This window comes from Mugil cephalus, chromosome 9 (assembly GCF_022458985.1).
Source record: "Mugil cephalus isolate CIBA_MC_2020 chromosome 9, CIBA_Mcephalus_1.1, whole genome shotgun sequence".
Taxonomy (NCBI): Eukaryota; Metazoa; Chordata; class Actinopteri; order Mugiliformes; family Mugilidae; genus Mugil; species Mugil cephalus.
Window position 1 is genome coordinate 16,758,610 of NC_061778.1, and position 211,513 is coordinate 16,970,122.

General features: G+C 43.1%; 12 protein-coding genes across 17 annotated transcripts; 9 read left to right on the top strand and 3 right to left on the bottom strand.

The window, feature by feature from the left end:
- Window positions 1–6,102: 6,102 nt before the first annotated feature.
- brip1 (BRCA1 interacting helicase 1) lies at window positions 6,103–41,670 on the bottom strand. The gene is made up of 20 exons (XM_047594392.1): window positions 41,448–41,670; window positions 41,129–41,243; window positions 40,300–40,411; window positions 39,757–39,996; window positions 37,803–37,948; window positions 37,302–37,439; window positions 31,016–31,288; window positions 28,950–29,171; window positions 28,618–28,817; window positions 28,402–28,534; window positions 27,787–27,941; window positions 27,512–27,689; window positions 27,210–27,350; window positions 26,595–26,756; window positions 18,389–18,548; window positions 18,038–18,159; window positions 9,597–9,709; window positions 9,419–9,501; window positions 9,000–9,305; window positions 6,103–7,412 (listed from the first exon to the last, which is right to left on the bottom strand). Exons 2-20 carry the CDS (start codon window positions 41,219–41,221, stop codon window positions 6,688–6,690), a joined length of 3,702 nt encoding a protein of 1,233 aa, XP_047450348.1. The 5' UTR covers window positions 41,222–41,243; window positions 41,448–41,670; the 3' UTR covers window positions 6,103–6,687.
- A 703-nt stretch (window positions 41,671–42,373) lies between these two features.
- On the bottom strand, window positions 42,374–51,509 carry ppm1da (protein phosphatase, Mg2+/Mn2+ dependent, 1Da). The gene is made up of 6 exons (XM_047595082.1): window positions 50,884–51,509; window positions 48,910–49,138; window positions 46,729–46,853; window positions 46,251–46,432; window positions 45,056–45,280; window positions 42,374–44,689 (listed from the first exon to the last, which is right to left on the bottom strand). Exons 1-6 carry the CDS (start codon window positions 51,437–51,439, stop codon window positions 44,282–44,284), a joined length of 1,725 nt encoding a protein of 574 aa, XP_047451038.1. The 5' UTR covers window positions 51,440–51,509; the 3' UTR covers window positions 42,374–44,281.
- Window positions 51,510–52,646: 1,137 nt separating this feature from the next.
- Window positions 52,647–64,890, top strand: appbp2 (amyloid beta precursor protein (cytoplasmic tail) binding protein 2). The gene is made up of 13 exons (XM_047593801.1): window positions 52,647–53,052; window positions 57,431–57,519; window positions 58,875–59,026; window positions 59,585–59,708; window positions 60,670–60,838; window positions 60,923–61,012; window positions 61,187–61,254; window positions 61,340–61,445; window positions 61,541–61,665; window positions 62,135–62,220; window positions 63,173–63,363; window positions 63,906–64,071; window positions 64,293–64,890. The coding sequence occupies exons 1-13, from the start codon at window positions 52,915–52,917 to the stop codon at window positions 64,553–64,555; spliced, it is 1,767 nt and encodes a 588-aa protein (XP_047449757.1). The 5' UTR covers window positions 52,647–52,914; the 3' UTR covers window positions 64,556–64,890.
- A 3,105-nt stretch (window positions 64,891–67,995) lies between these two features.
- Window positions 67,996–79,360, bottom strand: si:ch1073-145m9.1 (phosphatidylinositol phosphate synthase). 3 transcript variants are annotated; one of them, XM_047593805.1, is made up of 7 exons: window positions 78,888–79,360; window positions 77,762–77,857; window positions 76,813–76,925; window positions 76,381–76,504; window positions 76,134–76,306; window positions 75,937–76,027; window positions 67,996–68,454 (listed from the first exon to the last, which is right to left on the bottom strand). In XM_047593805.1, exons 1-6 carry the CDS (start codon window positions 78,919–78,921, stop codon window positions 75,962–75,964), a joined length of 606 nt encoding a protein of 201 aa, XP_047449761.1. In that variant the 5' UTR covers window positions 78,922–79,360; the 3' UTR covers window positions 67,996–68,454; window positions 75,937–75,961. The 3 variants fall into 3 exon arrangements, with proteins under 3 accessions (XP_047449761.1, XP_047449760.1, XP_047449762.1); XM_047593804.1 differs by lacking the exon at window positions 67,996–68,454 and having other exon boundaries at window positions 72,568–76,027; window positions 78,888–79,359; XM_047593806.1 differs by lacking the exons at window positions 67,996–68,454; window positions 77,762–77,857 and having other exon boundaries at window positions 72,568–76,027.
- Window positions 68,448–71,015, top strand: LOC125013290 (golgin subfamily A member 6-like protein 6). The gene has a single exon (XM_047593802.1). It carries the CDS (start codon window positions 69,186–69,188, stop codon window positions 70,722–70,724), a length of 1,539 nt encoding a protein of 512 aa, XP_047449758.1. The 5' UTR covers window positions 68,448–69,185; the 3' UTR covers window positions 70,725–71,015.
- Window positions 79,361–81,630: 2,270 nt separating the features above from the next.
- usp32 (ubiquitin specific peptidase 32) lies at window positions 81,631–132,674 on the top strand. Of its 3 annotated transcripts, none has more exons than XM_047593905.1 (34): window positions 81,631–81,840; window positions 96,328–96,455; window positions 101,431–101,536; window positions 102,979–103,097; window positions 105,121–105,280; window positions 112,225–112,356; window positions 112,537–112,644; window positions 112,811–112,926; window positions 113,414–113,476; window positions 113,652–113,735; window positions 113,843–113,904; window positions 114,016–114,118; window positions 114,491–114,677; window positions 115,656–115,834; window positions 116,916–117,056; window positions 117,308–117,473; window positions 119,614–119,768; window positions 120,624–120,705; window positions 120,875–120,949; window positions 121,420–121,558; window positions 121,654–121,759; window positions 122,053–122,226; window positions 123,247–123,421; window positions 123,531–123,682; window positions 124,759–124,870; window positions 124,956–125,155; window positions 125,259–125,443; window positions 125,568–125,654; window positions 125,797–125,917; window positions 126,565–126,756; window positions 126,868–127,093; window positions 127,265–127,701; window positions 127,786–127,878; window positions 128,644–132,674. In XM_047593905.1, the coding sequence occupies exons 1-34, from the start codon at window positions 81,783–81,785 to the stop codon at window positions 128,815–128,817; spliced, it is 4,797 nt and encodes a 1,598-aa protein (XP_047449861.1). In that variant the 5' UTR covers window positions 81,631–81,782; the 3' UTR covers window positions 128,818–132,674. The 3 variants fall into 3 exon arrangements, with proteins under 3 accessions (XP_047449861.1, XP_047449862.1, XP_047449863.1); XM_047593906.1 differs by having other exon boundaries at window positions 117,308–117,425; XM_047593907.1 differs by lacking the exons at window positions 81,631–81,840; window positions 96,328–96,455; window positions 101,431–101,536; window positions 102,979–103,097; window positions 105,121–105,280 and adding an exon at window positions 107,685–107,954.
- Window positions 132,675–134,206: 1,532 nt separating this feature from the next.
- si:ch211-167j9.5 (tyrosine kinase receptor Cad96Ca) lies at window positions 134,207–140,224 on the top strand. 2 transcript variants are annotated; one of them, XM_047593911.1, is made up of 12 exons: window positions 134,207–134,341; window positions 134,500–134,591; window positions 134,682–134,769; window positions 135,157–135,376; window positions 135,642–135,780; window positions 136,460–136,558; window positions 136,830–136,990; window positions 137,076–137,213; window positions 137,765–137,876; window positions 138,535–138,634; window positions 139,291–139,390; window positions 139,680–140,224. In XM_047593911.1, the coding sequence occupies exons 2-12, from the start codon at window positions 134,564–134,566 to the stop codon at window positions 139,791–139,793; spliced, it is 1,299 nt and encodes a 432-aa protein (XP_047449867.1). In that variant the 5' UTR covers window positions 134,207–134,341; window positions 134,500–134,563; the 3' UTR covers window positions 139,794–140,224. The 2 variants fall into 2 exon arrangements, with proteins under 2 accessions (XP_047449867.1, XP_047449866.1); XM_047593910.1 differs by having other exon boundaries at window positions 134,500–134,769.
- Window positions 140,225–141,129: 905 nt separating this feature from the next.
- tmem97 (transmembrane protein 97) lies at window positions 141,130–143,242 on the top strand. The gene is made up of 3 exons (XM_047593912.1): window positions 141,130–141,381; window positions 141,476–141,620; window positions 142,767–143,242. Exons 1-3 carry the CDS (start codon window positions 141,268–141,270, stop codon window positions 143,042–143,044), a joined length of 537 nt encoding a protein of 178 aa, XP_047449868.1. The 5' UTR covers window positions 141,130–141,267; the 3' UTR covers window positions 143,045–143,242.
- Window positions 143,243–145,405: 2,163 nt separating this feature from the next.
- On the top strand, window positions 145,406–179,904 carry ulk2 (unc-51 like autophagy activating kinase 2). The gene is made up of 26 exons (XM_047593909.1): window positions 145,406–146,704; window positions 150,559–150,651; window positions 150,858–150,899; window positions 160,362–160,394; window positions 162,282–162,318; window positions 164,266–164,439; window positions 164,701–164,774; window positions 164,895–164,996; window positions 165,079–165,137; window positions 165,383–165,465; window positions 165,597–165,647; window positions 165,758–165,846; window positions 166,289–166,457; window positions 167,764–167,821; window positions 171,501–171,650; window positions 172,867–173,012; window positions 173,111–173,191; window positions 173,763–174,204; window positions 174,415–174,524; window positions 174,654–174,791; window positions 174,889–175,130; window positions 175,232–175,410; window positions 175,557–175,675; window positions 175,858–176,015; window positions 176,132–176,267; window positions 176,803–179,904. The coding sequence occupies exons 1-26, from the start codon at window positions 146,615–146,617 to the stop codon at window positions 176,865–176,867; spliced, it is 3,120 nt and encodes a 1,039-aa protein (XP_047449865.1). The 5' UTR covers window positions 145,406–146,614; the 3' UTR covers window positions 176,868–179,904.
- A 2,053-nt stretch (window positions 179,905–181,957) lies between these two features.
- LOC125014106 (aldehyde dehydrogenase family 3 member A2-like) lies at window positions 181,958–190,094 on the top strand. The gene is made up of 11 exons (XM_047595152.1): window positions 181,958–182,079; window positions 183,229–183,390; window positions 184,099–184,330; window positions 185,071–185,156; window positions 185,246–185,454; window positions 185,554–185,671; window positions 185,996–186,137; window positions 187,246–187,412; window positions 187,552–187,651; window positions 187,748–187,986; window positions 189,632–190,094. The coding sequence occupies exons 2-11, from the start codon at window positions 183,229–183,231 to the stop codon at window positions 189,644–189,646; spliced, it is 1,470 nt and encodes a 489-aa protein (XP_047451108.1). The 5' UTR covers window positions 181,958–182,079; the 3' UTR covers window positions 189,647–190,094.
- Window positions 190,095–190,264: 170 nt separating this feature from the next.
- On the top strand, window positions 190,265–195,995 carry LOC125013531 (aldehyde dehydrogenase, dimeric NADP-preferring-like). Its single transcript, XM_047594302.1, has 10 exons — window positions 190,265–190,546; window positions 191,746–191,914; window positions 192,027–192,258; window positions 193,264–193,349; window positions 193,581–193,789; window positions 194,466–194,583; window positions 194,687–194,828; window positions 194,924–195,090; window positions 195,180–195,279; window positions 195,407–195,995. Exons 2-10 carry the CDS (start codon window positions 191,759–191,761, stop codon window positions 195,718–195,720), a joined length of 1,524 nt encoding a protein of 507 aa, XP_047450258.1. The 5' UTR covers window positions 190,265–190,546; window positions 191,746–191,758; the 3' UTR covers window positions 195,721–195,995.
- A 5,222-nt stretch (window positions 195,996–201,217) lies between these two features.
- LOC125013637 (zona pellucida sperm-binding protein 3-like) lies at window positions 201,218–202,034 on the top strand. The gene is made up of 2 exons (XM_047594484.1): window positions 201,218–201,722; window positions 201,811–202,034. The coding sequence occupies exons 1-2, from the start codon at window positions 201,246–201,248 to the stop codon at window positions 201,931–201,933; spliced, it is 600 nt and encodes a 199-aa protein (XP_047450440.1). The 5' UTR covers window positions 201,218–201,245; the 3' UTR covers window positions 201,934–202,034.
- The last annotated feature ends 9,479 nt before the right edge of the window (window positions 202,035–211,513 follow it).

Consider the following 211,513-nt stretch of genomic DNA (forward strand, 5'->3'; position numbering starts at 1 on the left):
AATAATTAATTAAATATATTATTTTTTCTAAAAAAAAAAAAAGAAAAGAAAAAAGAAACATAAAATAACAACTGAGGCTTTAATTTGGGATTTTAGTTTTCAGTATTCAGATCGATATTTTATTTTACAAAATTAAACACGAGCCTTTAAAAGACAAAAGTAGCACAGAGGCGTCTCCTGCCTTCAAATAAAACTTTTGACAAAGGTGCCTATGGAATTAAATTATCAAACCGGCTTTCAACCAACGCATTTCTGGAAGCTGGGTTACTTTGTACTTTGTGTCTCTGACCTGTTACCACTGTAAGTCGGATTACGATCGCTGGGCGTGGATATTGATTGAAAAAGTCCTCCTGGCACAGCATGTGTCCACTGTGTAGAAGTCGGGGGTACAGGTGGCCGAATAACAAACGCAAACACAAGAGTCACTTTGTTAAACACATCCTGATTTAACTGGAACTGCAACAAATCTGTTCAGAACCTCCCTTTTTTCAAATTGTTGTGGGTAATAACTACTAAAAAAAAGCTACAGCAATGTAATAAAAATAGAACAATCCTGTTTTTAAAGACTGGAATATACAGTGGAGCAAGGCAGTGACAATCAAACCTGAGTTACATACTGCCTGGGGTACTTATAGCAACACTGTGGCTACATTACAAGCTACACTCAAAATACACATGGACTTTTCTCCTATTTCCTACTCTACCTCTTATACTATATACAAAGTATTGTTTGCAAGACCCAGTGTACCATCACAAATGTTTATGTACACACAACTGTCCCAAAACTTAAAGGATGATTCTAATAAATACAACATATCTGTGTGTTTCAATCCTATGGCTATGACTGATATGTATGAGTCAATAATTCGACAGTCTAAAACAAAAGCAACTGGACTTCCTTTAGTGTTTCACAGCAAACTAAATAGTAAAAACTACAACCATGAATACCTTTTCTGCAGTCATTGACAGATTTTTCCTACTGATATGATTTTCTATGGATGTGTCCATTTATCTTGGATCATTTGTCTCTGTTTTAGCCTGATGTCGGATATTCCACGACTTGAATAACAGAGAAATCTCACAAACATTATAATACAACAGCGAGGCTCATTGCTGCCTGCATTTGACACATTCTAACAGACCTAATAAATACTCAACTATTTAATTAATTTAAAGACGTATAATTCACTCACACATCCTTCATCCAATTGCAATCTAGTGGCCTTTTTTTTCTGAGATAGTATAAAATGAGCATCAATAATTTGGAGATGAATTCTATTGAGATCAGATACATGGATGCCTTATTGCTGTCCCTCTATATTGAGCACATGTGCACGCTCATATTTATTTACCTGATCTCGAGCCACGTCTCCGGGGAACTGGATCTCTGCGGCTATTAAAGCTACAGACGGAGCAGGGCTTTGAGAGGAGCAGCCTTTGCACTGCAGAAATGTGGTAACAGAGCGCTCCTCGGGGCTCCAGATGGCATTGTATGCTGCGTGAATGAGACACAGCGGGGAAAGTGTGTAACTGTATAGATTTCAAATGAGACGGGATCAAAGGGTAACACGCATGAACAGACAGACTTCCTACATTTATTAAGGAGATGTCAAATGCTCTGCTCTGTTTGTTTACCGCTTTAATGCTGCACCTGCGTAACCAAAGCTGTGTTGTCAACCCACCAGTGGAGCTACTGTCACAGTAGGGTTGCAGAGCAGTTCTGAGGGCCTTCAGCGGTGACGGGTTCTGGACCAGCAGCAGTGAGTTGCCTGAAATTGGCGGTTGACGCGGCGCACAGCGGCAGAGACGAGCCTGTGCGGCGGGACTGAGTCGGTCTCTTCTGAGAAACGCTAGATGTTTGGATTTACACTCAGCGCGGCGTAACGCCCCTGAAACATGAAATCGAGCTTATGAAGATAAAAGCACTGTGAAAATGAAATGCATTCACTTGAAGGAATGGTTTCACTCATAATTTACAGACTAAAGATTGCTCAGAAATCACCATGTGCCGCAGGAAGTAGCTCCTTCTCACACGTAGAACAGTAAAGTCCCAGAGAGCACGGCCTTTGGTCTTGGACGTTCTATGAGTAGAATAAAAAGATTTTTGGGGATGTGCCACATAGCTTCCTGTGCTATTGGCAGGCATTAAGTGAATGGATACAAATATACAAATGCAGTAAAAAACAAAAAGAGAACATACATACACATATACATAAACACTTGCCTTCGTTCTTGGGGCTGCCTTTGCAGATCTCCTATTTCTCTGCTTATAAGATCTCTGCACTTTTAAAGCTTGGTTGAAATCAAAAAACAAATGTTAATTTCAAGCACATATATAGAGTAGATGGTAACATCACAGCAGATCCTGATGTGTAGAAACGTTTCAGCAAATAACACAATTTGTTTAATGAACCCATAGAGAAAGTTGTGACCCATTAAGTTCATAATTCCTCCTTTCTGTCCTCCAATAGAAAAACAATTGGACTACATAATACCCTCCTGGAAGGGTCTTCAACATTTCATTTTTTACTAAAATATGTTGACTTTATGTTAATGATGTGTGTGTAAAGAAATTAAAATTTGTGTTAAATAAAAAAAAATATATATACATATATAAAAACTGTCTGATCAACCAAAGATTTTGCGACCCCTCCTGCAGTACCTCAACAGACCCTCTAGGGGTCACCCTGCTGAAGACCTAGGCCCTACTGAAATAATTCTGTGACTCATACTGTCCAAAGAAACCATGAATGTATTCATTATCGACATAGTACCTTGAATATACACAGATCAGGCATAACAATGCGACCAACATGCTAATATTGTGTAGGTTTCCCTGGTGACTCGAACATGGGCCTTCTGAGGGTCTCCTGTGGTGTCTGGTAACACTATGCTGTTAGTGGGGGGGTCTTTGGGTGCTATACTTTGAGGGGAGGGCTCTCTGTGGATCAGGTTTGTTACAGTGCATTCCACAGATACTTGATCAGTTGTGGATGTTACACTCTTTAGTGTCTCACTTAAGCTTTTATTTGAATGACTTTCAATGTGATACATTCATTCTCACCTAATGAATAGAGTTCATACAGATTTAAGGTTTCTCTTTTATTTCACATGAACTGGTCGTGTCTGAGGATTGATTGTAAATTGTACCACAATCAAAAAGGAAAGAAGAAAAAAAAACAGGATTAAAGACATCAGCCAGTATTTGTAGTGATAGTTCTGTGCTTCTAAGTACTTGTGTCATTTGAGGCAACCTTTCGTGATAAAGCAGTGATGAGAGAGTAAGAACATTGCTCATAGTGTGCTTTCCAAACAAGACAGGTGGTGTCAAGACATGCAAAGGCTGATGAGTTTACCTTTTGATTTGACGTGCCGACTTCCAGAACCGTCCATAGCTGGCGTGTTGGTCGCTCCAGCTTCTCTCAGATGTCTCATGTCCTCATGTTTAGGGGTTATAATGGCAAACACGGTGCTTGTGGAACTAACGGGCGTGGTGGACACTTTGTTAACAGGTCTGTGTTCCCTCATGCCAACAAAGGACCTTTTAGACTCCACCACATTGGAGTTGACACTGGGTTTACCTGGGATTTCTCCAGTCTGTGGGCATGATTTATAGCTCTCTTCTTGAACCCCTGGTAGCTGTTGTTCCAGATTATCATTTTTTGAGCTGTGTCCTCTGAGGGACCTGGCTGTATGGACTCTTTTCATCAAATCCTGGCTCACTACCGGCAACTCATGATCTGTCCTGGCCCTGCCTGTCCTCTGGCTGCTCCTGGTCTCAATCTGATGAATAATGACTCTTCCTACACGCTTGCCTCCACCTGCCAATTACAAATGAAGTTACATGTTTAGTGAATATAGTACGCACACTGTTGTTGTTTTTTTTTAAAAAAAAGCTTTTCCAAACCATTGTTGTGTGATTTGAGTGCTGGCTGTACATACTTTAAATCTGCATTAGGTAGCATTAAGGGTCCAAGGGGAGATATTAATTTCAGGACTAGGGGTTCAAATCAAAACCAGAACGGTGCTTTGAAACATGGACAAATCCAACTTTTTGTAAATACATGACCGCTGGATAACTCGGTCAGTTAACGTGTCCGCAATGCAACCAAATGCAGATTATTGTCTCACTTTTCGTCCAGGTGCCCTTTTCTCATTTCACAGCAGGTTGATTGAGCACACTTGGTTTCACCTGGCTCATCAAGGTGAGATGGGACCAAGTGATAGCCATTTGTCATGGGCCACTTTGCGGTTTGGGAAAAGTTTGGGTAAATTTCTTGGTTATTAGTTGGGGATCATGGAGTCTTTTACCATGGACTGTCCTGTCCAGTGCCTGGCCACCTCAACAGGCCCCTGCAGCGCTGCTTCACTGCAACCCAAATGAATTTTCTGCCAGGAAATGTGCCTGCAAGTTGCTAGAGACCTGTGAGTGAACGTTAAGTTGAAGCAAGGGGGAGTGTATTGGTGACGGGGCAAAAACTAATGTTGAAACCTGATGTACTGATGCTTTAATGGTACTTCTGGTCTGTCTGATCGTGCTTTGGACACCATTTACTGTATGGTGCGTGCTGCCCCTTCATGCCAGGTTTTACACTAAGAAAGTCCAGTCGATCTGCTGCAACTGCCATAAAAAGCCGATGGTTGACAGGTAACATTTGCGGTATTTTGTTTTTTCAGTCAAGATCAATCTGAATAGAAGAGAATCTGCACTTTATCCTAAACTATGCTGGGCTGGGCTCAGTGCCAGAACATAATTTGGGGAATTGGTGACAAATTTGTGTTGTGTTACAGTTACATGTGGACGGGAGATTTTTCCTCTTGTATTTCCAGCAATTTGTGATTTTCTCTGAAGTGTATTTATTTATTTATTAATAAAAATGTGTCTTAGTGCAGTTTTAATGATTGGGAAAAGGCTGACCTGGGTTAATAGGGAAAAAAAAAACTGTCCTCCACAGCCTTTGCTGAGTCTATCAGTAATGTGGGCTAACTATTAAGTGCTTTTAACACACATTCGCTGGCCACTCCACGCTCCGAGTTTTGATTATATTAACGAGTGGTCTTGCACAATTGCATATACAAGGTCTTCTGGAGGCAGCTGAAGAGCAAAAAAAAAAAAAAAAGGCTTTAATGAAACACTTGTCTACTCCGCCCGTCTGCGCAAATCACACGTCAGTGAAGTTTGTCCTGTAATGAGACAAACCATACCAGTGTAATCACGTTTAATGTCATTATTCTGTCTCCATTCAACTTATCCCGTTTGATGACTCTGCATTTAGCATTGGCTTGATTAAATGACATCAGCTCCTCAGGCTCAATCAAATGTAGCCTTTAAACAGATGATTACCCAAAGAGGCTGAGCTGCGCGTGGCCAGGTCACAAATAACCGTTGTTCCTCTGTGGAGAAATGGTATTAAATAAGATTTAAATGTGTGTCAATAATATAAAAGTGAAACAAAATCTAAGGACAATGAATATAGTAAACTAAAGTACTATATTAGTAACAGTATATAAGCAACAAATTCACTTTTTAGTATAGAAATTAATAATTTTTGATTTTTTACAAAAGTAATGTCTTAAATTTCTTTGTCCCTTTGGTTTATGTAAAGAGTTGTTCATCAATATATCAGTATATGACAAGACATATTTTCAGACCAGTCCATGGAAATATTTTCTCTTTTCATTGTGCATGAAGATGAACAAGAATAAAACTTGACGAAAATGTCTGTATGTTTGACACTGAACGTTGTGGAAGGCTTTGTCTTCCTTTCTTTTGTGTATTCTTTTTTATTAGTGTTGTGTTTTTATTGTGATGGGTCTGAAATAAAGATAATTCACTAATCTCTAAACAGCAGTTAGATTAACCAGCACCAGCTGCAATAATAAAATACCTCATAGATATTAACATCATCAGCATCAGTAATTATTTCACTTTTAACCTGTAAATCGATTCCATTTCGTGAGTAAAATTCTACATTCACAACATTTTCATATAATAAAGCACTTTGAAATTTCTTTCACGACCAACATTTGGAAACACGTCATATGAGCCGATATCACTGCTGAAAAAAAGGATAAGATTAAAGATTAAAAAAAATAAATCACTGACATGTTAACATTTAATTTTATTGTGAATTACCAGAATGTATGTAAATGGATGAAATCGAGCATGTCTAAAGCATCCACGTCTCTCACCCATTATCAACAAACACATCATTAAAACTGAGGGAAATGATTGCGTATTTCTGCCGAACCAAAATGAACCCGTGCCTCCTGTATTTTAATGATTTGTTTAAACAGACATTTAATCAGCGTGGCAATTCTAATACTCTTGGCTAGTTTTTTTTTTAACTGAGAGCAGGCCTTAATAAGATGAGCTGTCACCCTACATAAGAAGCTGAGCTTAGATGGCTGGAACCTCATCATCAACTGCGTGAACGGTATTAGTGTGTTGGCCAAATGCCATGGGCAGTGTAAACACAGTATTAAAGTAATTCCAAAAGATGAACAGGGAAACACTAATATTTACACCGATGGAAACATAACTCAATGGTATTATTTATTTTATTGCACTAAAATCAGTTTCAATGAGAGCGCGCTGCTGACATTCGGTGGCAGAATTTATGCCGAAATAACGCGTGTTGGACGTGTCATCTGTGCTGTAAGACGCTACTTCTTGTGTCCAGATTGTCAGTTACCTGTTGCAGTGGGAGCTTTCTGCCTGGATCTGGACAGCCTGTGAAGCTTACTGCCTGCCTGTCTGGTCTCTCCCTCCTCTCCCTCCTCACCTTGCTCCTGTCCTGCGATTACTTCTTCCTGTCCCTGTGACAGCTCTGCGCTCTCCTTCCTGTCTGAAATAGCACTCTGGCCGTTAAGAGCAGAGGCGTGCCCTTGGGCCCGCTCGGAGCCAAAAAGTCCTTCCGACAGCGAGCCCTGGCTCTCTGCCGATAAGACCTTCCCAGGAGGTAATTCCGCCTGTGGGCCGCCTCCGTCTGCTTCACCCTCAAAAAGTTCAGGAGTGTAGAAAATGCTCTGGTCCTCATCATCTTCCTCGGAGCTGCCTGCTGAGGGTGTTTCTTCTTCAGGGCCGGGAGGGCCCGGTACTGCAGGGGGCTCTGGAGCCGGACAGCGGGGTTCGACTTTGGCTTCACTGGAGACGTTTCCAGGCCCTTGCTTCAGACAAAACGTCTCGGTCTTCAGAAGCCGAGAGGAGTTCTGGTGGTTCTCTTTGTCCTCCCACTGGCTGTGGGTTTCTGAGCTCTGGCTGGAGCCGCTGGGAGGTTTTCTGTTAAAAAGTGGCTTCTTTAAGGAGGCGCTGACGGGGCTGGGGGTGAAAATGGAGTACAGGGGCTGAGCTGCTTTCTTTTGATGGGAGGGTGGTCTGTCTGGGGTGCTAGGCAGCACCTTCGATTTATCTGCATCAAGAAAGCAAAATATTTTTATGTGTTTTTAATATTAAATATCACTTTTTATTCTTAAATTAACATAACTGACAGAGGAAACATATTAAGGCTGACAAATAAGCGTCTAAATCTCAGTATGGAATGAGAGAGGTATGCAGGATACCATAACTGCCAAGGCTGGTTTATAAGGAAAGATATAGTAAATGTGCGTATACGCTCAATATAACCCAAACAAAAGGTCAAGAGGATTTAATTAAAAGCAACAGTCCAACATCTGCTCATCAGCTCGCTCCAGCGCCACTCAGGCACGCAAAAGACCTTATAGTAATGAGGCAAGCCACTCAACTGATCCCACCCCCAATTCAACTACCATGGGCGGGGACACGGGTGGAAGGGGGGGTCTGTTCTTCTACCACTCCATCCACCACAATGAATTCAACTGGGCCAACAGTTCAACCTTGTTATGACCTAAAAGACAATAGGGTGCGCGGCAAAGCGACGTGTCAATGCGTTGCCGCGACACGTTTCCTCGTGCTGACGCTCATGCGCTCATGTCAAAAGCAATATTCGGCTTTCGATCTGTGTCTTTTCAGAGCGCGGCCGCCTTAAATGTCATAATCCATGAAAAAAGAACTGAGACTCAGTGCCAGACAGTGGCAGCAGTGTAATTCTATTGGCTAAAATCTTTTCTGGATTCATTTATCAGAGGTTTGGCCACAGAGGACATCTAATGGAAACCCAGCACAAATAAATCCATTCCTCCATTCATCCTTAAATAAGGAAATGACAACATTCTTGATTTTTCTGTCTTTCAAAGAGCACTCAATGCTCCAACCAACAGTAAATGCATACTACAAAGAACATAACATTACAACAGTATGTTACTGTTAGTATGTTTTTAGGCGATGGCTCAATAATCATCTAAAACACATTGGTGATGAACCTACGCTGTGTTTTAACACAGTACCACATAATCCACTCTGTTGCTGGAAACATGCTCACTACACTGCAATATATGGAAAATATTTATATATATATGTAAAATATATGTTGAAAATGTGAAAAAGTGACACAATACTATAAAAGTGAACCCAAGCTTTTAAATATACATTCCCTACATCATGTAAGTGTTACAGTTAAAAACTAAAATCACTACACAATCTCATCTTCTTAACAGCGAACAATTACACAAATGGTTGAAATGTGTGTGTTTTTTGGTTTGTTTTTTATGGGCCAGCTACAGACTGTCTTATATTTCTTGTGTTCGTATTAGTACCAATGCCATGGGGCCAGGGTTTTGTTCTTTTTGGAGGATTGGTTAAAAAAAGAAAGAAGCCAGTAGCCTCCCTTTCTGCAATCAAGACCTTATTTCCTAAAACGATGACCCACAAGCTACATTAAAGGTGGAAACCTAATGGCAAAACCTCCTTAACCTCTAAGTAAGGAATTACATTACATGTTAGATACGCCTTCATAGACAAGGCAGGGATTACCAAAATTATAAAAGAGCTATGTTTGTGAGGCCTTGGACAGGACTTGATTGACATAATAACCTCACATCTTATTGAATTCTTATTTCAATACTCCACTTTATCTCACCTGCTTCATTCTGTTCAGCTCTCAGCTGCGTACGGGAAAAGAACTGTGTGGTCGAGGGGCTTTCGGGTCGTTTGGCACATGAGTTGAGAATCAGAGGTTGTGAAGCCTTGGGCAGACTCTGTTCATCTATAATTAGTGGCATGCGACTCCCGGGAGATGCAACTGGTAACTTGGGGGTCCGACTGTCTGCGGGAGCCGCCGCCGCCGCCACCTCCCTCTGCACCTTCGAGAACGCTACCAGAGACTGCATGGCGTTACCGAAGGTGTCGTGATGCTGGACGAGCTGCCGGACCCATTTGGACAAACCTGAAATAGGAGCAGAGGCGATTGCTGCCAGAAATCTTACAGTGGATAACTATTGCCATCTACTGTTCAGACTGAGAAGCTGTGCAGGCTGCTGCTGACACGGCGCCGGGTACCTGTGATGTACTTGTTGGGGTTACTCCTGTAGCGGTCGTCCACTAGAATTAGAGCACCCCAGTCATTCTTGTGGCGGATGCACCTGTTAAAATAAGTATTATGGATTAAAAAAACAACCAAAAAAATAAATAAAAATCAACACAAAAGTAAATCTTAGAAGACAATGTGCCTCTTTACCTCCCCAGGGCCTGGTTGAGAGCTCTGTAGGCCTGAATCTCATACCAGCGGTTACCTGGGAGAAGACCTCTGGACTTACAGTGCTGATCATTGTACTTCATTTTCTGTTCCACCTGAAACGGCAAAAAACAGAAGCGATTATTCAATAATTAGGCTAAATCTAGCTAAATGCAACAAAATGCACAGAGGACCGCATTAAGAGTCATTCTGAGTTTTTATTTAGCTGTTGTGGTTAATGTTAACATGCCAATCATATTGAATCATGTATATATATGCACACGGATACAAGGAGTCTGAATTTAAACCATTCAAGTTTTTTGGGCATGTTCTGTAACTTCTACTTAAATAATTTGAGCAATTTCTTATTTACTCAGATGCTCAAGAATTTAATAAAATGTCCACAAATATAAAAAAATGTAAGTTGCCTGTTCACATATAGATATCATAGATTTCATTCCATTTTACTGAAATGAAATAAACCTTTATAGTGTCTGAACTGTGGATTTTCTGTGATGTCTTTTTTAAATCTCAACTTATTCTACAGTTTAAAAAAAAAAATAAAAAATTACAAGTTGCATTGTACTGCTGGCGTGTTGAAAACTTTGGTGAAATCTTTGTTGCATGACCCCATAGCAGTTACTTGGAGACGTTACCAGCCACAAAAGGGCAAGCTGACATGCTACACTAAAACCCTACTCTGGAAAACAATAGCGTTCTTTGTGTGACAGCACCTGGGAACAGAGGTTTCATGCATGCATAATGGCAGAGAACAACCTTGATTAATATAGAATATGAAGGAGCACACCATGTGGAGATCTAGAGCAAACAAAACCAAATATCCCCCAAAAACATTCCTCGAGGCCTGAAGTGATGAGGTATTAGCTGCCTCCGCAGACAGATGTGTTCTGAAAGGGGAGCGGACGTGCTAAGGAGAGGCAGTGACAGAACGGAGCGGAGGTACGATGGGGTAGACGAGGTGGTCCGGGCGACATGAAGCATCCCTGCGCAAAAATGCCAAGAAAGCATCAATCCATTTGCATCTGTCGCTGCAGATTTTAGCGCTAACCTTTCAGAATTGACAAGTGAAAAGTTCAGCTGGCTTCTGACGGGATGCCATGCAGGGCAGACTGTTGAACGGGGCCCTAACTGCTTTTGACAGGTACCATGTGTTCGCCCAGAGCCACCAAACACGGGGGCCGTGGCAGGTACAGCCTGTTCCCTCGCGCGGCATCACGCAATGCCACTGCGGTCCGCCGTGGCTCATGTATATAAACAAACAAGGAGAGTCACGGGAAATCCTAAATGTCACCCTGAAGTAGGACTATGACTAACCACACCACACCTTAGAAGCCCGAAAAACCGCCTCAACACAAACTTTTATAGATTACATAGCATGTAGGCCTGAAACCCGCGAGGAGAATTAACAATTTTTACGGTTCCTTTCTGAGGAAAAACGTGCGTCGAGCCGTCGGTCGGGAGAGACTCATTGAGCTGTATCACGGCGAGTCTTGGATATGCTGCTGGCTTCGTGGTGAGAGGTTTGCCAATATATGAGACACCAGAGCAGTTACAGAATCTACTTCTAAACCCGCAGAAAGGCCAGTAGCCTCGAGCCGGCGGTGTCATCTAAATCCAATCACAGCCCGTTTCTACATCCGAGCCATCACATCCCCGCTCCGTACCACGTCTCCGTCCGATCCGACATGACAGGTTGCATATGTGAAAAAGCCAATTCTGGCTGCTAGCGAATCTTGCAAATGTGCAAGAAACCACAAGCTAGAAGGGATTAGTTAAAATGTCAAGAGATCACTCGCTTGCTTTGGCCTTGTCCTCCGCAGCAACCTGTTCATCCCTAAAAACATATATTTGACCACTAGGCATGATTCGCAGCTGAGCGCATCGGTTTGAGCTACATTTTACGCAGGGTGTGTGTGTGCAAGTCAGTGTCTGCGCGTGCCCCTGGCAGTCCGGGACATCTTGTGCCTGTCACTGAGATTGCTGAGCGCCTCATCTGCCACATGTGGCTAAGCTGACAGCTGAGTGGCTCGTCTTCAGCACAGTGTTTGTGTGAGGGTGTGTGTGGGCGCACAGTGACGAGCACATGGCACTGGTTTCCAGTATGCCAGGGCTACACGCAGTCCTGCTTAATTATTATTGTGTTGCACTAAAAACTGTTGATATCAAACACCAATGAATAGTAGTGCCCATCACTGCAATGCAAAAGTTCTATCTGATAATTGATATTGAACTCTATCAAACAAGAGAATTTGAGTCTGGGCTCCGGGATATAGAAATAAAAAGTTTGGATCTCAAACTTGGTTTTGTCCCACGACTGTTTGACCTTTGTGCCGAGAACAGTTTTCAAGCGAATTGTGACTCATCTGTGTTGTGCCACAGTTTCATCTTCAACCCGTTTAGGCGTCAACCGTCGGTGTTTACTTTAGTGTACGTCAACCACATCCGACTGTTTCTGATCACAAATGTTTTTGAACTTTATCTTTTCTTTTTTGTTGTAGTTTTGTTGGTGCTTAAATTTTAGAATCGAGTCAGGCTCAAGCCACAAATGTGATGACAACAGATTCAACTTCTGTCGGAACCTCGTCTGCACTCCGCTTTGCTTTTTTTACAGGTCTGCTTTACAATTAGATGGCCGCGCACTGCAATCTATTCCGATAACAGCAGTAAAATAGTAGCCGAACATAATTTTAATGTTACTCCTTTCAATGAAAATGGATGATTTCTGCCAGATTGCTGCGTGTGAGACACACAGCACGCGATTGACATATTTATTTAGGCACTGGGCCAAATAAATAACGTTGGTGCAGGTCATGAAGAGGAGGTGTATCCTTGGTTAGTGCAGGAATAAAAGCAGTGGAGGGGAAGTATTTAAATCTGTTACATAATTAAAAGTATAATATACTTAAAAGTCCCGAATTCAGAACATTAATAGGAAAATTAACTTAACGTAAAATTGCTAGAAGCAAGGAATCAAGAAAAATATCTGTTCATTATACCATTACTCTACACATTATATTAGTCGATTATTATGACATTATTAATGCATGACTCCAGTAGCAGACCTTACTGTTGCGGTGGCATGTTTTTCCATCAAAAACGACTTAAATGATTGGACAAAGAGTTGCAATTTAATGGCATTACACTTGATGATTTGCTTAGGATTCCAAACCTAGCGTTCATGTCCTCCTAACTAAGCCATCGTAGGTTTTCATATGGTTTCTGAAATAGTATCAAATATAAATGTTAAAGTACAAAGCCATATGATGACTTGTCATTATGTTGAGCCTTGAACGGACATCAACCGAAGAAATACGACGAAGACGTTTTCCTAGAGCTGGCCTGTTGTGCTGACAAGGACGGTGCACATGATGATTGTGTATTATACCACATTCTTTCAGCAGCTGAGGATAAAACCACATGTACAGAGCCTTGAGTGTGCCTGGAGCATCCATCATCCCCTCTTCTTGAAGATTTCCATGAACTCTTCAACATTCCTCTAAAATCCCCTTTACATGTTTTCTGGCCTTAGAATTAAAATGCTTGTGTCTTTAATAAAGGGCGGCCAAAGAGGCCGGCTGAGCCCTTCATTAAACTGAGAGAGATGCCTTATCAGTCGTAAGTGTCTTTTTATTGCTTGTTAAACCAACTTATTGTTCGACTTACTCACGCAGGACGTGACTGCTCACCGTAAAAACATGCCATTGGAAAAACTCAACATAAATGTAATACCACCTTTGACAGGGCTTTCTCTGCGGAGGACTTTTCAAGTTCAACCTTTGATCTTTGTCACAATAACACAACAGGCCAGTAAAATGTCATGCTATGTGCTTAGGTCGTAGCGTCTGCGAAGTTATGCCTGTCTGGGAATGCAGGCCGTGCAGGCATCCACGGTGCTGGAGTAGTTTAAATGGAGGGAAGCTGAGCTTACACCTCTTATCCTAGCAATGGGGTGCTGTCGTGTGAATGTGGCACAGAGCGAATGAGTTAATATGTCTGGGTCCGTGCGTGCGTCCTAAGAGAAAATGCACATGTTAGCACCAGCGCATGGAAGTGACGATGTAACAACATGTCACGCATGTGTATAAGTGCCTGTGTGCATTAAGGGAACCAGGGTAACCATTACATTAAGGTGTAAATATCATGAGGCGTCAATGTAACAAAGGTAAAAGTTAGTTATGGCAAAATAAACCTGAATACATCAAGAAGCGAAGCAGCTACTATTTAAAATAAGAGCGTCCTGTGGTGTACTATAAACCTTTAGAATGTCTGTCCTGCAGAAGCCAGAGGAAATGGTTATATTTTTACGAAATAAAAAATTTACGCTGTCTAGTTTGTGAGGCAGCATCAGTTAGGCCAGATGAGTCGGGAACTGTCAGAAGGTAACACTGGTAGATCAATCAGCTTTTGCTTGCAACAAAGACAACCTTTGTCTTCACAAATAGGGCAAAGACAAACATTTGCAAAGTTCTCCAATAACAGAATAACAACAGAAACATGTGAAGAAAAGTCCCAAGCAAAAGAGGATAAGCAGAAAAGCCGTCATAAAGTTTACCGCGACCAAGTAAGAAATCTGAAAAACACAGCAGTAGTTCTAGAGCCAGAAAATAGCACTTAAAGATATTTTTCCCCCATTTTTAACATCATATTTGCTGTTTAATAGGATGTGATACCAACATGTCCTTTAGCCACATTTCCCTCAGGTTGTGCCCGAGTCTTGTGGGCCTACAACATTTTCAATTCTTAAAACCACCGGCTCATCCATTAGATACAAAAGATAAATTAACAGCAACAAGCTGTTTCGGTTTAGATATGAGCTGGGCGGACCTGCACTGTGTTATAAATAAAGATTTATTTGAGGCCATTTCAGCAACATTTTACAGCCGTACCAGGCCTCTACACTTAACAAGAACAACATTAGTATAGATCACTGCGTTTCTAAATAGGACTATTGCGTCATTACTCAGAAGATATGGTAGCTAAAAAGGGGAAACTGAATGTGCATTTCTTCTTTCAATGGAAGTAACTGCTATGTGTAGCAGTATTGACTATCTGGCGGTGGGTGCATTAATACATGTGCCTTTGTGTGTCTGTCCCTTAAAAAGCCTATTATCTTCCTGAGTGTTGCAGCAGTATCTTTGTTAGTTCTGCGTGCTACGAGAGGATGGCTGCATGGCTTCACAGTCATTAGTGTCAGTGTCCTCATCCTCTCGGCAGTGTAATGGGGTTAGCTCACAGAGCTTTACAGCCCCCCAGGGCTTCTCTCGGGGGCTCACTGCTCCTACCACTGTAAGAGGAGGTAAGAGGAGGACAAAAGGACGACCGGAGAAGGGTAGAAGGTGGCCGAAACAAAGCTGCAAGAGTCAAAGGGACACAGAAAAGCGGGAAATGAAGAGATGTTGAAATGTAGCCTGTGAGAAGACAGTAAAATAAACCACATGATAATGAAATGCATCTGTCCAAAACTAATCTCAACTCTGACAGACATAACAGGTCTAACCTGAACCCCTGTGCAATCCAATCTTCTAATGACATACTGAGTAGTTCTTCTGAAGCAGTGGGAGGAAACACAACACAACAGAGGTGGGGTAGCGTGTTAGGTAGACAAATTGTGAAAAGACCACACACCCATCCCTTGTTTTGCATTTAACAAGACAAAAGGAAGCTCAGCCACATCCTGGTTGCGCAGCACAACTTTAAAGTGTCAGCAGCCACCAACCACGAGCCTTGCCCGCCTGATCCTACAGCAGGCACAATTATGACAAGAGATGGCACGATCTACGTGGAGCTCTGCACACGTTGCGCATAAACAAAGGCTGTTGATGTGGAGCACGAGATAAGTCGTTAGAAATGCACAGCCTCTTCACGCTCAGTCTCCTCCTTGGCCTTAACTAGATTTGGCTTTCTCAATCCTCCCCCTGGTGTCGCATCCCATCCACTCATCTGCTGTTTTATTCCAGGCAAGACGCATTATTTAACAAGCTTCGAGCGGCACGGTTGCTCGTCACTGTCGTTGCACCGTTTATTGACATTTATTGTACTTGTTTTCATTACCGAGTCAACCAAATAACGTACAGCTTTAAATGTGTGGTACCCTACAAAATAGCAGCAGCCCTCAGCCTTGGTCTTCAAGAATAAAATATGAAGTTTCTTGAAGTTTCTTCTGTAATAATCAAGTTGGTATCAGTACCCTAAAACATTCCCTTACCTGCCCTAAGCCCATCCGATCCTGTCAACTATGTGGCTTATCTTAAATGTGTGCAACTGTTATGCAGACTGTGGATGGGTTTTGGTGGTTGGGATGAAAGATTAATAATTGTCCCCAGTGTTCATCCATAATAGACTGGGAGTTTAAATACTGTATTTCACTTGCGAAGGTGTTCGGTGTTTCAGTGTCTCACGGTGGAGGCTCAAAGTATTTCAAAACAAACTCTTTAGAGCTCGATTGTAACCTTCTTAACGGCATAATATATACCAGGTACCTGCAACCCACGCTAACAAATAGAAGAAAATTTCAAACAAACAAAAACTAAACCTGAGGAAAAAAAAAAAAAAAAAGAAGAAGCGAAACCTTGAGAGCTGACAAAGGTGAAACTGACAGCTTTGGCTAAGGTGAAAGGGTCTCGGACGCTTCAATCAGCCACACGTCTTGCTACACTGACAGAACAGGTTAGTGAAAGCTTCATCGTGCTCTGACAGGAGGATGAGGAGGAGTAAAGGGGAGGAGAAGTGGGAGGCAGAAAAGGTCAACTTTATCTGCGAAGGACGGGGCAGACACAGCAACACCGCTTTGGGATTTTTTTTCACGGATCACCAAAAAGGGATGCTCTTATTTGATAAGGGTTCGTATGAGCGTGCACGTGTATGTCCGTAAGATAGATATATTTTTTGTCTTCGTGATATTTAAAGTGTTATTGAGATATTGGAACCCAGAAAAATTAGATATAGAAGAAGACAGATCAATATCAGGGTGACAACAATGAGTTCATTAGGATTTATTTACCTGCATTTGCAATAGCAGTTGAATATAAGACACACTATGACAGAAATAAATAGAGGGGGTTATAACAGGATCATTTTGATATGTTTGGAACTGCATGAATAAAAACAGAAAATATTTCTAGCACCCGTTTCTGACCAATACCATAGACGTATGGTTTTCATTGTACCCGGAAAAACTCTCTTTTTTGTCCAAGATATATTTTTGGATGTCACACATTTTCCACGACCACATCCCATGGTTGTGGAAAACTTGTTAGTCTGTTTGAGAAGGGTCAATTCATTGGTATGCATCAAGCAGAGAAAACATCAGGAGACTGAAGCAGAAACCACTACAACTGGGTTAAGAACTGTCCAAGAAGTGTCTTGAAGGATGATATGTGGTCAGAAAGACCACCGAGAAAAACCACGGTAGAACTTAAGGCTATGTTTAATCTATGTTTAATAGTGAAAGTAAGAGCATTTCCACACATACAATGTGAAAGGAACTCAAAGGATTGGGACTGAACAGCTGCGTAAGAAAACCACCAATCAGTGAGGCTAACCGGGAAAAAAGGCTTCAGTTTGCTAGGGAGCATAAAGATTGGACTATGAAGCAATAGAAGAATGTCATGTGGTCTGGTGAGTCCATTTACCCTGTTCCAGAGTGATGGGGCATCAGGGTAAGAAGAGAGGCAGATGAAATGATGGCCCCATCATGCCTAGAGTCTACTGTACAAGCCTGTATAGTTAGCGCTATGATCTGGGGTTTCTGCAGTTGCTGGGGTCTAGGTCCAGCAACATTATGCTCAAAGAAGGAGGTCAGGTGACTACCTGAATATACTGAATGACCAGGTTATTCCACAAATGGATTTTTTTTCTTCTCTGATGGCATATTCCAAGATGATAATGTCAACATTCATGGGGCTCAAATTGTGAAAGAGCATGAGACATAATTTTCACACATGGATTGACCACCGCAGACTCCAGAACTTAACTCCATTGAGAATCTTTGGGATGTGCTGGAGGAGGCTTTGTACTGTGGTCAAACCCTCCTGTCATCAATATAAGATCTTGGTGAAAAATGAATGCAACACTGGATGGAAATAAATCTTGCAGAAGCTTACTGAAACAATGCCAAAGCAAATGCACCCTGTAATTAAAGCCAAAGGCGGCCCAATTAAATATTAGAGTGGTTGACTTTTGTTTGGTGGCAACCCTTTTTTTGACCAGGCAGTGTACGATTGTATGCAACTTCAACTATAATTTGGGCTTCTACAAGGCAACAAGCTGATTTGGTTTCTTCAGGTTGTTCACTCAAATCATACAATTTCCTTGCAGCCCTGAAACAATTGTTTCCTGGCCTAAGTGGCAACATCTTAACCACTCGTTCTGCAGGCATAACTGAGTGTTGGTGTAAAACATCTGCATGTTGTGATTCTACTTACCTGGAGGTCCTTGATGTTCGGGAAAGGAATTCCAATGGCGACGACCGCTCTGGCATTATCATCTGTAAAATCTAGGCCCTCGCTCACCTTACCCCTACACACAGCAATCAGCAGTGCACCATCTACAACAAATAAATCACATACAGCACATATCACTCTCAGTGTGAGTAGAACATTAAAAACGGAATACTAATGAAAATGGATGAATTAGACATTTTGCAGACCTTATATGCAAGTTTAAATGTCTACATAATGAGTGAGTTTGTGTTTCCCCTGCCCTTGCATAAGGAGGGGGGGCACTAGTAGGTGGTCAAAGGCCAGTCTCATGTAATCTTTGTGTACCAGTCTCACCTCGTTCCTCACAGTATTTGATGGCATCGTAGTACGTCTGAAGCAACTCATCAAAGTCCCCCTTGCCGCCACCTCGAGGCTCGGTGATCACAGTTTTCTGTTGCTCTAGCTTCTCCCAGAGACCAGTGTTGATCCAACGGTCTCTCAACTTGTCCAGCATCTGATTAAATCAAACAGTCATCATGCTGGGAATACAGACGTTTGCATAGTATTTTGAAAAGACCAACATGACATTATGTATCAGTTGGGATTGCTGTTGAGATATTTCACTGAAAACCACAATGATTTACAGGATAGCTAGTACATATTTATTACTTTGGCGATCCCTAAACTTTCCATATAGCAACAACATTAAATCAAAATGCTGGGATACTGAAACCGACACTCATACGGACTAATACGGACTAATACAGCCTGATACAGGCGGTGTGTTGAGGTAGTATGACGTTTTGGGAGTTGTTGAAGCAAGTGATAACAGACATAGTGAAGAGAAAACTGTGCAACAATCAGGGCCAATGGTAGTTGCCAAGGAGAAAGAAGCAGGTCTACATCCACAGCCACTGTAACACATTATGACACTTAAGTCTGAAACAACCTTGCAACAAAGAAGCATTTAGCTACTGATGTCCACTTCCGTGTCCTCGGACAGCTTGGATGTCTTTTCTTGCGCTTGGCCTAAAGTTGATGTGCTTAAACCTCTCCTGCAATAAAATCACTGTTGCGGTACTATTGTTAGTGCAAAAAGTCAGCAGCCCTCAGGAGAGGCACATTGATCTAAAAGCCCTCATCCTAGAATGGCTCCACTCGTGTCTATGTTGTGCAGATCATATCCTTGAATAAGCATGGCTTCACAATCAAAAAGAAGCTTCACTGGCTTGGAAACGTGTCAGAAGGGTCAAACAGAAGTTCTTCTACTAGTCAGCACAAAACTTCTCAACGGGCTAATAATATCGAGCTGTAAATCCTCAGCTAGAATCAGATGAGGCTTCCAGATGGGAGGACGGTGGGGAATATCTTCCCCTCAACTGTAAACCCATTCTGTTTACCTGCATAAACAGCCTCGTCAAGTGTTCCTCAGAACACCACAAAGCCAGTGATAAATTTACTCAGCGGGTTATGCGTGGTACTGAGGAAAGCAGCAGCAGCAGACATGGGAAATGAAACAGCAGGAGAGCGTTGATAGTTTCTTGCATGCCAGCGTCGTTGCCTCATAGTGGTGAAATGAAGCATGGCAAAGATTTCATCAGGTTGGTGCATCTCTAAAGCAAGTGAGGTCAGTCCGTTTGCATCAATAAAACATGACACAATTGCTAAATACGCACAACTACAACGACAAGGACCCCCTCCTTACGTGCATCTTCAGCCCAGCAAACTGTTTGCAATAGCTTTCCAGTGCAATCTTGAGCAGGAGATGAATAATTCATGTTATGTACTTTAGGCAGATCTACCACTAAACAAAACAGCCATTATCTGCTAGGCTGCACTTCACAAGGAACTGATTCCATGTGGAGATGCATATTCAGGAATAAAGTTCCCGCTGACAAAATTGAAGTGACAGGGCCAGAAAACAATGAATTGGATTGTTATAAACCCACAATAGAAAAAGTTTAGTATTTCTTTTTTTATCATTTAACAGCACAAAATATGAAAGGATGTTTGAGATGTTTGAGAGTCTAAGGCAGGCGGGGTGTAAAACTCATTGTTGAGGGGGCCACATAAAGACCAATTTAAACTTAGGGGCTCAGATCAGTAACATAAAAGCATAATGACCTATAAATAACAAAAAACAAAAAAATTCCATTTGTTTTAGCTCAAAGAAGTTCACTATGATAGCGTTTAGATTTATTGAACTGTAGCGGGTTTTCACGACGTGTCATCAGCACATCTTATGTCCGTAAGTTGCCATGCCGGAGGCACTAGATCGTGGAAAATGGTGAATTATTCTTGTGTTTTTGGCTGTACCAATCGGGCAGACCCTGAAAAACAGTTGGAATTTTATAGGCCAACAAGAGTTAGTACAAATCAGGGACAATAGTGCCAAAAGGTATCAGAGGATCGGAGGTGCTTGTGGTTAGCGAAGCTAAACCAAGATCTATGAAGCAAAAGCCCATTTCTTCTCAGGTAATTGAAATGTTGATAGCAGCAGCTTGTTTGATTTGGCGAGTGCCTCCAACATGGCGATTTCCAGATTTATGACACGCTGAGAAAACCCTCTATGCTTTTACAAAACATTTTATGAAGAACCTGAAATGTCTTAAAATAAGTGCAATTTCGTCCAATTTCGTCCACTCCTCATACTCCCTCTCCCCATTCTTCTTCTCTTTCTCATTTTCATCCTCCCTCTGGTTCTCCTCTTCTTTCCACGCATCCATCTTCTCCTCTTCTTCTCCCTTATTCTTCTTACTTCTCCTTTTTGCTTCTCATTTTTCTTTTGCAGTTTGGGAGGGCTCCAATACCTGCACATAACTTCTCACTTTCCAACTCCTAGAGTTCATATGGCTGAATGCAGAAGAAGCTCACATCATGGTAGACAGAGCTGGAAAGGGATGCATTTCATATTGGAGGACTACTGTTTGTAACCTGTCCCAAGCAACAGTTTCAATGAGAGCACACAAACTCCAACAAAGATCTCAAAGGTGGGAAAAATGATCCACAGTATGGAAGAAGTTCCTTCAGCTATGGAAACACTGGGCATAGTTTTTGACCGTCAAGTCAAAATTGGATATAAATAGTTGGAGAATAGTTTAAAATCTATACAAAAGAAAATAAAAATAATGACAAAATGACAGCGGAAGTTTTAAGTGAATGTAAAGGGGCAAAAAAAAAAAAAATCCCAATCTACAGATCTACAATAAATATCATTTTGATTTCAATATGGTAGTCCATACTACAGCAATATAAATTTCAGTTGCTGAACATAGTGAAGTATTAATATCTTCGGTAACATGAAGCAGGGTTACTAATTTGTATTAGATTACCGCTGTTTTTACACTTTGCTCATAACAGTGAGCAGAGGTGACGCAGACCACGCACATCACATCCTGCTAAGTCAAACTGCACGGTTGCAGGTGTGAAACCGCACATTTCGCCGTGCAGTCAAACCGATCCTCAGCACCTTCAGCAGAGGCTTTCAACCATGACAGTGTTAGCCACTTGACACAGAAATTACAGACACAAAAATTACAGACATGAGCACGTTCATGAATAATTTAGGGTCAACATCTGACAGACCTGGTGTGTAGCTGGCAGAATGGGCCCAGCTATAAAATATCAATCTACGGGATAGACTGTACACAACCTTTATGTGATTTTATCAGAAGCGAGAGAAAGAAGAAAATAAATAAAAACCACTATACTATGCCAGACAAAGGTAAAATAAATGTAAAAAGTAACAAACATGTAGCCATCCCACTTTTATAAATTTTTTGAGGAGCTTCACAAGATTTCAGAGTCAGAATATCATTTATAAGTGGATGCATTTGTTGTCCACTGCTTTTAAACTAAACATGCAGCAAAACAAAACAGCTATGATGCCCATGCATCATGAATGGGAAGGAGCAGTATTTAGCACATAAGAGGGCACAACGAAGAGTGAATAATTTATCGGCCTTTTTAGGCATGGTAGGTACAATGCTCAGCCTCTGCTAGTGACACGGTAAAATGGGCCGGATCTTCCTGCCAATTGGGACAAGGTGGTGAAACAACTAGACAGAGGCAGTGAACTGTAGTCCTTCTCGCACTTTTACACTTCCCCTCTCTTTCCCCCTCACTATCTCCCCATCTTTCACCTCCTCTGCATCCGGCCTCGGTCTATCTGCTTTCTCCGTGTCCCTGGTGTCAGTGAGCTGTGTGGCGACACATCGCGGCTCCTCTAGTGCCTGCTGAATTATGGAAGGGGTTTGGAGGCGACGGCATTAATGAAACATGCAGCCAGGAGCCACATTTCGCGGCGGTGAGGGGAGACGTGTTGTTGCGGCGTAAATTATTCAGCCCCGAAATATCACAGCGACCATCACGCCACGGCTGGTGGCGAGAAGCCACCTGCCACCTCTGGCCTGACACTCGTCCCTCGCCTGCTCTACATCTCCTGGCCACACTGGTAGGTGACGAAGGAACGCTGCGGAAACACTGCCGACAGCCCAGAGAAAGAGACCCCCGGTGTGACTTCATTTTCTACTTCACAAACAAACAAATATTCTAAATATGAGCGCTTTAATGCCTCACACCAGTCAAAATCTGTATATTCCTTGTGTCGTTTGTTGCTTTTTGTAAAGGCCTGAAATCCATCTTAAAAGACAAGAATGGTGATCATCATCATCGTACAAATTTGTAACTAATTCCACAAAGAGACCAACAATTAAATATGCTCTGACTATGGCACTCAGCCCCAATTCCATTTCAGTTCTTAAGAAAAAAAAAATCTCTATAACCCCACAAAACTGGTCCAATAAGTAACCATGGTAACTCAGAAAGGCCTAAGCAGTTCATCGGTTGTTAACTAGTGCTGATTTGGCGGGGTAGAAAATATTTACAGCAGCAGGAGTTGGAATAAATGGTTAATGGTCTTGTATTTATAGCACGCTTCGGTTCTCTGGGTTCAGTGTCTTGCTCGAGCACAGCCTGCCTCTACCTACTGAGCCACAGCCGCCCAATAAACTACACAACACATGTTCATGTTAGTGGAGGAACATTTGGCACGGAACAAAGCAGATTAAGTAACTTATGACATTCCCCTTGTTTAACCTGTAAACAGTCGGCTACACGGTTTTTCCAAAGATATTCGAGGGGGTCGAACTTCAAAGAGTCACTCGCGTGCTACTGACTAAATTCACATCTAACAGGTCTGAGTCGCCCTCTCATGCTTTGAGAAGCTGAAATCAACATTTTCACTGCAGCCCTACATATTTATACTGCACCGTTTCCACGTGATGTTTTGTAATACATCAAACGCGTCGACAGGAACGAATCCGGTTGAAGGACGCGACAAATACAGTAGACGACTCAGGCGCCATTAACTTCAGAAAAAGCTCCAGCTTGGTCGAAGCTGTAACCCTGAAGTTTCCACTGTAAAAGCTCACATAAAACATCGGCTCTAAAGCGAGTCAGGAGTGACACTCTACACTGGACAAACTGACCCATGATAATATGCCCCCTAACACAGACGAGAACCAGCCTCACTTTAAGATAACAGTGCTCGCGGAGCTGTGTGACTGGTGCTCCTGATACCCCTGAGCAGCCGAAGACGGTGCGTGCGTGCGTTCGCCCTGCAGTCTGGTTTGACTTTGATATGACATGAGCTGGGCAGAGCACAGGCGCCAGCGCTGGGTGCGTCTTCACACAGACAGTGCGGCGACATCACCTAATGGCCCTTATCTCAATCTCCTTTAAAAGCATCTTGTATTCCCCACCATCTTTTCACCTCTGCAAAATCCTGCACTTTTTTCTTTTTCTTTTTCTTTTTTAATAACCGTCAGTCCCGCTCTCCTGCGGCGCATCGGTCCCTTCCTTCGGCGGCACGGACCAGACAGCGCAGTCTTCTGTGGTTTTAATAGGCATTAACTTGGGGCCTGTTGAGGCTAAAGTGCTACAAAACCACAAACGCTGGCCCGGCCTCTCTGGGAAACGGTGTGTGAGACAATAATTAAGAGTATTTGTATGTGCATCTTTGTGCATCCTTCTACAAGTCATAATAAAAGAGTAAAACTGAATTTAAACTATGCCAGTGCATCCGGTGTACTATTGACTTTGTGTGTCTGTGTGTGAATGTGCCGGCGGAGCCTTGAGGGACGTCTCTTAGACCCCGCAGGCCTATTCGCCTCACTGCGCTCTCTGTCCATCACAGAAGCAGCTGTGTATATCGCGCCGATAGCCATCACCTAGACCCGATGAACAGGGATGTCTAGAGATGACCTATCCTTTTCTGTGACTACACACTCGCAGAAACGCACACATCAGAGCGCAGACGGGACTCAGCGGCACCAACGAGGCCTCCACGGGCTCCAATTAATACCCCAGCCCTTCATATCCCCTCATCTCCTCATCTTTAAGAGCTGACTGCAGATTAAATATTTATGATTCAGCACAGAGAGAGAGAGACACAGAAGACTCCTACGTGGCTATCAATAATAAAAAAAAACACACACACACACACACACACACATCCCACAGCTTACAGTTGCTCCTTGGCTAACGCCGCAGACTGACAAAAAGGAAGGTAAAACGAGAAAACAACAAGGCCCGGAGTCTTTGCTTTCCCTCGCAGTTTGCATGGCTGTGTCATCAGCTGTTTGGGAATGCAACTGGATAGCAAGCAAACAAGTACCGCAGAGAAATCAAACCAGCGATCTCTGCGTGAACCACACTGAAATATAAGTCCAACATCAACTGCGCAAATATGCCAAAGGCAAAACCAAAATTTGCCAAGGGCAAAACACGCTTCTAAACATCCTCTGTTTGACCTGGTCTTGACTCATCACAACAAAAACATTACCTCACTGATGCCTGTCTTACGTGACATGATGCATTTTCATTTGAAACGAGATGTAAGAGCAGAACGTTCCAGCTACAGAGGAGGCGCCAACGTTTAAAATGTAACGTGAGGTATATTTATAATAAGTATTAAGGGGATGCATTTCTAATCTAGATGGTGAGCAGGATGAAAAGCTGAGTATGGTTTTTGCTTCTTTATACAAAACAGTCACCTCAGTCAACCTGTGTTTGGACGCCTTGTTAATTTGAATGAAAATCATAAACATCAGTCAGAAATTACATTATTATAATTAACACTTATTATAGAGTGAACACATTCAATACATATACACATTATTATATATATAATTAATTGCATAATTGAAATTTTTTAAATGGCCTCAAAATCGCACTTATTGTATTTCGTACATTAAGTATGTTAATTGAGCCTATGTAACATGTGCAATGTGGATAAGAGGCCATAATGACATATGAAATCTACTTGGCCCTCAGTAAACTAATGTGACAAATGAGCTACAGTGGACATTAATTATTCATGACCAAAAACGCATAACAAACAAGGGAGGACAAAGTGTCTATGAGTGTGCTCTCACAAGCGCCCTCATTAACTGAAAGAGGATACAGTTCTGTGAGGATGACGCCATTTAACAAGTACCTGACAAGTACCTCTATTGATTAGTGGTGATCCACGGTAACATGTGATACTGCTGCTGCTGCTTAGCAGCGGGAACTAGTGGAACGCAGTCTAGACTTCACAGTTACTTATTTTGTGTGGCACAAGTAAACACAATGTAAATGCTTCAAGTGACAAAGGAACTAGATGAAACTCATTTTGTGGTCTTTAGCTCCTCCTAGTGGTAAAATACAGAAATGAATGTTCCAAGCTCAAACAATGCACCATCACTTCAGTACAATGTACGACTGGTTTTGAGGCTAAAATCAGAATCATGTTGAGGATATGGCAGCAAATGATGCAAATATTAGCCACCTGTAAGTAAAAGTGTTGATAAATATAAAAACATTTTTACTGTTACAGGATTTTTCTCTTTTGTGTTTTTGTATGAGAGTAATACTAGGAACACCTGCTGTATGTTTTTGTGAACTTACAATTGTTTCTAACAAAATTCCCAAAGAAACTTGAGAAAGAATTATGCAAATAATGTCTATATAAGTAATCAAATAGTTCATTATAATGTTCGTTTATAAGGGAGCAATCTGCCTGATATTGCAAAACCAACAACATATCCGGATATGACTGTCAAAAATTGCATTTCACGCAGTATTTTCCTGTCCAAATCAATGTAGCTGCATTCTGAATATGCCAAAAAAAACAAAACAAAAGCACATTTGAGCAGACAGACTGAAAAGGCCTTTTTTTCTTCAGTTGGTTCAACCTGAGCCCAGTGTAGTGTGAACGTTTAAATCATGAAGCAAATAAAGAAAACGTCTGTCAATGAAAACTGTACTCTCATTGAAGCACTGACTGTTAATGGTGAACCAAAGAGATGCAGTCACAGAACTTCCTTGTTAGTCAAATCAAACAACAAGAGACAGTCATGACTCAAATGATGGAGACAGAAAACGAATGTGCGTGGGACAAACATGTGGATTGATTATCATCATAAAGAATGTTTCCTTACCGAGTAGTTTTTTTTTAAAATGCTGAGTACATGTAACTGAATGAAACTATAATAAGAGGAGTCCTTCATATATTCACCTTGTAGGAGGGCAAAAAGCAGAGCACACCCTTGGCCATGACCTGGCAGACATGGAGCAGCAGTGCGCCCACTTCGTCCTGGAAGGCATACGTTTCAGTGTGCTGAAAGGTGGCACAGAGTTTCCTGCCTTGGGGTCCTGCTCCAATTGTGCCCACCCAAACCTAAGAATAATATTGTAGTGTGTTAATGCATTAGGAGTCTCTGCCAGTACAGTGTGAGTTAAACCCATTAATCAGGGTTCCAATAAGAATCAATGTAACATTAAAGTCTTAAGCTACAAGTGAGCAAACAAAGAGACTAGAGTTTCACTAATAAGTTTCCTTTCAACGCAAAAATCCTGCAACATTTACACAGAGGATCTCCACTAATCTAGTATTTAAGGATCCCTAAAACAGACTTTTGAAGAGAGATAGTTGCATTTTAGCTTGGAAATTGATTACTCTGAGGCTCAAATGCTTTTCTAGATGGACACTCTTTTCCTTTTATAACCACATCTAAAACAAAAACACATATTAGTGTGGTGGAAGTAGCTTTAACACTCCTTTGAGTGCAAACATTCGGCACGGCTACTCAACTCTCAGAGCCTTAGTGTCAGCTGTCAACCTTCTCCTTACCTGGGATTTATTAATCACATGGTTGGCCTCCAGCTGGATGGAGAATTTCACCCCGAGTTCAGAAGAAAAGGAGCCCATGGGCGACAGGGTCCCTGACGTCAGAACGATGCTGCGCACTGACCCACTCAAGTCAGAGAAAGCCTGGGAGAGCACAGCAACAGAAGTGATTTATGAATAATCTATGACTGTATTTATTCATTGCAGTTAAATGCTTCATTTCTTTTGACTTTACTGAATTTAAAGCCCTCAGTAACAGATCAGGGTGGCCTACATGGCAGAGTCTGCCATGCCTAACCTCTCACCACGGCTGGGTTAAGGCACCAGAAGCTCAGTGTCAGGACTTCTGCCTTGACTCTGACGCTTTGGCGCTGACGCTGACGTGGCCGCACGAAATACCCGTTGGCATCAGGGACATCAGGGGGGACCTGATTGGTCCAAGCGTAGCTCTTCTGCAGAGCTACTCTGTAATCTTCAGCAAACCTACACACACACACACACACACACAAAGAACAACTGTTCAGCTAAGGCGCTGGCATGATGTGGGAAACTTCTTTGTTTTGTTTTTTTCCCCCCTGACCTGCATTTATCCCTGTAGAGAAAGTCCAGCACCATGAAGAGGTTTTTGAGAAGAGTGGAGGAAGGTGCGCTAATGGTTGGGACCTGCACCATGTCTTCTTTACCATTAGCAAAACCAACCCGCTCCTCCTTCTCCAGCACAGCGCCCAGGTTTTGCTGTCACGCAGAAACCAAAGAACAGATGATTATTAAATAAGAACGCACAGCACATAATTAAACATAATAAATAACACTCTGATAAAAACACCTTATGATGAAATAAATGAGATTTTAAATCAAAAGTGTTCACACTTCTCATTAATCCTACTGCTACATTTCCTCTCTACATTTCCAAGTGATTACGGTCTCTTTTAAACCTTACCTGTCTTCTGTCTCATGCTAGCAGTCAGAGTCAAAGTGTGACGATAAACATGATGGAAGCTCTTCAAGACACTAAGCTAGGACGAGACTTTACAACCCACTGTCCGTCTTTGCAATCTTTGCACAACTAACTCCACGAAACCAACCCAAATTTTACAGCCTGACTTTTAATGGAACTCAAGCAAGGAACTGGAAACTGAACCAGTAAATAAAGTCGTGGTTGATTAAGTACACAACAATAAGATATTTGGTGTACCTTCAGTATGTTGAATGTGTCAGCAGTTATGCCCAAAGTGTGAAAGATGTTCAGTATATCCTTCCCATTCCAGACTTTACTGGCACTCTCATACCCTCGTTCAGACATTAGACTTTGGCTCTCCTGGATCCAACTACAATCAGGGCAAAAATGTTTTCAGAGTTTAATAGTTATGAGATCTTTGGATGTAGAAAACGTAGCGACTGAATCACTGACTTGATCAGGCTGTAGCAGAAGTTCCTGAGTAGCTCGTGTTTGGAACGTCTGATGTTGTTGTTGACCATGCTGTCCAGCTCGTCCCTGCACAGCAGCAGACGGTTGTGCTCTAGCGAGAAGCTGGCGCTCTCCCTCGCGCAGTCCTCGATGTTGTGAGCCTCGTCCAGCACCAGGATCTGCCCTGCCAGGTCAATCTCCATCTGGTGGAAATGGAGATTGAAAGCAGGGCAAGAGGAGCGGTTAATGTCTAAAGACTCCATACAGCATGATCCTTTTTGAAGATAACTTATAGTTAAACAACTCCTCCACGTCCTGTAATAAACTCGACTCACGCTCTCTCGTATCATTGGATCCAGCAGGTAGTTATACGGGCAGAAGATGACAGAGGCGCCCTCCATGAGTTCACGGGCCGCAAAGTACGAGCATGAGCGCAGCTTTTTCCCTAGTGTGACCAGTTCCTCAATGTCCCAGGCTTCATTGAGGCCATGGACACGTTGCAGTGTTCCCTGGTCCCGCATCCTCTGGACACCGTGGTAGAAACGGCATGACCGGCCCTGCAAAATACACAGAGGACTGGTTGAGTTAGACCAAGATGTAACAACGCAAATATATGGTTAGTTCATAAGAGACTGAGAACCTCAAATCTCATTGAGGGATGATATGCACGTTTTTAAAAAAAGGAAAGTTACATACAGTCAAGAGTTTTGTTTTCATGACTCAATTTTACAACTGTACTGTACGAGTGCAACACTACTACTAAGAATAATAATAATGGATAAAGCTGCCTGGATGAATCAGGCTGTTGACGATAAAGCTCCTCATACAGTGCTAGAGTCAACAGTCCAAAACACAGGAACACTAAGTTATATTAAGTTAAGTCCTTTTTAATGGTGTGAACCAGTCAAAATGAGTCAACATCATTGTCAATGTAAGTGATTATTCTTTTTTTCTTACAATAAACTAATTGATTATGGACTGAATTTTGCAGATCATCTTTCAGTGAAATGAGGTTTGACGCATGTGGATGAATTTGAGGTCGGTTGCAGCAGTGTATTAGTATTATTATCTAGTACTATTGCGAAAATAATATAATAAGAATAAAATCACATAAAATATAAAATAATATAATGAGAAAAAAGCTCAGCAATTTTACAGTTCAATTTTAGGAAAACATGACCAGCTCAATTAATGATCATATTATGTCCACAAAATCTTACATCCTACTTTTTATTCTGCATAAATGAACCCTGCAGTTTAAAAATGTATGAGATTAGGCTCACCTATATTTCTGAAACAACTGGAAGTTTGATTTCTATTCTTTAGTTTCCACTTTGACCAGAGGTGATGTACAGTATTTCAGGAGCTGCCTGTGATCAGGTGTTGCCGCCTTTGTAGCAGTTTACACGTCCTGACACTCATACGACGTGTAAAGACGCCGGATTTCGCATGCCAAGCCTCAATTACTGTCAGCAGAGGTGACGCTTTAGATGTCCCCACCCAGTTCTTTATGATTTTCACAGCTTGAGGTGACAATGTCGCACAAACACACTGTACACGGGTAGACTCTAACCTTCAGTCACGATAATAACGTTGAGATGACATGGTTTACTTCTGATGTGTTAAGCTTGGACACTTTGCCGAGAGGTGAGAGGATTAACTGCTTTCAGAGTTCACTGCCTCCGAGAACGTCTGGACGGCTTTCGGCAGCGTTAAAACGAAGGGCGGGTGTTGTGATTGAAGACGCCATTAGCTGAACGACTTCTGTGAATGACAACGGTTTGTCTGTACAGCACGGTAACCTGGCACTGACTAGACTAGACCTTGGGGCGATGAAGGCAGAGTGTCAGCGACACCCACTCTAGTGCGGGGTTACGACTGGGCCAGTTATTTCATGTGACAAAGAGAAACAATTGCTGTGGAAGGCAAACACCTCCAATGACAGTGTAATTGTCCTCATTACAGCAGGCGCCTCAGCTTTAGGACAGTATAGGGGGTTACAAGTGTCTCATGTCTCTAGAAAGGATTATTGAACTGTTCTTGACATTTAAGTGTGTCAAAAGAGTCTGCCGGACCAACTGTGGATATTGTAGCAGTATAATTGCCGCTCTGAGGCTACATTGTTGGCATAGTTACTGTAGCTCTGGCCTTAGCATTTAGCTGTGTTACAGGGCACTAAAGGACCCCATAGCAATTTATTTCTCTCAATGGTATGAAGTGAGAATGTGTTAAGGAATGGAAACCATAAAAAAATACAATTTGACCATTTTTATGTTGATTTGTTAGCCAGTGTGAGATAAATGGAGAATGTTACAATGTGTGGGTTTTCTGGTTCAAGCTCAGAACAGTTCATTGCGTCAAGAGTGTGTACACATGAAGAGGCATGAGTGTTTATCCTCACATCTTTGGCGTCCAGCAGTTCCTTACAACGTTCGTTGCGACTGGAGTGAGGCGCCACTTCGGGGTTGACACAAGTGTGATCTCGACTGGATAAGATGGTCATCGGCACGCCGGAGTAGACGGTGCGCTTCAGCTCGTGGGTGATCTGGGTGATCTGTTTATGTGTGCGAGTGCCAAAGAAGATCTTGGGAACGTTCCTGTTGCCGTCTTTCTCTTTGTCCTTCGAATCACCTTTGGCCAAAGCGCACGGGCACTGAGCGCACAGTTCAGGGGCCTGGAAGGAGAGGAAAGGAGTTAAATGCTGGAAGGCTGAAAGGCAGGACTTGTCGAGTCCTAGATTTTGTCATTTCGATGAATAATACGAGAAAGTGTCTGGTATTTCTGAGCAGACAAATCTATGAATTGTGAACACAAACTGGACGTTGTCTGGGTGGGGATAGACCTTGTGTGTAGAGTAACAGCCATGGACTGAAAACCCATGAGATTTCCATATTTCAAGGCTGGAATAGTTTTATGCTATTATGAAAGTGAATTATGGCTAAAACAACTACCAACTCAACACCATTAAGCATTGTCTGAAGAGGCTTTGTGACAGACTGCTTTGTATACTCTTTAGAAGAACACATGGAGAAACATAAAGAATTTGTATCCCTACATAAGGTGTCCTGTCACTCTGCACCAGGTGACCTTCTCCGGGTTTGAAAGATGAGAGGCCACCATTGTGGCGGCTGAGGAAATCCAGCTACTCCATAATTGGCTGTTCAGTGACGTGGTGGATTCTTTTTTCCCCTGCGCTTTACAGGTGAAGTGTAGTCGGCAACGCTTATGAAACTGATCCTGCTTCTGTGTTGAGCTCTTTTAAGTGGTGTACTCTTTGACCATTCAGAGGTTCACATACATACATGATCCAATCACTGGCTTCTCAAAACCGCGATCGCGTACACACCAATATGAAATGGAGACTGTACTTTAACGGCTGATTCATATCTATTAGGATTTTTGAAAGTCAACTTTTTAATCACTGTTAATATTTATAATGCAATTATTTTTACATCAAAAATGCATCTGATTTTATGTTTTTTGTAGCAAAAAAATACTATTACTACTATCTATTGATAATAATGCTGAAAATCTTCGGTCAGGTTTGTTTAATACCATACTGGATTTACACTTTAATGGGTTGAACTACTACGATCAGGATTAGTAAGCTATTTGGTTTTACTTTTGTTGGATATTTTATAGGTTTGATGTGTCACATTTTTTAGAAATGTTTGTATGATACAGCAATATACACCGATGAGGCATAATTTTATGACCACGTTTTTAATATTGTGTAGGTCTCCCTTGTGCCTAAACGGGTGTGACTCATCAGAGAATGGACATGGGCCTTCTGAGGTTGTCCTACAGTGTCTGGTAACAGCATCTTGTTCTGTTAGCGGGGGTCTTTGGGTCCTTTGGGTTGAAGAGAGGGGCCTCTGTGGATCAGGCTTGTTCCAGATACTTGGCCAGTTTGGGATCTAGTGAATTTGGAGGTCAGGTCAACTTTTTTTTTTTTTTTTTGTCGTACCTAAACCGTTTTTGTGTGTGTCAGGCTACATCCTGCTGGAGATGGCTACTGCCATCAAGGAGTGTCATTGCTATGGGGTGCCTGGTCTGGTCTTGATGGGGGCTACATGTCTAAGTAACATCCACACGAATGCCAGGTCCACGTGTTTCCCAGCAGAAGATTGTATTATCACAAGATGGTCACTGTTACTCACTTCTTCTGTCATGATGTGGCTGACGAGTGTAAAATGACATGTCCTACATGGCCTACTTCAACTGCAGTGTGAGAAAGACTGTTGCCTCGTTTCACGTCTCAAGAAAACCTTCTAAACCGTGTCTCCACTCCAGGCAGGCTGTTGGAATAAATGAAGTAGAAAGTAGAGAAGACTACCTATTCATCGTTGTCTTCTGCAATTGGTTGGTGTTCCTTTGGTGTGCAAAACGAGGCAGTTTTAGGTCTGAGGACGTCTACATTGACATTCTGACACTTTGAATTGTTAGAGGAAACATAATCCGACCAAAATGTAGCATGTGCACAATATTATCTTTTGTAAAATATTTGAACAGTGACTCTTTTTTTTTAGATCACTATTACTTTTGTTAATATGAATAAATATAACTGTATAACTAACGAGCGTCAACCAACTAGACAAGCCTAAACACGTTTATTCCTAAATCCTCCACAAATTACCTGAATGATTCCACGCAGGAATGAATGGTATGCGATGTCACACATTGGAACTTATCATGGGGATCTGAGGGTAGCACTTCTGATGACAGATGAGCGGCTCCTGTTACCCAGCGGCTCAGATTTTCCAAGCATGTTTGTCCATCAAATATTACAATGTGTGATGGAGTGTAGGCTAGAGAGAGCCCTTAGAGAGCTGTCTCTCAGAGTTAAGAGGGATAACGAGCCCTGAGCCCATGTGAAAAATAAACAGAGGTGCTGCAGGGCCCCAACACCAGTTCGGGTTACCTTTCTCCTCTGGAACAGTTACGCTCCACGGCCTGGGCCCTGGGCCCGATCACCTTACCTGCTGCTGCCACATTAAATAGAGCCATCCAAATATCCTGCCCCAAGATGGCCAATAATTACTTATTCATTGGCAGGTGGGGGGAGGATGGGGAGGGCCGGGGCAGTGTAGAAGGCCTTGCTGATGAATAGAGGCCCTTGTCAAAAGCTGCAGCAGGAAACAGCTGACACAAGAGTATCCTTTTACGCGGCTGCCTCCCGAGATGCCGGGACAACAAGGTTTCAAGCCTGGCCCCACAGCCCAGAGCAGACACCCCCTAGAAAGGAATGCAGATAACTGGCAAAAGGGGCAAGCAGGACGCCGGCTCGGCTCGCAACAAGAACGTTCTGGTCCTCGCGGCGCAGAACAACAAAGGGTGTTGCTCCTTGGGCGATGCTTGCGATGAGAATGTCATCGCTTTCTGTCGGACAACACGTAGCATAAAGACGCTACTTTCGCAGCACACTGATAGTGTTACCGATACGCTGTATGGGACAGGTTTACTCTGGGTTTACCGAGTTTCTTCAGGTGTACTTAGTTTACATAGAGCAGGTATACCTAAGATTCCAAGGTATACCTACACTGCCAGGTGTAAGTGTATGCACCAGCTAAACCTTTCTTGAATTGACAGAACAGAGGTCAGCGGTGCTACTGAACACCTCAGAATATTCACAGGTAGGCTTCTGTTGCGATACTCCCTGCCAACACCTGAGAGATGGAAATCTCACACTCCAGGGGGCCAGTCAGAGGGCAGCGAGGGGCCGCGGGCAGTGGATCACTTAGGTATCGCTGGCGCCTCTCACTGGACGCCAATTTGCTCCTCATTCCACAGCTTTCGAGGGCTTGGAATTCACTCCAATAAGGGTGGCCTTCAATAGCCAATACCTCGGAAGACATGATACCCAACACCCCCGAAAATGACCACACAGTGCAGGTAGGGGCCCTGGCAAATATCTGCCCTCCAAAGCACCTGTTTATCCCTCGGGCACAGTAACCAGCGGGTGAACCCCATTCAATATTTATCCCCGTGGCTTTCACAGATCAGCGGCCCAGGCGAGGCAAACCCTCTTAATTAAAACTGGAGCTTGCTTCAAAGGGCCCCATTCAGGCCGTCAGTCAGCACTCGCGGGACAAAAGAGGCCGGGTCATGTAGCTGCAGGGAAACCAGAGACGAACGCGCTTTTTCGACTTCACTTTCCCTCCTCTTTTTCCACCTCCCACCATCGCAAGCTCTCAAACCAAGTCACACACCTGTGGCAGGTTAAGATGCAGTTGTGAGTGTTTAAACACTCCTGTGAGCCGCGCAATAGCCTGTGCGCAGGTAATTTCAAAACTCTCTACAAAATTAACCTAATACAACAGCTCTAGGTCTAAAACAAGCGGTCAATTAACTTATATTTAACATTTTCCAACATACGTTTTGACAAAAATAGCAAGATGATAATGAACGTTCCAAAATAAGTCCTACTTTCATTAAAGTTTCTATATTATTTTAATGTTTTATGATTGTTTTGAACAATGTAGTTTGTGGTGGTATTTCTAAAGTTTACATGTTAGGACATAAACTGGGCTCCTATTCTTAACACAGTAATGTGGTTCAACTACCTGTTGATTATACATAAACAGTTATGCGAAATCAACAAAGCTGATGCAGATGATGCAGTATTGTGTCAATGCTGAAGAAGAATTATTCATTCAATTGTCAGGGGATGGGATGTTTAATGTTCTGTTTATTCAAGTATGCTGGGGTGTCCTGTACTTACAGAACAAAAAGCTGGCAGCCTAAAACTGGTTTCCTCCTCTTCCTTTCCCAATATTGCCAACTGGTGCTTTTAAGCCGAAAATATGCATCTATCCTTTTTTAACAGATATTTCTTTGTAGAGTACTAGCTGTTATATGCCAGGCAAGAGAAGTCGATGATGAAAAGCTCATGAATAATTTGCAGGCTGACCTCAAAGCAGTGAAAGTGATCACATGATCAAGACAAACGTCTCTGAAGTTATACGGGCTGTACAGTATGCGTAGTATACTTTACGTGACACACCTCAATGGCAAAACATGAATTGAATGTAATGTTCAAAGTGTACACAAGGTAGAGACTTTAACTGCACTCTTTGTTAATTAGGCGGAGTATACCGCCACCCTGTGGTGATGATGAATAGTGTTTCTGAACCTGTCGCACTATTCTCCATGAGGATTAACCAGTCTATGGCAACGCTGTAGACCTTTGAAGCAACTATTAACAGTAAGGGTGGTTGTGTTATGATTATGTTATGAAGTGGAACCAACATCAATCATCAATTCAAAAACTCTCCTCAAGCAAAAAACACTGGGACATGGGACACTGGCAGACACACAAACACATGTTGACTTTTTCTTCTTTGCTGTAGTGTAATTTTGCTCCTGTATTTATTGTTTTGTTTCTCTGTTCCGTTTTGTCAATGCGCTGTGTTACAGCTCATTTAGAAATCATTTTGGGAAATGGCAACATCGCCGGCACGTTGCACATTCTTCACAGCCAACATTTTGACATGTCGTTACAGGGAAAGGTAGAGGTGAAATTAATTACATTACTGATGGCTTCATTACATTATAGTGTTCATGTTACAGGGCACTGATGTTGCGCATGATGGCTCGCAACAAGAACCAGTTAAGGTCGAGTGTGTAGGCTTTACAAATATAAAAAACTGTTTGTGTGTACGTGTTTTTATTAGTGGATAATCATCTAGAACTACGAATCATTGTTGTGTTTTCAAATGAACCCTTTATGTTGACACAGGCACAAGGTCCTGTTCCATGAAGCCTCCAATGTTGCTTGTTGGCCATCGTAGATTAAACCTATGTTTGTGACTATAGCGTCTATAGTTATTAGGCTGAGAATTAATCAAGACAATATGCTGAAACACTGCCACTGAAGAGGAGCATGTTTTAGAGGAACCAGTAAATGATAATTAATTGTGGTCCTGGAGGAACCCTTTTGAGGGGGTAGGCATTACATTCCTCTGCACCTCCACCATCCCTGCAGTGTGTGTCTTAGGCCAAGTTCAGAACTTACGTTAACATCCGACAAGGGCTATCTGATCACAAAGGGCAAGCTTGAAGTGCGTGTGTTTAAACCTAGGTATAAAATCCAGGTTTGATCGTTGAGGGAATTAAGCCCATGCGCCACCATAAAATACCTGCACTGACAGTGGAGGGGCAGAGGGAGGTAAAAACCTACATACTTGCAAAGAGAAGCATGAGGGAAGGGTATTTATTTGTTTGAAGTCTAGCTGAGCTGATCGTGAACGCGCCGCGACACTCTTCAAATGGAACTCATGAGCTTGTGGTTATGACATGGGTAGTGGATTATACCACTTATAAGGCAATGGATAACCTGGGGGTGGGCTATATCCCTATGCTTTCATGGCCAATATATTCAGTCTTTTTATTGAGAAAATGAGACATTCAGTGTAAATTATTCTGGCTTTCATAATGAGGTTTCTCTCAAAATTTAAATGGTAGTGAGTTTAAGGTACATCTCCTTATATTGGGTGTATAGCGATTGTACAGTTGATCCATTAAAACAACAGCAGTGAAGAACTGATAAGGTCTGTAAGAACAGGAATCAATAAGAAGCTGGATTACACTGGACACAGCACAGACGATCCACAGTCACTGACTGGGATTTAAAGCTCAAATAAATGGACAACATTGCCCCCGTGTGTCAGTAATCGCGTCCTACTCACGCAGCATGATGAGGACGAACCGGCAGCCTCGCTCTTTGTCTCTGCAGTACAACTCTGACCAGCTGTTGGCTCAATTTCAAGCTCCGGCTCATCATCGATGAACACGACTCCCTGCTCCAGGCGCTGCCTTTTTCGGCTCTGACGAACAAACACAAAAGATTTACTGCTACTGACAATGAGGACGGGATTGAATCGATGCTCAAAATAAAGTCACGTCGACAGAAAACATTTTGGTTTGAAGACATTTCGATGCTACACGATACAGATATCTGGTCGCTGACTGCCTGCGAGGAGTTCTTGTTTGTTCTGGTTATTTCAGAAGTAAAAGATTAAAGTAAAAGAAAGTAGATAACACTGTCTCTTAAATAGCATCTCAGTTCCCACATCCATGTGTTGCATACGATTATCCTGTCATAACACATTGTATCTCAAAACGACTGTTCTGTTGTGCAACACATTTTGATGCTACTTTGCCTTTGCACAACATGAATTTATGGCTACCTTGTTCTCTGCGGCGCGAATGCGCTTCTTGTCTGGCTGGAAGTCGTCATCTTTCTGGCGCTCAGAGCCCAGATCAGCCTGGAACTTCTCAGACAGACGGGAGGCGAGAGAATGTCTTTTAGGTTGGGACTCTTCTGGTAGCGGCGCTGAAACACATCAGGCAGAACACACTCACATGCTTGGTTTATATACAGTAAAAGAAATAAACACTGGGGAATGCCTGAGCCCTGGGTGGCCCTGAGCCGAGTATTATCCCGGTTGTGTTAATTAATCAAACGTAGTCACTGGTTCAGTGGGAATGATTCATGCATGCCCCAGACTGGAAGTAGTAAATACCACCATTGTTGTGAGGTAAATGAAGCTGCAAAACAATCAGGCTGTTTTTATGGAATTGGAGGATGTTTAGTCTCTAGTTAGCTATTAACGGTATACGTAAAGGAAGACAAAAACATTTATTATCATTCATTTCTTTGCTTGGTAGAAATAAAGAAAGAAAAGAAATAATAGCACATTAAACATTACAGCTGCAGCAAGGTGCTGCATTTATTAACAGTCTCATATATTTATATATTTATTAGGGCTGTCAATGTGTTAATGGTGCAAAATCCTTTTAATGTGCACATATTCTATTAATATGATCTCAGCCAAACTTGTTTGGAAATCAGGAAATAACTTTACCCTGAAGAGGGCAGTAAAAGTACCGCAGGGTCAAAAATCCCTGTATAAAAGCAAAAACAAATGAGTGAGTTCAGCTTCACAGTGCTGCCAGATGGGTCTCTAAATTTAACTGAATGATCTCGCCAGGAAAAATGTACCAGCATTAAGTGTCGACGTGAACCGAGTTATGAACTGAGCAGGGAGCTTTATGAGCAGCTGAGACGTTGAGGTAATACAACCTCTGTCATTGAGCTGAATCTTAACAGAAACTTGGTTTTCGCAGCAAACACACAAGTTGTTCTACAACACAATGAATAAAGAAGATCAAAATGAATGTTTTGGAAAGGCCAAGTCAAAGTCCTGACCTTAATCCAAACAAACTTGAAAAATATTCCATTTAGATACAATAAACACAGGTATGCATGTTGTGTTAATACAAGCTAAGTATGGAAATTTTAAGATTGTGATTAAATATTTGAATGTATACACAGCCCTGATATGTTCTCTATACACAGACACAACTCTAAGACTGAGGTCAGGGTTAGAGAAAACTTCACATTTCAGGTCAGAAGTATATTACATTTACTCATTTTGAATGACTGGGATATTGTGCAGGTCATCCATATCGTTTTTAGATACGTACAAGTGCTACAACATCAATCCTTTCCAGAAGTTTGTTGAAGGAATGAAAAAGGTCATTGTGTTCAAACAAATCTACCACCAGCTGAAGTTTCTATAATATTGGTATTTTGTTTTATTTTGTTTTTAATTGGCTACATAATCAGTTTAGCAGAAATATTCTATTTTTCCAGAATAAGGGCAAAACCAGGAATATGTTGCGCGTGTAAGTGTTGTTTTCAGTTAAAATATTTGTTTGGAACATTTGTGAAATGGTTTGTTGATCACAAAGTGGCTTTAAAGACCAGCAAATATTAACATTCAGAGTTGGAACATCATTAATTTTCATGATCAATTTGTCCGTCCGCTTGATTTGTAAAGGCAGAAAACGGCATACGTTTGCATACATTTAAGAAGATGGTCTTTACTTTTAATATTTACACTAAACAGATACATTTTCTACTGGTATTCTAGTCAACCAATATGTGCTGTCTTAGATTTTGTCCCTAGAAACAGTTTAAATAAGGGTAGAAACAACTCAGCAGTAGATCTCGCAAGAATTCAGTTGCCTCACAAGTTAAATTAAGCACAGCCACTACAATAATAAAATAAGACGTGTACGGACGAAAAGGATGACATGTACAGTATATTTCAAATACAATAACAAAGTATTGCTTACTATGTTGTGATGCTGGAGGCAAAGGCTGAGCTGTCTCTTTGGTGGGTGTCTTGGTGAGGTCCACAACAGCATCAGCATCAGCACTGACTGGGGCTGTAGCTGTAGCTGTAGCTGCGGCCCGGCTGGCTCTGATGTGGCACTTACACTGACAGGAAGCAGAGGCATCGGACTTCTTACAGTCTCCAAAGTTTTTATCCGACTGGCTCTTGTTCTCCACAGCGCCTCCTTCTCGCAGTTTAGCTGCACAGAGAAACAGACGCAACTGTAAGTGACAACGTCCCCGGATCAGTTCATGAGGAAGGTAATAATGGCAAACAGTAAATCATGTGATTATATCTACAAACATTTGACATCTTTAAGACAAGGAATCCCTTATCATAAATTATTATTATTAAGAATTGTTTGTTCATCGAGCTTTACATGTTGTAGTTTCCAAGGCTGAAATCTGAAAATAAGAAATGATGGAGTGAGACAGACTTCTGCAGTAATCAGGGGGCTGATTTGCCCCTTGTTTTCTATTACATGGTGCGAGGGCAGGCTTACCAAACTGAGCTCGCTGCCAGGCCATAGAGGAGCAGAGCAGGGCCAAGCTCTTTCCACTTCCCGTGGGACTCTCCAGCAAACAGTGCTGCCCAGAGTTCAACCCTCGGATGATCTGCAGACGAGGTACAGACACATATAAACTGTCAGCTAACTGCATTTACAGTTCAACTGAAGACACAACATGATTAATAACACAACTACAAAATGTCCAACTAATATTTACTATTGCCCACAACACACTACAAAGTTCAGTTTAAACACTGATGTTAATTCCAAAATGCACTCAAAATTTCCTACAGGTGTCAGAACAGGAACAAGCAGTCCTGAAAAAGTCTGGCTCCAAAACCCAAACAAACTGGGACACATTTGTTATTCAAAGCTTTATAACGTTTGGTGTTGTTGTTTGTCATTCATAAATTCTGCTGGTGCGAGTTTGTTTGTGTTTTAATATCATTGTCAAATGACTCCTGAAAGCCTTTTGCTTTTTAGTGGATGGTTAGTTCAAATAATCTAAGGAGATTCCTTCAAAGTGAAGATTTATTGACGTTTACACATTTATCCGCAGCATTTTCATCACTTCTCTGAGTCCCCTGAAAATATTTTTTTTTGTCATTTGCTCCACTGGCAGCATGTTGCTTTATTCGGCTGTGAAGTGTCTAATTCCTGGTCTCCAGTCCTGCACCGCATAAACACGTACAGGTGCATAGATGATGGATAATTGTTTATTATGAGCAGTCTGATGATTCCTATCATTTATCATGGGCCCACACGTGTGATGCCAGTTCGCTTAATTGGTTAGTTGAAGAGGCACATGTTTTAAGTTACTTACGGAGTTCATCATAGCCAGCTGGGATGGGTAAGCCTTGCAGGGGAAGTAGATCTTCACCCCTCCGATGGTGTACTCTACACGTGATGTAGCCATGCTCCTCCGTCACGGCTCCAAACTAAAACATTAACAACACATTATACTAGTAAAAGGTCACTAGAACATGACTAACTAGCTTATTTACTACAGCGACTCATTGACTCAGAAGTTCAATGTACTGTCACACGGAAATAAGAGTTTGTTAACAATTAACCAACTGTTTAATGAACGTTACAGTTGATTTTATTTTCTCTACAGTCTGTGGTCTGAAGTTGTCACCTACCTCAGGTTAGAAACAGCTACTTGTTAGCTTCTACCCACTAACCATGAAGAGCTATTGCTAACTTTTCTGTCGCTACTTTGACTGGCGGATTACTGGTATGCATACCCCATGGTAAAATAGTGACGCCAGGCATTAAAAATGTTCTAACATGCAAATAAAAAGAAATTAGCTAAAACGAGCTGTGTGCGTCCACTCCAACCTCCTCATCATTTGTTCCCGCGATTTTAACCCAAAGTTTCCAGCTTTGTTATACGTTATGACTTCCTCCAATTGCTTTCAGAATAAACTACTCACGCTGAAAGACCTGGGAATATATACCGGACGTCGGCTCTACTTAGTTTCAAAACGATCATTCGGTACAATTTCAATTAGAATGTAACGTCGCCGGTACTTACACTGCGACACATATAAGAATGAAAACGAATTTGGGTTAACTACAATTTTTATGTTTTTATTTTGAAATCGAAGTGTGACCTGTTGGTTTGCATCTCAACGATTGACAAGAACCCAACGGAAGTGACGTTGGTAATCGCCAGTAAACATAAGGTCCTTAAAGAAACCTTTTATTTTGATGGAATGTGGTCCATTGCAAAATGCTAATTACTTATAAACATCCTTTCATCTAACTGACGGTTTTACCATTTCATTTTTTATCAATTTTGCAAAAAATCTTTTCGCAAAATGATTAAAATAATACAGATAAAAGCAGAGTTGGCAGCTGTAAATATAAATTTGAACACATAAAAATGCCATGGGTAAGAATGAAGTTCATGAATGATGTACTGAAATGAAAAAAACTTTTAACTATAACATATGAGCCATTGTGGACTATTGTGTTTTACAAATTTACTGGTTTAAAGCAAAAACAATCAAGGGGAAAAGAATTACCAATAAGCTACTATCAACTTGTAAACATTAGTTATTACTTCATGTCAGAGCATTTTATTTAAATAAGTTCATTTCCAGACAAGCATTTTTCACATTTATACTGTACACATGCACGTTTGCTGTTCGCACAGCAGATGTGACTATTCAACAGAGTAAAGGAGTAGACAAAGATTTATGAGAATTCTCAAAAATAGCATATATAAAAATCCAAACCCATGGATCACAAGCCAGTAACAGAGTGTATTTGTAGAGATAACATGTCAAACAGGAACATTACCATTTCGTTAATGTACAATATGTTTGGACCAATTCATAGTGCTACAAATTCCTGTAGAAATTGCACTTAACTCAGGGAAAATACATCATCGTGTAACAAGGGGATTACGAAGACCGAGACATCTGTCTTTTCCGTGTGATGGTCATACTTTTCCAGGTAAAATGCATCGTCTGAATCATACACCTTCGTAACAAAACCGGAGGCAACGCGGCCATTGTTCTGCAAACTCCACTCAGCTTAAAGATTCGGTTCTAGCAGATTTCATTATTTGTCACTTGACACCTTACATGTGCAGTGAGTTCATATCAAACTCCAATCACGTCATTCATCCCGAGACGCGTTGTTTTTTTTTTAAATAAAACATCTTCCTTCTCAAAGACATTTAAGGTGCAAAAATATTCTCCTAGAAAGTCCATGCAAAGTGGATTTCCTCACAAATGAGCCTTGAGCATACAGCAAAACAACAGCAGCTGCAGCATGGAGGGACGATGGCTTGTAGAAGGAACCTCTCAATTGGATTCAACAGAACAGAAGCAGCAGTTATTGTCTTGTTCCAAATGGGATAAAAAAAAAAAATTAAAAAAAATAGGTGGCAGGAACATATTTGTGATGGAAACATGACAACTTGGAAACCTCCAGTTCAGCCCAAATGGAAGCATGGCAGCGTAAAATAACCAAAAACATTGATTGTAAACTTCAGATTTGTTTTGGTCAGTCCCCCAGAACCAAAGGAAGTCTGTGCTATCAGGCCACCTGGATGTTCAGCAAACTCAGAAGGTGATTCGTCATCATTTTAGAAACAGTATCAACATCTGCAAAAGCAGAGGGCTGTTGAAAGGCATTCTTGGGAAAAAATTAAAAAAAAAAAATCACTGATGTATGAACAGAAATAATGCTTCATTAAAAAGAACAAGAAGTACAATTATCCCTTAAGAACTTAAAAACATCTTCCATTATTAGAAACCTTGTGTGTGTGGGGGTTGATGTGTTAAGTCTAATGTTTACTTGCTAAAGGAAAACATGTTACCGACACACATTACATATATTTATATGTACACAATGTAGTAGCTTACTGGTTTGTGACTGTAGCAGCACCTTCAGTTTATATTCAAGACACATCTCCAATGATTAAATAAACTGTTAAACTGAATAACGATACATAAATATGATTAAAACACAGGGCGTGTGCACGTAATGTGTTTCAGAGTGAGGAGTCGGAGATGAAAGCTGTGTTGGCGCTAATCTAAAAGAGGAATTTTTTTTTTCATCGTTGTACCTCAAAGGATGAATAAAAAAATAGATATCTGTTTTAAATCAACAGTTTGACTTACTTTCTCAATACCATCTATAAAATGTATAATATTTACACCAGCGACATCAGTCACACTTGCTTGTTACAACTGTTAGCAAAAACAGAGGCGATGTAAGACACAGTTAATGAGCAATTCAGGGAGGACACGAAATGAAAATCCATCCGAAAAGACCTGCTCTCGAGTGACGGCTGCACCGGTGCCGAGCGTCAGCACGAGTCTTTCCGCAACCTTTGCGGCAAGGTCGCTTCGAGTCGTGACAATGTGCCGACGCGCTGCAGACACGAGGAACAGAAACACCACTGGAGACGACAGTAGGAGGCAGCAGGTAGGTGCGTGTGTGAGAGTGTGCGTGTGTTTCAGCACACGCACACCGTGGTTTTATTATGCTGCTGCAGAATCGGGGAGACGTTGTTAGAGTCCTTTTGAGTCTTCTCCGCGTTATGCTGGACCAGCGGCGGCCTGTCGGCAGTCCTGCGCCGGGCTCTCTTTGCCGACTGGCCCTGACCGGGCGGCGGCGGCGACGACGACGACGACGACCCGTCTATAGTTCTTTTGCTGTTGTGCGCCCTGCCGCCAACTGTCCTGTCGGCGGGACCGGACGGGCTGGGCTGCTCGGCGCTGCCGTTTGAACAGAGCGAGGTCAGGTCGAACGGGTCGCACAGGCTCATGTGGTACAGGCTGCTGCTTCCCGATAGCCCGTCGCGTCGCTCCAAGGCGGGGAGGAGGTCGCACATGGCCGAGGGGGAGTCTTCCTCCGGCGGACGCTGCGGTTAAAGAGAACAGAAGAAACACAATGAAGGGCAGCTCTTAAACCGCATGTGTGCATTACATCCTCTTAAGTCTCCTGTGACAGCTTGGGACTAATACAGTGAGGTTTTATGGCTGCTGATTATTAGCCAGTACTTTGAGCCTCGCTCATCTGCTCAAGACAAGAACTCAACAAAGAGCAGAAGCTAGTGGTTATTAAGGCAACACTACTTCCTAGTGCACATGCAAGATTAAAGCAGTTTTCTTCCTTGTATATACACATATAAACCACAAGATTCTGAATTCTCACAACAATAAAAATGCCTGTAATCTTCTGTGTCTCAAGATAGAATGATCCTTTAATTCACCCCACAGTGGGATACCTGAAGGAGAGGAGTGTTGGCACGGGATAGGGAGGTGGGTGGACACTGGGACACCTTGGCGAGGTCCAGCAGCACCTCCTCGTGGTGCAAGGTGTCCTGCGGGGTCCCGGGCTCCTGCAGGGCGATCACAATGGCGCTGGTGTTGTCGGCACGCAACATTCTCTGACGCCACCTCAGGAGGGCATGGCTGACCAGCTGCCTGGCACTCGATACCCCACACGGTGCCTGCAGCACAGAAGGCACTTATTACACTGACAGGTGCTGACACGAGGATACGAGGGTTTGGACATTACACTGTGCACATCGCTTATTACTCAAGTATCACTCAGGGGCCTTTTGATCACGTTCGTTTAGCGAGACTTTAGTCAACTACAGGCAACAACCTACACATGAAGGGGAATAAGACACCCATCTTTGTCGGTCTGAAGCACAGGTGTCCAGCATAGAAAACTAAAGCGGCCGACCAAAGAGTCTAATCTGGCCCCTCAGCATTAATTTGCAGTGTGAAAATTATATTGAAGACAGCAATTTTTCAATGAAAATAATGCTAAAACTATGAACATTAATTCAGTAAAATGATATTGAATGACAATTTTTCATGAATATGCTAATCATGGAGCGATATTCGCCAATACATTTATTTTTATAATAGCAAACTGGAGACGCTGTGGACCGTGCAGCCCATACATTGCCCCTCCCAATGGAAACCAACAGCAGCAACTCCCTTGAAAGAAGGTAGAAGTCCACTGAACCCTTTTATTATTTAAATGTGTACTAAGTTCCACAAAGATGATAATGCAACACTACTTATATTCAAATATGTTATGCCAAAATACATTCAAAGAAATTACATGAATGAGAATTAAGTACACTAAACCCTTTTATTTTTTAAATGTGTTTTTGACAGTTTCCATTACTTGTGTTCTACCTTGTGTTTTACCTGTTACTTTGGATGCATAAGAGCATTAAATATTCTTTGAGGTCAATAAATGTTCGTGTTTTTCGTTAAATTGAGACTTGTAACATTTGTTACCATTGTGTCATTTTTATCATGTAAATGGAGGAAGAAAAAGCAGCACCAGAATATCGGCCATCAGCCAGTGCCAATGTAAAAAAATCAGTATCGGCATCGGACCTAAAACACGTATCCGATCTCTAGTCTAAAGTGAGAAAGCGCTAAAGAATTATCACTGACCATTTCCTCGTCATTGTTCTGACACATGGAGATGGCCTCTTGAGGCGGCACCATATTCCACAGACCGTCACTGGCCAGGATGATGTAGCGATGCTTTCTGGGGTCGAGGATCAGCACACTCGTGTCCGGCTCTGGAGACACCACAAACTCCCCGCTGTAGAAGTCGTAGCTCCACAGGTCGCCTGGTGCAGAGAAGAAAAACTTTAGTAGAGGAACGCTCCGATTAAAGAAGGCATTGTTTACTGAGCTGTTCCCATTGCAGCTACTCTTCTCTAAATTTCGCATGAAGCATATCTATGAATTAGTTGACTATACAGTTATGTATCATTCAAGTAAAAAACATTCTTGTCCTTTTCTAGGTCCTGGGTGCCTTTTACATGTCAGATTCCTTCAGTAATCATACACTAGTCATCTGCATGCACAGCCTTCACGAACAGGTTATTCACTGTGATTACTGTGATTATCTGATTTTACCAACCTAGAGCCCGAGCAACCGCCAAGAACGGTATCTGGTCGATCACGGTGCTCCGACGGACTGGACCATTGTGGCTGAGCCTCGGCCTCTTCCAGACCACCCGGTTCACTCCAGACTTCTTGATCACGCTGTTAAGAGATAGAAGAGGGGAGAAGAGGGTAAGGGCACATTCACTGGGCTGTAGCACCGAGGATTACGCGCAGCCGCCAGCTCATTTCAGTACACGGGGCTAAAACTATTGCAACAAATAAAAACAGTCAAGCTTTACAAATCAATTGTGCTTTAAAAGTGAATCCCGGGTGGTGCAGCTCTCGACGTTTTTACGCTGTGCGGAAAAAATGCTGCAACATATGATGTTTTTTTTTTTTTAAATCAATACATGGAAAACCACAACTTTAAAAAGCTGTATAAATAACCACTATATTTTCCTTTGCCAATTCTACTGAGTAAAGCTGCGTGACTTATGGAATTAATTTAATTAATTCGAGTTTTGGTTTTTGAACGTACCCAAAACCAAGATTATTTCTGCCTCTCTTTTCACCCAACATGGAACATACCGCTGTGTTATGTAACAGCAAAAACTGTAAGTCTTGGTTTCCAGTGTCATCCAGTATGATAAGACAGGGCAGTGATGGAAGCAGCAGAACCACGAAGCCTTTATAAGGCAGTGTCACTGTGGGTGACACTGCTCTAATGTTGTTATTCTTATTCGGCAGAAAGTTCTCTTAAAGTGGTGCACGGCTACATAAAAACATATTCTGCTGGAAAAGACCATTTCATGAACAAAAACTATCAAAATTCAGTCAGTTAGTTGTAATTCGAAAAATCACGTTTGAACAATGTTTTGTCTTGAGTTTAGGCAGTGTAGACAGAAGAAAAATGTAACAATGACAAAAACAGATCTTAGTTTTTGGCCCAGTCCTACTAGTAAAAGAAAATAAAATAAAAGTTCTATGACATGCAATTGACCTGGATTGCACCCACAGCTCCTCCTTGTATCTATGGAGTTTAACCTGTCGTCTAAGCAAAGACGGTCAATAGGCGTTAATCATCTTATCACTTGACATGCCACAGACCACATAAACGACATCATTCCTCGGGGCAGATAACATTTTGATTTGCTGTTGTGCAAAAGAGATGTTTCTCGGCAACAATCAGTGTGTAGAGTGTGGGTCCTGACTGGGGTTTGCATTGTTCCTAGAAGTATCACGGGGTTAATCCTAAATTTCCAGCATCTAGTGCTCACATCTTTAAGTTGGGGCCACAGCACGTCATCAGCATTTTAATTCAATCACACGTGGTAACTGGAACGTAACAGGATTTCAGAGTTATGTCTATTCATCCATCAGACCAGCACAGCCAGGAACTGTGGCTTGAAGCACATCAAGAAATGACACTATAGACTTGAATATCAAAATAATGCCACAGCAAATGTGTCCTGTAATCAAAGCTAAAGTCTGTGTGACCACTGTTTTTGGCCAGGCAGTGTAAAAAGAGAAAGCTTGGTGGTGAAAAGAGAGGGAGAAATAATCTGGATTAAGCAATTTAGAAATTTTTGACATCTCCAAAGACAAAAACTGAATTTTCCGTGAATAAGGCTGCCTTATTGTTTAGACTCCACACAGAACCTAACGTCGTAGCCCGACGTGCACCTCCCAGGAAATGTAACTACGCGCTGCGGAGCCGCAGACCACAAGAGCTGTGATTGGTTCCGCTTGGTTTTTGCATGTTCCTGCTTTATTATTTCCAGCTGCTTCCCCATCTCCACCATTATCAAATAGACTGTTTTGAAACACAAATATCTGTATGACTCATGTTCAGGGAAATTTTGGTGAAAGTTCCCGTCGACATTGTTGAAAGTGAAGCAGGAAGTAGAAACAAAAATTAACATAAGTGGAAAAAATTACGCCGACTAGCGTTTGTTACAAGGCGAAGCGGACTGACGAGCACACAAGTAGAAATTACTCGCAACGTTGCAGGCTACATGCTTAAGTTCAGCATCTAGCCCCGCAGTACTTTAAAAGAGTGTTTAGTTTGATCTTCTCTATTTTGGGACATATTATCAATATATGTCTATGTACTATACACAGCAATCTTTCAGCAAAGCTTTATTAATTTAAAGTGGTTGTTTAACGTGTTGACATTTAACTTCTGGCGACAGAATGATATGGGTTGATTTTTTACCTTCCTCCGAGCCCTTCGATGCGTTCCCTCTCTCTGGGCAGCTCAGGTTTGTGGTCTTGCGTGACTTCCACAGCTCTGATGAACGGGACCGAGGGGTCATCCTGCACCCCTAGAACCACTGCAGAGTCCCCAACGTGGGCCACGTACATGCGGTTTCCTCTGAGGACAACTACGCTGGCTGTGGTGCCAGATGTACTGGGAAGGCCCGTGAGGGTTTTTGGCCATTCAGCTGAGGAGGTGGAAGAGGGGACATTAATGAGGTTTAATAAGTTAATGAACATTTACTGCTAACAGCCTGCTTATTGATGACTGAACCACACGTGCAACAGAAAAGCAAAATTATTAGCAGAAAATAAGTTAAAGATTAATGTGAAAACTGCATTGGAGTTTCCTTAAAACAACCATCTCATTTGTCAAAATGATCTTGTGTTCATATACTTCTTATCTCAACTTCTCATCGGAGGAAGCCTCTACTGAGAATGATGAGGACATTGTGGCCCAGAAGTCAGCTCATATCTGTCCCCGAGCAGTCTTTGTACTGCACGCAAAATCTGACATGCGCCGAACAGAAACTCGTTGAGATCATCTGTGACCAGCTGGGAAACAGCTGACATGCCCTGACAAGTCTCGTCACCGGCCAGCGGGGATGTGCGATACCACGGTTCGATACCAAGTCATACCAAAGCTAATATCACCCGACATCGATACTTTCAGACGTCTACTTGAAAATATTTCGTCTACTACGTAAATGATGACTTTTAAAATGAACACTTGTGAATGTAATTCTGAAAAATGTATTTTCTACCTCTTGGTAAGAATTAAACAAGCTGCCAAATGTCAGGCTTTTCCTTCATACAGCAATTAAAGGCAATCTGTGCAATCAACAAGTCAGCTGATAAACTGGGCAAAAGTGAAAGTAAGAACAGTCGCTCTGACTTAGATATTATTCTTTTTGGACCAGACAGAGTGGTCTGAAGTTGGAGCATAAGAGAACTTGAACTTTGACAAAACACATTCACATTCTGCTTTCTCTATCATTTCCCATTTATATGTTTATGTTAAGAAATAACAGCAAGTTGTCAACTTGACGTGACCTACATGCATATATCTGTGAAGTATTTTCACTATATACCTGGACGTTGCCTGTCTCTCTAAAGACCTTTTATCACAGAGGTCTGAGAGTGCATTTCCCTGCCCTCCCTCTCTCTCATGCTATTTATCTTTTTAGAACTAATTACAGATTTGTCATAAATGTGTTGATTGTGCAAGCGGACTTGGTATCGATATTTTGATGTGAAGATCGATTATAAATAACACTGAAGTATCGATGTTTTGGATCGATACGCACATCCCCACCAGACAGATGAGCAGACTGCCGGTGTCTGAGAGACACAGTACCCGCTAACTCAAACTAACTTATACACTATTTAGTTTTTATTGGTTAATAAGCATGTATGTGTATATATATATTTGTTTATAAATATATATATATCTATATATACATCGATACAAAGAACACAAATAACACAAAATAAAAGATTCAGATCTGTATATTCGGTCCACTGGGACAGGCTTTTGTCTGTAGTGAAGTGGCTATGGCTAACATTGTTAGCCCCGTTGCTAACCGAAAGGCTCGGTTCGTTCGGCATTTAAGCAGCAACGCAAACAAATGCTTCACACTGTATTTTGTCTTGGGTGTGCCTTTTTGAAAAGTTGGGCCGCTACGTACATCGCTGGGGAACATCGCTTTACCGAGTCCATAGAAGCTTCGAGTAAATACATTACATTACGTACGAGCTAGTAGTGTTCGCTGCGCTACGGTAACAGGTAAAAACTCAAAGGGAGTAGGTCACATTTGGTCTTATATGAAGGTTTGTCGTTAATTTTATTCAAACTGAGGGACAGGAACACATGTGGCAAAACACTGACAGCTGATAAACACGTAGCCGCTTGATATGGTGGTGGTGAACTTACGTAGCTTCTTCCACATAGCGTGGTGACAGGCTACAAATCCTTTCCGTATAGCCGAGCAGACCTCCCGGTCACAGTCTGACCAGAAGCCCCTCTGCTTCTTCATGAACTCCCACAGATATTCTCGTGCGAACTGCGCAGCCTCGCGACCCCCGTGACCGTCAAACACCGCGAAGAACGCCACGGAACGGCGGGAACGAGTCGCGGTGTTCGGGTTCCGACCTCCCGGTAAAGGGGATCCCTCCGATATAATCAGGCCTTCCGTTCGTTCGGGTTCGCGTGATGTACCCGAGACGTCTGGGGACTCCACGGTTTCCCCGGTCCAGTCCGGATGCGTATCCCGGTCCACAGAACTGACCGTACAGTCTCCCCCACTGCCCTCCTCCGGCTCGCCCGACGTCGGCTCCTCTTCTCCCGGCTCGGGCTCTACTATGACCTCGGTCACATCTTCCATGTATTTTCTACCTCCTTGGTCGGTAAACACGCTCGCTCGAATCAATAATGTTTCTTCCATTGCTCCAGAAATAAGACACACACAACGTTCCTGTATTGTTCGCATACAAAAACAACAGGACAATTTGAAACAACGTCCTGCCTTTGTTTATGTTCGAGCGTAGTAGGCATGCTCCGACGCGTTGACGTCAGAGTTGCCCTTCTTCTACTGCGTGGACATGGCGAAGTAAGCGCAGATGTTGCCCTCTAGAGGTTGGAAAAAGTACTGTAATCGCTGTGTAAAGCGCTAATGTGCGGTGCGGCGTGTAATTCCAGTATTTCACACATTGGCGAATACGTCAGTGTGTATTATGTATATCATAATTATAAATTTAAAAAAAATGAAGGTAAATATGGACTGCAGGGTAGGATGAGATGAGGTTGATATATAATTGTAATTTATACAGTGTCAATAACAATACAAAACAAAACTCGTCCTAAAACCTCCATAGTATGCCTTAAGGCAAGGGAAGCAAAGAAAAACCCCTTTTAACAGTAAGAAACCTTGAGCAGAACGGTTGGGTAGAGACAGAAACTTCCAGGAAAACATTGCTGACTAAGTGTCACTGACTACATATCATGATACATGGATAATATTCCAGCAGAACGAGTTGAACAAGTTACTGACATCACTGTAAAATGTTATGGAAAGTTATCAAATCGTTCTAGTATAGCATGGGTTATCAAGCAAATGAAACAGTCCATGCAGTTTGAGGGCTTCTGTCATTAAATCAAATGACTACTGGGTAAATATTTTTTAGAGACTCAACCTTTCACTCAAATTCCTAAGCTGGTATTATCCTTTGAAATGAAAGTCTTCTTATGAAAGAGAATAATCTTCATCAGGGGTTTCAGGGTTTTGATATAAATAAAATTTTCAGTTGATTACAAAATATTTTTGACATTACTATTTTACTATATTTCTCAGATCTCGTCTGATCTTGAATCTGTGAACCGACACATTCTGTCACATCAAATAAAACTGTGAGAATACCAACGTGTTTTTTTCCAAATAAACAACAACAACAACACCCCCCATTCAGAAAGCAGTAAGTTGTGTGTGTTAATTATGTTCCTATGTAAATGGATTTTTTTTAAAGCAAAATCTCTTCGTGTGGCTAAAATCTGTATGGATCATAATCCCACAAAAAAACGGGAAAACTATTATGTACCGCAAAAAAAACAACTTACAAAATCTTTGTTTTTCTTTTTTTATACATGGACTGTTTATAAAAGATGGGTTTTATAGAGGGACTGCACAATTACGTCATCACGTCACCGCCTACGTCGGGACGGGGCCACGGAACTGCTGTAGGGTCGACGTATAATCGGAGATGAAGGAGAAAGATGGAAATTAAACAGCGGCTTTAGAAAAGCGGCGTCCGCGTATTTTTTTAATAACAGGTGCTGTAGCCTCGGTACAAAGCGAATATTGTATGAGGACTTGCAGAGGAAGCGTTTTAGTCGCTGTGAGGTAGCGAATGTAGGAAGAGTTTGTTTTTTTTTTTTTTTTTTTTTTTTTTTTTGGAGAGGGAAAACAACATGGCTGCGGTGGAGCTCGAATGGATCCCAGAAACCCTGTACAACACGGCTATCTCGGCGGTGGTGGACAACTACAGCCGATCAAGAAGGGACATCCGCTCGCTCCCAGAAAACATACAGTTCGATGTCTATTATAAGGTAAGGCTTGCCAGCCAAAGGCTCGGTGACAGTCACCATCCTGGCTGAGTTTCCACAATCAGCTGCTAACATTGCTGCTAACGTAAGCTAAATATCGACAACGTTACGCCAGCTTTTGAAGACAAAGATGCTTTTTAGGTGACTGAATTAGCTCGAGATGGGCTAATTCTGGCTGGCGTTTGCTTAGCATTCAAGCTGGTTTAGTTTGCACTTGAGCACAATGAAGGTTTGTTGGGGTAGCTGCCGTAAACGACATCGACCCTGTGGCTAATCACATCAGGTACCGTGTGAAATGAATTGGTTCGGTGTTGTCATGTAAACCAAGTGTTTTTTTGGTGGGGTCAGAGATTTCGACAAGAGCTGCGGTGGCCTACTTCATTACATGTAGCTTCATCGTGTTTTATAAAGGCAGACATGCTGAAATAAACCGCAGTCAAACCACATATCTGTACTAAAACACAAACAGGCCCGTGTACCACGTCAGAAATATCACTGTGGAATACAGTCTGCACATGTTCTCCAACCACGAGATGACTACATTTGCCTATAAAAGGCTATGTACACAAGCCCAGTGTGCAATTTAAATGCAGCCTCTGTGAAGTACACTAGCTACTGTGATGGACATCCATCTTCAAATCTGACACCAAAGCCTCTGTTGTTGTTTCCCTCCTTAAGGTGTTAATAATAATAATGTTTATTCGTGTAAAGACTGCGTTGGAGTTTCCTTAAAAGAACCATCTCATTTGTCAAAAATACTAAAACAAGGGTTCAGCAGAGTCTTAAAAAGTCAAAAATTTGATAATCCCAATTTCAGGCCTTAAATTTAAATCTTAGTGAAGTCTTAAAAACGTTCGTCCATTTATTTCCGCTTCATCTGCAGTATGACCCCTCTGGCCCTGGCCCATTATATTTCTGTTCCTCATTAGTGGACCCACCCCATGGATATGCTGGTTTCATAGTTGAATGACTATGAATTTTGTTATTTTGAAAGTATTTCCGTGCCTCTGACTTTCCTTATTTTCCAAACTTCGTGTAGGTCTTACATTTAACCCATAATGGTCTTAAAATTGTCTTATTTTCACGTGTTCACATCTGCTAGCTGCTGGTTAGATATAGTTAAGTATAATGTACGAGAACAATGACAGAAGGCTATGTCCACCAACCCACGGCATGCTAGGCTAATCTTAATAACATCATCACTATCCACTGTCTGTGTGAGACGAGTAAAATTCCCCTTCGGTGAGGTCCCTGTCACCAAGAAATTATGTTTCTTAGTAGGTAAGTTTGCTTTGGAAATGTCAACAATGGAACGAGGATGAGACAGGGTTCACACAGGCTTCTACAAACCCCGGCAAACAGACAAAAAGGCCCAAAAGAACTAATGTTGATTACCTCCAGGCATAGGCTGAACTGAGGGCTATGAAGTATGAAATACATTTTACATGCAAATACAATTGCGCCATTGTTGATAGTCCATCTCATATTACTGTGTATGTGAGGTTTTGAGAACTTGCAACAATCTAGGTGGCACCAAGTCTTCAGTGTGAACCAACGAGAATAAAAACAGAGAATAAAGTCCTTGTCAGACAGGAGGATGGAGAGGTCCTTCTGTCTGTATTCATAAATATGCAGAGGAACCCAGTATTGCCAAATGTACAAAATGTATTTCACATTTGTGCATACAAGCCAAGTCAAAGCAAAGTTTGCAATATCCTGAAAACAAACACAAAGCACTGTGCTAAAATTGACCAAATTCCTAGGAAAGGAAACACAAAGGGAATAAAGTCTGTGTCCTCAGTAGTACGATTAAGAAAGCGCCTTACGCAAGTATGTACAAAGGGTATAGATTTTATTAATGCGCACGACACTGCACTAAATGTCAACGTTTGTCAAAGAAAATGTACCAGTCACTGTGAAACCTTTGATTTTCTTGTAATTAGTTCTGATTTATAACACAAGCATGAGATAAAGCGCTTTACTGTAATGTTTTGTAAAATATGCAGTATGTTTTGAAGGCTAAAAAAAGCCAGTCTGTGCGGTATGTTGGAGCCCCGGAAACACACTGTTGTACTGTTCCAGTACTACTACTGCAGAGAAACTTTTGAAAATAAGTCAATATCTTGGAAGTAGTCGTGTTGTTCTGGTAGAAAGAGACAGAGTGATACAGAATCTCTTTTAACCCACATTTAGTCCTTGGCATTACTGCCACAAGTTGTTCTCGGGGTGTCACTGTTTACAGCAACTGCAACTATGAGATATGACAAAGTTGTTATCTAACTCAAAATGAGCTAAAGGTTACAAAACATCGTGTAGACATTTGGTGGCATGTCTCACATTTCCATGGAAACTGAAAGTTGACTACTAACTACTTTTCCGCAGCAAAAATAGTACTACCATCTGGTTCAATTGTGTAAAGTTAAATGCTGGTGACACAATGTGTCCCAAAAGTAGTAGATGTCTTTCTGTAACCTCTCCAAGTCGGCAGAGGGGTCATCATCAAATGAGGACATAAAACAGGACAACAGGACATAAAACTTCTCACTCAAATTCACAACGATCCCAAATGACAACTCATATGCTGTATTTCAGAGACACAATTAATTTCATTTGATTGGAGAGCTTAGCTGACTTTCTTCCAGTCGGTTCAACTCAGAAAACTTTATTTATCCCACGCTGGCAATTCAGTTTACAGCTCTCAGCACAATAAAACCATCACTGTCCACATTGCAGCCAGGAAGCAGATTGTGTCTCATCCTGTCATCAGGGCCAATTACATACAGGGAACCACATCACATCCTGCCTATGCAAACTTTTAAGTTTTAATATCATGGGGAAGTTAAGATTGTAACACACAAGCTAAATGCTAACATTGGTATGCTAACATTTTTACTTGAGCCCTTGAAGCTGTAATTCCCCTAAGTAGATCCTCTCATTATACTTCCTTTCAGATATTGCAAACGTGGCCCAAGAGCACTATAACACTGGCACATTGGTATTTCCCTTATGCCAGTTGACTGTGACTGTGAGCTTTACGAGTGAAGCGTATGTAAATAAAATTTACAAGCCTGTGTTCCACATTGCACAACCCAAATAAAACGTCTCTATTAACATACACAATCTTAAGTGAGATTTAATGCTACAAATGCAGTTGAAGAGATGTAGCTTTAACTGGTAGAGCCCGTCACCATGGAGAACCACTGTATATAACAACTTCCAGCTCAGTGCATTTTGATGACTGGTCAGACATCAGCATTTCGTTTGTTTGCTTCTGAACCGCAGACAGTATTGTCTGAACTCTAAAGCAGTGGTGTCAAACATACGGCCTGCAGGCCAAAACCTGCCCGCCAGAGGGTCGAATCTTCAGAAAGTCCACGTTATTCACATTAACGTTTTGTAAATTGATAGTTCGGCAAAGGTAAACAATTTCATAATGAACTAAAACAAAGGGACCAATTTGAAGTTATGGTTATTTATAGGTTATTGGGCTTTTATGTTACTGGTTCAGCCTGTTTGAAATCAGATTGGATGTCCGCGGCCCCTCAGCTAAAATGAGTTTGACACCCCTCCTCTGAAGGATCACTTGAAGTTTAAAAAAAAAAAAAAAACTCTTTTTGCGTGGATTTGCAATCAGTGTGAGGGAATCTGGGAATAGAACTACGAAAAGACATGAATTAAAAAAACACCACACCTGTGTAACAAGAATGCAAATATTGCATTCTGAGAAGAGTGTTTGCTCGTTGACGAAATGTTTGACCTCCTGTAGCTAAAACATAGTTGACCAAACAGGTTTATGAGACAACAATAACTCACTCAGTGGTCGTCTGCCATCCTCGTTGTGCTGGCTTTTGTTTACTTCTCCGATTTACCTTTGGGATTTTAATGTCTCTAGCAAATCTATGTCCACAGTATAGTTAGGCAGGTGCACACAGATTCCCTTGGGGCGGGCGTCAGGTACAGCGTCCAACAAAACGACCCACAGCATAATGATTACATTTCAGCTGGTATGGGATAACAATCACTCGCGTGGCTAGTCAAGTTTCTGGCTGGTTCCTGCTCGGTCTTTTCTCTGGCAGGTTAAATGCAGCTGCAGCCTCTGCCTCTCTCTACTGGAATATTGTGGCTGTCTGTCTGAATCAATACATTGTTAACAAAAATATTCCCGGTTTTCAAGAATGCAAAATTACTTCATTTGGAATAAAAGCAATGATCATTATATAACTGTACTTTGAACATCTTTAGGTTAACAACTAAAATCTGTGTTTAATAAGTTATTAACTGTAGACTCCACATTGTGTTTCTGGTGGAATTTGAAGAGGTTTGAGGTTGTTTTCAGTGGATCTGCGCTCCATCTAACCCTAACCCTCTCTGTGTGCCTCAGCTTTACCAGCAGGGCCGCCTCTGTCAGCTCGGAGGAGAGTTCTGTGAGCTGGAGGTGTTTGCTAAAGTGCTTCGGGCCTCCGATAAAAGGTGAGTACCTAACGTGGCTAAGCTGTTCCTGAAACCTTTCACCATCCACATGAGTTATCTTAGAAAATTATCCCAACAACGTTGTTGTCAGTGCTGTCAATGCTAAATGTGTTGAAAACAACATATTTATGACTTACTTTTGTCGTAATCAATTCATAAACGCTTGCATTACTGTTGGATCTTTAGCTTTATGTTTAACTGTAGAACTATCTACTATAACTACTGGGTTGCTTTGTGCTCCTCTTTGTCGTTGTGCTGGGAGTTACAACATCCTGTGATCCCCATCAGTTCAAGTTCAGAAAATAGAGGGTAGGAAACAACGTCACTGGCGCCTGGGGCTATGAGTGGCAAAAACATGGTGAAATGTATCAGTAAATACAGCGAGACTAGGAAAAATGTGGATCATCAGATCAAATTAAGAGCAACTGGACTTGACAATGATTCATACAACTAGTATGGAATTGGAAAAGTGGACTAGCCTCAGTTTCAGTTACTTTTAGGTCATTTCAGTGATGACAAATGTAGCCAAATAAAGGATGCTAACACTAAAAGCTTAACTGAGAATTAACGGTAGCCATACAGTACTGTAGCGTCCGATTAGACGTTGAAAGGATGACAACGCAAATATTCCGTTTATTATTTTATTGTTATTTACTGCTGGTGAAATAGTTTCTATCAGCCATAACTACGCCAAAACAACACCATCAACTTGTCTAACAGCCCTCCAGAAGGTAACTTAATAAGTAACTTAAGCTATCACTTCATCAAAAAACACAGCATAAATTAATATCACCTGATACTAAATGTGAACTACAACACCAGGTTTCGGTTTCCTGGATTCCACTTGTTTTTTGTGATGCAATGATCTGTTTGCTTCTCTTTTCTTTGGCAGATATTTCAGAGACATCTGTAAAAACATATCTCTGATGCTTTTCAAATCTGTTGCTACAGTCAATCGTACAACAGCTCTTCACATTTTTAAATGAATTTTACAGTTTAGACATTATTAAAGCCTATGATTCAACTGTTGAATATACTTTTTGCCACTTAGTGGCCGTAACCACAGAGACTTCCCTTTCTGTGACGTCACGTGTATACCCTCTATACGTTGATAAAGCTTTTACTACAATCACCCTTTAGGTTAAGGTGCATCATGGATATTCCCTGTAGGGCGTTATCTGTGTGCTGCATGTTGTTACATTAACTCTGCTGTGATGGGTTTAATGTGAAAGCCAGTCAGTACAGGTCAAATAGCCATAGTCAACAGCATTGTTACTCACTGAGTGGTCAGATTGTGGTTGTTGATACTACTAACCTGATCTCCTCTCTTCTTCTCCTCCTCTTCTTCACTGCAGGCATCTCCTGCACCACTGTTTCCAGGCCTTAATGGACCATGGTGTTAAAGTGGCCTCTGTGTTGGCGAACTCCTTCAGCCGCCGCTGCTCATACATCGCAGAGTCCGACGCCCACGTCAAGGAGAAGGCCATCCAGTTCGGCTTTGTGCTGGGTAGGTGGTGGGACAGGAGAGGGGACGTTTCAAACCAAGGCTCTGAGATGGTCTCCAAGTTGAGGCCATGTATTGCCCCCACTGGTGTTAGAATCAGCTGATGGCAGATCAGATAGGAATCCTAATTATTTGTACTACATAGATCCTCCTACAGACATTTCTTTTTTTTATTGCCAAATCTAAGGAGTAATCAATTATTCCACTTGTTAATTTTCCACCAAATGATAACATTAGTTTTTTAGATGTATTCAAACATTTTGTCATGGTTTAAAGTTAAATGTATAAATGAAGAAACCACTTTTAACTTTAACGTTTACCTTAATGATACTATTAATCACAATGGTTCAGATTTATTCAGTGTTGGCCTAAGATGACGCTTATGATTAGTAAACAGTATTGAGTATGGTTTGTGCTGATTGTGTTTAGAAATGCATCAGTATTATTTCTCTATATAAGATTCCTTACACCCATTTACAGTATCTGTGGTTTAGTTTTAAAGGTTTATGCTTCATAGAAAAGCAGCAACCAGTAAGATTCATCTAATAATTTTGGTTGTAGGTGGCTTCTTGTCTGATGCGGGCTGGTATGGTGATGCAGAGAAAGTGTTTCTGTCGTGCCTGCAGCTGTGCACGCTCCACAGTGAGGTCCTCCACTGCTACAGGGCTGTGGAATGCTGTGTCAGGTCAGTCTCACGAAGATGTGTTCAACACAAACACCCTGTTTACAATCCTCTCTGAATTATAGTGTCAATATTTAAGCTGTGGAATTTAAAAGCATTTATTTGCTGCAAATGATGCTACAGTCAGTCATGTACTATTAATTATATATTGTATATACTTCCATCTGACTGTGTGTGTTACACCTGATGTCATCTCTGTACATTGATTATTATGGATGTGATGAATGCAGAATGCTAAATTGACTGAAACAGATTTAAAGTGTGACTCAAAGATGCAGAGAATATTGGAAAAAGCCGTACTTATCCACACTACATCCCTGATTTGGATAGATGAAGACAAAGTAGAAAGTGCTTTTTACTGATTTGCTGCTCGTCTACTAAACATTTAATTCATTAAAACAGCATTGGACTGTTTTGCAGTTGACTCATATTATTCAGTGATTTGTCTGTGGTCTCTTTTGTCAGATTCAAACACAAATTTTCAACAGCTGCATTTCAAGTAACTGAGAGAACTGTTAGAGATTCAACCTTGTTTTCATTTTGGAGGCTGTGGTTTGCAGTCCCATTAAATTGTATTGTGTTGTACCGGTAAATGTTTCTGTTATTTGCACCACCCTACTTTAGTAATTGGGCGAGACTAAACAACAGAAACACTGTTGTGTTTAATTCAACACAGTTGGAAGGCTGTTTCAACCTTATAACAGTCATGAAGGGCGTTTGCTGCAGAACCGTTGTATTAGAATCCATTTATTTTCACTAGTGAACCTAGTGAACTGAAGTAAGTGTAAATGTGGGGCTGCAGACAAAAGCTGTAATAAAATGAGTGTCTTCAAAGTAGAGGACCAGATGTAGTTTAACTAATGCTACAGGTGATAATGTCTGACACATCAGTGCAGTTTGTTAGCTACTAGTGGACTGATTGAGGCATCTTAATTGTTAACGTTATATCCTATGGTCTTCTCAGGCTGCTTCATGTCCGCAACGGCAACTGCAAGTACCACCTTGGGGAGGAGACCTTCAAGCTTGCTCAGTCTTACATGGACAAACTAGCCAAACATGGCCATCAGGCCAACAAGGCGGCGCTGTACGGCGAACTTTGTGCCTTGCTCTTCGCCAAAAGCCACTACGATGAGGTCTGTACTCTACTCCACAGATGCCGATGTGTTTTCATTGTTTCTCTTACAGTAACTCCTATGTTGTTGCATGTTGTCTTGCAGGCATACAGGTGGTGTATAGAGGCTATGAAGGAAATTACTCCAGGGCTGCCTGTCAAAGTTATAGTTGATGTCCTCCGACAAGCCTCCAAGGTAACGTTCAGATCCACTGACTATTTAAAAAAATAAATAAATAAATAAAAAATCGCCTCGTCACTGAGGGTGTACAAACTGTCACTACCAATCGACAATGAGCTGGAAAATCCTTTCAGCTTTGAGATATATTCAGACACGACTGTGTAAAGTTTGCCTCGTCTCTCGCTGCAGGCCTGCGTGGTGAAGAGGGAGTTCAGAAAAGCAGAGCAGCTGATCAAACATGCAGTGTTTCTAGCGAGGTAACCTGCTGTGTCTCAAAGACGCCACGTTATTTGTTCTCCTATTCGTTTCATGCATCCTGAAGCTGTTTGTTGTGTCTTGCAGAGAACATTTTGGACACAAGCATCCCAAGTATTCTGACACGCTGCTAGATTACGGATTTTACTTACTAAACGTAGACAACATATGCCAATCAGTTGCTATTTACCAGGTATGTCGTGTGATCAACTGTGTCCTTGTCGTCATTTCATCATTTTTTTTCTCCCATGTCGTCTAATGAAACTTTTTTCGATGTACAAATCCCAGACAGCCCTGGACATCCGACAGTCTGTGTTCGGAGGGAAGAACATCCACGTTGCCACAGCCCATGAAGACCTGGCCTACTCCTCATACGTGCACCAGTACAGCTCTGGGAAATTCGACAATGCTCTGTGAGAACAATGCATCTTACAAACTCGAGACTGTTCGTAGATCAGCTAAAGTTAATTACATCCTACACGAGGTTTCTCAGAGATGAAGCACAAGACCATGACTCATAGACTGAGAGTCTGTGCTGTCACCCTCTGACCTGATATTTATCAAACGGAGACGCATGCTTTGAGGCGTGTGTCATTCCTTATATCAAATATTTAATTTCACAGTGCTAGACGTGTAGATGCTTCTTGTAATTTTGTTTAATCTTGTGACTGTCGCCCCTGTTTACAGAGGCTCCTATTCAGAATTGGGTAACGCTGTGTCCTCTGTTCCTCTCATTCACTTTTGCTCTGACTGAGCTTCAAAAACAAGCGTCTTCGAGAGAAATGCCTGAAATTCTCAGAAATGTTTATCATGAATTGAACGGAGTTGCGCGACACATTTGGCTCATCTGTTGTGTGTTTTTTTTTTTTTTTTCCCGCTCAGATTCCATGCAGAACGTGCCATAGACATCATAACTCACATTCTGCCTGAGGACCATCTCTTACTGGCCTCCTCTAAGAGAGTCAAAGGTGAGGAACATTGCTTGGAAATGTTGGGCTGCTGCCCACCATGTGAAGAGGGACGTCGGGAACACACACATACACCAGTCGGCCGGAGACATGCTTGTGTTTTTCTGTTGTCCTCGTCTCATACACCGATCAGCCACAACATTAAAACCACCGATAGGAGAATTATATAACATTGATCACATTGTGACAATTCAGTGTTCTCCTGAGAAACTTTTGGACCTGGCATTCATGTGGATGTTACTTAGCAGCCTGACGCAGACATAGGAGCAACTCCCCTCAACCAATAGAACCTTAAAACCCCACTAACAACATCTGTACCAACAGATCTGAAAAACAGTCAGAGATATATTTTTGTAGATCTTTCTGAAAGCCATAGAACAGAGAAGTAAATGAATTGCTGCATTAGAAGAAACAACTAGAATCCAGGCACAGAAACCTGGTGTTGTGGTCCACATTTTGTATCAGGTAATATTAATTTATGCTCCGTCCTTTTGATACACAAAAGACAAATGTCTTTAATTTGATCTGATAATCCACATTTTCCCCAGTCTCGCCTTATTTACTGCTACATTTCACCATGTTTTTTGCCACTCAGGGGACGGGGGGGGCGGCTGTGACGTCAATGCTTACCCTCTATTCATTGCTGTCTTTTTCAGTTGTTTAGATTCAGATATCTCGGACAAGGTGCTTCAATCCAAAAACAAATCATAGTACTGTTGAAAAGGAGTAAAGTAGTGAAGAGGTCGGGCTGGAAACCTGCATCCATGAGTTAACGTTTATGTTTTACTGTTGACCAACATTTCTTTTTTAGCAGTTACTATTCAGGGAGACATTCATGCATTCCTACAGCGTCTTCAGTGAGTTGTATTTAAATGTTTGTTTGCTGCTTATCTGTTTGTAGCTGCACAGAATGATGCCTGTTTCTCTTTATTGTGTCCTGCGTTTCCATCAGCCCTGATCCTGGAGGAAATCGCCATCGACTGTCACAATAAAGAGACAGAAGAGCGTCTCCTGCAGGAGGCTCACGACCTGCACCTCTCCTCACTGCAGCTGGCCAAAAAGGCCTTTGGCGAGTTCAACGTCCAGACAGCCAAACACTACGGCAATCTGGGGCGACTCTACCAGTCCATGAGGAAGTTTAAGGTGGGGGGAGATGTCTTTTCTCCGCATATGTGTGCACATGCTGGACGTGTTTAGTCATTCTCTTGACAAAATCTTACACAATCGCATAAAACATAGAAAATGAAGTTTGCATATTCCAAGCCTGGCATAGCTAGACTCAGAATATAGACTTTGGATTTCATTTTGAGGTGTGATTTAACCAAAACAGAAAAAGACATACAACCGCATGCAATTAGATAGTCCTACAACCAATCAGAGCTGTGTTGTTGTACACAAATTTATTATCCATAGGATGTACGCATGAACCTTACCATTTAAATGAGCATATTTATCCTAAACAGACTTCTATTTCTAACTACATTTCTCCATGTGTGATGCAACAAGTTTACTTCAACCTAGTTTCGACATTTACAGGCATTGACCAAAGCCACATTCCTTCAGATGAACAGCGGTCACATGTTTTGTATATTGGAAAAGTCCATGAAAGAATATGGAAGGATTTACCCAGTGTTAAACGGTTTCTTCTTTCTTTTCTGTGTCTATTTGTTTGTGCCTGTAACCAGGAGGCAGAGGAGATGCACATCAAAGCCATACAGATCAAGGAACAGCTACTGGGCCACGAGGACTATGAGGTGGCTCTTTCTGTGGGTCACCTGGCCTCCCTCTACAACTACGACATGAATCAGTATGAAGACGCAGAGAGGCTCTACCTGCGCTCCATCGCCATCGGTCAGTATATCCAGTGTTATTATTTTGGTGCTTCACTGAAATGACCCAAAGCCTCTGTCACGGAACTGGTTCTTGGTCTGCTCAGATAAAAGAGTTTTAATTATACTCATACTCAAGCCATTCACATGTAAAATCAAATGTTTGCTCCTCTTAACATCAATAAATGGTGAAAAATGAAAAATAAATGTGAACTGACTTTTTATATCATTCTCTCCCCACAGGTAAAAAGTTGTTCGGAGAGGGTTACAGCGGACTGGAGTACGACTACCGAGGCCTGATCAAACTCTACAACTCGGTGGGGAACTACGAGAAGGTGTTTGAATACCACAATGTACTGTCCAACTGGAACCGGCTGAGGGACCGGCAGTTTGCCGTGGCAGACGCACTGGAGGACGTCAACACAACGCCGCAGCAGACCCAGGAGGTGGTACAAGCCTTCCTATTGGCTCAGAGCCTAGGCCCCACCCGCCCCTGTCTCGGCTGATTTTATGAGGGAAAAGAGAGCAAGGAGGAAAAAACAAAAAAAAAACAGACATGTGGGTTTAAGCCGACTGAAGAGACGATGTGAGCCCAAATGTAACACACAGTCAATTCAAACATCACTGGCAGGTCACTTGGCTTTTTAGTCACTGCAGCTGCCAGTACACACTCACATATAAAACACACACTAGTCATGGAATTTATAAAAAAAAAAAAAAAGAAAAGAAGAAGAAGTAGAGGACACACCATTATCAAACCTCATCGAAACACTCTCACACCACCAGGATGCAGCCCAGAGCAAACTGCTGCATCTCTCCAAGAGGAAGAGGACGGGTTTAAGGGTTTAAAAAAGAAAAACCTCAGACGTCCTGAAAGGACCACAGATGACCTCTTCTCTTGTTTCACTCGCCTTTTCTTGTCTGTTTGGAAGCGAAAGACTTTTTTTTTTTTTTTTTGTATTTTAACCAGTGTAGCTCTGAGGGCCGCGGGCCTCCTCTCCTCCGGGGGGCCCCGTTCACCTGTGACATACGCGCTTCAACCCACAGTCGGCAACATCGTCACTCTGCAGATCACGGATGAAAATAGTTGGCTATTTTTGACACTTGTACAGTAAAATAATACAGCAGATTGTACGCTTGAGTTTCATTTGAAGGCTTCTTGTTTTTTTTGTTTGTTTGTTTTTTTTTCCATTGCAAAGAACTGAGAGCGGACCCCAAGAAGACGTCATTAAACTCCTATTATGAACTGTTGGTGGAGAGAGAGATTACAGGGGAATGTGTTGAACCAGTAGGTATGTTGTTACACATGAAACAAGCGTCGCAGGTCTTGTTTTCCATTTTATTTTGTCTCCTTTTTTCCCCCCACCGGCTTAGTACTGACATAGCATAATTAAAATGCCAATAATTTATATGCAAATGTATGTTTATGTAGCCCTTTGTTGATGCGTTCGCACTGCGCGAGACGTGAAATCTGAAGAAACGGCTCAACGCTCTAATAACGTGGACAGGAGTGTAAAGAGGAAGATGCTACATGTGCACAGGTCACACATCGAGGCTTCATGGATGAGAGTGTGTGTTTGTGTGTGTGTGTCAGTGTACACGGATTAAACTCTGGGTGCCCAAGTGCTCCACCGATGTCTACCAGCCTTACACCAGCTTGCAGTTATCTGTCAGTAGACGGACCCATATTTTGAAGTGCTAAATAAACTATTATACCCTTAAGGGCACTGTAATGGGGACCAATATTGTATGTATGCGTTAGAGTGTGTGTGTGTGTGTGTGTGTTTAGCCTGTCAGCTGGTGCATGTAGCCCTCCCTCTCCACTCCCTCCTGTCAGAAATCCCATTAAAGCAAAAGTTCCACAGATGTTGTTTTGCTGGACCATTAGCCTGCGTTCCCTCGGCGTCCATTTCTGTCCAAAATCCCATCTTGTCGTTTCTCAAAAGAGCTCAGCTGTCATGCCCGGCGTCCACAAAACCGGAGAATCCACAACAACCTGTTTTGTTTTTTGTTTGTTTGTTTGTGTCAAAAATGTTCAGCTTTGTAACAGCTTCTCCCCTTCTTTACAAATATATTTGCATTTATGAATGCAATTAAAAAAGAATGATAAGCCAGCCAATACTTAAAAATGTCAAAAGTTATTCATTTGACCAATGAATGAATCGCAGTCAAGATTTGAGCTCAGTTCAGTTCGTCGGTGCCCTCTGGTGGACGGACAGTTTCTAAAATGTGATTTTTGTACTGGGATTTGTGTACACGCAGATACACATGCATCTACAGCAAACTATACAACATTAACCCCTGATAATCCACTGGAGAACTTTTGCACAGCTTCCCATAATGCACACTGCGCAGTTGGATTTGTCTTATTTCCTTATCTATGTTACGAGCTCCCAATTGAGATTGTCGACCCTCGCGTTGGGAACCACTGACTGCCCCAACAGCGTCAGTCGTTGCAGATATTTTTTAACGAAATCATTCCACTTATACACGTAAAAAAAAAAATAAGTAAATTTGTTTTTTCAGCTCTGCAAATGAAATTCCATTCCTTTACATTGTAATCAGATGGATATTGAAGACACTGTCTGTATCACTAGGCGAAGGAGGAATGAGCTGGTGCCTGTAAACGTTTTTGATGAGCCGACCCCTTAAAGTGGACAAGCATGTCGTCTGTAGCCCCATGGAGGAATAACTGAGAAGGTTTTCCACAGGTTCAGTCCAGGTTAAAAAAAAAAAGAAAACAAAACAACAAATGTAGGCATTAATATTTGCAACATTATAAACTGACAGTGCGATGCCTTGAATAAATACCCCGCTGTTTTTTGTTTATTTCTAATGAATGAAGAAAACAAGCTTTTGCCTTGCTGTTCAGTGCTGTCGGACGGCTCCCCCCTCTAGCAGCGAAGATGGGAGAGGCTCGAGCTGAGGAGCCCCCATCCCCACCCCCAACCCCCCACCGTATTCAAAACAAAGATAGAAGAGTACCCTATAGAAAAAACGCATATCTCGTCTTAAAAAGAGAACGACATCACGATGGAAACGCCACACAGAGATGCTCCTGCACTGACTGCTTTCAGTCGAAGGTCACACGCTGACCTGTGATAATAGTCACACTCTGGACTATTAGGGCTATCACTCTGGAGATTGTTCCGTTCTCTGTCTTTAAAAGAGGCTCTTAATGTGAAGCTGCTCCTAGATGAGCTAGATGAGGTTTCTGTTTTTTCGTTTTTGGCCGGCTGATTTGACGGGAATGTAGACGAGACGAGGACGGGGGCCGTCACTGCAATCTACTGATAAACTGAAAGGGAATGGTACTTGCAGTGTGGTGGGGGAGGTGGGAGGTGGGAGGTGGGGGTGGGCGTGCTTCTTGGGGAAGACTGGGCAACGTTAAAAGATGCTCAAAAAGCTGTGAACTCTCCAACGGCCCAACCCCACTTCTCTCGGAACGAGACGACGGACGCCAAATGCGACGAGGGGAAATTTTCACTGTTGTCCTGTTACTGCTTCACTGTTAGCCGCAAAAACATTAAAATGTATATCACTGACCAACGTGCGCCCTTTACTTTTTGTGTTGTGCATGGTTCGGTTAAATATGAATTCACATCCAAGTGACATTAAAAATACACACAAGAACACTTTTATATGGATGATACGAAGTATTAAACCCTTTTCAGGTCGAATCCCACTCAGTTTCCTTCTTGAAAAGTGGATCTTTGTTGTTTGGTGTGTATTATTGCACATGGAATAAGGCAGAAAAGCTAAATAATAAGGTCCTACATAGCGCTAAACAGTATGTTTGAATATTTCTTCGTCTCTATATAATTTTCCCTCCACTACATTCAGAAGAAAACCCTCGGACAGTTACCGAAGATACTGGGATTTCACATTAAAAGAACATATAAGACCGTATTAAAAGTAATTAACTGAGTGAATCAACTGAGAAATATAAATGGCACTTATGTGGTTTATTGTTAAGTTTAATTACATGATACAGTGTTTTAACAGTCTGACATTGACACTTTCTTTTAGTCAAGTGCTTCAACCAAAACAGGAGTAAATGCTGTGTATTAGATGAGAGGTTGTGTAGTAACAGAGTATGTAGTAAAGTACAGTTACAATAATTTAATAGTTTTCAAAAACCATGTCTGATTTGAAACTGTGCAGTTGTGACAACAGGTATAGCACGTAAATGCAGATAGTATCAATGTTTCCAAGTGAAACTGGAAGATGTGAACTTGCAGCAGGGTCACAGTTAGGGCACTGTGGTCTTTGCCAAGCGTTTTCTAATGTTCATTTGAAATGTGAGGTAGAAATAAAGATCAGTATATGAAGTTGAGGGGGACAAACACAGCTGGTGTCTCATATTTAGCCCAGGCAGCAAAGATGAGGCCAATCCTGACATATCCTGAATCAGACACACAAACCATTAGAACACAAGGGAGAGATCAGTCTGAAATTCACTGACAGCCCTTGAATCCAGTATAAAGAAGTTTGTCTGATTTATCCGGTGTAATAATAACTTTGACCCAATGACTCAGATGAAAAATGGCTGTCAAAATGAACAGTTTCTAATCAATGTAATGACACTAAGGTGTCGTTTTGTGTGTTATTTCATTTAAAAATAAAAGATTCATAACACTTCAAAAATGAATAAAAGGAAAATCTAATACACATTTTTTTTTAATTACTAAAAAACTAATAACAATATAGATTTAACTTGTAGGTTACAGCATTATGTCACTTTAAAACCGAATAGTTCAGTTTTAGAAAGTTCAAGTAAATGTTGCCTTAACAACCATGTCGGCCATGTTTAAGAGCACTGCCTATGGAACCCCTGTTGCTAGGCAACATCTTCAAGAGCAAACAAGTGAATGTAGCCTGAGATCAAAGGCAAAATAAGTGTGGTCACATGATCACTTTAGGGTGACATCAAAGGCAAATTGATGACATCACATGATCTCATACTGCAGTTATACTAGACCGTCCGCACATTAACTTCACATTGTTCACAGTATCGACTAACGATTAGTGAGACATAGCTACTTGCTAGAGACATTGACACAGTCTACATCAGACATTTACAGACTTCAAAAAACACATACGGCTAATTCTACATTATCTTTGTTACCCGCATCAATGGCCCAAAGATACACCCCAATCCGCAGACAGGAGTCCTCAACGACCCCTGTAAATAACACCCCCCCCAGATCGTCCGCCTTCAGTGGGGACGAAACGGACGTCGACTTGTGCGACCAAGTGCGCGATCTGCGGCACCAGCTAAATTCGTCGCGCAAGCAGAACGGCCGGCTTGTCAGCGAAAAGAACAAGCTCCACCACAACTACAGCGCCGTCAAGCTCGAGAATGAGAGTCTGAAGGAGCTGCTGGAGAAGCAGAGAAACGCCACAGCCAACGAGCCGATGGTCGAGACACCTCCACAGACTCACAACGCCATGCTGGACAAGCTCCAGCTGGAGGTCACCGACCTGAAGAAGGAGCTCAGCCAGAGAGACTCACAAATCCTTCAGCTCCAGATGGAGAAGGAGAGTTTGTCTCAGAGGAGAGAGCTGCTGGCTGAGAAAGAAAAGCTAGAGGAAGAGAAGAAGGATCTGGAGGAGCAGAAGAAAAAAGTGAGGAAGGAAAGGAGAGACCTCTTTTACAAGGAAGCGGACAGGCACATTCAAGAACTTGGATATAACAAAGAAATAGAGGAGAAAAATAAAGAGCTGGAGGCGACTAAGAAAGAGATGTTGAAAAATAGGCGCGAGATGTGGGAGAAGACCACCGACATGGAGCAAAGGATGAAAGAACTGGAGAACAAGAACAAATATCTGGAGGAGAGTAGGAGAGACATCTGGAGGAATATGAAAGCTCTGAAAACCCAGAGTGAAGACGTGGAGCGAGAAAACGTTCAACTGAAGGAAAACGTTCAACATCTGGAAGAGACCGTGAAACAAATGGAAAACAGAAGTGAAACGAAGAATGAAGAGTCGGAGCGGGAGAAGAACGACCTGGAGACGAACAATGAAACAGTGGTGGAGAGTGAAGAGCTGAACAGTAAGTTGAAAGACTTAACTGAAGGTAAGAAAGAGCTGGAGGAGAAGAATAAAGAACTGGAGGCGCAGAAGAGAGAGATGGAAGAGAAAATTAAGGAACTGCAGGAGAGTAGGAACAACATGCAGGAGACAGGCAAGACGCTGACAGAGAGAAACAGCGACTTGGAACAGGAGAAAAAGGACCTGGTGGAGAAAAACAAGCACCTGGAGGAGAATATGAAAGAAATGCTCGAGAAAATTGAACAACTGAAGGAGAAGAATGGACATTTAGAGCGAGAGAAGAAAGAAATGGAGGAGAGGAATGAAGACATGGAGGAGAAAATGAAAGACCTGAGGAAGAGGAACAACGAAATACTGGAGAGGAATAAAGAGCTGGAGGAGAATAAGAAAGAGATGATGGAGAAAAACAACGAACTGACGGAGAAGAGAGAAGCAGAAGAAGTAAAGGAAGACCCAGCGAAAGAAGACACTGAGCCCAAAAAGTCCAAAAAGAAAGAAAAGAAAGGTTTCTGGAGCTGGCTGCGAAGAAAGAGCAGAGCCAGAAATGTGAGAGTGGACGAGGAGGCTCCTAGTTGTTCAGCTGCTCCCTCAACCTCCGCCCTTCCTCCGCCCTCCATGTAACCTCCTCCTTTCATCCTTCCTCCATCTCAACCATCCTCACTTCTCTATCCTATGCACATGAGCTCAGCTACCGGACCTCCATCTCTTTCTTCCACCCTCCCACCATGACTGTCTCCCCTCCCTCTAACACACCCTCACTCCTCTTCTCTTCACCCTCCTTCCATTCCTCTCCTCCCCTATAGAAGTCCCCATTCCCATGTTTCCTCCTCTTACACCCCCCCTCAATTCCCATCCCTGTTTCATCCTCTTATACCCTCCTTCTTCACCCCCCCCCATTCCCATCTCCGTTTCCCCCTCTTATATGCCCCCCCTTCAATTCCCATCCCTGTTTCATCCTTATACCCTCCTTCTTCACCCCCCCATTCCCATCTCTGTTTTCCCCCTCTTATATCCCCCCCCCTTCAATTCCCATCCCTGTTTCATCCTTATACCCTCCTTCTTCACCCCCCCCCCATTCCCATCTCCGTTTTCCCCCTCTTATATACCCCCCCCCCCCCCTCAATTCCCATCCCCGTTTCCTCCTCTTATAGGCCCCCCTCCAATTCCCATCTCCGTGTCTCCTCTTACTGTCTTTGAGGGTTCTTGGTCATCCAGGTCATGGTTATCCAAAAGGCGGTGAATGAAGTCAACTGGACTTTTACGATTTCTTGAGGACGTTTTGACCCTCATCTGAGTAGCTTCTTCTGTTCTGATAGACTAGTGGGAAATTGAGGTTTAAATAGGAAAACTCTGTGGGTAACACCCACCACAAACTTGGTTGACCAGAAACTGGGGTCACTATTTCCATAATGGCTGGGTAATTACCTGTTGTTGAGAGAGGGGGGGTGGGTGGGTGGGTGGGGGTGGGAGAGGGGCTGTTCCTAGGCTACTTACCCTATGAATGGAGCGCTAACGAGGCTATTTTCAGTGGCAGCCTGGAGTCTCAAGGTGGAGTGTTGTTGAATGGTAAATTAAATCTCAGTCCACCTCCTCTGCTTAGGAAAAACCTTCTCTAAGCAGAGGAGGTGGACTGAGATTTAATTTACCATCTATTTACAATTCAGTTTTGACTTCTATCCTGAAGAAGTTTCAACAACATTCCACCTTGAGACTGGAGGCTCCCACTGACAATAGCCTCGTTAGAGCTCCATTCATAGAGTGAGTAGCCTAGGAACACAGCCCCCCCACACCCCCGCCCCCTCTCTCAATAACAGGTAAGCACCCAGCCATTATGGAAATAGTGACACCAGTTTCTGGGCAACCAGGTTTCTGGTGGGTGTTACCCACAGAGTTTTTCCTATTTAAACCTCAATTTCCCACTAGTCTATCAGGACTGAAGAAGCTACTCGGATGCATGTCGAAAACGTCTTCAAGAAATTCTACAAGCCCCCCCCCCTTCAATTCCCATCTTTGTTTCCCCCTCTTATATGTCCCCTTCCGATTCCCATCTCTGTTCCCTCCTCTTATACGCCCCCCCCCCCTTCAATTCCCATCCCTGTTTCATCCTCTTATTCCCTCCTTCTTCACCCACCCCATTCCCATCTCTGTTTCCTCCTCTTATACCCTCCTTCTTCCACCCCCCCCCCCCCCCCCCCCCCCCCCCCCCCCCCCCCCCCTCTCCCACCTACCTTGTGGGTTTACCCCGGGTTACTCCGGTTTCCTCCCACACTCTAAAATACCATAAAAATAAAAAAATAAAAAAATGTGTGTTTCTGTTTTTCATTTATTTACAGTTTTGTCGTGTTATACATAGAATTCTTTTCAATGTGTGAAAGCAGGGCCCCCACGGTAGTTATTTAAAGCTTTGCTATATTAACAGCAAAATACAACTGCAACACATTATAGCAGTTCTCACAAGAACAAGTTCATGTTAATATATTTTAATCGTCAAATTAGTCAGAATAAAATAATAAATAATAATATTACTTTGCCCTTTTTAACACAACCAAATACAGTTCAGAAGTAGTATTTCCTATCCACTGAACCATAATATGTCATATCTCTGCATGGATTGTCTTTCTTGCTTTTCACTCAACACAAAACTATATTATATAAACTATAATGTAGTTAAATGATATGTTTTGCTCAGTGTACAGTGATGAATTAAAGCTACAGTAATTAACCCATCTTCTTAAGGCCCATGTGAGCTGGCTTCTGCTCAAGGAATCCTCCTCTTAAATGGATGAATGTTTTTCCTTGCCACCATCGCCATAGCGCTTACTCTGGAGGGGTTCAGCCTCTGGATTGTTGTAACTACGGTTCTATTAATCCTAGATGACCGCCAGAGGCAGTGCTTTAAGCACAGGATATTCCCCTACACGCAGGCGCAGTTTGAGTATGTATACCAACAAATTCACCTGTGACCCCTGGTTGACCAGAAGGAGGCTATATTTTCTGGTGGCGCACGAGGATTCTGTGTAACAGAGAGCTCTTGCAGTCATCCGGGTTTCACAGGACTGTAGTTACATTTGTAACTTTCGTTCTAGTACATCCCTACAGACCACTGCCTCTGGTGTGCCGCGGCGTCTCAAATGTCCTCCAAAGGGACCTACATTCTTGGTAGAGTGGCACCTTCCCTGTTAGGACCACCATACCAGGGCAGAGAGTCATCCAATCTACAGCTCCTTTGTTATGACTAGCTGAATTCCAATGAGGCTGACAGCTTGTCTCTCTAACAAGGTTGTCTCCATTGTAGGACAGGGTCTACTGTATAAAAGTGAACACAACCTCACTACTGTCAGTCGATTCTGTACTTGCTGTAGTGCATGTATTGGCTCCTTGCTTCAAGTAAATCTTTGAATTGAGAATTTCCGTAACATTATGCACAGAGCACTACAGTGGGTCTTCATTCCGACTCACATACCAGGGGGAAAACAGTTTCCAGCAATTCTTGTACACAGATGAGCGGGGTGTGCCCTGGAGTTCATTATGGTATGCCTGACAGGCCAAACACACAGTGCTAGGCGTTGGGGTTTGGGCTACCAGATCCAATCCCCCAGAGAGGATATCCCACCTGTTGGGAAGGTGTCACGTTGTAACAGAGTCCAGCCGAGGAAACCAGCTCCTTCCCGGCCAGAAGGGAAGGGGCCCACGAGCAGAATCCTGTGACCGTCTTGAAGGATTCTTTGATGCACCGGCCAAATCAGAGGAAGCGGGGAAAAAAGGCCTGCTGGCTAAGGGTGAGCCAGTGCATCCTGGCCTGGAGTGCTGGTCGTCTAAGTCAGGAAGGCCACAGGGGACAGTGGGTTGACACATCTGAGGCGAAGAGGTCCACCTCTGCACTGCCAAGTGGCCCCAGATAATGTCCCCAACATCCGGGGGTGGTGCGACTCTCCTGACAGAGGTACCTGCCAGAAGAGGAAGTCTGCCAGATGCTCTACCATACTGCTCTCCATCCTGAGGGGTAGGCATCCGTGGTGACAACCTCCCTGCGAAATGGATCAGAGCACAGTGGGACGCCACTGAGTGTAGTCCCTGTGCCTCCATGAGGCCATGCTGAAGAGACACAGGTGTGCCACATGGCATCCAAGTGGAAGCGTTTCAGCCACCTCTGCAGAGGGCACAGCGACAGTAAGGCCAGAGGCACGATGGCTGAAACAAGCGTCAGTTCGTCCATGAGATGCATATATGAGACGTAGGGCAACCGTTGACCCCTCCTTAACAAGGCAAGAAGGTGAAAGATGTCGTCCACACGGTGGGAGGACGGACAAGCTGTCATGGGCACACTGTTCAAAGCCAACGCAATCAAGGTCATGGTCTGAGATGGTTCTAGGCAACTCTTGTCCAAATTCACCATTAGGTCCAAGTGCGGCCACATGAGACAGAAGATGCATTGTGTCTCAGTGCCCCACAGGCGGGCAGAGTCCCGAAAGTCCCCGGCTGGTCTCTGTGCAGGACCCAGGATACCACGACAACAAGTGGAGTGGGTTTGCGGCGGCAAGCCGGTGCGGGAGGCAGTTGTAGTGCCCCCTATTTCCCCTTGTTCCACTGGGAGGCTGCAAAGGGTTCTCCTAGCCGCCTCAGTCTGGATCAACTGTGAAAGCCAGACCAGGCGGTGAGCTTGGACAAGGATGGACATCAGCCTTAAAATGTCCATGGACATAAGGCCAAATGCCTCCAGAGAGGCATCACAGAAGGCGACGGCGTCAGCAGTCCTGCTGCCGTCCTGCAGTGAGGCCAAGAGGGCCAGCATGAAGTGTGACAGGGACACAATGAGGGAAGCCATGGCAAGCTCAATGGTCGCCATGCACTCCAGGCCAACCATTGCAGAATCATGCATAACTGACAAGGTTCTACAACCTGCAAAGAAACGGGAGCAAGCTTTAGTGTCTCTCCAACAGGCCTGCAACTCCCTCAAGTAGTCCGCCAACTGGGGAACCACAAAGGCAGTGGGGGCCGGTCTGCCCCTGAAAAAGGCACTTGCAGGTGTCTGTTGCAGCAATTCCACGCAGGCGGCCTATACCAACAGACGTTGATGCAATAAAATCAGATGCCGGTGGCCACTGAAAAAGAGTCCACGTTGGGTACTGGGAACAGGCCAGCAAATCAACCGACTAACTTGAATGCCGGAAAAAGGGTGCACGGACGCAGTCGTCACCGACATGCCTTTAACAAACGAAAGTAAGTCAGCAGCCAAAGAACTAAAGAGGTACTTACGAAGTCCGGTGAGGAGAGCGAAACTCACGTCTCGAGGGAGAAAGTCAATACAGTAATCAATGTCACATTTCTTGTGTCCAACTGCCACAGCTCCAACCGACGATGGCCATAGAACTACTAGCGGCCAAGTTTTCCAAAGCAATGCTCAATGTTTTCCAAAGCAAACTGCGCGCGAGAAGAAAAAAAGGAAATTAGCCCTGGACGACACCACCTCCTTGTGGTCATCCAGGGTCATGGGTGACTTTGTTGGTATACATACTCGAACTGGGCATGTGCGAAGGGAAATATCCAGTGCTTAAAACATCGGTCAGAAGGGATGAAATAGAACTGAAGTGAAAGAACATTCCTCTTCCAGATACTGGTGTCTGCACAGCATTGGTAAAGCATTTTATGCTGTATGTGCACAATAAAGCATTTCCTTTGCTAGAGAATCTGATATCACAACACACTGACGATAGTTCAATCATTTTCGTGTCCTGCAGACTTCTTACAAACACGTCTGGTTTGGCCTTTAGAACCGTTCCCTTTAAATGTCAAGAACAAAACTGCATCTACACAGCTGCACAAAAAACCAAACCTGATTGAAAATGAGATTCTGTCTTTCAGTTCTTTTTCTCCTCAGGCTCATCGCTGGTGAGGTATTCAAAGTGTGTCCATATGCACCACATCTGCAGAGAAAAGCATGGCACACATAGTTGAAGCAGCAGGTTTTGTTTTTATCTTTATGATTAGAGTTGGTTAGTAGATGCTTGGGTGGTGATGCTCTTAACGCACCTCAGCTGAAAGGGCCAGCAGACGTCCAGCTGAAAGCAGCAGCAGCCCCACAGCCTGGATCCAGAGAGGTAGGTTGAGGCAGCTTGACAGTAAACCCCACCGATGCGCGTACAGCCACACGGGGAGGCAGTGCAGCCCACTCACCACCCACATGCCCAGGGGTGTCCGAAACCCTGACAGCACAGAGATTTATATGGAGCTGCGCAGCACAGGAGCACTGACTTAAATACAGAGGCAGACTTGTTACCATTTGCCATGATCGCCTGTATTAATCGAGGGCTGCTGGTGAAGCTGTTCTTCCAATGTTCACCTCTGGTGTTGTGGTTACACACAAACACACACCACTCCAGTGCAGACACCAGCCAACCCCACTGCAACACAGTGGACGAAAGACAAGAAAATATTAACACATCTGTATACCCCAAGTACCCATGGAGATCACATTTGAGAGATCTGATCTTTGACCACAGTTGGACGAGGTTTGGGTTGCATTTGTTTGCATTTCTTTGGAAGAGTGAACGTAATGCGGGGTCGCAGTAAAGACCAGCTATATCCAACAGAGATGCTACTGCATCAGAACACTTTTCCTCTTTTATTCAAATAAAAAAACATTACAATTATAGTGGCAATGGAAAAAGCACCATAAGTTATGTCTATTCCTAACATAGTGCATACAGACCTGAAACAGCATGCTCCACAGCATCCCTCTGCCCAGATTGTCCACCACTACGTCCAGCCATGCCCCAAACCTGGAGGTCTGGCCCAGCCTCCTCGCCAGCCAACCATCCACACCTGCACAGAGAACATAGGGGCTCAGGAAAAACTATCGTCAATATACTTTGAATTTAAAAGCAAGTCATAAATTTGTTGAAGTCCCACTTTTTGAAGGCAAGATAGGATGCAGCTCGGCCTATTAAAGTAAGCGATACCAAGCACTTTGACTTAGCAGATAAAGTGCTCTACTTTGTTTTAATAAAATAAAAAATAAAACTATAAAAAAAATTGAGCTCCTTTTTTGCTGCAGACATTTTGCATTGACATGAGGTAAAACATAGGTATTATGGATGACCTGACAATAGGTCTGTACAAGGTACCTGTCATCCCTGTCTGTTTTCAATCTGCACATACTTCATGAAGTAGTGTAGGTGGGACAACAATAGACTAAGACAGACAGCCAATGGACCAGGGACATCTCATACATCGGTCAGCCACAACATTAAAACCACTGACAGGAGAAGTGAATAACATTGACTATCTTGTGACAATACAATGCTCTGCTGAGAAACTGTTGGACCTGGTATCCCTATGGATGTTAGTTAGACATGCACCAAACAACCAAACAATAAAGGGTCAGACAAATCCAACATTTATTTTTTGTTTTTACTTCTATCTATTGTCAAGTGTCAAAAACCATGTCTGATTTGTCACAACAGGTACAGCACACAGCACCTAAGTAAAATGCAGACAGTATTAATGTTTCCAAAAAATGTGAACTTCTGGCAGGGTCACACTTAGGGCACTGTGGGCTTTCTAATATTGATTTGAAAGGTGAGGTACAAATAAAGATCATTATTACAAATATGAAGTCGTCCTAACGGTTCAGACACTGTAAACAGACAGCACTTTACCATCGAGAGCTATGGAGACCGAGTACAGAGGAACAAACACAGCTGGTGTCTCATATTCAGCCCAGGCAGCAAAGATAAGGCCAATCCTTATGTATCCTGAAACAGACACACAAACCATTAGAACACAAGGGAGAGGCAAGTCTTGAATTCACTGGCAGCCTCCTCACTCTTGTTCTAAAGTCACCTTTTAATCACTGTGACATCTATCATCAAGTTTTAGGTACATTCACAGACATTCACTCTAGATCCAGGAATCACTCAATAAATTGCAGAACGAATTACACAAAACCATGATATATTTAATATCTTCATGTTTACATTAACATGTTGGTGAAAATTTTGATTTAAAAAAAAAAAGTTTTGTTTTTCATAATAATGAAGTACTTGAATCCGATATAAAGAGGTTTGTCTTATTTGTCTGGTGTTGTACTTTCACCCGATGACTCAGACTAAATCAAAAATGGCTGTCAGTTTCTAATCAAGGTAATGACACTAAGGTGTCGTTTAGTGCCTTTATTTTGTTTTAAAAAAAAAGGTAAAACATTTGTAACACTTCAAAATTTTATAAAAGAATAATCTACTTCATATTAATTTTACCTCATTTACTAAAACATGTGATAATAATATAGATTTAGCTTGTAGGTTACAGCTTTTTGTCACTTTAAAACCGACTTCTTCAGCTGTGGAAAGTTCAAGTTAATCTTGCATTTATTTAAAAACAAACAACAACAACAACAAAAATCCACAGAAGAATGAACCCCCAAACAGAGTTGTAAGAACTAAGTAAAAGGACAGATATCATACCTGAGAAGATCTGATTTTATTAGCCTAATCCATGTCCATTGGGGTTGTTTTTGATTCATAGTTCTCACTAACATGTTTAAGCAGTGTAGTAGTTAGGTAATGCATATGTCATAGTTTTGTGTAATTCATTCCGCATTTCATTGAGTCGATAAGTCGATAAGTGACACGTCGTTGCATCCGGAGTGCGTTTAGGGAGTGGATGTACAACCCAAAACTAACTTAACCGGCACACTGCATGCTAGCTAGCATATTTATCTACAAGTAATCGCTTAACTTAGTTACTTCTGAAGCAGTTGCCATGATACAAATAAGTGTTTCTCACCAACAATATTCGGCCAGTACAGCAGGACTCTCATCTCCGGTTAGGTGAGGAAAGGGGTATACGGCGTCGGTACCAGATATGCTCACCCCTGGTATGGTACCGACAACTACCGACAACGGCACAGCCTCATCCCGGACACTACAGAGAGACGATGCTACCTGCCTAACTCGACTTCTCCAACTATCAAAACAAACAAAGGGCGTGCGTGGTAATATATCCTGCTGCGTTACTCGTGCCTGTGTCACCACTGAGGGTCTCCGTGCTGGAGAGTCGGCTACTGTAGCTTTAAATGTCGTGGACCATGAGGACTTCTCACGTCGTTCACCAGCTAGTATGACGGTATGACCAGCTAGCAGCGGGCCGGCGATACGTACGTAAGGACGTACGTATGCTCGTGACGTCACGTCAAACTAACTAATAAATAGATATATATGAAATGAACTGCATTGAATTTAGGGAAATATACAAACCACACGGCGTACATTTTTTTTTTTTTTTTAACATTTTGGGACTCGTTTTTTTTCACCGCTGTAACACTAAGTTTGATAAAATAGAAAAATCACCTTACCAGTTGACTTTATGAATATTGCATGATGACCCTTTACTACATGTCACTTTTGCACTTCCAGTATATCTTACATAATCAAGTACTTATATGCATATATTATAGCTATATGATATATATTGTATCCTCTTGTGTGTGTGTGTATATATAAGTACATACATTAATACATGTTTACATATTATATATTGCAATTATGTATGGCCACCTTGCACATGACAAATTTGTATATATTTGTGTATATTATTATTATTATTATCATTATTATTGTTATTATTATACTATGTTTATTACATACTGATGCTGCTGCCATTATTAGTACATACTTTTATTACCACCATATATTATATTATATTATATTATATTATATTATATTATATTATATTATATTATATTATATTATATTATATACTACTACTATATACTGTTTATTTACAATAACACTACCATCATATCATCAGGACTACTGCCATCATCCTGTCACTGCACCTTATCCACCTATGTATCTTGTGTTTTCTAAGTGTCCTTGTCCTTCTGTGTTTTTACCTTTGCCTTTATTTTTATACCTCAGTATTTTTATTCTATTGTATTTTATTGTACCTGACTGCTGTGACAACCTAATTTCCCTTCGAGGATGAATAAAGTAATCTATCTATCTATCTATCTATCTATCTATCTATCTATCTATCTATCTATCTATCTATCTATCTATCTATCTATCTATCTATCTATCTATCTATCTATCTATCTATCTATCTATCTATCTATCTATCTATGCCAATTTGTTCATTAAACCAATTCTAATTCAATTATAATCGTTGCCTACTTGAACATTTTTGTAAATGCCTTGTCATAAAGACAAAAAGGCGACACAACAAATCACTATTAGAGCAACTAGTTTTGGACCAAAAATGTAATCAAAAATGATCTTTCGTCTTTTGTTATACTTTTGATGACTTGGCCTTTTGCTATTCCTTATTTGGCAAAAGTGTGCATTGTGTTTTTACTTATTTTGATACTGCAAACACAAATCCCATATTATTCTATTTTTGTAATGTGCAAACCTAACTTTCACGTTGTTACCATTAAGGAACAAAGGCTTCCCCATCAAAAACATCATAATATACATATATATCCTTTCATCAATAAATGATCATAAACATTTTAACTCTTTATATACCAGTGTTTGTGATGGTATTAAGGGACAAAAGTGTATTCTTCCTTCAATGGACACTACAAAGAAAATTTAAAAAAGAATCCATCAAAATCAATGTTGCTGCTAAGCACTGACAAAGCCAAGACTGTAATAATACAGAAAGAAAAAAAATCATTTTGCATTAACAATACTGAAAATATTTAAATTTTGTGTATTTTTTAAGAAACATGTAGCATTATCGCAGGCACTAGCATGATTATATAATTATTATTTAATTATATGATTAAGACTAAAGTTCATTAAAAATGTATGTAAAAAAAGGGAAACAATATTTACATATACTATAACAACGTACCTATTTTTGAAACAGGGCATGAGGGATATTTATGTGAGTATACATTAGTTAACCTTATACTAGTACACTTTATCTAACACTGAGACACTTTGCCTAAAATGTCTTTAAATTAATTTTTGTATATCTCATGGAAATTGTACATTTTTTTGTAATTCTTTACTACCTCCTTATTCTTATTTTATTTTACGATTATTTTTATTTAATTCTTATTCTTATGTCTACGTCTGGTCCATATGTGTTCTGTCTTATCTTGGGAATCTTGGACAAAACAATTTCGATGCCGGGATCAATAAAGTGTTCCTGAACCTTGAATCTTAAATGCAAATATAAAAAGAGAAAACAAAACGACATTGGAGGTTGCCGGCATGAATGTAGACTAGTGTTGTTCATCAGAGTAGCCACAAGGTGGAGCTACTCGCACTCCTTTCAACTACAGCTTCATTACACACACTACACGAAGCGTGATATTACTGCGCATACTGTTTAAAATACTAGTTGTATTGTTTTTTGGGGGCTTTTTACATCTTGTTAGATTAAAACAAGACTTTTATTGAGCCGTCAAATTCGAATCAAAACATGTGTGTCGTGTTTTCGTTTGTGTTTACAAGTGTCGGAAGGCGCTGATCAACTGACCTGTGGAGTCAGATCATGTGACAGAATGGAGGCGTCCCTGAAAACATTCACCCGTTCACCACATACACACACACACCGTCAGCACGGGAGCCCATTTCACAATAAACCGATAAGGACAGACAACAAACGCTTCTCATCAAGTCGGCGTGTGACGTTTTTTTCCTCATATTGCAATGAAATGAGGGGAGCATGGGGGCCAAAGAGTCGAGGATAGGATTCCTGTCGTATGACGAGGCCGTCAAGAGAGGTAAGCCGAGAAGGAAGCTGCTAAATCCACCTCAGCTGCGCTAGCTTAGCTAACTGTCTGCTCCGAGGCTAGCCAGGTACAAAAGAGGACGCCCCTGACCACCCGTCAGAATCTGGCGCTTTTAAGTGGAATTGCTTATTGTACAACGTAGACGCTTGTTAAATAATCACACACGGCCTGTGCGGACCTGCTAAGGTCCATTATTCTATTCGGCCATGACATATCCAAAAAAGCTACCTGAATATTGCCACAAATGTTAAGTTGATCAATAGCCGTGTCTGTATTTTCCGCAGTCGTCAAACCTCGGTGTATGCAACGCTGGGCGGGAGTAGGAAGCGTTTACCAACAATGAAAGCATAGATAAACTGCGGTTAAATGGCCGCTATCCAAATTATGTCCACCCCGAATTGTGCTATCAAACCTGCCGATAACAAAACAGCACTGAGTGGCATTTTATGAAGCGTGCGTCTCTGCTTATACGCAAGGTCGGGTTAAATTGACAGGATGCTGCACTGTGCTTGGTGTGACGTTCTCTCCGTAGCTACGAAAGCCTTGTTATGTGGAGCTAGTGTTGGCTAAAGAGGAGGGGTGTGCTGGCTGGACAGTATTTGCAAAAACAGCTGTGCGGAGACAGCCTTGAATGTGTGTTAACTTTCTTTTTTTCCCCCCTTCCGGCTGACACCACGGTGCGCCACTTAGCTGTTTATCACTACAAGCTAGCCACTGGTTGTTGTTTGTGGTGCTGTTAGCCAGACAGTTAGCTGGCTTACAGCTAAGTTCCCAGAGGGGAATGCCTCCAGACTGTTTGTTATAGCCCTCGTCTGTCGGATTTCAAGCCTGGCCATGTGGTGTGGACTAACTAATCGTCAGTGTTTGTGCTAGCTGGCTGTCAGGTCTGTACATTAGCTAGCTGTGCAGCTGCAAAGAAAAGTGCAAAAAATGACATTGAAGATAGCAATGTTTCCAATAAACCCAGCTGCTGCTGAGAGGGTTCACACGGTTTTAGTGAGAGATGTGGTCATAACATGACACTGAGACCTAGAATTATACAGAAACTGTACTTGTTTTTCTAAAGAAATGTCCCGTTGTTCATTAAAGATTTTGTAATAGTGCAGCTCATTAAATGTAAACACTCTCATAATGTAATTCTTTGCACTAAAACAAAGGGAATTATTTGGAGTTGTCTGTATTTGTAAGTTGATACACTGTTACTGTTACTGGTCCAGCCCAAGGGCTGAATGTGGCCCTTGAACTAAAATGAGTTTGAGACCCTCGGATTAGGTTTGATGCAACAAGCTGGATGCGACACGCTTGTATCTAATGCAACGTGAATGAATGTGTTTCTTATTCAATATTTGATCGTAGGTCCACTTAAGTAAATACATTATGCTGTCAGTCAGGTGCGAAGCAAAGCACATACCTGTACTGTAAATGATGCAGTCTTGATGTCACTGCACTTATCCAAGATGTGGGTGATTTTTTTTTTTTTTTTTTTATATGAGGAAGCACATAGGAGATCTTTTCCTTGATTGCTTTCTTCTTGCACTTTACTCTCTTGCTCGCTGACAGCTGGACTTTGTCAGTCTGGTTTCAGGCAAGTTAGAGGCTGTTACACATTCATCCGTGACTGTGTCATGCCTTTGCCAGTCACCTGGAGGAAAGTTCAACTGACCCTCACATTTCACTGCCTGATTTATCTAAGTGTATCTAAGTGCTTATGATATTTATCAAAGTGTATTAGACGTTTGCAGTCGGGATTCTTCGTTATCAATTTCACCCCCAGCGTTGACCTCGCGTCACTTCTGTCTTTCCAACGTCCAACCCACTTTGTGTGGTGATTTGAACATTCCTCGAGCCGATCGCCATTCCCACTCCGACGATCACATGTGACCTACAGACGCACTCACACGGGTGGTGGAATTATCCAGCCGTCCGGCCTTATCTGACCAGTCACATGGCAGCATTCCTAATTCCCACAGCAGGCTTGACTGCGGCAATTATGGGTTCAGTTTTCATGGAAGCTCGCACCGCCAGGGTACCAGCAGGTTAATGTGCTCAGGGAGCATCTTGTTGAAAAGGTTTCAGCTTTGAAGTGTTCCTCCAGGATCATTCCTCAGATTCATCCAGACTTATTTTATTAATCAAGCCTAGTGTTACAGACAGGGTTGATAGAGAGATATTTGTCCCCTCTGTAGTCTTAAAAGGGGTTACAGAAACCTCCAGAGATGAAATATTTGTCTACTCTGCCTGTTACATGGTCACATTCTTGAAACAGAGCAAACTTGGATCAGAGCTGTATATGTTCATGCATTATAGATATGAATAATCAAATATATAACAATGTTAATAGGGAAAGCTAAAGGTGGGATTTTGAATACTTCTTTTTATGTGTCAGACCTGCAGTCTTGAAATATAATAATTTCAAATTCTCAGCAGCTCATAAAGCTTATTTTGTGCCTTAAGGAGCAGATCAGGTAGAGGAGACATTCTTCCGTCTGGCCATGGCAACTTGTCCACTTTGCATTGTAGCTTTGGAACAGAAACGGTAGCAACAATCTGCTAACCCACAACACAGCTAATTTTTGCTACATTACTTGCATGTGTTTCTCATCTCTTTTTAATCATGTTGCTGTGTGCATCCATGAATGTGATGTGGCAAACCTCTGAAGTTGCCCTCTGCTGTATTTCGTCCACTTCCTGTGTCTTTCCACTCTAAAATAACGGCACAAAATGCCCCGAAAATATCATAAATATGCTCCGCTATACATAGCCGGACCCTGTGGACTTCCTGGTTGCACACAGGCCCTGGCTAAAAAGCGTATTGTATAAGGAAATGAGGCCCCGGTGTTTATATATTCATTTTCTACTTCATAGTTTTTCCTGGAACACCACCTCCGTAAGATGTTTGAACCTTTGTGTGAACGGCGCGGTTTGATAATACAACAATAATGGTCGATACTGTGAGATACAGCCTCGCGGTCGCGTCACGTCAGGAGGTCAGCGGGCCCGGCCAGCTCGCTCCACAGCCCGCTGTTTTGCATTCTTACCTTGCCCTCTCTCGCATGTGGATGTAGATTTGTGTACTGCCGCCACAAAGACATCCAGTACGGTGTTTGCTGTGGAAACACGGGCAGCCGGTTGTTTAGATTCATTTGCATGGTGGACTACTGCGTCACGGTCAGTCTATTTTTAGGTTGACTGTAGATAGCGTAGGTATTCCAGGATATTTTTTTTTAACACTGTAAATGACATCAAATCAGCCTGTACGCTGATATGTTCAAAACTTTAAATAAACCATGTGGTTAGTCATGATAGCTGCGTATCAGGACTGGATTTTATCTCCAGTTGGAAAAGGCTGTTCAACCGTCTCCTTGATCTGTGAATTGCTCAATCATTTTTGCTCTAGATTTCCTGCAACTGGAATACTGTAAATCAACACCGCAATCAACAGTGTAAGGCGTTGAGTAAAGGTTACAGACAAGGGCGTGTGTTTCTTGCTGTACAACAATGCAGTACTAATCTGCAATAACTATGGTGTAGTAGGCCAAATACCACAGACATCAAGAGCACCTTCGCATCCAGTTCAGATGATAAACATCACAGCCTTCAATCACAGCTTTATTTGAGGTTTTTAAACAAAACTTAAGTTAAGATTTTTTTGTTCTAGATTTGGGGTTTACTTTGTTGAATACAAAAAATACAGTATAATAACGCATTCAAATTGAGATAATGTTGCTAATCAATTTAATCATAGCAGATAAACAGGTTGAATCAGGGTATTTTGAGTCATCTTATAAAGTTAGCAACTGATATATTTCCATTGTATTCAGTGTTTTTGCCATTTCCTTATCCCTGATCTTTTGATTTAAACGCCTAATATCTCCATTTACCACTCTCGACATTGGTTTAATATATGTTATCCCCTTTTCAAAAGGGTGCGATGTATGTGGTGTAAACCTCAGAGATGTTGGTGGAACCACACTGTAAAACACTTGTCTGGATAGACTTGCTGTCAGAGCACTTCCCAGTGTAGCCCATGCTAAACAGAGGGTAGTAAAGTATCATCAGCTTCTCGTTTTTATATTTTCCTCGCAACCTAGCAGCAACCTTACGCTGAGTGTTCGACGCCGTGCCCGCGGGTGAAAAGTGCTTTTCAAGAACAGCACCGGCTGTATGTTTCAGCCTTGGGGGCATTTTTGTTGACAGTGCGCTGCGACTGAAAGGTCACAAGGCTCATGTGAGCTCAGCGTTAACACGTTTCTCCGACGCGCTCCCCGCCCGGGTGTTTCCAGCCTCGCTGATAGCAGCAGGCCCGACCGGGCTCGGCTCATTTCATAGGACAGCAAACACAGAATCGCAGCGGGAGGTTCTGTCGCCTGCTACTATGCTGCCGCGATGAATTAGTAGTCTAGGTGGTCGGACGCTGGAAAACCTGCTGTGAAAATGCGTGCGCGCGGGGAGTGAGAAGCTGAGGATGCAGTGATGTGTATCTGGCCGTTACAGTCCCAGGCTACGTCTAAAGACTGTGTGCGAATGCGTGCACGCAAGGCTGGAAAAAGTCACTCGTAGAAACACACCCATTGTTCGCTATGAATCAAATGGTAGCCATTGCAGTTAATGCAACCCAGTGTCCAAGAATACACCCATTGCATCACTGCGTTACAATACACAAAGTGTTCTCCATAATGTGAATGTGCTTTGTTTTCCCTTCCCCATTTCTCCATCTAATTGCAACAGTTTTACTATTATCTGACGGTGCTATTTTAAGTTTGCTCAGGATTATAGTCCAACGCTTCTTCCCACTATCTCGCAATCTGAACATGTAATTTGTCCAACTGTTTCCCACGCCGTGGTACCTGCGGGTGGTGTGTTCATATTGCTTCCTAATTTTTATGACCAGCTGCCCGAAACCAATTACGCCCATGTGAGGAACATGAACCAAATGGTGTTTGGTTATTTTTGCTTTCTTATTTATGGATGCACTTCTAAATGAAATAAGACTTGGCAGCTAACGTTTTTCGTGGCCTTCAGAATTTTCAACATTTCTGTGGGAAAATGACTCGAAACATCAATCCCAATCAAACAAATGAAACAAAAAATATTATACTTGTGTGTTTCTTTATTCGGGAAAATTAGTCATCCCTTCATTCAGACATGGGTTTGAGCCTTTTTTTTTTTTTTTTTTTTTTTTTTTTTTTTTTTTTTTTTGCTGCACCTGGGCCAGGAAGGCTAGCCATCAGTGATGGCCCCATGAATTCTGAATTATACCAGCAGCAAATTCAAAAAGAAAATGTCAGTAGATCTGTCTGTGAGCTGAATCTTAAGATAAATATTCAGAAAGTCAGAGTCCTGAGCTTAATCTAATAGAAATGTTGGAAGGACCTGAAGCAAGCAGTTCATGTGAGGAAACCCACCAACAACTCAGAAATTAGGTGATTCTGTCCTGAGGAATGAGCTAAACTTTCTTCCCAGCTGCTGTAGATGACTGATCAGCAGTTACCGGAAACTTTTATTGCTGTTATTGCTGCAAAAGTGGGTCACACCAGATACAAATACTGGGCTGAGTAACTCAGCAACTTAGAGATATGTATAAATGAGGAATGTGTTTGATTAGGTTGTCTTTGTCTACTTTTATGAAACTAGTATGAAGCTTTTATGAAAATCCACTGAGGTTTGAGTCATTTGAACACAAGTAGAAAATTCTGAAGGTGCAAATCTTTAAAGCAACTGTTTTAGCTCCCGTGTATTTACTGAAAACATAATGATACACTGTTTGGTGTCGGCCAGTGGTTGAACATTAATTCTCAAACAGAAATATAAGACACGCTGAAATGTATTGAGTTCATAAATCAAGGGTACAAGTGATTGCAAGTAGAGATTACTGCTTCTAAAGGGTTTGTACGTACACGCTGCCCATCTCATGATCACAGGCAACGACCGTGTGCCAGAGTGAAATTAGAGGCAACAAGCCAAGCAACACATAAAAATGATGTGGAGAAGCAGCTGTTAGATGAGGGAAGAATCCCTGCCTTATCCAGCCGGGTTGTATCTCTGCCTGGAAGGAGTTTGGCTCTGGCTCTGTGGCTTGCTGCATCAGAAAGAGATGAAATGCACCGGCTTGGCAGGTGACCAGGCCCCACAGGCGCACAGAAGGAGTCGGAAGAAATCTCAGACAGGTGCCAGGCGTTACGTGAATCCCGATATTTAATAGGGAGCGCGCACTAACCATAAACCACATGTTTTATCGCAATCTTCGCAATTATTTTAAGTGAGCGAGCGCAGGGTTCACCGGAATCAAGGTGCAGCGTGTTGCGTGGCTAACGAGCCCTTCCACCCTGACACCGGACGTCCCGGTTATTTACGATGCATGCGGATGCTCAGCCGCACGAGCGGAAAGCCGGCACAACTTCTTGATTCGTGTGCGACTTTCATGTGGATAAACTAGTCTGCCTGGCTCCGACTAGTGTCCTCATCACATTAACTGGCATTTACCACCATGCAGTGCTTCATGCACGTTACACAAGGAATGTGCATGAACAGTCCCACAACACCAGTCAAAAGAACTTCAGTCAGACAAAGGAACTCGTCTGAGGCAGAGCCGGCTGTATGAGATATCATGAGTGGATAGAAATGGGATGAGTAGATGGGCACCATCGTAGCACCAGCAAACAGACAGACAGCTGTTAATGTTGTAGTGAAATCACAGTTTCGTTTTTCGAAATTTTTGACGCAGACCCATGAAGGATTTGACAGATTTAAGAGTAGTGATGTAGAAGGGCGCCTTCAGAATGTAATGTTAATGCCATTCAGAGAGCTGTAGCAGTGATTGACAAATAACCTATAGTGACATGTAGCGCTGTGGTTACCACCGATGTCCCCCAGCGAGAAGGTCCGGAATCAAGTCTGTGTCCTCCCGCCTCCAAAGACGTGCTTGTCAGGTTGATTGGTGATTCTAAATTGACATAAGGTGCGAGTGCGAATGGTTGTTTGTCTCCGTGATAGCCCTGTGATACGCTGGCGACCTGCCCAGGTTGTACCCCGCCTCTCGCCCGACGACAGCTGGAACAGGCCGCCTCTTTGTGTTGTGACAGTTTCACTTAAAAGCATTTTGGGCTTGGAAGTATGCGAGAGGGTTACCGAGGCAACCGGATCCGGGAACATCCGCCAGAAATCGTCAGCTACAAATTGGATCGCTTTGGGACAGTTGATGTTATCATTGAGCCGGAGCTAACAGGGTTACGCCGTAAAAGCTGCCGACACGGCGTGATTGCTATCAATCTTTTACCGCTCGCGCCACGAGTTTTAATCGTCCCTGTTCTCCAGCGAGAACCTGCTCAAACAGATGACAGTGTAGTCATCCTCCCACTACATTCTAATAAAGTTTATCCAAATGAGGTGGTGACGTTATTTTGTCAAGGTCTGATGGTTTTAATTTTTCAGAGTGCTGATAGTAGGCTGTTGGTGACTGTGATTGTAGCGGTTGTGGCCAATTAGACAAAGAATGACATGTCAAACCATATACAGAAATGCAAACCAGAGCATGCACCATTATACTCCTACAGTAGTGACAGGAAGTGATGGGGGGGAGAGAGATGCATCAAAAGTGGCTTGATGGAAACTGGGAAGGTTGTAGTTCAGTGCCTCCTCCAGAAATGTGTTTTCCCCTTGTAATAAACTGTTCTTGCAGTTTATTACGAGGGGTTTATTGCTCTTGCTCTTACTGTATTTGTGCCAAGACATAATTATGAAGCGCTGAGGAGAACTAGTTAAGAAGTTTATATTACTTTATAACAAGCTTCTGTCAGGTGTTGCAGTGATGCATCATTTGGGTATAAATATGTAAGAAAAAAGTGAAAAATGCCCGTTGTGTCCAAACTACTTTCGCACAGGAGCTGAAAATCCTCACAAAGCTGAAGTTGGAACTGAGTTGGTATTTTTGCTTAGAAAATGAATTAAACGGTCGATCATTAGATCAGCTACTTAATTCACTTAACTGTTTCAGCTCTAATACTCTTTGTGGTTAGAACGTAAAACGAAACAACGTATTTTGGCGCTAGTACCAAATAATCTAAACATCCATTCGTCATTATCGTCATACAGACACAGAACTTACTCCAGGAGCACTGTAACTGTGGCTTAACAAAGATTTTTATGTGTAAAGATAGGAAGGAGTGGGAGGAAGCCAGGGCGCTGATTGGTTTTATGCTACTTGTCTCGCGGATCCAGTCAGTTCCTACCTTAGATGACACACAAGGGAGCTTTATTCTCTGTTGATGTAGCTTTGTTGTCTGTGCTGATCCACTTGTATGATTGGCTGCCTTCACAGTTGCTAAAGCCCGTGATTCAGCACTTAGTGCTAATCAGTTCTACGCTCCGGCTCGGTGGCTTACACTGCCTGCTCGCAGGTTTGTGAGAAGCTACTTGCCTGCTGCTACTTTTTGAGGAAAGGCCTCCTTCATAGCCACTCACTGACATGTGTTCTCACCTGGAAGCTGTTCAGTCCTGTGTTCTGGATATTATTAAACCTAATATTATTGGGTTTGTGGGGTGGAGCGCAGCACCTGCAAACATCACTAGCTGCATTTCCATTCGTTCTTCGCAAAATAAAAGCAATATTTCTGATATTACGATAAAATACAATTTGTACGTGTTTCCATTGAAAGGCTGAAACTCTCGTAAAGATATCCCATAAGTCTCTTAAATTCTTGTCACGCGAGGTTTCACTTTGAGGAAGATGGACTTTAAATGAACTGGTCACATGACGGGTAAATGTGAAAAAGATTTTCTGTTGCACTTTTGCGATACACTTTTATATCGATGTGGGCGGAATGTATTTAGGTTTTGTGCATTTCCAGGAGGTTAATGGAAACGCAGCAGCTGACTGGTCCTTCACGCTAACGTTTCCTGCCAGGGTGCTTTACCTTGCATTTTTATAACTCAAAAACTCGCTAGCAGCAAGACCTTATTATTAAAAATAACTTTTCCCCACCTCAGTTTGTTAATATACTTAATATACTTTTCTAATAGTCTTTGCTCACTACATGGTATAATCATTTTGTCCATTAATATTCTAGCCTGAGAGCCGGCCCACAGTTCCCACTCCCATAACATTATTGTCGGGGATGTCGTAGGGTCCGGTAGGTCCATGGTTCCGATTAAATAGTTGGGGCAGGGCATGTGGTGATGTGGTGATACACAGCATCTTAACACCGTTTTTGATTTTGAATAAGGGAAAAATATTGACAGTCGAATAAGTTATACTGAGCCCATCATTGGGACATTTGTTGAGAAGCGTCCATTACATAATTTGTTGCTCTGGACCTGTTGGAACTTGCCTCACGGTGAAATCCAGGTGGTGTGTTACCAGACTTCACCAGGTTGGTAATATTTAGCTTTGTGTTGTAAGTCAAACAGTCTCAGAGCCAACGGTGGTTTAATTGGACAGAATCTGTACTGAGGACGGATCCTGTTTCACTATAAAAGCATTTTTAATCCTAATTTGCCTTGTAGATGGGCCCTAGAGTTTCTCAGTTATCCAGGTCATAGATAAAACAAAGGCGAGTGGATTCACCACTCCTCAAGTTTTCCAAGGTGTCCCTTAACGCCTACCTCAGCAATAAACTGGTTTATCTTGATCTTTTCACCGGAAACAATTGCACATATACAGAAATAATGGACTATATAAGATAAGGAAAGGCTGCACACTTTGCTGCATGTCGTCCTATATTTCTCGTCTGTCGACTGATGACTGTACTATTGTATAAAGGCACAAAAGGCCATAACTTAGGTAGTTGAATGTTGTTTTAGTTCATATCAACACCACTCGAGGTGCCTTCTCGACAAAATCTCCAGAAGTTCAGATGGGTGGATGTTTGGTCAGCACATTATAATATGTGTTTCGTCCTTCAGTTCAACTCAGTGTATTAGAAGAACCACTTTATTTTATTTTATTTATTTTTTTTGGTAAAAATAAAAATCTCCTTTGACCCAAACAGTTGACCAGACACTTCCTACTGCAAATAAGGTCTGGTTTTATTCTTCCTATTTTTTCTTTTTTTCCATCCATTGAGGTTTATTATTTGTAAAAACCTCTTTAGAGACTTTCAAAGACCTTTTCACAAAAACTCTATTATTGTTGTTGGCGGTTGTGAAACACCACTGCGCATAAGCAGTGCACCACAGAAAGACCCAGATGGTTTCACCAGGTCTTGAGCCTCGGGAAGATTACGGAAAATCAAAAGCATGAGCTTTTCAAATTCTCCCTGTTTCCCCCTGGTGAGGAAAAAAAAAATGCACAACAGAGCCTGACCTTTGCAGTCAATCCATTGGTCATAAAAGCTGTGGAAGGCTAATGGCGGCTGGTTGACACGCTCGGTCTTGTTTACAGAAACACAAGAGTAAAAACAGCACGTGGTTTAGTGAAGAGATTTCCTGGAGTCCTGGAGTCCGCCCCATTAAAATGCTGTTCCTGTAAGTTTTATACACAGATCAGGCATAACATTATGACCACCTTCCTGATACTGTGTAGGTTTCCCTGGCGCCATAACCATAACCGTTCTGGCCTCAGTGGGGATCATCGGGTCCTATGTGTTGAGGTGGCATCCACATGAACGCCAGCTGCAAAGGTTTCCCAGCAGAATATTGCGCTGTTACAAGACGACAAGATGTTGTGACTGCTTCTTTAGTGCAGTTGCAGTACGTGCGCAAACAGCAGCAGCCAAAAGTTAACTTAGTCAGGAAGTCTCAAGCCTCAAAAACTCTGTGTAGTGGCAGTGGTGGGAGTTTGTGAATAACACATTCAGGGCCTAACTATCTGAGCTTTCTGATCCTCTATCTATAAACCTGTAAGTAACCTGGATAAAGGTGTAGTTACACCCTGTCTGACGACTCATTCCCTTTAAATCCTTGAAGACCTACCAATTTGCCATCTATCCTGTCGGTGTCGTTAAAACGCTAGCCCCGCGGTATCGCTGTCGAAAGCTGTTTACCGGCTTATTGCATCAGTAATATTTGCAGTAAAGCGAAATAGATTCATGCAGCCAAGGCTGACTGAGGACATTTGTTTTTCACTCAGAGTGAATCTGTGTCTCTGAGTGGTTTCATGGTAACCACTATGTACGTTTTTTGCAATCTGAACTGAGCTGGAGATAGCGTGTGTAACCATATGTTTTTTTACACTCAGTATTTCCACTAGTATTTCTGTCTATTAATTTCTTCTTGATTATATTCTAAATGTTACCTCCTGACAGCGGTGATTCCTTATGCAATTTACTCAGTATCTTATTTTTTTTTTTATCAATTGTTTTTAATGGTAAACATTGAGTTACATTTAGAGGCTTTTTGCTGAGGAGCTTGGATGATGACTTTTCTTTTTTTTTTTGTTTGCGCTAGAAATGCTTATTTTGCGGATTAGCACAACTGGGACTTCATGAGCCTGAGAGGAAAAGTAAACTTTTTAATCCTTTCTTTGTTGCTGGATGTGTTTCTTCTATGGATTTTCCTTTAAAGTCTCGAGTCAGCTGTAATGATGATTGCTTGCAGGCAGCTGTTGCGCACCGTGTCTCGGGATCTTTCTGCCCTAGCGGTTTTGGTGTTTGCTGTTGTTATCCAGCACTTTGTAATAGAGAAGTAGATTACTGTAATGTGCTGCCACCCAACATGGAGCATGTGTGTGGGTGGCGTGCTCGTCTCTACCAGCTGGGTAGCCTTCCAGGTTAAACCTGGAGCCGAGTGGAATCTTTATGCCCCCTGCAGGCCGGTGTCAAAATAGGTTTGTCACCGGGCGTTACAGGCCGATTCAAAGATGCTTCAAAATAAAACATTAGTGCATCTTTCCAAGCTGATGGTACAATAAGTACTTCATCTCTCTTGGGATGCTCACGGTTGATTAAAAAAAAAAAAAAAAAAAAAATCAGTAGATCACTGTTGACATTTTTAGATCAATATATCCATTCTGCCAGGGATCAGCTGCAGCAAGAGACAATCGCGCGGCATGAGCGGTGGTCCATGCGACAGGGACGGCATATTAATGTGTCGCTTTCCTTGATTTTGTGCCGCGAAAGATTGTGAAACACTAACGGAAAGTGTTGACTGTACGCATTAACAAGCACTTAACAGCCGGTCGGAGTGGGGCAGATTGGAAAAGCTGTCGGTATATCCGTAACATGACCTGATTGTTGATGGAGAGGTGCGGTTGCTTGGGTGAAATTAGAGAAACAACAGGCAGGCATCGCGTTACTGCAGTATTGCGGAAACCTTCTAAGCAGCACTGATGCAAGTGAAATCGTGCAGCCATCACCCTGGTCAAGACGTATAGGACGTGACACGCAAGGCGGAGAAAAAATCCATCTCGTAAGCCTGTGGTGCAATCACCAACGCCGAATGAAGTAGCCAGTAGTCTATTGATTCGATTTCTCAAGAGTCCAAATAGCTTATATTGGTGTGAAATAAATGAAGAATAGAACGGCTTTGTCTCATCTCTGACCAGCAAATCTAGTTTTAATCAGTAAACAGCCGCTGGTTCTTTTTTTAATCCGCGTGGACCTGTTGATTTGTGAAGTTGTAATAATATCTTCAGCGCCAGCGTTTCCACGTTTGTGCGTCCAGTTCTGCCGACGGCGCAGGCCGGAGAGCGCTGATGTATCTGGAAAGCTCCATCGGTGTTTGATCTGGACATCGTGACAATAGAGCTGTGTGTGTTTCACTGCAGCAGAGCAAGCAACGCAATTGTGGCCTTCTAGTATCACACGCACAGAGCGGCGTAGCTGTGGCGGTCCGAGTTCAGCAGAGGACAATGGGATGTATGCGAAGCTCCGCGTGGCTGATGCGGAAGATAGCCGGCACATGTTATCACAAGAGGAGACCCTCTGTGTGTGTCACTGTGTGTGTGTGTGTGTGTGTGCACGTTCACTGAAGTGATCGGGTGTGTGTGTGTTTAATTGTGCTTTGAGGGAAGGAGCGGCAGCAATGAGATGTCGGACGTGGCCTCGTGATTTCAGCTTGAGTGCACTACTTCTTTAATCGTTTTCAGCGAAAGGAGCACTTCAAACCTTTTTGTCTGTGCATATGAAAAGGTACACAAGGTAGAAGGATTAGCACAATGCCCGACGACTCTTTCACCTCCACACGGCTGAACGGCTGTGACTTTTCCCGACAGTTAAGGTGTGCCCGGCGCTGCCCAACCTATCCCGCTTGACTGAAGTTGGAGAAGATGCGTGACCTCGTTGCTGTCTGGTCAGGCTAGAGTGAGACATGTCCGGCCGAGCTTTGCATGAAAACTCACGCAAGCGGACGTATCCGACGGCACGACTCGTCTGATTTCCATTTATCTGCGAGAGAGAGAGAATAAAGAGAATAGCAGAAAATAGTATTAGAAGTATGTATAAGTTTTTAGCTCTATTTTGGTCTCCCCCACATCCTCCAAACAATGTCTGGCCCTGCAGCTGCTCTACAGTTATTTATATGTATGCTATATATTTTCTCCAATCAGAGCTGCAGAGAAGTGCTTGCCCCTTCACAATTACAAGTACCCGTAATCTATTATTATTTCTACTTTAGTAAGAAAGTGATTACATCTGAAAATGCAAAACGGTAACATTTCTCTAGAGCTGACCTTTAACCCTGACATTTTCCAAGCAGCCATCTGGAGGCTCGTACTGTTGCGGTCTCTCAAAGCTGCCACAGACGACGGAAACCTTTATTTCAGCGACACAAGCAAAGTCATGTTTGAATCGGCTGCTTGTTTACAAGCTGACTAGCAGCGTTCGGTCACACAAAAGGTGAATGAGGTAGCTATTATAGCCTGACACTTGTCATTACCACCGTCTTGCCGCTCTGGTGCTTCTGCTGTTTTCAGCGTTCGATGACTCGCACACGTAGCGGAGCACTTTCCGCCGCGTCTACCTGTAATGCTATTTCCAGAAATCGTTTAATTCTTTATGCGTTTGCCTCCGACTGAACAATGGCGGCTGATTATATCAGCTGAGTGTGAGAGCCGTGGGTGAGTTTCTGAGGACTTGCTGATCGTTTAGCCGCAGCGTGGTCATTAAAGCTGTAAACCAGATCTCCCTCAGTCATTAGTCAGCTGCCTGCTGTCAACGCACCGGTGCTGACATCCATGAAATCGTTCGGCGCGAGGCTGCTGTGAACTTGAACTCGTTCGTTAAAACTGCCAACTTCCATTCACATTAACAGGATTAACAGAACAGCATATTGTATCTGAGGCAGTTCTGTCAGACTATTAAAATGTTGATTCCCTTTCCCCTGATCAAATTGAGTGACCGGATAGTTTTGGTTCAAATTGCCGTGTGCTGCCATCGTCCTTGTACGGTGGATCGCTCAAAGCTTCCAAAACATTTAGGATGATCCCCAGAGCAAATGACCAACACTTTTTATTTTTTACACTAAAGGCAGGATGAACTCAGCGGTGCTCGAACGGTTCCCTTTTCTCCTCTGATTTACTGTAATCACCTCTCTCTGTCTTTCTAGTCACTGATGTGGAACTGAAGCGGCTCAAAGATGCTTTCAAGAGAACCAGCGGCCTCTCCTATTACATGACCCAGCAGTGCTTCTTCAGGGAAGTGCTGGGAGATGGGGTTCCCCCTAAAGTTGCAGAGGTAAGCCACACTGATGTCACACACAAGGCGTCGATGACAGTTGAACACTTGTTCAACAGCCGCTGCCTGTTTACAGGCAGCGGCTGAATTTTCGTGGCAATGAACCCACGTTGTCGAGATGCGGATGTTTGATTGTTAATGTGGGGCGAGGTTAAAGAAGATTTGTGTGGGAGACGGTTCCCTTTAATGATGGATAGATAGGCTTTGAATGAACCTCGCTGCTGAGATGTTATTAGAGATATTTTAAAAGATGTGTCATTGATAGTGGAGCCTGTATTTTTCTGCTAGTGCTCAAAGTGCTTTACACTCTCAATGACACATCTGCCCACCCACATTCACACACTCAATACTGAAGCAAACTAGAGGATGAATCTGAATCTGAAGCTAGAGGACGAGGTCATGATATCAAATAAAATACCAGACAGTAGCTAACTAATATGCACATGTGTCAATAACAGTAGGTGAGTTAGTCTGAGATCAGCATCATATAAAGGGTTCAGTCAGTTTTATTCACTGTGTGTCTGAAGGATGGCATAAATGTTTGACATTATGTGAGGAAAGAAGTGGTTTCTAAAAGGTCACCCTTTAAAAAAATACAGAAGTCCAGTAGGTTTGGCTCTTTTTTATGAGGTTGTATTGCTCATCTTGTAAATATATATAGGCCTCAATATAGACAGATATAATGATAGGCGGATATAATGGTCCACCTAAGGATTCTTTAGTTCTTCATTTTGTGTCTGTTTACCAGTTTGTAGTGAAAATCTTAGGCAACATCAAGTGACCCCAACAGTAGTAAAGATGTTTGTGGACTGGTGCAATGAACATCTTGGCACATAAACATACATAAAAGTAATGATAGAAATTTTGTTCCACCAAAGCTGTGCTTCCATACATGTCCATGACATTAGACAGGTCACTTACTATACTGGAATATACATCAATGCTGCCATTTCATGCCAGCCAATGCTTGAATACCACATTTTCCTTCAGGATTTCTGTCTTTGAATCAGGATTTCCACCTTTTGCAGGGAAGTAAATGCGAATAGCAGCAGCCAATACAACCCATCATTGGTCTCCTGTTATGGCCAGTCCAGAAAACTGATGCAACAGGAGGAGCAGGCATCTAGTTTCCTCTCAGACAACTTAAATTAGAATAGGTTATTGTGGAATTTTTGCCCAGTGACTTCAAAAATACTTTTATGCCTGTGGGGACATGAACACACAGTCTTAAAAAAAACCCTGGTATTTCTGATTTAGTACTTTCGAAGTGATTTCCCTGTAGGTAAATTTTATATTTCATAGTAATGTAACTTCTGGCTGGATCGACTCCACTATAATACATTACACTGTGCATTGCTTTTACTTACGTGTTTGTCACGCTCAGCCATTCAGGATGCAGTCCTGCCAGATCCCTTGTCTTCAGAGTGCATCAATAAGTCCAGTGTTAGTGATCTGTCCTCCCCATCTGCTGCCAGACCCTTTAAACACAGTGCTTGCATGTCTTCAATAAACACTACAGCACATCTCTCAGCATCTCCCCCTTCATCATCTTCTTCTTCTCCTTTGTCACCATGGCAGCAGTTACTGCGGTGACAGAGGTCCGGATGTAAGGTTGCCGCGAGTATCTTCAAACGGAGCCCTGGCTGCTGTCCATCCTGACAGTTCAAAGACAGCCCTAGCCTTAACCGTTGGTTGAGAAGCAACGTTTTTTTAATTTGCAGAAGTCATTATTGTTTTTAACACATTCTTCTTTTGATTATTTATTGTGTGTTCACGATGATGGTGCAGACACGCAGTCAATGCAGTGAGGACACATTATACTTTGATGTACTGGGGCAATCTATGAACCTTTTCATCCACCGCTTGTTTCTGAATACTCATGGATAAACATGGATGCTAATCGTATTATATTATATCTGTATCCATGTACAAATCCAGAGGGACTGAAGTACAAGAGAAAATCATTTGTGCAGATTTGTGAGGCGCAAAAGTAAGTGGACCCTGGATTTCAACATCTGGTGTGGCCTCCTTGTGCAGCAATAAGTGCAACTAAACATATCCAATAACTTCTGATCAGTCGTCTCCAGCGTCTTAAAGATATTTTAGTCCATTTCTCAGTCCAGAACCGCTTCAGTTCTCACATGTTGGTGGGTTTTCTCACAAGAACTCAGGTCCTTTCACAACATTTCTATTGCACTGAGGACTTTAACTTGGCCATTAACCAACATTTTGTACTTTATTCATTCTTTTGTAGAGCGCTTGTGTGCTTAGGCCCATTATCTTGCTGCATGAGCCAATATCTCTTAAGATTCCGCTCAGACAGATGTCCTGACATTTTCTTTTAGAAAACGTTTGGTATAATTAAGAATTTGTTGGTGCATCATTGATGGCATTCTGTCCAGATTCAGCAAAAAAAAAAAAAAACAAAGACCCAAGGACGTTACTACTCCAATGTTTCACAGGCAGGATGTGGTCCTGATGCTGGAATGCAATCAGAACACAAACTTCTCATTTAAACCAAATAATTCTCCTTTGGTCTCGTCTGTCCCCAAAACATTTTCCCACCAGTTTTGCCCATCTTTTCCACATGATGTTTAGCAAACTGCCGATGGGCAGAAATGTTCTTTTTGGAGAGCAGTGGCTTTGTTCTTGCCACTCTGCCATGTACACCATGGTTGCTCACTGTTCTGGTGGTTGATTCATGAACATTAGCATTAGCCAACGGGATAAAGGTATTTAGTTTCTTAGAAGTTCTTGCTGGGTTCCTTCGTGACCTCTTAGAGTTGTTTTCTAATCTTGTTATCTCGCTTTTGGAGGAATCTTTGTTGGCTGACCGCTCCTGTGGAGGGTGAGGCTTGTCCTAAATCTCCTCCATTTGTTCACAATCTGTCTGACTGTGTTTGTGGATCCCAAACTCTTTAAGGACGGTTTATAACCTTTTGCAGCCTGATGGTCAACAACTCTTAGTCTGAGGTCCTCAGAAAGCATCTATGTCCGTGCCATCACAAACTTCTCCAAACATTGATGTGTAGATCGTGAGATCTGTGACCAATCCTTGACTTTCTTAAACAAACCATATCCTGAGTCTCACTGCACTGATTGGAAACTCTTCTGAACAGACGGAGTCTGATAATACATATCACAGTAACATATCTATTGTAAATACACTGAAGGTCTGCAGTGACTGTGACTTGTGGTCCAAGTGAGAATAACACATTTCACAGAGGTGCAGAGAGTAGCTGTTGGCTGAGGTGCTGATGCCTTCACTGCAAACACAAAAAAGATTAAATAAGATGGAGTAGAAATAGGCAAACGGAAACATTTTTCATTGTCTTGGCCCTTTTTAGCACTCACTCACACGCTGAAGCTAATTGTGCACTGCCTGACATCACTCTGTAACATCTGTCATGGCCAAATGCACTAAGATCCTCTCGGCGTCATTTCAAAACTGAACTGGACTCTGTATTTCTGAAACCTGCCTATCCAAATTAGATCAACAAATTACATGAAAGTTTGTGGGCCTGAAATGTACCCGGAAGAGACAATAATAGATTGGCCTGTAAAACGGCACGGTTCCTAAACAAAGTCTGCAAAGTGCATGACCGATGACTGGAAATGTCACCAAAGTGGTGGGCGTGGGGAAAGACAAACTGCCACGTCTGACTTAGTTGGTTGACTCAGGGGGATTCCCTTAAGATCATACATGTCGTCATAGTTTTCAACGGTCATACATGTCAAACATTCGCCCTCCCGTGACATATTACCATGCATTTGTTTTAAATGTCAACGTCAGTCGAGAGCCTTTCTTTTTGACTCTGATATTGTGATGGAGCCGTCGCGTCAGCAGGCACTTTCAGGAGTAAACTGCAGGGCAGGCATGAATGTAAATTTTAATTCACATTTTAATTTCTCATGCCAATTATTTCTACACCGAGTGAGTGTGACGGGGAAAAGAAGAGGACCGTGCTTGTTTTGGTGTCTGGTTTGATTCGAGCTTCATGAGCCAGTGACATCATCCCACCGTGCATCCATCAGTGGAATCTCCTCACTGAACCCTCTTGTCCAAATTAAACCGGTTTTTCAACTCCATGCACCCAGTGTTTGCTATAGACCTGTACCCTAACATCACTAGGGTTATTTTTTCAGCTTCTCTAGAGACACTGAAGACATTCTACAGGTTTATTAGTTTTTTTTTTCTTTGTGTTTTTTTCATGGGTTGACGAGTACTTTCCATGATCACTGACATTTGCCTCACCATTGGTGGAGTTCCCCTTTGGTCTCACTTTACTACCCATCGTAAAACCCGTTTTGCGTGTGTGATTGCTTTTGTCTTGGAGCATGGATATTTTATGTGACTCTGCCTTGTTTGTTTTTTTTTTTCCCTCCAATCACACCGTACATCTGGACACAATGGTGCGAATGAGCTCGAAAACAAACACAGCCCCCAGAGCTGCATTGTTTGGCAGGCGAGAAAAAGTCAGGAAAAATCATGGAGCTTACTGCAGCGATTCATTACTGGGGGACTACTGACGTGTTGTTCATTTTAATAAAGGATAAGTGGCACAATCAGTATCGTGCATGATTGTAATTACTATCGTAATCACATTACCTTTAAATGAGGTAAGCAATTGAACACAGCCGGTGATCTGATGGAGCAAATGGGTGAAGCGTGGCAGTGGATTAAGTTCTCATAGTGCGACACACTACGACTTCCTTTTTGTAAAAAAAACAAAACATGTGAAGCTCCTCTGGTGTAACCCACAGACACTGTCACGCTTCATGACCTCAGCGACAGCAGTCTCACCATAAAAGTCAGCTTTGCGTGTTTGCGCACAGTTGCGCAACCCTGTTCTTCATGCTGTTTGAGTGCAGCCACGCTGCCCCCCCCCCCTTTAATGGACGTCAGCTGTGTGACTATGTTGACTCGAAGCTGTTTTTCACTGTCTGATCTCTTTTTGTGCGTTGCATCCCTCAGGTGATCTACACTTCGTTCGGCGGCTCGTCAAAGGGCCTGCACTTCAACAATTTGATCGTGGGTCTGGTTCTTCTGACCAGAGGACGCGATGAGGAGAAGGCCAAGTGTAAGTTGCTCTGTGGGAGTCAACAAGCAGTCACTGTTGTTCACTGTGTTTGTAATGTGACAAAAAAAAAAAAAGGAAGGTTGCATGTTTGCGGGAAACTGAAAGTTATTCAGGTATAGTTGTGTCAAGGTTATTTCATGCTCCTCTTAACTGAGAGAACATTGGGTTCCATCTCAGATGTTCCTGTTGCGTTCATTAATGATAATTTGAAATCAGACTTTTTTCATTTAGTTAAATAAAGTGAAACCCTTGAGCCCATGTTGTTGCTTTAGAGGCGATGCCAGTCAGAGATACCTGCAGCAAACTCACAATGCTCGCTGTCTCTAAACTGACCCAGAACTTGACAGTGAAACATAGAAGTGGGGCTGTATGAGGTGCTTCAGTTAGTTTGCTACTTAAAGTTTGAAGAAGCACACAGGTATTCTAGCGCTGAAGCTGGCAGACAGTCTTTTCCCAATGAAAAAAGCCTTTATATCACTCTCTTTAAACACACCTTTGACAAAAACTGGTATTTTACCCCCATGTGTGAACTGCTGTGCACCACTGTGTGATTATGGTTCTTGAACAAATTTGTTCATATTCAAACTCGCATGTTAACACACTAGAGTCACACAACAACTGACTGATCTAGGCAGCGATGGACCAGCCGCTGCCATGACCTGGTGGCGTTGAAGAGAGGATCGATCAGTTCAGGCTTCGGTTCAGAAAAGGCCAAAGATAAGGCGTGGATACAGCATACACTGGGAACGTGGGAATTGTTTCTTTATTCGCTGCTGACCCAGTGATCAACAAGGCAGTAGTTGCCTTCCATGCCGTTACTTCTGTATCCACTTCTCCAAACTGTGGGAGCTGCTCACCTCAATCCACTTTACGTAATACTTTCACAAGTGGGAATAAGCGCCTCATACGAACCCACTTCCAAGAAACTGAAGTATGCTTTATTATATTTAGAGGTGCCCCGTTTCCTTTCTTCTTTTTTTTTAAGTGAATATAATAAGCTCTAACACTGATGCTATTTTTTTTGCACTGACCAGTAGTCTTCCGGTTTTTATCTGAGCCTTAAACCTCACATTGTACTTGTACAAAAAGAAACACAATGCTTACTTCAGATTCCTAGTTGTGTAAAATTATTCTTACTTAACTATTAGAGGTAACATGTCTCAGTGGAAGGGCTGTGTGACGTACTGTAGGTCTTATTATTAAGGTAGACATAACATCACTGATATTGAAATTGATGTGTTGTGTTTTTTTTTCTTACCCACATTTTCACTTTCTCACTTAATACTTCCTCCTCCTGGTCTCTGCATCTTCCTCAGTCTTATTCTGGCATTTGGGCTTGATGCGTTGGAATCCACCAGGATGTTATTGACGTTGCAGCCAAGAGGCCTGCCTTCCTGTGATAAAGCTTAACTCCGTGTGTGTGTTTGTATATGTGCTTACAGACCTCTTCAGCCTGTTTGCCAGTGATCTGGGTGGATGCGCTGCCAGGGAAGATATAGAAGCTGTCCTGCAGATCTTGGATGGAGAAGTTCCAACCTCCCTGAAGAAGTGCTTCAGCGAGGTCAGCAAACACCGAAATAGACAGTCTCTCTATTAACACGCGACGATTATGCCGGGGGAACCGCACATGAGAGACTCGCATATCACCCACGTTCTCTCTCCCGGGCTCATATCGCAGAGTTTTGTTTTTCATCATTACGGAGGTGTTTGTCACATGCTTAGAAAACAGCTATTGTTACTTGTTGCCCACATGGACCAAACTCCTCAGAGATAATACAGGGTTTGGCATCGCGGCGAGTTATTGCGCCGCTCATTAGAACACAAAGGCATCCTTCGAGTCGTAATCCACTCCAGAAAAGTAGTTTTCGTTCGTAATGTGGGATGTATTCTTGCCATGTGCCGCCTGGATTTGCTCACCGAGATGTTTTATATATATCTCCACACGGACAGCTTTAGTTTTGGGACGTATATTTTAGCATAGAAATTTGATTTTGGTTCTTACACCATCTAAAAATGCATGTGAACTTTACAGTTTAACAAAAGTGTAATACCGTATCTTGGTTATTATAACCAAAATCTTGATCATTTAGAAAGTGGTATTATCCTATTAATATTCGTTATCATATTATTAATGCGTCCAGCAGGTGTATGACAGACTCCAACATAATCAATGAACACTATTACAGAGAGTCATGATGGCAGAACTAAGAATCGCAATCAAAAACAGGCTTGATTTTAGTGAAGATCAGTCCTCACACATTCAACACTCTGTTACTAGATTACCTTATTAGCTTTTATTGGGTTCGGGGAATAGTGGTAAGTGAGGAGATTGATGTTTTTCAAAGCATTTTTGTCTTCCATGTCTTGTGAAAATATACCGAGTAGCTGTTGTAGCGAAGGTTGCTCTCAGCTCAACTTGTTTGGAGCAGCACATTTTTTTTTAAGTGAATAATCACTTCGACGAGCAGTTTTCATTAGAAAATAATGTGGATTACTGCGTGAACACAGTTGTATATTTATGTAGCATCTCCAATCTCCTCCGGCTAGCGTAATCCATCTACATCACTGTTGTTGTGGATAAACTAATAATTTCACCAGATGTATATGTTTTCTCTACCTGCTAATGCTATTTAAAAACCACAAGATTTACTCCTCAATACACAAGCTTGTACGTTCTTCGTAGAAGCTCACAGTTGCTTATAAATAAATGTCTTGCTTATCTTAGTTTATGGTTGTATCTGCCATCCGGAGATTTCTCGGGTCAGCTGTTTGATTAACTTGGCAATGAGCATCTGGGACACACTTATCACTCAAATTTACATCTGAACACTGACCTTTGATTGGCAGATCATGTTGTCAGCTTTATGTTTTTATGTCAATACATGGAGCTGCCAGTGTTGTGTTTTTGTCCATCCCGGACTTCAGCGCTGAGTTTAAATTATTACCTCTAAATTAGTTTGTTGTTAACTGGTGTCTTGTGGTCTCTTTGGCCAGTTGTTCGTGGATCAGATGATTTTTTCCACATGTATATAATTATGCACATGATATCATATAAACACACACACGCACACACACACATATAGTAATATGTAGCATTCTTTGTTTTGCAACATTCATAAGAAGATAAAATAATTTGGTATATATATATATTCGAGCCTTTTACAGGTTCAGTCATGCTCGGTATGTTGTATTAATCCACAAAGTCACAATTTATTTGTTCAGATCAGATGTGTAATGGTGTTCAATCGACACTGTTTGTCTGTTTTCATTTATTTACATGCTCTTCATCCTTGTGTCAACTCTACAATTGCTACTCCGGCACTTATCACTTATTTCTTATTTCCACAAGCTGTCTTCTTTGAAATGTCATTAATACCTATGGTGAAGTCTCACATCAGTGCTTCTCTAAGCTGCTACTTAGACAGCACCAGCACTGTCATCATTAAATATCTTCATCAAGGCGAATGAGGATCTAGACAGAAACTCACAAGGTTACAGACAGATGCAGACTAGTGATTCAACTGTTTGGTTGTAAAAAAAAAGTAAAAAAAAAAACAATAATTTTGTCTTTGCGTGCTCGGCAGGGTGACAAGGTCAACTATGAGCGCTTCAGGAACTGGCTCCTGCAGAACAAGGAGGCGTTCACTTTGTCCAGATGGCTTCTGTCTGGAGGAGTGTGCGTCACGCTGACAGATGACAGCGACACGCCCACCTTCTACCAGACCCTGGCTGGAGTCACTCACTGTAAGTCCCCGACAAAAGTCATCTCTGAGTCGGTGTGTTTACATATATTTCACGTCCTTATATGCAAATTTTCTTACTTTCGCACATTAGTCACCCAACAAGCATAATGTTGGTGCTCATTTAATTCATTTTAACTCCAACACGAATTCTTAAATAATGATAAGTCAATATAACGACCATCCAAACAACATCTGGCCTATCATGGTACTGTTCTCATTTACTAATTATTTCCACCCGCTTCTGCTTGGCAATATCTGAAAAGGGTTGAAGCGCTGGAAAGCTTGTAATAACAACCGCAAGAAAATTTGGGTTTAATTAGAAGTAGCGTTACACATAAAAATAAATTAACAAATAAAAAAGAAAAAAGGAACCCAGCAAATTACAACAGGCTATTTAAGTCACAGCAGCAAATTGTCCTGAAAATATCAAGACAACAAGTTAACAGAAAGAAGCGTTTGAATCTGTGTTTGCCATGGACGGCATCAGTGGCAAATTAAATGTGGATGTTTGTTCTTAAAATATGATAAAATTAAGATAAAAGACCTGATTGTAATATAGTATACTATAAGATCTGTCTGCTTTGAGAATTCAGAATTCATTCAGAATATTTCCTTTACCTCAAATATTACTGTTATATCAAAGCATTTGATAACTCATACTCAGAAATGACTCACCGCTCGTTGATCTATTATTATATCGTACATGTGCTATTTTCACCCCCGCCATAGGTGGGGACTAACCTGGGAAATTACTGACAGGATCGATTTATCCCCCTGAAACATTTGCTCTCTTGCTTCTGGGCAGATTTTCTTTTTCTTGATTCTCCTTCACCAAACCACATTTATCTCCTCCCACTGCTGCTTTCTGTAACCATTTCCTTTCTCACTCTCAGTCCTGCTGCGCCATGTCGACAGCTTTTGTAAACGTGACTGCTGATGGTTCATTGTATCCTCGTATTTCTAGAGCTGACAGCTTCCGCTACGATAGTTGACTTTATGTAACAGTTAATGCTTCATAGTAACGAGAAGCGTGTGATGCCGTTAATTGACCTATATCAATAGTTAATTAAGTTTGTTTCAGGTTAAGGCAATTAATTCTATTACAGTTTCAGCTTTATCTGTTAACCTCGTTAAGGGAATATACAGGGAGCTGGTCAGCAGAACCCTCTCTTTAAAACATAAATCACTGTCTTAATAGTTTCAAACAGGACAGAAAATAATTATAAAAACACTCCAGTGGGGTAACTGTTTTAGATAATGAGTAAAATATGGAACCAAACTGCAGCTTTTTGACAATGCTGCACAAACTGTTGTTCTTCATTTTTCCAGCTCATTACTCTTCCACAGTACAGTACATTGGTACTGAAAATGTACTGTGGTACAATAAAAACGATACACCAGTTTTATCTGCAACATTTTACTGGGTTTTGTGCGTGCCTATTGTCACTGTTCAGTAATGGCTCCACATTATCTCTGTTAAAGTCTGTACAGCCTCAGAAACTGTCAAATTACTGTCTTTTTGAAAGGAACACTGTGCTGTATGTATTAATGCAATGTTCAGGTAAATGGACAAATCTCATGAGAACTTGATGTTTTCCTTCACAAACTAAAAACAAATCATCAGAGTGCCTCTTCATCTTCCTTATACTGGTGCTAATCATAATTTATCCACGTCACAGATCACATACATAAAGATAACATTGAATGTTACTAGAGATAGTTACCAAACTAAATTTCTTTGTACCTTGTGTGCAATGACTCAAGTTCTTCTTCATTATGTCAGTCCCAACACATTCAAAATGACCTCATATTATAATGAGTTCTACACAGTGAGGTATGCAGGGTTTTTTTTGTTTGTTTTTTTTTTTTTTTTTAATCAATTGGTCCTTGGTTTTCATTTTGACATTTTGAAGGGACTTGTCTAAATTTGTTTTGGGAACACAAAGGTTAGTCTTGAAATGAAAAAGCCCAGCTATAGTATAAACTAAGTACATGTGTGAATTGTTGTTTTTTTTTTTTTTCTTTTAAGGTTTTGTATGTCAAAAAAGGTTAAATTCAATTAAGTAGCATTATCTAATACAGGATTGTATAACAAAATCTGTATGACGACGTTCACATCTTCACAAGAGCATTAATGTCCACTCATATTTTAAGGATATTTTATATGTGAGACAAAATAAAATGTAAGTGTCTTTTACAGGTCAAGTGAATAGCCGGGCTTTATTTTGCCACTAAGTTCAGAAAGCTGGACAGAAGCTGTCTTGTCCAGAGAACCTGGACATTGCCTTTAATCTGCCTGCTTTCACCTTATCCTCTTAACTTGGTGTGTGTGTGTGTGTGTGTATTGAAAAGAGAGAGAGAGAGAGAGAGAGAGTGACTGACACAGTCCTGGTCCATGACTCTTTCCAGAACAAGAACGTAAAGCTTGACTCATGGCAGAGCTTAACGCGGCGAACGCTCTGCTAACGTGCTAGCTTCCGACAATATCACGATATTTGCGGAGTAGAAGTTCTTGGGAATAACCGCCTTCTGGACAGGATGGCGTACCGTCTGTGAGCGGTTACTGCAGGAAGTTTACTATGGTACATGCTGGCTGTGGCAACACCTCTCTAAGGATGTTCCCTGGATAATGGTATGGTATCTCTGCTGCCACTCGGAGAGAGTCGCACCTCTAGGTTGGTATCAGGACTGCAGGATACCTACAGTACATAGAGAGCGGTAAATTGATTGGATTTGTGGTCAGTGCCGTCCGAGACTTTGTGACAGTTTGTCACGGTCCGTTGTTGAACTACCATTTTTGAAACTGTTTGTTTGAGGCCTTTCCTACTTGTAGGTTGGATATAAAACCTCAAGAGGCTTTGGTAACAACTCGGTTACCCTTGTAAAACTTAATATTTGAGACAGTGACGCACAGAAAGCTTGTCTTTGATGTCCTGCTGAGGTTTGGACATTTGCCTTGAGTAATCTGTGAGCAAACAGTCGCTAAATGTTTAGTTCTTCAATGACGTAAAACATTACAGAAGTTCCAGCTTTGACATCAACGCTAGTGTAACATGATATCAGTTGTGGTAGTTCATCGAGAAATTTATATTAGCACATTTACCTTGGAAGCGATGACGCCCTAAAGACTCAAAGCACAACATCCAGCTCTGCTGGCTGGTGAGCCAAGTCTTTAGGCTCATTTACCGGTAATGTCATTTAGCGGTATCAGTGCTTAACAAAGCGGACAGCCAAGTTCAAACTGTGAAGTCTGCCGTCGTTTCAAAGATTGGACAAACAAAAAGCAATGACTGATGTGGCCTTGAGTGCTGCTTGAAGAAGCAGCGAGACGGAGTGGAACCATACTCTGGGTGATGAGTTTTATAAATTACCAGTCACGCTGCCATGAGAGGTGTTCAGCATGATGGACACTTGGATTTGTTTTGCTCTTTGTCCACCAGCACTGATTACTGATGTTCAGAGTGATGCTGCTGCTTCTCTACCCAACGATATTCAGAGAAAGATCCTTCAGATACTTTTTAGCCTTGGCTTTGTTGCTTCGGACCAGGGTGTCTAGATGAGGTTGCCCTCGTTTTATGATTATTGCAAAGTGTTCTCCCCTTGTTTTTGTTGGGTTAGCGATGTTCAGCTTTGAGCCAGAAAGGTAGTTATGAGTCTCCAGTACCCGCTCCCTGCCTGCCTCAGCCCATAACCTTCAATAATTTATCACCCTTGTATTATTTTCTCCATATAGTCCCATTCGCGTTCTAAATCATTGATGCCAAACTCACTGCTCCCTTTTAGTTTGTTTAAGTTAAAACGTCTGAGCCAGTGGCTGTAAAAAAAAGAAAAAATACTAAGTGCTTCTCATCCAGGCCAAGGTCAGCTGTGCTGATGTTCACCTCTGGACTACAGGGAATCAGAAGCTGGAGGAAAGAGGACCAACACTCTCAGACTGTCTGTACTCTAGGGATCAGCTTCAGGGATGAGGAAGTCACAACCTCCATCGTCGCATCTGGCTAGAACCCGTTGACCAGTAGCTGCTAAAAAAACCCTTCAGGAAGGTTGTTTTAACTAGACTGGGGATCCTCAGTCCAGTTTCTGCCAGGAACTGACTGCCATTTGATTTGTGCTTGTGTGTTTTGACACCTGTCTTGTGTGTTGGCTTTATGCCAAAGGCTAGTTGGCTAGTTGCTAAATCCTATTGCCTTAAGCTGTGGATTAGCATGGTGAAAGAGAGGGCGGCTGGTTCATTGTCCCAGCCAGGGCTTCATATGCTATATTGGTCTGATCCGTATCACTTCATGACAAGAAGATTCGAATACACCACCGTACTCTCCAGTGGCCGTTACATAACCTTTGGTTTATTTGTGGTATCATGACTGCTTCCATGTTTACTCTCTCTGCCCCCCACCACCTAAGTGTTCTAATTATCACAGTATAAACCATTTACTTAGTTTGTTCGGTGCGTTATTTAACTGTTTAACTATTTAACAGTCTTTGCATTTTGGCTGCTGAATTGTGCCTCTTCTTTTTCTTGATGTGAAATGAAATGCTCTATGATTTTATTCATTAGTTGCATGGCTATAAAACTTAAGGAACAGACAAAAAAAAGCCCCTAAACTGAAAAAAACACTAAACACTAGATGTTATCCTTAAAATGCTGATCACTACAAAGCAAGAGATCAGGCTTGTTGTTTTTTTTTTTTTTACCCAACAAAATTAATCTTTCTCATCTTTTAAGTCATGAAGTTAGCTTCAGAAGTCATTTACTGGATCTTGCCAAGCTAATTCTGATAAGGCTTTTTATATTCTTTCACATTCACCAACTATTTTCTTGTATTACCAGGAGAAAAAAATCCAAATGACAATCGAATCCAAATAATTTTACCTTTAGTAATAGTTCTAGTAATACCCAGGAGTACCTTTAGTAATAGACTTCTGGTGTGTGGTCTGTCCTGTGGTGTTTACTTTGGAAGCAGGCTGTTTGGGCTTTATTTTGACCACTCTAAGAAATGATTGCTTGCAACCATCGACATTGCTGTATTACAGTTTTTCTCATGCATATGCATCTAAAAGCTCCCGCTGAAGTTCAATACCTTCAATGAGCCCCCTGACTCTGATCAATTCTAAATTGATTCTGCAGTATGACAACACACAGCCATAGTCATAAGGCAAGGATGTGGGACTCTAGTTTGAATGCCACTTTGCTCAGAAAATGAAAAATAATTGTTAAAATCTGAACACATGCTCGTTTCGTCCAGCCAACAGTCCAAGACACTGAGCACCAGATATGAACGTGTAAGAACATTAAAGGAGGTAATGTTTCGCATCAGTGTTTATCGGTGCATCAGTGCGATGCATTAATTACGGATTAATTTCCTGAGTAGTACTGCATCATTAAAAAAAAAAAAGTTAGAGAACCATAATCTGGTGGAAATCAGTAATGACTAAATTCCTGTTGCACCATCAATCATGACATTTTGTTATGTTCCCATGAAAAATTTTCTTGAGGTTTATTTCCCAGAAAGTTGAGTTGAGTTACCACGATTTATGTACTCACATAAAATGAATTTGTTTTATGCATTTAACGCATCCAGGTGTTCACACTTGGAGCAGCTATGTAAGGTGCCCAGGGAGCAGTTGGCAGGATCGAACCAGTGACCATCACAGCCCCAAGAGACATCTAGCTTTGGCCTAGTGGGTAGCACTAGGCCAAAGCTCCCCCTCTTTAAGCTTAACCACCTAGGTAGCATAGCTATCAAGACACACAGTTAGCTCATTTATTCAGTGGCATAAGGCCAAACAAGCTGGTAGAAATGACTGACGGTGGTGTCTGAGGGTAGAATAATGACTAAGCAGTTTGGTTAACGTTTTCGACACCTTCCACGCCTTTCACAACACTCCGGTCAGGGTTCTCTGCTGAGAACCACGGGAGGTGCTTTCTCCCTGTAGCTTTTAAGTGATGAGGAGCGTATCTCAGCGTGGGCTTGGCGTCACTGTTGTTCACTCCTACACTGCCAGAGCAGCTCACCACCCACCAGTCATCAGCCACGTCCTTTGATGAACACAGGCCCCCGATGCGTCTCCGCACCGCACTTAAGCGCTTTATGCATTATTCAGTACAACTTGTAGGTAATAATTTCCTCCCATTTTTACGTGTTGTGCAGTGTGTCAGTTGTTAAGAAGTACACCGCAAAGAAATTTTAAAATGCATTCTGTCAAAAAAAAAAGTTACAACTTTCTGACTTGCTGAGCTTGAAAAAACAAGCAAAAAAAAAAAAAAACAGAATGCGGTATTTGCATTTGTCCATGTAGTTGCAGCTGCTCCACTGTGGCTTGGATCTGTTTGCTGTAGTACCCACTGTACTCATCGCTTACTGCTCTCCGAACATAGAAAGACGGCTCATTGCGCAGCCAAAGCTGGACAGAGAGGTCATTCAGAAAGCTAGCTGCTGGGATCGCTGCGGCTAAAATCGTTTTCTCAGAATAATAGGTCATTTGAAATCAGTTTATTGTTGTAATACCCACCATATAATCATTATCTACACGTGTTACTGTATAGTGGATTCCTACTCAATTTGCCTTGACCTACCTGATAGCTATCTTGTATATTGTACACAGAGTTTACAAAGCAATTCATCTAGCTACTTTATCTCACCTGTATGTTCAATATTAACCCTCACATTGCACCATGTGTAATTTATTTTTTTTTGCTTTGTTGTATTGGTAAACTCTTTGTTGTGTTGTACTACCAGATATCCTCAATCAGAAATGATTGTCCAGGATGCTAACAGAAAAAAAAGAACATGGTTGTTAACCTCTGATTTACAGTTGCTGGTGTTTTGAAAGTACAGAACAACATCTGATAAGAACAACTGAGAATTACGACACATTAGCTTGTGGTGCGTATCTAAGCTATGACAAACATCTGACTGTTCACCCCTCGCTCTTCTTTTCCTGCAGTGGAGGAGTCTGACATTATAGACTTGGAGAAGCGTTATTGGTTACTGAAAGCCCAGTCCAGAACCGGCCGCTTCGACTTGGAAACCTTCGTCCCACTGGTCTCCCCTCCTATCCACGCCTCACTGAGTGAGGGTAAGACATATTCTGTCAGAGTATTACAGAGGCAGAATATGGGTAGATGTAGACACAATATGAGCTACAAAAAAGAAACAACCTTTTTTTTTTTTTATTCTGGTGCTTTGAATTTATGCCCAGGCTGGTGAATAAAATCCTTTTTTATAAACATCTCTTGTTATTGATCCTGCTTTCCAGGCTTGTTTCACGCCTTTGATGAAAATCGGGACAATCACATCGACTTTAAAGAGATCTCTTGCGGACTGTCTGCATGCTGCAGGGGGCCCGTCGCTGAAAGGCAGAAATGTAAGCCGTGCCATGGTTTTAAATCTTTACAGATAAATAAAGCCCGGAGGCTCCACGTCACAACAAGTGGTTTTGTGGCAAGCGGTTCTTCTTTGTAGGTGTTATCTACATGCCTACGTGTGGAAGTTCGGCTTTGTAATTTCCTTTTGCTCTCCTTCTCCACCAGTTTGCTTTAAAGTGTTTGATGTGGACCGTGATGGGGTTCTGTCTCGAGATGAGCTCCATGAGATGGTGGTGGCCTTGCTTGAGGTGTGGAAGGACAATCGCACAGATACACTCCCAGTAAGTAGAGACACACACACTAATTGTAATTATTCAGTATAGATTCTGTTGACCAAGCACCCAATGAGAGTTTTAAGTTTGTCCTAAGTATCAAATATCAACTAAATAACTCTCTTGTATTACCTTTTCATTTTTGAGCCCCAAATGACACATTACTATTGTTAATAAGTGCATTTTCTGCTTTTAATGTATAGAAAGTTTATCTTTTCTGGTCCTCTTCATTTCAGGCATGTTTGCCAATGCATTATTAACTCTTTGCCCACATATTAACAGAAAGCAATGCATACAATTACTGCACCTGTCTGCTGCTGGTGGAGAAATAACCCTAAGATACAACATGTTTTAACATGCGTAGCTGGTTTAGTATTAGTATAGTATTCGTGGTTTGGATTCATGATATTTATTGAAATGTAATGTAATGAAAATATCGTGATAAAAAATGTGATTCCTGTTTGCTTCTTCATTGTATTTTGTGTTCTCCTTGCAGGAGCTGCACAGTAGCGTGTCAGACATAGTAGAGAACATCCTGAAGATGCACGACACAACCAAGGTGAGACCCAACTCTCAAGCCTTCTCGTCTTACCTCAAGGCTATTTTCAAGCACAGTAACCATTAGCAGATAAATATAGTTTCTTCTATTCTTTCTAAGATCTCAAAACTATGTTTATTTTGGGCGTAGTGCATATGAGTCTGCTGACCTTTGTGTTTGTTTGGCTCCTTTCCAGCTGGGTCACCTGACACTCGAGGACTACCAGATCTGGAGTGTGAAGAGCGCTTTGGCCAATGAGTTCCTAAACCTGCTCTTCCAGGTTAGTTCACCCGCATGCTGTGGTTGCACAACTCGTACGGGTTTTGAGACTGAAAATAAGCATTTGCTCATTTTCATTTCTGTTTTGTGTGTCTGTCTTGGTTTCAGGTGTGTCACATAGTCCTGGGGCTCAGGCCTGCTACTCCTGAGGAAGAAGGACAGATCATCAGGTATGTACCTATTCTCTTTATCCATCGGTTCATTATTTGGTGTGTCAGATGTGCTGGTAGACCTGGTGTTTCTTATTCAATTTGTATTTTTCTTTCTGTGTGTGTGTGCAGGGGTTGGTTGGAGAGGGAGAGCAGACATGGGCTGCAGCAAGGCCAGAACTGGTTCCTCATCTCCATGCTGTGGTGGCAGCAGTGGAAGGACTATGTTAAATATGTAAGTTAACGGTGGTCAAATGTGTTGATGTGGATACAGAAAGGCGACAGTTTAAAGGAAATTACATAAAATGTCTTAGTAAAAAGCATCTAAACCAGAGAAACCTCACAATTCAGTTGGGATTTGGTGATGATAGTAGAACTGCCAGTCATAAGAAATACAAACAAATATTGCTAGACCGTATTTAGGTCATTCTTGGATAAATGCGGCACATCGTTCGGCATAAACCCATAAGGAATCATTCACACACACAGGTTTATTATTAGTATCTTATTCTGTTGTTGACTGAACGAATGAGCCTCAGACGCCATTGATCTCAGCTAACACTGCAAACAATGACAGAGCCGTTTTTGCTGTTGTCATCCTGTCCAGGAGCATAAGGGCATCGTGGTGGAACAACCGTCCATCCTGAGCTCGCTCAGGGGCCCGATGGCCACAGCGACCGTAGAGCCTATCCTCCCTGACAGACTGGGAGGGCTGGGAACCTTCAGCCCCGTCAGCCCCACCGAGGAGAGGTCGCCCGATGCCGTGTCCAGCGCCTCAGAGGCAACAGAAATCAGTCAGTCACTTTCTAACAGCGAGTAAATTCAAGCTAAAATATAACTGTGGGGATGAGAGAGATGAGATGTTGTTTTTCTCGAGTATGCAGCAGCAGTAAGTACAGTCGGTATGGTTTAATGGTTTCTTTCCAAGAGCTCTGTCCAGTACAAAATAACTCCGGGTAAGCAGGTATTATGTTACACTTAGGGAGATGGAAGCACTAAAAATAGAAGCACCACTACCTTTGTCTGCGCATCAATCATAACAGATGCACACGTTCGGCCAACACCTACATCTCCCCACATCGTCTTTGTAAATGTTACTTTAAATACTTTAAAATGCGTCCAGTGTCATCAGCTTCATAAAATAGTGAGCGTTTTTGGACTCCTGCCACCGTCCTCCTACTCTTCTTTGTGTTTCTTTGTGTTAGAGAAACACTATTTTCTCTTTTTCACTCCGTAATCGGTTCCAGTCACATCAGCTCGGTCATTCTTTCACACAGCATTATGTCACTTTCAGCAAAAACCTCACACTTCCTGCCGCTCTTTCCGTACGCTTTTAGGCTGAAACTAAATGGCAGTGGCACCACTAAACGTTGAGCTTAAAACGAGTTACCACAGATTGAAAGTCGGGTTCAATCAAGTCTGATATTTCGGTGTCTTTTTGGACTCTGACCTAAATGTCAGCAGCCGCATGGGGACAAGACTCTGTCTGCAACGCCCTGATAAGAAGAATCCGTATATATCTATGTAAACGAGATGCAAACATGCAACATTATTTATAGATGGCAAGACTGTCGCTGAGTCCTCAATATGCCCACATGTTAGTAAATGACTTCATCCCTAAATGTAGCTCTGATTTATTAAGTATATATAACATATAACCTCAGACTGTAACTAAATTCAGTAAAGTACCTTTAACATGTTGTTTCTCTACATTTCCAACTCTGTGCCCCTGTTTGCTAACTCTCACCCCTTCACCCCTTCTGTCCCAGCAGCCCTGAGCCCCCAGGTAGCTCCATCAGCTACAGAGAGCTGTTTTGCCCGTCAGCACAATGTGTCCGACAACAACAATCAGTGTTTTTCTGGAGCCAACGGCCACCTCCCATCCCAGCTGGCAGCACAAAGACCCGGCGCCATCGACAACCAGCCCCTGGTCAACACCGACCCCATGAAGGCAAGAGCCGCTTTGTGTGTCAGTTGCTGCTCGGCTCTAGTAGCTGCTAGACTTGTCCGCCGAATCTAGCGAGCCAGCAATTAATTCAAGCCGGTTTCAAATTGAAGGATTTCAAGACGAATGGCGTGTGTCATTTTCTAAGCATCTTACCAGCGTTTAAAGCGGGGAAGCCCGACCGCTGGGCTGTGAGGAAATGATAAGATACAGGAAAAAATAAATAAGACGATGAGAGCTGAGCCAGTTTTCTCCCCCCCCAACACTGCTCATTATGGCAGACGCAGCTGGCCGAGTCCAAACTTTAGCTTCAGTCTCCTTGTCAGACAGAAAGCAAATGAAAATATTTTCTCAACCGTGGCTTTAACAGCGCAGAAAACCAGCATGACTTAGGAGGAACGCGCATGAAAGAAAGGATTAATGCTAATGATTTGAGGAAATTTGAACCGATGCAAATGCATAAAGCTGCAATCAAATACAGCGTTTCGAGTCTGCGTTCTGAGCAGTTTTACGAAGATATCTGTGGACCGAAATACATTTTTCGCATCAGGCTGCACAATGCCACGGTTGATGATCACGTAGCGTGCGTCCCACATCATGTTCGCAGCTTTGCGGTGGCATATGTTTGACATTTGAGAGGGGGATAGGCATTCATCCTGAGAAGACTCCCGTATTAATAAACTCCCTCCTCATTTGCTTTCTGAGCCAGCCTCGTCTGTTCACAGGGCTCAAAAGGCATGTTGCGCGGATCCGCGCATTCAGGAGACAGATGTGATCCGGGCCTTTGACAGTAAATCCCGACGTATCAAGAAAACCGGCGTGTTTCAAATAAAATAATACCCTTATTTCCCAGCGTGATCTGAGATTCCTGTTTAGGAGTCAGCTCCTCCTCAGCTGGCGCGGGGACCAGATGGCGCTTCCCTCTTCTTTTGTCTTATCTCTACAGTTTGCTGTAATAATAGCAGCCTGCCAGCTCGTCCGTAGCATTAGGATAATGTCTCCGTCTATTATGTGTAATTCAGAAAGACAAGAGCAGTGTCTTTTGTGCACCTATTAAAACGCTGATGTCTGTGCTGTGCCCCTGCAGGCCCCTACGTTAACCATGGAGGGTGGCAGGCTGAAGCGCTCCTTGCAGCTGGTGCCTGGTAGAGACTTTGAGACGGTGCCAGAGCCGGTGTGGAGGGCACTCTACCACTGGTACGGTGCCAACCTCAGCCTGCCGCGACCAGTAAGTAAATGGTGCACATCCACTCTATAGCTGATGAGCCTCAGTGTCGCTTAAATGCATGATGAGGATGTGTGAAACATACAAGGTATTGGGTTTGTAACCACAGGAACATTCTATATCTGTTTTTCGTGACAAAAATCACTATATTTTACCTATTTATCTGTTTTAGATGAATCAGTGTAGCCTTTTTTTGTCCTATTCATCTCAAAATAAGTCTGTATTTTCCTAACGCCCCCCTTCCACCCATACAGGTAATCCTAGAAAGCAAGACGGGACAAGGAGAGCTGGAGCTCTTCCCCCGCTACCTTCTCTTCCTCCGCCAGCAGCCGGCCACGCGCTCCCCCCAGTCCAACATCTGGGTCAATATGGGTATGACCAGCCTGCGAATGTTCCCACCACATATACCCCCACCGAGAGGTAATGTAAGCCTGCAGCAAGACCAGAGCAAGCCGTCTGCAAACGCTTTCGTTGAGCAATCCTGCATCCCTTCCCCCTTTTTAATCTTCCTCGAGTGGACTGATCCAACTGATGACGGCGCTCTGGAGTGGGCAAGCGCGTTGAACCAACAGCCCGTAAAATGAAAAGACTAATCACTGTAAAAGTGGAATAATTCGTTTTTTGTTTTTTGTTTTTCATCTTCACAGCTTAAAAAAAAAAAAACGCTTGCTCTATGTTTTGCAACGGCAGCGACGTGTTAGCGGGTGTATTACATCAGAACAGACTAAGCGATATTCAAAATAAGTTGCATATGAACCTCAGCTGAATGAATGAATTGCATCAGGGTCTAAACCTGTGCTGTTTTCTCACCTCCAAATTTTCAACCTGTTCCAAAAATAACAACAACACACCCACAAACATTCAGCCCATTTCAGCAAATGGATAGCGCACGCCGTTGGAAAACACTGACTGGCCCGTTTTTGAAAACCCCAGTTGCATTGGGAGACCTGCTGCAAGTGGACACATTGTTCCTGTAAGCAGGATCCACACTGGCGCAGGTGGAAATGTCAGAAGCATTGTTTCCATGGGCATTTCATCTTCACTGTAGGAAGAAATAAATCAACATGTCCTCTTCCTTTTATAGTCCTCCAAGGTTACGGTTAGGGTTACACATTCACCTCCTTAGTCTCCCAGAGTGGCTGTGAAGGCTTCACAGTTTGTAGTCCCACGTTATGGTAGCTGTAGCTTGGCGTTTTCATTTTTATTATTGATAGAGCATCATCGTGGCTCTTTGGCTCGACCGCATTTTGGACAGTGTCTGTTCAGGTCAGGTGCGGCTGTGCCCCTTGAACTGGGACTTCGTGTTGCACAAAATGAATCTGGCACGGCTAAATTCATACATGAATTTCTCGCATTTGAGTTATTTGCAGATGTCTGAAATACTTTCAAGACATTTTACCTGCACCTTGAGGATCTTTTGACGGCCTCTGACACATCAAAATCTACCAGGTGTGATTACAGAGTTGCTGAGGCCTGTGATTGTTCAATGTAACCTATTAAAACACACTTAAACGTGTGTTCCTTCCCTGTTCACTTTCCCCCAAAATCTGCAACGCTGGTCATTAGCCGGTGCTAAATGACAGGCTGATATTTTTCACAATGTTAATGTGGAATATTCTGACAGCATTTCTTTTAATATAGCTGTACACAGAACGCCTGCCGTTTGTGACGATAAGCTGTAGCTAATCAAGCCATTTTATTTCAGCTGCTTCCACCTCACTCAATTCAGGTCCAATTTTGCTAACAATGGAAGCCATAGGGCCACGCACACCCACAATAACTGAAGCTGAATTTCCCCTCAGTGTTTTGTTTCCTCTCTGAAATTCGTCTAAATGGACATTATGGACAATTATAAACACAAAAATGCCTCCCTGCGAAAAGAAAAACAGATGACGAGCCACGAAGTGCAAACGTATAAACTGGCCACGGCCTTAATGATGCTCAGCTCGACACCGGCACTCGACATGAGAGCGCTGGTCCCAAATCAAGTCAACAGATCAGGTTTCTGGCCACAGCGCAGACCTGAGTCCCCAGCGGCGCTTTGACTTCCATCATGACTCATTCTGTCTGAGTAGCGCCTTGTCATTGCTGGGCTTTAAACCATAACTCATATCTAATTACACCTCATATTGCACACGGTGTCATCCTGACGGAGGCCATGCTGAAGCACTTGAAGTCAGGGGAAAGCTGTGGAGATGGAAAAAAAAAAAAATCTTACCAGTGATTTTGAAATCATTAAATTAATGCATAATGAACTAATATGAATTGGTTTGTATTTGATTTAGTTGATTGACCGATCAAGTTTGCGCTGATTGACAAAATAAGCCCTTCTTGCTGCTTTCTTACAACTAATCCTCAGAGTGATGCTTTTAGTATCAATCAGTTGTTTGCATCTGTGAGCTTGTGCATTACAAAAAAGGTGTGGTTTCCATAACAGTAAATCAAACCCTAAACACTCATAATATGTGTTTTAAACGTCTACAGAGATAATAAGAAAATCTGAAGAATGTTGAGATTGTGCGTCAGTTTGCAGTTGTGAATGTTCCCGTCCTCTCATCAGGTAACGTGCCATCGCCCAACGCTCCCCTGAAGAGGATGCTGGCTTACACAGGCTGCTTCAGCCGCATGGCCACCATCAAGGACATCCACCTGTACCTGTCACAGAGGCTCCGCATTAAAGAGGAGGACATGAGGCTCTGGCTCTACAACAGTGAGGTGAGCTGTCACTGTGACTTCGCTCAACACAGTCAACTGTCAACTCACCAAGTTTCTGGCCACATTAAAAAATAAGAAATATGAACGTGTGAGGACGATAAAAATGAAGGTGTTATTTCTGACTCTAGTCCACCTACAGCGAATACATTTTATACAGGAAACTTCAACCAGTACTTGTCATAAAAGGTTTGCAGCTTTAAAGATGAAAACATTTTGAAGAAACAGACAAACAACTGATGCTGTGAAAGTCCCATTTATATTGTATGTGAACTGGCTTTTATTTTGATTTTATTCAATTCTGTGGTAAATTAAAAAGCATCGTCCGTACAGTTTTCTGTTTACAGACTCATAAATTCATGAGACATCATTGCTTAGGTCGAATTTCAGCACAAAGCGTTGATCCTGTGGGCCATTAGCGCAAGTTTGTTTATGATGAGCCTCTGTGATGTTTTTGTCACAGCGTCCTCTAGTGGCCTTAAAAATTAAAAATAGACACGTAAATAAGGTGAGATGGTTTTAGAGCCACAGCTCCCACTGCACTGGGAGGAGGTTGTTGTGGATTTATAACTACGTAAAACGTTAACACAGGAGGAGGCTGGTTCCCTGCTCCAAGCCAAAAGTCAACATTTCTTTTAAATGTGACCTTTCCATAACTTGAACCTTTGCTTTTTTTATTTTATCAATCAGTTTTAATAAAACTCAAGGCTGAACCTAAACAAGTCTGTTTTGTTCCTACAGCGATGCTATATAAAATGAACCCGTTAAGCAGAAGGATCTACTCAGTCATTATTACATCGTCCTGCAAAATCAAAGTTTATTTGTTTCAGCATGTTTCTCTCACCCTTCGTCCTCCAGAACTACCTCACCCTCCTGGATGATGAAGATCACACACTGGAAGGCTTGAAGATCCCGGATGAGCAGCAGCTCGTCATTGAGGGTACGAATGTCCTCTCCTCTTCTTTTTCTTTCATTCCTTAACAAGCCTCTCCTCAGACTTGTAATGGTGCTGTAGCAACACATATTTCCCTGGTAGATTTAATGGATATTTCTAAAGGTAATTCTGAATAATGACACGTCACCAAGAATTCTTCCTCTGTCCTCCACAGTCAGGAACAAAGACATGAGCTGGCCCGAGGAAATGTCTTTCATTGCCAACAGTAGCAAGATGGACAGACATAAAGGTAAACTGGGACACCGTGCTGTGCATTTTGATGCTGCGCACATGCTCTGATGGTGGATATATTGCAATTGAAGAAGGATCTTTCGGTCATCACACATTTACTCATTGTAATACATGGTAGTAGGAAAGAAATGAAGCCACTGACAAAATACAGTGATCTAGATTTACCCCTCAATGTTTTGTGTTTTATCATTCCCTTTAGTCACAGAGTTGCACATATTGTTTTCAGAAAAATGTTTATATAGTGTTCTACAGTCTTTAGTACATATTTATTGTATGTTAATAGGTTTGAAGGAGACTTATAGAAATCAGAAAATAACTTTATAATAGTAATATCCTTCTGAAAATGCTTATTTCCAGCACATGAGAGATGAGGCATACGCACAATAATGATCAGTACTGAACGTTTGTAGGCCCCGTTTAGTGTCTGTCGTCACACACTGATCATTATGCGCTTGTTTTTCATCCCAGTTCCTACGGAGAAAGGAGCCACTGGCCTCAGTAACCTTGGCAACACCTGCTTCATGAACTCGAGCATCCAGTGTGTGAGCAACACCAAGCCCCTCACAGACTACTTCATCTCAGGGAAACACCTCTATGAGCTCAACAGGTGCCGTTTCTTTAAGTCCGTCAATCTGGTCTAAATCTTGCCTCCTTCGCTTTGAATCGTCTCATTTTAACCGACTTGTTTCGATGCCTTGGCAGAACGAACCCCATCGGCATGCGAGGTCACATGGCCAAGTGTTACGGCGACCTGGTGATGGAGCTGTGGAGCGGGACGCAGAAGAACGTGGCTCCGCTCAAACTCAGGGTGAGCAGCTTCGCTGCTGTTGCAGAACTCGGCTCTCTGTCTGTGACTACAGTTTTTCTCACATTTGACAGCTTTTATCACAGATTGTCACCATGTTTGCAAGTATAAAATGATGAAGTGGTGACATTTTATGTTCATTATAATGTTCAGTCACACAGCCGCGAGGTGGTAACTCTAGTGAATCTTTAACTCCTCACATTTGACACAACACTTGTTGTTATGTTTATTTCTATTTCACTTTTAAAATCATTTCACGGGACACAAAGTTTACGACGTCATTGTTCCCTCTCTAGTGGACGATAGCTAAGTACGCCCCGCGGTTCAACGGCTTCCAGCAGCAGGATTCTCAGGAGCTGCTGGCCTTCCTGCTGGACGGCCTCCACGAAGATCTGAACCGGGTCCATGAGAAGCCCTATGTGGAGCTGAAGGACAGCGATGGCCGGCCTGACTGGGAAGTGGCCTCTGAGGTCAGAGTTCACGCTTTTAATTAAATACAAAATGAACATGAAGCAGTATGCGTCACTCTGACTTAATCTTCTGCGCCTCACTGGCTCACAGCAGATCACCCTGGTTGACGTTTGTCAGAGAAGAGAGGATTCATGTCAGTAATTAATCGTAGAAAAATCGCATTTTCTTCAGTGTCACAGTAAGGCAGCGACAGTCTTTAGTCGATAGTTGGCTCTTAATTGCTAACTGTTAATACTCAAGCTTACAGATGTTTATTTGGCAAAATAAAGAGAAATCTAGGCTGGTGTCACTTGCTGGGTAAAGCTAACTGGCTCCGTGGCAGTGTTACACTTCTTGTGTTCCTTTGACATTGTTCTTGTATTTCTGGGTTAATAATGCTCTCCATTCATGTGCTTTTCCTGGGTTGAAGTCCTGTGGGCTTAAATGTGTGGACGGAGGGTTTTACTAGTTACCATTTATGCAGGAAAACAGTGATTCATTCACTGAAATGCTGAGACTCTAGTTAAATCGCTGTTTTGTGAAGTCACTTCCTTATCTCGGCTGACCAGGCGTACATCATTGTTATTTTCTGGATACTCTTGTTTTTGCTGTCCACAGCGCAGAATAATCTTTCCTCGTAGCATCTTGGCCTCACATTCCTCTGTGGGTTATAAGAGGTGTCTGCAGTGACAAAAAGACTTTCAATGGCCTACTAATGTTTAACATTATGCCAAAACCCAAGAAGGTCTCCTCAAGCATCAGACTCACTATTTCTCTGGGACTGTAAAGTGCCGACAATCAATTTGTTCTGATAAAAGTGTGAAATACAGTATGTAATTTATTCAGTTAAAGATTATGAAATATTACAAATACCAAAGAGCAGCAATAGGCAAGGCCTTGACTTTTATCCTCAGAGTGTATGGTATCAGCCTGAGGAGCCATGAGCACCTACACTGATGCTGTGTGTAGTTTTCTGTTCGCCCTGTGATGAGGCATTTGCAGATTTAGTGACGCCGTTCTCATGTGCCTCCATCCTTCAGGCGTGGGAGAACCACCTGCGGAGGAACCGCTCCATCGTGGTCGACCTGTTCCACGGTCAGCTCAAGTCCCAGGTGAAGTGCAAGACCTGCGGCCACATCAGCGCTCGCTTCGACCCCTTCAACTTCCTGTCCCTGCCCCTGCCCATGGACAGCTCCATGCATCTGGAGATCACTGGTGAGCACATTAGAGGAACGATTCTTAAATTATCATTATTATTATATTTGTTTATTTTTTTATTAAACAACACCTGACTGTAAGTGTCACGCTTGCGGTGTGTTAATAGTCATTAAACTGGACGGCTCTACGCCCGTGCGCTACGGCCTGAGGTTGAATATGGACGAGAAGTACACGGGGCTGAAGAAGCAGCTGAGCGAACTGTGCAGCCTGAAGCCTGAGCAGATCCTCCTGGCTGAGGTCCATACTTCCAACATCAAGGTACTGACACTGTTCCACTGGTGCGTGTAAAGAGTATGTACTAGTACAGAGAGCAAACAGGCAGCATTAGCATTAGCATTCAGTGTCAAACTAAAGGCTCAGTTGGCTCAAAGTCAAGTTACAGTATGTTTTATATATAATTTTTAGACACAAGTAACAAAATTACATGCATCTACATTATGTTAGGAAGGATGTCAACATGACATAATAGAAGAAAGTTTGTCTGTTTCTTGCTTTATCAGTAGTTGCTACAAAGCCACCTCCTCTAAGTCAATACACGCAGTTTCAAAAACATCTAACATACATTGTAAAAGACTGAAATACACTTTTGGTAATAAGATGAATGAAATCCAAATAAGAGAATCGAGCTATTTCATTTAGAACAAAAGCAAAAGACCTCCCAGATAAACGGTAAAGATTGGTGATTGTTTTCATTGCATTCACTGCTCATTCCTGTTCACTCACTGGAACACAGTCAGTGCAGAGGGGAGGTCACAGGGAGGAGGAGAAGGAGGAGAAGGAGGAGGAGTGCACATTATCTAAAAGATCCTGGCAGGTCTCACAAAGGGGGTATCTAGTAATTTAGCGTCACTATCTCTGGGTAATTTGTCACTAAGTGCCGTCGCTGTGAACCAGTCAGGTCATGATCAAAAAGCGCATGTGCTTGTGGTAGCTTTTACCAAGCATGCATGCGTGGCCTTCACGCCACATGTGTGCACGGTTTGGGATTTGCCGACTGACTGGTGAGGTGATTCATTACTTTATACTTTAATTTTATACCTTTCTGAAACTTAGAAGTCAAATAGGAAAGAAAATGGAGCCAAGGTGTAAAAACCAAATCCAGGCATGACACCTATTACCTGTTCATACGTCCAGAGTGTTACACGGTGTGGGCGTCCACCATATGAGCTCAAACTCCTTGAGTAGTGGATCTCTGCTTCAGTTCCTGGCTAAAACGTTATTACAGACGTTTTAATGTGAAGGTGACCAGTCAGAAGCCACCATGCACCGCTGCGTCACTTTTTGTTGTTCATTACATTTTAAGTCCGTCTAATGTCCCGACCTTTTGTGCTCAGAACTTTCCTCAGGACCACCAGAAGGTCCGTCTCTCTGTCAATGGCTTCCTGTGTGCGTTTGAGGTCCCAGTGCCGGGTTCACCAACGTCCCTGTGCTCACCCACACTTACAGGTAAGTGCCTGTCCACTCACACTTTGTCACTGCATTCATTGCACATCTGTCTAGAAATCCCCTTTTCTCTATCCTCCTTCGTTAGACATTACCCCTATAGCCAACGGCTCGACTGCGAACGGGCACCTGGGCAATAATCCCGTCCTCATCCCTAATGGTGGGCCCAACACCATGATGGCCTCCAGCCCGGAGACACCTGTGGGAAACGGGATCGCCAATGGACACGTCACACCGGTGCAGGATAGCCCCTTCATTGGATACATCATCGCCATGCACAGGAAGATGGTAGGAGCTCTCAGAAATACAGCATGATGTACTTGCAGAAAAATGAACTTGACCGAGTCCTCGTGCCTTGATGCAACATGCTCGTTTTCTGCGTCCCCGTTAGATGCGCACGGAGCTGTACTTCCTGTCGTCTCAGAAGAACCGGCCCAGTCTGTTTGGCATGCCGCTCATTGTCCCCTGCACCGTGCACACCAGTAAGAAGGACCTGTACGACGCAGTCTGGATCCAAGTTTCCAGGCTGGCCAGCCCACTGCCCCCACAGGAGGCCAGCAACCACGCACAGGACTGGTAGTCCTCTTTATAAAAATTTAACAACATTCCAACATTTGTTTTACTTTCAATGAAACTGGATGCTTCTTTGTTCTAAATCTCATAGACGTACTGTACATCATAATGCTGTTTTCCCTTGCAGCGACGACAGTATGGGCTACCAGTACCCCTTCACCCTAAGGGTTGTGGGTAAGGATGGAAACTCCTGTGCCTGGTGTCCCTGGTACAGGTAAGAGCATTTCATGTGTACTATATTTATGATCAGAACATCAAATATCATGTGGCTCATTTTAGTAGAAGGAGCTGATAAACAGAAAAAATGTTAACTTGTCCGAGGCTAATTTGTTAATAATGAATGTGTGTGTGTCCAGGTTCTGCAGAGGCTGTATAATAGACTGTACGGAGGACAGAGCTTCTGTTGGAAATGCTTACATAGCTGTGGACTGGGACCCCACCGCCCTGCACCTCCGCTACCAGACCTCCCAGGAGAGGGTAAAACACACACACTCCCCAACATCAAGTCACCTCGAACACAGTTACAAGCAGAGCAGGAGAGGAATTCCTACAGAAAATGAAAAGCAAAATTGTATGTACACTGTACATAGGTGCACTGGCTGTGAGGTCCTGTGAGGAAGCTGCTGTCGCTGCCCTGTGCCCTGCTTACATGGGTATTTTTCCAGCACAGACTTTATTGTTTATGACTTAATCACAGCAGGTCAGTCGGTCATTGTATCATTGTGCAATGTTTGAGATAAGGGAGGGAGTGGGATCTGCGATCAGCAGCCGGTGCAGTTCTGAGTGCGACCACACAGAGTCAGCGGTGAGTTGCTAAATGTGAGGATCCAGAGGTGCCGTTACCGCTGTATGGTGTCACCAGATAAACAGAAAGGCTGTGGGTCTACATGCTGGAACCCTTCTACTATGTGGTATTTTTTTTTTTTTTTTTTAGCTGACCGCTGCTTAAAATCAGAATCACACAGGTGCTTTAATTAGCATCTACATCTACTACTGATTTAGAATCTACACTAAGAGCGTGTAGCACCTTTCCTGAGTGTCTGCTCTGCGCAGTGAGGTGAAGATAGATTGTTAAACGTTTCAGCGTTAGCTCACTCTCTCCATCATTACCGTGTGCCCCGCAGATTGTGGAGGAACACTGCAGTGTTGAGCAGTCTCGTCGAGCCCAAGCGGAGCCCATCAGCTTGGACAGTTGCCTGAAGGCCTTCACCAGCGAGGAGGAGCTGGGAGAGGACGAACTCTACTACTGCTCCAAGTGCAAGACTCACCGACTGGCCACCAAGAAGCTGGACCTCTGGAGGCTGCCGCCCATATTGGTCAGTGGCAGATTTAACATCTGTGTGAGGCCCCAGCTCTGGCCTCCACGCGTGGTTTTCAGTAGCGTTCAGTGTTTGTTAGTAGTAAGCAGTCATCCGTGTGTTCTCCAGATTGTCCACCTGAAGCGCTTCCAGTTTGTGAACGGTCGCTGGATTAAGTCTCAGAAGATTGTCAAGTTCCCACGTGAGAACTTTGACCCCAGTGCCTTCCTGGCTCCCAGAGACCTGGAGCAGCACAGCCTCCACTCCCGCAGCGAGAGCGAAGACCTGCTTAGGGTTGGGGAAGACAACCTGTCGTCCATATCTGCTCCCGCCGGCTTCTGCAACCTCCCCAAAGGTACGGCATGTTGATGTTGTGTTTTGTTTCGTATACGAAGCCACTCATTCATATTCGTGTTTGATGTTTTCTTTTCGGCCAATATGAAACCAGGTAAGACAAAAGCGTAAAAGCTTCCTGTTGTGGCAGAAGATTTAACTCTGTGGTTTTCACCCCTCCACCCCCCATCAGCCTCCCCCGCTTTAAGCAGGAAGTCCACATCTTCTCTCAGCCGGACCAGCAGCCCCTCCGGCAGCCCCAAAACCGGCAGCGGCGGCCGCAGACCAGGCCGGCTACGCCTGCCCCAGCTGGGCAGCAGACACCGCCTCTCCAACAGCAAGGAGAACCTGGACGCGGCTGCTAACCCCGAAGCCGAGCCTAGGGACGGCGCACCACAGGCAGACGCAGAGGGCAGCGCAGACCTCCCCGTATCAGGGGACCCCATCACGACAGAATCATCTTGCGGTACGGAGGCGTCCAGCAGCCACTGTGACGTGGTCCTGATGAACGGAGACAGCAACGGGTTGAGCTCAGACTGCAGCACCGAGGGAAGCATAGACCCCGACAACTCTCTGCTGCAGCACAGGGACATGTGTCTGGACGCCATCTACAACCTCTATGCAATATCAGTAAGTGACGCTCCCGTCGTACATGCAGCTGTAACAGATTTCGGACAAGTCCTTATGTTTTTTTTCCCTGCTTTCTCTCCTCAGTGCCATTCAGGAATCATGGGAGGAGGCCACTATGTGACATATGCCAAAAACCCCAATGAGAAATGGTACTGTTACAATGACAGCAGCTGTAAGGTGAGACACCCGGACATCTAGCAGCATTTAGATTACAGTTTGATCACCCCGATGAAGGCCACGAGCCAAAACACAACACACGAGTCTTGACCTTCCTACTTTTCTTTTTCCTCCTCCGTGCACCTTGGTATCAGGTGAAGTTGTGCCAGAAATACGCCTTTTTCCAAGGCATCATAATTTAAGATTAATTGTCTCACGAGGGTCATAATCCTATAAAACATATCTTATAACTCCTCAGACTTTATGATGTATCATGACAGTCTTGAATAAACCACTGTCAGGAGAGGTGCAAAGGTCCAAACCGAGGCCTAGCGAAGTCTATTCACAATTAGTTTAGCAAAAGGAGCTAATGAATGAGATTAACAGTGTATTTTCTTCTGTGAAGCAATCTGCTAGATGGCAATAGCACAATGTTTATTAACGCTTTATTTCAAGCCATTAGAAAATGTCATTTTTGACACGTTATGGTGAAATGAGTCACGTCCCATATGCTGCTGCTGCAGTGAGGGCGACTCTTAGCAGCTTCTCCTTCATATTAGCATTAAGGTTTGTTTAAAGTCTGCTCTCACGGCCGGTTAACGGCTCCTCTTTCACCTAGACAGACAACCTTTATCCAGCACCAGGAAGGAGGAAACGTTATCTGACCTCTATCTGATGTGTTGGATCGCTGCCTATTTGTCTAAAAGGAAGAGACGGCGAATGGCATCACGTTATGATAACGTTTGACAAAACAAATTTTTTTTTTTTTATTCTAATCATTTACAGGAAGTGCACTCTGAGGAGATCGACACCGACTCGGCCTACATCCTCTTCTACGAGCAGCAGGGAGTGGACTACTCCCAGTTCCTGCCAAAGATCGACGGCAAGAAGATGGCCGACACCAGTAGCATGGACGAAGACTTTGAGTCCGACTACAAGAAGTACTGCGTCCTCCAGTGACCGCACCTCGTCTTCCATCAGCCAGCACTACACCTGCTCTCCGCTTTCAGCCCGCTGCTCCGAGCATTAAACGCCAGCCAGACGTTTCGGTCCTTCAGAAGAATTCTCACAAACTGCTAATGACTAGAGCGCTCGCTGTGTTTAGGGATGCGTCACAGCACTTTCTACGCTTGATTACGAGCACGGGTTAGCGAAAAGGTTTTGCCAAGACAACGATGAAGCCCCCCCATGCCCCCAAACAAACACACACACACACACACACACACCCATGAAAGCACTAAACTGGTGCACTTTGCTGAGCCCGATGAAACAACCCCCTCTCTCCCTCCTCCCTCGTGAACGTCGCCATAACACACACACACACACACACACACGTAACCAATACTAACGCGTCACTGAATGTGCGCCGGTTTGGCCAAATCATGAAGTGATGCTTTCTCATTTTGCATTTATCACTTGTGATGTCAGAATGAAAAGGAAAAAAAAAAAAAATGCACCTAGAGTTAAAAAAAAAAATAAAAAATCCTGAAAAACTTAAAATACTAATGCGTTCTGGGTGTAAATAGAATATTCACGATTGGATGCAGGTTGAGATGTAAGTTGGTATCTCGGACCGTGACGAGCTTTTAAATAATGGTTCTCCAAAGGTTTTATTAGCGATTGTGCATCTAGGGAAAACATGAGTCATACGCTACCTCATCGCTTCTTGCAGTCTGTCGGCCAACTCTTCCCTAAAGTCTGTGACAGTATTATTAATAATGAAATGCTTCCTTCCATCGTAGGACGCGTACGTGGTACATACATTTCAGGAGAATCCCCCCCAGCAAAATAAAAAAAATTTAAAAAAACGCAAAAAAAAAAAAAAAAACAAATCACCCGCCTGCGTCCCTCCACGAGGACGCTCACACGTGTTCTGACGGTGACACGAAATGAGGCATTTTTTTGCCAAAACTGTGTTTCATCCTGCGGCTGCCATATAGATGACATGTACCCCTGGTGGTTTCTGCCGTGCCGACCTGTGCGTCGCCACAGCTGCTCTGTAGTGGGGATCTGGGTGCATTTAGGACAGGTGCCATGCTTCAAGAGTAATAGACAGTATGTGTTTAATCCTGTTTTTTTTTTTGTTTTGTTTTTTTTGATTCATGTGTCATTTTAAGAGATTTATTTTATTGTTGTTTGTTTTCTTAAGGTCCAGCTTCTGGAGCTGCTTCAGGTCAGGAGTTAATATTTAACTGAAAGCCTCATTCGGAGGAAGCAGCGCCGTTGCAACATGCACCTTTAACCCAGACTCTGTTCTCCACTGTGGATGAATCAGACGTATCTAAGTTTCACACCGTCTTTGGAAACAAGATATGTATACAAATATATGTATAAAAAAGAAAAAAAAGATTTTACCAGTGATTTTAATGTCATATTTAAGATGCGATACCGTGCGACAGTTTCAAATTAATCAAAATCAATTCAGCAGAGGTATCTTTTTTTAATTATTATCATAATAAATCTGTGACCTACATTACCCACAATGCAACGTAACTGCCAGCACTTTGATTCCCCATTTGTGTGTTATTCTAATACTTGCTGCTGCAGCTACAGATTTCTCCTAAATTTGCTTTTAATTCCAAAATGTGTCAAATGAAAGGACGTAAAGTGTACGCAGCGTGTGTGACGGTGTGTCCTGGGCTAAATCTGTGCGTTGCATGCGGCTGTGGGGAGTGATATAAAGACGGTAGTCTCTTCCTCCTACTGTACCAAAGTGAAACGTTGCAGAAATGGCCGCTGCTGCTTTGAACTGGCGACACGATTTGCAGCCAGATTGCGCGTAGCGAGTGGCTGAGGGCGGGGATCCAGTTCCTTCCTCGCGCCCCCTGGTTGCAAAATGATGTCGCCAGCAGCACGAGCAGCTCCCATTGACACACAGATTGAGTCTTCACTTCTCAAGGAACTATCTGGGGAGACGAGAAGCCGTCTTTATATTAAGTGTGTAAATACGAGGCGCACCATTTAAAGCACAACGTGAACCTGACGATTAAGGCTCGTAGCGTAGCTCCTGGTTATCCCGGGTAAAGCGGAGGCGCTGTGTCAAAATGTAATTTTAACGGCTTTGGTATTTCACTGTTTTTTGTTTGTTTTTGTTTTTTTTTTTTTTACTTGCATGGTGTGAAACCCTGAACAAACCCGGCACCAGGCCCCTGAACAGGTTAATCTGAACCTTTCTAAAACCACGAATGAGATTCAGAAGCAAGTGATATTTCACCATCTCCTTCAATTTCATTCATTTCAAGTATTGGCTTGATATATGATGACATTTCAATATCTATGGAGGATATGGGTTCCGTCGTTAATCAAACGATGAGTGAATATTTATTTAAATTTGGTTTTGTTTTAGGAAAATCTGCAAATCCGATGTCGAAAAACCCTCAACACAACCAACCCAATAACTGTCTCATAACATTTTGTCCTTGCTCCGTGTAATAAGCAGCGCTCTCCGGGACACTTCAGGGAATCCACCTGGAAAAGTTCAGACGCCCTGATATCAGACACAACCCTGTTGATGGCGTCAGATCTGTAAACGCTTACGCTGGACCACAACGTTTTTAGCTCCTTGTGTGATTCATTTGGTCTAAATACTGATGTCATGTAAACTATAAATTACAATCCTGTTTGTATCCGGAAGGCTCGGCTGCTCGACGTGATCGCTGAGGTCACTTATAAACCACCTGTGTTTTTGTTTTGTTTTCTCTTCGTGTGGAGAGTCCGGCCGGGGCCTGACGTCTGCTCCGTAGCTGCATGCGTGGAGCTCCTCCTGTGAGGAGAGGCTCAGTCTAATCACTGTGAACAGACAGCGGCCGGCGGCTCCCTACAAAAAAACGATTCCCCCGGTTTTTTTTCTTCTAGATCACAGAGGAGATGAGCCTCTGTGTGTTTTTTTTTTTCTTTTCTTTTTAGCTGCTGTATTTGTGAGGAGAAAGCGTCATGGTCGATGTGTTTGGAGCGTCCCTCCGAACCAAACGTTGTTTTCCTTTGCAAAGACTCGTTTGTTGAACAAATGGAAATGTACAGATGAGTGCTATTTATGTCGGCTTGCTCAGCTCTACCGCTCCTCCACCCTCCTGCCTTTGCACCGAGTCGTAGACGACGTCCAGTTTGTGTCCGTGTTTGTCATCACATGGCTCAAAGGGGAAAGTTGTACTAAGGATTTGAGAACCCAGTGTGTGAAAAATGTTTGCTTCGTTTAAAGGTGCAATAGATGTCAACTTAGGATTTTTTTTTTTTTTTGGCCTTGAATGTGCCCTCAAACAACCTGTAGCTAAAACTGCATTTGCAAAATTACAACATTGTACTTTGTGGTTAATTTCAGCACAAATTTAAAAAAAGAAAATAAAAGTCCAGAAGCAAAGATTTTCTGCCCAACAGAACTGTGAAACTGAAACTGAAACTGGGCAAACGCTGATCCTGTAAACCACAGGGCTCATATCTCAATACCCCCACACCCACCTCCCCCTCCCTCTCCCTCCCACCCAGAAGACTGGTCCCCGGTGTCGGCAGGCAGTGCAATCTACTACTGAGCTGTGTGTCAGTGTCTGTAGACTCTTTATTTAAGTTCAGATCTGAACCAGACGTGTTAATTTAAAGAACTTTTTTTTTTGTAAGGTGTTTGTTGAAAGAAAGTCACATTGCACTGACATGAAACCATGTACATAGATAAAAAAAATGTGTTTTGTAAATAAGCCAATGAAAACTATGTATTTGAATATGGACTGTACAAAATACTGTACTTGTAGTTGTATATGGAGTGATACTGTTGATCTGTAACAAAAATACTCAAGCGACAAATTAAATTCTGCAGAGGAAATGAAGTTGCCCGACTAACTTGAGTGTTCATTTGGATCCCGATGCTGCCAGAAAGTTTTTTTTTTAATACGCAAAGAATAGTGTTGCATTTTAATTAGCTGAGAGAAAACTTTAGCGTCACTGTCTTTTTTTACTGTGTGGTCGCTCGCTTTAAGTACATTTTCACCACAATTCTGAAATAGCTTCCTCTAGACAATATTATTCATCTTTATTCAGCGATATCCAAAACTGGATCGGCATCCCCGAAGCTCGAGGGGCTTGAAATGTCTGAGCTTTGCGCCACAGTCGTTGTACTCGTCATTGTCCTTTCTTGGTGTTGGTGCACAAAGCCTGCATACAGATGAGGGAGGAAACCGCACACAGGGTCTCTGCAGCAACTTCCCCGAAATAGATGCCGCTGCCGAGAGATGCATGTTTTTCCCCCTGCGTACGCCTTCTGAACGGCCTTTTCCTGTCCACCTCTCACTTAATACCGACTTTTGACATTTGAATCCCTTTTAAGAGGCAAATATCAGGCCACAGAGGTCGACTTTGAAAATGTGGTGGAGTCGGACGCGTTTGAAGATTCGGACAAAAAAAAATTGTTGAAATGGAAAACAAACAAACCAAAAAGAAAACCTAGTCAGTGTAATTTACAGCCACTTGAGTCTGACGTTTATTCAGTTTGGTCCCAGCCTCTACTGTATCAGTGAAATACAGCGATAAGCCACAACATTATGACCACTGACAGGAGAACTAAATAACACTGACCGTCTTTTGGCAATTCAGTGTTTTACTGGGAAACTTCTGGACCTGAGATTCATGTGGATGTAACTCAGACACGTACCACCCACCTAGACCAGACCAGACCAGACCAGACACCCCACAGCAGTGACAGTCCTTGATGGCAGCAGGATGCAGCCTGACACAGACACAAACACAAAAATGGTTTAGGAACAACTGACAAAAGCATGAAAAACAGCACAAAGTGTTGACCTGGCCTCTAAATTCACCAGATCCCAAACTGATCAAGTATCTGTGGGGTGATGCACAGAGGCCCCTCCCCTCAACCACCCCCAGAAGGTCCTCTGATGAATCACAGCAGTTTTGGAGCCACAAGGGAGAGCGACAGAATATTAGGAAGGTGGTCATAATGTTATGATCAGTGTACATAACATTGACAGAATCCGTTTCGTATAATGCCGACCTTTAATACATATGTCAATTTTACTTTGTCTTGGAATACTTCATATACACCTTAATATGTGTTTTTATTTTTATTCAGATAAATTATCTGCATACGTCTAGTCAGAGATGGAGGAAATACTATTCAAAAATGTAAATGCATTTAAGTTACATGCGAAATCACTGTGACTTACTGCTTCAGATCCTCCCTGAGTGGCCCAGTTTAATAGAGTTTTTGGTGTCTGTTGATACTGTGTGACCACAGAGACTTGCTGAACATGCAGCGCTTAGTGCATCTCAAACCACATGCTTCTGTTCATTTCCTCTGCTTGTGTTGTGGTCGCGTGCGATGGGAGCTCCTGCTGGTGACACTCACACGGCTCTGACATTATCTTCAGACGCTCCCAACACAACAAGCGGACCGACGTGAGTTTCACCGTGGCTCCGGTCTGCGTCGCAGTCTGAGGAGAATGGCCTTCATCAAAGTGACACCGGTTAGAAAACGCAGGTAGGACTGTTTTATATCGTAACAAAGCCTTTTATGTGCCTCTTCCTGTTCACTCTTATTTTCATTGGGGCGGGGGGGGGTCAAAGAAATGAAAAGTCCTCATTGTTCTTCCTGCTCAGTTTTCTCTTTATGTGAATGCGACACCATCTGTCTTCCAGATTTGTGTGATGTTCTTTTATCTGCCCGTACCGCTGACCTAACTGTCCACAGTGAGCAGGAGACATGTCCAATACAGGCTCCGAGTGTCCAGGTGAGCTCTCGGCCTTCACGCGTCAAGATTTACATCCACTTGCGCATTGTGACTTTCATGTTTGTGTTGGCTCTGACTGTCCCCCTGCAGATCAGCTCCCACTTGTCTACGCCCTGAGTGGTGTTCTCTCGGCCACCGTCCTGGTGTTCATGCTGCTGGGGCTCATGTGTCTCATGAAGTAAGGGAGGCTCAGATGATTTCACGACGGGTTTTATTGCATAATCTGAGCTAAGTTTCCAAATCGAAGTGGCACTAGGACAGATTTTTTTGTATATGCAACTGCCTCTGCATTAATACAGCATTAATAGAATATTGTTACATCACAACGGCAAGTCTGCAGCCACGGTTTGTGTTACTTACGAGATATCTGCCAGGATCTAAGGCCCACGCGGCAAAGTTATTCAGAAATTTCGTCAGAAATCGAAACGGCAACAAGCTTTTTTCATTCCATTGTTTTTTGGGGTTTTTTTGTCATCAGATTTGTTCCACAGCTCACAGTGCGTTACGTTTTGGGTGAGCTAAAGACAATTTTACATTTCACAACCGGTCAAACTTCATTTTGCAGGTATCGCTCTTTGCGCCTGACCATTCGAGACCTACGGAGGAGCAGATTTCTGCTGGGTGGCATGCCCCACTTGGAGGCTGCCACCACGCCCGTGAGGGCGCCCCACGAAGAGCAGCCTCAGGAGGAGGAGGAGGTGGATGAGCCTCCGGCCCAAGCGCCCCAGCCGCAGGCCACCAATGTCAGATTGTCGTCCAAGAGGCTGTGGAAAGGCTTGCAGCAGGTATGTCGCTGACACGCCAACAGCTCATGTTGCCACGCATCTCACATTTGACCTATTTTTGTAGCATCAGATTTTCTGAAGATAGAACAGAGGAAACTTCAGATGCTCTCTATCTGTGCCATCTGTGTATAATGCCGCCTTCGTTCCAAACAAACAGTATCATCACCATAGCACACAGAGAGACAAACTTCTAAAGCTAGTGCCGCCCGCTGCTGTTATTGTTGCTCTCCCGTGCAAAACCTTCCCGTGAATATTTGAATCCCAGGATCCGCGGTTCACCAAGGCCGACCTGAACCTGCTGCAGCTGATCAAAGCGGGGAAGGAAGGCGTCTTCTACCAAGCAAGGATGAACAGGGGGACGTGCAAAGGCCACAACCTGTTCACCTGCAAGATCAGCAAGGAGGGTACGAGAATTTCTGCTTCTTCTTTGTGATGCTCATTGTAGAGCAGGGCTGAAAACAAAAGGTATTCGTAATAACATGTTAATTAAATCACATTACTGAAGGTGAGTAAAGGCAGTTTACATTCTCTCCGTGTAGGTACTCTTTTACTGCAGCAGATAAATGTTAAAACAGTGTTCTCTTTTTTTTTGTAATTCTTTTTTTTTCACGACTATAGTTCCACAAATTCCTGTTCCTCCAAAAAAAAAAAAAAAAACCTTCATCCAGAGATTATGGGTCTAGGTCAAGCTACTTCATAGTCACTGCTTTTCCAGGAGCTACGATCAGTATCGTACCAAATAGGTATTTTCAGTTCAATTCGACTTTGAATTACTTGCACATTTCCAACCAAACACTCTCCATTAGGTGTAAAGACAATGTTCTAATGTTGTCTTTAGATTTATCCGATGCTGTTAAACAAAGTGATGACATTATGGTGATATGTAACAGATGAACATCCAAAAACTATCTTTACTTTAAATCTAGATGATTTTTGTGTTTTGGTAGACTGCCAAACCTTAAGACGAAGAAGAAGAAGGACAAAAGAAAGCAAGAAGGCTTTTTCTAAATGGTCTGAATTTGGAATTAAACCATTTTAGTTTTGGCTTGTTTTGGTTTAATTTTCGTGTCCTCTCCCCCTTAGGCGTCCGTCTGAAACACGTAGACATGGAGGTTTCCATCATGAAGAAACTGGTCCACCACAAGAACATCCTCCAGATACTGGACTGGAACACCGCTGTGGGTAAGAGACATTCATAGAAGGAAATGGGCTACCTAGACTTTGCCGTGTTGCGTTCAACGATCTTTGCAGTTTAACTGTGTAAGCAGCACTACAAGTAACCACCAGATTAGAAACTCTACAAGTAGTAATGATGAATTAACCACAAACACTTACGCAGTTGTGTGCTCCTGGTTCTAAGAGAACAGATAGATTCAGGTGAAACCTCATAAGGCCTCGGGTCTCTTTCTCTTGAGTGTGACGGATGAACTGTGTTTCTTCTGTGTTTCTTCAGAGCCTTATATTCTGATCATGGAGTACGTGAGCTGCGGCACCCTGAGGACCTTCCTGCAGACCAACAGAGGCCACCTGAGCGCCGACCCCGAGCTGCAGAGCCTCCTCACCATCGCTTCCTACCACATCGCCCTGGCCATGCAGCATCTGCGCTCCAAAATGGTAACACACAGCACGGGCCGCGAACAGCACAGTGATGACTGATGCCTCAGTGCGTTAAGCCTGGTTCCTTCGGTCTTCTCTGCAGATCATGCACTGTGACTTGGCTCTGAGGAACATCATGGTCAACAAGTTTCCCTGGGAGGTGAAAGTGGCAGAGTTCGGCCTGGCTCGAGACCTGACCCGCATGACGAGCCGCCGCAGCAGCCGCTGGAGAAACCCACGGGTAAGAATACACAAGCGCACGCACGCTTATACACTTACACGCTACTGCTATAACCCTCTGATTTCACTGTTCAGCTTTTTTGAAAAATTGTTGTGTCATACAACTTAAATAATCCAGGGAGAGAACTTTTAACTCTACTGGTTAATAATCCAGTCTGTTCAAACTTAAATCATTATTTATAATAATATATATATAATATCATTATTATAATAAAAAATGAAAATGACAAAGGGTTCACAGGAAAAGATTCCTAAAATGGAAGTAAACTATATATGTATATATATATATATATATAAAATTTCTAATCAACCAAAGATTTTGCGACCCCTCCGCAGTAACTTCACGGACCCCCTAGGGGTCGTGGACCCCCTGTTGAATACTTATACTATAGGATATTTAGTAACATATTTTGGACACGACAAGGATTGCGATACTACGTGTGAAACATGCAAGCGTGTATAATTTTGGATGGATGATGGATGGATGGATTGTGACCCCATGTTGTGTCTCCTCTGCTTATGCTCCGTTGTATTCCTTTGTAACTTGTACAGCAGCGTGTGCCCCTGCGCTGGTACCCCCCTGAGTACTTCAAGAACAACTACTACAGCTTCATGGGGGACGTATGGGCGTTTGGCATCGTGCTGTGGGAGATGCAAACCTTCGGTGAGTCGTTTGTTTCAGGTGTTAAACGCGTGCACCAGTTTGGCGCAGAACGGTTGGTTGAGTGGATGAATGGGGGTAAGATAAAGTATGAAGCTGTTATCAGTTGAAGCTCATTCGAACTGCATGTCACAGTTTCCTCTCTGACCACTACTGGTTGCAGTGGGACGTCAACTTTTGGGTTTTTTTGGCCTGTTTCACTTCCACCTTCAACTCTTCATTCATTCGTCACATCTTGCACTCACATTTTCCGTTTAACTGCAGTCATGTCATATTGTAATATCATTATCATAGCTGTGGGAGTGATAGAAGCTTCTATTGACAGGCTGCTGTTCCACACTAATGATTTCTAATAAAAACCTTGGAGGAAATTACAATGACACATAAAAGATTCTCCCTTCACTTCAATGCAGTCGAGGAGATTCGGGAAGTTTGTGACATGTACAGTGTTTAAACATAACAGCTAAACCCAGTGTTATACATTTCAGTGAGTGAAAAAAACAAAAAAAAATATCTGCATGACTGGATAATATCGGAAATATGTTAATGAAAATGACCCTGGTAATGACCTAGTAACCAACATAGGAAATCTACTTTAAGAAAGTGCGACATAACAGTTATGTTATATAAGTTTGCTCACATGTAGATGTTGTAATTCTAGGTACCTTGCCATACCCGAACCTGGAGACCTCAGAGGACGTGATATACCACATCTGTATAGGTCACAAGAACGCAAACCCTGAAGGCTGCAGACCAGAGATGTAAGTGACAGATGATGAAACGTGATGCTATGTTGAACCAAAAAACAAAAGTTTACTACACATCATTTGAGTCTGGATTAAATTGCACATTTGTCAGGTAATTAATAGAGACGTGAACCTGCAACCAACAGTTATTTTTTTTAAATCAACGCAATTACTGTCTTTGTTAATCGGTTTTAATGCACATAAGCAACTAGGCTGTGAAGATAATTTCTCCACAATGCATCAGATTAAAATTAGATTCAATTAGAGGGCTATTATAAGCATTGCAATTACAAAGGTGCACGGTATCACACGCCCACTCGATCTGGGGTTGCAGGGGGGTTGCCATGGCTCCCGCAGCCACATCAGCACTGAAAGGGTTGGACCTCCGAGTGAACTTTTCGTTCCCTGACGGTATCTGTCTCTCTGGTCTGTGGTGATGCCCTAGACTGATGAATAACCACAGGGTTGTGTCTATCAGTTTTGTTATCGACATGTAAAGTCTATGTACGGCTTCAGTTTATTCTATGGCCACGATGAGCTCCAACTTCCATTGGAGTTCCCCGGTGCAAACCATGACATTTAAGCCCAAACTGATAATGTTCTACTAGGTCAGTGTTTAGGTCCGTGTCCAATGATGTGACTGTGAATCCTTGAATGTCTAAACCCCACAGGCTCCACATCATGCGAGAGTGCTGGCAGGAGCCGTACACGCTCAGGCCCTCGTTCTCAGACATTGTCTGCATGCTGGAGAACATAATGGAGGACGATGCGGTGAGTGACGGCACCTTTCACATGCTTTACATGAAAAAATGATTGAACTCTTAAAAGCTGAGTCAGTGATTCATTAATCTTGTCGTTTCACATTGCTTAAATTAAAGGTTAACGGTCACGTGACTTTCATCTAGCATGTGCTGAAGTCATTATTATATAGCCCGCCGCACCTTTATGTGGCTTGTCCCCAACTTTATGGGAAAGTATCCACAGACCTGGGTTTACCTCCGCAGATGACCAGTCTAACGAGCATTTTGCTTGTGACTCATTTTTTTTTTCTTCTTTTCAGGATTACGTGGATGTGGACAGTCCAAAGCATTTGGTGAAAGAAGAGGCCGAATACCACGAACCCAAATGTATACGAGAAGCCAGCGTCAACCTGGAAAATAGAAATCCCACATAGTACACGCTCTCTTGCCGGTTCATTAGGTACCCTAGTGAAGAAACAAACACATTCTGGTATCGTTAAATCTCCACTTCATTTTTTATATATATGTTATATTTTTTTATATATTTTATTCACTCATTGTAGGCTTTTATTGGCTTGGGACATGCCTTTGAAGAGAAGTCACATGTATAGTAAGAGTATAATAATAACAATGCACTTGGCTGTAAAAACAAACTAAATATTTCTACTTCATCTTGTATCCATCTTATATCTAACCATCTAAATGTGGTTCACTTGGATGGGCAGCAGAAAAGCTCTGTGTACAGTTATTTCATGTTTTGTCTTTCTGTTTGTATTTTCTATATTGTAGATTAATGCTGTATCAACATCGAAACTGTGAAGGAATACAAACTGAATGATGCGATAAAAGTGTTAAACAAACTAGATTTATATTTTGGATTCTTCAAAGCAGCTGTCTGTCTCTTTGACGACGGCTTCACACACTCTTGGCGTTCTCTGCATCGGCTCCGCGTGAGCCTTGACAAGGGGGAGTTTGTGGAGTTTCTTGGTTTCTTTATGTGTTTGTCACCATCATGTTTGTTGTGCAGAGGTAGGGTTGGTGCACACCTCCCCACGGTGAATAGCCCTATTAGACTGCTGTTCTAATCAAAATAAAAGCAACGACAACTCAACTAAGTAAAAAGTAAGGACAGTCCATTATTACTTTAAGCCATCAGGGTCAAACTGTGAATATATCTTCAAGTGCAGTCATATAAATCGTCAAACAGTAGATGAAAGTGGCTCTCATGAGGAAAGTTACCTCTGCTGCGGCGGAGATGAGTTCAAGTTCAGCATCAGCTTGTTCAGCGGAGACTGTGTGAATCGGGCCTTCATGTTTGAATAAAGGAGTAGGAACAAGTACAAGAAGGGAGTTACTTGAGCCAAGAGCCGCAAGGAATGCACGTTAGAGGAATGAAAATCAGTACTTTGGTGTGAAGAGATTTTTGTTTCCACGCAGCAAGTCTTTGTGAGACATGTAAAGGATGTTTTTTTTTTACGAGTGGTGACAAGGTGTGATGTTGTGCGTGGGGCCTTGCTGGTGACAACGTTGGTGATTTATTCTAAAGTTAAGGCACACTTGACCAACAAGGCTACCACGATGAAATGCCATCCCATCCCATCTGTTTTGTTTGTTTGTTTGTTTTTGCCTAAAAAACATAACACAAGTGAGATGGTTTGGATTGAGTTGGACCACAGAGTGAGGGCCAAGCTACAAACAGGTCCTCAGCACCTGTGAGAACTTGTGGTAAACCTGGTCCAGCAGCTTCTCAGTCCACAGCGTGGGACGAATGGTGCGTTCAGGAACGCCCCGCTCACATGCGCGAGCCAATGGGATCCGGTTTGGAAACACGCGTTTCTACGACACACTTCTCCAGGAACTTGGACCCCACACACACATACTGTATGTGCAGTGACCAAGCCAGAGATCATGTCTATCCGTGTGTTAGAAATAATCTTTTTCCTCTATTTCGCCTCTCATATTCCTATTACGTTGTTTATTGATTTACAAGCACTGCTACCTGAACATGTGTATCCCGAGCAGGTAAGTGCCAGAACGTGCTACATTTATTGAATGTCCTGAAACTTTCATTAACTGTTTCATAGTTATAAGACTACTCACCCATGTTTCCCACCAGCTGACAGACCTCCTGAAATGGTACGCTAAGGACTTCAAAGACAGTATGGTGGTGGATCCCCCCCACTGGTTCAAGTCTTTCATTTTCTGCGAGGCTTTGCTTCAGTTGCCTTTTTTCCCCGTTGCAGCCTACGCTTTTCTGAAAGGTCAGTTAACTCAAAACACGGCTGGTGTTTAAATCTGTGGAGTTTAACGTCATGCACAAAACGGGTTAGTCGTGCCAGAGTCCGCTTAAAAATCAGTGTATTTACAGTTACGAGGAAGTAAATCACACTGTGAACATTTATTTTGTTTTCTCTCCAAGAGCGGCCGCTTGGCATTAGTTAGGTCGGTGAACTTAAACGCGATTTACTGTCCAGGAGAAGATATGTGTGTGTATTTATTTTTGATGTCTTGTGTTTGACAAACGAGGTTGAATTAAAATTGCGAGTTTTTCTAATGGAGTTTGGCACAGCACGGTGCAGAGTAGCGAGGAGAGTAGCTCAAACGCGACCCCTGTCGGATTTGTTTGGTCATTACACAACCAGTACAAGTGTGGATAACCAAATAACATCTCAGCCACGTTATATTTATTTAAAGCACATTTTAAATATATATTTCATAATATTATATTTTCTCAGTGTGACCAACTAGTGATAGTCCTGGGTTTATTTGTCAAAATCTCTCATGCCCAAAGTCAATTGAACTGAATTTAGTTTCTGACTCTTAGAGCATTTCAAGATTCAAGATGTTTATTGTCATATGCACAGAAGAAAAAAAGCCACGCAGACCATACAATGAAATTCTTACTTTGCAAGTGTCCCTTACTAATAAATAAGATAAATATAAACCTACAAAAAAAAAAAAACAGAATATAAAAAGTTGCATAGGAAATCTGTTAGATTAAACATTTAAAGCTTAAACCCCTACTACAAACAAGTGTTTTATGCGTCGTGCTACAGATAGACTCAGTGGGACTGATGGGGAAGCTGTTCAGAGTGACTTGAGGGAAGAAACTGTTTTGTGAGTTGTCCTTGATTTCACACCCCTGTCGCGTCTCCCTCACAGCAGGAGTGTGAAGAGGTTGTGCTCCTAATAGCTCTGGTCCTGTAAATGTCCTGTAGTGATGGGAAGTGTGCAGTCTTAGACAGACCCTTCCTGTCCTGAACGGTGTAGTTTCCACACCACAGGCAAATATGTGAGCCACAACCATGACAATGATAATAAAAATAAGTAAAAAAAAAACACATTACATGTCTTCACAAACATTGTCCTGCGGCCTGATAACCCCGTCTCCTCCTCCTGTCCTCCAGGTGGCTGTAAGTGGATCCGGACTCCCGCCATCGTGTATTCCGCGCACGTGGCCACCACGCTGCTGCCGATCCTGGCCCACATCCTCTTCCACCAGTTCCCAGAGAAGCCCCACCCCGGTCCGCAGACCCCTCGGGAGCGCTGGCTGCTCGTCTCCATATACGCGCCGTACCTGGTGGTGCCCGTGCTGCTGCTCCTCACCATGCTGCTGTCCTCCACGTACAACTCCGCCCCCAAGTCCACTAGCGCCACTACAGCCAAAGCCAAGAAGAGGAAGTGAAACATTAGACAAGCATCTCGCTTCCTCTTGATTTTTAGGAGCTGGATTTTGCGTGGAATGAATATACGAGTGGGAGGCCGTGTCAGGGAGACCCCGACATGGTTAAATCAGCCATGAAGTGTCGCTGTTTTTAAATGTTGACCACATTTTACCACTGCTTTGTGCACTAGAAATGAATAAAAGTGAGTTATAAATGTTCCCATATGGGTGTTATATTGTCAGCAATTTCCACATCCTTTTTTTTGTCATGAGAGAGACACAGATGAAGGAATGTGGTGAGCGGGGTGAGTGAGCTGCAGAGAGAGGAGTGATCCTATCTCAGTGGTAGTTGTGCAGATGCTGCGGCCCCGGAGCATGCTTGGATGAAAGCTGATGTGCATTATCCTCTCTCTCTGATACGCTCAAAGGTGGCTCTTTTCTGTCTGAATTAGATCTCCAGAAAGCTAAGTGATAAGTCTTCCCCCTGCCTAAAGCTGGCAATGATTCTTTCTCCTCTTTAACCTAGTCCTGAAAGTAGAAAGGGGAAGAAATGTACTTGTGTATTTATTTTCCCAAGAAAGGTAAGTGACCCCATTCACAGCTACAGCAACGAAACATCTCTGATAACTTCTGATCAGTCGTGTACGGCGGCTGGGAGAGGTTTAAGTTTATTCCTCTGTACAGAATATATAGATATATAGAGAAAAATATAAATATATACAGAACCCTTTCAGTTCTGAGATGTTTGTGCGTTTCCTCACATGAACGGTTATCTTCATTGTCTTGCTGCATGACCCAGTTCATCTCCAGCTTCAGGTCACGGACAGATGTCCCGCCGTCTTTTAGAATTCATGGTCGACCAGTGATGGCAAGTCGTCCAGATGCAGCAAAACGGGCCCAAACAAGGGCATCACCACCCTTCACAGACAGGATGAGGTTCTGATGCTGGAATGCGATCTTGTTTAGTCTCCACACACATGCCTCTCATTTAAACCAAATAATTCTACTTTGGTCTCATCTGTCTATTTTCCCAGTAGTCTTGCCTGACTCGTCCACATGATGTTTGGCAAACCACAGACGAGCAGAAATGCTGTTTTTGGAGAGCAGAAGCTTTTGTGCTTGCCGCTCTGCCCTGGATACCATGGGTGTTTAGTGTTCTCCTGATGATGGACTGGATGAACCCGAAGTATTATGTCTCTTGCTTTCTCACTTTGTTAGTTGACCAAAAAAATCTGTTAATATCTGTCTGATCGTGGATTTGTTGTAATGAAAAACTACGATCTCATCATTACATCCTCACCCCCAGTTCATGACACAAATTTTCTGTTGGTAGTATCACATCTCAAGTCAAAACCTATAATAACTTCGAGGATGTCGACGTTTCACTACACTACAAATTTTAGGTACCTGTCACTGTCACTTCTGAAAACCGATAACCCACCATTGCGTTTGGGCCATATTTGCTTTTTACACTGCAGTGTAGTTGTGTAGTTATACACTGATGTCACTTATTGGGACACCTGTGCAATACAGTACAAACATTCTGCACTTAATTTGATTTTTCCAAAGCTGGTAACAAAAAACAAAAAAAACAAAATAGCACTGTGTACGTGTATTAGCCTTTAAATCTCTCTAGGTAGATTCAGGTTACCACAAGAGTAATAACGTGGTGCTGCATAAAAGCATTAAATATAATCCACATGTACTTTCCTTCTGACTTTATTGCTGGGGAGACTAATTAACATGAGCTACGTGTCTATGGACTTAGTATGAGAGGGAATTCAAAATCTGTCATTTGTTTATTCTGAAAATCGTATTTATTGTCATTTAATCTTGTGCGCATGACAGATTAAAAAACATGGTGAAAGCCAGTTTAATTTTCGTCTTAAACAAGTCCTCTTCACTGTGGCAAATGTGTGTCGAATTTTTTTTTAAGTGCGGTCATTGACCTTGTATTACACTTTAAGACTCTCAAGGAAAGTGAAATATTTCCCTCCGAAACAGCCTTTAAAAACATTGAGGCGGATCTTAATTATCGGTCTTACAGAACAGTATTCTCATCAAGTTACAATAAGAAAAGCAATCTTTTTGTTTGTATGTCATATTTATAGTTTTTTTTAAAGTTATATATACGTCTAGCCACCAGGGGACGTAAACAGAGGATGTACACAAAGATCAATAAGCATGTTCGGATCATCCGTGGTGCTACTCGTATTCAAAACATACTTTTAGTATAATGTTTTCTGGGAAAAGATGTGTGTTTTTCCGGGCTGCTTTTTAAACTTTTTAAGCAGCCCTCTAAGCTTCGGTACACGAACTAGCCTTCGCGGCGGAAGGGAAGGTCTTTCCGGGGCTCTCGGCGGAGGGATAGGCTATAAAAGGAAATCTGGCTCTATCTTTATGTATTGTTTGAGTGAGCCGTGTGCTGGGAGGATCTCTGGTCTGTTGTGATGTAACAGAGCAGCACAGAGATTAAAACTGCTCCCTTTATATCAGCAGCTTCTGCTTCTGGTTCAGGCTCTGAACTCGGGGACATGTCTAACTGAAGCTGACAGTTGCTCCCAGTGCTAACGTTAGCCGTCCCGTCAGACTTGACGACGAAGGAAACGACGAAGTGTCCCATTTTTTTTTTGTTGTTGTTGTTTTATTTTTTATTTTTTTTTATGTCACACGGATGAAATAAATGCTCTCCGGGGAGACCCGTATGTGTCTGACAAGAGGACAGAGATGTGTCTTGTGGACTCGGACGTCTTGTCGAAGAGGACAGACAACAAGGACTAACGTCTCCAGATGAACAGCAGTTGTGTGTGTGTGTTGATGTCCTGAAGAAGATGTTGTGCTGCGTGATTGTTGGCTAGCCTCATAGTTTGTCACAGCGAGCGTATTTTAGACATTAGCTACTGAGTGTCCACCAAGGTGCTGTTATTTACACATAACTGTTAGCATGCTTTCTGAGACCTGTTATGGGTAGCAGCTATGATGCTAGGTGTAGCCACAGGGTTATGTCACTGTCAGGCTAACAGATAGCTCGGTGTGTGTGTGTGTGTGTGTGTGTGTCTGCAGCAGCTTCGGTCTTTGCATGGTCCTGTCCACCAGGCTTGGCATCATGTAGACTGTCCCTCTGAACAGGTCAGCCGTCTGGGGGACGCAGAGTATGTCAGCGAGCCTCCTCCTCGGAGCGTAAAGCAGAGCTGGATCGCAGCCATCCAGGCGGGTCAGAGACTGGCAGCTGGCACTGGTGCATTTTAGCTCAGGGTTTGTCGATAGCCATGCCCGACACCGTCTGCTCCGTGTGATATCACAAACATCCCAGCCTACTTGGAGGGCATGTGAATGCATCATGTCCTGGCTGCATGTCTTATTTATGCAACATCAGAGCAGCCTGTCATGAAATAATCCCGCAGTGCGAGAAGCATCTTCATCTGGACTGAGTGGATATTTTTTTGCTCCAGGATTCCAGTCTACTATTTAGCAATTTATATATATATATATATATAAATATATTTTTTTTTTTCCTGAAGAGGACAGCATCATTCAGGGCTGTCCACTAGCGCCCAGCATCAGCTGGACCGTCAGCCGCGGACAGTCACAATGGAAACCGTGGGAGATTTTGAGTACAGCAGAAAGGACCTGGTTGGACATGGAGCCTTTGCTGTGGTGTTCAAAGGACGACACAGGAAGGTAAACAAACCGCTTGCCTCTGGTGTTGTCTCCCTTCCTCTCCATATTTTCTTGCAGGAAAAAAAATGAGGGCAAGTAGGAAGCTTCATTTAAGAATCTGGGTCAGTCAGAATGCAGTTCTGCAGTAATGCATGTGGGCTGTCACCTTCCTTTTTTTTTGGAGGGTGGTAAAATCTGCTTGCACCTTTATGACCAAGTACCTGTATCCTGACTTACATGTGCGACGGTTAATTTCAATGCACTTTCACCAGCCTGTTAGTTTGCGTGTGTGCATTTATGTAATTTCGTTCATTCATGAAACGGATGAGTCAGGCAGCAGTGAATGACTTGCTGACGTACTGAGGCAGGAGGGAGGATGGGGTGCAGTGTTTTTCCTTTTGCCTTTTTCAGGACGCAAGCTCTCCTTATGCAAGAGCTGCACGGGGGTTCATTCACAGCGAGGCAAAAACTACTGCAACTTTTAGATTTCGAATGCAAGGCTCGGATATCGAAGCACACCTTCGCATTTGACCGGGGTGTGGTTTTCTATCGCCAAAACGATTGCTGGGGTCGTGGGTTGGTTTGTGTATAGTGACAGAGATGCAGGAGATGACATCATGTTGCTCCCACTGCTACTGGTGTGAAACAGATGGTCCTGAATTCCTCAATGAAAGCCGCAGTAAAGCATCCCCGGCTCCCTTCCCTAGCCCGGGCAAGTGCAGCTCTCGTCTCACTGCAAGGATCGATAACTAGCTCAGAGCCTGGAAACTAAAATTAATGTCAGCCCTGTAGACGATCACCTGCTCCCCCCGTCATCGGTGCCTGTCCATGTGCGCGCGTGCGTGCTTGTGTATCCGCCGCTCACATGCGGTCTCGTGGTCATGTTAAAACAGACCCGGCATGTGATCAGTGTATTTACCGTTTAAGTCCGATCATCTGCTTGCCATTTAGCCTATTTATAGGACCGCCTCAAAGAAACGGGAAGGTTGGAGCCACCTGCATCCAGCAGACCCGACAGATGCGTTCCTTGCTCTGCAGGCAGCGTCGGATGTTACATGCGGGCTCATGTTGCAGTGTAATATCAAGTAATTGTGCAAGAAGCTCATCAAAGAAGAGAAAAGGACAGGAAGCTTATTTTATTGTCAAATCTTTTGTGACTTTTCTATCTTATTTCCCATGATGTTTACGTGTAACAACACGTCTGCTAAATAAAAGAAACAAATTATTACTGTTGTGAGATGCTGAAAACCTGCTCCCGCTGGTAACTGCAGCTTCTGCTACTACAACCTGTGAAATGAGTTAGAAAAAGCTCAGCAGTGACATTTGGTTGAATCTGATTCTTCTGTGGCTGAACATAAATTTTCAACATCAAATTGAACTTGAATGATATCAAACCAGTATTGCAACCCACTAATATTACACAATTAGCTCTGTTTTTTGAAATACTGTTAACACCTGAGCCCAGAAACAAATGCATTTAGTAAAGGGAAAGTTTAATTATATGAAATCTTTAAATAAACTTAACAAATAAGTGTTTAACATGGTGTGAGATCATGAGATCTATTCTAAACCTCTCTTTTCCAAAAGGAAAACGTGAGAAGATGATTACATCCAATGATATGTTCTGTTGTATAGAAGAGTAGACGGATATATTCATGCCGTATCATTGAATTCAATGAAGTGGATGTTATTAAATGTGTTAATCTGTCCACACTGGTCACTGCCTGGACAATGTAAATATTTTAGCTGAGAATGTATGTTTTCTTTCTTTTTTTAATTACCCAAATAAGATAATGAAGTACTGTACGTTGATAGGTCTTTGGTAATAGTCGCCATCTCAGTCCTCCGCTGTCACCTTCATCTGGTAGCAGTGTTATTGCCGCTAATCTCCTTGTTGCTCACATGTCTATAATCAGCTGTGATTCATAAATGAGATCACGCATTATTCCGGGTTTCTGTCTTTGCAGCATGACTCCGAGCAGCGCACAACTGCTTACTCCGCACTGCTTTATTCTCCATTATGTGAGCGAGCCATTAGTCTGGTTTGGTGCCGTCACCCTCCAGCATTACATTGTGGGCCAGCGGGTTCACATTTTTATTTTTTTTCTTCTTCTTCTTCTTCTCCTCCTCTATGGGTCTAGTGTCAGCAGCTCAGTCACACTTGGCTGGGCAAGCTGTCAGAGAGCCTGCGATGGATGCCGCTCTGTTGGCTGTGTGTTACTGCGTATCGCGCACACACACACACACACACACACACACACACACACACACACACACACACACACACACACACAAACCAACCCAGATTCATGTCACTCACATGCCGCCCCAGTCGTGTGCTGGATTCCATGCCAGGCTCTAGGCAGGCTGCCACCTCAGAACAGGAACATCTCCTATTAACCTGGATTCACCTGGAAAGCAACTTATTCATAGAATTCCCTTCCTGAGCTTCCTGCCTAACTGGCCACGTTGATCAGTTTTGCCCATGCTGTTATTCTCAAGGGCATTGAAGCAGTCTAGCTCCCTCCTGGGTTTATTTCTGAATGCTACGCTAGGGTGTTTGTGTGGGCAGCACATGTCCTGAGAGCCTTTGAGCTCACGTGAGCTCCGGGAGTCTTTTTATACCCTGCCCAGGAGCTCATCTGGAAACATTATCTCAGCCCATGGAGAAAAAAAAAATAAATGGGTCCCTTTCCTCAGTCTCCCGTCAGCTTCTAACGAAAGTACCCTTGCATTTGTGCAGCTGTCATCTGAGTGCGTCGTCATTCAGTATGAAGGCTGCCCTAGCTGTCAGAAACCCAAGCGACCCAGTGTTACTGACACGGCTAAAATTTCCTTTGTCCTTCAAGCCAGCTCTTACATAGCGCTGCTGGCACTGCGCTGTGGTTCAAGCGTCCTGATCCATTTATGCCACATTGCTAATGTCTTTCACACTACCAACATAATTGGGCAGGCGACACACTGAACAGGTGAAGTGAATAGCATTGACCATCTTATGACAATGCAGCGTTCTGCTGGGAAACTTTTGGGTGCTACGCCATAGCAATGACACTCCTTGATGGCAGGAGCCATCCTCAGCAGGATGCAGCCTGACACAGACACACACAAAAATACATTAAAAACGGCACAACATTCATTATTACACAGGATAATGAATGTGTCTAAATCCGAGGCAAAACACATTTGAAGCCCAGTCCACCTGAAAGGCCGACAAGCAGGCTAGCAGTCAGCTAACAACTAGCAACCAACAAGAAGACGCCAGTGTTGACCTGGCCTCCAAATTCACTAGATCCCAAACTGATCAAGTTGGATGCACTGGAATAAGGTCATCCTCCCCTAAACCCATAGGACCCAAAGGCACCCACTAACAACATCTGGTTGGTCATTGATCACAGGAAGGAATCACCAGGATCTGGGACGGTAGCTTACACTTCAAGTGAAATATTTCCGGAGGCAAAGCATGACCTACCTGTATAAGACTGTATGCTCTCCATTAAGTGACCACAATAAATCCATGCACTTCTGTGAGTGGTTGTTGAATGTCAGTTTGGAAAATGATGAAGGGTCTTGTATTTATATAGCGCTATTCTACCTATTGGTACTCCAAGCTCTTTCCAGTCACATATCTACCCACTCATTCACACTAGCACTAGAAGCAATTTTGCGCTCAGTGTCCTGGCCAAAGATGTGGCACACTGACCCTCTGGTTCATGGACGGCCTGTTCAACCTGCTGAGCCACAGCAGCCCTTATAAGTAGAATAAGAATAGAAGAAATAAATGTGTGGCCTTTATACAGAATGATTTTACAGGAACATCCCGAATACCTCATTGTCTAATCTGTTCTTTTGTTCGTCTTGCTCTCTGTGTTGCGCAGAAGACTGATTGGGAAGTGGCCATTAAGAGCATTAATAAGAAGAACCTGTCCAAGTCCCAGATCCTTCTTGGCAAGGAAATCAAAATCCTGAAGGTAAGCATGACACTTAATTGCTTTCCACTTATCTTCTTAGTGTACGTAAAGAATGACTGGACATCGGTCTTGTGTGTCTCTGCACCTCTGAAAGAAAGGTGCTGTGAGGTCACTTACAGAAATATCAATGGAAGTGATCCCATTAGCTACTTTAGCCTAGCCAGTGTTCTAGCTTATGTGTCTTGTTTTGTGCTTCTTTTACTCAGGAGCTGCAGCATGAAAATATTGTGGCACTTTACGATGTTCAGGTAAGTTTTTTTTATTTGGCTAAGAGTCTTGGTTTTCAATAGGATTTTAATGTGTTTCTCCTTTGACTTTTGCTGTATTCACATTCTTGTATCAGTGGACGACAAGATGGCATTATCTGTTCCACTATCTATCTGTGTTAGAAAAACTCAATTCAAGGCAAATGAACCTCCATCCACGAATCTCTTCACTGTGTAAGGAGGGTCAATGTTGCTCTTGGCTAGTCCTTTAGTTCACTGCTGAGTAAGAATACCTTTTCTTCTGTCCCAACACACCTAGCTGGTTCAGGGCCATACTGTTGCTGTAATTCAGTTATTTAGCCAGAGTGTGCCACCGGGACATAATGTCATCTTAGTAAAACATACCTGTGCCTATTTATACTCCATAAAACCAGAGTCTTCAATGTTAGAAGGCATTTTTGGATCGTGAACATCAACGATTGGCATGTATGCACACTATTAGACAAAGTACAATATGAAAGTTGCTGTCTTTTATGCAGTAACAGATGTTACATAGAAATATATAATTCAGTCTTGGCTCAGTCGTGTTATATACGTTCCCTGGCCGAAAAAAAGTCGCCACCTGGATTTCACTAAGCAAATAGGTACGAACCTCCTATTGGATAATTGCTGCATGGGTGCTTATCTTTCAGTTGATAACAAGTTATTTAACCCCAACTGATGCAATGAGTAGCTTCTCATTATTTAATCAACCATGTGGAAAGAGGCATCCTGTGGTTGTGGAAAAGTCTGTTTGAGAAGGGCCAAATCATTGGTATGCACCAAGCAGAAATGTCATCTAAAGAGATTGAAGCAGAAACTACTACATTTAGGTTAAGAACGGTCAAATGCATTATTAAAAACTGGAAGGATGGTGGTTAACCATCGTCTTTGAGGAAGAAACGTGGTCGGAAAAAAGTCCTTATTGATCATGATCGGTCATCAACAGTAGAACTCAGTGAAACATAGTGAAAGTAAGAGCATTTCCACACATACATTGGGAAGAACCGGACTCAAATGTTGAAACAGTGGTTCAATGAGCATGAGACATCATTTTCACACATGAATCAGCCACCACAGAGTCCAGACCTTAACCCCATTCCCAATCTTAGGAATGTGCTGGAGGAGGCTTTGCGCAATGGTCAGACTCTCCCATCATCAATACAAGATCTTGGTGAGAAATTAATGAAACGCTGGATGGAAATAAATCTTGTGACACTGCAGAGGTTTCTTTTGGCCAGGCAGTGTTGTAATGTGGTTATTTTTTGTTATGTGAGCTGCAACAAATCCATTTCAGTTGCTTGGTGCCGATGATTTCTTTGAAACTGCTTTCGAGCAAGGCAACTGCAGAGAAATTGAGACGCAGACCTCTGGACGTTACTCGATTAGTCTCCGTTTGTGTGCTACTGCGAGCATCAACAGGACAGCTGAATTCATTCAGTCTAAGGTGGAAGAATTCAAGTAGATTAAGAGGCTTTATTTGCAGAGAGAGAGAAATGCATCAACATTACGCTGCACATGGCATTAGTAAATTAATTGGTACTTAGACTTTAAAAGCTTTAGAAAACAATGTACATAACGTACTGCTGATGTGTGCGCATGTGACTAATGACCCAGAGTGCAGTGCAGTAATACTTGAGCCGGCCCGTCCATCATCACAGGGCATTACTTTTTAAAGCTGCCCTACTATGGCTCCCCCTGCGCAATGAGGACGCAGAGTTTGATGTGAAACTGCTGTTGTATGCCTTTCTAAAAATAGGTGACAGTCGAACACACCTGTATTAATAGTTTTGGACACATTTAGCCCATGTTCGCAGGGTTAAATTACTACAAACACAGCCCGGAATCTCCTCCGAACGGAATCTCGGCATCTCGCATACTTCAGATCTGGGTGGATTTTAAAAAAGTATATGCTTTGAAAATATACACACATTGCTGCAGGCAGATTATTAGATGCATTTTTCAACGCTTTCCAACTCTGCCCTTTATCACTGGTTCTACTGTTGATACTATTGTAGCGCATTGAGGTTGTTATTAGTCCTTCATTTATTTAGTAGCTTGTACCCACATAGCTTAAACGGATGTTGGTATTTGTAGTTTAATCAAGCCTGAATGGTGCAGGGAGTGTCTGAATAGCTGCATTCATGAATAAATGATTGGATGTACATCAACATGTTGGTAACGTCTCACAGCGTGACCTCTAGATAGCTAGGGTTACATCACGAGAGTTCTCAGCGAACCGGTAGTCTCAGTCCCGGTCTGGAATAAAAATAAAAAGTTTTTGACACAATGTTCAGAATTTTCTGTAACAGGCTCTTATGTGTGAGTGGACCTTCAGTACGGACCTACAAAGGGTGAAGTGGGGAGCGAGCCAGAAACATTTGAAGTGATGATGAAGCGCTTCCCACATAGTACCGGTACTTCCTTAGTTTACATAAGCCTCCCACTGAGACCCTGCCGATCACTCAGTCCACCCCTCCACTCCTCCACCCATGTCCTCGCCCCTTCATCAGTCTGACTGATGTAATAACTCCGTCCAGAAGTGAATGACGGAAGAGTCCTGTAATAACCCAGCAGTCAAGGTAGAGCAGAACAAGTAGCTTTCAGTAGTGAGTAGACACAAGGAAAAGCTGAACAATTTTAAATGCTAGTTCAGGAACTGTTTTTTGATTTTCCTGTTATGTTAAAATCAGCTGATATCGCTCCCTAGTTGAGGATGGAGTGTGGGAGATGGATATAATAACCTTAGAGCACTCTACAGCCTACAGCCTTTTAGCTTAGCTGAAAACTTCAAGACTGAAAACACAACTGAACTAGCACTTTTAAACCTCATGATGGTGATGAATATGTTTCATTACCTTTGGACCGAGCCAGACTGGGGATTTTCCCTGTTTTCCCTAAGCTAACTTGAAGTCTTATTATTAGGCTGGTATTATATTTTGTGTTCTGTACTAATATGGCATTCATCAGCCTTCACGTTGGCTACTTGCTTCAGGCAGAATGCTTTAAATGCTTTGGGAAGACAATATTTATATCTGCAAAAGAAAGTACGTCACACCGGCGGACAGGTTTCGCTAAAGGAAACGTAGAAATCAATGCTGAACTTGTTATTTGGCCTTTCGCTCCATCCTAGACCGAGGAACACCGCGGTCTTGGCATCGGACCACATTCTCATGCTGCTGTTGTGTTTGTCTTGAGGCCTTTCAGTTCTTCCAAGCCCTCTTGCCAGTTGTGTGGTTTTTCATGCACTCCCTGCCTTTGTGTCGTGATTTTGTTTGCCTGCTTTCTGTCTCCCCTTTTGTCCGTGACAAACACTGAGACGGTCTATAACAGCTTCAGGCACAGTGTCTCCCTGTCTTTTCTTACCAGCTGGGGTTTCTTTTCTCCCCTTCCTGTAGCATTGGCCTGTCTGTTGGTGGCTAGTGTAATGGTGTTCATCTCCTCCGTTGGTGTCTGTCACTAGGGTCTGGTGTGTTGCAGGCCTTTGCAGACAGCCTGGCAGATGCCATTTTCGTTCCCTCTGTTATAGTTTCTATTCTTCATCTTGCACAAGTAGCTGCCTTTTCTTCTTGTTTTTGCAGTTTGTTTTTTTTTTTTCAATCGCTTCTTGCGTTCCCATTTGGCTTCTTCCCAGCATCCTCAGCTGTTGTTGTTGGAAGCATGTGGCGTTTGAATGGGTTTACAAAACAGACCAGGAACTGTAACGTGATCGGGCTTGTGCAACTGTCCCGTCATGCCTAGCCTACTTTTTTAATCAGAAAAAAACGTGGCCCATGCATGTTAATGGCATTTTTAGACTACTGAAGTAGTCTTTAGACTGTTTGATGTAATTGGTAATTAAAGCACAAAATATGCATGAAACTTTTAGTAAAATAGTTGTAAAGCAGTGTTCAAGTATTAATATGTTTACATCTAAAACAGTAGTCTTGCTTAAAATTGCCACTTGCCACCAGTGTTTCCCACCAGGAAATGAGTTACTCAAAAGTCTTGCCATCCTGATTAGTGCATTGTAGATACTATGGGTGGACCGTTAATAGCTGATGTGAAAGGGCGAGTGTTTGTGTTAAAAGGAACCTAATAAAAGGTGGATGATGTTTTTACTGATGATGCTGCAATGTTTGAGAGAGGCCAGTCTCTATAGATACAGAAAAATAATGCTACAACATAACTGTGTTGTGTAAATTTTCTTGCTGACGGTATAAACTTCTACCCCTTCCTAATTTAGAAACCTTGTGTCTTGTTCAGACCAGACAGGTGCATATAAGACGTAGCCTGGCTGCAGTGTGGTCACTTTGGTCCACAGTGAAATAAAATTGGTACAGACATTCATATACCCTCAGGCTGAAGTCTAATAACTTTGATCCCCTGTGTCAGGCCTAAATTTCATCTCCTTGTCTTGATTTAGAAAAATGTAGTCAACCTCAAAGTCTACCACCTGAACATCAGCGTATTGGCGCTACTAGCATGCTGATATTGGTGTTTACCTCAAAGTACCACTTTGCTCACGCAGCCTTGCAGTCATCAATAATGGCTAACGTAATGCCAGGACGCATTTGACAAATAGCAATGTGCAGGAGGAGGAGAAATTCCACCCAAGTAAGTGAAATAGCACTTTGACTTTGTCATGGAGCACTTATTCAACTCTTGTTTATTGCAGCACATTGTTTACAACCCTTTACCTTATAGTCATCATTTGACTCTATAATCTCCCTGTAGCTGACTGTTCACACTTCTCTGTGCCTGTTCCAGCACCGTATAGAGTAGATACCATTGTGTTGGTCTGGAGCACAAAATAGAACTGCTTACGTCCCTTTGTATGTTTGATCTGGGTTTACAATGGAGGTGTTCACTCACGCTGGCATGACATGCCAACACCCCACAGAATAACCTCAGTGCTTCTTGTGTTAGCTGTTAAATGCACAAAACAATCACAGTTCTTTCTCGTGGCTCCTTAGCCCCGGAGCGTCCTGTGAAATGTAAGGAAGAGTTCTAGGACAAATGGAGCATTATTACAAGATCTGATCAGTATATTTGGACTACTGGGTAGGTTTGCGAATATAGCAGAGCCAGGCTGCCCTCAGTATCTGAATCAGACAGAAACGTTTCTGCTCCCCATGTACCTCTCATTTTGAGCATTCACAAAAGGCTACGCTGCCGAATGTGGGAGTACGACTGTGCACCCATGATAGATTGCAAGTCCTTAAACACAGCTCTGTAGTTTGGAGGAGCGCTGCTCGTTTGCAGCTTTTAATGACAGCCTTAAGCACACAGCTGAGCGGCTCCCAGTCCTCCTTCACGGAGCTGTTAATGTTAAGCAAGCTGCAGCAGTCTGAGGTAAACGGGTCTAATTATAAGGTGTCCTGTCTCCGAGCTCTGGTTCTCTGCCTCCTCCCTAGCACTGATGCTGCACGGTATGGCTGTGCTATTACAATAGGTTGTGAACTGGCGGCATGCACGTAGCCTGATATAGGGGGATCAAAAACATCATTGACTATGCTTTCATCAAGGTGAACAGAAATCGTTCATTCCAGGTGCTGCATGAATCTCCCATTAAATCCTTATGGGTCATGCCGGTGGTGATGTAACAGTCATTGAATCTGCATCTGTGAGTTGGTTTAAATGTTGTTTTAACTCTTAAGCATACTAAATAAAAACCAAAGGCCGCTTACTATTTTTTTCTGGACCGTATCTCACCGGTGTCATTTGCACACAGTTTAGTCAGGCTTCATGGTAGATCTAGTTATATATTTAGCTATATTATCCTGTACCTCTCACCTCTTAATGTTCTCGAAACTTTTAAAGTACACACCACAGTTGTACTCGGTAAATAAATGTCCGCCTGAGTAATGTGTGTCCACTGAAGCGTGGTGCAGATGAAGAGCTTCGGTGAAAATATTTTGAACGCGACTGTGATCCGTTATCAACACAAAAAAAAGCAACCTAATGAATCCAGTGCAGATTAAAGTTGGTGTAAAGGTAAACAGAGGAAGAGAGGGGCAAGGGGTTTGTTTATGAAGCGTTTCAGTTCGCGAGCCAATATTCACAAAAGCTGAAGTTGATCCTAAGGAACATTGTGTTCTAGTCTGGATAGGGGCCCCCAGCCTGGTGTGTGTGTGTGTGTGTGCATGTGTGTGTGTGTGTGTGTGTATGTGCGTCCTAACTGCACAAGTCGTTGAGGCAGGACCAACATGAGAGGGGCTGAAAAAGAAAAAAAAAAAAAAGAATGACATGTTCGTTCTTTCATGGGGGGATTTTTTGGAGCTCTGAGAGTTTTCCTAGAAAGCCCGGCTCCATCTGCATTCCTTTACAGGGCTTTGCTTTCCAGACTCTTAACTGGCTGGAAACAGATGCTGGGAAAGAAAATGCCGTTATAGGCACACAAACATAATCCCAGTCACATGAGGAGAACATGCACGGCACTCAACTGAATAACCTGTTTGATCACCGCGGAGGCACGAGGACGACACAGACATATGATCCACAGTATACACACATGTTTGCATAATACATGGTGTTACCGCAATGCAACTCTGGCTCAACTACTCGCTCAGTTAAAAAATACAAAAAAAAAACAAAAAAACAAAAAAAGAAGAAGAAGTAAATAAATAAATTACAATAGAATATGCAAAACATATGTGTAACAATTCACAATAAATGGAAGTAGAAGCAAATATACACTATATACATATGAAGGGTATATGATGCGATGTGTTATGTTACAGAAAGGTGGGTTGTTGTGCATCTGAAACTACTATTACCCCCAGGATTACACTAGTACATTTTGTTCTTGTGTGTGGCAAGGTGTGATAGTGTGTTTGTGTGTGTGTGTGTGTAATAATAAGTTGTACAGTTTCTCTGCCTGCGCTACAATAAACATCTTTTCCTCTTTATCCAAGAGTCAGCCATAATCAAAAGTCAACAAGCCCTCCTGACCTTTTGTCCAAGGCACATAATTAGTGTTTTCTCTTGCTGCTGTCACTCACACAGTCATCTATCATTGTGCGCTGCTGTTATGTCAAAGCCTAGACTTTACTCCCTACTCGCACCGGTTTACTCGGAATACCCGGCATTACGCTTGTCGCTTGACACCGGCTCTCCACAAACACCTAACCTCCCCCCTCCCCAGTACACACACTCCAACTCCATCCTCTCCACCCCCCCCCCCCCCCCCCCCCCCACCCCCCCATATTGTTACATAACCGTGCTGGAGTTTGAGCGTGACGCAATAATCAAGCAGCTCTCCAGATACACTGTTGTTTTGGCTCACTTTGGCTCCCGACTCCCGCGACTCCCGCTTTTGTCTTTTCTGTGTGTGCACTGGGCCCGCGTGTCAGATTCATAAATCCCAGGTTGATAAAATCCCTTCACCGTGCCTGCACATTTTGCGTCTTGTGGAACTGCCTCTAAAAGTTACATGACAAGGTTATGGTGACAGAGGGTCTATTTATATCGCGGCTGTTTTGGAATATTTTGCGCTGGAAGGGGAACGTTTCGGGAGCCTGCTCCTTATCTGGCGGCGAGCCACCGGCGTCCAAAGTCCACCAGTTTATATTTTACGCGAGGCCAGTGTGTGAACAGTACCTTCCAGAAAAAAGTGTTTGTCCGCGCCGTAAGCCAGAGCGGTCGCCGCTCTCTCTCGGTGTGTGCTGCTCCTTCCTTTTAACCCCAAACAAACAAGGGCTGCCCTATGCGCGGCCGTCACCACCTGCCTCTTAATTCATCTCGCTTCTTAGCAATTAGGCAACACACCAGACCGAGGCGACTGCAGCGGCCGAGCAGAGACGACAACACGCGGAGGTGCCAAAACGCACCCTGAATAACACGGACGTTTCTCCAGGAAGCCGTTATTCTCAGAAGAAACCTCAGTCCCTGCTATTTGTTGACCTGCGTTTTCTGTGACGTCGGTTTGCAGACGCGCAGGGTTGTGATTGTGTAAGAATGTTGCTCAGTGACGAAGGCCCGGCCGTTGACTACCGTCTAAACTCACCCCATGGCCCGATAACATCCTTCCTGGGGAACCCAATCCCACCGGTGTGACCTGTGTACAGTAGAGGTGTGATTACACCGAGGACACGTTGAGATTTGAGAGATTAGATTTCTGACCAAATGTAGGGGGCATGTGTCCGCAATGGTTTATTAATAATGCGATCATGTGGATGTATAGGGAGCCGTGTGTGGTTAACTTATCTATGTCTTCAGCAGTCACTTGTGTCTTTATTTGCCTTTAATGCTGGAGATTACGGTGTCTATGGAAGCTTCCAGGATTGGAGGGTATAATCTGAGAGTTTTGTACAGGTCTAATTACCGGCAAAGCGAAGATCAATACTAATTTAACGTGTGTGCACACAAAAAAACAACACTATTCGTAGTTCTGAACCAGGGCTCGAGATCCATTCCAGACATCACGGCGAAACTGAAATCAGATCAGAAGAACTGACGCGTGTTCGGGCGCTAACACCGGCACTAAAAGCTGATCACTCGCATTCGGTTAGGGTGAATGTTGACGCGAGGCCCGGACGGGGCCTCTGTGTACACGTATTGTGACGGGACCCTTGTTCCCTGACCCCAGGGTGACTCTGCCACCTCTGACACTCCCATCCCCCCTCTTCTCCGGCTTGCACAGCAGAATACATCCCTCATTATGTAATCCCCTTAACCCCCACCCCCCCCCCACCCCCAATGCACTCACATATTCGTGCATACAGTCAGAATGAATACTGGTGGCCCATCCCCCAGCGCCACCTGCGCCAGCTGGAGAAATTACCGTATAGGATTGGGGAAAAAAAACAACTGAGCTCCTTAAGAACCAAATAAACAAACCCATTAGGCCGGGGTCACACATCAGTGCTCGCAGGGTGCTGTATTTAGCGAGCAGACCACCGCCGTACAAAGTCACCTTTGTGTGCGGATCGGTTTGACGGCTGAGGGACATGCACGGATTACTTTTTGTTGCCATGTCCTGCCAGCTAATCTCCTGTGGTAGTGATTCAGATCATGAGGCAATATTCTGTGCAATTTTTAATCCCTCTAGGCTGATGCAGTTCTTCAGATATGGTGACAACCCAGCGATGTGTCCACAAATAGCTGTTTAGTCGCTTCGAAGCCAATTAGTTAAAGGGCATTTTTCTGCATAGTAAATATGCAGAAATGAATATTTCTGCATAGTCGCGCCTCGTGCTTCTCTTGTCAATATTTTCCATATCTCCTCAGGGTTTTATGCGGACATACTGTATGCTCCTGTAAAGTCGTGTTGAGCAACATACTGAACTAAACTACAACATAAGACCCGAGTAATAAAAACACACATTCCGTAAGTTCCTGCGTCGTCATAAATAGCAACAAGTGCCGCTGTTATGTACGTTGGATTTTATCCAGTGGCTGAGTTTTCCTGGATGCGGTGGCGCTGACAGCTGCTTCAGTATAGAGGCTGCTTCTGAAACTGATTATGTGTCTCTTCTCTTCCAGGAAACGCCCAACTCGGTTTTCCTGGTCATGGAGGTAAGTAAAGAAACGTGACTATCTGAATGCGTCCCAACTCATATCCTCTCCCCTCATGTGCTGCCGGGGGGTTTTCATGTAGTAGTAGTAGCGCAGGTATCGGTTACAGAGTTATGGTTTAAGCCTCACACTGACTGTCAGCATGTGTTCTCTACCTTTGAGCTAGTAAATGCCGTCCTGCCGCTCGTCCACTTTCTTGTCTTTTCTTCTCATGTTGCCTCAGCTTCCATTCATAACCTTCTTACGACCTCACCCTCTGCTTCCTCCCGAACTCACTTTGCTCATTTCGCAACACTCGGCTTCCTGCTAGATAGAAAACAACAGCACCTCAAGTCACTCACAGAAGCACAGCCTGCTGTTTTCTAGGAATCTTCCTCCCAAAGCATCTTTGCTTCTTGTTTTTGTCAAAGTTTAGACCGAGTTAAATATTACTTTGTCAGGTTTACGAGAATCCGAGGTTGTTGACAAGACAGGCAGCTGTTTGAAATTACTTTTCAAAGTTATATTTTCCACATTCGGCTAACGAATACGTACACAGGTGCCGTCGCTTGAAGCGTGCTCTTCACTCGGGCCAAATCAGAGCTGATGCCTCACGTTTTGCTTAGCTGGAAGAAGCTTGTCTTACTCAAATATTGGAGGAAGTATCAAATACAAGTCTAATGAAAGACGAGTGCACCGTGCCAGGTGTGGAGCCAGTGACAACAAGGATGTGCCCTTTGAAATGCACAGTTGGATCAGTGAGCGTTTGAAACAGAAGATGTTTATCTTGGAACATTTAGTGCGGCATTCATTCATGCGGCAGCGGACGCGACTCAGGTATTTGCATGTAAAATGTAAGACGACCAAATATTGGTGCCACAAGCGCACATCTGGGTGACAAAGTATGCGAGAGAAAGAGCCAGAACAAGACCATGACGCCCCTGCAGTGTGTTTAAGCCCGACAAAGTCAAAGCAAAGGCAGACACAAGTGTGGATTCAGAACTTTGTTGACAACTTTGTTCACAACTTTGTTGCAATATTTCTAAAACTACAGCAAAATTTGTTAGGTGGTCACCCAGGATAGTTTTATAGATGATTTATAGAATAGGTCTTCAGCCGGGGGTCTGTGGAGGTACAGATACTTTTCATTTCAGTAAACAGTCTTTAGTCACTTTATGGTGGTGTATTTGCTTCGTGCTGGTCAGTGCTGTTGTGAACGTATAGTTCGAATGCTGCAAAGTTTGTGTTGGAGTACAGTACAGGACAGACATGCCATGGGGAGGCGTCAGTAGTTGACAAATGCAAGGAGGGCAATAATCTGACAGCTCTGCAGTAATTTCAGAAACATGATGCAGTGGTAGGCCAAGAAGTTTACTGTGTTTGTCATCATTGTGACTCCTGGTGTCCTTCTAGTCGAAACTATTTGCGTGAGAAAGATTCTTTAATCTTATTAAAGATAGATAAGATCAGAGCAGGAACGCATAAGGTAGAAAAGTCCCTTAGAAATATCTTGCGTGACTTTTTAAGACGTCACCCATCTGTGCATGAAGGTCGTAGGCTACGGGTTTCTCTGAGGAGTCCTGTTCAGTCGTACTGGTCTTTCTTTATCTTTTCACCCATACATTTCCTTCCAGCCCACCACACCTGCCTCATTTGTCCGTTCTTGCACCGTTGTCCCTCTTGAGAACTAAGTGCTCTCCAGCAGAGGTTGTCAGCTCTGATAAGGCTGCGGCCGTTCAGCAGGTTAATTGATGAGCTTGTCATTATCTGGGCAGCGGATTTGAGCCGACACACACGAAGACATACGCGCGCACGATGCTAAAAATAATGCGCTTCTTCAGCTTGACGTTGGTGAATCTGAATTTTAATTGTTGCTGATTGCAATTTGTTTGTCTCCTTCACACGCAGTACTGTAACGGAGGTGATCTTGCCGACTATCTGCAAGGTAAGCATCGCGCTAATCTGCCCGCCACACAGATTACACTTCACCAACACAAAGTTCCTAATGCCACAGAGGAGGACAAACCTACTCTGCAGTGTAGGTGTGAGAATGTGTGCACGTGATGGTGCATTCATTGCATCTGTGTGTGGAATAATGTAAATCAGTATCATGAGTGTGTGTCTGTGAGCGAGTGTTTTTATGTCCTGGTGTTTTCTATGTGGGGGAGGAAGTGTGTGTGTGTGTGTGTGTGTGTGTGTGTGTGTGTGTGTGTGTGTCTCACTGTAGTTCTGTACAAAGAGTCCCTTTCTTTCTTCTCCCAGTCAGCACACTGTTTATGTCCTTGTGACAGTTTATTAAAACTGCATTTTTTGCATTTCTGCTCGCAGAACTTGAAGTCAGCTTATGATTCATTAACAGGGATAGTTAGTAGTTCTGCTTTAATACGTCTCAAATGCCAAACGGGCATCACGACGAACCGTGTGTCTGTCATCTTTTCATCTTTATGTTATCAGTGACATATTTGACGTGTTTGAGTGTCTGAAGTTGCGACTGAGAAAACCAGACTGTCACGTTGCATGGTTGTGTTTTCGCGGCGCAGATGACAGAGATTCCTGAATGACACCAGCTCAGGGTGTTAGAAAAACAATGGCATGAGCCACAATAAATGAAAGCCTCCTCGACTTAAATGTTAATGATTCTTGGAAATACATAATAATTGCAGCAGTGACGATATAAGTCTCTTTCTCCAGCTCTGGTATAGGACTCACCACATTTTTTTTTATTTACTCCCTGAACGCCAAACAACATGTTGTTGCCCCTGGTGTGAACAGTTAAAATCAGGTCACACATTCACAGAGCCCCTATGAGTGAATGGCAGTCGGCCAACATATCTCTTAGGTAACCCGCGTGTGTTTACACCTTTCATAAAACACTGATTGTATTGCTGGAGTTGCTCCCTTATCGCTGTACCTTCACATGATGTACCTGCTCCACATGGCAACACATTTGGCCGTTACGTCGCGGGCCGCGGTCGGACCCGTCCCGGTGACGGGCTGGTCCAGGTGCTGCGCTTGGGTAACGGCGGTGGTTGCGAAACGAAGCCTGTTGCCGTTCTCCGAACGCCGTTGCGATTGCGTTCCTGTTATTGGAGGTGTTATAGTGTCGCTGTCAACACCGAGGCTGTAACAGCTACCTTAATTATATAAGATGACCTCGCTCACTTTCTCCCTAGTGAATGATTCTACACTTTACACAACTTTTCCCATGTTCGAATTTTTCCAATGGGGTGGGCAGAAGAACAGCTAACACCCCCCCCCTCCCCCTCCCCAAAAGAATCCTGGTTTAATGTGATGAGCTTATTGGTTTGATCTATGCCTACACTGTAATCACAATGGCTTGATAGAGAGAGAGAGGGAGAGAGGGGAAAAGATAATGAGAGTGAGAGAAATGAATCCTCTTAGCCTCACATAGGATTAGACTTATTTCACTACCACCAGGGAATAGGACCTTCTCTGCCTCAGTTTACACTGTTTACCTCAGGATTATTACTATAATATGCTAATTATTAGCGTTTATAAAGTGCCGCTAAGGGGCATTATCTGGGGAGTTGCTGTGAAAGAGCACTTCTATTCATATTCTGGTCTGAACTCTGCATCATGCGAGCGCAGGCTAAGCAAAGTTAGTCTCCCCTGAGGTAGCGAGACTCGATCCTAGTCGGAATATGAGTCCGTCCATCAAACAATCAGAGAAGTTTTGTTAACATATTCAAATCCACGGTGCTCAGATGGCAAGTATGGAAACGCCGCTGTTACTCTTCTCTCCATCACTGCATAAAGCCCACCCAAAACGTTTGATATATGATCACAGTCCCCAACGGAGCAACTCCAGAACAATTAAAAGTAGCTAAAAACTTGAATTATTCAACCATCTCTATATGTTCTCGTCTTGTAGCTAAGGGGACGCTGAGGGAGGACACCCTGAGGGTTTTCCTGCAGCAGATTTCTGCCGCCATGCGCATCCTCAACAGCAAGGGAATCATCCACCGCGACCTGAAGCCCCAGAACATCCTGCTGTCGTACGTGGGTCGCAAGAAGTCCAACATCAGCGGCATCCGCATCAAAATAGGTGAACCCAAGATGCAAAGTCTGTTGATTTCGGAAAGAATTATTTTTTAATTAAAAAAAAAAAAAATAGAAAGCTCACATAAAAAGGGCAATAATTGAAATATTTCTGACAAGATCTGTTGTGAGTGCGGGTCTACTTCATGTATGAGTTCCCAGTGTTTGTCTCCCAGCCATTCGCCAAAGTCCCACAATAGTGGATTGTGTTACTAATGATAACATCATGTGTGTACTGACGGGTTTGTTCGATGCTTCTGTCCTGCAGCTGACTTTGGCTTTGCACGGTACCTCCAGAGCAACATGATGGCAGCTACTCTATGTGGGTCACCCATGTACATGGTTAGTGCGTTTTATACGTCGTGCGTGTCTGGAATTGCTGCTGAGCTCTGTGATCCTAGAAAAGAACTGTCGGCTTTCTCGGCAGCTGGTTAACATGTCTCTCCCCTTCTTCTCTCCCAGGCCCCAGAGGTCATCATGTCCCAGAACTATGATGCCAAGGCTGACCTGTGGAGCATAGGGACGGTTATCTATCAGTGTCTGGTCGGCAAGCCACCGTTCCAGGTGAATACTGCGCACAACAAAACGTGAAGAAATGGATTTGTCATAGTGTCTGTGTATTTAATTTCTTTATTCATATGTTTAGGCCAACAGTCCCCAAGACTTACGGATGTTTTATGAAAAGAACAAGAACCTACAGCCCATGTAAGTCACCTCCTTTACACTGTTGTATGAGAAATAACCATACAAGATAATTTTCTGTGCTTGTCCGTCCACCGAGACATGAGAGTGAAAAAATGCATTTCAGACCAGACTAGTCATCGCTACTATAAACCAAGATTATATACAGTGAGATGGATAAAGTACTTCTAAGATGGTTTTGCACAGTGTACAGGCCTCCTAATATAAACAGGTTATTAATGTTCCTATTCCATGATCTCATTACCCAGCATCCCGAGGGAGACATCCCCACAACTTAGTGACCTTTTGCTTGGACTGCTGCAGAGGAATCAGAAAGACAGAATGGACTTCGGTGAGTGTTGACATGTTCGCAGCGAACGATAATTAGTAAAAGAATGCTTCATTTTTTTTTTTTTTTTAATCTCTGCTACTTTGAGGTCTGTTTGTGTGTTTGTTAAAAACAACCCCCCCTCTCTCCGACAGACACGTTTTTCAGCCATCCTTTCCTCGAGCCTTCGTCCACCATTAAAAAATGTAAGCGCAAAGGTCACATTCCTACGCATCAAGTTACTGTACTACACTACCGCGCACTCCTCATCGTCCGATACGAATCCGCGATTAATGTGCGCTTATTCCCCCCTCAGCGTGTCCAGTGCCGGTCCCCAGCGCCTCCAACGCTGTGACGGACAGTTCCTGTGGCAGCTCCCCATGCATCCGATACAACTCTCCTCCCGTGAGTTTGATTTCACTTCATACATCCTCATTCAGAGGGGATTATACTTGCCCTGACGCTAAGGTAATAAAATATTAACCACGTCCCCCGTGATGTTAGGCTCCTATTGTGTCTACTTGCTGCTTCCACTACAAACAGTATTTAAACTTGGTGAATGAAATCTGGTTCTTACTGTGCTCTTTTAATGCCTCTAGCATAAGCAACATGTACTGCTAGCTGGACTGTAACACGGTATCCACAGTATTTCTCTCAACGCAGCAGTAGGAAGGTGGAGCATGCCAATTTCCCAGGATGTCAGTCTTCTCTGTAACAGTGTGATTGCATTAGACTGACAGTCTGCTCTGCCCTGCCTGGAAGCCTTAATTGCATCTCTCAGAAGAAACACTACAACTTAACCCTCCACTCTCTCCCTCTCTCTCTCTCCCAACGTCTGTGAACACAGTCTCTGCCAGACATGCAGACTCTTGCAGAAGATGGTCTGTCGTCCCCTCCGCTCGGCCCACCCAACTTCCTGCAGCTGTCCAAAGAGTCCGCAGGAAGCACCAGCAGTAAGAACTCCTCGTGTGACACTGACGACTTTGTCTTGGTGCCTCACATCTCTACTGACAGTTGTGAGTAACAACACACGTGCTGTATCTTACATGTACCTTAGTATTTGCCCTTTTTAGGGAATGTAGAATGGTTATATATATATATAGTTATACACGGATATGAAAGACCTGCACGGACCGCAGACACACCTGCTGTAGAAATTGGGAATAGAGAATTTCTTATTTTATATATTTCACTTTCACTCACCCTAGTTTTGATTTATTTTTAACAAAATAATGTGCATACAGACTGAGAACTTATTTTAATCGTTTAGATCAGGGGTCTTCAACGTTTTTCAGGCCCAGGACCCCCAAACTAATGAAGACCTACTATATGTGTTCTATATTAAACTCGGCCTTAGTGCTATTTATAAATGTACATTATTATTATCATCATTTTGCATTCAACTCTAGAAAAAAAATTAAAAGATATTGGTGAAGCCTGCTGAAGACCTATGTTGTAGATGTTTCTGAGGCAGGGCAGACACAGCCGGATAGCAGCTGCTACACGTCAAACTTAAAAACAACACGGGTTTGTTGTGAAAGTTAATCCCTCGCTTTCTGTCTCATCATTCACCTCTCCCACAGCTCTTACACTTGTTGATGCTTGTCACAATAACAGCACGGTGCGTTTAGTTGATTCAACCCGATCTGCCCGTGGGTGGAGGAATTTTCTGCCCCGATCAGTGTTTGTATTGCCCTGCCCACCAGTCTGTCTGGGACGCTTGGGCAAATACATACAGCTGTTAGCCGCACCACAGCTACTGTCCTCTTAAAGCCCTGCAGGTTCCACTTGTATGACATACTGTGTATTTTACTTGGCGTTCATAAGGTGTGGTAGCATCTGGGCGAGATGACATACACATGTAGTGGGAGAATAGGTATGTATCTTGCTCTTAGTGACTTGCAGGATACAAATGTAATGTCTAACATCAGCTATAAAGGGAGGGGCAGATCAAAGTGTTGTTCACTTGCTACACTCACAAGTCACATTCGCCACGACCAGTGACACCTACAGCACATGGTCACACGCTCGCGTAGCATGTGTCTGTAAATTAGGCAGCTGCTTACCATGTCGTGCTGTAATTGCGCTCGAGCAGTAGGCACACACGCTTGCCCTCTTGACTGGTGAAACGAACCCTCGTGGTCCGCACCTGCCGCGGCGCACACGCACACATCCACCTGCTTAGACGTCACACAATGAACAAAGCGGCGCCGGAGAGCACTGGGAGTGTCAGCTGGCATCTTGATTGCCATTTAATCACCTGATAACCGCTAATTACACCTTCATTAATGTTTTCTTTCCTTGTTTCCCCCCTCGTGTCAGATGACCAACCGATGGGAGCGGGTCGCCGGCCGTCCAGCGAGTTTCTCATGTGTGGAGGGTGAGTACGAAAAACACAGCGTTAATAGTATACAGTGAATTCTCGTTCGAGGAGCAGTGAAGATGGAAACAAAGGAGTAGATTAGATAATTAATAATTGATTTACTTTTTGACAGTTACATAACTACCAGAAAACAAAGCCAGGTTTGTTGTCTTTTTGTATCAAAGTCTATCAGCTTCTCTTAAGCTCACTAGTCAAACCTGGGTGGATTTATTTTTAGTGCTGGACTATTTCATGATAAGGAGAAGTGACTTCTTGAAGTCCCAGTAATAGAATGAACTCCACACGGAGGTCATAGCACCAAGTTAGGATGTTGACAAAAACATCTTTACACCAAGAAGTTGATTCTACAACTACAACACACCAACCTAAGCTAAGCTAAGCTAAGCTAACAACAACATACATAAATAAGTGTCTGGTCTCTCATATTTCTCTGAATGTTTTCACTAATTTTCAGTGAAACTTATTTGGATCAGCAGCAGGAGCAAAACAAGAGTCATGTCACTCATAATATCTTTGTTCAAGTCAAATTGATTTCATGCCGGCTTATCTAATAACGTAGCCAAAGTAATGCTCACTGTTTGTTAATGTTGTTGTTAGGGACATCACAGTATGTGCTTGTCTTGAAGCCTTTAAAAACCACGTTATTGCACAAGTAAACGGCTAAATAAGAAGCACGCAGACGTTACATCAACTGCACTTTGGCTTGTTAACTTTATTTTTAAGGCCGTAAATATTTATTTGGGCCTGAAGTTTCCCTTCAGCTAAATTCAGTGCTCCTCAACACTTTTCTTATTATCCATGATCAATTAAAATAAACTAGTATTTCCTTAGTTGCAGAGATCCTTTTAAAAGTCTTGGTCTCTGTGAATTCTGCAGATTCTGCTTCATTTTGAATGTAGTTCAGTGTCACTACCTCATCACACACAGTCCACGGACCGTGACGCGGTTGTCGTCAGTGCGGTGGGAGTGTGGCACGAGGCTGTGATTCCATTTCACACATAACCTTGAGTTCACATGTACAGTATGTACAGTATGTGCGGTCACATTATCTGTTTTTGTGCTTGCCAGGCTTCCTTTCTTTCCTCCTGTGGCTATTTGTGTCTCTGTGACCACCAGAAAACAATCTCCTCTCAGCTTTGTGTCGCACACACGCTGTCCGTTTGTCGTGAGCGAATCCGTCTGTCCACCTCCGAATGTGCGTGATTAGTGAGTTATGAATCACGACACCGAGCCAAACAACAAGGTGGTGCTGCGCTAAAAACGGCACCTGACCCACAGAAGGCTGCGCGGATAAGAATAGCCTCACGCACTCTGGAAAAAAACATGCCTGCATTGGCAGTCTGTCACTGTTTGTGTATTTAGAGAATATGAAATACACAGACTAGAATCTCTTTTCTGCTTTTTTGTGATTTATCAGTTTGTGGCTGCTGAACCTAACTAGTTAATGTGTGAAACTTAATGAATTGTGGATGTTAAATTGGTTTTAGCTGATCTTAAGGTATAATGAAAAAGGTCATATGTCAGTTTTACCCTGTGAAACATGGAGAAACGTTCTTTAAGGAAAAGATAAATAATTAATATAATACACTTATGTAGTAAAGCTAATGTAATATGTAATGTTTTCTTTCTCCTCGCAAGTCTCATGACAAGATGAAAAGTCACAGTGAATTAGTCCATTTCTCAATTCATCTCGACTTCCCGTCCGTGGGACTGTTCCAAGAACACTGTTTCCCACTGAAGACTGAATGCCTCTTTTTTTTTTTTTAAACACCGGAATCAGCTGACTGCCTGTTTTTAAAAGACATTATACAATTAGGGAAAATTAAATAACGCCACAATAACACCGTATAACTGACTTCATATGAATTACAATCTAAACTTACTCCTGTGATTGGAGTGTTTTTAAGAGGCATCGTGTCCACCAGTTGTTTCTCCTTGTGTGTTTAGTTTTGGACCTCAAACTGTCTCTGCTTAACCTCTTGACAGCTTCCTTACTGTCTCCTGGATGGCATTCAAGCGCCATCTTAGGAATAGTGTAAAATAGTCGGTGTAAAATGCAGAAATCTTGCTCGGTTATTTGTGAAGTTGCTCTGGCGCCTGTCACCCTTCGTCCCTGTACACGCGTCTCCCCCCTTCCTCTTCATAACCTGCAGCCAGACTTTCATCTTTCCTGTTTGCACGCCTGCAGCCAAACCGTTCTTCTCTCCTGTTCCCTTTTTTTCTGTTGCACTTGCTCTGTCTTGCCTTTGTTGTCGTATTATCTCATCTCCCTCCAACCGTTCAGGTAACCAGCTCGACTGCCTCCCTCTGTTGCCCACTTAACGGTTTTCTCCGCGACGATAATTCCTCGTTGTTTACATAAATCAGTTGACCACTGAGACGGGAAGAAACCTTTTTTTTTTCCTTCGTCATAGGAGTTGTCCTTTTCCAATTTAGCAACGTCGGCCACACTCTCAGTGAAATTGCAGCCGCGTTCATCCTCCTCACACCGTGTGTCCTAAATTGATTGGAGTCAAAGGGGAAAATGCTGTGGAGGGTGGGAGAGGAAGGGAGCGTGGACTTCAAGGGATGCAGAGAAGAGCAGGATGTCTGGAGAGAGATTATCACAGTAGGGAAAGCAAGAGATTAGAGAGGGGACGAGCGAGACAAAGCAAGCAAATGTGTGATGGATGAAGAGGAACAGAAGTGACAGGTTTTTTTTAGAGGCTGAAATAGTTTGATCCCATCCCCCTCCGCTGGGCTGCTTGGTTAAGAATCAGGTCAGCAGAGAGGCAGCTGACTTGCAGATCCAGTCTCTCTCCTCTCTCTCCACTCCGGGCTCGTTTTAAAAGGCGGCTGTTCACTGACCTACAATTTTCTTTCACTCTTTTTAACAAGGAACAACGGCACACAACACATTAAGCCTTGGCTCGGATCAATAAAGCTTTTAGCAACCTGGAGAAACATTAAAAAAAAAAGCCTCCACACGGTTTACTTGATCATTTGTGCTTCCGATCGTTGTGTGTGTGTGTGTGTGTGTGTCTATGGAGAAGGCCAGCACGTGCTTAGGTTTATATCTGAACAGAAACTGCTCTCTTGTTCTTTGTCCGGACTAGTCATTGCCTCACGTGTCCTCCTCCTCTCTCCCAGATAGTCCCTCCCAGGCCTGACATTACATAATACTGGTTTCCAACTGGTGCCGCTCTCCAACGGTCGTTTCCCCTTTTTTATTTTCATTCTATAAGTATATGTGCGACCCTCTGTGGGTGACTCGGTCATGACTTTATGTTCAGAACATTTTGTCTCCTCTGGAATAACAAAAGAATGCAAATGAGTTGTGGCTCTTTGCACTTCCCCTTCTCCGTCTGCTGAACACAGAGAACATGCCTCACATGTGCCATTGGTGGTCGCTGCCTGTAGCCCCGCCCCGGCAGAAAGAGCTCGAAGCCGATTGGCGCTACGTCTGTGTTTACATTCAGGCCCGGCCCCCCCTTTTTTTTTTTCCCCCTCCCACTGTCCTGGCCCCTATGAACAGCTAGGCTAAACTCAAGTTCCGTAACGTGCTTTCACACCGAAGTAAACAAAGAAGCAGAGGCTGTAGAAGCTGTTACCCTGAGGATGTCCTGCAGATACGGGAGCAGCGTCGGCCTTCGGCGGAATGACTAACTGCGCCTCTTCGCCCGTTCTCTCCCCGCAGTCAGCCGCAGCCCATCCCGGGACAGACCCCCATGGTGTCCCCACGGGCTGAGACCACCCCCATCCCGGTCCCCACCCAGGTCCGCAACTACCAGCGCATCAAGCAGAATCTGTCCAGCAGTCCGACCACCACGCTCTACAGCTCCCCCAGGTAAGAGTCGCCTCCGCACCGTAAACCTGGCGTAAACTTCATTTTTATACCTCTTATTGATTGAGCATTAAAACAACTGGAATCAGCTTGTGACTAATGATTGACTCACCACAAATGCACACTCAAGGTAGGTAATGAAATGCCAGGCTCTTGTTTCATCAGCCGTAAAGTTTCACTGAAATTACATCAGCCGAGAACCTGTTGCCGGGAGGGTTTGTTGGTGGTTTTATGTCAAGACAAGGCAGAAGGCGGGCAGAGGAAGAGCCACGGGTGGCACCGTGTTTCACAGGAAGATTACTTCTGTTGTTCCTGTTAAAGTCCGTCTGTCTGAAAGGGAGAACACCAGAGGCATTGGTGAAGGCTTTAATGGTCTGTATTGTATTGCTAATGTTTTCTGTTATTGGGCTCTATTGTGTTGTGCTTCAGTATGGGCTTGCGTTTAACTTTCTTTGTCTTTGCCATCAAATCCACCCTGTGGTGTTTGTAACTAATGTGAAGATTAGAATTTGATTTAAGATCTGACACTCTTCTCCTGAGCTAAATGTGCAGCCGTAAGAATTAGATCAACGCTGACCACTCGTAGCTATGATTCTTGGCTCAGAGAGCCACAGCTTGGCATTGGAGTTTAGTCAGTGTGTACTGAGAGGATTAACACTCCTCAGCATTTTAGTATTATTGTTCTCAGGGGTTTGAATCTTAATCTTAATTCCTTTTATAACGAACATGATATAACCAGGTAACAATATTTGACTGGACAAAGGGGAAGTATAGTGATTCATGATGTTTATTTGAACGTTGATGACTTGCATGACGGACATGTGAGTCAGACCCGTAGCTGATGTTGCATCTCTGTCATGACATGTGCCGCTAACAACACTTCGGTATCTTTGGATTTACCTGCAGATCTACCAGATATTTTGTATGATAAACCTAGAGATCTGTATCTGTGACCCAAAGCTCTGTGTGCTCTGCTTGGAGCTTTATTGTGTTGTCTCAGCAGGACCACAAGTATAGACTTAATGGCAAAATTGGATGAAATGAGAAAAAAGGAGAAGAAATAATAAGTCTTCCGAGAGAGTGCAGCAGAATAATTGAATCCATAACGAAGCCAAGATTTATTTTTCTAATTGGCTCCCTCTTTACATTAGTTCAGTCTTGAATAACTTGCACTTGGGGATGTATACTCAATTTTGTGATGGATGTGTCTGGTTTGTAGGTCCGGCACAGTGAGGCGTTCCAATACCAGTCCGATGGGGTTTCCCAAGGTGGGTTCGGCCTCGCCCGGCTCCGCAGACGTCCCTCAGAGCGTGGGCCGGCGACTTTCCACAGGCAGCTCTCGGCCTTACTCCCCTTCACCTCTCGGTAAGGATTTGTCCGTACCTCAGCTTTTTCAACACCATCCAGACGTGAAGTATACACTTGCATTTGTTGGCAACAAAAACCTCCGTTTGTGTTTGCAGTGGGGACCATCCCTGAGCAGCTGGGACACTGCTGCTGCCACCTGCAGAACCAGGAGCCTCGTAGCCGCAGCTCCTCAGGAGGTCAGTTCACACTCAGCGCCGACTGGTCACTGGGTTATTAAACTTCTGACTGTGCTAGCTTGTCCATTTAAGTAAAATTCAATTTATGTTGAGACAGTTAAAAACGTATACAACCAAAAAGCCACAGTGTATATGGTTCATGGCTGAAAGTTAGGAGTCCCTGTTTTGATTCTCTCCTTTGTGTCATGGCTTTTATTTTTGACAAAGTGAATGAGTCACCATGAGTCAAGGTCCTCTTTAAAAGTCTCTGACGCTTCTCTTCTATTAACACAGCAGACCATTTCAGGGAAGCTACACTGTCTGAAATTCTGCCTCGGCCAGACAAACAACAGGCGTTTGTCCCTTATTTGGAAAGTCTCACAAACACCGGAATTTCTTACCAACGCAACTTGTGTAGCAACTGTGGGACGGAGCAAAGCTCATAAAAGTGTTACCAGAGGCATCACTCTCGGCCATTTTGTGCTTTGGTTCAACAGAATGTGAAGGCTGTGTACAGCTAAGAGCCAGTGAGATTTTTAGGAGGTTTTTCTAGTTGAACTGATTATAATCCAGTTCCTCTTCCTATCTCCAGGTTCCCCTGTCCCAGCCTCTCAGCTTCTCGGCGCTCGGCTCCAGAGCGCCCCCACCCTGACTGAGGTCTACCAGACCAGGCAGAAGCTCCACAAGCAGCTGTCGGACCCCGTGCAGCCTTCCTCCTCCTGCAGTCACTCCCCGCAGTTCGGTCGACCGGCCAACCTCGGTTCCTCCCCCACCAAGTTGCTCGGATCCTCCCCTCGCACGTCCGACTGGTTGCAGAAGTCCCCGCTGCCCACCATCATTGGATCCCCTACCAAGACCATCTCAGCACCGTTCAAGATCCCTAAAACACAGGCCTCCTGTAACCTGATGGCGCTGGCGGATAGCCCCATACCCACTAAGACGTTGGCGGATGCCAGAGATATCTGTGCCCACCACTGCAGCCCGTACCTCACTGGACGGGCAGCTGCCCCGGAGGCTAGCAGAACCTTTGGCAGGTAGGATTCAGATCTACAGTTTTATCATCGTCTCAGCTTCCAGTTTGTCTCGGTTATTACAATCTAATAGGATGGACGTAATGTTATTCGGTGGTTTGGTTACAGTCAGTCACTGACATTTTGATTACTTCTGCATTACTTCATCCTCTCTCTGTTGAAACTTACCATGTCACGTCACTGTGCTGATATAATCTGTGGTTTCCTCGCCAGGTCTGTCAGCACTGGTCGTCTGTCTGACCAACCAATCAGAATCAATTTGGGTGGACAGGCCTATCAGGGCAGCACTGACAGCCTGAACACTGAGAGGCCCATGGACACAGGTATGGGTTAACAGCTACACACTCTTTAGTCGTAGTTCAGGTATCTGGTTACTCAGATCATGCTTAATGTAAACTACAGAATACAGTGTTTGGCAGACACGAGTGAGTAAATTTCACCCTTCCTTAAAGCCCCTGCAGGTCCTACCGGGCTCCATCAGTGTGGGTCAGCGAGTCCACGTACTGTGCTTTTCACTGTGGGTTCACCACCCAACAGCAGCACGCCTCCCACCTGCAGCCACCTGGGCACCCGGCCTCGCACTACTTCAGGTGAGCAGCCCGGACGTTAAAGTGTGTCGACTAAATGAAGCAGGCGTTTGTCCTTGGTATTTAACGCTTCGCTCTCTGCTCTTTGTCCTCGTCTCAGTGGGTTCCAACAGCTCGGCCGGCTCCCTGTGTTCCACCAGCGGTCGGGTCTATGTCGGATCTCCCCCCGGAATGGCCATGGGCTCCTCTCCGCCTGGAGGGTTTGGGGGTGCGCAGGTTGTGCCTGGAGCAGAGGGGGGACCCAGCAGCCTGCGCTTCGTCCCCTATGGGACCTCCCCCCCCAGCTTGGAGGGATTCATCACCTTTGAAGCTCCAGAGCTTCCTGAGGAGACACTGATGGAGGTGAGAACAATGTTGATCGGTTTGACATTTTCCCGGCTCTTTGATGCGCTCTACTTTTCTCTCCTCGTCATTTAAACATAATCTTCAATTACTCGGCACAGCGTGAGCACACAGACACCCTGATGCACCTGCGGATGATGCTGTCGTTCACGGACTGCGTCTTGGAGATGGCCGCGGTTCGCGCCGGCGGGACGGAGCTCGGAGTGTCAGCCGCCTCCCTTTACCCCCCCCAGGACAGCGTGGTTGTGGACCAGATCAGCCAGCTCAGCAAAGAGTGGGGGTAAGAGACGAAAGTCTAGTCTGACTTTCCGAAACTCGCATTCTATGAATAATATCATCTAGTCTCAGGAGGGCCTTTTGTTCGGTGGTGTTGTTGCTGCTGCAGTCAGCGTGCCTCATAAAGTGTGATTGTGTCGCCCCCTACAGGCAGGTGGAGCAGTTGGTGCTCTACATGAAGGCTGCTCAGCTGCTGGCGTCCTCCCTCCATCTGGCCAAGGCTCAGATTAAATCCGCCAAGCTCAATCCTTCCACTGCCGTCAAACAGGGTAAGGACTTCTCAGACTTCCCGTCCCGTGACTCGACCAAAACTATATCCAGCACGTAAAACAGGAAGCTGGGTGTGGACGGGAGAAATCTGCACTTTCTCTGGCAAAAAAAAAAGCAGTCAACAGTGTTATGAGAAATCAGTCTGCTAACTCAAAATAAATAAAAGTCTTTATTCTCTCAGTGGTGAAGAGCCTGAATGAACGTTACAAAAGCTGCATCTCCCTCTGCCGGCGGCTCACCGACAAACTCAACCACTTCTTCTCCGATAAGCAGCGCTTTGTGGACGAGATCAACAGCGTCACTGCAGAGAAGCTCATCTACAATCACGCCGTGGAGATGGTGGGTCTTGCACACAACACAACAGTTTGGAAATAGTCAAATTTATTCAGCACATTTCAGCTGCGACACAGTTCTGCTCAGCCTAACCTGATGTGGTGCGTGTGCTTGTGCGTCAGGTTCAGTCAGCGGCTCTGGATGAGATGTTCAAGCAAACGGAGGACATAGCCTACCGCTACAGCAAGGCCGCCATGCTGCTGGATGGCCTGTCCAAGATCCTGCAGGATCCCACTGACATTGAGAACGTAGTCAAGTGTGAGTGAAAATAAATATTCTGTTGAATCAGTGTGACCAGCAAACCTCTGGATTTTAATGCTGATTGCTGATGGTTGTGCTTGGAAGCTATCGCAGATCCTTTTACTTAAGCAAATTTACGCTCAGGAGTCATGTTCAAGTCTTTCACTCAAGGAAGAGATTCAATTCTAGCAATCTGGTAAAAGTCGGACTCAGTTGTTAAGAGGACAACTGGGAAACTATACAACCCATACAGAGGAAAAAAAACCTAGCTTTGCACTGCAACCAGTCAGAGCTGTTTTGTTGTAAACAAATTCAACTCAACATCATCTGAGCAGGAGTACGTCGCCGTTCCTCTTCTGTCCATCAACACAGCAGTTTCAGGGTGTAATGTAGTCTAATTGTCAAACCTTATGACTGTCACTGATCTCCTTGACAACACTAGGGTTAAAACAAACATTGCCCATCTAATATGTGTACTGTATACTACTTAACCATTTGTTTTTAATGTCTTCTATTAACAGGTTATTGTTTTGTGTTTTCTTGTTGCCTACAGACAAGGCCAGCGTGGACCGCAGGATCTCAGCTCTGTGCTACTGTACTGTCACACTGTATGAGTAGCTGCCTCACACACACAAACACGCGCAGAGGGACCACGTCCTAAGACTATTGACTACCATCCTCACGCTCACCGAGCCCTCATTCCCTCCCGTAGCAGTTCGAGCACTTTTCTTTTGTGAGGTTTCGTCTGTGTCCATCATCGTTGTGTTTTTACTGGCTGAACTGAACTGTGACCGGTGCACAAATTTACAACCAAAGATGACAACGGATCAGAAACGAAAGGCTGAAAGCAGCCGTGGACGTTAAAGGATGATCTCTTGTGGTGTGCTTTTTTTTTTTTTTTTCTATTAACACTTTGATGGGTGAACACCATCGGATCCACATGTATTCTGGCTATCATTTGTTTTTACAAAAAAGGAGGATTCACGCGGCTATGAGACAATGGTCGGGGCTTCGAACAGACGCCACGTGAGGTGGTTCCTCTTTTTTAAACTCTCTTATTAGTGGTATTTTAGTTGTTGTTGTTCTTATTTATTGTTTTAGATGAACGTGGGGTCTCCTACCTGTCTTGAAAACCTCAAGTATTAGAGGAAGGAAGAAGAAGGAAGGTGGAATTAACAAAAGGCTTACGGCCGTTCACGGAAACACATTCAGCTTGGAGACTCTGTGTGGACTTCAGCGTAAAAACACAAGCTTCTGTTACAGAAACGAAACAGCCATGAGAGCAAAGGAACCTGTACATTTGTAACTGCCTTGTTTTGATTTAGATTTTTTTTCTTGTGTTGTTAGCTCAAGCACTTTATTGTGGATTGAGAGGAGGAGAAAACAGGGGGGAAGGTTTTCTAATCTCCAGCTCCTGCCCTCGATACCCACTCGCTCTGTGTTGATCAACAAGTCTGCAGAAGTGCATACATTTCCCAGAAGACAGGCCGGCGAAGAAAACAGCTCAAACTGACCGTCGAAGACTATCAACGATTAACTGAATGTGTAATAGCAACCACTGTTATAGCTCACGGATGAACATTCGTCGAGGTAAAGGGACATTCCACTGATTCTGACACATCAGGATGAGCTTATCCATCATCTGAGTCACGAAAACTTCACAGTTGATGTGGACTTGGAAGGAAATATTCATTTGCAGTGCATAGAAAATCTAATTGTGTGGCTGTGATAGGAAATAGAGGCTCTGGGGCCTACAAGTTCTGCTGCTACAATTTCGAAAAAAGGTTTTCCAGCTTCCTTTATGTGTTACGCTAAATCAGTGGAATATTCCTTTACCTCCGTAGATGGATAGTCAGGTTATTTCAGGCAGTTCCTTTGCAGCTGTTTTCAGGTTTTTATGTTGTTCAAGTTACTACTGACAGAGTGACAGATGCAAACATCTAATTAGTATCATTTACAAAAACAATAACCCAGTAGTGGTATAACACATAGATGCATATAGAGAAAAGCTTAGTTTCGCTCATATCGGCTTCATATTTATTTTTGCACTTGCCTCGCAAGGCTGACAAAAACGCGTAGATACCGTTCACAATTTCTCACCACACTGTTTCCTGCTTGAATCATAGGAATCCACAAGACTTGATTGCTTGGTCATGTTGCTCACAGTGAGGGTGGGTGGAGGAGATGGGGGGGGGGGGTTTCTCTGCTCACGTTTGTCTCTAGGCTCAGAAAGCGAAAACCTGAGCGAGCGAGGCCGTTCTGCCGTCACCACTACAGCTCTGGACAGCCGGTCAGGCGTCCTCCTCGAACCCAGACGAAGTGAAACCGCGAACGGTCAGATTACTTGACGAGTTACCTTAATAATACGTTTCATTTCACCGAGAGAAACTGCAGCTTTTTATGTTCTGTAGCTAATTTTTTATTTTTTTTTTTAAAAACAAAACTTGATGTTCGCGAACTTGTGTATATATTTGAATGTGACGCATGTGGTGGTTCATTTCCCGCCCCCTTTTTTTTTAGGGGACGGGAGTGAGAGTGTGTGAGATTACAGTTTGAGGGGCGTGGATGCTGCCATCAGCCCGTCAGACAAAGAGCACAAATCTTTATATGTAGATAGAAGAATATGTATAGATTTTATTCATGTCTGCCAAGGGTTTCATAAGGAGAACCTACGTTGGCACAACAGGAGTGTGCCAAAGACTATAATAAAACTTGAGGCAGCTCCAACACTTTCCAGAGAACTCTTTCTACCAGGACTTTTCATTGTTGAGATCACATTTATTCAGAGGTTCTTATGAAATGTCGTGAAGTGAGCGCGATGTCTCCGGGCTTCGTGCTCACTTCCCCTGAACTTTGTGAGACTTGATTCGTCACAATCTGCACTGCCCTAATGTCCACTCAATGTCCCTGTCAAGTCGTCTGCTGTGCTACCAACGGTGTATGTACTGTATGTATGAGTGTGTGTATATATACACATGTGCACTTGCCAGGTGTGCATTAAGGCCAGTAGTATTGAATTTAGTGATGGAAAAGGAGGTGCCTTCTTCCTGTGAAAGCAGACATAGGCCTACTCCTCTGTACAGGTGTGAATACATTCTTTTTCTGTGTATAAAAAAAAAAAAGAAAAAAAGTGTAAATACATTCACAGGTGGTCTATGAGCCTGCTCCTCTTATGTACTGTTCTTTTTTCTAGACATATCCGGGTTTCAGTTATTCCTCATTGTTGTCATGAGCACTCTGAACCACATGAAGCCTTGTACTGCACACAGAGTGTGGAGGGACAAATAAAGCTGATAGAACCCCTCCGACCCCCCCTCGGAAGCTTCGCTCTGTACCATTTATTGGACTGTAAATGAAGACGGACTGTTTCAGATAAAGCATGGGTACCATGTCTGCATCTTACCCCGTAGAACCTCTAGAATGTTGAATGTACGTACCCTGTCGTTTTGCGCCTCTCCAGCTTGATCTAAATGCATTTTGAAGACCTCCCCCCTTCCCTCCCCGCCGTCAGTCACGCCCCCTGAAGATGCAACGCTTTCCAAGCACCAGTTTTTCAAAGAAATGTCATACGTGTCTCTCACCGAGGGGTGTCTCTCTCTTTGTTCTTTATGGAACTCAGATACAGTCTTTGTTATTAAAACCAGAAAAGAATGAAGCTGTCTCTGCGTGTGCTTTTTTTTTTCCTGTGTAGCTTCTCCAGATGTTTAGAGTTTGGATGAAAGGATGTCAGCTGGAAGCTTCAATGCATGCTAATAAGACAGGGTCTAATTGATCATAAGTTAGATCCAGCTGCTTCCCTGGCTATCAGTCCAGAGTCACTAGGTAATGATTGCTTTAGGCCAAAGTCTAAAGTCTTCTGGGTAAATTCTTAATCCACAAATAGTCAGAAGATCAAGCTTTGCTAGGTAAATATCCAAAAACAAGAAAAAAAAGAGAAGAAATTGGACTTGTAGATCTTTTTGAAGACATTTCGCCACTTATCCAAGTAACTTTTTCAGTCCTAAGGGGTTGGTGGGGAGTGGAGATTTAAATAGGCAGGGCCACAAAGATATTACACCCAAATGAATGCAAAGTAATGTAGTTTGTGCGTGAGGGGATGTACAGACTTCACATGTACATTGGGGAAAGAAAACATCCCATCCGCAAACGCATGTCCTGACAAAGGACACTCCTAATCTGCCCCCAGTTTGCAGTTTACAATCTTAACTTCTGTCCTCACAAAGGACAGGGACGACGCATCTAGCCGTTAACACACACACTAGTCGTGCCATCATCTGTTTGTTAACAGACACTAGTCAAGCAAGTTTCTGATGGGCTACACCCACGGTGTTTCCTATTTAACCTTCATCTCCCCACCGGTCCCCAAGCTATTTCAAGAAACTCTACAAGTCCAGTTGTCTTTCTTTAACGTTTTTGGATATGTACCATGATCTGCATGACTAAGAACCCTCACACATACATCACCAGACTGTCTGGGACTTTATTTTATACGACTGGCCTGTGCGCCGCATGTCAGCTGATTATAGTAAGGTTGTCTTCAGTTAGTAGCATCAGATGAGGAGATCTTGTCAGTCTCTACCAACAGCTGCTCTGCGATTGTTAAGCTTTTCCTTGTTTACACTTGCTAAAAGGATACAAGCCATTGGCTGTGTTTTTTCAGGCATGCCTTGGGAAGCGTTTCACACTTCGCTAGTTTTGTTTGTTTGCTCGCTAGAAACATGTTGCTGGATCATGTTTAAATGTCTTAATTCTAACTCTTCTAGCAAGATTAACTTTGGTAATAGTAACAACAATAATTATGTCAAAGGAGGTCTGATAGTTGTAAAAATGAGAACCATATAGACAACTGAAAACACCAGGTAGGTTAGAACACACTGCAGCCTCTAAGGAACACGCCCTGTCCTCAGGAGTAACTGCATGGTCCTCACCAAACTACTTTCAACGCCTTCAGTCAGTTTGTAGCAGCCCGCAGCATTTTCTTTACTGATGTGTGCTGGGCTGTTGGTGCTTATGGCCCTGCGGTGACTATAAACAAGCCGCAAGCTGTGAGGAAGGGCAGGTCAGGTCAGCGGTGGGGACACAATGGCTGAAAAGGAGCTGAAAGCCACCACTGACGACTCCTGTAAATGTCTCACAGCATTCAGGACCCTTCGGCAACCTTCAGATGACGCAACACGCCACATCACCCAGTTATCTCCAACATTACCAGACTAACAGACACACACTACTTACCACAGATATTCCACATATTTGTATTTCTTTTTACAAATTATGTTGCATGTACACATTGGTATATTTATAAAGACATTATGGATGCAGAGCAAGTACATGATTTGCATATGTTGTGTATATTTGACTCTTCCTTTATGTTGTTCTTTATATTTTATTGTTTCAAATCTGACTTATTTGTATTTGTTTTGATTTATTTTGTGGTATTTATGTTCCAATTCCAGTTTGCATGAATTTCCACTACATATGAGGAATAAAGGTGTAAAAAAAATAAAATAATACACTCCATCCTACTCAGTGACCGTTCAGAGTCCCTGACCCTAGTAAAATGGCGGTCATCCATTAACACAAAAAAATGTAAGTGTTGAGCCTGCGGCTACATGGTTTGTGTTGTTGTTAAGGAGGCGTGGCCTCCTTGTGTCACAGTGACATGATGCCTTGTCCTGATTGGTGCGTTATTTGATTGACACATACGCAGACCAATCGCTGACGCCGTTACTGCTGGTCAATGGTAAAACATCCTGGTGTTATAACTTCATAATTTGTACCCAGACGTTGCTTAGTAAAACTGCTGGTGGAGGCGATAGAGGGAGTTTTAAAGGTAAAACGCACGGCAATAACCGGTCTTCAAATGTTGCTTTATTATCGCTGCATAGCTTTTTAACACGGACACATCCGCTACAGCTAGCTAGGTCGTAACAGTTCCCAGTGTTGTTATTTACTGTTATTACCACGGAGGCTCGGACAAGACGGTGTTTCAGGACTAAACTATCTTTGTGTTCATTATTATTCAGTAGTAACTTACTTCGGTTATTACAGCGACTAGTAGATGTAATGAATGTGCAGCTAACGCGCCCTGAAAGACACTAAAGCTACGTGGTTTAATATATGACCGTTATCGATACTATCGATACAGGTCCAGGCCAAACCAAACTGTTCAAGTTATTGAAGCGTTATAGACTTAGACTTTAATGATTTTGTCACAGTAGCTTAGTTCCACATAAAAGACACTCTTAAAACCACAAGTATAAACAAAAAAGATGATAAAACAAGATTAAAATAACATATATAATCTAGTAAAATAAAAGAGAAAATGGCGTAAGCAAAATATGTCATTTTAAACGTAGCAGAGTAACAGTGCAGCTAAAGCAGCTTAACGACAGTGTAGTTGGGAAACTTTTTTAGGAGCAACTGCTTTTCGTGGCTGTCTTGGCAGTAGCTACTGACTGACTAAATTAACCACAAGGTCACATACACCGACCAGCCACAACATTAAGACCACTGGTCATCTTGTGACAATACAACGTTCTGCTGGACTTTCCGTGGATGCACTACCACTGAACATACCACCCACCTAGACCAGACCAGGTACCCCCACCCTATAGCAATGACACTCCCTCATGGCAGCATCTGTCCCCAGCAGGATGCAAGAACAGTGTAGGAACAACTAAAAAACATTAAAAAAAAACACCACAAGGTGTTCACCTGGCCTCCACATTCACTAGATTCCAACCTGAACTATCTGCGGGATGAGCTGGATCAAGTCTGATCCACAGAGGCTCGTCCCTTCAACCCAGAGGACCCTACCAACAACACCACAGGACATCCTCAGAAGACCCATGTCCATTCTTTGTTGGGACGCAAGCATAAAGAGACAGTATTAGGAAGATCGTCATGTTACACCTGATTGGTGTATAGCGACAAAGGGATTCAAATGGTGCATCATCTGTGTGTATGCTGTTGTTTTAAGATGTCCCGAGAACAGCTGATTGTACAGAGGGCCAGGAAGTCCTTTCAGACAGGGAAGACCAAACCTTTGGAGCACAGGATCCACCAGCTGAAGAGCCTTCTGCGGTTCATCACCGAGAGACGGAAGGACATAGCAGATGCCGTTAAAAAGGACCTCAGCAAGGTGAGTTATAAACCTTTTGCGCAGCTGAAAATCTTGACCTGTGTTGACCTGACCCTGGTCTATTAATGATGCCTTTATTCCAGTTTGAGGCACCATGCTTTACTGCACCATGTTTGACTTGATATTTTATTGATTAAGCCAATGTTGTGACAAATCTGTCTGTTGTCTGACAAACCAAAAATCTAACATCTAATTAATTAAAGAGTGTCTTTTTCTGATATGTCGTTATAGACAATCATTGAATCCTGGAGCCAGTTTCCTTGAGTTAACAGTATTCAACCAAGTATTCAGTCGCGTTTCAGGAAAGGTTCCAGTTTAAAAAGAACTAGGCCACGCATGACTGTATTCTTTTGTGCTGTTATTGTTCTTTTGAAACCTGGTCATTAAATTGGATTATGGTGTCTCAACCACACTAAGGTAATCAAACACTGCCTCGTTGCTGCAAGCCTTTACAGAGTAAAGCACACTTTTGAGTGTAAAAAAATCAAATCCCACTTCAGTGCTAGTTTAGATTAGATTAGATTAGATTAGATTAAGTGTGTATAATAAGTGTGTATTTTATAATAAAAGTATATCAGGATGTTCCTGACGAAGGCTACAAGCCGAAATGCATTGGTCTAATAGTTGTTCCATTTATTACAAGTGTTGCTGGAGTTTTGGCCTTTCTACGATAATAATGAGCATTGGACCCATGCATGTGCTTTTCAGAGTGAAAATGGGACGGAGCTTTTTGAGACAATGAGTCTGGAGGGAGAGATCAATCTGGCTGTAGAAAAGCTGGCAGAGTGGGCCGCTCCTCGGCCGGTGGAGAAGACCCTCGTCAACATAGCAGATGAGGTTTATGTTCAGCCCGAGCCCCTTGGAGTCGTGCTCATAATTGGGGCGTGGAACTACCCTTGGGCCGTCACCCTCCAGCCTCTGGTCGGAGCTATTGCTGCAGGTAGGATGCATAGCCACATATATTTAGTTGCAAATATGATTAAAGATGCACAACCAATGGTGATGTTCCATATGTTGTGTTATATGTTATTGAACATTTTTGGAAATGCGTTTATTTGCTTCCCTCCTTAGAGTTAGTTAAGAGGACTGATAACTTATAGTAACATTGTAGTTGAAGTAGGAGCGTATTAGCTTAGCCCCCCAGACACAAGACAAATTAGGTTGTCCGGCTCCATTAAATTCCAGCAGATTAACCCTCATAACAAAGTAGATTGGCATTTCTACACCTCGGATTGTATGGATTAAACAAAAAATGTAATATTTTAATAAAAGAGCTTTGGCGGTTGATACTATTGCCTTAGGACAGAGCCAGGTGACTGCCCTGTGTTTCCAGTCTTTATGTTATGATAAACTAATCATCAGCTCTGTTTATCTGTTATACTGCATGTTTTACTTGGATATTCACCAATTCATCCATTTCACATCTAGCACAGGTGAATGTAAATCAATAACATTAATCATTAACATCTTTTTCAATGAATCTGACGTTAAGAATTAAATTACGCCTGGTAGGACATGTTGAATTCCTTTTGCTTAAGTAACAGGGACTGAGTGGGTACTTTGGGAAGTATTTGGTTTGGAGTTTTTCCTCATATTTCCCTTTTTTCATCACATTTGTGTCATGTAATTGTTGGAGCATTGTCACCATCTTGTCATTATGTCTTTTCATTTAACTTCCAGGTAACGCAGCAGTAATAAAACCGTCTGAGGTCAGCTCTCACTCTGCCAAGGCCATGGAGGAACTTCTCCCTCAGTATCTAGACAAGGTGAGCCTCCGTCCTCACTGGACTACAATAAGTTTTTACCTCTCTACAGTCTGTGTTAGAGTGCTGGGATTTTTGTGTTTTTTCTGTAGGACCTGTACCCAGTGGTGACAGGCGGAGTGCCAGAGACCCAGGAGCTGCTGAAGCAGAGATTTGACCACATTTTCTACACAGGCAACAGCACGGTGGGTAAAGTGGTGATGGAAGCTGCAGCTCGCCACCTCACACCAGTGACGCTGGAGCTGGGAGGAAAGAGCCCCTGCTACATCGACAAGAACTGTGACATCACGGTGGCGTGTCGGTAGGCTTCCTCCATTAGCGCTTTTAAGAACCGCAGAACGCGATGGAGCTTCAACGCATCCGCGGTGCGCTAATTATTATTATTTTTCCCCCAATACAGTCGCATCACATGGGGAAAGTTTGTCAACTGTGGCCAGACCTGTATTGCTCCAGACTACATCCTGTGTGAACCTTCCATCCAGAGCAGAGTACTGGAGGAGATCAAGAAGTCCATCAAGGTCCCTTTAGAATAAAAATTAATTTTACAGTATATTAATATTAGTTGTTTTTCTGATTTAATTCAGCTGCGTTAGAGTATGGGGAGCTTTGTTTGTATTGTCTACTATTATAGCTCTCATATATAGTCAAGAGTATCTAATTAGTAAAGGTTTGCTTTATTTCTAAAGATAGCAATTTATGACTTAATTTATGCATAGCATGGCAGCTTCTGTTTACTTTATTCACATTCAAAAATAGTTATTACAAGAACAAAGCTTCAGTACTTTTTCTTTCTATTGGTCTTGTACTCTGAGATAATCTTCCTTTCATGTGACACGTTGTAGGAGTTTTACACCGATGATCCAAAGACCTTTGAGGACTACGGACGCATCATCAACCAGCGGCACTTTAAGAGAGTCATGGCGCTCATGGAGGGGAGCACGGTTGCTGCTGGTGGAGATGCTGACGAATCCCAGTGCTACATTGGTATGTGGTGTGTTTTTTAAAAGGGACTCTTCCGAGTTGTGAGCTCACGAACTAAGCTTTTTTTTTTCACCCATTCAAACTGGTGTGCGCTTAGTTTTTACGAACATGTCAGTCTATGTGACTACATGCATGTAGTGGAGTCGTCAAGTCCTTTGAGGTGAGAAAATCCTGCAGCTGCTCGTTTGTTTTTGACTTTCTGGATAATTTATTGCAGTGCTCTTGAAGGAATATTTCTTCAGAGTTAAGTGATACAGCAGGACATCGACTTTGTACACTGATGTTAATCAAAGAAGAGCAAAAAGAAGGAAGGAAAATCAGCTCATTTCACACCTGGGCCTGATTTACATAAGTAAATAAGTTAAATAAAAACACAAAGACTTGGAATTATCTATAGTAGCTCCGGTCTCCCAATCCAAGACCAATTTCCTTCACCTATTCCTTGGGATTCCCAGAGTGTTTACCATTGTATAAAGCGTATTCATGTATAATCGCTATAATCTGCATCTGCCCTTTGGTCCAGCACCAGTTGAATTCACATAGATGTACCTGGGGTTTTGTCCGTATGGGTGCTTTTATACTGTTAGGATTTGATAGAGACCACAGTGATGGACAGAGCTTCATTTGTGGTTGAAGTGGTAGAAATCACAATCATGCAAGAGGTGGAAGATGGTGAAATCCTGAGCAGGACTGAATTCAGAGGGTGGTAAAGGTTGATTAAAGCGCAATTAAAGCAGGCAAGAAGTAGAAACATCTAAGAAATCTCTATGCCGCTGTTGCGCAATCACCACTGGATGAGACGGAACGAACCGGCTGTTTTATGTGGGCTTGATGAGTCGATGAGTTGCTTGTGAGTTCATTCAACCATTAAAGAGGGATGAAGATGGAGCCGTCCAGGGATTAGCTGCCAGAGAACACACAAGGAGGGGGAGCAGAACCGTGACAGCTCTTCTGCGGTAAACATTTGAGACTCAGTCAGCCGTTTAATACCCTCCCATCTCTGCCGGCTAATTTCATTTAATCTTGTTCAACTGTGTATAAAATGGTGCGGTGCACTGTATATGTTTGGTTAATACGCTCTGATTGATCCCCCTGTCTCCTTTCCTCGCAGCTCCCACTGTTTTGAAGGATGTGACGAGAGAATCCAAAGTCATGCAAGAGGAGATCTTTGGGCCGCTGCTGCCCATCATCACTGTGAGCGGTGTGGACGAGGCCATCCAGTTCATCAGCGAGAGAGAGAAGCCGCTGGTGATCTATGTCTTCTCCCACGACAACAAGGTGCAGCGCGTCGCCTGCACACGTGTTTCCTTCCTTTTTGTTCAAGCTAACATTTAGATTCAGTAGTTTCGGTGCTAATTGTGAATAGTTATGCCACAGCTTGACTGACTTCCCATCACTCTCCCTCCCTGATAAAAAGCTGATTAAAAAAGTCATTGCTGAGACGTCCAGTGGAGCTCTGCTAGCCAACGACACCCTCGTCCACTTTACTGTCAGCGCTCTTCCCTTTGGAGGAGTTGGTGAGTGCATGATACTAAAACTCACAGTCAGCCGAGGTATTTATCCTACTGCATTTTTTCTGTGACCGGCTTCACTTCCTGCTTTCTCTTCTTCAGGCAACAGTGGTATGGGCTCCTACCACGGCCGCCACAGCTTCGACCAGCTCAGCCACATGCGCAGCTGCCTGATCAAGCAGCTGAAGATGGAGGGAGTGAACAGCATGCGTTACCCCCCTCACACTGCAAAGAAGCTGGGCTGGGCTCGGTTCTTTCTGGTGAAGCAGTTTGAAGTGAGCAAGCTGCGTAACATGATGATGTTGGCCATGCTGGCTGGCCTGGCAGCATTTATTGTGCAGGTAAATGAATCCAGCTATAACACTTACGGCCAAATAGATCTAGTTTCAGTTTTGTTTCTGTCTGCATGTAATCCTAAAATTATCATGCGTGTGTGTACATACATCGATCAGCCACAACATAAAGAACACTGACAGGGGAAGTAAATAACATCGACAATCTTGTGATAATAGAATGTTGTGCTGGGAAACTTTTGGACCTGTCATTGATATGGATGTTACTTAGACATGTACCACCCACCTAGTGGTAGCCTGACACAGACACAAAAATGGTTTAAGGACAACTACAAAACATTAAAAGCAGCACAAGGTGTTGACCTAGATTTCAAATGCACTAGATCCTGGACAGGCCGTCCAGTTACAAAATGTGACAGACAGGTACATCAACGTCATCGTGTAAATTAGCAGGTCGACGCAGCATTCCTGTTCACATCAAAGCCGAGCTGAGCCCATAAAATCCAGAAAACCTAGGTCAAATGACCCAGGAATCGACCCGGGGTTTTTGTTAGATGTGAAAGGGGCTTTAGAAACACACATTAAATATGATGGCAACAGCTTGGCATAAATCACCTCTGGTAAGTCCATAGAACCCAAACTGATCATCTGTGGGATGGGTCCACAGACCTCCCCCCTCAACTCATAGGACCCTAAGACCCCACTAACAACATCCTGTTACCACACACCACAGGACACCCTCAGAAGATCCATTCTCTCCTAACTTTGCATCCAAGTCCAAGGTGTGCGTTGATATTTCACAGTTAATAACTCTACCAGTGATGCTAGCAAGGATAGAGTTAGTCTCAGTTTTTGGTCATTTTCCAGCTGTGAAATAAAAGGTTTAACAGATTCCCTGAGTCTGACATTAAATGTCAAACGACTTTTGTGTGAATGTGGTTTTGGACAGGTTTTGTTTATCACCTGACATTCTGTATAATGCTTTTCTCTCATTTCTAACAAGTTTTATGGAATGAAAGTTAGTGACCAAGTGGCAGCTCTGTTCAGTACATAAACAGTTTTCCAGAACAGTTACAGCCTCCATATTTATGACGCCTCCACACCAGTTGCAGCCATGCCGCGTGTTTTCAGGTTGCGGTTGTTTGGCTTAATTTACAGAACAAGATGCTCTCTTGTCAGGGTCTGTTTTAATTAATTAATGATAGACACACTCATTTTTTTCCATTGTCCCATTGTCTTAACCGAACTCAAGAGCATTTATGGTTTCATGTGATTTAATGATTGAGAAATATATTGGCCCCTGAAGATAGAAGTTTTGTTTTTTATTAACCAGAGCGGTTTTTGTTTACATCTTTGTAAGTAATAAAAAAGACATTTTCCCAAGTTAATCTGATCAGTACTCCTCCACCCTGCATACCCACAATCCCACAGTCCCGTACCCTCATACAACAATGGCTTTGTGTCTGGCAGACAATGTGTGGTGTTGTCAGAGAAACATAACCACATAATGCCCCCTCATCTACCCTCCCTTTAATTACCCGGCATGCTTCACTCCCCGCGTCTAAATGCCCTCTTTTGTTCCTGCCAACCCCACCACCTTTGTTGACATCCACACTTGTTTTGCTCCCATGAACAGTTAAACTATCTGCCATCTCTGTGTTTCAAACTGTCTGGTGTCTCGTGTTGTTTGCAGAGGTTCCTGAGGTGAGGCCCGAGCTCTGAAGTTTGGCGCAGTGCTGGCGATCAGCAGGCGATCGAAGGACGGACGCCTGTTGTGAAATATAGCCCTCCTCTTAGTTACTGATCCATATCATTTCATAATCGGATATATCTGAAGGATTCGTCCCGTCAATGTGTTTGTTTCCTCTCTGTTCTTTTACACCTTAAGCTGCTATTGAGGTTTTAAGCATTTCACTTTTATTTTTTAAATAGAACCCAACATATAATTTATATACTATTTTTACTTACAGATTTTGAGATTACAAAACTAGGAAGCAGTGATTCACTTCAGAATGAAAATCAGTAGTTACAAGCTGCTATCAGCACGATGAGCCACGACTGACAATGTTTTATCCATCTGTAATAATACATTTAAAATGATTTTACCTTTTTCCATTTTGTCTGCTATTAAACCTTAAAAAAAAAGTTTGAAATCATTCCGTGCCTTTACTTTCTCTGTACTGTTTTTTATTTTTTATTTATTTATTTTTTTTTACCTTGGACAAAAAAGTATTTTTTCCAAAGTACAGTGAAGACTCTGCCTACTATGATGCCTTGTCCTCCTCTATGACTCCGCCGGTAAAAGAAGGAACTCATGCAGCCAGCTGCAGCAGCAGAGGTATGGAGAGTGAATGGAAACGCGGGGTCCGTGTGGGGGGCGTTTATCAAGGGTCCCAGTGTTGGAAGGTCCAGGGCCGTGAGGTAAACTGATCCCAGAGCAGCGTGACTGGTGAACAGTGCGCATCGAGAGTCAGCTGGTCAGTCATTCAGCGAGCCCGCTGCTCATCGGACATCTGAACCGCTTTGAGATCAGATTAGTGACGGACTGGTGGCTCTAATTTTTGACGGGGATCACATGAGGATTGGACTTGAGCTCCCCTGAGTTGTGGTAAGTAGATTGCGCTTTTACGCACCACACAGGGTTGGTGGCGACTATTCGTGGATTTACACGGAGTAGGAATCTGTTTCCGACAGGATGATCAATTAGATATAATAAATTAATAATTATTATCAAATAAATAATATGTAGAGCGACCGTTTTCGAGCAGGGTCACCGTTTCAGGCCAGGTGTGTGTTAAGACAGCGTGAAGACGGAGACATTGGCGCAACAACTCAAGACTAAATGGACTGTACATTTTTCACTTGACCTCCACTACGTGCGTCCAAATTTATTGTCACATGAAGAAATATCTAATACGTTTTGACATTATGATATCGTAAAGTATGTAGTGTAATGGAACCTATATACAGAATTACTTTTACAGTATATTTAAAGGAGGGTTGTGAAGTGAGACTTCATTAAAACACAACGAGGCCATTAATTCAAACATCCAACTCTAATCTCCAGTTATTGAAGTATCGGATCAATTCAAAGAATATACACTGCTGTATTCTGATGCTATTCAGTAGACGACACAATACTTCAGACCTAGGATTTAACCCTATTTGGCCACTTCATTCATAAATTATAAACCTACAGGAGTTGCTGAAAAAATGGCCCTACAAGCTTTTATCAATATTAAACCTGAAATAAACACAAACGTATGTTGAATGAAAGTAGAAATAAGTTATAACAATGTAAATATAATACAGTTCACTCATTGATGTCCACAAAGCAACAACACAAACACATGTATACGCTGACTCAGTGAAACAACAAACAGTGGATCTAAATATCTAGATGGCTACAGTGACGTGTCATTTAATGATTCACGACACAACAGTCAAACTTCTATAGTGTCTATTTCTATATTTTCTCTTAACTGCATGTTAAGTCATCACTACGGCGTTTAAATTTTTTTATTAAATATTCCTGGTAAAATAATAACACACTACTTACTCTGCATCAGTGCCTTACAGGTAAGATTTCAGTATAAAATGATTCTGTAAACGTACCAATGTTGTTGGTTTTTAAGATGCTCACAATATAATTCTTATTTTATTAGCCTATATTGTTCATATATGCAGGAGGTGAGGTAGGGGATGGGCCACAAAAATTCTTGGTAGAATAGAGGGATATGAAGTCCATTTGTCCAGTAGCCTGTATTAATCGGTGTGTAATGGATGATGGATTGTGTCTTCTATCAGTGCGGGTGTCTGTATGGAGAGGCAGGCGGTGCAGCGGGCCAAGGAGGCCTTCCTGAGCGGCAGGGCTCGACCCCTAGAGTTCAGACTGCAGCAGCTTCAAGCCCTGCAGAGGATGATCATGGAGAAGGAGACAGAGATCTCCACTGCCCTCAAACAGGACATCAGCAGGGTGAGTGGACGCTCGGGAGACACCAGCGCGGGACGCTGGACCTTGTCATATGTGTGCTGCGGGGGCTTCATTTGCTTCAGCGACAGGTGTGTTGGTCTTTTTTTCCCCTCAGAGCCAGTACGACACACCACTACTGGAGCTGATTGGCATTGATAATGAGATCAAGCTGGCTATAGAGAAGCTGGCAGAGTGGGCAGCTCCTCGGCCCGTGGAGAGGAACCTCCTCACCATATCTGACGAGGTCTACATCCAGCCTGAGCCACTGGGAGTTGTGCTCATCATCGGTGCCTGGAACTACCCCTGGGCCCTCACCCTCCTGCCTCTGGTCGGGGCTATTGCTGCAGGTAGAGAGCTGCTCTGTCTCTGTTGCTCCTGGCTAGACCTCGGATCTGTTTGAAGTAGGGTGCAGCTGGAGTGGAGACAAAACTTATAATGACAGAGAAGTCAAGTTACAGGGTTATGATTTACCTTGCCTAACGCCGCAGAGGTTCAGACAGATGTTAAAGAAGTTTAATATTTAGACCTCCAGTGACATGATGAAATAGGCCTTTTACAGTATAGGTAGAAATGATTGATAGAAATCTTTGCTCTAATCAGTGTTATCTTATTAAGCACACTTAGAAGGTAAACAGAGACGAGTAACTTCCGTTGTGGGTCAGTGGAGAATAAAAGCATAAAAGGCATGCAAATACAATAAATAGCCAGGTGGTAACCTATCTAGCTCTCTGTTTTCATACCGCTAGAACATTAAAAAGTTGTAAAGTTATAAAATCTGAATGTTGACTTTTTAAGCTTTGACTCCTGAGTAAATTTAAGCTAAGCAATCCAACCACATTAGAGACTTTTGATTCATATCAGTGGGTACGAGCTTACACTGAGTCTTAGCCTCAGCCTTTTAACATTAAACTGAATGCTTCAGTTTCTTTAGCCAGTTTGTGCTAGTTTAGTGTATATGAAAACAGAGAGAGGCCGACAAAAAATGACTTGAATTTGAGGATTTAATTGTTTATTACTTAAGTCTATTTTTCATTTTAACTAGTTCTTTTGAACAAGTTTTTGTTTTTCCACTTGTATTTTGTATATTTTGGGTCACCCAGGCCTTGCTGTGTCTTACAATTTACTACACAACCTGAAAACCTTTTCCATGCATTACTAAAAATACCAGTGAATATGCATGTCCTGTTTCTGCACAACTTTGGCAAAAACAATGAGAAATACCATGCCGTTCAAACCGACATGTGACTGCCCTCCCATATCTGCATTCTCACCCTCCTACTCGTCCGCTCTGCGTCACTCAGTGATCTCATTCCATTCACAGAAACCTGTGTTCTCTCTCTCTCTCTCTGCAGGCAATGCAGCTGTGGTGAAGCCGTCAGAGCTCAGCGAGTACTCGTCCCTCCTCCTCCGGGCGCTGCTGCCTCGCTATCTGGACAGGGTCTGAACACCAGCTGCTATTGTTGATAGAATAATGTCAGGCAGAGTTGCAGTAACGCTAAAGTCTTATACCAGCACAGTACCGTGCTCAGCACATTGTTGTGATGCAAGCGCCAAGTGGTCACTGCATGACGGGATTCTTCATTTGTTTTTTCAGTTGCCCCATGCTCCTTGTACAGTAAAAGACAAAAATAGAAATAACATTCTGAAAGTTTGCATTGTTTATTTCTAGGACCTGTACCCAGTGGTGACAGGTGGAGTGTCGGAGACCCAGGAGCTGCTGAGGCTCAGGTTCGACCATGTCTTCTACACAGGCAGCAGCTCGGTGGGTAAAGTGGTGATGGAAGCCGCAGCTCGCCACCTCACCCCAGTGACCCTGGAGCTGGGAGGAAAGAGCCCCTGCTACATCGACAAGAACTGTGACATTAGAGTCGCCTGCCGGTAACACACTCATAAGAGTAGCCAGCATCCCTGGTCACACACACAGCGTTGAACGGAATTAAATCCAATACAAAAGAAAGCAAATAATCAGCTGTAGCTTCTGTCATTGTAGTAATACATACAATACATAAAAAGTGTTAGCCCATTGTCACCAAGGAGTATTTACTGAAATATTCTTATGGAACATGCTCAAATATCATTCATATAAGTCACATCTTTCAGGTTGCTGCTGTACACTGTGTGCATGTTTCATCCATCGAACTGCTAAAGGGGTATACCCCAATTTCCATTCATTTCAATTTACTATGGCACAAAACAGAGGAGGAGGGGCTTAAAATCTGCCTAAAGATTGTAAAACCTTATGCTGACACTTCGTCGCCAGCATTTGTGAGCTCACGTTGAGAGCAAAGCTGGTGATTCATTACAAAATGTCTGAGAATGCTTCTAAATATCAAGAATGTGTCGCTAAGTACAGAAGGTTTGGACACACTTTTTCATTGAATTGAATGAGAAGGTGTGTCCAAACTTTTGACTGGCAGCGTAGTGGGAGCCTGGAAAGTAGAAAGTCACAGGAAGATGCTGATATAACCCTTTAGCTCTTTTTTAAACCCTCCAAACATTAAAATGTCACAGAACATTGTCCATTCGTGCTCTCTCACACCTGTTTTGAATGCAGTCGCGTCACGTGGGGAAAGTTTGTCAACTGTGGCCAGACGTGCATCGCTCCAGACTACATCCTGTGTGAGCCCTGCATCCAGGGCCGGGTGGTGCAGTGCATCCGACAGACTCTGCTGGTAAGGTGGTCACTGTTGACGACGTCGCTCTGACTTGGCGTCTTCTGTGCAGATGAAGCAGCACTGTGTGGCTCTTCATCAAGGTCATTTTGATCCGCCCCAGGAATTCTACGGCGCTGACCCCAAGTGCTCACCCGACTACGGCCGGATTGTCAACCAGCGCCACTTCAACAGAATCATGAGTCTTATGGAGGGCTACACTCCTGTGGTGGGAGGACAGAGCGACTCCTCGCAGCGATACATAGGTACGGAGATCACTCGTTGATGCCTCATTCACTTCGACTGAACAAATGTATCTGATTTATATTCTGTGTAATGAACACCGATGTTGCACTTTAAGCCCCGACGGTGCTGAAGGATGTACCCCCCCAATCCAGGCTGATGCAGGAGGAGATCTTTGGCCCCGTGCTGCCCATAGTAACCGTGAGCGACATGGATGATGCCATCAGCTTCATCAACGAGAGAGAGAAACCTCTGGCTCTCTACATTTTCTGCTCCGACAAGAAGGTAAGGAAGAGATCCAAAAGCAGGTTTTCTTGTCTGCAGTTCTTCCTCGTGGGGGTTATCGTTCCGTCTTTTTGTCCTTTCTCTCAAAGGCAATTAAAAAGATGATTGAGGAGACCACAAGTGGAGGAGTGACGGTCAATGATGTCATGATGCACTACACACTCAGTTCTCTACCGTTTGGTGGCGTTGGTAAGAATAATACAAAGTGCTTCTGTTCGTCTCAAACGGTCATGAATACCGAAGAGGACATTCCCTTGATTTTAAAATGTCTTTAAATATAAGGGAAAGTGACTACAGACCCGTGTCACCCCTCCAGGTCAGAGTGGTATGGGCCGCTACCACGGCAAACACACCTTCGACCAGCTGAGCCACCTGAGGGCGTGCCTGGTCCGCTCACTGGGCATGGAGAACCTCAACCGGGCCCGGTACCCGCCCCAGGACCGCCGGCGGGCGCGCAAGGTACGCATGGCCCTCAAAACGCCTCTGATCGACATGTCCAAGAGGACGCTGGTCTGGGCCGTCATAGCCACCATCATCGGCTGTGGCCTGTCCATCACCCTGCTGGTCATCCTGCTCATCGCTGCAGGCCTCAACTGCACCTGTTGGTACTGGAGGGGATTTTATAACTAGAGACAATACAGCTCCCTTCACAAGATGTATCCAAAGAAGGTGCCCGTTGGAAGGACTTCAGAATACACATTGAATCTTGTTTTATATTCACATATTTTGAAGGTAAAATCATAATGGTAACCTCCTGATTTAACATTCACTAGTTGCGTATCCCGTTTGTAAAGTTTTCTGTGCCTCATTCGTCTGCATTGTTAACAGGTTAGCATTCACTTCTTGAGGAAACGTGTGTATTTCACTCACTTTGCTTCAAAATTAAAAAAAATGTTTGTATATCAGCATGTTTCCTTTTTTAAACCATGTGATTAATGCTATTAATGCTGTTGCGGCTGTTATTAGTTCTCCGCAGTGTTCTTGAAGGATACACAGTGTGGCCACCAGATGGCAGCAGAGAGCTGTCTAAGAATATATAAAAAAAAGCACCACAGGTATTGTGACTAAATGCTCCATGACTTTATATTTACTGCTTTTACAGATGCCGGCTATCTTTCCAGATAACAGAATTTAATAAAAACCCCAATACTCATCAATTTCAGTTTCCATAACGTGATGAAAACAATACATTTAATGGACAAGAGCGGGGGGGTTTTGCCTCTCAGATTACAATCTGCCCAGTCTTCACTTTCAGTTATAAATGATGGTGCATGATATCATACGATGGCTGATTGTGCGTGTAGAAGATCTGCAGCTGTGGAAGTATAATTACATTCTAGCAAATTGGCAAAAACAGTTGGAGCGGAGCTTATATTTGAGTCATTCAAGGTAGCACCTCATTAGCATCCGGATCCCCCTGCACCTCTGAGATGCTCGGTTAAGCTCTAAACTGACAGCTTTATCGCTTAATAGGTTTGTGGATATCCAGCCCTTCAGCTTGTAAACCAGAAAAGGAAACAGCTGCCCTCTCGCCTCATCCCTAACAGGCTCCCTTCTAGCTGTTCCTGGAGGCCTGAATAACTGTTGCATAACACCACTAGAGTCATAGTGGTGACTCACTATGGATGTGAAAGCAGTCAGAGATGCAAGTTTGTGGCTTTCACAGAACAACAGAGTACACAACGTCCGCTTTGGGCTATTATCAGTGCTTCCTCGTAAACATATGCAGTCTCATACTACAAACTGATAAAATCAGTGGCTGCACCACATTTAATCTCTGAAGATGGAAAGGCTCATTCTTTTACCAGCAAAGCATGTCACTAATTTGCATGTTGCAGTTTCAGTCATTCCTGGCAGCACCCGCTCTAATGAACCAGTCGTCACTTCATTTGTGTCAATTCGGGGCCTCTGTAGCTGGAGTCAGATTGACTGCGTCAGTGCTGTTGCAGTTCCTGGTCGCTGAACAACCGGGGAAAGGTCACAGATCTTTGAACGTCCACTCTCTGCCCCCTCATGCTTTGCATACCTAGATTTGGACAGTTGATCCCATTCTTACTCAGACTCTATCGTCAGGTCTTTGTTCCACTGCTCTGTGTGGTTTCAGATTGTTGTTTGGCTTGGCCGTTCGAGGACACTTGGTCCGAAGTAGTCTGTAGTCTCAGGCTTTGCGTCAGTGGAGAGAGGTGAAACATTTCTGCACCGCAACCCTGCTTTCTGGAGCAGGCTTCGTTCAAGGACCTCTCCGTGTTCAGCTGCATCCATCAGACCCTGCTGCTGAGAAGGAATCCCACAGCATGAGGCACAGTATTAGCCGGTGGCTTCTGTCTCGCTACTCCAGACTCTCTAGGGCAGGGGTCTCCAGTGTTTCTCAGGCTAGGAACCCCATGCATAACCTCTGCTTCAGTTTTATCACAGAACTCATACTTGCTTTTTGTCTTGACATTCGGGCTAAATGAGACCCAATGCATAAAAGTAAACTTACTCTAGGAACGCTACAATAAAAGGTGGAAAAGGGGAAGGAGCCCTATCTCTTACTACATCACTTAATATTCTCCTTCCTTATTATAGTTTATCTGCTAGTTACTTTGCAGCTGGACAGCAGAATATTTGTCATCCAGTAGAAATGTGGCCTGATATTTGTTAAAAATCCAAACATTACAAACACAAACAAGCCTTCAAAAGATTCAGATCCATCAGGGAGGCAGTTCTACTGCTTCGTTAGAACTGATGCCGAAGACTCACTTTTTACCTCAAAGCATGACTTGAAGAAAATAAAACTGCATCCAGACTTGTTACATTAAATCCCAGTTTGTGCCGTAATCCTGCCCACTATCTGACCTCCTACAAAGAAATGCTTTATTTTCAGATGACTCATGCACAGCAGGGGGGGGCTCCTTCTGAAAGGCTTTGTCTCGCGCTGCAAAGTTAACTTTTGCAGAGATTTGCCCTCGTCTGTCCTCTTTGCATGAAACTCCCCGCTGCCTCAGCCCAGCAGCTGTCTGCCCGAGCGCTGCTGGCAGCGAGCTTCAGACACATCACTCCTCCGTCACACTGCCGCTTTGCAAGAGTCACGCAAACATATTTCATTCCGCAAAGAGCTTCGCTCCGGGGCAGGACGTGTGAGGTAACAGTGTGCTGTCCTGCCTCGCTGCTAACGTCTCATGAATAATGCATCATTTTTTTTTTTATGGTTTGGATGAGGGCATCTTTGAAGTGGAAATCTTAAAATCTCAACTCTCAGTCAAGGACACGTGCGAAGGTGAACATATGTCTGCATGCATTTGTTGTGGTATGTGTGTGTGTGTGTGTGTGTGTGTGTGTGTGTGTGTGTGTGCATTCAGCGTCAACCTGTCCACCTTCAGTCGTTCTGTTGCATGTCAGCAGAGGGTTGGGCTGCTGCTAGTGTCTGGGTTTGAAGGTGATTTGTTCCCTACAGGTACCCGGCCTCTGGTCTGGTCTGTGCTCCCCAAATTTTCCGTTATTGGTTGAAATGAGTGAGAGCATGCAAATAATTATCAAAGAAAAAAACTGGTTACTCAGATATACTGTGGTTAGCAGTATGCTAAATATAGACATAATCAAAGCTCACATGTAAACTAAATGCTACTGCTTTGCCCCAGAATGATACCATTAGGAAAGAAATGGAATAAATGAAAAAAAGCAACGCCGAACAATCGCCGTTAAGTATAGTTACAGTGTGAGGGGCATCACACTGTATGTGACTAAAAATGTCCTCATGAAAGCGTACGATATCTGTAGTAGCAGCACAGAAAATTACATTCCGACTCTGTCTTTAGATCTCCACGTGGTGCATTTCACACTCCAGTGAATCACAGTTGTGCAGTCTGTGAGTGACAGGCCCTTATTCATTACTTGCTGCTGTTGCTATGGCAACCCCACCCCCCACCCTCCACCTTGAGGTGTGCTGTTATTTCAGGCGTCCTACGCAAACCAAACGTTGCACTTGCAACGATAAATGGAGAACAAGAGAGCAACCACCCTCCCGCTCTGAACCTCTGCTTGAACCAAGCCACAGCAGGAGGAGGAGGAGGAGGAGGAGGAGGAGGAGGAGGCAGACTTAATATATATAAAGGTTCCACACTAACATGATGAAATTAGATTTCAGATAGATTCCTGACAGAAAACACACACCTTTGGGAGTTATCATAAAGAAGTTTTAGTCGAGCTTCCCGTGGCAACATGATTCACTCGAAGACAGGAAGATGCGCAAGTGAAACGCATCACAACAGAATTAGTTTGCACTCTTGGGATGAATCGTTGTTCACTGGGCTAACTTACGTTCAGCCTGCATGGTCTTTGCAACAAATGCATTTTGTGGATGCAGTCTAATTCAGAATGCTGCAGCAGTCAGAGACTCTCCCTCTAAATCATATAGTTTTCTGCTAAATACACAGACAAACTGGATTTATTTAAGCTGAGCACGTTTAGACGTGAAAGCAAATCTTTTTCATAATCTTTGACTTGTAAAGCAGAAATGAAACGTTAATCATTTCCCACTGCGTCCAACGCCAGAAACTGCTGTGTTTTGTGGGAACAGAGGTTATGCAATGAATTTTTTTTTTTTTTAATATTTAACTCGTCCAATGATTCATCCCGAGATTGAGGAAAGAATCCGATTAAAGAAATAAGCAGCTCCGTTTCTGTATGTTGTCTTCGTATATGAGTCACTGCAGCTGTGATGAAACAGACACTTTGCAGAATAAAACCAGAACTGATGTAGCCACATATAGAATTAGTTCATTTTTGTTTCTGCAACACTGACAAAAACATCAGAGGGGCATTTTTATTAAAAATCCATGCGGGCCTGAATGAATGTCCGTTAACAGAAAGACATGTTTCACCCTGTGGATATGGACTTTTTTCTTTTCCAAACATAAGCAACGTCGTCCGGAATGTGCTGGAGCAGCTGGGAGGTTATACAGGATGGTTCTGGACGAGTCTCATACATATTGAAACAGTGGTGGATTACACCTGGGTTCAAATCTGTTATGCTCTTCAGCTTTTAGGATTTTATGTATAAAATAGGATTCTTAATTACACAGAGAAGAATCCAGCAATTTAAATGGTTTGATCTTGATCATTTTTTGACCGAAATTTCACAACATTTTATTTTATCTGCTTCTGTACTGCGTCAGTTTACTGAAATGCACTGATAATTATTATTAGGTTTATGATTACCAACCTATTGGCTGACAAAACAAGAAATTTCAAGGTGTCACTTTGAGTTTCTGACGATGCATGGACAAGGCATTGTGTTTGTGATGCTGTGTTTAGGTGCCTTTGGATTTCCTCTTTCATTTTGGTGTCAGTTCTTTCCTCACAGTTACGCAAATTTTACTTCCCGTCTTTGCCTTTTTTCTTTGCCCTGTGTCTTTTGTCTGCGTGGTCCTCCTCTCACCGGCGCCACCTGTCCCTGTCAGCCCCCATGTATGTACAGTTCAGTCTTTTCCTCGGTTTCTCGTCTGTTTGCGCAGCCCAGATTTTTTTCTTGTCGCGTCTTGTCCGCGTTTGTCCGTCGAGGTTTGAGAATTCCCCCGCCTCACTCTGTGGTGCTTTCGTTCCATCCTTTGCTGGACATTATTTCATCCGGCCTTGCTTCCCTGGTGTTTCGGTCCTTCCTTTCCCTGCCATATGTATACATGCACTATATAAACACCCTGCAGTCGGGGATGCATCATACTGGGTGATGCACGTTACATAGCAGATGGATAATTGGTAAAAAAAAAAAAGAATAGATAGAGCTATTGTTTAAAGTGTTGATTGTAGATCATCATAGTGGACCATTGGAGTACTAAGTCACCGTTAAAATAATCTCCAGGAGCACAGGTGCATATATATATATATATATATACACACATAAGAGGTAAAACTGCAGAATTAACATTCAGGTTCATTTTCCAGATTTTACTTTCAATGCAGGACTTTTACTTGTAATTTAGTATCTGTAGAGAACATAGCAGCATTTCATATGAGTTCTTCTTCTGCAGGTAGACTGAGCAATCAGTGAGGGATGTGCAGCTGTTGAGCTCCACACGTGTGGAGGGGGATTCATTTAATTAGCCAGAGGGAGGAGCCTCCGTGCTCCCGTGAGCCTGCTTAAGAAGGCCACATTTGAAAAGTGTCTGCTTGCAACAATGCTGCAGCTTACTGCGTTCAGCTTTGCGCTCGCATGCGTCAGGCTCGGTGACGCTCGCTTCCTCAGCGTGAGCGTGCCAACCCACTGGGGGGTCGAGGAGCAAAGGCCCGCAGTGGTGGAAACAGAACCTGAGAGAAAGCACTCCAGTCAGTCTGTTCGCCAGGCTGGTGCGCTCCGAACTGAGCAGACGACGGTGGAGCCGCTCTACTGGAAGTATCCGGGAGAACCGGCGGAGCCGGCGGTGAGGCCCCCCGTCGGGTTCAAGCTGAAGAGGCCGGTGGCGGCTGACTCCGTCGCTGTGAGGTGTGGGGAAAGCAAAGTCTTCGTGGAAGTGAGTCAGGACCTGTTCGGCCTCGGCAAGCTGGTGACGCCGGGAGAAGTCACGCTTGGCGGTTGTCCAGCCGTTGAGATTGATGATTTTGCCCATGTGCTGATTTTTGAATCAGAGCTGCATGGCTGTGGCAGCAAACTAGTGGTATGAAGCTCATCATTCGACTCTGTTGCCAAGTTATGTCAGAATGTTTAACCTATTGCTGTTTTGTTATGTTTTTTTCCCCCCACAGATGATCGAGACAACCATCATCTATGCTTTTACACTGGTCTACAACCCCAGAGTGCTTGGCAGCAGCCCAATCATCAGGAGCCAGAGGGCTGTCATTGGAGTGGAGTGCCACTACCCGAGATGAGCTGAAATCGGGAGCAAGCTACAACGGCCTGTCTATTCTGGGAAAGCGAAGAGATGCGTTTTATGTTAAACAGAAAAGTGCAATAAAAATGTTTAATGTCACGCAGCAGTCCTTGAATGCAACATTATAGAGTAAGCACGCACTTGGTGTGTGGCTTTATTGTCCCCATGGGGAAATTCTTCTCCACAGCCCGTCCCCATTCCACAAAGTCCACCACAGAAGACGCACGGTAGAAACATGAGGGGCACACAGTTTTAATACAGACGTAACGGTATCGAGCATTTAGCCGTGTCCACACTCTGACCTATTTACTGAGGCCTTCGGGATAATGATCTCTTGCTGTTGTGACGCGTGTAATGGCCCTGTGGTTAAGATCTGTTAGATTTGGAGTTCAGAGGCTGATTATTGTGGAGACTGTGGTGTTTATGCATCTGGCTTTGACCTTGTTTTTAACAGATAACATGCTGAAGAAGCCAGTGGAACAGTGCATGAGTATGGATTGGATCATGCTTTTATATAGCAGCAGCAGGAGGACACGGGGACCCATTTGCATTTTCCGTCATCCAAAAGTAAATTGATTTGCATGTTGTCTAAATATTCACTTTTGCCTCCGTTTTGGTCTCCTCCACCTACAGCATAAATTACCCCCCGGCTCGTGCTGTGCAGTGCGTTAGCAGAAAAGCGTCACTTGATCTAACGTTAACTTGAGCCCAGCTGTAGCCACAGCCTCACCAGCCACTGCAGCGACGCTCAACCACAACTCAACCTGTAACCTCAGGCCCACCCAGACGTGGGGACGTAATGGCACACCGGAAAGCTTAAAGGGTAACAGAATCTGAGAGGAGTATATATTGTGGTGTCATATGTACGCTTCTACTGTAGGAGTCAAGTCAGTCCGAAGTCATCTTGTAGTTCTTGTGCAGCCAAATATCTGCTCTGTATTGTAACATACTGTCTAGTGTACACTACCAGTGTTTGCTGCAGTTACTTAAAGGATTCCTTGTCCATTTTATCAGTCACAGTTAGGTTAATAGGTGGAGATGGCAAAACAATCTACCTGTCAGTTCTCTGGTGCTTTGATGAAAGCACATTCATGGTTATTACACTGTGTGTTGGTGACATTGTTTTTGTCATTATCCCTTGACAACAATGAACAGACTACAGGAGCCAGGGATCTCAGTGCACCTGGAGCCTCAGATCTTAATCTCTTGTTTAAAAGCTGTTCAAAGCGTCAGTGAGTCACATTGTTTAACTGATGCAAATGTTCCTTTATTGTGATGAATATGGACTGTGAGCCTAATATTGTGTCTTGATCTTTTCTGTGTCTTTGTTTGTTTTCCTCTGCTGTGAACCCTAATAAAAGGACCAAATGTGCTTTAGACTAAGAGCCGCAGACACGTTGGCGAGCTCCAACTATTGACAAAGGACTTTATACTGACTACTTTAGTCGCACTTCTGACTTCCCGAACGGTCCGTTTGATTCGCGCGATACCGCCAAACTGATCAAATAAACCCACGATGAATAAATAACACTTGATTGAAAGACTGGAACGGCTTGAAAAATTCCCTCCTCGTCCGCCACCGCCGAGAACAAAGCACGCTCCTTTGGTCGGTGGTCGCCTGGGACATTTCGTTAAACAGTTGGTGCCTGCGTCGAGTTTGTGCTGCGATATTAAATGTCGGCAGCTGAAAATAAGACGACAGAAAAAGGAACACATTTTAATTTCACATGTACCCGAAAGCAACAGTGCCTGTGGTTTCTCTTTGGTAATCAGCATCTCATTTTGAAACAGAAGGAAAATAACAAGAAGTGTTTTTCACAGAAGTTGATTGCAGTTGATAAATGTGTCAGCGGAGACATTAATGGCCATGGTGCAATGTTGCAGTGAAGAAGGAGAGCAATATTTATATATAATAAAAGGGTGACTTGTTAAAGATTTTAAACTGATTATAGAAGATGTTTTTGCTATGTCACAAAGATGTGGGAAGGCGCCTGTGTGTCCTTGTCTCAAGATCTTTTAGACCAGTGAAACATGTCAAAATCCATCATGAAACAGGATCTTGGGTCATGTTTCAAGACACATGTTGCAAAGGGAGAGGTAGAAACTGCAAGTTAGATAAAGAGTTGCCTAAACCAGATACACTATACAGAGCTATGTTCCCTCCATACAGATCACTGTGGTACCCCCGCTGGCTCAGCATGGCTCTTTCGTGTCGATTAAATGGAGCCTTAAAGCCACTGATCTGGCAGTGACCCAACCAACACACCAAACTCAATGTCCAGCCCAACAGCATATTTGAGTGAGGATCCCAAACCAAAGATATCAGATAGGTTGGACAGAATGTGGATTTGCGAAACATTTTTTTTAGAATATTTCCACTCAAAAGCAAAACTGAAAAGGCAACTCTGATGTGAACAATTCAGGAGCATAAGCGCGATATAGGATAGACATTTTGATCTACTATTTGTTTGACTCGTTACGGTCAAAGTCATGCAAATTTAGCAGCAGCGTAAAGGTGAAGGTCACAGGTTTTAAAGTGTGAGGGCCAGGTGGTTGAGATGTGCTGCTGAATATGTGACAGGTGTAGTGTTTCCAGGAGGAGCTGGTGTGTAGTCTGGTGAAGTGTTTCCAGCCTCAGTCAGTGCTGGTTCAGTCTGTGTGATGATAATCATGGGGAGTAGAATCAGAAAGAAGTGAGTTTAGCCAGTCTTTGAAACCCACTGCTCTCCTCTGCCTGAGACCGGATGTTCTTAGTCATATTTGCTGCCACCAGTGTTACAAAAGCACAGTCTAAATGTCGGTGGTAAATTTGCATTGTGAACGTATCTCTCTCTCTCTTTCTTTTACTTGCATGTCAAATCTATGAAGCACTCCTTCAGACATATGAGTTCAAAGCTAAACTACTTGGTTGTGGACGTCTGAATCAACAGCCACATCTTTTATTTATTTATTTATTTATTTTTAGTTACTCGAGTGATCCCCATTTTTTTTTCTTTCTTTTTTTGTTTTTCGCCAGCTGATTGAAAATGAAGTCGACAACCGGGGCTTTGTTGGCCGGATTACGAGCGCTGGCGTCATTCTCCCGCATAGTTTGCAGGATTTCCATGAAAAGCTCCGGTGGAAAAATAGCCCAGGATGTGATTAGAGCAGCAGAGGACTTCTTTCTGTTTTCAGGCTTTACATTATGACCGCCTTCTTAATATTGTGCAGGTCCCCTTTGTGCCTCCGAACCAGCTGAGACGATGACTCATGATTGTTGTGACCTGCCTCTCGTATATATCCTCTTCAGTTTTCACCAGAGCCCTTCTGCCTGCTGACTCGTTCATGGTCGACGGAGGTCAGACCCTATTAAACCTTCTCCCGATTTCTGGGACATCTTATTCGCGCTGAGGCCCGCGTTGTTTGTGTCACAACAACATGTTTTTTCTCCGAGCTGCATTTGAGTCTTTCCAGGAAAGCGCATGCTGTAAATCACATCTGGCCGCTCGGTAGTTTTTCCTGCACATGCAGCTCAGTATATCACTGCTGCCTCAGTCATAATGTTATAAAAACCTGCAGCAGTCTGAATTTGTTTTTGGAGCTTCAGCCTCTTCCACTGAACTCAGGTGTGTGTCGCTTGTATGCTTTAGATTTGCAGGGAAAGTGAGTATATCAGTTTTGAACACGAACGCCTCAGATGTTCTCTTTCTGATGATTTAAACATGTGTTTGAGCTCCCGCTTAGCAACATCTGCCTTCATGTGTGCTGCCGCTGCCTCTTTCATCATGTCACCCACGGGTCTTCATTATTTCCCCCGAAAAGCCTGGCGCTAGTCCGCACATGTCACTATTTTTGCACCGTGTCACCGAAAAAGCACAAACAGTAAAATCGGCCAACTGGTATTTTTTTGTTTTGTTTTTTTTGGTGTTGATTTATGTGCAAATAAGTGATTATGAAACCACTTTTGGATGATATTTGGCAGTGTTTAGCAGAACGTTTACGCATACTTTCTTGGTGTTTGGAGGAGCCTTGCACCACACAGTTGCTTCGATTTCCCCAAAGGACTATCATGAAAAATATCCTTGTAATTTACGGCTGAATTGCATCAGCTCATTTTTTAAGAAAATAGTGATAGTTATCTCATTAGGAAGCCACGGGTTCATGAGGTTTGTGTGCTCTGAAAAGAAAGCTATGCAAGATGGGTTATTATGTTGAAAGGAATATTTCAGCATTTAGGGAATTTGTTTTTTCTTCCTGTTTTCTTACAACACTGGAATCACTGTCATTTCTCGGTTGGACTGGAAACTATGTACGAATCTTATTAGTTTAATCCTCACACGCATGGTTCTTTCTCCAGAGTATCCATATCTATATTGTGCCAGCCAACTCACCTGTCCCAGGGCTCTTGGGCACATTAAGTGACATTGCGTATCTCTATAGTGAATGCTGTGACTGCCAGCTCTAATGAATCTTTTTTTCAACATGACTCTCCCGTGTAAGATGTATCAGGTAGTGCAGTCGCACACTTCATTTGAGTTGAATTTGTTTACAACAGAACCTCTCCGACTGGTTGTAGGACCACCCACTTGCATTCAGAGGGATTTTTTTCTTTCTGTATCTGTTGAAAAACGCTCCATAACGAAATCCAAATGTCTGAAAACACCCAGATTAAATTTGGTTACACCAAATATGCTGGTGAACAGTATATTATGACAGTATATTATAGGACAATTCTAACCACAGGGAACTTAACTCACTCGTAACTCGGATTCAACTTTTCCTCAAGTGTTTTGATTGGGTTGTTTTGGTGTTTTAACTTCACCCACCGCTGCGTATCCCATCATGCTCCGGGAACAATTCTCACTGACATCATGCACTGACATATTGACATACTGACACATACGATACTCTACAGTAACAATAACTGCACAGTAACATTTTTAAGTCCAAATGCTGCCTATCTTAATTCTAAACTATAACAACATGATTTAGGATAATGATTTCTTGGCCCTCATCCTTGACTTCCTGTGCGCATGTTTCTCCCAGTTCCTGTGTGGGTTTTCTCGGCTTCCTCCCACAGTCTGAAGTCATGCTCGTTAGGTTGGCTGGTGATTCTAAAGTGTCTGTGGATGTGAGTGTGAATGGTTGCTTGTCTTTCCATGTCCAAGGTGTGCCCCTCCTCAGCTAGGAGAGCTTTGTAGGATGATTATTCCGCAAATATGAATCATTCATATATATATAAGCTAATTATATAGCTCAGATCAGTTAGTTTCTACATTTTGATTTTGTTCAATTGTATTTCCAATTCCTGTGAAGCCGGAAGACAAACTAAATATTACAGAAAACTACAGCTAAAGGTCAGTAAGTTGGCGTTTCTGCTACCGAAATGTAAAAGAAAAACAAAACAAACAAACAAACAAAAAAAAACAGTCAGATTCTGTGTTCGTTTGGGTGTCAGCATCATATAGACACTGACAGAACAGGTGGATTTAAACTCCATGCAGCGAGGCCTAAAAAAGTCAAACAACTTTCTTGAGTCGTGAGGCGACAGGTGTCGTCACTGAGAAGCGCTGCCACTAATGGATTAGTGATCTGACGCTGCCTCCACCTAGACAACCACCCCGTCTGTGTCATTTCCGAGGTAAATGTGCCGTCTGCTGCAGGATGTGATGCAACTGATTCAATGGGAGGCGATTGTTATCAGAAGGCCTGACACTCAAAAGACATCTGCTCTTATTTGTGTAGTACAGTCATTCTATTTGCACGTTAGCCGTTCCGTGCTAGATATTTACCCGAGTGTTGCATCGCTGCAACTGACCAGCTGTTTCTCTAGCAAACGTAGGTAAAGAATTCTTTTGAAATCGACTCAAGCACCGGCCTCAAAGTGAAGGTTTTAGCTATTTCCTGTCAACATATCTGCAGTTGGTGACTTGAACTATGCTGCGCTCAAAGCATGTAGAAGTGACATTTTAAGAAGATAGCTACAAAACTGGGACATTGCTTAGGGATGAAATAATAATAATGTCATTTTTGATGCTTCGAGCATGACAAACCAAATGCCATTTACGTCAGCTGCACTGGGGTATACCATCAAGCAATCTGCATCAACGTATACTGTTGACAAGTTGAAACATTTTGCATCTTGTGTGAAATAATGTTCAAAATCTTTTTAAGATGGACTGTACCCTTGTAACAAGACAAACCACGAGTGATGAACTTTTGCAGCGGACCATTGACGTCTTTAGGCCTTTCCAGCCATGCACTTTAAATCCATAGCTCCTCAAGCGCATGGCTAAATGAGACAATTAAGCCCATGAAGCAGCCATTGCACAGCCAGTGGGTGGTGCAGGCGGACGTAAGAGTTTGTTTTGGCATACACTGTGCATAAATGACGTAAATGAATGTCAGGCCTTCCCATTCAGGTTGTTTGTCTGGTCCTTATTCAAATGTGCTCATTGTGCGCTGGACATGATTTTCAGCCGGGAATATTGATTGGTTTGTAAGTTCACCGTTGTTTACCATCTGTCAGTGCTGTAGGTCATTACAGGCTATGTAGACGGATGATGCCTCTGTTTGTCATCTGTTCCCATTAGTGTTTCGATCTGCTGAGATTTGGGCGGTGATGCAAACAGCGCGAAATCCATGATTTCCTGGGGCAGGAATTTTTCATGCTTCGAGTAACTGCTTTGACGTCACGGGTTGTAAATATGGCGTTTTGTGTTTGATGGGAACACTGTCAGCTCCATTTACTCATCACACATTTTACTGTCTTTACTCGCAGCATCACAATGAGAAATGGTTCATTCAAGACCTTGGAAACAGCAAACCTGGAGCTTTCAGATATCTCCATTGACGGCTTTGTTGTCCATCGACTTTAACAATGTTGAAACCAGTTTAGATGGGAAACTAATGGACATTTACAATGCTGCAGTGCATTATAAAGATATGTTGTGGGCGAATACATTTTCTTCTGAGGGTGTCCTGTGGTGTCTGGTAACAGTTAGTGGGGGACTTTGGGTCCAGTGAGTTGAGGGGAGGAGCCTCTGTGGATCATCCCACTACAGAAGAGTATTATGGCCACCCATGAGAAAAAAAAAAAAAAAATATAGAGTAGGTAATTTTTTTTCATCATTTGAGAAAAAGTCAAAAGTCCAAGAAAAAAGTCATAATTTCAAGAATAAAATCGAAAGTACCCGGACCACTGTGTGTCTGTTCCCGGCTTCTCGACTCTATGGGTGGATAGGGACACGCTCCTGAGCACTGGAGTTTACGTACCTCCCTCAGCGGACAAGGCAACAATATCCAGGCCACTGTTGACATGCAACTGTCCAATATAATATATCAGCAATATAATTGAAAAAATAATCACAATACAATTTTAAATTCTTAATGTTAATTATTAATTCAGTAATACGCATATGCTACGGCCAGTTTAAAGGTCCACTTTGAAATTTTTTCTCAAAGTGCACGATGAAAAAAAAAATCTACCTCCTCTGATTTTTTTTTTCTCATGGGTGGCCCTAATACTCTGCTGTACCCCACAGATACTTGATCAGTTAGGTATCTTTTTTTGAGTTTGGGTTTTTGAGTTGTTCCTAAACTGTTTTTGTGTGTGAGTCTGTGTCAGGCTGCATCCTGCTGGGGATGGCTGCTGCCGTCAAGGAGTGTCATTGCTATGTGGTCCCTGGTCTGATCTAAGTGTGTGGTACCTGTCTAAGTAACATCCACATGAATGCCAAGTTTCCTAGCAGAACTGGTTTAATGTCGTGCCTGGTCGGTGTATGTCAGCACATTATACTCTTGTATAGTCTTGTCTTTGTATTCTTGTCATCACTGCCAGCAGCATCGGAGCTCATCATGTAATCAAAATGGCTCTCTTCCACTGCTTGAAATGTAAATGTAAATGTAAAAATAAGCGTTCACTTCGTATTCAATAAGAATTGAAGCACAAAAAATAAAAAATGAATTGGAAGAATGAATTGAATGAAATTCCTTGCAGCGTTTCATGTAAACAGGCATTTCCGATATCCCTCCGCTTGCTGACTGCTGCAGGCCATGGCAATGAGGCAGCGCTTACAGCTGCCCTGTTGTCACGGCAACCGGCGCAACAAGTTCACACCGACAGATTTACAAGCTCATAATTCAGCAATGGTTTCAATGCATGAAGAGAGTCGTGAAGAGAGTCAGTGGCTGTTTGATGCGTGGGTTTGGCTGCGTAGGGCACGTTTAAAAATATAGCTGCAGTTGTATTTCTGGAGGACTGGCAGCTGAAATTAGGACGTACACAAAACATCTCAGAGATGAATCAGGACACTGTGCGTTCAGCTCAAAACCAGGACATCTGGTTACCTTGGATCATACTTACGATGCATTCAGATGCATGCCATATGTGCTGTCTCCTCCTGAGAACATAATCACTGAGCGCCAAGGTCCGTTTATGGGCTATTTTCAAGGCCAACAAAGGAGCCATTAGCCTTCCCGTGTGACAAATAATAAGAAGAGAGAAACAACAGAGAGAAAAGCTACATGGTGATTTATCAGTATTTATGGCCTTTGGGTATATGGACAAACATAATCGTAGCATCACACATAATGCCAGACATGTTTTAAGCATATATTCTGGGTAAATTATTAAATCACTTGCCGATTTTTGTTATAAAAAAATACTACAAAATACCATAAGGGAAACATTTATTAAAGCAAAGTGGAACTGTTCAAATGAGAGAAGAAAACTGTCAGTGAGGACCAGCTGTCTTTATTAATGATTTAGAGAAAGCACATATTTTTTCATTCCAATTCTTTTCTCCAGATGAGAATCAGGAAGTATCAGAGGCCTGGATTCTCTATTTCTGTGGATGCAAACTCCAGTGTGACCTTGAACTGAGCTTGGTTTATACTTCCACAACGAGCAACTTCTGCTACTTTGCTAACATGCTAGTCAGTTGCTAGCTGGCTGTGTCGAGTTTGTTTCGTCCTTCACATACTGACAATTGGAGCAGAAATGATCTCGATAAAATTACTTCTACTGAAATCCACTGAAAGAGAGAAGACGTCTGAGCAGAAGGTGTGTAGCAGGCTGAAGGAGGGTGGGCTTTCGGTGCTTGTTTGACGACTGACAGATGCGGATGAAATGCCATTTTGTGCCAGTCATAGATGCTGTCGGCATTGCCTGAACCTGTAGTTACATTCCTGTGTAGCAGCACGTCAGGCTACAGTGTAGGCTACAGCAACAAAACATTTGCAGAGTTTGCATGTTCTCCCTGAGCCTGCATGTGATTCCTCCGGGTGCACCAGCTTCCCACAGTCCAAAGACGTGGTGGTTCGTGTGATGGTTGTAAGGTTGATAGGTATGGATGTGAGAGTCTCTAATACCCCTGTTTTTTCCTCTCTCTCATACGTCATTGCAAAAAATGGACCAAAATCTCTGCCTTCCAGAGATCGGTCTCTCATGGGAATAAAACAAAACTTTGCTCTGTTTCTGAGCTGCTCACAGCCCTGGAGCTTCTACAGTGACACAGTCTGACAGGCAAAATCAGACGAAATCTGAATGTGACGGGCAGGTACATCAGCGTCATCGTGTAAATTAGCGGGTCGGCGTG

Coding starts and splice junctions, on each gene's coding strand:
- brip1 (XM_047594392.1), bottom strand. CDS start 41,221: ATGGCTACATCACGTGTAGAGTACACCATCGGAGGGGTGAAGATCTAC. Junction 29,172..31,015: donor AACTGCTGGACGCCAAAGAT/GTGAGGATAAAC, acceptor TGTATTTTGCAG/GGCCGGTCATGCCGTTTCTA. Junction 27,690..27,786: donor CTCTACAGGGATAAATGCAG/GTCAGGGGGGAA, acceptor GTGTGTGTGTAG/GTTTGCTGAAGATTACAGAG.
- usp32 (XM_047593905.1), top strand. CDS start 81,783: ATGGGGGCCAAAGAGTCGAGGATAGGATTCCTGTCGTATGACGAGGCC. Junction 125,444..125,567: donor AGCAACCACGCACAGGACTG/GTAGTCCTCTTT, acceptor TTTCCCTTGCAG/CGACGACAGTATGGGCTACC. Junction 126,757..126,867: donor GGAGGCTGCCGCCCATATTG/GTCAGTGGCAGA, acceptor TGTGTTCTCCAG/ATTGTCCACCTGAAGCGCTT.
- tmem97 (XM_047593912.1), top strand. CDS start 141,268: ATGTCTATCCGTGTGTTAGAAATAATCTTTTTCCTCTATTTCGCCTCT. Junction 141,382..141,475: donor AACATGTGTATCCCGAGCAG/GTAAGTGCCAGA, acceptor GTTTCCCACCAG/CTGACAGACCTCCTGAAATG. Junction 141,621..142,766: donor AGCCTACGCTTTTCTGAAAG/GTCAGTTAACTC, acceptor CCTGTCCTCCAG/GTGGCTGTAAGTGGATCCGG.
- LOC125013637 (XM_047594484.1), top strand. CDS start 201,246: ATGCTGCAGCTTACTGCGTTCAGCTTTGCGCTCGCATGCGTCAGGCTC. Junction 201,723..201,810: donor GCTGTGGCAGCAAACTAGTG/GTATGAAGCTCA, acceptor TTCCCCCCACAG/ATGATCGAGACAACCATCAT.
- LOC125014106 (XM_047595152.1), top strand. CDS start 183,229: ATGTCCCGAGAACAGCTGATTGTACAGAGGGCCAGGAAGTCCTTTCAG. Junction 184,331..185,070: donor GGTCGGAGCTATTGCTGCAG/GTAGGATGCATA, acceptor TTTAACTTCCAG/GTAACGCAGCAGTAATAAAA. Junction 187,413..187,551: donor TCTTCTCCCACGACAACAAG/GTGCAGCGCGTC, acceptor CCTGATAAAAAG/CTGATTAAAAAAGTCATTGC.
- ulk2 (XM_047593909.1), top strand. CDS start 146,615: ATGGAAACCGTGGGAGATTTTGAGTACAGCAGAAAGGACCTGGTTGGA. Junction 171,651..172,866: donor ACGCTCTACAGCTCCCCCAG/GTAAGAGTCGCC, acceptor TCTGGTTTGTAG/GTCCGGCACAGTGAGGCGTT. Junction 173,013..173,110: donor TTACTCCCCTTCACCTCTCG/GTAAGGATTTGT, acceptor TTGTGTTTGCAG/TGGGGACCATCCCTGAGCAG.
- LOC125013290 (XM_047593802.1), top strand. CDS start 69,186: ATGGCCCAAAGATACACCCCAATCCGCAGACAGGAGTCCTCAACGACC.
- si:ch211-167j9.5 (XM_047593910.1), top strand. CDS start 134,564: ATGTCCAATACAGGCTCCGAGTGTCCAGGTGAGCTCTCGGCCTTCACG. Junction 137,214..137,764: donor GCCGCTGGAGAAACCCACGG/GTAAGAATACAC, acceptor TAACTTGTACAG/CAGCGTGTGCCCCTGCGCTG. Junction 137,877..138,534: donor GTGGGAGATGCAAACCTTCG/GTGAGTCGTTTG, acceptor TTGTAATTCTAG/GTACCTTGCCATACCCGAAC.
- appbp2 (XM_047593801.1), top strand. CDS start 52,915: ATGGCTGCGGTGGAGCTCGAATGGATCCCAGAAACCCTGTACAACACG. Junction 60,839..60,922: donor CCAAAAGCCACTACGATGAG/GTCTGTACTCTA, acceptor GTTGTCTTGCAG/GCATACAGGTGGTGTATAGA. Junction 61,446..61,540: donor AATCAGTTGCTATTTACCAG/GTATGTCGTGTG, acceptor TACAAATCCCAG/ACAGCCCTGGACATCCGACA.
- ppm1da (XM_047595082.1), bottom strand. CDS start 51,439: ATGCGAACAATACAGGAACGTTGTGTGTGTCTTATTTCTGGAGCAATG. Junction 49,139..50,883: donor CGCTATGTGGAAGAAGCTAC/GTAAGTTCACCA, acceptor CCACCTCCTCAG/CTGAATGGCCAAAAACCCTC. Junction 44,690..45,055: donor CCAACACTCCTCTCCTTCAG/GTATCCCACTGT, acceptor CTTTAACCGCAG/CGTCCGCCGGAGGAAGACTC.
- si:ch1073-145m9.1 (XM_047593805.1), bottom strand. CDS start 78,921: ATGAGAGTCCTGCTGTACTGGCCGAATATTGTTG. Junction 76,926..77,761: donor GGTCTCCATAGCTCTCGATG/GTAAAGTGCTGT, acceptor TTCTCTGTGCAG/GTGTGGATGGTTGGCTGGCG. Junction 76,028..76,133: donor TGCTGGCCCTTTCAGCTGAG/GTGCGTTAAGAG, acceptor TTTTCTCTGCAG/ATGTGGTGCATATGGACACA.
- LOC125013531 (XM_047594302.1), top strand. CDS start 191,759: ATGGAGAGGCAGGCGGTGCAGCGGGCCAAGGAGGCCTTCCTGAGCGGC. Junction 191,915..192,026: donor TCAAACAGGACATCAGCAGG/GTGAGTGGACGC, acceptor TTTTCCCCTCAG/AGCCAGTACGACACACCACT. Junction 193,790..194,465: donor GACATTAGAGTCGCCTGCCG/GTAACACACTCA, acceptor TTTTGAATGCAG/TCGCGTCACGTGGGGAAAGT.